Source organism: Pelodiscus sinensis, chromosome 2 (genome assembly GCF_049634645.1).
Source record: "Pelodiscus sinensis isolate JC-2024 chromosome 2, ASM4963464v1, whole genome shotgun sequence".
Lineage (NCBI taxonomy): Eukaryota > Metazoa > Chordata > Testudines > Trionychidae > Pelodiscus > Pelodiscus sinensis.
The window spans coordinates 213015330-213252619 of record NC_134712.1 but is presented as its reverse complement, the minus strand read 5'-3'; the positions used below and the strand labels follow the sequence as shown (position 1 = coordinate 213252619).

The following is a 237290-nucleotide window of genomic DNA, read 5'->3' as shown; positions in this document are numbered from 1 at the left end:
GGGCCAAGGCGTTTGGAGTGTGAGAGGAGCTCTGGGTTTAGCCCAGGGCAGGGGACTGGGTGTCCAGGAGGGGTTTCAGGGTGCAAGCTCTGGGAATAAGTTTAAGTGCAGAGGGACACATGTCTGGGGCAGGAGGTTGGGTGTAGGAGGAGGTTCAGGGCTGGGACAGGGAGAGGTTCAGGAAGCAGGGTCTGGCTGGGCACTGTTTAACTGAGACAGCTTCTGGGTGGTGGTGCAGTTGGATTAAGGCAGGCTTACTCCTGCTCTGGCCCTGTGCCACTCCTGAAAGCAGCTGGCATGTACAGCAACTGCTCCATGGTGCAACGTGCTGCCCCTCATCTACAGGCACTGAGCCCACAGCTTCTACTGGCCACGGTTCCCTTTTACTGATCAATGGGAGGGGCAGGAGTGGTGTCTGCAGGCAAGGACAGCATGTGGAGACCTGCTGCTCTGCCTCTCTCAGGAGCTGTGGGGATATGCCAGCCACTTCCAGGAGCAGCAATTACCAAAGGGATAATTCTTCCAGCCACTACAGATTAAGCATATTAGAACTCACTACTCAAAGAATTAATCTTAATCATAAGAAAGAAACGAAAATGATGAAATTCACAGACCAGTCTAAAACCACAAACAACACACTTTGTAAGCAGTAACAGAAGGAACAACTCCCCACATATGTGTTGGGTTAGGAGATAAGAGTGAAGGACAGCATGTGTGTGTGTGACAGAGACACGCAGTGTGTGAGAGTGATAGAGATTTGCATTGCCAAGCTCCCTCCATCCCCTTCTCTGTGTGGAGATAGGATACTGAGGTGAGGGGAGGAGGGACACCCTGACATAAGCACCCCTGTCTTCTTCCTCCCAGACCATGCACAGCAGGCAGGTGGCTCCTGGGGGACAGAGGGCAGGAGCAACATGACAGTGGGGGGAGGAGAAACTGAAATGCCAGCGCTTGATAGCTTTCTGGCCAAACCAGTAAGGATCACCTGTCAGAGGATCCAAGATCTACTGGTAGATCCTGTTCTACTGGTTGGTTACCATTGGGCTAGAGATATGGGCAAGGGTGACTACCGAGGAGGAATGCGGGGGTAGGAGGAAGTGTACCGACTATGTGACCACACCACTGTGCATAGGTGACTCGTGGTAGCTCCAGGAGATGCACTGGCCTCCTGTACCCCCGCTAAGATTTTGATTGCTAAATGGGGTGCTAACTCATGCCCCCCCCTGTTCTTCTCGATGGCCCTCCTTGCAGCCCCTCCCCTCACAGGCACCAGTTGCCTGTGCCCTACATGACTCCTTGTGACATCCTAGTCTCAGGGATGGCTGGGACAAATCCCCCTTTGGCCCTAGCCCCACCTTCACCCCACCCCTGGCTTGCTCCTTCTTTGCTCCTTCTCCACCTCTTCCCAGCCCTGCTCTGCTCCACCCCCTCACTGCTTCTTCCTCACTCCTGCTCCGCCTCTGCCCAGCCTCTTTCCTCAAATCCCCTTCCCTGAGGGACGTGGCCTGGGGGACTAGACTTGGATCCCCCCACCCACACACATGCATCAGCAGCGGCTGGGGAAAGTGGAACGATAGGGCTCTCGCTTGCTCCACACCGCCAGTTCCAAGGTACATCACTCAGGGGAGGGAGAGGCTGAAGACAGAACTGACTTTGGTATTTCTCAGCTTGACAATTAAAGTCTCAGAGCGAGAGGAAGGAATTCTCAAACCAATTGGAAGTTGAAGGCAAAAGGGTGCGAGGCAGGGAAAGGTCATAGATAAGGTACTGCCTTAGCATGCCAGGGAATACACGCACAATCTCCCTGCAAATAGGGTTGACAGGTGTCTGATATTCAACCGGACAGACCGGTTTTGGGGCCCTCTGTCCAGTAAAAAAATTCAGAAAATACCGGACACGTGCAATGGAGGCGGGGTGTGATCAGTGCTGGGAGCCTCTGGTTGCATCTGGAGTAGGAGTGATGCCTTGGGGAGGTAGAGAAGCCCTGTCTGTGCTCCTGAGCACTGTTCAAGCCTGTTGTGGAGCCGCAGCTGGACTCGCTCATGCTTCGCTGGGACCGTGCGCAGGACAGGCAGCGCCCTGGGATCTGCATGTGCCTGAGTCAGTCCCGCTTCCTGCCGTCTGATGCTCCTCCCCCCGGCCAGCCCCGCTTCCCCCAACCCCCACCCCTGCCAGCGCTGCTTCCTCCTCCTTCCCCCCTCCTTCCTGCCAGCCCCACTCCCCTCCTGGCCAGTCCCTTCCCCCCACTCCCATCAAGTGTGTCCAGTATTTTTTCTGAAGCTACCTGGTAACCCTACCTGCAAAGATCTTTCCCAAAATGTGGTACCCAGAATTGGATCCAGCACTCCAGTGGAGGCCCACCAATGCAGAGTAGAATGGAACAATTCCCTTCCTTTTCTTACCTGTGAATATTACTCCTGTGAATATTAATCTTTTTTGCAAGTGCATCACATTGTTGTCTCATGTTCAGTTTGTGATCGACTATAAGGCTCCCAGTCCCTTTCACTAGTTAATTTCCAATTTGTAGATGTGTATTTGGTATTTTTCTTCCTAAGCAAAGTCCCTTTCATTTCTATGAAAACTTGGAGCCTTTGAGTGCAAGCTGCTACAATTATCTATTTTGAAACAAAAATTGTTTTAACATCTTTAGATATATTCACCTTGTTTTAGGGATCCTGTTTTATCAGTTAATGGCTCTAAATGTTGGCTACATCTAGACTGGCATGATTTTCTGCAAATGCTTTTAACGGAAAAGTTTTCTGTTAAAAGCATTTGTGGAAAAGAGCGTCTAGATTGGCACGGACGCTTTTGCGCAAAAGCACTTTTTGCGGAAAAGCGTCCGTGTTAATCTAGACGCAGTTTTGCGCAAGAAAGCCCTGATCGCCATTTTTGCCATCGGGGCTTTTTTGCACAAAACGGTTCTCAGCTGTCTATACTGGCCCTCTTGCGCAAAAGCATTTACGCAAGAGGGCTTTTTCCCGAAGAGTCATTGTATTTGCAGAAGAACACTGACAATCTTACATTAGATCGTCAGTGTTCTTGCGCAAATTCAAAGCGGCCAGTGTAGACAGCTGGCAAGTTTTTCCACAAAAGCAACTGCTTTTGTGGAAAAACTTGCCAGTCTAGATGCAGCCATTGTTAACCACTTAAATGGAGGTGGGTGGAGAGAAGAGGGCCCTCTGTGAGAGGGCTGCTTTGGAGAACCCTTGCTTATGGTGGGCCCCTCTGGGCTGGAGCAGCACCCTACCTGTGGTAGATGGGAGGGCTGCTCCAGGGTCTGCAGGTTAACTGTTACTGTTAAACATTACCTGGTAAGAGTGATGCTGACTCGCTAACCGGTTAACTGATTAACCATTCACATCTCTAGTTTGTATTACACGGCTGTAACTCTCTTGTTTAAGAAATGAGATGGCTTCACGATTTTGTTTGTTAATGTTTTTAAAGACTTTTAACACGTTTTCTCCCCCCTCCCTCTCCCCTCCGTTCATATTGTTTCCTTTTAAATGTGTAGTTTCTGTGTTTGGCAATAACGGTGATGGTTTAATGTAAAGGCATTTTAAAAATGTCACAGCAAGTAAGAATTAAATGTTTTAAACTGCTGAAGGTTGTTTCCACAGCAGACTTTAATAAAATATCATTATGAGCTATCCCCTTGTTAACGTGCTGAATTCTGGGCTACTTCTACTGGGTTCCAAAAAAAAGGTGTTGGATTTTTAATTGTGATTTTGTTTTTGCCATGTGTTTTTGTTGTTGTTGCTGCTTTGATATTGAGAAGTTGTTGCTTTATGTTTGTGGGAGACAACACAGTGCTGGTGTTGCAGGCTAGAGCCCCTTGATGGGCTAGACTACTACATTGGCTGGCCATTATGGATGTAAAATCTGGGCTAATCAGTTAAATGTTTAACCGATTAATCCAATAGACAGGCTCCTGGGCGGGGTGGAGCTTCCAGGTCCTGACCCCAGCAGCCAGTTTTGTGCAGCAGGCTGCAGACCGTTGACCTCGCATGGGGCCCAGCTGTGCTGGAGAAGCCCTCTGCCTTTGGAGAACCAATTAACCTTTACTCAGTAAGCATCCCTAGCTGGCCATATTGGCCTCACAAAAGCTAGTGGGCAGGGTCTGCCATGGACTAACAGTATCTGCTTTTTATTTTTTTTTACTCCCTTTGGATGTTGTAAAAACTAATAGCTCATAACACACAAGTTGGGCAGGAAACTTCCCCGACCCTTCTTTTGGTGCTAGGCTGCCAAGCTGAAAAGAGGCTAACATGCTGCCCAGTGGTCTGTGGGTCTAAGGGGGCATAGTCTGCAAACCCAGTAATGTAAATAGACACTGGCCCATAGGCAGCAGATCCCAGGGGAAGCCCATGCTATTTTGGAGCAGTAGGAAGGTGGGCTACAGATCATGTCTTAGCCCTTCCTGAGTCATCCTGTTCTGTGCCAGTAGAATCAAGCATTCAAGTTGAGACCTGGCCCAACCTTATTTAATCTGTGTAAACTGCTGAGATCACATGATGAGGAATCATTTTAAGCAAACTTGTCATTACACAACAGGATTTATGCTCATTTAAAGGAACTAAAGAATTCAACACATTCTTTCAAACATGCCTTTGCTGGGTTTAACTGTAATTGTGTGGGCGTTAGTTTCATTTCCCAAATTACTCTCCCTTACCTGCTACAATACATGTTGGGTTTCTGTTCTCTGGAACAGGGGTTCCCAAACTTTTTGACTCGGGGACCAGTAAATCCATTCACTAGCTTTTGGGGAACCGGTAACATTTATTTGCATATTTGCATATTCATTAAGCAAATGGTGGATATTCAAATAAGTTGTTTCTGGTCCTCCCAAAGCCCCCAGTGCAGGTTTAGCAAAGCTTTTGAGACGGTCACCCACAATATTCTTGCCAGCAAGTTAAGGGAATATGGATTGGATAAATGGACTGTAAGATGGATAGAAAGCTGGCTAGACCAGGGTTTCCCAAACTTTTTACTTTAGTTGGAACCCGTTTTTTTTTTCAGTACTGTTTTTTGCAGCCCAAAAATATAAAGGCATATAAAAAAAAGAATGAAAAATGAATACATTTTCAGTGTTTCACCCGGCTGAATCCTCCATGCAGCCTGAGTCAGGGCTTGGGGGATCCAGTGCCACACGGGCACTCCAGGAGGCGGGAGCAGGAGCGGATTGGGGGTAGGGTACCTGGCTAGGAGGGAGGGTGCAAGGAGGGGTAGGGTTGCCAGGTGTCTGGTTTTGTACTGGACAGTCCGGTATTTGAGGGTTCTGTCCTGGAAACAAATTGAGAAAATACTGGACATATAAAATGTCTGGTATTTTCTAATTAGGTACGTTTTATTATTATTAGGTGTATCAGTCCATAACAGCGAACTGCCTGGCTGTTAGATGTGCTCATGCTGTCTGAGTGTGTCTACCTGCCAGGCAGTTTGCAACTACTCAAGGGAGGATATGGGGGGGGGGGGTGCAAAATGGAATCCCCAGGGCTGGACTCACTTGTGTGCCCGGGTCACTCCCGCTTACCACCGGCCGATTCGCTCCCCCCCACAGCTTCTCCCAATCTCCCCCATCCAGCCCTGCTTCTGGCAGCTGGTTCCCTCCCCACCCCCCACTGATCTCCCCCAGCCAGCCCCACTCCCCCCAATGACCCCCCCCCAAAAGCCCTGCTCCTCCTGACCCCCTCCCAGCCGGCTGGTTCTCCCCCGCTTCTCCTCCTGATCTCCCCTGGCCAGCTCCACTGCCCCCATCCAGCCCTGCTTCTGGCGGCTGGTTCTCCCAACCTCCTCCTCTCGAACTCCACCGTCCAGCCCTCCCCCCCCCCCCCCCCCGTCCCCTGGCCAGCCCTGCTTCTGCTGGCCGGTCGCCCCCCCCCCGATCTCCCCCGACCAGCCCCGCTCCCCCTGGCCTCCTCCCAGCCGGCCAATTCTCCCCTGCTTCTCCTCCCGATCTCCCCTGGCCAGCCCCGCTGCCTCTGTCCAGCCCTGCTTCCAGCAGCTGGTCCTCCCATCCTCCTCCTCCCGATCTCCCCTGGCCAGCCCCCCGGGCAGCCCTGCTTCTGCCGGCTGCCCGCCCGCCTCCCCATCTCCACTGGACAGCCCTGCTGCCCCCAACCCTGCTTCCCGGTGGCCGGTTCCCCCACCCTCCACACACACAACTCCTCCCAGCCTGCCCCACTCCCCTCCTGGCAGCCACCGTGTGGCCCGGTATTTTTTTCCTGCAGCCCGGTACCGGGCCACGGCCCATAATTTGGGAAATGCTGCTCTGGAAAGTTAAGTGATGACTTTGCATTTTTAATTGAATTATTCAAAAGCATTGTGTGTCTGTTCACATGTTCAACAAATAGCATGTGGGTTCATAGAACATTTCCAGGCTCTACACACACCACATATATTGAAATTTGCAATCAAATTCCTTTTTGGCAACTGCACTGGGTGGCAGACAGGAGCTGGTCTGTGAGGGGAGTCGTTAAAAAACTAGGGTGGGGAAGGGGGAGGAGGGAGATCAGGTAGCTATATCAGAGACAGCAAGGGGAGGGAGTGGGATCCAGTGCTGTGGGGAGCCAGCTTTTAAGCCAGCTTTTAAGCTGGCTCCCCATGAATACCAGATCCATGGAGCTACCTGCTCTCCCCTGGCCCCTGGAGGTTGTGGAATCTCCATCACTGGAGATATTCAGGAGCAGGTTGAATAGACATCTATCAGGGATGGTCCCTTCCAGTTTTAGTGTTCTATGATTCTATGACATGTCAGAGAAATGACTTTTTCCTCCTAGTCGATACAGGGCAGGGCTGGTGATAGATTTTGCTGGGTCTTGAGCAGTTGAGAAGGGCTCTGGGGCCCTCTGAAGGGACAAGGCCTCGAGCAATATGGGAGGGTTAGGGAGAGCCAGTCCTCAGTGCCTCACAGACAGTGCTGCGGGGGGCTCTGGCTATGATTTAAAGGGTCCCTAGGTTCTGGCTGCTGTGGCTGCCATGGTAGCAGCAGACCCCTGGATTTTTCTCAATTGCAAGGGCCGCAGGGCAACTATCTTCTTTGCCCCCACCCTGTCAGCAGCCCTAATATAAGGCCTAGAAGGGCCACAAGCTTCATTCTTTGAAAACGAAAGTTTAAATTCTGGACAACAGAACAAAATGTAGGGGTATGTCTACACTACCCTCCTAGTTCGAACTAGGAGGGTAATGTAGGCATACTGCACTTGCAAATGAAGCCCGGGATAGGAAGCCTAGTTCGAACTACCTAGTTCGTGCCACGTGTAGCCACGAGGCACGGGGTTCGAACGAGCGGGGATTTAAAAATGGCGGAGCCCCGCTTATGCAAATGAAGCCCGGGAAATTCAAATCCCGGGCTTCATTTGCAAGTGTGGTATGCCTACATTACCCCGCTAGTTCGAACTTTCTTTAGCCCAGTGGAGAAATGTGTTTTGTGTATATAGGGAAGCATGTAAAATTATACACAGTGATGCCAATATATTTTCTTTTTTCAGTCAAGAACTATTACATTTTGACTCAGGACAAAAGAGAATCATCAGTTATAAATGGTAACAAGGCTATTATAATACAATGGCTATTTATTTAGGAGTGCAGGAGACACTAAATATTTATATTGACAAATACAATTCTGAGCTTTTGCACTAGGTGATAGTTGTGTAAATAATACCATGTTTGTAATGATTGATTACAACATACTATAATTTTTAGGCACTCTATTTACCAGTTTCTTTCCCTCCAGAACTGCTCCATTAACTTTTTATTTAGATTACATTTGTGGCCTAACTCATCTGACCCACTGTGTTTTGAAGTTGTATGTTTTGCTTTGGAAATCTGAGCAAAGAGCTTAGAGAGTGTGGTATGTATATTATCTTTTAAGGTGGGACAAGACTTCCCTGAGCATTTTGTTTACATGATATGATTAATGAATCCTTGTTTAATTTTTTATGTGTAGTATTAAATCCCCTTTGGTATTTAACTCCTTACTTGCTTTCTTGATTTCTTTATTCCCAGGTTCTTCCTATTGTTATAAGTGAGGAAGTCATTCACTTTCTTCTCAAGACTGGATTAATTTATCTAGGGGCGCTGGGGTTTTTAATGAAATTAATCAACATATTTTAAAAATGCTTGAAATCAAACTGAAATGTTTCATTTTGGGTAGGCCTACAAATAATTTTTTTTAACTGTTTGCTGAAAATTAAAAAACCAAACATCCCACCTCCGTTTTTTGGTTAAACTTGAAACTTCCCTCTCTCCCTCTTTGCCTGCCCCAGAATTACAGAACAGAAAAATCCATTATTCACACACTGCTAATACTGCAAAAATTTCTGGACAGATTGTAATCTGGAGTTAAAGTTTAGAAACTGGCAAAGATTTGACCATGCAACTAATTGATGTCATTAGGAGCTGCACAATTTAGAAGCTATGCACCATGCTAACAATTTACCTCATTGTTAATAATATGTAACACATATTCAACAAGGTTGCACAATTTACCATTCAAAAACTATTCATGTACAACATGGCACAAGAACAATCTCCTTTGTATTACTGGAGAAGTGCAGGTACTTCCAGACAGAGCCATTTTACTTCCCAGCATCTTGATACCAACAGCTCGGTAAAATTAGTCAGGCCTATTATTTCTATTACGCAGCAGATCACTTAAAACATACTACAGACAGATGGGCTTTATTTGTTTCTGTCAGTGGGAGTTGGACAGTGCTCACAGATGCTAACTTTTGTTTTTGTTGGTTAGGGTTGCCAGGTGTCCGGTTTTGAACCGGACAGTCCAGTATTTGAGCTTTCTGTTCGGGAAACAAATTGAGAAAAAATAAATGAGAAAATATAAATGTCCGGTGTTTTCTAAATAAGATGTAATGTAGATTTTGCTGTAATGTCAAGTGTGTCTGGTATTTTTGTTGAAACCATCTGGCAACCCTACTGTTGGTAGATGCTCTTCTCCTCTCCGACTCCATTCATACACGCAGCAGTGATGCCTTTGGGGCGGGGGCGAGGGGCAAAAGGAGTCAGGATCTTATGTGGAAGAGGCTGAGTGGGAGCAGAGCCTTGGGGCAGAGCATGAGCAGAGTGGAGGTGGGGCCTTGGTCTGGGTCCTGGGGTCCACAAAAGATTAATCAGGCCCTGCAGGTGCTGAACACTCTACCCCATCCCCACTTTTTTTCAGTGGATGCTTGAGCCCTGTAGCACCCATGGAGCCATTGCCTGTGACTACTGGTACCAGTTCTTCTTTTTTGTCTCTAGCACATGCATATTTATAGGGACTGTATCTCTGAGGGTATGTCTACACTACAGAGTTAGTTCGAACTAACGGACGTTAGTTCGAACTAACTTTGATAGGCGCTACACTACCGCTCCGCTAGTTCAAACTTAATTCGAACTAGCGGAGAGCTTAGTTCGAACTAGGTAAACCTCATTTTACGAGGATTAAGCCTAGTTCGAACTAGCTAGTTCGAATTAAGGGCTGTGTAGACCCTTAATTCGAACTAGTGGGAGGCTAGCCCTCCCCAGGTTTCCCTGGTGGCCACTCTGGCCAACACCAGGGAAACTCATCTGCCCCCTCCCGGCCCCGGCCCCGGCCCCCTTAAAGGGGCATGGGCTGGCTACGGTGCCGTGCCAGGTGCAAGCCTGCCAGCACCCAGCCAGCAGACCCTGCACCTGGCACGGCTCGAGCCAGCCACCCGATGCCCCCCAGCCCTCCCCCTCTTCCCGGGACCAGGCTGGCGGCTCCCGGGAGCTTGCCCGGGACCGCAAGAGGCGGGCACCCGCCTGGGCTAGTGCGGATATCGTGGACCTCCTCCACGATCTCCGCACTAGGCACAGGAAAGTGGCCGGCTTGGGCAGGAGAGCTGCCAGCCTGGCCACCCAGGAGCAGGTGTGCAAGAGAATCAAGGGGGTCCACTGAGACCCCCGACCCTGAGCCCTGAGCTTACAATGGCCGTCCTGGGTCAGACCAAAGGTCCATCTAGCCCAGTAGCCTGTCTGCCAACAGCAGCCAACCCTAGGGACCCTGGAGGGGATGGACCGAAGACAGTGACCAAGCCATTTGTCTCGTGCCATCCCTCTCCAGCCTTCCACAAACCTTGGGCAGGGACACCACTCCTACCTCCTGGCTAATGCCACTCCATGGACCCAACCTCCATGACTTGATCTCACTTCCCTTTAAACTCTGTTCTAGTTGTAGCCTTCACAGCCTCCTGCAGCAAGGAGTTCCACAGGTTGACTCTTTGTGAACAACAACTTTCTGTTACTAGTTTGAAGCCTGCTACCCATTCCTTTCCTTTGGTGTCCTCTAGTCCTTATTTATGGGAACTAATGAAGAACTTTTCTGTACGCACCGTCTCCACCCAACTCCTGCTTTTAGAGACCTCTATCCTGTCCCCCCTCCGTCTCCTCTTTTCTAAGCTGAGAAGTCCCAGTCTCTTTAGCCTCTCTTCATATGGGACCTGTTCCCAACCCCTGATCATTGTAGTTGCCCTCCCCTCTCGCAGCCTTTCTCTTCCCCTCTCCCACCTCCTTTTCCCAGTCTCCCCCAGTTTTGTTCAATAAAGACAGATTCCATTTTTGAACACAATTGTCCTTTATTTTGTACATCAGGAAGGGGGGCTAGGGAAGGGTAAGTGGAAGGAGGTGAGGGAGGAATGGGGTACGAGCCCCTGATGGGGAGGACTGGGCTGGCTCTGCGGGCTTCTGAGGGTGGAAGCTCTCCTGCAGCCCCCCGATTGCCCTCTCTCCCCAGATGGCAGCCTGCGGCAAGTGCAGCCGGGCTGATGGCCGAGTGCTGTGATGTGCCCAGTGTGGGCACTCCGGGCACTCCAAGCCAGGACTGGTTTTCAAGCAGGGCACCCCTGAGAACTGTCTGTCCGGGGTGGGGGCAGGACCCTTTAAGCACAGCCCTCGGCTAGCCTGAGACAGCATCTCCACGCTCTAAGTCCTCCTCTGATGCCCTGCCGGTGCTGCTTCCGGCTATCCTTAAGCCATGTTCAGGGTCCACTTAATGTGGACATGCTAGTTCGAATTAGCAAAACGCTAATTCGAACTAGTTTTTAGTTCTAGACGCGTTAGTTCGAATTAGCTTAGTTCGAATTAACTAATTAACTAAGTTAGTTCGAACTAGCGCTGTACAGCTAGTTCGGATAGGAAGCCTAATCCGAACTAGCTAGTCAGTGCCGCGTGTAGCCGCGCGGCACGGGGTCCGAACTAGCCGGCATTTAAAAATGGCGCCGGCCAGCTTTATGCAAATGAAGCCCGGGAAATTCAAATCCCAGGCTTCATTTGCAACTCCGTATGACTACATTACCCCTCCCCCCCCAGTTCGAACTAGGGGGGTAGTGTAGACATACCCCAAGACTGCTTTGCATTTATCTTTAAGCATATGAGCTGTGAGGTGTTTAAGCTTTATATTGTTTTTTCTGGATTTTCTATTTTTTAAAAGTGTCCTTAAAATCATTTTTGTGGCAGCAAATTTCATTCTCTCTAGGTTTTTATATGAACTGCAGGAGCACCACCTAATGGCAAATATTAAATGGTACAACTAAAACATTGTGCTAAATATTAAATGGTACAACTCCTGATTTGTTCTAACACACACTGTGCTGCCGACTAATCTTTGAAATCATTCTACCACAAATCGTCACCCAGCTCTGGTGGACATTTTGCTTGTGAACACAACAGAGTGTGTGTGAGCAAGGCACCTTCTAAATTTGCAGGGCCTTCCACTAGAAGCTTGCCTTGCAATAGCATTTCTGATCAAGTCACACCCTAGCCAGACACATGTGGACTTGAACTATTTAAATGGATTGTCTCTAGTAGGACTGTCACCCAGTACAAAAGGTTAATTAATTTTTATGGGACAAATCAGTAAAATATTCTTCCTCTTAATGCCATAGAGAAGTGGGTAGCTGCGACTGACAATAAGGGGAGAGTGAAAAAATCTTGAATCTGACTCTGATTACAGAAACAGCAGTGTGCGTGTCCAGGGGTGCTATTAATGGGTCATTCCCAGGAGTTCTGAGGGGTGGGAATGTTCTCATGATGAGCTCAAGGCCTGAGTGAAACATCCCCTAATACTCCTCTTCATCCCTCACAATAGTATGCAATAACTCCACTAAGAAAAGACATAATGCCCCTTACTACTATAGAAACTATTTGTTTCTGGGTTGCTCTGGTCAGTGATGACCATTACTATCTTCTGCATTCAGTTGGAATAGATGGTGGCTTAGTCTCTCTATCTGATTTTAAGGATACACTTATTTATTTCACTACAGAAAACACAATTGTTCACAGTAGCAAGCACTGATTGACATCTCTATATCCATCTCTTTGAGAGAAGCACACTTTCTAATTTGGTCTTCTTCAAATATCAAAGGTGTGCATCCGGTAATTCTTTCTCTGATCTCTCCTCTCACAACCAAAGAGTCTGATCCAAAGCCCACTGAAGTCAGTGGAAAGACTTATTCTACTAGGCCCTAAAAGCAACACACACACATTCAGAGCTATCTGTAACAGATGACAACAGCAATTGCAGGAAGTTTCAGAACTTTCTTTATATGACAAGTAGGGAAATACATTTTGATTAGTCAATAAGGGTGCCTCTGCCTTTGAAGTGTAGCAACAGGGCTGTTGCTACACTTCAAAGGTGAAAGTGCTTCAGGGAGCATGGGGCCAGCAGGGGACTCAAGCAGTCCACTGCTGGCCCTGTGCTCCTTGTGGCATTTCAAAGCGGCAGTGCTGCACGGAGCCCAGGGTGAGCGGGAGAGTCCCCAGCTGACTCTGGGCTCCAGGCAGCCCTGGCACTTTCAAGCACCCTCACCTGTTTCCCCCACCTTGCTGCCTCTATCGGGGGGGGTGGGAGGAATGCAACTAGTCAACTTGTGTGTTGACTAGTCGTTCACATCCCTAACGACAAGAGCATTTTCTTCTCATCCATTAACAAGTCTTTATAATTCCAGTGTGTCAGAGCTGGTTTCACACATATATCTGATTTTTGCAGCAAAAGTAACTGAATCTTTGCTTAAATTATCACAGGAGGGCAAAGAATATACAGAGTTTGAATGGGATTTTAGATCGGTGTGTGTGTCTTTTAATAACCAGGAATTAACAGATACAGAAAAAGACAAGATATCAGAATAATATAATATAAGCAGAAGGTGGATTGTATATAGAGTATTTGCTTTCTAAACCTATGGAAAACACACACACTTTTTTTTGCATGGGTAGTAGTGTCATCTGTCTTTTTGCTGGATGTTTTATTCTGCGGGGCAGTGTCAAATTCTTGAGAGACTTTTTTTTCTTTTCCTAAAGGAGAATTAAATGTTTTCTATTTTGTTTTATTTTTGAATTGTTTTCTAAGTGTACATTTTGCTAATAAATGAGGAATGGTATTCTATGTAATATATTACTGTACATGATAGTTCACATGTGCCAGATTATGGATGGTAGTGTGCATAGGCACATGACAGAAAACTTGTAGTGGAAAATGGCATAGAAGTTGGTCAGGTCTCTTCTGTCCCTGCTGAAAAAAGTCTTCTGCCTGTTTTATGTAACAGGAGCTGGAAAAGGACTGAGGCATAGGCACTTCAGAGAGTAATATAGGAGTAATGGCAAACAGTTAACATATTTATGTGTATACCATACACTGCTTAATGGAGAGTGATTTCTATGCACAACTGTTCATCCAGACCATTCCTAATTGTTGGGCTACTGTTGACCATAACATGGATGACATCAATTGTACTTTAGCAATGTATGTGTGTGTATGGGTGTGGATGTGTTTGTGTGTGTTACGCTTTCGTTATTCAGCAGTCAGAATGTTACTCCTTTTTTGGAAATTTAACATACTTTCTCTTGAATTACATCTAGATTTTTAATTATTGGAAAATATAATGCACATGTTAAAGACAGAAGCAAATCCTTTCTTCCTACCGCTAGCTGACAGATCTGGCTAAGTAGCAAAATGAGTGTGGTTGCTCTGTGCAGGAGAGAGGCAGTAGAATAGGATGCACCTTTGCAAGAGAGCATGCAATTCTTGTGCTCACTAGATCTGTGCTCCAGGGGGCTCCATGGAGGAGTAATTTGGTTGGTGAGGAGGGCCAGTCATACATTCAGTATGATTGGGATTGCTGGGCCATGTCCCAAAATGGAAGGTACAGCTGCTGAAGATGGTAATGATGCTCCTAGCTTGTAGTAGTAGCTGTATAGTGGCCACCAGAGCTACTCTGTTGCCTAGCTAGCGGTGATGGCAGTAGGATGGTGGTGGAGCAGATGGAGTCCCCACCCTAGATTCCCGCAGAACTTCCTTCTGTCTGTTTGCTCAGAATTTGCTCCATAGTAAGTCATGTCAATTTTCCCCAACTTCTTTCCAATTATAGTCCAAACTACATTATCAAGTGACATAAACACATACAGATATTAAGGGCCAGGGTTTCGAAACAGCTCAGCACATGCAAATGGGGCAAATTTTTAGAAGAATTCAGCTCCTATTTAAACACCAAGACAAAGACCTGATTCTCCTAAGTGCTGAGCAACCAATGAGCTGAGCTCTCTTGAAAATCTAGCCTTGAATGAATAACTGATAATAAAGTCTGCAGTCTTGTCCTCTCATCAATGATATTGCCCCTTTTCAAAATAGGGCTGGCCAACATTTTTCTGTCTCAACTGGCTTTTTAAAGAAAATTGGGTTTTCAACTGAATGAAAAACTTTTTTTTCCTGTGAAAAATTTTCATTTTTGATCAAACGAACATGTTGTTTTGCAAAGGCTAACACAGTGCCTCTTGATATGGATGTCTTGTGTCCCCATCCTCCTCTCATGGCTGGGTTTTCCAGCCAGACCTCTGCTCTCATAATGCTGGTAGAGTTCTGAGGTATCATGTGTGCAACTTGGTTTCCAGAGAATTGAGTTTGAGTTTTTGTATTTTACAGACCAGCCAATATAGGTAGAATCAAAAAATGGTAGACAACAGTCTTCTTTTTTCAATGAAAGACACAGTGGCACAGAAGTGTCTGTGAGAAGCAAGGAGGGAAAAAGGATGAATGTATTATTCCCTTTATTTTCAGCATGATTTCATTTTGTTCTTGCCGCTAAAGGAAGAGAAGATGCTCATATGAAATCAAAAAATGCTCAGGTCTGCTCCTCCAAATGGCTCTCCAAATTGGAACAAATTATACACATCAGTGCTTATACTTCAAGGCTACATCTACACTGGCATGAATTTCCGAAAATGCTTCTAACGGAAAAGTTTTCCGTTAAAAGCATTTTCAGAAAAGTACGTCTAGATTGGCAGGATGCTTTTCCGCAAAAGCACTTTTTGCGGAAAAGCGTCCGTGGCCAATCTAGACGCAGTTTTCCACAAAAAAGCCCCGATCGCCTTTTTCATGATCGGAGCTTTTTTGCGGAAAACAGTTCTATGCTGTCTACACTGGCCCTTTTGCACAAAAGTCTTCCGGAAAAAGACTTTTGCCCGAACGGGAGCAGCATAGTTTTTCTGGAAAAGCACTGATGATTTTACATGAGATCGTCAGTGCTTTCCCGGAAATTCAAGCGGACAGCGTAGACAGCTGGCAAGTTTTTCCAGAAAAGCAGATGATTTTCCGGAAAAACTTGCCAGTCTAGACACAGCCCAAGTATCCTACACTTATTCTTACCAGTAGCCAGTGTTTCCACAAAACTGATCTGCTGCTGATTTTCTTTGAAAGGGTTGAGCAATCACACACATGGGCGTATACACACAGAGCCATTACAGAATGCATAGTATATATGAAATTATTTTATTAAAATTTAATAGAGGTATATTACAAAGGCCTAAAATTTATCTAACGTAGACTTATTCACTTAAAGACATTAATAGATGTCATAAGTTTATAGGGGGTTAATTTTATATGGAAAGAGAAAATCAAGAAAGCAAACACTTTGGGAATGGTTATAGCTAACACTTGGGTACTAGGTTTTAAATTGACTTCAGAGGTTGTCAATTATATTAAATTAATCTATGACTTTGAACTGAACTGAGACAGCATGGCTAAGGCAGGGGAGTTGAAATTAGGTGACCTGCATTCTTATTTGAAGATCTGCCACTGACTTGCTGGCTTTCCTAAGGGTTAAATAATATCTCTGAGCTTGTGGCCATGGAGAGTTTCTTGGCAGTGGAGCGAGTGCCAGTCTGCTACACCTTGTGGGGTAGGATGTTGTGGGGCTGAGCAGAGAGATGAGCATCCATTGCTATCTGGATTCATCTTTCCCTGGCCCTCCCCTGAGAAACTACCCACTGCCCAGCCCTGAAGCTTTCTGCTCATATGGGAATTTGCCCCTGTTCTACATTTGAGAAAAGTGGATTAAGAGGCAACAGCTAGAATTTAAGCTGGACTCCTCATTGTTTTTGCAGATACAGACTACAACAGCTATGCCAGGCTCTGGTAGCAGAGACAGTGCCTCCTGAAGGCCACACTTTCTATCTAGGTTTCTATCTCTTTGAGAGGGGTGGGGCTTAGCACACAAGCCTCTAATCACCATCTCTCATTAGCTAGCCTTAGCAGAGAGCTGCCCAGTGTCTTGAGTTTTGTGGCTCATACTTTAAGGTGTTCAAAGTTCTCCCCATTCCATGTAGAGGGAGCTTTTTGGATTGCAGTGTTGTCCCTGTAATTCTCTAGGCCCCTAAACATTAGGGCTGTGTCTACACTGGCACCCTTTTCCGTAAAAGGGATGCTAATGAGACACTTCGGAATTGCAAATGCCGGGGGGGGATTTAAATAAGCCCTGCGGCATTTGCATGAACATGGCTGCCGCTTTTTTCCGGCTCGGGGTTTTGCCGGAGAAAAGCGCCAGTCTAGATGGGATCTTGCGGAAAATAACCCCCTTTCCGGAAGATCCCTTATTCCTACTTGAAAGGATTGCAGTAGGAAAGTAGGAATAAGGGATCTTCCGGAAAAGGATTTATTTTCCGCAAGATCCCGTCTAGACTAGTGCTTTTCTCCGGCAAAACCCCGAGCCAGAAATAAGCGGCAGCCATGTTCATGCAAATGCCACGGGGGATATTTAAATCCCCCATGGCATTTGCAATTCCAAAGTGCCTCATTAGCATCCCTTTTACGAAAAAGGGTGCCAGTGTAGACACAGCCTAGGTGTTGCAACACTGAGAATCACAAAGCCTAAAAACTTTTTGTGGATCTGGGCCTTAAAGGATAAAAATGGGGAAACAGCTTGCATGCAAAGGAAACACAATCAAAACAAAACATTCTGAATAATATACATGTACACATTTTTAACTAAATGACAAATTAGTTTTTGTGAATTGGTAAGTTAAAGTTACAAGAAAAACTTAGAAGTTTTTTTAAAAAAAACAGGACTTATTTTTCAATCTAACAACATTGCATTGCTTATTTCAGCCAATGTGCATCATCTTCTCTTTTAAAAGTCCATGCAAATGGAAAGTTTAATGCAATTTCCTATCCATGTTACAGTGTAACTAGCATGGAAAGTCTCCTTGTCTGACTCCTAGGCAGTTGTGCCAGATTTAAAGATACGGTATTTCTTATCTGTATTTTCTTTTGGCTCTGGTTTCTTTTTGCAGTTCAGAATGCAAAAAACTGTCAAAAATTAAAAAATCCCACCTGTTTTAAGAAACAATAAGTTAAATAAAATCAACAAGCAAATCCAGTATTGGGAGCAACAAAGAAGAATTACTAGTTTAAGAAAGTATTATTTCAGAGATTGTAGCTTAGTCCTTTGCCATTTTGAAAGCTGTTGCCATTTGCTTTCCATTTCCGGTAAACATATAGATCATATATATTAGGATATCTTGATTTGCTGTGCTTGCATCTTCATGTACCTCTAGAAAAGAACAGGACATTGATAGTTACTGTTTGTAACGTGGCATTCCTTTTGTTTTAAAAACACTATAGTAAACACACTCAAAACAGAAATTAAATGGATCTTTAACTTTTATGCAACTGACAAATACAAATTTTCAACATGATGAGCTGGGGGTTAGCAGTATGATTCTCATTACTACTACTATTGGACTAACACAGTGCACTATGCTGTAGGTGTTCTATGAGGAATCAAAATAGCGGTGGTTCAAATGAAAATAGCGTAGTACGTTCCAGAATGGTATTGTAGTAGTAAACGATAGTAATCAGTTGACACTGAGGCACTGTTCTCACAAGTTCAGGAACTGGCATTGCTCAAACCTTTAGGCTGCGTCTAGACTGGCATGATTTTGCAAAAATACTTTTAATGGAAAAGTTTTTCCGTTAAAAGTATTTCCGCAAAAGCGTGTCTAGATTGACATGGATGCTTTTGCGCAAAAAGTGCTTTTGCGCAAAAGCATCTGTGGCCAGTCGAGACACGATTTTGTGCAAGAAAGCCCCAATCGCCATTTTAGCCATTGGGGCTTTTTTGCGCAAAACAGTTCTTCCCTGTCTATACTGGCCCTCTTGAGCAAGTATTCTTGCACAAGAGGGCTTTTTCCCCAAGCAGGAGCATGAAAGTATTTGCGCAAGAAGCACTGATTTTGTACATTACTAAGTCTGTGCTCTTGCTCAAATTCAAGCGGCCAGTGTAGACAGCTGTCAAGTTTTTGCGCAAAAGCAGCTGCTTTTGCGCAAAATCTTGCCAGTCTAGACACACCCTTTTGTGGGTGTGATTAACCTAAGGTATTAATTTAGAAGAGTAAAGTTCTGATGGCACTGCTATCAGACATTATTGTATGCTAAACAGTGTAACACTAATGCAGCCATGCTTCTTAGTAATGAAAGAATAGTTTTGGTGCTATCTTAAACTATCCCTTCATTGAAAGAGTCAAAAAAGTTCTTCCAGACATACAAATGTGCACTTTATATGCTACATACATATCATCTATCACCTATAAGCCACACATACCCTGAGCACCTGTGGGTTACTAGCATCTTAGCAAGGAGCACTGGCCATCAGCTCAAGGAAAGAAGGCTACAGGCAGAAAAAATACTTTTGGAAAGGGAGAACTTCTAGCGACATTTTTACTGGGTCCTCAGTGCATGATCATTTTCACAGGAACTCCCGCACAGTTACTATTTTTCAAGGTAATTTTCTACCCTTGTATACCCAATATGCAGTTCTCACTGTGGCATGGTGTAAATTACAAAGTTGGCGATTTTCATTTTGCTTGCACAGAGAGAGGAACTGTCTGAGGCAATGAACATGAGTAACAGAACAGTCAACCAACCTTGAATCAGAGGTCTCATTTCAAAAAGGTATGTGCCATGGTGAGGCAGGCCTGGGCTATGGGGAAATTATGCCACTCCAGTTAATATAACACATAATCATGGTAGTGAATGGTGATGTCTCTTTTTTAGACACTGCAAATGTTTCAGCATGTTCATTCATTATCAGTAATAATGTACTCTGGCAACTGTTGATGAATAGCAGGGACATGCTGAGTCGGTGCAAGCTCTCACAAGCCTAGTGTCAAAATGATTGGGAAACATACGGATCTCCATTGCTCTTTGGCGGTCAGTGCAGCAGAAATTTGTGGAAAAATAATACCTGATGTATGTGAGGGTATTTGAGAAACAGAGTTGGAGTAAATTTGTGTTTTTTCTTCTTTTCAGATGAAGATTGCATCACAGTTTTAACAGCTGACTCCTCTTAGATGAGATATGAGCTGTGAACTTTCACCAGTTGAAGGCTTTGCAAACTTTAGCCTGTGATTGTCAATTTCCCAGTTTTCTGTGCAGCAGAATGATCTGACAGTTGGACATGGATATTCAAGTTCAATTTAAGCAATACTGAAGGTTGCAGAAGAAGTTTGGATGACGGGTTGTATTTTATTAGACCGCTTTTTATTGACTCCCTTAGGCTCCCCACACATCACTGCCGTCCAATTGTGTTCTGTGGTTGTTTACCCAAGGGGCCTGGGTCTTATGTTTTTACTTTGCTTCTTTTGGGGGTTCTGCAAAGTATGTGATATGCAATGCCTTGTACCTTGAAGAAATTGATACTTTTAGCTGGAATTTTCTTGACTATTGTTAACTTAAAGATTGTTTCAACTTGATTGAACCAGATTGTTGGAGTTCCCATCATTCTTCACACCTGGCTTTGCTTTTGCTTGAAGACATGAAAGGGAAATGTTGTAAGGTGAAGCAAATGAAGACCACTACTATCAGAGTGAAGGTCAAGACAAGGTGGTAAGTGTTCAAGCATGAAAGAGAGAGCCTGTGTACCTTTCTCCATCTATACTGTCCTCTATCATCAAGCAGTTTCTACAAGTTAACGCCTTGTAGGGTATGTTTACGCTTGGAGCTAGGAGCATGATTCCTGCTTGACGAAACATACTTGCCCTAGGTGTCACGCACTAAGAACAGTATGTAGCCATGGCAGCAAGAGCTGCAGAAGAAGGTACTCACCCTGCATGTCCATCTGAGATCCTCAATACATACTTGAGTGGTGGGGCCATCTGCTGCTCACCCTCCCATGGCTACATTCTATGTTTAATGCACTGGCTTAGTGAGAACTAGCATGGGTATGTCTCCTCGAGCTGCAAATCACACGCCCATCTCCAAGTATAGATGTACGCCAAGTTCTTAGACATTATCCTATACATACACATACGATCAAACCATAATGCCCTCTGTTGGGAAGCTACAGCAGTGCACCTGCATCAGTGCTGTTGTGCTACTACTGTAAGCACTGTCATGAAGATGTAGCCTGAGTAAAACATCTTTGTTACTTAAGAGCCTCTTTGGGTTCCTTTAATTCAGGAGTAGGAAACCTTTTTTGGGATGGGGGCCACTGACACACAGAAAAAATCAGTTGGAGGCAGCACACAAGTGAGATGTAAAAAACCCAAACAACCCACACTATGGCCCCCAACTGAGAAGAAGAAAGACACTCCCCACATTCCCCTCATACGCCAGAGCCTAGGGGGCCCAGCTTAGTAGATTTTCTGTGCTCCAGCCTCCAGAGGAGTAGCAGGGGGACTGGAGCACCAGCGTGGGCTCCCCAATGCTGGGGGGTGGGCCCTGAGTCTTGGGGGCTGGATCCAGGCAAGTGAGGGCTGCATCCTGCCCCCGGGCCTGAGGTTCCCCATAGGGATGTTAAGGATTAGACAACAAATACTAATTGGGTAGTCGACAGGATCTATCAGATAGAGGCAACAAGGATAGTCTACAGGATCTATGAGATGGAGGCAACAAGGATAGTTGACAGGATCTATCAAATAGAGGCAACAAGGCAGGGGAGGAGAGGGAGTACTTCAAAGTGGCAGTGCCACACAGAGCCCGGAGTTAATAGCTTCCTGCAGTGCTGCTGCTTTGAATGCTGCAGGAGGCATTTCAAAGGGTCAGTGCTGCGTTGAGCCTGGGATCAGCTGGGGACTTCCCAGCTGACTCTGGGCTCTGTGTGGCATTATCCCTTTAAAACACCATTGCGTCATTTCAAAGGGGTAGTGCTGCCCTATTGACAAATCGAATAATCAATGCAAAAATGCATCAACTATTCAATTAGTCAATTACACGGTACTTAACATCCTGAGTTCCCCACCCCTGCTTTAATTTAACCTCTTTGGCTATTATATTGAAATTGGATATTTCTGCACTGAGTAGTTGGTGTAGTTTGTTCCCCACTACATGCCAGTTCAGTGTCATTCCATCTGTCACTCCACAGAAACACAACTGACTGCATATGGCTGATCACCAGTAGAGTGGAACTCAGTTTTGGCAATCACTGCTTATACTGCTCATTTGAGCTGCAGGAATCTGAAATTACTTTCCCAAAGCCCTTTTGTATTTTGATGTTTCAGCCTCTTGCTTATACTGAGCTCTGAAGCATTTGGTTGTAAGGACAAACATGGGACTATTTTCCGTGATTTATGCATGGCTTTAAGGATCATTTGGCCGGAGGTTAGGAATTTGAAAGCTTGAATCAGTATTATTTCTAATATGACTAACCAGTCTGGACATGAGTTCCACTAGGCATATTAATTCTTGCCTTGCAAAATGGAAATTTTCCTTTTGTGCTGATGTTTTATTTGAGAAGTTTGTTTTCTAAATCTTGTAACGATAAGATAGAGCAATCAAAATATGGTTGTCCATATTTGTCCTCCTAACTAAAAGAAGAGTTTTAGCTGTGGAGCTTGGATCCAAATACATACTTCCATAAAGTTCAAGACATGTCATCTTGTAACAAGAATATACTCTCCCTTTTTCAGAGGGAGCATTAAAGAGTGCATGTGTGAGTGTGTTGGGAAGGGGGAATGGCAAGAGGAAGAATAACAAGACAAAGATACAATCACTGATCATCCTGGACATGCACAGAATTAATTTGGTATTTTACATATGTAAGTTATATTTTCAAAAATGGATACCTAAGATGTGAAATGAATGGCTCTAGGCAAACATAAGTAAATGTTATTTCACTATCAGTTTCCTTTTTTTAAATATTTGCACACATTGCTCCATGTTTGAGTGCGTAAAAGAGATGCACAGTTTTGAAAATGTGAACCTTTAATCTTATAAGTATTCTATGCCACTATAGCCACAAACACTGAGATCGCAATCAATTAATTAACAGATTTACAAATATTTGCTTCTTTTCTTCCTTTCAATCATAATGACAGAAAACACAATAGTAACACAGAAACGTAACCTAATGGGGCTGTAATTTCTGTTGTTACCCAAGATGTTATTATGTGTTCTTAATATACTGTGCAGAGCAAATATATGCCTAATGAGAAAGAATATAGATATTCACATAAAGTGACTTATGGCAGCACACAAGTTTTTTTTGTACTATAATATTTCAGAAAGCTTTATGGGGTGTAGCTGCTTTGACAGAAAACAAGACAAACTTGATAATGGATTTGTAAACAAAAAGGTGGTGTCACCTGCCTAGCATTCAACTCAATAAAACTTAAGTTAGAGAGTCTCACTCTAGTGTACTGCACACCTTTGGCTAATAGAATATGGAACACTTTTGCCTGGTGACTGTGCAATGACCAGTGGATAGTTAGCAGGGCTCTTAGCTGACCAGTTTCTACATTGCAAAACCCAACCTACATTGTACACCCAAGTGTACTGTCAACAAGTACACTTGTTGACTGGCCTGAAAGAGAAGACAAGGATTAAACAGAGAGTTATTTGATCTCAGTGGTTGCTCATCACGTGTAAAAATGTGCCACTCATGCATATGCTTCACTATTAGATTTAGGAGCATTCATTTAAATTCCTGTTTTTGAACATCTTAGCCCCAGTTGTTCACAGATAAGCAAGTGTAGTGAGAGTCAGGGGAAAATTCAGAAAAGAGTCTCTGAAGGAAAGTGCAGAGAGCCTAGTGAGAGTCTGAGTCAATGTAACTTACATCTCTTCGGGTGTGTATCACACTGCTTAGCTCTGGTCTATGCTACCAAGACTGGTCGATACAAGGCAACTTACATCAATCTAACTCTGTGAGCACCCTCTAAAATAAATTTCATGGATATAACTCGCTAAACCAACTTTATAACTTCACCTCTGTGTAGGGTTGCCAAATGGTTGAAACAAAAATACCGAACACTCCCCCCCCCCCCCCCAAAAACAAAAAAAACACACCGGGAAAAAATTCTGTTGAAGGAAAAAAACAAGGGGGGATGGGAGGGGGAGACCACAAAAAAAAAAGACTCCAAGAATTATTAAGCAAAAAATAAAATAAAATAAAATAAAATAAAATAAAAGAGCATGTTCCCTTTAAGATTGAGTGCAGAGATAGAAACAGGGGAACGGTTGAACACTAAGACCCAGGCTGCTTCCCCTTGGTTGGCAGCCATTTTGTGCCAGCAGCCTTGTGGAACCAGGTAAACATGGGTTCTGGGGGTGTTGGGAGCCAAGGGGATCGGGGGAGGCCAGGCGCTGAGTGTTTATAGGGTTGCCAGGTGCCTGGCATTTTCTCTTCCTGGCTGGGGAAAAAAAATCAGAAAATACTGGACATTTTAGGTGTCTGGCATTCTCTGAATTTTTTACTGGACAGGAGGTGAAAATACCGGAGTGTCCGGGTGAATATTGGACACTTGGCAACCCTACTTCTGTGAGAGGAGCAGCACAGGTTGACATAGTTAGGTCAACGGAGTGTCAGTGTAGTCACTGCATTGCTTACATCCGCTGCTGCTGCCGCCTTTCAGAAGCTATCTCACAATGCTCCCCACTGACAGGTAGATTGGTGCAAGTGCTCCTGGTAAGGACACACAGCATTGACACAAGAAGCATAGTGTGGACATGCAAAAGCAATTTAATTACTGTACTGGCTGTATGCCAACATGGCTTAGGTTATCTTAATTTTATAGGGTTACCATACCATTAGATTCTCTTGCACTCCCTTAGACCCACACTGATTTACCAACATGTAATTTATGCAATCTTGCCCATCACTTCTGGATTTGTCTTTAAGCCTTTGGGTTACCCTATTAGTGCATATAGGACTTACTCTTGATCTTCCTGTTGTTCTGGAATATGCTGAATAACTTCATAAACTGTACTGTGTAAATCCTGCCCTTGGACAAAGTCAGAGCTAGAAACAGAATGACTTGGAACCTAAAAGTAACAGACAATATTTTTGCTATGAATACAGATGGGAAAGCTGGACCAGTAACAAAACATAGACTAACAAGACTCTCTTCCCTCCCCTCCCCCTTTTAGGACAGATGCTCTTCTCTGATTATGTTCATATTGCTCAATTTTATTAGTTTTGATTTTGAGGAAGGGAATCACACTTATGATATGGCTTCCACAGACTTAAACACAGCTAGAAACCAAGAAACGTTAAGCTGCACCTACTGCATTAAGGGTAAAATGGGCTTTGCATTACCGAGCTACAAATAATACAAGGAGAAATAAGCCGGTGAATAAAAGCTGTGGACAAATGACAGAAGTAGTTAGAGAAATAATTCAGAATACACACTACCCTCACACTTCCAACACTAAAAAAGGCATGGAAATGTGCAGTCTACCTAAGTCCAAGGAAAGCTGCAGCGAGCTAGCATAAGAAATGAGATTAAATACTGATCTCAACCACACTGGTATAAATGCAGAGTGCCTGCAGTGGAGTTGCTACAGTTTGGCTGTATCTACATTGGCACGATCTTGCGCCAAAGTGGCTGCTTTTGTGCAAAAACATGCTGCCTGTCTACACTGGCGGAGAGTTCTTGCATAAGAACACTGATGTTCTAATGTGTGAAATCAGTGCTTCTTGCGCAAGAACTATGATGCTCCCGCTCAGAAATAAGCCCTCTTGCGCAACTGTTCTTGCGCAAGAGGCCAGTGTAGACAGGCAATATGAATTTCTTGTGCAAGAAAGCCCGATGGCTAAAATGGCCATCGGAGCTTTCTTGCGCAAGAGAGTGTCTACACTGTCACAGATGCTCTTGCGCAAAAGCACATCTCTTGCGCAAAGGCACATGCCAGTGTAGACGCTCTCTTGCGCAAACACTTTAACGCAAGAACTCTTGCGTTAAAGAGTATTTGCGCAAGATCATGCCAATGTAGACGTAGTCTTCTAGAACCCATCCCAGTGCCTCTAATTCTCTGGTGTACAGTCTTTCTTTCTTTACTCTCTGAGGCCTTGACTCTGGAAGGCTTGTGAAGATTTAACCAGGCAACTGGTAAGCCTCATCCTTAATGGGTGAGGCTTACCAGTTAAGGATAACTGGCAGGGGCTGCAGCAGTTTCCCACCTGTGGCGAGGGAGGGGGCACTCTAGCCCAGCCTCAAGTGACCCTGCCCCCCCCCTTTAATTGGTTATCTGGTTAAACAATATGTTTAACCAGATAGGGATGTAAAATCCTGTTTAATTGGCTAATGGAAATGTGCCCGACTATGAGATGAGACTAATCCTAGTAAAATCAGTGAGTCTGTTTGTGTTTTAAGAACCTTGCAGAACTGGGCTCTAAACTGCTGACTCCTGATATCTTACTTAATATGGAGATATACTTATCTCAAAGAACTGGAAGGGACCTTGAAAGGTTATGGAGTCCAGTCCCCTGCCCTCACGGCAGGACCAAGTACCATCCCTGACAGATTTGCCCCAGATCACTAAGTGGCCCCGTTAAGGATTAAACTCACAACCCTCACGATGTTCAAACCACTGAGCTATTCCTCCCCCCCCCCCTTCTTGAGCACTCAGAGATGCTCTTCTTCCTTCTGTAATGCTAGTGTTAGCTAATGTTAAAAACACCTGTTTTCCTTATCTATGCTACAGGTCACTCGGGGGTATGAACCATCCACACCCCTGAGCAATATACATTTCATTGACCTAAGTGCCTCCATAAAGGTGTCAGCTATATTAAGCTGATAGGAGAGCTCTCTCCCACTGGCTTAGAGCATCTCCACCACAAGTGCTATAGTGGTGAATCTTCATCAGTGCTGCTGTGAATGCTGTAGGACAGATGTAGCCTAAATGTAGGATTGCTTAACAGAACTAACCTTGGTGCACCTTTGTGAATCTGGCATGTCCCTGTTGCTTAACACATAAATAAGCAGAGTGAGTAAAAGTGCTGCTGAATAAGACATTGAAATATCTACATAGAGGCATCTCTTGTGGCCCTTTCAGCAAGCCACATAGAGATTCTCATGTAAATACTACAAACATTGTAGTAAATAAAATAGAGCCTTAATTGGTTGGCTACTGATTTATTGTTAAAACACATACTGTAGGAACACCAGTAGGATCTGGAAAAGCAACAAATTCATAGATTCCAAAGTCATCCAGAGCACTTTCATGCCCTAAAATAAAAACATGGTATTAATAGGTAACATAAATGCAAACAAGAACACTTAATAAGAGATGGACAAACTCATTTGGCCTACGTTTGAATTTCCGTGGATTCAGAGACTTTGAAAGTGCTGCTTTGTTCTACTGTTCCACCCCCTGGTAGAGCTGGCTCACTTCTCAGATCTTAAAGCAGCGACACTAATGTTTAAAGTCGTGCTTAGCTGCATTTAATGGGCTATTACACTGTTGAAGATAACTGGAGAGCAGTGCAGCTTTGGCCATACCCCTTCATTGCCCCACTTTTCATATTCTCCCTATGCTGAGAGACAAGTTCCCTAGGATAGAGCATTCCCACTGAACTAGTTAAGCATCTCTATTGCTGCTCCCTGGTATGTGGAAAGAAGATTCAATCTACTTTAGCTAATCTAGCTCAGTATTTATTTCATGTCTCAAGTATCTGAGCACTGAAATGGTCTAATACATTCCCCATGGCTCCATGAAGAGGCCCAGCTCTGTTCTTCAGGTGCTGGGACTGGAATTTGACCGTATGCTTCCATTTCATTCTTTAGCTTTACCTGAGAATGTCTGTGCTTTTCTGTAATCTGCTCCAGGCCTAGAAAACATAAACATGACTTTCAGTTTGATCTCATGGGCTAAGAAAAGAAATCTGAGACCAAAAAAATCCCCTCTTTTTGGGAAAGACACAAAGCCAAACAAAATTATTTATTTTGCTACCTGCTCTGCAACTTCCGATGTATAACTGAAAAGAAAAGATAAAGGAAAAATCAACCTTTTTGTAATAAAGTCCAGAAAGTACATCTGAGGTGTGTTTAAGTTTCACCTACCTTTATGTGGCTGATATCTTTTCCATAAGAATACAAGGGACAAAGATACGATCAAAAATAATGAAATTCCTGTTATTACTGCTAGAGATGACAAAGATTTTCCTTTCTGAGCAAGTTTCTCCAGTCCTGTGTCAAAGAAGAACAGATTCATAGCTAGTTCTTCACTGTATATAACATGTTCCTGCATTTTCACATAGAAGTGTATCCAAACACAGTTTGTGTTCAGCAAACCTTGCACAGAGATCATTCCTAGAGAGTATTATAAATTAGGTAATATAGTGTTTTCAAAGACATACTTGAAATGGCAACTTTGTATGTTAATAACTTGCATTTCAGAAACCACTCCAAAACATGTATGGTATCAGGAATTACGTGGTATGAGCATTATGGTAGCACCAAATACAAAATAAAAAAAGTGTCTCTTTAAAGTATTTTTGAATTTAACCTCACAGCTCCACAAGGAAATATGTAAATAGTCCTACTCTTGCATAAGGAGATGGAGCCTCATATATGTCTACACTGCACAGTTTTTCAGAATAAGCTATTCCAGAATAATTATTCCAAAATGGCTTATTTCAAAATAACACATCTACACTGCAGGGAAGCCTCAAAATTAGTCTGAGTCAGGCTTCCCTAATGTAAATGTGCTACCTCCATTTGGAGCCCCAGGAGGAATAACTTAGAATGGCTCTGGTGAGGAGCTATTTCAAAATAGCAGAAATGGAGCGTCTACACACGCCTTATTTCCAAATTGCTATTTTGGAATAGGTGTTATTCATCATAGAATGAGGTTTATAGAAGCTGGAATAAGCGTTTGTTATTTCGAAATTATTTCAAAATAACAGCATTGCTGTGTAGATGCTCGCATTGTTATTTCAGAATAAAGGCCATTATTCTGAAATAACTTGCTGTGTAGACATACCCACAGGGAGTAGATTATTGGATTAAGGTTAAGCAGGAAATCAATAGTGAAGTTGGGACTAGAAATTAGATTTTCTTAGTTCACATCCTGTGAATTAAAATCCTTTGCAAACCCCTTCTTCTTATGTAAATTGTTACCGATGTTATTATAATATACAGCCACTCCATATAGAAGACAGCCAAATTCTCTTTCCCTCCCTGAATTAGTACCACTTTCTAAACAGATACTTTAATTCAAATTAACATACCGTATATTCCGGCGTACAAGACGACCTCTGAAGTTAAAAAACATCCCCCAAAAATCGGGGGTCGTCTTGTACGCCGGATGCCCCGCCGCCGGAGCCCCTCGGCGGCTTTGAAAGCCTCGGGGGAAGCCGGCGGCGGGGCATCCCAGGCGCGCATGGGCTGCCCGCCCGCCGGAGCCCCTCTGCGGCTTTGAAAGCCTCAGGGGAAGCCGGCGGCGCGAGGGCTCCGGAGGGGGGGCAGCCCATGCGCGCCTGGGATGCCCCCCCGCCGGCTTCCCCCGAGGCTTTCAAAGGCGCGGAGGGGCTCCGGCGGGCGGGCAGCCCATGCGCGCCTGGGATGCCCCCCCGCCGGCTTCCCCCGAGGCTTTCAAAGCCGCCGAGGGGCTCCGGCGGGCGGGCAGCCCATGCGCGCCTGGGATGCCCCCCCGCCGGCTTCCCCCGAGGCTTTCAAAGCCGCGGAGGGGCTCCGGCGGGCGGGCAGCCCATGCGCGCCTGGGATGCCCCCCCGCCGGCTTCCCCCGAGGCTTTCAAAGCCGCGGAGGGGCTCCGGCGGGGGGGCAGCCCATGCGCGCCTGGGATGCCCCCCCGCCGGCTTCCCCCGAGGCTTTCAAAGCCGCGGAGGGGCTCCGGCGGGGGGAGCCCAGGCGCTCCTGGCGGCTTTGCTCCCGGTGCCTCTGGTCTGCTGGGGACCATCTCCAGCAGACCAGGGACACCGGGAGCAAAGGAGGCGGAAGGGCGCTGGGGTATAAGATGAAACCCTATCTTTTAATTTAAAAGATAGGGGGTCGTCTTATATGCCCAGTCGCCCTATACGCCGGAAAATACAGTAGAGCTGTTTGTGTTTTATCACTGTCTTCATAACAGTATACAAAAATATTACTATACTAGACAAAAACATAGTATTACACCATTGTGTCTGCAAGTCAATACCAAAATTTGACAGCTGCCAAAACATTCCCCCCCCCGGTGGAAATCTCATCCCCATTGAGATCAATGGAACTCTTGTCATTCCCATTCTGCATGATTTCTCTTTTTCCAAGATTTGTCTTTTATTGTCTACTTATTCAATAGTTATTATAGAATCATTTCCTGAAGCAGGAAGCACAACTCTGAAATGCTAATGCCCTGCCTAGGTAAGAGGCCTTACAAAGATCTCATCAGGGAGCATGGTCCCTGAACCTTAGCAGCATCCCATTTGGTACTACAGTAGTTGTCCCATACTCCTATGCCCTTGCTAACGGACTAGATGGGCACGGAACGGTGAGCCCACTGCAGCCTCTTAAATGGTACCAGAGCTACCACTCTGCTGTGTTCTCCTAGAGAAGCTCAGAAGGAATTCTGGCTGACTCCGGTGATATGTATCCCAAAAGTTTGAGCCACAATGTTAGTGGTACAACACCCAGCAGTGCCCTGGGCAGAAGCTTGCCTTAGTCTGCAGTACATATGTAAAAGGGAGTTTGAAAATGCACTTTATAATCTACAGTTCGGAAAATCATTTCTTCAAGTGTTTCAGACACAGTGGCTACATCTACACTGGCATCCCTTCTGGAAAAGGGATGCTAATGTAGCACGTCGGAATAGCAAAATCCCCCGCGGGATTTGCATTTACATGGCTGCCGCTTTTTTCCGGCTTGGGGATAAGCCGGAGAAAAGCGCCAGTCTAGACGTGATTCTCTGGAAAATAAGCCCTTTTCCGGAGGATCTCTTATTCCTACTTGAAAGAGATCCTCCGGAAAAGGGCTTATTTTCCAGAGAATCACGTCTAGACTGGCGCTTTTCTCCGGCTTATCCCCAAGCCGGAAAAAAGCGGCAGCCATGTAAATGCAAATCCCGCGGGGGATATTTAAATCCCCCGCGGATTTTGCTATTCCAATGTGTCTATTCTGCATCCCTTTTCCGGAAAAGGGGTGCAGTGTAGACACAGCCACTATGAAATAGGGATGAAGTTATTTATAGTCATTTCATGTCAAGAGACTGAACATCTGTTTTTATTATTTAAGAAGAAAGTGGAGTAAAGCTGAGGGCAAAGATTTATTGTATTTATCTGATCAAATTTCAAGAGGCTAAAATCATGTTTCTCCATGCAGTTTCATTCACTGATGTATAGCTGGAGGGAGGGTGACCACTTTCATTAGCTCTTGCTATAGACTGTGTCTTCCATTTTGTTTTGCAGATATTTTATGTTTATGCATAGCATGAAATGTTGCTCAGAAACACTTGGGCTGCGTCTAGACTGGCTAGCTTTTCCGCAAATGCGTCTGCTTTTGTGGAAAAACATGCCAGCTGTCTACACTGGCCACTTTGAATTTGTGCAAGAATACTGACGATCTAATGTAAGATTGTCAGTGTTCTTCCACAAATAGAATGACTCTTCGGGAAAAAGCCCTCTTGCGTAAATGCTTTTGTAGACAACTGAGAACCGTTTAGTGCAAAAAAGCCCTGATGGCGAAAATGGCGATCGAGGCTTTCTTGCGTAAAACCGCGTCTATATTGGCACGGACGCTTTTCTGCAAAAAGTGCTTTTGTGCAAAAGCATCCGTGCCAATCTAGACGCTCTTTTCCACAAATGCTTTTAACAGAAAAACTTTTCCGTTAAAAGCATTTGTGGAAAATCATGCCAGTCTAGATATAGCCTTGGAGTTGATTTTTGCCATTCAGACTCCAACCAGAGAACTATAGACTTCCTCATTTGAGTCACAGCACTGAAACCAAAACCATCAGGGAATTTTTTGTGGATAATTTGTTCACTTTAGGACTCTGGTCTTGTGAGTGTCAATATACGACAACCTTCTATTTGTTTTATACTGTCTTTAATTTGCCAGTAGAAAACATAGATACTACATCAATGAGGGCTTGATTGAGCCATGGGAAGATGTAGTGCAGAGTGAATAATCTGATGGGGATCACTAGGGGGCAATTTGACTCAGTGAAGGCATAGAGAGGCAGCACACGTGCTACTAGCCGTATGATGGGGGAGCTATTTACTAGCTTGCAGGCTACTGAGCAGTTCTACCACCCAGTGCGTTAGCCCTGCCTCTTCCTCAGCCACTTTGGGACACGGATTTCTCCCATGGAGAAAAAGAAAGGAGCAGTCTTTTTGCTCTCCAGACCTTGAGCACTGCAATTCTGCCTTCAGGGCTTGTGAAGAGGAATAAACTTATTTCGAAATAGTTATTTCAGGAGTTATTATTTCAAAATTATTCATGGGATACTTTCTTATGTAGCACTGTTCTTCCCGGAGATGCGATATGATTGTTTTTACAATGGAAACATTTCATTTTGTACTCAACACTACTGTATTAATATAACATTCTGACTGTCAGCAAGTGCTGTGTTAAAGCTATCTCAGCACCATGTTGGGCCTAGATGCAGGAGCCGCATCCTGCTTATATAGAGTGGCACATATATGGCAATGCCTAGATGGGAGTTATATCTTAATTTCCTTGCCTTGATATCCATGACTGGGTTTCAATGGATTTGCGTGTTAAGGGTATGTTTTCACATCAGTTAAACACCCTGACTGGCTTGTGTCAATCCACTTCAGCTTGTGGGAGTTGGGCAATCATTTTATTTAATTCAGGTGTACATTTTCTGGCTCAGGGTAGGGTCCCAGGGTCCAGGTTTCATCCTGACTCCAAACATCTACACAACAATTAAACAGCCCTGTCACCTGAGACTCACAATCATGAGTTAGCTGACATAGGCCACTCTTCATCTTGGATTAAACTTTGAGGAAGCCAGCTCAAGCTCCTGTTTTCAGCGAAGCACATTTAAATAAAATCTGCATCCAGTTTTTAGATCATCCTTGTCCTTCCCCTTCCCATAGCTCATTAGATCTCTTGGTTGGAGCAGAGCTCTAAGAAAGAATTTTAACGCACCAGCTGTACTTGTGCTGTGTATATTTTACAGTTCATGCATGAAAGGCTAACTTGCCAGGTACCAGTGCAAATGTTATTTGTCTCTCAAAGAGTCTGTCCCTAGTTAAATAAATAAAATGAACTATCACACCAAGTGTAAATATAAAAGAGATAGGGGGTATCCATGGCATCACACAGCAACAAATGTGTTTGATTACACAGTAACATTATAACCATATGCTATAGCTTGTAAAGTGCAGTGGTTCCATTTTCGCATTGCTAATAGGATCAAGAATTATAATGAAAGTAATATACTAGACTATTTCCAGACTAAAGGGTGCCAGTCAAATCAAGAATGACTCCATGAGAAGTAAAACCAATGTGGATTATAAACAAGTGTAATATTGCTCTCAATAGACATGCCAAATATTAAAAAAGAGTTTAATAGATGTTTTTGTGAGGCTAACTTACATATGATCACAGTAATACAGTGTATCAGTCATCATCATTAGGGAGTAGGGACTGAACCAAGATCTCCAGAGCTGAGGGTATATGTTGCTATAGCTTGAGATAAAGGATTAAGTTTCCTAGCTGGCTGCTATGATACGCTCATACCCTGTGTGAGAAAGATGTGATATACACTAAACATTGGGTTATCTATCCAAAAGTGGGCTGTTGACTGATGCTTTATTAGTGGAAATGTTCACAAAACTCCAGTTTTATAAATTATAGCAAATCAGACACAATATTTGCTATTCTTTGGTGTTAAAAAAAGTTCTTGATCTACAATCAGAAACAATATCTTGTGATTTAAATGATTAATCACATATCACAAATAAAACATAGCAAATGGTTGAAGTCAATAATTGGCAAATGAAACGAGGAAACAATTCTATGAAATATTCTGTGGTCCATGTGAATCATAAACATATGTGTAATTTTAGGAAGGGTCTTCAGACTATTCAAGAACAGAAATATACGCTAAATGTGTTGAATAATGTAGCCACAATCCATACTATAATCAATTCTAGCTTTCAGATTCTTGTACATATATCAGGGCTGAAATTTCCTTTCTGCTAATGCAGATGCAGGAATTCTTTAGAATACATACTGAAGGCACAGATAATTGGTCATTGGGCTGGAAGTGAAGATAGATATGTTTAATTCCCAAATCTGTTACTAAAATGTAGCTACAGCTTGTCACTCTACTTCCCAGTACTTCATTTATGGGATTTATAGGTCACTGATAGGTTTGTTGATCAGATTCTCACAGAAACTGCTGAATTATATGACTTCCTAACATTAGTAGTGTTGATCTTTGTTTCATTTGCTCATATCTGTTGCTGAGTCATACTAAAGCAAGCTTTTTTCAGTCTCTCTCTCCTCTCCCCGCTCCCCCAATTTTTAGAAGAACCAAATTCAAGTTTCAAAGTTATGAACTTGAAAGTTGGGAACTATTAGATTTATGGTTGCCCAAACTATCTTGTTTATCTACATGATCCCTGCTGTATGTAGGGCAAAAGAAACAATACGCCCTTTTAACAAACCTTCCACCCAAAAAAGTTCCACTCCATCAATCCTCTCTTTCCCAATCTAACCTCTCCTTCACCCAGAACACAGATGAGTCTTTAAATGAACCCTTTAAAAGAGTAACTACACTTTTATAGTCAAATAAAATTCAGCCTTACAAAATTCACCCTTAGAAGCCAAATAAAATTCACCCAAAATCTACATAGAAAACTCGTGTGCTAACATAAAGTAAATATTATTCCATCCAGGTTCGATCCTAGAAGGTCAATCTACAAGTAGTGCTCATGTCCATAATGAGATACATGCCTTTATTTTAAAATCTAACTCTCCAATAAAAACAAAACATCTTAGCTGACTGGATTAACTGTTTACAGCCGTTCTCTTTTTAGTTCTCTTGGCCTAAGTTGGACATATGTGTACAAAACCATATGCATGAATTTTAGCCGTAGGTGCAGAGAAATTTCAAAAGATCTTCTGAAATAGCTAAATTTGGTGCATATGCCTTAACTGGTATTTAAGTGTTGTGTAAGGCTCTTTATCTTAGGGCATGCCTACAGCGTTATTTTGAAATAACAAGGTGAGCATCCACACTGCCAGGCCTGTTATTTTGAAGTAATAACTCCTGCTTGTGAAGAGAAATAGTTATTTCAGGAATAGCTTTCTGCAGGAGACAAGGAGTCACCCCCCACAGTGGAGAAGACCAGGCCTTGCACCACCAAGGTTGAGCAGTCTCCTGCCACCACCGCGAGGAAGAAACATAGGGTAGTGGTGGTTGGAGACTCTCTTCTGAGGGGAATGGAGGCGCCCATCTGTCGCCCTGACAGTTCATCTCGAGAGGTATGCTGTCTGCCAGGGGCCCGTATCCGAGATGTTACGGAAGCATTGTCGAGGATTATCCGGCCCTCTGACTACTACCCCATGCTACTCATCCATGTGGGCACAAATGATACTGCCAGGTGTGACACTGAGTGGATCAAGCGTGACTACAGGGCTTTGGGAGTACAGGTGAGGGAGTTTGGGGCGCAGGTGGTATTCTCTTCGATCCTTCCTGTCAAAGGTAGGGGCCCGGGCAGAGAGAGGTGCATCCTGGAGGTGAATGCCTGGCTGCGAGGATGGTGTCGCCAGGAGGGCTTCGGCTTCCTTGACCATGGGGTGCTTTTCCAGGAAGGACTGCTTGGCAGAGATGGAGTTCACCTTTCCAGGAGCGGGAAGGCCTTGTTTGGACACAGACTGGCTAATCTTGTGAGGAGGGCTTTAAACTAGGTTCGACGGGGACAGGTGAGCAAAGCCCACAGGTAAGTGCTGAATGTGCGGTACTGGAAGATGGGTTGGAAATGGGGGGGACTACGGCCTATAATGGCAAGGAGAAAGGAGGGTCAGGGCACAACAGGGAGGCAAGATCAAATCAGTATCTTAGATGCCTATATACAAATGCGAGAAGTATGGGTAATAAGCAGGAAGAACTGGAATTGCTAACAAATAAATACAACTATGATATCATTGGTATTACAGAAACTTGGTGGGATGGGATGCACGATTGGAATGTTGGTATGGAAGGGTACGGCTTGCTCAGGAAGGACAGACAGGGAAAAAAGGGAGGAGGGGTTGCCTTGTATATTAAAAAAGTACACACTTGGACTGAAGTGGAGATGAACGTAGGAGATAGCTGTGTAAAGAGTCTCTGGGTTAAGCTAAAAGGGGTAAAAAATTAGGGTGATGTCATGTTAGGAGTCTACTACAGGCCACCTAACCAGGTGGAAGAGGTGGATGAGGCCTTTTTTAAACAATTAACAAAACTATCCAAAGCCCAAGATTTGGTGGTGATGGGGGACTTGAACTATCCAGACGTATGTTGGGAAACTAACACAGCGGGGCACAGGCTATCCAATAAGTTTCTGGACTGCATTGGAGACAACTTTCTGTTTCAGAAGGTTGAAAAAGCTACCAGAGGAGAAGCTGTTCTGGATTTGATTTTAACAAATAGGGAGGAACTATTTGAGAACTTGAAAGTGGAAGACAGTATAGGGGACAGTGATCATGAAATAATAGAGTTCATGATCTTAAGGAAAGGTAGAAGGGAGACCAGCACAATTGAGGTAATGGATTTCAGGAAGGCAGATTTTGATAAGCTCAGAGAACTTGTAGGTAAGGTCCCATGGGAAGCAAGACTGAAGGGAAAAACAACTGAGGAGAGTTGGAAGTATTTCAAAGGGACGTTGTTAAGGGCCCAAAAGCAAACAATTCCGCTATGTAGGAAAGATAGAAAATATGGCAAAAGACCAGCTTGGCTTAACAAGGAGATCTTGCACGATCTCAAAATAAAAAAGGAGTCCTATAAAAAATGGAAACTAGGACAAATAACAAAGGATGAATATAGGCAAGCAACACGAGAATGCAGGAGCAAGATTAGAAAGGCAAAGGCACAAAATGAGATCAAACTAGCTATAGGCATAAAGGGAAACAAGAAGACCTTTTATAAATACATTAGAAGCAAGAGGAAGACCAAGGACAGGGTAGGTCCACTGCTCAGTGAGGAGGGAGAAGCAGTAACAGGAAACTTGGAAATGGCGGAGATGCTCAATGACTTCTTTGTTTCGGTCTTTACCGAGAAGTCTGGAGGTGTGCCTAACGTAGTGAATACAAGCAGAGAGAGGGTAAGTTTAGAAGATAGGATACACAAAGAACAAGTTAAAAATCACTTAGGAAAGTTAGATGTCAGCAAGTCACCAGCTCCTGATGAAATGCATCCCAGGATACTCAAGGAGCTGATAGAGGAGGTATCTGAGCCTTTAGCTATGATGTTTGAAAAATCATGGAAGACAGGGGAGACTCCAGAAGACTGGAAAAGGGCAAATATTGTGCCCATCTATAAAAAGGGGAATAAGAACAACCCAGGAAACTACAGACCGGTCAGTTTAACGTCTGTTCCAGGGAAGATAATGGAGCAGGTAATTAAGGAAATCATATGCAAACACTTGGAAGGTAATAAAGTGATAGGGAATAGCCAGCATGGGTTTGTGAAGAACAAGTCATGCCAAACTAATCTGATAGCTTTCTTTGATAAGATAACAAGCCTTGTGGATAGGGAGAAGCGGTGGATGTCATATACCTAGAATTTAGTAAGGCATTTGATACGGTCTCGCATGATATTCTTATTGATAAACTAGGCAAATATAACTTAGATAGGGCCACGATAAGGTGGGTGCATAATTGGCTGGATAACCGTAGTCAGAGAGTTGTTAACGGTGCTAAATCCTGCTGGAAAGGGATAACAAGTGGAGTTCCGCAAGGGTCTGTTTTGGGACCCGTACTGTTCAATATCTTCATCAATGATGTAGATATTGGGATAGAGAGTACGCTCATTAAGTTTGCAGATGATACCAAACTGGGTGGGGTTGCAACTTCTTTGGAGGATAGGGATATAATTCAAAATGACCTTAGCAAGTTAGAGAAATGGTCAGAGGTAAACAGGATGAAGTTTAATAAAGAGAAATGCAAAGTGCTCCACTTAGGAAGGAACAATCAGTTCCATACATACAAGATGGGAAGAGACTGTCTAGGAAGGAGCATGGCAGAAAGGGATCTAGGGGTCATAGTGGACCACAAGTTGAATATGAGTCAACAGTGTGATGCTGTTGCAAAAAAAGCAAATACGATTCTAGGTTGTATCAACAGGTGTGTTGTAAGCTCTACTCTGCACTAGTTAGGCCTCAGCTGGAATACTGTGTCCAGTTCTGGACATCACATTTCAAGAAAGATGTGGAGAAATTGGAAAAGGTACAGAGAAGAGCGACAAGAATGATTAAATGTCTAGAGAACATGACCTATGAAGCCAGGCTTCATGAACTGGGCTTGTTTAGTTTGGAAAAAAGAAGATTAAGGGGGGACATGATAGCAGTTTTCAAATATCTAAAAGGGTGTCACAAGAGGAAGGAGAAAATTTGTTCCTCTTGGTTTTTGAGGACAGGACAAGGAGTAATGGGCTTAAAGTGCAGCAAGGGAGGTTTAGATTGGACATTAGAAAAAAATTCCTAACTGTCAGGGTGGTCAAATATTGGAATAAATTGCCAAGGGAGGTGGTGGAATCTCCCCCTCTGGAGATATTTAAGAACAGGTTAGATAGACATCTGTCAGGCATGGTGGAGACGGAGCTTGGTCCTGCCTTGAGGGCAGGGGGCTGGACTCGATGACCTCTCGAGGTCCCTTCCAGTCCTATGATTCTATGATTCTATGATTATTTCAAAATAACTTATTTTGAGATAACCTGGTAGTGTAGACATAACCTTAGATATTGGGGAAGCAAAAACACAGAATATCTTCCTTGGAAAGTAATCACTAATCTGGTAAAATTACCATTAAAGATTTTAGAGTTTGTTCCCCATGGAGAAATTCACTGGAAGTACATATATTTGAGGAAACACACAGGCAGACCTTTCACTGAAGTTAAGGGGAATTTTACCTGAATTAAGGAGTGTAGTCTGGAATCCAGTGGTTTGTATTACTGAAATAAATCCTTGGAAATAGGAAGAATGACAGAAAATGGAAAAAACTGATGATCTCTAAACTTAAAATCTTATGAAGTAATTTTGCAAAGAAGAGCTGCATTTTTAAGTACAACCAAATATAGAATGTACACGCCATATGGACTTTGCTTTCTAGCAGGCTTCAAAAACAGATCTCAAAACTATTGCTCATAATTGTGCATGGCTGCGTCTAGACTGGTAAGTTTTTCCGCAAAAGCAGCTGCTTTTGTGGAAAAACTTGCCAGCTGTCTACACTGGCCACTTGAATTTCCACAAGAACACTGACAATCTCATGTAAGATTGTCAGTGTTCTTGCGGAAATACTATGCTGCTCCCGTTCGAGCAAAAGCCCTCTTGCGCAAATGCTTTTGTGCAAGAGGGCCAGTGTAGACAATGCGGTATTGTTTTGCGCAAAAAAGCCCCAATCACAAAAATGGCAATCAGGGCTTTCTTGCGCAAAACCACGTCTAGATTGGCATGAACACTTTTCCGCAAAAAGTGCTTTTGCGGAAAAGTGTCCGTGCCAATCGTGACGCTCTTTTCCGCAAATGCTTTTAACGGAAAAATTTTTCCATTAAAAGCATTTGCGGAAAATCATGCCAGTCTAGACGTAGCCTGTGTGTTTATTTATAAACACAGATACTAGGAGTCCTGGTCTACTTTCACTTTCAGGAAAAATGCCATTTGTACTCCTAATGGAACATGACAGCTCTGTTTGCATTTCCCCCTTCTAGTTACCACATTATTTTATTTTAAACTGCAATATTTCCTCTGAAAAATTGTATCCTGTTTTCTGCTAGGGTGTTTGAAACCATGGAGCTTTCATTTGCAATTACATTAAATCCATCTGAACAATAGACACCTGCTGTCCTTGTTTATCTTAATAATAAATGTCTAAGCTCTTTGTCCAGTACCAGAAAAACATGTTTGTAAAACTTTCTAAAAGGCAACAACAGTCTGACACCTTCCTGTACATTAATAATATAGCCACATCTTCTGAAAAAAATCTATTGTTCCTTAGTAATTAAATTATTAAAAACCCAGAAAATGTTTTCTAATTAGTAACGAACAGGTAGTAAATAAGGAGTTTTCATACTTGAGCAGAATTGTACCATTTACAATGGCTTTTCTTTGGGATTCTCTGAAAAATTTCTTTGCAGTTATTTAATTTAGACTGGATCAGCATTTGCTATATTACACATGTTGTGTTCTTACCTACAGATGTAATGATCACTGTGAAATGAGTTTCGTCCTGCTTTCCAGTCACATTGTTGTAAGCACAGCACATATAATCTATTGTTGACTGGGCCACTTTTTCAGATACAACTTCCAGGTGGGGTCCATATTTGATAACATGTGTAGTATTGTTAGCCCTTCGGATCCAAGAGTAAGTATTGGGAGGATTTGAGTCCGCTGAGCAATCAAATAGGATAGCTTCTCCTATATCAACTGTAAACACCTCTCCTACTTTCAGTCCTCTATCTGAATTAACTGTTAGTCCATAAGGTCCATCTGCATTAATATGAACAACAAACATTATCATAATGGAAAAAATTAAAATCAAAGAATAACTCTTAAAATTCCAAGGATAAGTATAGAATTAACCTTTCAAATGGCTGCTATTAGTTTCAGTTATTCTGATTAAAAGGCTTCCATTTCATTTAATCTGTCCTTATTTAGATAGATTTGTGCCAATCTTATCACAGAATAGACCCACTTAATAATGATTTGCCTGTGTGTGAAATTCACCCAGAGACCCAGCACAAGACCTAAGCACTGTTTAAAGCCTTCAGAAAACTTTAGTGGGATTAAAGCTGCATAAGTAACGTAGTGTAATGAAGCACTAGGCCTTTTTCTGGCTGTCTGTATAAGGGTTGAATTGAACCCTTTATACTTAAATGACGAGGTTACTGGCATACCATCTCTGTTTACACATAGAGATCAGTAAAACAGCACTGAAATATACCTAAGTAAACATGTATTATGGTACTTACCACGCAATATTTGCTTATGGAACCATCCTCCTTTTAGTAAGGCATAGCTTGGTATGTCTTACATAACTTTAGACAACTGTTTTTCCTAAATTATCCTTAAAGCAAATGTCAACTTTTCTTGCACCTCCCTCCGCAGCTTTTGCTGTATTCACCTATTAGTTCCTGAGTTTCCATTCCTAATAAGCTTTCCCCTGGGCCAGGGGAGTTTTATAGGAACCCAGCATATCCACCTTTTCAGGGATCAGACCAACAGACTTTTTTGTTATTGTGTCAGTCTCAAAGACAACTTTTTTAAAAAATGCAACAAAACAAAACAAAACAAAAATACCACCCTACTAATTTTAAGAATGAACCTGCTTTTTTGGCTTTTTGAAACCATTCAGTAGTTCTCACCCAACCCATTATCTCACTCCCTTGGGCTTTAATTTCTCCCAAACTCAGTTTCAATGAGAATATGAACTATCTGTGTCAGCTGTGAGTGAACCTAACCACAGAATATTAGGGTTGCAAAAGACTTCAGGGGGCCATCTAGTCCAACCCTCTGCTCAAAGTATACAGAATACTTGAATATTCAGTATGGATTGTCTTCTGCTCCTGCTGAAGATAATGGAGGATTTGCTATGTCTATAATGGAATCAAGATTGGGCTCTGACTTAATACCCTGAACCATGACACAGTGGACTGTTATAGTGCTACATAAATAACCCATACTGACAAGGTCATTATAATTCTGAATAACAAAACATGACAAAAGTACTGTGACATGCTACAGTATACTATATGCTCTCTGGAAAAAAGGTGTGAAGGCAAAAATAAATCCTGTAAAAGCATACTATTAAATCTTGTTGGAGTGTTTTATAGATCAGCGTTCTGGGTGGGAACTCTTATGATCATCTAGATAATCCCACTGCCTGGTTGTCTTCATCCCTTCTCCTCCTCCTTGGCACATATACAGCAGTGCCCAAAAATAGGTAGCAAAAGAAGACATAGGCTTCCATTTAAAGGCCTACCCTTGCTCATTTGGAGATTGACACAAGCAATTTTTCTCTAGGTCCTAATTCCTTCCTGGGATCCTACAGTCTCCACTACTCTTTCCCAGTTTCGTTCTCAGCAGAAATGGGTCTCATGTTTCAGTGAAGCCTGTTTACTAAATGACTTGTAAAATAATAAATCACCGGTCTTAGTAACAATTTACTACTCTGTGGGAATACTTGCAATTGCTGCTATCACCATGAGACTCTTATCCATCTAGATTCTGAGCAGATGGCAGGTATTTACTGTGAGTGACCTTTTTTTTTTTAATCACATATAGTAACTCTCCTGCAGCAATGGCATATGGTGCATATAGACCCTGAGGCCTGTACTGGATTGTTATTGACAACTGTTAGCCTGAACACAAAAAGTTGGTGAATTACTAGCAGAGACAGGTCAGTCTCAATTACCTGACTTGAAAACATAACTCACTGAAATTGCCTGCTAATTAGGGAACTACTACAAGAATATTGGTCTTGCTTAGCCGTTGGTTCAAGATTTAGAAATGTGCAAAATCTTACATTAGCAGAACAAAAATAAAACTAAGCTTTTAGTAAATGAAAATTTTTCATAACATGCTCAGTAATTTTTTTGTAAAAAAAAAAAAATCCAAACAGAAAAAACATTTTTTTACTCCCTCCCTCCCCCCCCCCCCCAAAAAAAATCATCCAATAAAATATGTCTCTTTCAAATGTTATGACAAAGTCATTTTGGAATATCATTTTTTTCCCCATGAAAGTCAGTTTTCATTTTTTAACCCTCTCTCACACTATCAAGAGCACCAACATGCCACCTGATTCTGAAATAAAGCTCAGCATATAAGTGCTATATGGATGATATTTCATATCCCTAGAATAATTTATGTATTGGTGGTTGTAGTACAGGACCTATAAATATAGGCCACAGGATAGGTGTATGTCTCTGTCCCTTTTCATTGTAATTACCAGTGTAAATATACTCTTTGGAGGCTACTATGTGGAAATTGCCACTGCCAATGTTGTCTAATAGAATGTATGGAGAGTGACAGATAAATCAGAACAGTAGCAATAATGATAGATATAAAACCTCAAACACATGACTCATTGAATTGGTTTCATGACCAATTAGTCATGTTAGTCTGTAACTTTAAACATGTTACAGCCATATTAGCCTGTAACTTTAAAAACAGCAATTAGTTCTGTAGTACCTTAGGGCACGTCTAGACTAGGGATGTTAAATATTGCTTAATTGAATAGTCGAGTAACCTCGTGAATTCTTATCGGTTAGTTGACTATTCTATAGTCCCTGCGAGTGGGGTCGGCAGTAGCGTGGGGTGCCAGGTGGGAGCTAGTCTGTGAGGGGGAGCCAGTTTAAAAACCAGCTTCTCTTACAGACTTGCTGCTTGTCGCCCTGTGCTGCTGTCTCTGATAAAGAGGCATCAGTGTCGGGTGGCAGCAGCCCCTGTCTGGGGGGAGGGCTGAACTCCCAGACCTGGCGTGAACCGGAACTGAGCTGGGTTGCCTGGCCACCCAGCCCCTAATACACTTTAAATGCAGAGCCACAGCGCGGGTGGGTCCAGGACCCAGCATGAGCCAGAACTGAGCCTGGCTGCTAGCCAGCCTGCTAAAAAATTTACTGTTTGGGGTGGGAGGAATGCATGTAGTTTACAGCATTAATGTATAAGGTTTCGCTTATTAGTTAATTGGTTAATTGACTACACTATAACATCCCTAGTCTAGACAGAACCCTTCTGTCAGAATAAGCTATGCAATTTGTGTTACGCAAATTGCATAGCTTATTCTGAGTCTAGGTCGAAAGAGCCTATATTGAAATTTGGCACTATGTAGACAGCGCCAAATTTCAAAATAAGGCACTATTCCAACAAATCCCTTAACTCTCATGGAATGAAGGTTACAGGGACACCGGAATAGGGCGCACACTATTTCAGGAAATAGTAGGAGAGTTTAAAGATGCGGTGTTGCTATTTCGGGATACTTCTGGTATCCTGAAATAGTGCTGCAGTCTGGATGTACCGTTAGAGACTAGCCCAACAAAAAATACAACTGGTGTTATTGCTTTGGTCTAGGAAGGTTGTCAAGACATCCCTGGATATAATGGCTCTCAGCCTTGTTCCAATATTTTATCTCTCTGTTCAATGTATGTAAGGCCCTTCATTTCTCATCAAGATCTGAAAAGCAACATGACCAATATTTTCAGAAGTGCAAGCATAATCTGAGCACTTTTCAGATGCCAAAAATTCATGTCAATCAAAGTTGCACAAATGCAAAAGTGTGAACAGACTTTTGAAAATCTGCTCCATCATCAGTAGATATAAAACAGACAAGCTATTTTTTCCTTCAACATGGAAATTATTAAACAATCAGATCATTTTTATGACTTTACAGCCTACCACCGTCTGTACTCTTGTGTGTGAGGAAGCTCTACTGCATAATGGGACGGCTACCTGCAGCTCTTTCATCTTCATCTCAGACAAGAGTAAGTGCCTTTTGTCAGGTTCAAAATATAATTGTTCTAATATTTTGGTTGGGGTTTAGCTAACCTAACGTTTCCCATGACTCATTTCATCCATAAAGTCCATATTTGCTCAGCACTACCAGGTCCCTCATGATGTTTTGGAATATGCATCCAAAACCTTGAAAAAAATCAATAAAGCTCTTTTTACTGTTTTACTTTTTTATGGGTTTGCTTAGGGCCAGCTTAAACATTGTTGGCTGTTTTAGTAGAACATTTCACATCAGAATCTTTTATCAGTCAGTTTTGTCATTATCCAATCAACTGCATAACCTGATTGCATTATTCTTTACCCATCATTATCTGTTGTATTTTTTTTGTCATGCTATTATAAGTATAATCTATTCCCTGATGCTGCTAAATTGCTCATGCTTAGTGTTTATGCATATGAAGATTCCCTTTCAATCAAAAGGATTACCTACAGACATAAAGTTGAATATGTGTGTTTGTATGATCAGAAACTAAATTGTTAGACCTTCAGGAGAGAGGCTTTGGGCCTGAAACTTTTTTCATTTACACCTGTGTAAATCAGGAGTTACATCTTTAAAGTAAGCGGAGTTCCATCAGTGTGAAAGCAAGGTAAGTTAAATCTGAATCAAGTCTCATGATGGTTTTTTTACACATGCTTGTGAAGCACTATGAACATCAATAATACTAAAGATATAGTACATGGCAATGATAACTAGTTAAGAGATGGGCTTGAACTGAAACCCAAGAATCAAACACCTCTGAACTTTGCCAGAGCTAGAAATCTGAACTTGGGTCTAGGTCTATATTTTGTGCCCAGTCCCTCTAATTATAATGAGCTGGACAAAAACCATCAATTTGAAGAACTCTATACTTTGAGGCATCTAAAATACATACCTAAATTCTGCAGCTCAAGCTGGTCTTTAAAAACAACATAAAATTTAGCAAATTCTATGTTATATTATCCTGGAGAGGATATAGATCGATTATTATAGGCCAGTGAACCAGATAGGTGCTGGAACTAGAGGTGCAGAGGTACTTCAGCACATCCTGGCTTGAAATGGTTTCCATTATATACAAGGTTTACAGTTTGGTTCCATGGCTTTCAGCACCCCTACTGTACAAATTGTTCCAGCACCGCTATTGTACTGTGAGTGAAAGCCAAAATATAAATTTGAATTAACTGTTTTGTGCCCATTCTGTTGTCAGGGGTTCTCCCTCTGGGAAGTTTGTTAGACAAAAGTATGCATGAATATTTTATATACTCACAAAATATAGTTGGTGTAATTATCTCACTTTCCATCGCACTCACAGGATTAGTTGCCAAACAGCTGTAATTCCCAATGTCTTCTTTCATGACGGGGACAATTAAAACTGTGTCATTGTTTGAGGAAAAGGTGTAACTAGAACCGGCATACATAAGTTTCCCATTTTTCATCCACTGGTATCCTATCCTTGTACCTTTTCCAACAACACAGGTTAACGTCATGTTCCCCACATACTCCACTACCCCCGAAGAAGGTTCAATTTGTACAACTGGCTTTGTGACAGGAACTGTAAGGTAAATAGATATAAACAGTTGGAAACAAGACTTGCCATTTCTGTTAGGAGAATGTATCATTTAATGCCCATGTGATATAAACGGCATATGTCATCCTTTTAAGAAAGTACTTACATTTCAAATTTTATGCTGCTAAAAATTACAAAGGGTCATGCAAATGGGCATACTTCCAGTGATTTTAATAGTGCTAGAATGACTGGAAACAAATATTGTATTTTAATTAGAATTAATCAAACTCATGCTGCATGAATTTTTCCCATTTTCTGTTCTTCTTTCTCTGTGTATGTATAACTCCCACCTGCATAAGTGGAAGCTAGATATGTAGAAGAACAGTTCCATATAAATATCTACCTATTGATCTAGGCGGGAAATATCTACCTATTGATCTGTGCCTTCCCTTAGGGCCAAACCTGCCCCACTAAACCTCATTATCTTCTCCGTTGGGCTTTGGGCCACTTGCCTATCACCTTCCCCTATCATGGGTGGCAAAAGGGCCTCTCCAGGCCAATTAGGGCCTGGGGCGGGGGAAAGTGCACAAAGTTTCCTCCATCCTGCCAGGAGCACGTGGTGCTTAGAAGTGTCATGCGCTCCTGGCAGGACAGGAGGAAACTTTGCATGCTCCCCTACCCCCAAGCTCTGATTGGCCTGGGGGCAGAAAAGGGAGCATGGGAAGTCTCCTCCCACCACTAGGGGCATGGGTGCCTAGGGGGAACCTCTGGGGTGTGGTGGTAAAAACTTCATGTGCTCCCCCACTCTCAGACCAATCATGATGTATGGGTGGGGAAGCAGGGAAGTATCCTGGCCCTGCCCCTTCTGCTTGAGGCCCTGCTTCTTCCAGTGTGGCCTGGGGCCACTTCAAAAATTTCTGAATTTTGCGAGTGGCCCCGGGCCCTCACAAAAAATTATTGGCCACCCCTGATCTAGACAGCAGGAAATCCTGAGCAGGCAGCTGTCTCCAGAGTTTCCTTAAAAGCAGGTTTCCAGGTACAGAAAAAATGTCACACAAAAGTGAATGTAGCCTCAGGGTGAGTAAGGTTGGCAGATCTGAACATTATGAAAAACAGATTATTTCCTGAGGTCACTATAGTCCATTTAATTTCATAGTTATTATATGAGGCATACAAACCCAGCTTAATATACAGTACTGCTAGGATTAATAAGGCACCAACCAATAAACAAATTTTGTTGAATAATTAACTATTGCGGTTTTGAAAATAAGCATAACAAATCCTCAGTCAGTAGATTTATTCATGCACTATCAGACTGAATTACACAGAATTGTCACTGGATTCCAAGAGATTAGAAACTTCCCAAAAGTTGTAGTCTTATGTGCTGCATTAAAATACAACATTTTATTGACTTACCATCAACAGTAACTTGAATTTTTTGATTGGCTGATATTGTCCCATTTCCATGGACATTGACTTTTACAATGTAATTGCCTTCATCAGTAACATGTAATGGATTGATCATCAAAGACGCATTAGGCGGTACGAGGGTAAACTTATGCTTATATTCTAGGTCTGGTATTACTGACTGATTCACAGAGCCAAGTAAATATTTGGGGTTACTCTGAGGTTTTTCAAATAGCCATATTATCTGTATTTCAGAAGCTGTAGTGTTGAAATTGTAATCAACAGTAAGATGGAGAGGTTGTCCTTCAATGCCATGTATAGTTTGTGATGGTACTGTCAGTCTTAGCGCAGAACAAATACCTGCATAAAAATGTAAAGAAAACAAAACTGGGAACACTGGAAGTTCTAAATGGAAACTCTTATGCAGCTATGGTTGTTGTGTTGCATTCTCAAGATGGTCCTGATCCAAATCCTACTGATCCAAATACAAAGACTTAGTTGGAGTTTGATCAGATTTCATAGGCCTGATTTTCAAATCACTTTTTCTTTCTTACATAAAATAAAAAACTGATGTGCTTTAAATTAGACATGTCACTTCTCATCTCTAGGTAGGATATTTTTAAACGTTTGACAAAACTAAAAAATGGAGTTTTAAGGTAATTGTTTTATAATCATTTCCTGTGTTGAAGATGTTCCAGCTATTTCTGAGACAAAGTGAGTGAGGTAGGACCAATTCATTGGACCAGTTTATTTTGGTGATAGAAACAAGCTTTGGAGCTTAGGCAGAGTGCTTCTTCAGGTCAGCAAAACTAAGGGCAGGGGTACACTTAAAACGTAGCAGCAGCACTTATGCGAAGATGCTCCTAAGCCAATAAGAGAGAACTCTTCTGCTGACGTAATTAATTCACCTCTGTGAGAGATAGTAGCTGTCTCAATAACAGAAGTTCTACACAAGGATTTAAGTTTGATATAACTATTGCTCAGGGCTATTGATTTTTTCATACCAGTATAAGTCTGTAGAGTAGGATTGGCCAAACTCAAAGTGTAATAGCTAAATACAAGATTTGAACAGATTGTTTCACATGAGTAGTTAGCACATATTTCAAGGGACAAATTCAAGGTAAAGTGATTTCTTCCCATCAGTGGGAGGAAAGGAAGTGGTGAAGAGGGAATAACTGGGAAAGGTTGTTAGTGGGTTACAGATTGTTGTAATAAACCATAAAGCCAGAATCTCGATTCAGTCCATGATTTTTAGTGTCTAGCAAAGTTATGAATATAAACTCCCAACCTCATCTTTTCAAAGTGTTGTGTAGTTTTCATTTGATTATGAGGACTGAGAGGTCAGAGATAGAGTGACTGTTTTGTGAACAATGATGTGGTGTTTGTGTCTTTTATCCTTATCCTGTCTGAGTTCATATGAGAACATAGTAATTGTCTGGTTTCACCCACATAGTTGCTATTGAGGCAGTTAGTGCACTGGGTGAAATGTACCATATGTTGTGATAAGCATGAGTAGAACCCAGGGATCTTGAAAGGTATGTTGTGATAAGTGTTGATCATTGTAGCAGTGGAAATATGCCTGCAGGTTTTGCATCTGTGGTTCTGGCAGTGGCTGGTGCTGCTCTGAGTTGGTGTGCCCTGGATTGTGGAGAACTTGTTTCTGGAAATGGGGTTGGACAAATTGGAGGGTTGTTGGAAGACCAAAAGAGTTCAGGAAAGATTTATTTCAGGATGGGATTCTCATCAAGTATGAGTTGCAGTTATTTGGTGATAACCCAAATAGGTTCCAGTGTGGGCTGATAGGTAACAACTGGGGTGTGCAGTCAGAGGGGGCTTTATATCTGTGATGAAGCAAATTCTCTTAGGCTGTGTCCAGACTCAAGGGTTCTCACCTGCGTCTAGACTACAGCTGTGTTCTTTCGAAATTAAATCGAAAGAACGCGGCTTTTCTTTCGATGGCGGAAAACCTCATTTCACGAGGAAGAATGCCTTTTTTCGAAAGTGCTCTTTCAAAAAAAGGCGTTCTTGAATGCAAACAGGGCTTTTTCGAAAGAGAGCATCCAGACTGCCTGGGTGCTTTCTTTCGAAAAAGCGGCTTGCTTTTTCGAAAGTACTGCTTGCAGTCTAGACGCTCTTTTTCAAAAGAGGCTTTTTCGAAAATATCTTTTGAAAAAGCCTCTTTCGAAAGAGGCTTGCAGTCTAGACGTAGCCGTAGGGTATTTGGGTGGCTTTCACCAAGCAAGAACACACCATGGGGCATCCATGTGCTGATCAGGAGGCTTGGAAAGTTTATATCCACCATAGAGCTATTCATCCACTTAAGCTAAAGGAGTAACTGATAGCAGTAGTAGGTTGTCATCTTCTCTGTGAATCACCACAAGAGGGTGATGAGTCACTTTGCCAGTGGGTTTCATGAACATTGGCTAACTGCAGAAGGATGGTTAGACTGAGGAATCTTGGGTTCAGTTCCTGGCTCTGGAGGGAAGTGTGCTTTAGGTGGCACAGACACTTCTACCCATTGCCCTCAGGCGTGATCCTTTCTGCCCTTTTCCCTTCAACATGTCTCTGTCCTGTCTTGTCTCTTTCTCATCCTGACTCCTTGTCTCCATCCCATTCTCTTCACCTCCACAATCCCAGTCTCCATTCCCCATATTCCCCATCCTCCAACAGGGTGGGAGATGTATGTTTACTTCAAGAATTGGAACATTGCTCCAAAAGTTATCCCTTCAACTGGGCCACAACTTTTTCAGGTAGAACAAAGGAAGAGAAGAGACTTCTGACTGAAAATGCTGTTCATATTGGAGTACAAAGAGAGGCAGGCACAGAGGTAATAGCTGATCTTTATCTTGTTCACAGTTAATTAATGGAGAGAAGTGGCTCCTTACATCATTCCCATCGTTGAGGAACAGGGCCGGTCCTAACCAATTGGCAGCCCCAGGTGACTGCCTGGCTCACCTGTAGGGTTGCCAGATGGTTTAAAAAAAATATTGGATAAAAATTTGTCAAGCCAAAAAAAAAAAAAATGTCGGGGGAAGATTCAGGAGGTTGGGCTGAAGACTGACTCTGTTGGTGGCCCCTTAAAAATGGAGGCCTTAGGCAACTGCCCAGCGTGCCCGCCCCTAAGACTAGCTCTGTTGAGGAATATCAGAGGGGAGATTATGAAAACAATATTTGTTTTCACTTTCAAAACAGTCAGTTTCAAGGAGATAGTTAGTTAAGGTGGGACTCTCACAGGCTAAAGCAAAGTTTACTGTTCTCTTAAAGTATGCTCTGATGATATGATCAGGTGCAATAAGTGTGTGGAAATTTCCGTATGGCCATGGGGAAGTGAGGACTGGAGAAGTTATCAGACAAGGGTGTACTGCCAAAGATTAATGTTTTATGGGAACAATATTGGGTGACTCTTGGCTCTGGAAAAATAGAGATCACCACTTCATCAGAATAGAATCTGAAATATTAGAGCTAACTCAAACATTTATAATTCAAATTAAATGAAAGCAAGAGCATCTTATTATGGTCACGCTTTACATTGAGGTTATCCTTTCATACTGGAAGTGCTACTAAATACTGAAGATTTTAAAAAATGAAAACTTAAAATCAGACTTTTATGTCAATTTTAGGTGTCTATGGGTAAATCTACACAGTAGTTTGGGATATGTAATTCCCAGCTCACACAGAGATATATGGGCTAGCTCTGCAACAGCTAGCACCTAAAAACAACAGTGTCACCCTTGCAGCACAAGTGATGATTTGGGCTAGTCACCTGAATGCAATTTGGCCTGACTTCTTGAGGTATATATATGGGTGCCTAGCCTCAGCCACCATCTGTGTTGACATGGCCATGCTGCTGTTTTGAAGTGTTAACTAGAGCAAAGGTAGCAAGAGTGTGTCTACCCAAGCTGGGGATTACATCTCTCAGCTGCTGTATGGATGCACCCTGCAGTAAGAAGAGTGATTTAAAAAAAATGCTGAGTATCCCACAATCCAATTTATTTAGTAGGGGCCACCAAGTACTTTTGAAACTCAGACAATTGATTTAGGCACCACTTATTTATTTAAGGGATTTAGAAGCCTGAACTTAAGCAATTCTTAAAAATCTGGTTGACTGTTTAATCAGTCACTAGTTTTAAATTTTGCTCCTGCACATCATGTGGAAGAGACCTTTATGAAACTCCTGGAATAAATAAAAATGTACATGTATAAAAGGCAATATTTTAAAAAGTTTCTTTGTTCTACAAAGCCATGTAATTTTACCTCATGCAATAATCAGGAGTATTCCTAACTTACACATATCAATATGTATGGATTGCTAAATAATGCATGCATTTTTCCAGCAACACAGACCTCTTAAAACCAGTTTTTCTGTATTGACTATAAACACATTCAGTTTTACCAAAGTGACCTCCAGCTGGAACTCAAAGCAATGTATGTTTTGCTTCCATATCACTCTTCGAAGTATTAGCAAGCACAACAGAACCATTGTTGACAGAAAACAAAGTATGCAATATTAGTTTAAATAAAAACCATGACATCATATTTTGAGTTAACTGCATAAACTGAAACCTACCTAGTGATGTTTCATTGTTCTCTGGATTTTAAAGCATTCATCACTTGATCAGTCTAAAAAATCCAAGGGCCTGTTTCTCAACTGCTTTGCATTTTGTGCTGTCATTTATCCATGTGCAAAGTGAGAGTAAAATGCTACTAATTCTCAATGGAGCATTTTTACACCCATTTTGCAAAGGAGTATATGCATCTATATGGTGCAAAGCAGTGCAGTGTCAGACCCTTAGTATTTATAAGGCTGGGAGTTCACACACATTCCTAAATTAATAGATTTGAAGGCCAGAAGAGATCATTAAAACCATCTATCACCTTGTGTACAGCACAAGCCATAGGACTTCCCCAAAATAATTCTGCTCACACATATTTTAGAAAAACATCCAAATGCTTTGTCATTTGGGTGGGAGAGAGTGAGCTAACAAGAGCACACTGTTTACACATTCTATTTACTGGGCCAAATTATGCTGCCCTTAACTGAGCAAAATGTCTATTAACTTCCATGGGAGTTTGGCTTGATTAGTATCTGAATCAAAGCCCACTAAAGTCATTGGAAAGGCTGACATGCTATACAGTGGGCTTTGGATTATGGCCCTAGGGCAAGAAAATTTTGTCCTTGCAGCGTTAAAAAGCAATTAGCATGTGAGGAAGCTTATAAAGGTCTCTGAGAATGTATGGTATGCCTTCTTGATGAGCGTGTACATTGCTATGCATTATATTTAAATGCTTCTATAAGAGTAAATTTTGATCTTCGATGGGGTTTTAATCAAGTGGTTTAACAAAAATGAATACAAATATAGTAGCAAATAAGAAATACAGCTTTTTACATACGCTTAAAATATGGGTGTTATTTAAAAATAACCAAACAAACTGGTCATCTTTATTTTTGGGGAGCAGTGGGGAGGGGAACTCTGTGGGTATGACCCTACAAACTCTCATTCACTCCAAATGCTCACAGATGAACTCTAGCAAATTAACCTACAATATATTGAGTTCACAAAGATATAGGAAAGCAACGTAAAGCAAATCCCCCTTATCTGTAGGTCACATGAAGATACAATTCAATTGTAATGTTACATATTCCTTCTGTTGAAATCATATAAATGTTTTAATAAAACAACGAGAAGTCCTGTGGTACCTTACAGACTAACAGATTTATTGGAGCATAAGCTCATAACTGACAAAGTGAGTCTTTGCACACGAAAGCTTATGCTCCAATAAATCTGTTAGTCTGTAAGGTGCCAGAGGACTTCTCGCTGTTTATGCAGATTCATACTAACACAGCTACCCCTCTGATACTCAATAAAACAAGTTAATTCTCAAATGTTGTAGGATTGTTGGAGAGAGTTAAGTAGAATTCTTTCTAATATCTAATCACAGCAGATTCTTATGGAAATACATTGACCATTCAATTTTATCCAAAATGCATGACTGACAAATGTCTGCTTATAAAAGTAACACTCAAGATACTGAACAGAAAGTATTACTAGCAGTAAAACATCCTGCAGATCATTGAGTGACCAAGTGAGAGCTTTTGATAGTGGTTAGTTACAAACCTCTTCAGCTTTAATAGCAAATATATTTTATTTTCCTTTTATGCCAAAAAAAAAAAATAAAATCATATGGATACTAAATGGTGAATATTAGAAAAAACAAGAAAAAATCCTATTCTTTAGTCTGTAAAACATAAGTGTGCAGCTCCCACACCTCCAGTAAAAGATATTTCCTTGAAATACAATTTTCTATAAAACTTTTCTCTCAGATTACCGGGGGCAGGACAACTGGTTTGATATTATTTTTTGTTTCTGTATGTAACTTCCTTATCAAAATATCATGCCAAAATATGTCTAAAGCATGCAGTCTTGATTTTAAATATTTACAATCCAGTATTACATGGAGAGATTAAAAATCAATACCATAACTGTAAAGCAAAAGAAAATCACTTTCTAAAATTGTTTTTGAACAGATAATAGAAACAACTGCCAAGTGAAACCTGGGCCTGACCCTGACAACCTTTACTCATGGTAAGACCTTCTCACATTAGTAAAGGTTTGCAAGATTTTGGTCCTGGTGAGAGTTAATTATTTTCATCTTTGTGGTGCCGTTATTAAAAACTGAGCACTGTACGGTACTTAATACAATTTTTTAAAAGTCTTACATATTCAATATCCATGTTTTACTTACAAATTGTGCATAAATATTAGTGTATGACAGTTTACAGACATTCTGCATTTCTGACTAAAAGAAGAACTGCTATTGGGTTACAAACTTCTAGGCTGGTTTAAAAAAAATCTGACAATTTAACATAGAAATTCTCTTAATTTTTTAAAGTACAAAATGCATTGTAAATCCAGAGTGAACAATTAACCATCATCATAATACATATTGTATCTTACCTAAAAGTAGAAAATATATATTGCACTGCAAGTCACAAAATGTGTTGCTAAAGGGCTCCATGAAAGCATCCTGTCCCATGCAAATATCTTCTTCTCAGTGCTAAGTTAGTGCTTGGTCCAGCAGCTGCTGGCTTATTTGCCAGGGAAATTAGTAATGAGTTAACAGACTCTATCCTGCCTACTACCTTGTGTGATTTGAATATGTGTATACAAAGGACACAGGGAGTGGGAACACCTGTTAGCTTAGTAGGCAACATCTTCATTGCGTGTGAATCTATCATAATACTGCCTTGGTATATTCACAGCAAATATGGAGTGTGATAAATAGGATATAGCGTATGAATCACTCTGCTTTTGTAAAAATTAATGCGAGTAAAGTTTATATAGGTATTTATGCCATATATAGTTAGTTATAAAGCCAAAAAACCACTGACCTGCTACATACATATCTTAACTTCAGATAAGAACCTAGTAATCAGGAATGGAAACAATGTTAGACAATCCCATTAAGCCCCTTGCAATAGTAGGATCTACACTGCTCACGGTAATATGAGATATTAAACATCTGTTACAATGGATCTTATCCAAAAAAGCAATGAAAATTTTACACAAAGGAGTTAATATTGTAGTTAGCTCTATTGCAAAATGCCTTCTTCCTAACAAATGTTGGTTTCTAGTTATTTTTATATTTCCCTTAAAATATTACAGCATAATACTTATTTTGGGATGACCTTATTCCCTGAGAGATTTTCTTTATCCCTGGGCCATGGATGTGTGAAGTTTTGGTAGGGTGTCTACGTGGTGTATTTTAATAAAAGAGTCCTCTGCCAAAAATGTAAATCTTATTCATACTGCAAAGTTAGCTGCCAGTCAATATTTTTTTCTTCATTAATTTAATGTGGTTTAAATTAATACTCATACGCAATCTGGATTTTATCCAAGAATGTCACTCATTGTATAAGTCTAATCAACCATAAACCAGGCAACTCCCTTTCTACCTCCTTCCATATGCAATAATTTCCAACAGCAAATATTTGCACCTATACAGATGGTTATAAAAATATTTAAGTTTTCATTAGCTAGCATTTAGATAGCGACATATAAATCTCTCAAATACTGGGCTGAATTGTTCCCTGTCTTGTGTGGGAGGGAATGGTTGCAAGGAGTCCTTTTTCACTTCACTTATACCTCTGAGCTGAGGTGAGGAACAATCCCTGTCTTTGTGTTCAGAGGGCTCAGTTGTGCTGAGCTACTCCTGGGGATAAACATTCTCAACTCTCCCTGAAGTTAATGGGAGTTAGCACTCCTCACCTTCAGGGGTGGTTCAACACCTTGTAGGGTCAGGGTCCAGGAGCACAAGAACTGCCTCAGGATAATGATTAGGCTGTCATAGTGTACCCAGAGAGGATGGAAGGAGGAACACATGGGCCATGGCTCTATCACCCTATTTACTGACCAGGAGAGAGAGAGAGAGAGAGAGAGAGAGAGAGAGAGCATATTCTGTCCCCACACAAAGCATGTAACAATGCCTGATCGTCGGCACAGCGTGGCGGCCATGTTTATTTAATGAAGTGAGGATTATTTAGATCCCCGCTTCTTTGCCTATGCCAGGTAAACTAGTTTACATGGCTCCGTTGACGGAGCCATGTAGTCTAGACATACCCTAAAAGTCCAGGATGTCGGCAATCTGGCCTAGGACACGAGGCAGTGATGGGTGAGCTAGAATCAGAATAGTACTGAGGGCCAGGCCCAAAATCATCAAGTAAGAGTGAGAGTCAGAGTCAAGCTGGATTCAGAGACTGAAGGTCAGAGAGCAAGGCAGCTCTGAGAGAAGCCAGGTCTACAGTTACAGCAAGCCAGAACTATTCATGGCTGCCCAGACAACTTCCTGGCCCATCCTCCAGGGTTAAATAGTAAATGTGGGCCAACCAGAGAGCCACAGGATACTATCACTCTTGCTCTGTTGGGTGGTGCTTTCACAGATGCCTAATCTCCACAGTGCTTCTTGGAGGTGATTCTGCCTGATCTCTTGGTGGTGATATGGGACCATCAGCTATCTTGGCTCTGAAGACCTGGGATCTAGTCCCAAAGATTCTTACATGACCTCCATCTTTCAGGGGTTCCCTTCTTAGGGGTAAACCCAGCTTATCTTGATGAAACCTTTTTACTAAGTACTGGGCATAGACATGGGCAGCAGATTCCCAAATATACTCTTTAGCACCACAGCCCTCCCAATCTATAGGGTAGTAGAGTCTCCCTCTCTGTATTCTAAAATTGAGGACAGTCATGGACTACATATTCCTCATGCCTTTGGACCTATGGGGCTGGGACTGGTGGGGAAGGAGATCCTCCATGTCAGGCTTCAAGAGGGATCCATGGAAAACAGGGTGTCCATGCTCTCCGGGCAAAGGATATAACCTAAAAATTCTGTGGCACATTTCTTCAGTTTAACATATAAGCTGTTTTCCTGTAGTCTTTCCAGGCTGAAACTGATGTGATAGCAATGCTGCTTGGGGGTCTCTGAAAATACAAGTTTGTCACATTAGATGATTGTATATTGATTCAGGATGTCTATAAACATGTCATGAAGAAAGCGTTGAAAGATCACAGGAGTGTTGGTCAGACTGAATGACATTACTACGTATCCAGAGTAGTGCCGCAAAAGAGTAGTTGATTAGTCAACTACTCAATAAGCATAGGCGATTGCTCACATTCCTCCCCCCACCATTGCTGCCTCTGATATAAATGCGGGAAGGGGGGGACAGGAGCTGGTGCTGCTGGGAGGCAGCTTAAAAGCCGGTTCCTCCCAGTGCCATCTCCGTGGTACTGTTTGTCCTTCCCTGTACTGCTGCCTCTATCAGGCTATGTCTACACTACAGAGGGTTTTTTTTTTCAGAACAAAAGGTTATTTTCTTCCAAAAAAACTTCGCTCACGTCTACACTGCAATCACGTTCTTTAAAAAAAAAATCAAAAGAACAGAGGTTTTTTTTCCAACATTGGTAAACCTCTTTCTATGAGAAAGAAGCTTTTTCTGAAAGCTCTTTCAGAAAAAGGTGTGTATGGAGGGGAAGAGGGAGTTCTTTCAAAAGAAGAGCAAAGAGGAAAAAGCACAGGTACCCTGGTGGCCATTCCACTCAGTAATCACAGCTTAAATGTGAAATAGTGTCCATTCAGTGTGAACACTATCTTACGAAAAAGCAGATCACTTTTTCTTTGCGCTTTAGCAGTGTGGACGCTCTATTTCGGAAGAAGTTTTTTCAGAAGATCTCTTCCAGAAAAGATCTCTTCCAGAAAAGAAGAAGATCTCTTCTTCTGAAAGAAGCCTGCACTTTAGACATAGCTTCAGAGGCTGCAGTGGGGGCTGGGAAGGTGTCAGGGAGGCTGTATCAGCAGCAGCCCCTGTCTGTGGGGATCCCAGTGGGGAATTGGGACTCCCCGCAGACAGGGGCTGCTGCTGCGAAGCAGACCCTGTCTGTGGTGCTTCAGCAGCAGTCCCTTTCTGCGGCCAGCCCCAGCCACGGTGAACAGAGACTGTTTCAGCATCAGCCCCTGTGCATGGTGGCCTGGGGTGGCAATGAACAGAGGCTGCTCTTTATCAGCCTCTATTCGCGTGGGGTTCCAGCACTTTGTGTGAGCCGGGACTGAGCCAACCCAGCTCAGTCCTGGCTCGTGATGGGTCCAGGAGCCACCCCCCTGCGGCTCTGCAATTTAAATGCAGTAGGAACTGGGCTGGACTAATGAATAATTTGTTGGCTTGGGTAGCTTCAGTATCTATGAAATGATATCTGGCCCTACTGACGGAAATCGATTTGGCTCCATTCATGAGGACAGGGGACTGGGCTCGATGACCTCTCGAGGTCCCTTCCAGTCCTAGTATTCTATGATTCTATGGCATGTAGCAATGTAGCAGAATTTGTACTTATGGGCTGGATATATAATACTCATGTTATTAATGTATTAGTGCCAAGCACAAGCATCCTATGGAAATAAAAAGTGTAAACTAAAAACATACAGATATTTTTTCTGTGTGGGCTTTCATTGCATACCGATGGCCTGATAGTGTTTGTGCTTAATACAAAAAGATAAATGTTATTTTAGTAATAATCATATGTGTGTGGTGGCCCAGTTTTAGTGAGTATTAATTATTGTATTGTACATAGATAGATCATGTTGCTGTTTGCTAAAATTTGTTTGAGGATGATTTCCACAACAAATAAGTAAGGACCATTGTTTTTTACTCCACTAAAGGATGTAGAAAGTCACCTAAACAATTACAATCTGGCCTGGGACATTATTATATGGTTTCCCTTATTTTCCACACATTTTACAGATGACCCTCCACCACAGATGTACATATCCCATTTTACTGTGATAAGGTGAAGGGTGTGATAAGACAATGATAAAACTTCAGTGCATACCAGAGTATAGAAAATATCTGTTTCAAAACAAAGCTGGCATTTCTTTTGTTGCTCTAAGACAATGCAAGTCTCTTTTTGTTTTGGTTCAAGGTTGCATCACATTGTGATTTGAATTTAGCAGTAACTGCACTGCAGCAATGACTGCTTAAAAGCACCTCAAGCAGCCAGAAATTTTTTTAGAATTTGCAGTTACAGGCAGTCCCCGACTTACGCGGATCCGAATTACGTCGGATCCGCACTTACGAACGGGACTTTCTCGCCCCGGAGGTCGGGGCAAGAAAGCCCCGTTCGTAAGCTGCTCCGGTGCCCCTGGTCTGCTGGAGACCGTCTCCAGCAGACCAGGGGCACCGGGCGGGTTCCCGCACTTCTGAGGCTTTGCCAGAGCAAAGCCTCAGAGGCGCGGGGAACCGCCGCTGCTGCCGCTTCAGTCTGGGTGCCTGTGGTCTGCTGGGGACGGTTCCCAGCAGACCACAGGCACCCGGACTGAAGCCGCAGCCGCGGGGGGGTCCCGCGCCTCTGAGGCTTTGCTCTGGCGAGGGACCCCGCCGCGGCTGCGGCTTCAGTCTGGGTGCCTGTGGTCTGCTGGGGACCGTCCCCAGCAGACCACAGGCACCCAGACTGAAGCGGCAGCAGCGGCGGTTCCCCGCGCCTCTGAGGCTTTGCTCTGGCAAAGCCTCAGAGGCGCGGGACCCCCCCGCGGCTGCGGCTTCAGTCCGGGAGCCTGTGGTCTGCTGGGCACCGTCCCCAGCAGACCACAGGCACCCAGACTGAAGCGGCAGCAGAGGCGCGGGACCCCCCCCCCGCGGCTGCGGCTTCAGTCAGGGAGCCTGTGGTCTGCTGGGGACCGTCCCCAGCAGACCACAGGCACCCAGACTGAAGCCGCAGCCGCGGCGGGGTCCCTCGCCTCTGAGGCTTTGCCAGAGCCGCTGCGGCTCTGCTCCCCGTGTCTCTGGTCTGCTGGGGGGGGGGCCGCAGCTAGTGTGCTCCCCCCCCCAGCAGACCAGGCTTTTGTTTTGGACTTTGGGGCAGAGCAGCTGGGGCGCTGCCGATTGGTCCTGCAGCGCCCGCTCTGGGCACTACAGGACCAACCCGACAGCACCCCAGCTGCTCTGCCCCAGGCGTCCCCAAGTCAGCTTCTGCTGAAACTGACCAGCTCTGACTATAGGAAGCCCCAGGCAGAGTTGCTCTGTCCCGGGCTTCCTGGAATCAGCTGCTGATCAGTTTCAGCAGCAGCTGACTTGGGGACGCCTGGGGTTCTTAAGTTGATTCTGTATGTAAGTCAGAACTGGCGGTCAGTTTCAGCAGTGTCTGAATCTGGACGCCAGTTCCGACTTACATACAGATTCAACTTAAGAACAAACCTACAGTCCCTATCTTGTACGTAACCCGGGGACTGCCTGTAATTAATATTTTCTTGCTACTGTGTGGAATAGTCACTTCATTATACTATCTCTTCAAATGGCTATAACTGAAGTCTGAACATTAATCCTACATGGAAACTTGCTCTGCAATAGATCAAAAACAATTTCTACAAAAATTTAAAATTCAGAAGCTAGCTTTTGGCTTATTGAGCAACTAGCCAGTAATAAACAGCTAAGAAGTCAGGGAACATGTACAATATATGACAGAAGATTTACCAATATGGATTGACTTTTTGGCCAAGCATGTTTATATATAATAAACTGGCAAAATTATTATCACATCAAAGTCCTTATTTTTGTTTAAAGACAACTCAGTGTTATTGAATTGTGCTGGATTGATTGCCTGGAAGCAGATATTCTTTATCCAGACTAGTTATAGCATGGATAATGGAGCTGTCTTGCCATTATGCCTGCACCCTTAGGCTAGGTCTAGACTACACTCTTTTATTGGAAAAAGCTACGCAAATTGAGCTCCTCAATTTGCGTAGCTTTTTCTGATTGCTTTTCTGGAAAAGGCTTTTCTGCCATTTGGCCCCGTCTAGATGAGGCTCAAATGGCAGAAAAGCCTCCTCTTTCGGCAGAGCCCTTATTTCTTGTAGAACAAGGTATACAGGGCTCCCCAAAAGAGCACATTTGCTCTTCTGCAAAAAGAGCGGAAGAGCAAATGTGTTCCCTGAACACAGCTGAGTTTTTCCGGGATACCAGAGGTATCCTGGAAAAACCCACCAGTCTAGCGGTACCCTTTCTTGAAGAGACCAATTCTAGAAAAGAGAAGCTTTTTGGTTTTCCTTGCTAATGCTGATGAATTGACCTCTCTAGAGATGGCCAAAAGAGCTGAAAATTAGGGTCAGTTGTATGGTGACTTTATGTGGATGCCTGTGCAAGTCAATTGATTACAAAATCACTTGGTGAAACTGAAGGTTTTAATAAAATTATACTTATGTACCCCCCCCAAAACCCCAAACCCTTTATTTCTAACAACAAAAAAAATAAGATACACAGAGTAGGATAAGCATGTCATTGTCTCTCATATCCAGTTTTAGCCACTCTAACACCCACCTGATTTTATAGATGCATGTTTTCAAATAAAGGAAGAGCGTCAAGTTATTTATTTATGAAAATATTTAGATGCTGATAGTAGAATCTCGTGTAAGAACTCTGGGCTCCATGCCTAATCTGATGGAAGGTCTGCAGGTGCTGCTTTGATGGAATGGACTTTGAGTCTCACACTGTATGGTGCAATGCTAGTTTGCATGCACATCACACAGTATGATATGGTGCCCTTTTCCATGCTATTTCATTGCTGGTTGTACAAACATAGAACCTCTCTGCCCCAGGGAGTATTCAGCGCAAGCACGAGTAAAATGTTTCACACTTGCTTTCCTTTCCTCAAAAAAGTATGAAGGAACCACGGGAACGATCCTAGTTAGAGCACAATTTTTAGGATAAATAATTCCAATGGGAGTTACTTTGGACCCCCCCCCCCCAAAAAAAAAGGCACAGAGACAAAGGGTGCAGTCCTTGTACTTCTCCACTGATCCAGTGCAGCCTTTGGACAGCATCCTCATTCACAGAGCGTCTTTCCTCCACAGCGGGGACCACGCTGCGCGCCTCGGGTTAAGGGGGGGGGGGGAAGCTTTGAGCCCCAGAAGGGGCGGGGCCTCAGTAGGATGGGGCGGGGCCTTGGGCAGCCAGTCCTCAGCGCCACCCAGCCCCCAGAGCGGGCCGCAATCCAAAGGGCGAGGGCTGGGAGATCCGGGTCCCTTTGAATCCCCAGCCCTGCGGCTACTGCTCCCTTTGTCCCGCCGTCCGGGATCCTGGTTCCGCCACGAGAAGCAGAGCAAACAGCCCCGCCCCCCAGCGCCGCGCCCTGGGTCCTGCCCCGAGAGGGGCACCCGTGAGCTCCTCCCCGGCCACGCCCCTTTCGCCCCCCTCCTTCTTTCCTGCGCTCCCTGGCGCCTGACGGGCCCGCCTGGGCTGGCAACGAGCATCGGCCCCCACTGGCCGGGCTGGTTACACATTGGCCGCGCCCACAGCGCTGCTGGAGGAGCGGAAGGCAGCTCGGCCGGCAGGGGGTGGAGGGTCTGCCCGGTAATGGGCTTTCTACACAACGAGTCCTTTCCTCTCTATGATCCCCCCGCTTCTGCTGAGGCAGCAGCCTCGACCGGGTGGGGTGGGGTGGAGGCGCGGGTCTGGGTGCGTTGACGGGGATTGTAGTTCCCTGCGGCTGCACGTCCCCCGCATCGGGAGGGGTGATGGCGCCGATAAAGGACTACAAGTCCCAGAATGCATCCGGCAGCAGGAAGGTAGTCACGTGATGTGCAATATGGCTTCCCATTGTCAGACCGGGCTGAAGCTTGTGGGTTGACGGGGGCTTGTGAGCGCGGCCGGTCCGCGGGCCTGAGCTGCGCGAAGCGGCGCGGACATGCAGAAAATCAAGTCACTGATGACCCGCCAGGTACGGGCCGCGGGCTGGAGACCCGGATGCCAGGGGGCAGAGCTGGGGCCGCGTATCTGTGCAGGGGCATGAGGGGAGGGGACGCAGCTTCTTACGGGGCCGAGCTGGCTGGAGCCAGACGTCGCTCCCTAGGGGGTCTGTTGAAAAGCGAATCGAGGCTCTTATACGGTCGGGATGGGGGGCGAGGTGTTGGGTGGGTGTGTGCTTGCCTGCTGCTGTCCCAGGCTTTGCTTGGGGATTGCAACACCTGGGTCTCTGAGATTATAGCGTCCCACAGGTGTTCGAATGAGGGGTGCTGCAAAACTATGGTGACCATGTTTTCTGAACCAAAAATTGGGACACATTGGCCACTCCCCTTGACTCGATTAGCCATGCCCGTTGATCCTTTAAGCCCTGCCCACCTGCCTCAGGAAGTGCTGCCCCTAGGTAGTATTTTTGTGGTCAAGATAAACACATGATCAGAAGCAAAGGGTGTCATATGACCTCTTATAGAATTCCTCCCATTGTTCTCTACCAATAGGGATGGCTATAGGATCCTCCCTCATGCAACTATACTGCAATTTCATTAACCGAGGCTTCACACCTGTGGTCCCATGATACTGCAGTGCTAGGGGTCCAACCTGGATTCAAGATGAGATCCAGGATCCTAGATCTATTAATTTGCAATGTATGTGCAGCCTCCTTTGATTCAGGGCCTGGGAATCATCCAGAACTATCCCACAATTTCATAGGACAACTTCCTTAGTTCTCTTTACAAATGATGCTTACCAGTTCCAATTAACTGGTAATCAGATGGGGCTGGAGCAGCTCCCCACCTGCTGTGGGTAGGGGACTGCTCCAGCCACAGAGAGGGCCTGCTACAGAAAGAGGTTGCTCTCATCCAGAGCAGCCCTGGGGACCCAGGAGCCACACAGGCAGGGACTGTGCCAGTGTCCAGAGCAGCCTCTCTCTTTGGGGACTCAAGTCTGCAGGGGGCAGAGGCTGCTTCAGAGGGGGCTGGGAGCTGCTGGCAGCCCGAGTGTGACCTAACAGTAACAGGTTAACTGATTAATGGGAATTTACATGCTAATGAGATGTACTACAACTGCATATTTTGAAGTTACTGCAAAACTATCATGTGTCCTCAGTTTTCACAAGCCAGAATGACAGTATTGAATTAACCATGACAATTACATGGTGGAGAAGACCATGCCACTAACGCTCACCACCATTTCTTGAAAGGTACATTGCCCATGGAGATAAATGGGGCTGGGCTATTTCATATGTAAAGCTACTGAGAAATGTATATGTCAATAGGATGATGACAATGCCTATATTATGTAAACAATACCTATTAATAATTGCCAAATGAAACCACTTCCCAAACTGCTTACAAAGGGCTTGATCCAATTTAAGATTGGGCTCAAAGCAATTTGTTAACATTACCCAAGAAGTTCCAGGTGACATTGTCACCCTTCAAAAATATAAGGGACCAATCAGTAAAGCCCCACTGCCTGGTAGAGACAGTATCTGAAGAAAATTGAAGAGACTTTGAATTAAGTTCTTCTGACAGCATCACTTTCTCTCACTGGACGTGGGGTCTTTAGCACAGGTTTCACTTTGTGTGTCAGAATAACTCAGAAATGTGTTGTCATAGCTAATTGCATTTGGACTAGGCAGTGTGCAACCAAAAACAGAAGAACAAATCCCTTGAAACTGGAAGTCAAAATTTCTCATCTCTTCACAGAGCCCACAAATGCATGTTCACCCAGAGACATAAGTCATGACAACCCTCTCTGTAAAGAGACAATATATCCTGCCTCTCTCTGGAAGCACCAAGTTTATGTCTACACTGATGGGTTCTTGTGCAAGAATGGCTGTTGTGCAAGAGCTACGCTCCTTTCTAACAGGTGTAAGCCCTCTTGCGCAGGAGCTCTTGTGCAAGAAGGCAATGTGGATGCACGGCTGTGGTTTCTTGCGCAAGAAAGCCCTATGGCTAAAGTAGCCATCAGAGCTTTCTTGCACAAGAGAGTGTCCACACTGCCATGAATGCTCTTGTGCAAAAGCACATGGCAGTGTGGACGTGTTCTTGTGCAAGATGTTCTTGCGCAAGAACCCGCCAGTGTACACATAGCCCAAGTGTTTTCATGTGGCATCTTAATACGCTGTTTAAATCATCAGCTGCTTGGATGAGGAAGACTTACAAAGAGTCTGTCCATCATCCACACTGGAGTGGCGTGGTGATTTCATGGCCATGGTAACAGACCCAAGTTCTCTGTGGGCTCTTGTGGAGCAGCAGGGAGCCTACAGTGGTCTCTGAGGGACAGAAGCCAGGGGTGCCTCTTTGTCAGTGGTTCTAAACCATTTTGGCCCATGGACAACACCTGGCTCAATGTAAATCTTTCCGTGGGCTACCAGTTGCTAATGAAAACTCATTAATTACATAATTATGTCTGAGCCATTTTGCTAGTGCTGCAGCTAGGGAGAATGGTTTAATTTAAATTATTAAACATATTAATAGTTTTAACTTTCTCATGCTAGTTTATCAAACTTAATTTTAAATAAAGTAAAATATTATCAAGGAACTGATAGAGGAGGTATCTTAGCCTTTAGCTATAATCTTTGAAAAAGATAGAGATTCCAGAAGACTGAAAAAGGGCACATATAGTGCCCATCTATAAAAAGGGAAATGAGAACAACTCAGGAAACTACAGACCAGTCAGTTTAACTTCTGTGCCAGGAAAGATAATGGAGCAAGTAATTAAGGAATTCATCTGCAAACATCTGGAAGAAAATAAGGTGATAGGTAACAGCCAGCATGGATTTGTAAAGAACAAATCATGTCAAACCAATCCGATAACTTTCTTTGATAGGATAACTAGTCTTGTGGATAAGGGAGAAGCGATGGACATTGTATACCTAGACTTTAAGTAAGGCATTTGATACAGTCTCGCATGACATTTTTATCAATGAACTAGAGAAATAAAACCTAGATGGGGCTACTATAAGGTGGATGCATAACTGGCTTGAAACTGTTCTTTGAATAGTTATTAATGGTTTGGTGTCATCCTGGAAAGGCATAACAAGCGGGGTTCCGCAGGGATCTGCTTTGGGACCGGCTCTGTTCAATATCTTCATCAATGATTTAGATATTGGCAGAGAGAATATGCTATTTAAGTTTGCGGATCATACCAAGCTGGGAGGGGTTGCAAGTGCTTTGGAGGATAGGGTCATAATTCAAAATGATCTGGACAAACTGGAGAAATGATCTGAGGTAAATAGGATGAAGTTTAATAAGGACAAATGCAAAATAATCCACTTAGGAAGTTTCACACATAGAGAATGGGAAGTGATTGTCTAGGAAAGGAGTACGGCAGAAAGGGATCTAGGGGTCATAGTGGACCACAAGCTAAACATGAGTCAACAATGTGATGCTGTTGCAAAAAAAAGCAGACATGATTCTGGGATGCAGTAACAGGAGTGCTGTGAGCAAGACATGAGAAGTCATACTTCCGCTCTACTCTGTGCTGATTAGGCCTCAACTCGAGTACTGTATCCAGTTTTGGGCACCACATTTCAAGAAAGATGTAGAGAAATTGGATAATGTCCAGAGAAGAGCAACACAAATTATTAAAGGTCTAGAAAACATGAGCAATGAGAGAAGACTGAAAGAATTGGGCTTCTTTAGTTAAGAAAAGAGAAGACTGAGAAGGGGACATGATAGCGGTTTTCAAGTACCCAAAACTGTTACAAGGAGGAGGGAGAAAAAATTTTCTCCTTGGCCTCTGATGATCGGACAAGAAGCAATGGGCTTATACTGTAGCAAGGGAGGTTTAGGTTGGACATTAGGAAAAACTTTCTATCAGGATGGTTAAATACTGGAATAAATTGCCTAGGGAGGTTGTGGAATCTCCATATCTGGAGATATTCAAGAGCAGATTAGACAGGCCTCTATTGGGGATGGTCTAGACGGAGATTGGTCCCGTCGTGAGGGCAGGGCACGACGAGCTTCCTTCCAGTCCTCATGTACTATGATTCTATGATTAATTTATGTCCAGCACAAGAGGTTTAAATGTTTTCTTTATATATGGCAGGGGTGAGCAATCTTTTTTGGGTCGGGAGCCACTTACCCTGTCAGGGCTGTTCCCCACTCTGGCACTCCTAGTACAGAAGATGGGGGGCCACAAAGAGCTCAAAACAAAAAACCTTTGCCTCTAGCAGCACTGGTTACCAAAACTTCCTAGAGTCACAGATTCTCTGGCTCTGAGAAATAAATAAATGAAAAAGCTGTGACTTTTTTTATCCCTAAAACTGGGGGTGAAAACTTGAAATCACCCTGAGAAGTACCCCAAGCTCTTTTGCCCAAGAAGAGCTTGAAAAGAGAAAAACAATCTGCAGTCTCTAGTAGCTGATCCCTCAGAGGCATGCAGATACACACAGACAGACCTTCCAGGATAAAAGAATGAAATCATCACCTTAAAAAAGTGATTTTTATCACAAAACAAAAGATAAACTTGATAAAGCACACTTGGTTGTTGGATGTTACAGAGCAACTAAGGAAAAACAAATTAAGACACAGAGAAAAGTCTATGGGTACAATGCAAGGTAGTCGTTCGGGAGGGGAGGCGTAGATTCAGTTAAACCAAACTGCAAAATAAAGAAAAATTACCCTGAATGTGACTAGATTCACTTTTCCTTTTACTTACTTCCAATTTTCTTTTTGTTCAATCTACTCCCATGCCCCAAATTCCTTGGAAGCAAGGTAGTCCTGCCGGGTTTAAATCATTCTGTGTCTCTCCTGGTTTATCTCTCCTACACAAAGAAAGCAGGCAGGGAACCTATATCCAATTCAAACCTCAGCACTTTATCTCTATTGGTTCTCCTGCACACTTTTGCTAGCTACCTGAGTTTCACCCCCTCGTCACCTGGTGCTGGTCAGCACTCCTCCTGTGCTTTACAGACCCAAAGAAAAACAGCTCTTCCCAAAGCCCCCAACCCTCACTGAGGTGGCCCTCAATTTCTCTGGCATTTCCAGCCCCATAGGATGAAGGGAAGGGACAGAGAGGACTGAGGTTCAAGACCTCCCATAGATCATATTTATTATTCTAGTGGATTTTATGGACTTCCTTAGGTTCTGGGGTAGGGATAAAAATGAGGGGTTCAGTGTGTGGAACAGGGTTGACCATTGGTATTTTGTGTTGAAGTAGGCCACAGGCCTCATGATATGCTCTTGTGAGCTGTGTACAGTTTGTAGGCCTTAGAGTGGGCATCCTGATGTAATCAGTATCACTTTCTGATCTTTGGAGTTTATTTAACATTCAAGAAGTTCTTCCTAATGTGTCCTACATAAGCTATATAAGCATTGCTAAAAATAACAGTGTGATAAAATGGATATCTGAGTTTCTTATTTTTCAGTTACCGTCTAGGTTTGCTGATATTTTAAGTGTTGGCCTCACTGTGGCAAAAGTTTTTGGTTGGTAATGACAGTTGAGTTGGAGGATATGTTTGGATTTCTGAAGTTCATTATAATGTCAGACAAATATACTGGTTAAAAAGTGATTTTTTTTTTCAATCTGGAAGATGAAACATTTAAAAAACGTAGTAATCAGAAAAATGATGCCGTCAGCAACAATCATCTATTTACTTTCTGTCAGAGGCTTCATCACTTTTTAAATTTGTCTGCTTTAAATTAAAATGAGATTTTTCTCACGGCAAACTTGTACTTAATTTCTATTAATGCTGAAAAATGAAGATGTAGTATTAACTAGCATTTATACAGTACAGGCAGTCCCCGACTTACGTGGATCCGACTTACGTCGGATCCCTAGATACGAACGGGGTGAGGCAACTCCCGCACATGCGCAGCAGCATTCCCGGGGCTCGCTCACCTGGGTCCTAGGATCCTCCTCCTCCTCGGGCCGGCTCCGACTGGGGTCCCGCAGAGCTGCCGGGCAGAGGAAAAGTGCCTCCCCACGCCCGCTGCCCCCCTTCCACGGCCTCGCCGCCTGCACGCCCCCCCCCCCTCCCCCTGCCAGCAACAGGCTGCCCCCTCCCCTGAGCAACAGGCTGCCGGGCTCCCGGAGCGCAGCAGCGTCCCCGGGGCTTGCTCACCTGGGTCCTAGAATCCACCTCCTCCTCCTCTTCGGCCGGCTCCAACTGGCCTCTGCCTGCAGCAGCTGGCCACAGGGACAGGGATCCCGCAGAGCTGCCTGGCAGAGGAAAAGTGCCTCCCCACGCCCGCTCCCCCCCCCCCCACGGCCTCGCATCCTGCACGCCTCCCCCCTCCCCCCCTGCCAGCAACAGGCTGCCCCCTCCCCTGAGCAACAGTGATAGAAATGTAGCCGTGTTAGTCTGGGGTAGTTGAAGCAAAATGCAGGACAATGTAGCACTTTAAAGACTAACAAGATGGTTTATTAGATGATGAGCTTTCGTGGGCCAGACCCACTTCCTCAGATCAAAAGTGGGTCTGGCCCACGAAAGCTCATCATCTAATAAACCATCTTGTTAGTCTTTAAAGTGCTACATTGTCCTGCATTTCCCTGAGCAACAGGCTGCCGAACAGCAGACAAAAGCAGCCTCTCCGCCCCTCCTCCCCCATACATGCTGGGCTCCCTGGGCAAACAAAGACTCCACCAAAACAAACAAAGTGCTGGCCTCATTGTGTTAGCAAAAAAAGGACCCTCCTCCTAGAACCCTGGGTGGTGTGTGGAAATAAAGCTATTAGCTCAAAGCATGGTGCAGAGCTGTTTGGTATTTGATGAGTTACTCCTTTAGTCCTGAGTTTGTCACAGGGACAGAAATAGATGTGAAATCTTCTGAACAGGGGAACAGACAGCAAAACAAACAGAGGGGAGTTAACCTTTCCCTATGCTATCCAAAACTAAAAAAAATGTTTGGCTAGAGTTTCCCCTACAATATGTACCAGTTCTGACTTACATACAAATTCAACTTAAGAACAAACCTACAGTCCCTATCTTGTACGTAACCCGGGGACTGCCTGTACTTTTCATTGAGGGTTTCAAAGAACTTCACAAAGTCCCCCTTCAAGAAATTCAATTTTTCCATTTATTAATAATGTTCAGAGAGTCTCAGAGCTAATATCTCCAGTACTAGACAATGGAAGTTTTGGGATATAAATATATCTGAAACTCAGGTCTTATGTCTCTTGGCTGAGGCGCAGTGGGTGCCAGAGCCATGTTTAAAATTTGGGAGTTCCTTGCTCTCAATCTTGTGCATACACAGTTAGAATTTATATATGTAGGAGAACAGAATACTCCTTTGCTTTTCTGCCTCCATGTTTCGTGTGGACTTTTGATAGTAGTAAAAGCTAACCAGGCCTGATTCAGAAGACATATTGGGAACAGATAAGTGCTGTCATATACCTTTTAGATTGTCTCTCTCAAAAATTATATAACATGCTTAACATTCAGTAAACTTTTATGTATTATTTGTCTGGGTGATAAATCCAGTATCCTATATCATGTCTCTGTATCATAAGGACATCTTCTGTTTCCCTGAATAAAATTCTTTGAAAGAAGCAATAATTACACAATTGCTAGAATTTGGAATATGCTGTTTTTCCTCTCTAAAAATATAGCAGAAAAAGTTAAGAATTTTATGTGGTAAACAGTTAAGTGTTCCATTATACAGAAATGACAATTATGCTACAGAGTAGGTGGCACTTAATTTGAATTACTTTTTGACACCATTAACTCATCAAACTAGCAGAATAGGGTACATTATGTTTTGAGTTGCATTTGCCTTTTAAACACTGAATAATAGATGTGGGAGTTGACAAGATGGTATAATAGGAAGTAAGTATTAATTGTAAGGAAATGGTAATCTCTTTGTAGTTCATGAATTTGACTGATGTGATGCAGGCTCTGGTCTTCAATCTGCAAATACTTGTGTGGCATGAATACGTTACCCATTTTAATAGTCTCACTTAAGCATTTAACATGAGGCAGGCCATGGCCCAGTCCTGTAACAAGTCTGTTAACGATTGTATATACATTGTCAACTACAGATAAGATCTTAACATTGTTTAATTTGCAAAATATTGACTAGGTTAACTAATTGTTACATTTCTTTTTTTAAAGGGCCTGAAAAGTCCGCAGGAGAACATTCATGACCTCAGCCCTGTTGAGAATTTTCGGATTCCTAGTAAGGTGTGACCCACAGATATTTTTTTAGTTCTTGTTTGTTTTAATGTTTCTACATCATGTTAAAAAAAAAAAAAGAAACAAAAGTTGTCTACAATCCCATTTTTGGGACATGTTTGTGTTGGATTTTCCCCCCACAAGCTGGATGAGTAAATTCTGGAAAAGGACTAATATACTGGGGATAAGAATGTGAATTGAGTCAAAATTAAGATGAACCTTCATGGAACTCAACAATTCTCATATTGTTTCTGTTCTTAATCCAAATTGATCTTCCTATGACACTAAAATTTACAAAAGCCATACCCTCCTGGAAGGTACAGTGGCCATTTCTGTCCTCTGTTTTCAGCCTCTCTATTGGTTTGTTATCATTACTCATAATTGGACATTTTTAATCATAATATTTTTGCAGTTATGTCAACAATTACATTGCTTTCTATTTTATGCTTCACAACTAATATATGTTTATAATAATCCCAGAAAAGCAAATTGCTGTGTTTTACTGCTTAGGTAATGTCAGTTGCTGATCAATAGAGAAAACATGCTGCTGTCTTGACAGTCATACTGAAAGGTGGGGCTTAATTCTCAATATGTCTTCCAGTTGTTAGCTGCAAGATTTGCTGTGTCCATTGCCCCATTGATTTTACTAATGTCCTTGAACCTGGCATGATCTGTAGTAAATGATGTAATTATTTGTCATTTTGGCTTTTAACCTATGAGTTATAAAAATTACTGTCTTTAGCTTCTGAAATTACCTTATTTTGTAATTTAAAAAATAAATACTGATTCTGAACATTCATAAAAGTAGCTTTATAATACACTGCATGTACTGAAGGAAATCAGAAAAATCAATCCTGTAAAATTAAAATATTTAAAATATCAAAGTGTCTTTTCATAACATCTGAACTGATACATAATGCATGTACTGGTGGTATGCATGCATTAACTCCAAGGAATATGTACATTAAATTCCAATGACATCAGAAGTTCTCTCTCACCTCCATGATCCAATTTCATTTATACAAATTCCTGTGACCCACTGAGTTATGGTTTCTAGGTGAGAAATTTAAAGTAATCTCTTCTGCCACGTCAGTATTTTCAGTTAAAAGTAACCTTACAGTAACTGTTATCTTGGGTTTTTTTTGTTGCACGCAATATCAGGCTGTTCTACTTCAGTATGGTAGTTAAATCTTGAAACATTCACAATGGCAAACAAAACAAGCCATTATGAAGTGTTTTAACTCAGGCATTTTAGTGTAGTAAGAAATGTGTGGCAATCATACACTATCATACTGTTTGGGGCTTAATTCTGCAACTGGATGGAAATTCTGCACTCAAATGAACTAGTGGACTTCATTTGAATTATTGTTAAAGATGTGTGACTTTTTTTTGTGGAGATGCTAAGCATCTGCAACTTCCCTAATGGGAACCTTATAGACTAACTGAAATGTAGGAGCATAAGCTTTCGTGGGCAAAGACCCACTTCGTCAAATGCATGTGATGAAGTGGATCTTTGCCCACGAAAGCTTATGCTCCTACACTTCAGTTAGTCTATAAGGTGCCACAGGACTCCTCGCCACTTTTGCAGATTCAGACTAACACAGCTACCCCTCTGATACTTCCCTAATGAAGTCATAATGATTGTGGATGTGCTACACCTCTGAAAATAAAGTTGCTAATCTTTCCTATGTTGCTAGTGTAAAACTCTGGAAATGTCCCAACAAAAGCTTTTTAAAATGTCTTTAGGTGAGTGACTTTCTTAATGACTTGTTATAGGTATATATTAAGTCACTGATACATACAAAATAGCTTAAATAGATTGCTGTGATTCTTTCCTACCAAAATCGTGTATGAGGCTTTATTGAGGTTGTGAGATAAATTAGAAACAAATTAAAATTTGAATTGACTAGCTGTACTATATCTGGCTCAATTTGTGGGGGTAGGGTTTCTAAGAAGTCTAGTGTAATGGCTTTATGGGTTCATATTTTTGGTTTTAAGGAAAGACTTTATACTTGTCATAACAAAAAGATATAGAATTCCATCCCACCCCAGATGGAATGAGACATGCAGCTGACATTCCTTCTCTGCTGGAAACAAATTCTGTTTTCCTGTTTGGGGTGCCAGGATTGCTTTTGCCTTAAAAGATTAAGTCTATCTTGATATGAATGACAATAACGGAAAGTAATTATCAGTAAAAATAAGTTCAAATGGTCAAAGTTTTGGATTATTATTTTTTGTCTGAGTTCCTGTCTGGCTGTTTATATCTCTTGGCATATGCACGTGTTTGGTTTGATTATGATATAAATGTAGGCTCAAGTAGCTGCCTGAAAATAAGCTAAATCTCTTAATAATATTTGATAATGATACACAAAATTTTACAGAAACATGAACTGTATTTACCAGCAGATAAAGAAAAATAGATTATGGGCACACTAATACATTACTTTTTTTTCTTAAAACAGGAGGAAAAATTCCAAGGAGATCTTGCAAAGCTTATAACTATTCCCTCCTGGCATGCTTTAATATAATGTACTTGCCCAAAATGTGGCTATCTGGAGTAACAAAATTTCCCACCCAAATAAAACCCAAGAGTATGGTATTGCTCTTATTATATTAGAATACTTTGGTATTCAGTATGTATACCTCTAAATTGAGCTAAAACAAATATTGGTACTGGCTCCAATTTTAAAAAAACGATTTAATGACATCAGAAGATGCCGCAACTGGAAGAGCATGGTATCTTTATGAATCACAGGAAGGAACGTGTTCTGTTTACAGATGATCCTAGGCTGTATTGTTATAAATCATTGATTTAAATCACTAAAGCAGGAGACTTTGATTTTGAATCCTATTTTCACTTTGTACTTTTGGTTATTTTCCTAAAGAAAGGTTGGGTTTCGTTGTATGATAACTATTGATGTTAGTTTGTAACTCCATATATCCAAATTTTCAGTGGTTACATGTTTACTTAATTAAATGCATTTTTAACATCCCTACTGCATGTCTTACCATCAGATTGAAAATGGAGTTGATCAGGCATGGAGAATATACCTGCCAATAGTGCTGATGGCCCCTAAAGGTGCAATATCACTGTGCTCGTTAGATGTAACTGGCATGCAATCATCAGGTTTTGGTTTTGCATCCCTGCCCATCCTGGGTAATAGCTATTGATGGACCTATCCTCCATGAATTTATCTTGTTCTTTTTTTTTTTTTTTTTTTTTTTTTTTAACTAGCTTGGCCTTCACAATATCCTATGACAAAGAGTTCCACAGGTTGGCTGTGTGTTGTGTGAAGAAATACTTCCTTTTTTGTTTGCTTTAAATCTGCTGCCCATTAATTTAATTGGATGACCCCCTCGTTCTTGTGTTTAATTGGGTGACCCTTAGTTCTCCATACCTGTCATGATTTTATAGGCCTCTATAATATCCACCCTTAGTTGTCTCTTTTCCAAGCTGTAAAGTCCCAGTCCCGTTAATCTCTCTACATATGGAAGCTTTTCCATGTCCTTGATCATTTTTGTTCCCCTTCTCTGTAATACGGTCAAACCACTTTTGAGTGGGACATTAGTAAATAGCTGGGTGAGCCACCTGAAACAACCCTCTTACCTCGGAATCTTCTGAAATGTAATTGAAGTGATTCCATATGGATAGCCTGCCATTTGCAAACAAAAGACTCAGAAAGGCAAGGGATGCAGGAAGTGTGTAGAGACAAGCCCAGTATTTGACCATGTAATGATCTATTTAAAAATACACAACTTCGGGACCGCTACTATTTCTACAAGGTAGTCTCCACTGGTTTATCTCCTTCCATTGTTCGATGTGTTTTGGTGATTGCAGTGACAGCAGTGTTAACTTGCAAGGATGTATACACTATTAAAACTGGCAGGGTACAGTGTCCCTACCATGAACATGTGGTTAATTTTTCAGACAGTTTGATAAGAGAAATAGTATACTGGCAGCACAAGTGATGTGAACTTATTTTATAGATTGGCTGTCCCGCTGTGAAAATTTCCAAAAATATGCCAGACCATAAACAGACATCTTAACTAAAAATGTCAGCCTACTGCCTCCTGAATTCCTCACTTTAAAGAATGCCTATTAACCTAGGTGAATCTTTTCATCCTGGGGGAAGTAGATGCATTTGAACACACACACACTTTAATAACATGCTAATTATTCTTTCTGTTCCTTTGTGTATTTATTCTGCTTTAGCAATGTAGTATTCTCTGTTTGACTCACTCTGTCCCCAATTTCCTTATGGTACATCTGTTCTGAATGAATGTTGGGATTGATGAATTTACATGAGATCTTTCATTAAAATACTTGTATTATTGATTTTTCTTTTAAAAATGTCCTGTAAGTGGGGCTGGAGAAGGAAAACATTTTTGATATGAAAATGCCTGAGAATGTTGTTTAAAAAGCTAGCATGTGTTAACCATGGAAATATTAGGGATATTAAGTTGATAAGTCTGGAACACTGGTTGGATATCTCATATATACAGTAGACAAGATCTGAAAAAGTTCATAAACTGAAGGGGTTGGGAATATCGAATCTTAAGAAACAAACCTTAAAATTTTGTGCACAGACATCCTCTCCTGTCAGTGGTAAGGGGTTGAGTTAGCCCTGAATGGCTTTAGTTACTGAGAATCAATAGAGCATGGAGCTATGATAGCGTATTTGTAGTCCTAGTGTATGGTGAGGTTTATTAGTAGTTTAGGGGTGTATGAACAACATGTTTTGTACATACAATGGTGAGAGACACAAACAAAACTGAGTTAAACATTTAGGTGACAAGTTACATCAGTTAAACTGCATGATAGCAGTTTTCAAGTATCTAAAAGGGTGTTACAAGATGGAGGGAGAAAAATTCTTGTCCTTGGCATCTGATAAGACAAGAAGCAATGAGCTTAAATTGCAGCAAAAGAGGTTTAGGTTCGACATTAGGAAAATTAGGAAAAACTTCCTAACTGTCAGGGTGGTTAAACACTGGAATAAATGCCCAGGGAAGTTGTGGAATCCCTGAGATATTTAAGAGCAGGTTAGATAGACATCTGTCAGGGGTGGGCAAGTTACCTCTTGTGGGCTGAATCCAGCCAGCCAAGACACTGGATTCAGCCTATGGAGACCCTGTTGGGACCCTCAGTCCCATAGCAGTCTGATTTAAGTGCAAGACCGTTCCGTGTGGCTCTGTACTCTAGAGTGAGGGGGAGGCTTCATTTCTTTGCACGACCTCCGGCCCAGTCCTCAACTTCTGTTGGTTGGAAACAACAATAGGAGCTGAGAGATTGGCCTGTGGGATGGGTGTGTGTGGAAGGGGGAGGAAGGCAGCACAAGCCCTTCCCCATTTCGGAGCTGAGAGCTACATGGAGGGAACAGCCTGCAATTGTAAGCAATCTGGGGCTGCAGCAGGCAGGAAGCACAGCCTGCTTTGCTGGTGCTGCAGGGCTGCTGGCTGGAAGTCCCTTAGGTAAGTGCCTCTAGCCAGAATCTGCCTCTGGCATCTGTGCCCCAACTCCCTCCCCCAGGTTACCATGCAAACCCTCTGCTCCCCTCTGCCCCAGGTCACAACTCCCTCCCAGACCCAATACTGCATCCTACACCCCTCCCCCAGGCCAGAATCCTTTCCTGCACACATACCCCTCACTGACTCTACACCCTAATCCCCTGACCCAGGTCACAACCCCGTCCTTCACCCAGACTCCCTCTCAGAGGCCACATCCATCTCCTGCACCCCAGCCACTTAACACGTGCGCCCTTATGCACCATTCTAGACCCTGCACCTTCTTCACAGAAAAGCACGACCTTTGATCACTTTCCAAAATCTTGGAGAGGGCCCCCCCACCAAAAATTATTGCCCACCCTGATCTAGATGGTGCTTGGTCCTGCTGTGAGGGCTGGGGACTGGATTTGATGATCTCTCAAGGTTCCTTCCGTTCTAGAATTCTATGATTCTGTGAAGTTAGATGATTTTACTTGTAGTGACCCAGAGGACAGATTAATCTATTCTGGTTTCCATTTTAAAAATTTTTTAAATGAGCCATCAGTTCCTGATGGGTGATATTTTACAATACATTGAGTTTTAAACTAGCTTATAACAGGAATCTGGGTCCTGATACATAGCTGTGATTTATCTAGGAGCTTGTTAGGAACTGATTTTTTTCCAGAGGACATTAAGGCATCAGTTTAGAGTAGATGCCTTTAAAATAAAAGTGTGTGTGTTGTGAGGGTAGCGAGCCATGTGCCTCTAAATGTATTTTGTTCTTTGATACACCTGACTGTTTCACCTGTCTCTTCAGGTAATGAAAACCTTTTAGATGAGCTCAGAAATTGGGACTGATCAAAGTGTTTGTTTTTAAATAGCCTTTTAAAATCCCAGAACATTCCTGTCCTCTCTTCTGTATACAGCAGCTACATACAGGCAATCTCCCTTTAACGTGCACATTTATTCCACAACTGATTGATAAGGTGAGTGAAAGTCACCCCTATACTGCTTGCTTCTCTAGAGGCAGAGAGCTTCGTTTGTGTCTGTGCACGTGTGTTTAAATGTGCATTAATTTAATGCTGGATTGTCAAAGCTGACGAGGTGAAGTCCTTCAGTTACCCCCAGGACCAGTACTATAAGAGAATAGGCACATCCATATCAAAGTACCTTAAACCAGACCTTGGACAGACCTCCTTCTATTGGTGAGAGGTTGTTGTGCTCATTCAGTTTTTGCCACTTCACTGAGGGTATGTCTACACTAGCCCCCTAGTTCGAACTAGGGAGGCTAATGAGGGCGACCAAAATTGCAAATGAAGCACGGGATTGAAATATCCCACACTTCATTAGCGTGTTCCTGGCCGGTCGCTGTTTTAGAAATTGACTAGCCCAGATTCTTTGAGGTTTAACTGGTAATTCGAAGTAAGGGGTTTATTTCGGAATCGCCCTTCTCTGCCGTGTGTAGACGCAGGCAGGTCTTCCGGGCTAGTCAATTTCCAAAATGGCGACCGGCCGGGAACATGCTAATGAAGCGCGGGATATTTAAATCCCGCATTTCAAGTGCAATTTCAGTTGCCCTCATTAGCCTCTCTAGTTCGAACTAGGGTGCTAGAGTAGACATACCCTGAGAGAGCCAACAGGTATGCCAGACTGGATAGTGGTGTATGAGGGTATGTGTACGGGTTCACTAGGAATGAGATTGAGACTAAAAGTCAGCTCATGTAGGCCGTTAAAAAGTTGTAAAATGGTAACAACTTTTGACTGTAAATTTTTGTATGGTGCTGTTAGAAAATAAAACATTTTTTTTAATGGGCTGGATTCAAGCTACTGATATCCAATTACCAATCCATTATGCCATCCAGTCAATTAAATATCTCTCTCTCCTACTGCTCCACTGTCAGTGTATACTTACTTGTATATTAAGATTGCTGTCCACTGATGACCATGTCTTATATCAGACCACCAAAATGTCTGTTCTTCAGTCACTGTGGTCTTGAGTAGATTCCTGAACATTATCATGAATCCACCAAGCCCACTAAGAATATGGGTGAAGAGTAGGGCTTGTGAAGATTGTCCCTGAACCAAACTTTTGTAAGTCAATTTATACTAAAAGCAAAATACCCTTTTGAACTACAGTTTCTCAGGTTTTCCACCAGATGGCACCTAAACATAGTCAGTCATAACAGCTGGGATTGACAGAAGTAACAAGAACATTTCAAAGAGACTCTCTGTTTACTTTTGGAAATAAGATGATGAAAAAATTACTGCACACAGTGATATAACCTATTTCATATAAGCATGCATCCTTCTGTTTTATTACGTTAACTTTTGAGCAGTATGTCTCACCAGACGCACTATTAAGTCTCTTGAACTCAAACAGCTTGAAATCCCATTACTTTTCAAAATACTAGGGAAAGCAAATACTATTGGTTTATTTTTCTTCCATTGTGAAAAGTGTTGGTACAGATGGGACACTGACTTCATGCTCTTCTGTGTTACCCCCTTTGCTTTTTCTGTTCTTCTAGAATAGCAGTTTTTTTGGGTGTAAAATATTTGTATCCATTTTAAATGTGTTAGCCTGCACTTTCGCTGCTTGACCTCTTGCTGCAGTGTTCTGAGAGAGGGAGCCCTAGATAGGCCATTCATTAATCTACTTCCAAATACCATGTCTCTTGAATAAAGAGTCTCTTCTGAGGTATGAGAAGGCAGAGCCAAAGCCAGTTGATCATTGTTGGAAGACAGAATATTGGGCTAGGTGGACCATTGGTTTGATCCAGTGTGGACATTTTTATGTTCAGTGGGTTGTTTTTTTGGGTCTCTCTTGTTTTGATGTAAAGTATGAATTTACATGATTTTTGAATGTAATGTTGCCTATTAAATCCATAAAGACATTTTATCTTCCCATACTCTCTATTATATTTATCATTGGTATTCTCTTTGTAGAAATTTTGTTTGCATTTTGCAGTGATTTTTAGGTACTTAAGGGGATTTAAATGTCTGTAAAACACAACCACTGGTAAAAGAAAAATCCTGGGTCAGATTTACGGCCTAAAATTGGACATTTCTGTCCCATGGAACAAAGACTTAGGCCCTCTGCGGGTTAATTGTGGTTATGTAACCAACCTACTGTGTCAGAGGATTGTGAGCCAATTGGGGTGGACTGTAAAGTTGGGCATTTTGGTCTGGCACATTCAGCAGATGTATTGAGTCAATACATAATGGCAACTCCACTTGTGAAGTGTTGCTATGCTATGGAGCCTTGACCAGGGTATTAGTTTAAATTTTTGTGAAAGGCAATCCTGTTACTCCTTCCTTCTGAGCAATGTTTGTCTTTTACCCCTCTACAAGAACCACATCTGGGGCAGGGTTCCCCACTGCTAACTGAGTATCCATTTCAATTAGCCCAGAGGATGTTTAGCACATTCTATGACCTGTGCAATTAGTGGAAGCCGTAGAAGAAACTTTCCATGAGAGAGAGATATGTCCAACCCCTACTGCCCTGAGGAGTAAAGGATTGAATGACTCATTAATTTTGATATCTTAAATGCCAGTGCGTGCTACTCTTAGACCTCCTGGCTGACTGAGGAAAATGTGTTGATTTCAAATTTGTTCTTTTCACGTAAAGAAGTCAGACATAGTTTTTGACACGGTCAATTTCTTTTATAAAGCAAAGCATTTAAATGTCACAGCTGTTATAAATGTTAATTATGAGGGTTGGGTTGACCAAATAATACACTAGTGGTTAGACTGTCTAGTCCTAAATTTACAAGCTGGAAAGTTGCATGCCGATGGATGAGCCAAGATGATTCTTTTCTTTTAGGGATTTTTTTTGGGCGGGGGGGAGGAGGAGAGTTATTTGTGTTGCAGAAAAATTCCCTCTCTCCCAGTAAACAAGTAGGAAAAAAATTGTCTTCCTCTCCTCAGGAAAAAACCCCCCAAATATTAAAGCCTTTGTTGGATTAAAGGAGGAAACCTCTTATGGAATCTTTGATTTACTGTCTGAGCATAGCTTGAGTCAAATTGCAAGTCAGCTCCAGTCCTCCTAGCTACTGTTACAGCGATATAAGGCAAAATTAACTAGTGAGAATTAGTGTAGTTTCTTGACATTTGAGGTTAAGATCGCCCTTTCTAAGTAAAATTTACTCAGGTCAGAGTCATCCTCTGTAACGTCATAGAATTTGGTTTATATTATCATAATAATCAGCAATGGACAATAATTGTCACAGTTCTCATATATGGCTACTCATGTGACATAGTCTGAATCTTGATGCATGGAGTCAGCTGCAGTGAGGGCATGGGAAGTCCTGGATCGATGATGGTGCAGCTCTGTGACGCCTTTCACATGGAGCCTGGTTTGTCCTGCTTTGATTCTGTTCTGAGCCATTTGCTCAAGTTCTTTGGGATTGCTGCCAGCCTACTGGAGACTGCTCTTCTGGTTATCTTTGAAGTGCTTATACAGACTAGGGATGGAAGTGAGTACTCAACTATTTGACTGGTAGTTGAATGGAGTTCTTGACTACTCGCTCTGTCCCCTTGCTGCCTCTCATAGAGAGGCAGCAAGGGTAGGGGGAACAGGAGCCGGTGTTGGGGGGAGCTGGCTGAAAATTTGGTCTCCCCCCAGCATCTTCTCCACAGTGCTGCCTGCCCCCCTGCCTCTATCAACAGCAACGGGGGAGGGGAGATTGGGTGGCTGCTCCAACAGCAGCTTTTGTTCTGGGGGGGGGGTCCTAGCAAGGAGCAGAGCCCCATTGCGGAAGGGGTCTGGTGCCGTCTTGCAGCAGCCCTTGTTCACTGGGCTGCTGCGCCTCTGCATTTTAAATGTAGTCAGAGTCCGGTGGCTGTTACTACTTTTAAAATTCAGAGCTGCAGCGGTCCAGAGATGGCGCGAGCTGGGACTGCTCAGTCCTGGCTCCAGCTGACTCTCACTGTGGCCCTGCGAAGGGCCCCCTTATCGACTAATTGTGTAGTGGATACAAATTGTATTGACTACACTATTAGCCAGATAATTGCAATTTAACATCCTTAGTACAGACAATCCTTCTTTCTTTTGCTCTGATTTAGCTTCTCATACAGGATCTGTTTTGGGGGACAGTGGTCTTTCATTCTGATGATATTCCCAGTCCACCTAAGTTATGTTATCAATAACATTTCCTCGGTGCTATTTGTGTTTGGTCTCTCAGGGACCTTAATATTGGTCACTCTGTCCTGACAGTGAATGTTCGTTATTGAGTGCATGGAGCACATGTGAAATTGCTTAAGTTGTTTAATGTGGCATCTGTACAGAGTCAACATCTCGGATCCAACAGGGGTGATTTTAGAGCCATTGCACTGTAGATCTTCAATTTAGTGAAATCTATTCTAGAAGGTATATGTATTGCAATACACCAGGTCTGATTCACCCTCTGTAACTGCATGGAGAAATGGATATTGTGTTGGATAAGAAATTTTTGTTCAAAGTTTGCAAAGGTTGGCTGGCTTTACTAATTCTGGAAGAAATTCCTCATTAAGGGATCCATTACTTGAAATGCTACTGCCCAAATAATTGAACAGATTCACATTTTTCAACTGTGTGCCTTAGATGAAGTTAGCTGGCACTTGAGCATTGAGGTAAAGTGCTGGTGAAATAAGACCTCTGTCTTCCTGAAATTTATGGTGAGGCTAAAGAACTGGGATGCTTCAGAAAATCCATCAATAGCTTGAAGGTCATCTTGTGTATGAGCCATCAAGACAGTCATTTCAAAAAATGCCTTGACGAGAAGCCTCGCCAATGTCTTGGTCTTAGCACTGAGTCTTTAATGAGGAAGCTATCAAATCAGTAATGCATGTATATCTCCTGCCCCAAGTCCCTTGTTGCATGGCTAAGAACACAAGCAAAGAACATGTTGAAAAGCTCTGGAGCAAGTATGCAGCTTTACTTCATTCCATTCGAGATTTCAGATGCATTGGAAAACTCAACACTCACAAGTAACTTGCACTGTCATTTGATCATGGGACAAATGGATAATTTGTATAGCAGTTGCACAGAATTTGGATTTACACCAAAGATGACAGGGGATCATTGTATTTAGTAAATATTGCATTACATGAGCCTACTTTTCTTGGGGTTGATGGTATGTAGATGTCTGAAGTCGTAAAGGCTTGGTCGGACGCTACTCACCAAAATAAAATGGTAGATAGAAAAGCATTTTTCTAGCCAGGTTCTTTGAATATTAACCCAACCTTACATAAATAATAATAATGTAATGTACAATGGAATATGTTAATGTTTTATTGTAACTTTGCCTGAATAAAAAGTTAAACTCCCACCGTTTTCTTATTACTGAGAGCCAAGTAGAGACTATTCTGTGGGCGACCTGCTAGGGATGATAGACAAATCCTATTATTATTATTATTAGCAAAATACCTTCTAAATCGGGCTGGGATGGGGGGGCAAAAATCAGGTTTAGTGTGAAGGAAAGGACTGCTGGGGAGTGGACTGGGAGTTGGGGTGTAAGGTATGGGCAGGTGGTAGGGTGCGGGAGTGGGCTGAGTGTGGGGGGGTCTGGAGAGAACCATTGCAAAGTTGTCTAAAATTGAATTTTAGTCACATTCACTTGCTGAGACCGTACGTGTGCTAGATTGAACAACACTGCAACTTAGTCGTCACGGGAGGTCGGGTGCAGGAGCAGGCTGAGGTGGGGGGGGTCTAGGCAGGAAGGGACAGGGGATTTAGGTGCTTGTCTCTTGCAGCTTCTGGAGGAGGAACAGATTGCTCCATACTATCCTGTACTTGCAGGCACTGCCCCTCTCCCACGGCTCTCATTAGCTGTGATTCCTGACCAGCAGGAGTGATGGGGTGGAGCTTTCAAATGAGTGCAGGGACAGAACTTCCTTGTGCTGCTGTTCCCCCAGCCAGAAGGGGAGGGGGAATGGCAGGGTGTAGAGCTGCTTCCTTCCTCCACTCCTCCAACCCCCACTAGGCAGAGCCTGCAGGCTGGATCTGGCTCGCAGGCCATAGATTCGCTATCCCTAAGTGCTGTCTGTCTTCCTCGTTGCTCCCATTGGTACACAAACAATCTATTGCAAATAAAATGCATGGCATGGAGATGAGTTGTCTTATTCCAAGGCTGAACTGCTTCACAGAGATCATTTAAATTCCTGATCTTTGGTTGTTGTGGAGACAAACAAGGTTTTCATTTAGCTTCTGCAGAGTGGAACTATTGCAAGTGAAAATACTTGGTAGATTTGGGCAGTCATACGGTCATCAGTTGGAGGCAAAATAGTGTGTTCTTTCCTTAAGGCTTTTCTAACTTTACTGGTTGAATCTTGCTAGTCCAGCACTTTCTGGTCCGGCAACATCTGTGGGCCAGCATGATTTTAGTTAGCTGGATGCCCGCTTATCATGAATGCGACCAGGTTTCCTGTGGTAAAGTTTGTTTGCAGCCACCAGTAGTAGCTCTCAGTGTTCTGTGTTGTTTAGTTCTAATTTATCCCTAAATGTCTTTTAAAAGCAGTGGAAGTGTTAGTAATGCTACTAGACAATATTGACCTCCCATGGTCTGGGAAATTCTCTGGTTTGGTACAAGTCAGGTCCCAAGGATGCTGAATTAGAGAGGTTCAACCTGTACTTATAAAATCGGACTGGACTGATGCTCTGATGGTACCAGATTCATGTCAGCAGGATACCAATGCCAGGTTGCCTAAAATTGTATCGTCATATTCACTTGCTGAGGTCCTATAAGTTCTGGATGGAACACAACACTGCAACTTCATTGTGTGTGTGCGCACGTGTGCCTTTTTTTAGCAAGGAGCAGTGGCATTGAAAATTTATACTTTCTGAAGGGATAGCAAAATACCATTTTACCTCAAAAATGTTCACTTGGACTTTGCTTACCATATCATCACTTGAGGTTGAACTTGCTATCCTTATCCCTGCTAACCTGCCTTGAATGGGGTAAAATTGTTTAGAAGGTGGCAGCACATTTCAAATTTTCTAAGTCCTCTGATTTTTTTTATGTGTCAACTAAATCAGAAACATAAGTATCTAATTGCCTGAGAGTTAGGGGCAATTCATCTTTGTGATAGAAGTTAGATTTCTTTTTTTTTTTTAAAGATCTGTCTATCTTAGTTACTAACCATTAAGATATTGGCTGACATTAGCAGGGTCCAGTGGAATTGGTATTATGTGGTATGGTTCTTTGCTATCTAATAGATATGTTGCTGTCTTGACTGATTATAGTAGATGGGTCGCTGATTTATGTCCTCATTTTACTGGCTTTATAGTATGTGTTGTAACTTGCTTCAAGGTCATGACTAAAAATTCCCCCCCCCCCTTTTTTTATTAAGAAATTAGCACAATGTGAATGTTATGCAAATATTTTTTCAGCTTATTTAAACTACGAAAAACCTAATATGGCTGAGGGCAAAGCTCTCTATTTAGTTTGAAATATTCTAAAACAATTTAGTTAATGGAAATAGACTGCTGCACTGTACTTGTTCTGATTTGTTCAGGAACATAACAAATCATCACAATATTTTTAACAGAGAATGTCTATCACTTATACTCTGCTTGCTAACTTTGCCTTTAAACCCATCCGCTTTGACATGATTTGAAGCAGTACCAAACACTTGTGGTTCTTTGTGACTTCAGTTGAAGTAGTGAGTGCTTAGCACTTTTGAAAGATAGGCCCCCAATCTTTTTTTTTTTGAGTGTTTCTTAAATGTTGTAAATACCCAGGGAAAGACATGATCCCATAAACATTTGTACCATGTTTCATGGATGAAATGTATATCAGTACAGTGATAACTAAGCAATTCACAGTAGTATGAGTTCTGCTATTTGGTTTGTCTCCTATTTCTAATATTTGGAACAGACTGAAAAATACAGATGTTTCTGTTTTGTACACAGGGTGCTCGCACTTGTACAAATGGCTGTGAAAGGCAGATTGTCTTGAGTGCAATGTTCCTTCTATGTAGTGACATTTACTAAAACCAATATTTTTGTTAAGGAGGAACTGAGAGAACTCCGGGAACAACCAACTGATCCTCAGGCACAGCAAGAAATAATTAACAGCATTGAAGAAGTGTATTTTTCCAGTGATTCCTTTGATATTGTGAAGTATGAGTTGGAGGTAAGAAGTTCTCCCCCCCCCCCCCCCGCCAAAAAAGTCAGCATTCTAAAAGACATTCCATCTATAACATTTATTTTAGTCATTGTTCACGCTTTCATCTTGACTTTAATATTTGTGTGACTTTTTTTGCCTTAACATAGAATTAAGAATTTTCTGTCATACTGTGGTTGTGTAGGGCCGAATCCTAACCCTATTGACATCAATGGGAGTCTTCCAGTTGAATTCGGTGGGTTTAGAATTAGGCCCATCATGTAGGGATGTTAAAATTGGAGTAATTGAATAGTCGATGGAATTTCCATTGACTATTTGATTAGTTGTTGAGGGCACTTCCGCTTTGAAATGTACAAGAGCCCCAGTGGGGGCTCTTGTACATTTCAAAGGTAGAATGCTGCTGCTGCGCCCCTTCCCCTTCCCACAGAGCTGGAGCTGGGGGGAACCAACATTTAAGCTGACTCCCCCCAGCATCCCCTCCTGCCCTTTGCTACCTCTTTCCCATAGAGGCAGCAAGGGGAGGGAAGCGACTAATCCACTAGTGTGTTGACTATCCAATAAGCTTTTGCTTATTGGATAGTCAACTAGTCGATTAGTTGCTTACACCCCTACCATCATGCTATCAAATAATTCAGAGATTAAATTATTTATGAAATGGACAAAATAATCCAAACTGAGAAATTAATTAGACATGGCAGAAAACTGTATTTTTGGTTTTATTTTGGTAGTAAAAAGTCACAGTATGTTATGAATTGATTCTGTGGTGTGTGTGCACATAATTTGTTGAATGCAAGAGAAAGCTTTTTTGAGATTTTGATTATCGGTTATTGGATACTTACCATAATGTAACTCTGACTTTTTATTTGACTGTTTATCATTATCTTATTTTAAATGCAGATTAGTTTGTGAAAGCATAACATTGTTTCCTAAATGCATGTAATTTTTAGTTATCATAATTATTTATTATTAATTGTCCACTTTGTCTACATTTATTTTTCATTGGTTTTCATTTTGTCTTCTGCATGTAGAAGCTTCCTCCAGTACTTAGCCTTCAAGAAATGGAAGAATATAGAGACAAATTAAAGCAACAACAAGCTGCTGTAAGTAAAATGATTTCTTCCAATGTTAGTGTATACAACTTGTTGCCACTGTAGTATTGAGAGCTCAAGGAGGTCTCCCTGTAGTTATTAAGAATATCCTGATATGGGGCTGAAAATAATCTTGGCTACTTAAAAAGTATTAACTCAGTTAAGTTAGCATTAAGTGATGTTGTTTTGTGGTAGAAAATCAAGATAAGTAAAATACGATACTCAGCTTGGTCTAATATTAATTACCTTTTCCTTTAGCAGCATTGGTTTCCTTACTGGCTATGTTTCAGTCTACCAGTACATTGAAAGACAAGGAAATGTTTGTTGTTCTCAGCTCTGTAACTGCTTTAACTTTTTGTTCTTTTGAGGAACTTTTGTCAATGTAAAACAGCTTAAATAAAGTGTAAATATATCGTGTAACTGCACAGCTATCTTGTTAATGTTTATATTTGCAGTGGATGGTTTGCTGTATTTTTATCTCACCAAGTCTGTTATTCCCTAGTGTGTATTGTCATGGAACAAAATAAAAGAATTGGTAGTAGCCGCCTTTTCATGATTATGGGGGAAAAATCAGTGCAGCCATTGATTTGGGATATTTCCCTTTGGTTATCCAAATGGGTACTTGTTAATGTTTTCTTGCAATACATTATATGCTTTCTAGAATAGATTTCCTATGAACTGTTAATTACTGGTTTATTAATCTTTAAATATGTATAATTAGGTCAAGCATTAACTTCCTGTAACTTTTGGTATTTATTAGTGTTGCCTTTAGTGAAACCCTTCACACTGCAAAAAAAGCTTCAGTCCTTGAAACTTGTGTGTCTCCAAGACTTCTTTTCCTAGAGCTTGGCTTTTGAAGTTCTGCAGGTATCATCAGTCTGTTAAGACTGAAAAGTTCTGGTAGATGTTTGTCATCTTCAAGAGAAGGAAAAATGAGAGATTCCAAAGGAATTGGGGCCTTTTTCTCTTCACCCAGAAAAAATGTTTTGTAGTGGGCATCTGATGATGACATAGACATCTGCTAGAGCTGTGGTTCTCAATCTTTTTTTTTTTTTTTATATCGTGGGCCGGCAAACTCGTTCACAAACTTTTGGCGGACTGGTAACATTTTATTTGCATATTCATTATACAAATATGCAAATAAAATGTTACCTGTCTGCCTACTCCCAACCTACCCCCTTGCTCCCCAGTGCCTAATTCCCTTTGACCCTCACCTTTATATCCTGTGCCTTTTGACCATTTACCTCAGACCCCTACAGCCCATGCCAATATCTGGAGGGAAAGCGGGGAGGGAGGCTTATTGTCCTTCTGTTGCCTCAGCCCTAGTGCCGCTACCAGGCAAAATCAGCCTTCTGATTGCCGGAGCTGAGCTGCACGAACAGCCGGCGTCAGCTCTGGCAGCTGCTATGGCCTGGCAGCCAGCAGTTTATGGACCAGCAGTTGGGAACTGCTGGACTAGGGAACACATTCAGGACAAAGAAATGACTTGATGGAGAGGGAGCCAGTTATGTCTTTATCTGCCAAATGCTGACTGTCCACTCCAAAGGAGTGAAAAGATTTCTCGATCACAGTGCATACATAAAGGAAAAACAAATAGCAAATTAAAAATATGTAAAGGGTTGTGAACCAGAGTCTTTATTAATGAACAGAAACATCTTTTCATGCTGTTGTTTTCCCAAGATAGTCTCTTTTTTTATAGCTTCCTTAATCTGTTTTAAATTTCTTCCTTGAGTAGGAGGATGTTATCGTTTAGGCAAGGTAGTCTTTCTACTTGTAGGTCCTGTTGAGACAGTAACTATTTGATGTATGGTGCAAGAAATTAGTGGGGTTCTTTTGCAGAAGGAAACCTGGGTGATTGTTATCAATGTTATCTTTCTTTGTTTTAAAGGTTCTGTGGGATACAAGTCAATACTGGTCATGGGTCAAGCCATTTAAAAATTAAATGAATAGTGTTAAGGACACATTAGCACATTTTATGTAAATCAGCACCACAGAATTCTGCATCTCATTTTTTATGTGTAAAATTCAAAAAATATTGTCACGCACAGGTTACATTTTAACTACTGATCCAGAATTAGGTCATTTCATACAGCACCTCTGATAAATACATGCTTTAAGAAGGTGGATGTACATCATCATTTCCTATGTGTATCTCTGGTTGACATAATTACAATGATAGTTTAAAGGTGTATTAGTCATTTGTAGGGATGCTTTTCCTTTTGGAATGCATGTTAAAGATTCAAATGCTATTGACTTTCTTGTGAATTACTGATACCCTCTTGATTGTGATAAAACATCTTTCTCTGTATCTAAAAATGTTTTTTCCTGCCGGACGACAGAATGTTCCTGCCGGGTGACAGAATGATATCATCCATGGGCAAGGGTGTAGGTGGGGTTGGAGGTCTGCTCCCCCAACCCCACATGTCCCAGCCTCCCTTGGAGCATCGGGGAGAAAAGAGGCCGCAAAGGTCCAGCCTCCCTAGTCCCTGGAGCATCGGGGAGGGCAGGCGCTGGGGGTAGCAGCACTCTGTCCCCAGAATGCCTATAGTAGGTGTTCTGGGGGAAGAGTATGGGCAGGCCCATGCCTGGCCATTTGGGAAGGGAAAGCCTTCCCCCGCCTAGGCTACTGGACATCCATGATATCATCATGTCATCGTCAACAGGCTTTCTCAGCGAAGCGAAAGCGGCCAGAGAGAGAGGGGTTGGTGTGAGTAGCGGCCAGAGAGAGGAAGGTTGGCACGTGTAGCGAGCAAGGGGCACAGCCCCCTCATTGCTTAATAATCCATTTTCGTTGGCTTTCAGTATGTGTTTTTGTAAAATTAATCGTAGCCACATTTTCTTAAATTACTTGATGTGGTGGTTTTGTAAGGAACAAAGCTCAGTGATTTATCTTAAATATCTTTGCTCATTCAGCATGTACTTGCAATTGTTCTATTACATGAAATGCATTTCAGCACACTCAGGTTTCTTTACTGTCTGTATCATCTCAATCTTAATCTGAGCAATCATCTGTGTCTGTAACATAAATCTGTACAGCAGGAAGTTGGGTCTTATCTGCACATCTGTGTGCTTTTCATTTTAGTTTGCAAAGTACCATATGTAGCCATATGGTCAGTTTTCATCAGAAAAGTGTAGTAATTTATTCAGTTCTATTTTTGAAAAACTGAAATCATTTCTTGTTTCCCATACCTTGTTGTAATTTCTTTATATTGACTTTGTAGTCAGTCCCATGGTTAGGAATTATGTTTCTGGCTTCTAAAGGATGCTAATAAGAGTTGTGCTAGATTAGTTCTGCTCTACTAGTGCATTATGAAAAATGCCCTTGCATAAAATGCTAGTTAGCGAATGAACAAATTAAATTAGTTGAGATCAGAAGCTGAGATTACTGAGACAATATTTAACCTCCTAAATAGGATGCATTGTGCTACTGGTACTCAGCAGCCATTAAATGATATGTTTATTTGAGTGACGGGGCTTTGCTTTCCCTTCTGACAACAGAATGGATGCTCCCTGCTAGAGAAACAGCGATGACGTGACAATATTTTAAAAAAAATTTCAGTATTGCTGACTGTAGGATGGCTGTGTAAATGATGATGGACAACCCTAGAATGTATGGCTATTGTTTGTGGGATGTTTATGTAAAAGAGAGCAGATGGTGATAATTTGAATGCATTTCATATGACCGAACAAATGAAAGTAAGTGCTGAATCTGCAAAGATATTTAACTTGAATAGTAAATAAATACATAAAAAAACCTTGAGAAGGGGGAAGAAATGCGGTGGGCGGAGTCTGGGGAAGAGCAGGGAGAATACCAGTGATGAAAGGAGATAGCTGGTGCCTATGTCTGCAAAGGTAGGCGGATGGAGAGGCCAGATAGGCAAGAAAGATGGGACTTGCACAGAGGAGCTTGGGAAGTACATCACCAGAATGAAGCTGAAGAGAATAGACAGTTGCCACTTTGGTTGGTTCCCTGTAAGTAGTGATCTGTGTCTGCTGTTCCTCATGAAGGCATGACTAGGCGACTGTGCACGCTGCCTCTACCTCACCAAAAACACTAGCTCCACAGCTTCCATTGTCTGCGAACAGTAGCCAATGGGAGATGTGAAGTGGTGCTTGTCAGTGGAGGCAACATACGGAGCTGCTTAGCTGCACCTCTGCTAGGAGCAGCAGGGATAGGTCACTGCTTGTGGGGAGCCATCGGAGGGGCACCCTGAAACTCTTCCTGTGCCCTGCTCCGAGCCCTCTCCTGTACCCAAATGCCTCTTATAGCTAGCACTCCCCACCGCCGCCCTATCCCCACAATTTCTCATGTACTTCAAACCCTTTGTGGAGATTCCTTCGCCTAGGGGCAGTAGAGACATGTCACCACTTCTGGGAGCCATGTGGAGCCTGGTAGGGATCCTGCTGGCCCTGCAGCAACTGGACCTTCTGTGAAGATTAGAAAAAGTTTATAGAGCTTTGAGTGGTATAAAGCTGGATAACACAGCTTTTACCTCAAATACAATATTCCTAAGTATTACCTCTATACATTTTGTATTGTTTGAGTCTTGACAAGCTTTACCTTTAAAGAAACTTTTTATGGCTAAATATGCCGTAGGACATTTGTTTGGTTTAGTTAATTTGTCCGGTCTGAGGTGAGACTTGTTTGCAAAGAACAGGATACCCTTTGCCAAGGGCTCTCTGACACAGAGACTGGGAGAAGATAAATAATAAACTGAAAATTCCCTGATCCCATAAAAGAGAATTACATAATCTGGCATATGACATACCTTCTGGAGAGCAATCAAGGAAGCATACATCTGTATTGTGGTTGTTGGACTGATTTTTGTGTGCATCTGTCGCACTCTTGGCTAGATTGCCAGTTGATGGTACTAAAGAGAACTAACCAGACTCTGTTGTATAGCTACTGGAGGTTTGCCATAGGAAATGCTGATTGATCTGGCTTCTAGCTTCACCTCATGGTTAACAGTGCAGGTGTGCAACCTGTTACTCATAAAGAAACCCTTCATCTCCATTTTTCCTCAGCAAACAGAAGATGGCTGAGTTGATAGAGGAGGCTCTGGCAGAAGCAGATAGATTCCTATCAGTGGGCGGGTTAGAGAGAAGTGCTTGAGAGAAACAAAAATCATTCCCACATTTCAGGTGCCGAGAGCTCTGTCTCGTTAAATGCCCGTAACCTCTGCTTGAAGAAAACTGCTTTGAACCTGGAATTATTCCATGATTTTCTGTATAAAGTACTACTGGCTTATTTAATAGCTTTCTTTGATCAACCTTTCTTATGGGTATGTACACTGAAAAAATGCTTATTTTTTAATTTCAATACAAGGTGTAATTCTCAGAATGAAATATAATAGTCCTTAATTTATTATTTAATTCAAAGCAGTGGAAAACATAATTTAAAATTAGAAAAACTTAAGTTGATTTTTGCCATGCACAGGATGATTATGAACGCTAACATAAATTTATATATAATATGGTATCTGTATGAAAGGAAAGCTTCCTTTGTAGTTTGTTCAGTCTCCCATGTAGGTGGTTAATTTGTAATTGCACACTAATAACCTGAAAACAGAATATATCAGGTTCCAGTGCTTCACATCTTTTCTATTTTTACTCAAGTGTGCTCTTTAGCTGGTAAAGGACTAAAAGGTTAATTTGAAAAAACCCACTAATTCCCAAATGGAGCTGTAAACATACATCTGTTTTTACTTGCGGGAAAAGTGTGGTCATTATCTTAGAATGTTTACTTCTTTCCTGACATATGTATTAATCAATGGATGATTAAGAATGTTAGGAATTGCAGGAACTCTTTAGTGTTCTTAACCCAGCTCTTTCATTATAGAGATTGGATACTTCCCAGATACCTCACATGTAATATTTTTTTCCCTTTAAGGTATCTAAAAAGGTTGCAGACTTGATTCTTGAAAAGCAGCCTGCATATGTTAAGGTAAGATAATGAACTGACATATTTTACTGTAAATGCCTTCTGTAAATTATTAAATCACCCTACCTAATATTACTGTAATTCAGTTTGATCTGTTTTTCAGGCACAAATACGGATAATTCACGTAGTCAGTGGGAGAGTGTAGTCTTAAATTCTTATAGTCTGTGGCTATTTTACGGCAATAATATTGGACCGAACCAGCGAGTCTGCCAGACCACGAGAGGTCAATACTGGCCTCTCAGTGCCCCCAGCTGTGAGGCTCCATTCCAGCAGAGGGCTGGTATTGACCAAGTGCAGCTGAGGGCAGGAGGGAGGGGGCTCTCAGGAAGAAGCAGAATGACTGTGGAACTCCATGGCCTGTGGAAAGGAGTGCAACCTCGTGGGAGTACCCAAACCCCATGGCTACTGTGCTGCACTTCTGGTCCTTATCCACACGACTCAGCAATCACCCCGCATCCTTTCCTGAGCATCCCCCTGTACCCACTCCTCCCAGTCCCTCCCTGAGCTTGAATGCTGCAAATGAGCTATTTGTAGCACTCCAGGAACTCTGGGAGGGTAGGGGAGGAGTTGCTAATAGGACCCAGCTTTTCCCATGAGTGCTCCAGCTTGGGAGCACCCAAAGGTGACGCTGGACCGTAAATGTTGCCTGACTATGGAAGTCTGAACTATAGAGGTCCAGCATATTGTTGCGTAGTGTGTCCATTACCAGTAGGAATTAAATCCTTACACTAAACTCAGGTCTAAAACTAGACTGATAGGAAACAAGTGCACAAGATTGCGATGTCATGGAAAGTGCTCCAACATCATCTTCATAAAAAGCTGTTCCAGAAATGGGAAGTTATTGATGGCATTGATGGAAGTTATTGAGTTCAAAGGGGCTTGAGCAGGAGCCTCGTTGCTGCTTATGTTGAGGCGTGGCTTGTACCCTGCTTCTGAAGAAGATATTAACAATTCTCATCAGTAACCAATTCCAAATTTCCCACCGGTCTCTAACAAGTCATGAGAAATGTGTCCAACAGCCAAGTAAGTTGGACATAGTACTTTCAAGAGACTTCAAAACAGTTAAACTCTAGGAAAGATGGAAGCTTTAATACTCTCTTTATAATGCTCTCTTGAGATTAGTCATGTTAAGCTGGATCTGCTTCATCTGTTCCACAAATCAAAGTGAGAATTTCTCAAGGAAACAAATGAGTCCATGAGAGCCAATGAAACTTGATTTACCATGTTGCCAATTTAATATAGATTATCATGAAGTCCCACCCCCATAAGAGTAGTATTGAAATTTCCACAATTCTGATGAGTTGCACTGGATGAGGTTTTGCTGAAACTGAGGGAGAGGACAACACCTTCCATTTCCCATGTAAGAATATTCTCTGTAGCAGCAGTCTCTGAGTTAGTAGTTTGTCTCTTCCACTGACACTTCAACTTTCTTCCTTGTTGCTTGATCAGTTGCAAAGTTTCTGTAATTGAGGTGACTCATAGGTAAGACATAAAGCAAGTGGGTGACTAGGTTCCAGTCTGTCAGTATTTCTGGATAAGGTATTGTCATAGACTCCACTGTCGTTGACTCCACTGAAGCATTGGTAGAATATTCTAAGGCTTCTGGAAGTGTCAGAAGATGAGGTAGGCTCATCAGCCTCCCAGAGTGAAATATTAAAACAGTTTCTCCAAACTCACAGGAATGTCCCTAGCCTGACTTTTCTCTGAAGAAGTGGGTTGCGCCCATGAAAGCTCATGATACCATCTACATTTTTTGTTAGTCTCTAAGGTGCTGCAGGACCAATCATTCTTTTTTTGACTTCTCTCTGGAAGTGGAAGAGAGATGACAGTGACAAGCACTGTCACTTCATCCCAGAGTTAAAATACAGAAAGTGAAACTTGGTTTCCTCCACGCATGTAATTGTAACTACTATTAATTGATCTCTATCTGACAGTTTATAGGACATGGATTGAAACAGAAGCATTTTGATATTATACAAAAAAAAATTTTTAAAGTCTGTTTATGAGCAGTTGATACAGACTGGCAAATAATTTCTGTTTTGGATCTTGTTTCTTTTCAGTACACAACAGCTTTGCTATTACAAATCCTTCCTCACCTATAATTCTACATTCTTTTGATATCTTGTAATTTTAAAATGCCTGTTTTATTGGGCTATTGTGTACATACAGATCATTACAAGCAGGCATTAATTTCATATTACAGCAGCCTTTTAGTGTAGCTTGAAACAATACTGTCTGTGGATTTATACCAGAGTACACTCTGCTTCAAAGATTCCCAAGAGAAAGTTAAAAATCTCTCAGGCCAATATGAGATACCTTAAAATCTCGTCAGTTGTGTGTTGAGTCAATAATCCTGTTTAAAAACCTAGGGCTCCTGAGGATCTATTTTTGTCTGTTGACTCAAGAACTCGACTTCTAAAACTTTAACATATGGTGTCCTATCCTGTGTGAGGGGCAGAGTGCTTGCATTCCCAATGACGTGTATTTTACCATTAATGTGCTCTTTGCTTCATGATAATAGCTCGTATTTAGCAGGAAATCCTGTCCTTTCTTCCTCACTCTGGACAGGATCTCCTGGAAGTGAGTGCGTTTCCACTGGGTGGGAGAAGGTCATGGAGGTAGTATGCATCCCCTGTATAATGCAGAATCCCATTCTGTGGGGACTTTCTGTGGGGACTAATGGGGCATAGACTGGGCCAATGGATTTTGCATTGTTCAGATTCTCTGGTGTTTCCTCCTTAGTTTGGAGGAAGGGCACTCCCCCCCCCCCCCCCCCCCCAAAAAAAAAGACGACTGCAGCAGCTGTAAGAAATGAAAATGACCATACTGGGTCAAATCAAAGGTCCATGTGGCCCAGTGTCCTGGCTTAGAATAGTGGTCAATGCTGGGTGCCCCAGAATGAACAAAGCAGATGCATCGAGTGATCTATCCCCTGTTGCCCATTCCCAGCTTCTGACAGACAGAGACTAAGGACCCCATCCCAGCCCATCCAGTCCATGTTTGATTGAAAGAAGGGAGTCTGCCCAGCTTCTCTGTCTGGGTATTGCACTGAGGGTTTTGTCCATAGGGACCTAATAGCTGTACTCCACTCCAGTCCCTAACCTATGCTATTTGATTGTCTCCACAGAACAAGTTTTACTGAATTAATACAGCCAGAAGTATTTCAGCTGAATGCCATCTATTTTTAGATTACATTTATTAATAAATGTATTTCTTTATGAAAAAGGAAGTAATGACCCTCTGCAAAAGCCTTAGCTCTTCAAAGCCTTAGTTTTTCTAAAGGAGAGATTGTTAGACACATGGTGAGCAATCTTTGAATAGAATTTAAATCATTGCTCAAACCAGGAACTGGTTTCTGACTTTTCTAAACCAAAGACCTTAATAAGACCATAGCATATTTTTGATTATTTTGAGCAGAAGGTAATGTTAGAATGACCTAGGTTTTAATCTGGACTTGAATATAAGTTAGATCTGGTCAGATTTTGTATAGTAAAATTTTAAAGTAGAGACCATGCCTCTTGCTGTTTTTGGAAAGCCCTTATCACATTTTAAAATACAGTGCTATCATATGTATGCACATCCCATCCCCCTTTTGGGGTAGATCATCATGGGTATAGTCTACCTGTGTGTCCTTGGATTCAAGTTGTGTAATTCAGTGGCCAGAGTCAATATGGCTGCCCTTTGGCCATTAGGCTATCCAACCCTGAACCAGAGTCAGTATGACTCCTCTGGGGTTTCAGGGCTTCATGGTATAATGGCCAGAGTCAGCTGTCACCAGGGGAAGGGAGGGGTGACAGCTGGTGTAGAGGAACCCAGGTGCTCCCTGCTTCATTGGTCCAATCCATGTCCCTCTGAGTAGTGAATGTGTCTGCCACTCAGTCAGCAGGCATCCCACACTGAATTTGCCCTTGTGGAGTTACAACTTGCTCCTCATCCCTGGGCTGCTTCCTACTTTGTCTCCTGAAGCTATTGTCTATATGTTGAGAGTCTCCTACCTCCTTGGCACAGACAGTTCCCTGGGACTCTGACTCCAGCCAGTTAGCTGTAGGCAACAGGTCTCCAGTCCAGTTTTTGAAATCTCTTACTCCTTCCATCAGTGACTGTTGTGGCTCCTGTGTTGGATCCTCCACCAAGCATCCTTCCTCCTTGGGGGGGTCAGCTTAGACCGGGATGGACAATAATTTTTGACTGGGGGCTACTTCAGAAATTTTTGAAGTGGCCCTGGACCACCCTGGAAGGGGTAGGGCTAGGACACTACTGTGCTTCCCCACCCACAGACCCTGATTGTTGTGGGGGTGGGGGAGTACACAAAATCTTTGCCCTCCCCTTCCTCCCCCCCCCCCCCCCCGAGAGAACCGCCAGGTGTTCTGAACAGCTGGCAGTTCTCTCTAGGCACCTGTGCCCCTGGCAGTTGGAAGAGACTTCGTCTGCTGCTCCTAGGTCAATCAGGGACTGGGGAGGGGGAGCACGTGAAATCTCTCATCCCCTGTCCTGCAAGGGAGCGCCCTGCTTAGAGTCAACTGCCAGCTGAGCAGCAGATGGCAGATGACTTTAACTGCTGAGCTGCTTATAGGTGGGAGGAGACTTCACATGTTCTTCCCTCCCCCAGGCCCTGATTGGGCAGGGGGTGGAGAGTGCGCAAAATCTGCTCCTATCCTGCCCCTGTCCTGCAAGGCGCATGTGGCATTTTGAAGCACTGCACTCCTCGCATGGTGGGAGGAGACTTCAAGTGCTCCCCCCTGCCCTTAGGCCAATCAGGGCTTGGGGGGTGGGTGGGAGTGTGCAAAGTCTCCTCCTGCTCTTCTAGGAGCGTGCGGTGCTTCTAAGAGCTGTGTATTCCTTCCAGGGCAGGGGCAGAGTGGAGGAGAGTTTGCGTACCTCCCCCCCTCCCCCCCCAGCCCCAGGCCCTGATTGACCTGGGGGCAGGGAGAGTGGCAGGGCCTCTGTGGCCCAATCAGCTTGCTTGGCGGGCTGGATGCGGTCCACAGAGGCCCTTTGGCCCACCCCTGGCTTAGACTAAATTAGTCTGCAACCTTTTTATACCAGAACCACATGGTTGGGAGGAAGGAAGAGAGCAGAAGTTCCTCCATACTATGAAGTTAATCCTTTCTTGTCTAGTGCAGGGTATGGTATGCACACCACCTCGCATGTGCAATATACATTTTAAAAATGTTTAGTTTTTCTTTAATATGTGTGTGTGCAAATTTTTCCATGGCATGCTCTCAAATAAAGATAAATTAATAGCTGTTTTAAATCCCTTGTGGTTATGTTTAAGAGCCACAAAATGCATTAGGAATTTCACAAAAATTAGATCAGCATTCCTTGCTCTGAAGAGTTCAGTGCTTAAATTCAACAGGTCACAATTAAGGGTCATTGCAAAATGATATCTGTTGAATCGCTAGTGAGTACCTAAATAGTGTGAAACAAAATGTGGCATGCAGCATATTTCCCTACTTTTGCCAGTATCTATCTGGTTTATTAATGCAAATTAAAGTTTGTGCTAGTGTGCCTAAAGCTTTGATCATTCCTTTAGGCTGAGCTTCTTCATTAATGGCTATAAGAATATTCTTATGTAATTTTGTAATATATAAGTTAACCAAATTTTGTTGATAAGCTGTCTGGCTCAGTTTTGGCTCACGCTGGGTGCGGCAGATAAAAATCGCTGCTGGAATCTCCCCCCCCCCCTTGTGTACAGGGGCTGCTGCCAGCTGGGCAGGCAGACTGTCTCAGTTCCAGCTTGTGCCAGGTGTGGGACAAAACCCCACTGTGGCTCTGCAATTTAAATTGTAGTAGGAGCCAGGGGTCGAGGCTGCCCGGCTCCTACTGCCTTTTTAATGGCAGAGCCACAGCGGGGTTTTGTTCCGCAACCAGTGCGAGCCAGAACTGAGCTGGGCAGCCTATCAAGTAGTCAATTAAAATTCTATTGACTACTCGATTAGTTAAATACCTGCATTTTAACACCCCATGTACATATAAATAAAAGTATTTTATGTCGCTTCCAACTTCAATAAAAATGGATTCCAAATAATTCTCTTCTGCAGATTGTGGGTGTGTTTTTTTTTATTTATTTTTTTTTTTTTATTTTATGTGAGCAACTGTAAAAGTGTCTCTGAAGAACCTCTAAATTGCCTTATTTCCCTTTACTTATTGGGTGACTGAAATACATTTCATCTTGAAAATTGTGGGAATAGATTATAGGTTTATGTAAGTCACTTTGAGATTTGTGATTTCTTTTACACAAAACCATAACACTTGCAAGAGTAAATTGAAATATTGTTTCTTTTAGGAGCTTGAACGAGTTACATCTTTACAAACTGGCCTTCAGTTAGCTGCAGTCATTTGCACAAACGGAAGAAGGTATAGTACATACTTAGCAACACATGTCTGATGTGCAGAAGTTGAAAGGGAATAAAATTATTTTAAAACATTATTCATGTTCCCCCCCCCCAAAGAACCCCTTAATTTGCTTTAATATGAATGATCCCCTAACCTCTGTTTCTCTGGAGGTGGGTGACGGGAGGGATCACGTGAGGATTACCTGTTGTGATCCCTCCCTTTGGGGCATCTGGTATTGGCCACTGTCGGCAGACAGGATACTGGGCTAGATGGGCCTTTGGTCTGAACCAGTACGGCTGTTTTTATGTTATTACTTTTATTGTAATTACTTCCTATGAACACAAAATTACTAGTCAATTTCTGTACTTACATCCAAATTGTGAATTGAAAGTTTTGCCTCCTATTGGAATGGACTGTTGGGATAAATGTACCCTTCAAATTTCTCTCTTGTGTCAATGTAGTGGCTGAATTTCACTAGAAGTGCTGGCTATTCATTTTTTCTAATGTGAATTCAGACCTACCTCTTAATGTTTTGATATAAAATTCTTAATTTTGTATACTAGCTAAGACTATTCTGTGTATTGTTGACTTCAACAGGCACCTGAATGTTGCAAAGGAAGGTTTTACTCAAGCTAGTTTGGGACTTCTTGCAAACCAAAGAAAACGACAGTTGCTGATTGGACTGCTAAAGTCTCTGAGAACAATAAAAACACTGGTATATACAGATTTTTTTTGAACAGTAAAATATATTTTTCTCAATTATATAGTTTTCTTATGGCTTTTTTTCTGTCAATTTTTAGCAAAGAACAGATGTACGTTTAAGTGAAATGTTGGAGGTAAGTTTGCTTTGAACTATTTTATGATTATTGTTGCTGGGTATGTATTTGCTTCCATCCTTTTAATTTCTTTTACTCTTATTTCCTAACACAGAGCCCACTTTTTTAAAAAGCAAATAAAATGACTTAGCAGAAATTTTGCTTTGTAATGTAAGAAATACTGTATATATGGCCCTGATTGCTAATTTATTGGAAGATGTCTGCTATTCTATCCAAGGCTCCAGTTCTCCCACTGGATCTACATGGCAAACCTTTGTACATATGTAGATCTGAGGGCTGAGGCTCTAATTAGTACAGTAAGGTTTCTCTTAGGTATTTATAGACTGCTCAGAAATGTATTAGATTTTTGTAGAACAAAAGCAGGATCCTTGCCTCGATGAACTGACAGTCTGACTTAATATTAGGTGGAGTGACCAGAATGACAGTGGGGGAGGGGGAGCACACCGCAGAGCTTGGGGAAGCTCAAGGAGTTTTAAGGTGCACAATTTTGAGGGTTCTGTTAACTTTGTTTTATAATTTAAATTGCTCCTTGTAGGCAACATGGAGTAATTTGGCTTTCAGGAGGGATTTGAATGAGGAGAGATTATGACTTGGTAAACGGAGATAGGGAGGGCCTTCCTTTAAGAGCATGGACAAGTGTGCAGATGAGTGGAAAATGAAAAGAGGGTGTCAAGTCTAGTGCTATTGGTAGAGTGGAGTGGTTAAGAGAAGTACAATAGGATACAGTTGCAGAGAGGCAATTGTCACAGTGCAAGCTCAGCTGCTCCTTTGTCCACCTTTGGGTCTTTTTTTGAGAAGTTTAAGTGTTGGGTGGAGTGTGTGTGGGGGAGGGACTCAGGGCAGTGGGTAGGATGGGGGGGGAGGGTGTTCAGGGGATTCAGGAATATGGACAGGAGATTGGGAATGGGGTGCTCAGGGTAGAGGAGATCCGTGAGGGTGGGGGTTAGGGCAGGATGCTGGGGTGTGTAGGGCTGAGTTCAAGGGAGGACAAGGGCACAATTTAGGGAGGGCGGAAAGAGGAGGGGGTCTTACCAGGTCGCTGCTGCTCTTCCTCTTCCCCTGAAGATCAGGGAGCTGAGGGGAAGTATGTAGATTGTGTGAAGTGTCCTCTGCCCCTCCCCTGGGCAGCTGGGAGTGAGAGGAAGGCACACAACCTGTACGCTTTTCCCCTCACTCCCTGGTAGACAGGAGAAGGGAAGAGCAGCAGAATTCCGGGTAAGCAGCCCCCAGCCCTGTCAAAGTGGGGGGTGGGGAAGGGGAGAGCGAGCACAGTCTAGGAGCTAGGGAAACCCTAGACGGGAGGTTGGGGAAGCGCACACCCCCAGCCAGCCCTTTCACCTGCCTGGCTGCTTGCTTCTTAGCAGCTTCTTTTTGCCGGAGTGCTGCACTGGGGTGCTCTGACTTTCACCTCTGGATTTGGCCCCCTTCCCTCCGTGGCCTTGCATGGGCGGCAAGTCCTGCATGCGCCCTAGTTGCACCCCAGCTTACCACAGATCTCTTTAGCATTGTTTTTTCCCCATATAGTTCTATTTTAGTCTAAAGATGTATGCTGCAATATTTGCTTCAAAAGTTACATTTGCTATTGAATTTTTTCCCTAAGGAGGAGGACTATCCAGGAGCTATTCAATTGTGCTTAGAATGCCAGAAAGCAGCCAGTACTTTCAAACACTACAGTTGTATAAGGTAAGGTTGCACTTTGTTTCTAAAGAGTTTGGAGCTTTTAGCTTGTATGCAGTGTTTTGGGGAATATAAAATGTCACCAGAAGGATGAGGCCATGAAAAAGAAAAGGGTAGTCTATAGCAGGTGAGAATTTCCAGTAGAGATAGGGACTATTAATGCCATCATACAAGGCACTGTCAAGACCTCATCTTGAATGCTATGTGCAATTTTGATCATCCATGTTTGGAAAAGATGAATTCAAACTGGAATAGGTGTGAAGAAGGGTTACAAGTCTAATTGGAGGAATGGAAGATCTGTTTTACGAGAAGAAACTAAAAGAGCTGGGCTAGTTTAGCTTATCAAAATGAAGTCTGATATGGGAATAAGATTACGCTCCCCAAATAGCTCAAGGTGATGAACATCAGTGAGGGAGAAGAGCTATTTCAGAGAGTATTTGCCCCAGAACAAATGGGCATAAATTAGTCATTAATATATTTAGGCTGAACATTAGTAGAAAGTTTCTTACCATTAGAGGAGTGAGGTCTGAAACAGCCTGCCATTAGGAGTATTGGGACCAAACAACCTATCAAGTTTTAAAAAGGATATTGATAGTTATTAATGAGATTGAGTGGCTGGATTGCCTTCAGTAGTGGGGAATGGACTGGAATTGATGACCCAGAAGAGTCCTTCCAGTCCCATATCCCTATATTTGCTAATGTTGGCTAAGTGGTGGTTAACGAGTGTTCATGAAAGAACTAGTTTTGTAATTTAATTATCTGGTTAGAAAAAGGAAGTCCTGCTAAGACAGTTTAAGAAGTGTAATTATGAATCATAAAATTATCAGCAGTGATTTTTTTCAAGTCAAGTTGAACCTCCCAAATCCGAGACTCTGGTCTGGCAACATCGGTGGTCCAGCAAGACCATGGATGTTGCTGGATCAGAGAGTCCCAGGAGTAGGAGCCAGCTGGGAGAACGCAGGGTTGGTGGAGTCCCAGTTAGGCCAGCCGCAGCTAGGCAAGGGAATCCTGGCATCAGGTGGCATGGGGGAGCCTCCACCCCTGCCAGGGAACCCCCAGTGTCAGTGCGGTCAGGTGGCTAGAGAGCCCCTGGCAGCGGGTCGGCAGCAGCCAGAGAACCCCGGGAACCCCTCAGCAGCAGGGCTGGGATGGCCGGGCAGCCCTGACTGGAAAACACCCGGCAGCAGCAGGGCCATGCAGCGGCCTACAAGGCCTGGCCAGGCAACCCTGGCGGTGGGCCAGGTGACAGCTGGGAAGTCCTGGCCCCAGCAGGGAAATCCCCATTGGCAGTGGGGCTGGCCTGGTGGCCCCGGCCAAGAAACTCTGGGAAACTCCCAGCGGCAGCGGGGCTGGGCTACAGCAGCGGTGCTGCTATAGGCCAGGTGGCCCGGGGCTGGAGAACCCCAAGGAACCCACGAAGATAGTGGGGCTTGTGGCGGCTGAACAGCCCCATCCAGGAATCCCCAGAGGCCACAGGTCTGTGGCAGCTTGGTGGCTGTGGCTGGGGAACTCCTGCAGTCATGGGCATCAGGGCGGGCAGCGTTGGCTGCACCAGTTTTGGCAGGGCAGGGGACCCCAACCTTTGGAGCCCCAGGAGGAGGAGCCAGTAGCAGGGCAGCCATCAGGAGAGCATTAACATGCTCTGGTCTGGTAAACTCACTAGTCTGGGAGACTCATGTCCCGAGACTGCCAGACTAGGAAGGTCCAACATGTAATGAAAATGCCTAGGGATTCTGATGTTCTTTCATAAGCTGCAAATTGCTTGGCCCGTGTAAGTATTTTATCCAACAGTTGTGATTTGTAGAGGTTTGCATTTACAGGACCCAGCTGAAGTTGAGACTCTATACAAACATATAGTAAGAAGTTGGTTCGTACCACACACACTTTATAGTTTTAATAAACAACACAGACGAAGGGCTGGAGAGGAAACAGGTAAAGTGAGGTCAAGTTTGTTGGCTAAAGTCTCATGCCAGAGATTCCTGAGTCCCACCCCAGAGCCCTCTTCACTACGCACACGTAGTGTGCCTCACACTTCTGTTCTACATTCCCCAGAAGGACACTGAATGACAATAAAAAAAAATTTGTGCTTCAGTGTTTGAGAGAGTGTTTTTTTTTTTTTAAATTAGAAATTATGGGTGAAATTCTGACTTCATTGACATCAGAGGGAGTTTTGCCATGGGCTTTAATAATACGAGGATTTATTAAAATAAATGCTCTGGCTTCCCCTCCCCATTCATGCAGATTATTGCAATTCTAAAGTAATTATGAATAATTATTGACTTCAGTTGAAATACTGCATATAGAGTGGCAGTATCTTCTGGTCCTGAATGTACAAAGAAGCCAAAGTGTGTAACATTATAGGTTTTAATTTGGTAATTGATTGGGGGAGTGAGGGGAAGGGCGTGTTTGCAGCATCAGGCTTTAGAAACTACTGGACAGGTTTGTCTAGATTTTATAAAATATATATGAGAAAATGTCATAAGTTCTTGCCTAAATCAGTTGAAATACTTTAGAAAGCAGCCATTAGAAATTCTACCTACAGTAGTCTGTTTCTTATTTATGATCGTTTGTGTTTCCATGTGGCTTTTTAGTGCATGTCTTCGTTCACTGACTCTTGAGTACAAGCTAACTTAATTTCTATCTTTTCATTCATAGTAGAGGTGAGGATAAACTGGGCCATTCTTTTCCACAGAAGCCTCCACTGTATAGTAATGAGCACACTTCCATGGGGAAAAATGGTCTTTGAATACTGATGTGGTCCTGGCAACTTTTCACAAACACCTTAAACTGTTCAGCACCTATGCTGCAAAAAATGTAGCACCTCAATCATGTAATACTTTGTCTGAAACTGATTTTTTCCATTAGTTGAGAGGTCTACCTGCTCCCTTTACCCATTTTCCTGCATGATAGTGATGTTTGGTATTTTTATGTTGTTTCAAAGGGAGTGTGGAAAATAATACAGAAAACAAACAGTAATCTGATTTGCATTGTAAACTACCTAATCTTTCGTTTAAGTGGGGAAAAACTGGAAGCTTGCTTATAAATATTTACAAAGACAATTTGATTTATTAAACTGTTAAAATATTTGTTCATTGAACAATCTTCCTTTGTTAATGTGAGATTTAGGTTAATTAGACAGTGTTTTCTTGTTAAAATTCACTTGGAATATAAATGATTTGAAAGTTGTTGGTGAGGAACCATTTGGCATTTAATCATTTTTCCCTTTTCTGTTTTCTAGAAGCTTTTTTTTATATCTTAAGTATGTAAAGTAAAAGTGCTGTAATTTTATATTGATATTAACTGTCACATCATAGATAATGGGTGACCAAGTTCAACTGTAGAAGCCATATAATTATAAATCTAATATCATATTGAGACAATTATTCTCTCTCGTAAAAGGGTCAGTTTATACATTCTAATGATAAAGCTTCTTTAAAGAAAGAGAATTTTTGTGTTGGATCAGCTTTGTCACAAAAGGTGTAATGGTGGAAAAGATTAATGTAGAGATCATATCTGGTAAAGCTGTGCTTCTGATTTTTGGCTTGCATGGATTGAATAATCTTTCTATCCTTGGAACACATTTACTTCTAAACTCTGTTTTTTAAAATTTTTACGTGCGTGTGTGTGTGTGTGTGTGTGTGTCACTACAGTGTTCCTATTGCAACACATATACAATAATACTAAATGTTAAGAAATGCTTATGGTGGGCTCTGGACATCTTTGTCCACTAACTTCCCCTAAAACAAAGAGGTGTCAAAAATCATTTCAGCCACAGATCCCAACTTTCAGGGCACAGATATTAACCTTCGGCATACCTGTCAGTCTCCAGAAAACCGGGAGAGTACACATGTTATATTGCAGCCCTACCTCCCTCATTGGCAGTTGGGCCAAGTGAACTAACGAAACTTGTAGTTTTCTGTTACTTAGGATCCTCCTGGAAATCTCATGAAGTTTTGTAACATTCTGGGTAGGTTGTTAGCATTGGGGGTTGAATGTGGGGTCTCTGGATCTAATGTATGAACATGTGCTGCTTGTATTAAAAGTCCCGGATCTCTACATCAAGGCTGTAGCAGGCTCATCAATCTCTAGCTGGCGTTAATTTTCTACTTTTAAATGTGGAGGTGAGAATAGAGTTTAGGGTTATCAAGGTGCTCACATTTAAAAACATAACTGAAAGATCCCCTTGTGGTTCTCCATGTCGCTTACTGGTTACACTATAATCCATGTGTTTAGCAGCCCAGTATTTCTGTTTCATTGTAAAGCCATAGTAACCCAGGCAATGATTATTGGGAAAACCCAACACAGGTAGCATTGTCTTTCCATGTAGGGAATTTTCCCAGAATTTTCTTTTTAAATAGCTGTGGGGATCAGGGATTGCTCCCATTGAAATGGTGGGGGAATTTGACCCTGCTCCTTATATTTATGAATCTGCCTCCTATTATAGAAGCCTAATCTTGAAAGAGCTATGTTTCAGATTCACTGTGAAGTGAATCCTCCAGGGTTCACAGTGTGTTGGTTCCTGCCTTGCAAGATAATACAGACTGGATCACTATTATTTTGGACTGGATTGTCTTGTGTGACAGTAGGAGAAGGAGCAGTGCTAAGGTGAGAACTGGCCATGGCCTGACACTCCTTTTGTTATCCTGAAAAATGGCTTTTTGGGGCACAGCTACATTAACCTACTTCTTGCTCCATTAATCTGTTCATCTTAAGTTTCCAGGGTTGCAAAGGAAAATACTCAAAGGACACAGATACAGTCTTCCAATAAAGTAATTGACACAGGAAGTATTTCCTTTCCAAAATAAGGTATCTTTTTATTAAAGTAACTTATAATCCCTAATACAGTATATTCTAAATACAGTATATCTTAAAAATCTTAAACAAAGCACAAAATCCCTGAGATATAAATCCCGTGCTGCAAGGTAAAGAGTATTTAAACTACAATAGAATATAGTTTAAATGAGCAAGTCTCATAATAGCTGCCTAAGATGCTTGGATGAAGGGCACATAAGCGACAAGTGTCATATTCGTAAGTCCTTGAAATCCAGGACAAAGGATTGCAACAACTGCCTAAAGTGTTCCTGATGGAGTCAGCACTCGCTCCGGTACCAGATCTAAGTCCTGACTTGGTGCCGCGCACCACAGCATTGGCAGAGAATGCTCTGCTGGCACCTATCCCCCTCTGTGGCTCAGTCCAAGAAGTGAAGAAGATGGTGAGGGGGAAAGGTGAAGGCTGGGGATGAGCCAAGACCCATGCCAGGCAGCTCAATGCCCTCTTTGGGTATTCAGGTCCCAGCTCAAGTCAAGCATTGTGGTATATCCCATAACTTGTCTGTGAATCTGGGTAGTGATGTAGGCCTCCGTTGACATCTGAAACCTTCAGGTATCTCAGGAGATCCTGACACTTTCAGTGCTACCAACACTGGCTCCTTTGGTACCTCAATCTCGGGGTAAACACATCTTGGGATCTCTGTATGCATCCCTGCTTCAGTGGTACTGTTCCCACCATTGCTCACTTGTCTGAAGGCATCATACATCCACTCTAGAGAGGTAAGCTCAGAGGAACCCTCTTTGGTCCTTGCACCTTTGGCACTGAGAGTGGGATTTGAGGCATAGCTTGGCTAAGACCCAGAAGGGTGGGCTCCCCTCCACCCCCAGCAAGAGCAACAAGACCAACCCTTTGCATCTCCAAGGGCTTGATAAAGATTGTAGGACTGATTGGGGCAGAAGTCACTGATCATCAGCCCGTTGTCAATTCTCTCTCTGATTAAGCCATTTTTCTTGCTCAGGCAGATCTACCTTGAAGTGCTATGGCTGGCACTGGTCAGATAAGAGTCACTGCTCTGCCCAATCTTGGTTGTCTGGTAGTGTCTGCATCGAAACCCATCTTAAGGTCCCAAGTGCAGCATTCGGTACTGTGGATACCCATGGAACCCTTGCTGGTTTCCCTTACCTTCCTAGGCTGCTTGCTAAGTGTCAGGAGCCTCAGACAGGTTAGCAGCCTTGCTATCCCAGGCCTCTTCAGTGGCGTCTGAGGGAAAGACCCCATAGGTCCAGGAGAATCTAGGGCAGCAACCTGGGGACCACCAGTGAACATTGAGAGTCCCACAGCAGCAGCATTATCCTCATTGTGTCCGGCTGATGCGGTCATGGGCACCGTGGCCTCCACCATCTCCATTCAGTGAACTTCCTGGCAGCTCCTCTCTCGCTTGTCCATTGAGACTCAGCCATTGATGCAGGACCTTCCCTTCATCAACTGGGCCTTATTGTAGAAAGACAGCAAGCTGTATAGTTTCAAGGACTCCCGTGCCACCCTGAAAACATTGAGGCTTTACATCCCTTGACTAGTGCATAAGTGGTTCAAGCCACAACAGCTTCAGGGCCAGGGGAGCCTGGTACTTTTGAATCCCAAAGGCCAAGGGCAATCTATTAAGTTCTGGAGTAGAGGTCAGAGTTCAACACAGCAGTGTTCGACTTGACCTGTGCCACAGAGATCCTGCTGCTAGACAGGTTCCAGATATTTGCAGCACAGAAGCCTCCATGTCCCCCCAATTATGTCCAGGTTTGCCTCAGTCTGCTAGGCCACATGGCAGCATGCATATATATGTTGTGTGCTATGCCAGGCTCTGCATGTGGCCCCTGCAGCATGGCTGGTGATGGTCTATTCTCAATTCAGGGATCGTTTGGAAGAGTGTTACTATGCTTCTGACCTTGCTGTGATGGTGGACTAATTGCAAGAAGTCTATAGAGGGAGTTCCCTTCACCAGCCCCTCCCTCCATTGAGTTGATATCATACACCTCTTTGGCACACCGAGTCATCCTACCTCACCTGTCAGGCACGATGTTGAGTCCTGATGGACAACTCAGTCACAACTCGACAGACAAGGGAAGCATGCTTTATTGGCTTTCTGCCAAGAGACACTCTGTGTCTGGGAGTTCTGCATCAGGCACAGAATCCACCGGAAAGTTTGCTATCACCTTAGCATCAAGAGGAGGATAGCAGATCACCTTAGTAGAGACTTCTTCTCTCACTCTGAGTGGTTGCTCCTCCCAGAGGTTGGCTGCATTTTTTTTCCAGGGGTGGAAAACTCCCCAAGTGCACCTGTTTGCTACCAAGAAAAAACAGGAAATATTTCTGGTTTGCTCTTGGGAAGGCTTGGGCAAGGACTTATTCTCTGATGCTTTCTGCCTGTCATAGTTGGAGAGCTTGATGTACACATTCCTTCTGATTCCACTTACCAGCAAGGTTTTGGCAAATCTCCAGAGAGATCACTTTCAAGATAAAGAGATTTCATTGTAGCTCTTATGTGAGATGAATTGAAAAGTTCTACAGGTTGGTCCTACCTGGTATGGAACTTATAGGACCTGACTGGTCCTGGATGAGGGATTTTGCTGGACCAGGGGAAGTCATTTCTGGCCCCTCTGCTGCGAGCCCTACCTCTTGCGCTGGCCCCAAGGCTTCCCCTCCTAAAGCCCAGCTGGTTCATGCACTGCTCCGCCCCTCACCGCATTGTGGCCCCCCCTCACTGCACCAGGACTCTGTGATCCTGCCAGACCATGGATGTTGCCGGACCAGAGAGTTGAATTTATAGAGGTGCAACCTGTATTTCTTCTATCATTTCTACAGTGTAGATATTTGTAATAAAAACAATATAAATTAAGTAATGTACACTTTGTATTCTGTGTGTTAATTAAAATCAATATAATTGAAAATGCAGAAAAACATTCAATTAATAAATGTTAGTTGGTATTCTACTGTTTAACAATGCGATTAAAACTGCAGTTAATTGACAGCCTTATAATGAATTAATGTTTCTAAATTATGGGTAATAGCTTCTCATGATATTCATCCAGTGTTGTAGACACAAACTTTTAAGGACAGAAGGGACCATCAGAGTTATCTAGTTTGGTCTACTGTACGTTGCAGGCCACAGAACCTCAATGACCCAGTCCTGTAATAGACCCTTAACCTCTGGCTAAGTTAGTGAAGTCCTCAAATCATGCTTTAAAGCAGGAGTGGGGAATCTTTTTAGAGTCCGGGGCCACTGACCCACAGAAAAATCAGTCGGAAGCCGCACAAGTGAGAAGCAAAAAAACCCTCCTCACTGTGGCTCCCCAACTGAGGAGAAAGACAATCCCCACATTCCCTTCGCACACCAGAGCTGGGGAGTTGGGGGCTAGCCTAGTAGATTTTGTGCGCTTCAGCCCCTGAAGGACATCAGGGTGGCTGGAGCACCCAATGCTAGGCAGGGTCCTGATCCTTGGAGGCCAAATTCAGGCAAGCTGAGGGCTGCATCTGGCCCCCGGGCCTGAGGTTCCCCACCCCTGGTTTAAAGACTTAGTTACAGAGAATCTACCATTTACACTAGCTTAACCTGTACCATGACCAAGAGTTAATTTTATAATTGTGCAAAATGTTTGGTGTAGAAAATGCACTCATTTTTAAGTATGTGATGTTTCTACAAATTCTCTAAAATTCTTGATTAAAGCAGCATTTTCAATATTGCTTTGATTTTCTGCATCTGTAATACACTGTGTACCAAAAGAAAGAATATAGTACGTGCATATTAATAATAGCTGTCAAAGAGAACAAACTTATTAATATCAGATTCTTGGATAAAGCTGTAATAAAATGGATTAAACAATATTCACATGTAATTCTACTGTTGTGTGGAAAAGAGATGGAGGAAAGAGGTAGAAAGAGAAACCTGGTAGATGTGTGTTTTCAGTTGCAGAACTCTCCTACTATAAATCTGCTGTGTGTGTGTGTGTAATTGATCTTTTTTTTTTTTTTTTTTTTTTTTTTTTAACTTCGGGATGGTACTCTCTTTAAAGACGACAACAGAAATAAAAGAACATAAAAACCCAGCTAGTATTTTTTTTAATTTTGTTGGGTCTTCAGTCTTATATAAAACTTCTTTTCCATTCTGAGAGCTATGACAATGAAAATAATTCTCTTGAATGTGTACAACATCAGCAAAATCTGGGTTCTGATCCTGCAAACATATATACAGATGAATTATTTTACTCGATGAATAAAGATAGGTTTGTGTGTTTGTTTTCAGGATCAAGGTCCAGACTTCCATTGTATCTTGAAAGAGTGATGGTAAGAGGGGCCATGGAAGTTATTCTGTCCAGAAAACAATTCTATCCCGGGAAGAATGTGGAGGTTTTTAAAGACTTGTTTTTGTTCTGATGTGGAATGGAAATGAGACCTTTTAAACTTCTTTTCCAAAAGCCCCTGGGAGATGGGAGATCCATGTTTCACTTCCTGTTCTGTTTGATTCAGCGCAGAGAGTTGAACACGATTCGCAAGTGAATGCCCTAACTGCAAGGCTATTATTACCTATTTCTTTTTTTCTCACGCTGATTTTGATGAGAAATTCCACCCTGGACCTGAGACACTTTCCAGACTAAATTTTCATGGTAATTGACTTTGTCTACCCAAGATGTATCATTTTTGGACAGAAAAAAATGGTTGAAATGTTTTTGGCCAGCTCTGCTGACTACAGCCCATTGAAATCAACAGTGCAGTATCTCACTTTTAATGTAAAAGTATTGCCCCTGAGGATAACCTACCCATGTCATAGTCCAACTTGAATTTCAGATCAATAGTTTGTGCTAGTCACAGGGGCTGTGTCTAGATTGGCAAGTTTTTCTGGAAAATCAGCCACTTTTCTGGAAAAACTTGCCAGCTGTCTACACTGGCCTCTTGAATTTCCGGAAGAGCACTGACGATCTCATGTAAGATCGTCAGTGCTTTTCCGGAAGTACTATGCTGCTCCCGTTCGGGCAAAAGTCTTTTTCCGAAAGACTTTTGCGCAAAAGGGCCAGTGTAGACAGCACAGTACTGTTTTCCGCAAAAATGCCCCGATCGCGAAAATGGCAATCGGGGCTTTTTTGCAGAAAACCGCGTCTAGATTGGCCACGAATGCTTTTCCACAAAAAGTGCTTTTGCGGAAAAGCATCCTGCCAATCTAGACGCGCTTTTCTGAAAATGCTTTTAACGGAAAACTTTTCCGTTAAAAGCATTTTCGGAAAATCATGTCAGTGTAGACGTAGCCATGCTGTATTAATAATATGAAAAGCTGAAGTATGTTATTTTTAAACAGATTAGTTGTAATCCATGGCCAAGCTGACAGTTTAATTTTCAATTGTGACAAACAGGACCTGAACTAGCTATCCTTCTCTACCCCATATTTCTGCCAACGTAAACATGTCTGCTAATTTCCCCCTAAGTTTTCTCATGCATTTCTGGCAAAATAAATTCTGTTAATAATGGTTGAGGTCAGAAAGTGTACCATAATGCAAAATATGCATAAATACATTTTTAATGATTGGATGCTGTAATTCATAAATCTAATGTCAAGTTGATAATGCTTTTCTTTGGGGGAAAAATATATATTTTTAATGGGATTTTTATTATTGTGGCTTGATGCTCTATGTGTGTGTGTGTGTGTGTGTGTGTGTATGAATATAATATAATAATCATATAATATAATATGAGCCAGAGTGATAATAAGAGAGCTTATTTTATTTGTGATATTGCTATGAAGGAAAAAAAAATTAGATATCAGATACTATTAATACTTAATCTGATAAGGAGATGCTCCCTTTTGGCTAAGATATCAGAAGCATTAATGAATTTTTTCCTCATTTCATTTTGGCTCTTTTTTATATAATATATGAAAATAAGAAAGTAAATCCCCATTGAAAATTCATTTCCCCTGGTTTTCTCATTCAATTAGGAGATCTTAACTGTACCTGTACATCTGAACACTGTTAAGAAGTGAAGTGCATAAACATTAAGGAATACAATTGAGACATTTCAATTGTAATTCTTTCCCTCTGGGGCTTTGTTTCAAAAGAGCTTGCTTTAATGTCAAGAGCAGAATTTTCAAAGATGGATAGCATGGGGTGATGAAAACTGGACACGGATGATAGAATTTCCTGTAATAACTGTTCATACTTAAGGAAGCCATATGTATGTGCTTGAGCACAGCACAGACATGTGCAGGTTTTTTGATGGTCAACTGTTGCGACCTCTTGGAAACAATAAATTTCAAATCTTAATGCTGGAAAACAATGTTTTTCATCTAATTTCCAATCTAAAGCTACACAAACCCTGTTTGTCAGAATAAATTAATGCACTGCTAATATGTATCTAAAAGCTGTCATGAACTCATAGAATCCTACTATTGTGAGATGTTCTCTTAATGTGTAAGTAACTGATATTAGCACAGTTATTTACCTTGTTGTGATTGCTCCATATTTGCACAGGCTGCATGTGAATTGGAATACTTTTTTGAATGCTAATAGCCTTTGCTGTTTTTAAACAAAATGTCTTTTGTATGAAAACTCTTTATATGTATATTCTATGCCTCTAACAGCTTTAAAGCACTTTGTGCCTTCCTCATGTGGCACTTCTTTTGGATCTGGAAAGGCCCACAAAGGAGATTAGAGAGCTTTAGGGCTGCCTGTCTAAATTAAAAACAAGCAGTCCTGTGGCACCTTAGGGTGCATCTACACAGCACCCTAAATTTGAAATAAGATATACAATTTTGCAAATTGTACGGCTTATTTTGAATCTATTTCGAAATAGCTTATTTCGTCATTTGGTGCCATCTGCACAGTGCCAAATTTCGAAATACAGTGCTATTTCAAGCCATCTCTTACTCCTCGTACAATGAGGTTTACAGGGATGGTGATATAGCATGTCCGCTATATTTCAAAATAGTGGATGCGTTCAAAAGAAACAGGGTAGCTATTTTGGGATACGTCTGGTATCCCAAAATAACTTTGCTGTGTAGACATACCCTAAGAGACTAACAGATACTCATCACATGAGTTTTTGTGGGTAAAACCCACTTCATCAGATGAGTAGATAAGATAAGTTAAGACAATTTTCTTAAGGCTGACATTGCCCTCTGGCTCACCCTCTATATCATGGTTTGCATGGGGGGCCTTGGATAGCATCTTTATGGGTGTTTGTGGTGTAGGAATCCTACCTGTACCTTGCTCAGTCCTTTTTTACTTGGCATAAAGATGCCAGAGTGGGGTGAGATTATCACCCTAACTATGTAAATGTTTTCTCCCCTCTCCCCCTTCAGAATGAACAAATAATTCTCTTATTTGAAGTGTTGTCATTTATGTGACAGAGTAGAACAGCAGAGTGGAAGGCTGCTAAGCCTTCCCTCGTGTGTGTAGAGAGGATTGATAATGGACGAGAAACTGGAATTGGCAAAAGAGAGACTTCATGTATATGAAAGTTCAGTAAACGTTCCTTATGTTGCAAGACAGTAACCAATCTTTTCTGGCTACAATGCCATGCTTTTTAGTTGTCATTTTGATGTGGTCTCTGAAGTTGTAAACCTCAGCCTATCTACGACCCTCGGTTGATGGAGTGAGATAGCAGACCATAGTAACAAACTTGCGTGCTTTCATTTTAACCCCCTTTTCTGTGCCCTCTTTCTTTAGCTAGTTATCATCTATGTATCCTTTTTCCATGCTTACTCTGAGTACCTCTCAGTTGCTAAATCCCTTTCCTGATCTTAACCCCCAAGCCTTTTGCCTTTCTAAGTCTTTTCTAAGACTCTTCACTATTTTAGTGAAGTTTATAAACTACATCCCCTTAAAGCATTTAAAATAAAGCATAATGAAATAATACCCTTAAAACTTCTGATTCTCAAGTAACCCCATTATCTTATTGTACTTTCCCTCATCTTTCTTCATCCCTTATTTTTTGTCTTAACCTGGGTTGTAAGGTCTTTGGGGAAGGTACTTCATCTGTATTGCTAAGATCCATGCACAGTTGCTGTACAGGAGACATTCTAAACAGTAAATATGTTCTCTTATTGCTGGTCAGTGCCTTAGGTCAGTGTTTCTCAACCAGTGGTACGCATACCCGTAGGAGTATAGTGATAGAAATGTAGCCGTGTTAGTCTGGTGTAGCTGAAACAAAATACAGGACTATGTAGCACTTTAAAGACTAACAAGATGGTTTACTAGATGATGAGCTTTCGTGGGCCAGACCCACTTCCTCAGATCAAATAGTGGAAGAATATTGTCACAACCATATATACCAAAGGATACAATTAAAAAAAGAACACATATGAAAAGGACAAATCAAATTTCAGAACAGAAGGCGGATGCGGGGGGAGGGCGGGAGGTAAATGTCTGTGAGCTAATGGTATTAGAGGTATCCCCCTTCTGTTCTGAAATTTATTCTGAATTTCATATGTGTTCATTTTTTTAATTGTATCCTTTGGTATATATGGTTGTGACTATTTTCTTCCACTATTTGATCTGAGGAAGTGGGTCTGGTCCACGAAAGCTCATCATCTAATAAACCATCTTGTTAGTCTTTAAAGTGCTACATAGTCCTGTATTTCCCTTAGGAGTATGTGAGAGAAGTCTAGGGGGGTTCGTCAACACAGGTGAAATTTGGCAAAAAATGTCCAGGATTTTGCCCTGCAAAGCGGACCCCATTGCTCCTTCCCCATGGCGTGCTGCAGAGAGGAGCTAAAAGGCGGTGAAGCGACACAATAAGCTTTGCTCCAAAGGAACCTCCCCCCCATAGGTGGCGTGGGGAGGCAGTTGCCCTCAGGTGGCATGCTAGGGGGCACCAGGCTGGGATGGGAGCGCAGCCCCATGTGGTGAGCTTGGTGCTGGTGGGCCACTTGCTCCCTGCAGACAGGCTGCTGAGGCAGGGCCAGGTGCCTGGAGCAGGCACTTCAAAGGTAGGGTTACCTTACGTCCGGTGCCTGGCTCTGGGGGGCAGGAGCATTGGGTTAGAGCTGTGGGGCTGGCGGTGCCTGGCTCTGGGGGTACTTATACTTTTTTTTTTAAAGGGGGTACTTCAAAAAAAATATTGAGAAACCGTGCCTTTGGTCCACTGTGTTGAAATTAACAAAAGGTTGTTGAAGGCTGAAGTTGGTCAGATCAGTTAGGTAAGAAGCCTCCATCCTCTCTCTAAGTTTAACAGAAAACAAGTAGGTTTGTTCTGCTTGTGTTTATTCGGAAGAGTAGAAACAAAATACCGGTGTAGTCGTTTTTCTGTCCTGCCCTCTAAGTCCATGTTTCAAAATACTCTATTACTTACTTCCTGTGGACAAGGAACAAGCTGTGCATATCTATACCCAAGGAAGAAACACCAGGATAGATGGAAAACTGTTAGGCTACCTCTAGACTGGCATGATTTTCTGCAAATGCTTTTAACAGAAAATTTTTTCAGTTAAAAGCATTTGCGGAAAAGAGCGTCTAGATTGGCACGGACGCTTTTGCACGAAAGCACTTTTTGCGGAAAAGCATCCGTGCCAATCTAGACGCAGTTTTGCGCAAGAAAGCCCCGATTGCCATTTTCGCCAGTGGGGCTTTTTTGCGCAAAACAGTTTTTAGCTGCCTGCACTTGCCCTCTTGCGCAAATACATTTGCGTAAGAGGGCTTTTTCCCGAACGGGAGCAGCATAGTATTTATGGAAGAACAATGACCATCTTACATTAGATTGTCAATGTTCTTGCGCAAATTCAAGCGGCTAGTGTAAACAGCTGGCAAGTTTTTCCGCAAAAGCAGTTGCTTTTGCGGAAAAACTTGCCAGTCTAGACGCAGCCTTCTTGTTTATCTCCCCTCCCTATTTAGGCATCTTGCAAGCATACTGTAGAGCAGGGCTACACAACACATGGCCCTGTGTTGGTTTTTGGCCCGAAGTGCAGTTTGGGTTGATATGTGTTTTAGTAGTTAAATTCTGGACTGTTACAAAGCCAAAACAAAAAAATAGTCAATATAATGGTCTTCTGTTGATATGCGTTTTAGTAGTTAAATTCCTGGACTGTCATTGCTTATTGAAAGTGCTGCCATACGGGTGGAAATCGGGTAAATATTGCATTTTATTAATATCAGAAGAACTGACTTAAATGGGGCCCTGCGCGTTGTGTAGTCTTGCCTTAATTTTTGTATTCATGCCCGTCAGTGTAAAATAAGCTATTTGCATATATTTGCATGTATATGCAACCACACTTAAGTTGCAGCCCTTGGCATGAGCTGTGAGTATCATTGTGGCCCCCAGGGCTTCCAAAGTTGAGTAGCCCTGCCATAGAGGAAGAATTTTGACAGATTCTTAGGTCTCTTATGGTATTTTTATTCTCAGTTGGTTTTCTGTACATTTACTGTATTACGGTAGATCATTTATTGAATATAATCTACAACAGCTTTCTCCATCTGGCAGCTGACAGTGCCCTGGGGAGTTATCACTTTATAGGTTCAAAGCATTAACACTCCTGTTCATATTTCTCAAGAAGTTATAGGATCACCACTTGAGAATTTTGCCCTCAAAGGCTTCTGAGCTCTGCATAAAAGTAACTAAACCAGTTTACAAAAACCATGCAACATTGGTATTTTGCCTTTGGTATTATCTGGTGTTATACAAATAAATTATGAAATGCTGGAAAGGCTGAAAGGTATTCTATTCCCTTTCTCTTCTGCTTAAGAGACAAAGTACTTGATGCTGCTAAGATGTCTATCTGTGCATGTGTGTCTCTTTTTTCTGTTGTCTATATTCATTGCAGCTTGTAGACCTTTCTAGATGGAATATTGCATTGGCCGTGACCAGTATTCCCTCTAAGCTGCAGGGCAGCTTAGCTTCACAGGTGATTAATCAGCCCTGCCCAGTCAGTCAGCTCTGTGCACAGAGCCTTGAGCCTCTGACTGGGAGGAGCTGATTAATCACCTGTGAAGCTGAAATAAAAAACAGGACTATGTAGCACTTTAAAGACTAACAAGATGGTTTATTAGGAGATGAACTTTCGTGGGCCAGACCCACTTCCACAGATCAAATAGCGGAAGAAAATTGTCACAACCATATATACCAAAGGATACAATTAAAAAAATTAACACATATGAAAAGGACAAATCAAATTTCAGAACAGAAGAGGGATGGGAGCAGGAGGTAAATGTTTGTGAGCTAATGATATTAGCTTTCCCAATTATCATCTCTAATATCATTAGCTCACAGACATTTACCCCCCCCCCACCCAATTCCCCTTCTGTTCTGAAATTTGATTTGTCCTTTTCATATGTATTCATTTTTTTAATTGTATCCTTTGGTATATATGGTTGTGACAATTTTCTTCCACTATCTGATCTGAGGAAGTGGGTCTGGCCCATGAAAGCTCATCATCTAATAACCATCTTGTTAGTCTTTAAAGTGCTACATAGTCCTGTTTTTTGTTTCAGCTACACCAAACTAACAGGGCTACATCCCTATCACTGTGCTACCATCCATGCAGTTTAGAGGGAATATTGGCAGTGACAAGCCTACAAATATAAATGTGTGGCTTTTCTATATTCAGATAGGTGTCTTCGTGGAAAATCCCATTAAACAAGCTTTTATGAATCTGGCTGAAGTACAGCTATTCTACTTTGGCCATTCATGGGATAAGAATGGATGCTTGTCCATATTCAGGAGGAGATTGCTCACCAGCTTAGTTCAAACTGTTTGCAAGACACACAGTGTTTAAATGGATGCACTTCCTATTGCTGTACAAATCCTCTCAATCTAGAGACCATGTGGAGAATAATGTTTTTCTTTATTGTAACAAGATATTCATTTGCATATGTCATAAGAAACCCTGCCCTTAATCAAGGCTTTCAACATAATTCTCTTTTTTTTTTAGAACTATTTTGTCTTTGTGATATTTTTAAATCAGACATAAATTTTACACTTTTAGCTTTAAATTTTCATTCTTAGTCTTGTCAAAGGTGTATTTTGTTAAATACTGTTAGTTCTTTTAAATAGTTAACAACTTGTATGTTGTAAATGTCACATATAGGAAATAGATGGGAATACAGGCAGTCCCCGGGTTACGTACAAGATAGGGGCTGTAGGTTTGTTCTTAAGTTGAATCTGTATGTAAGTCGGAACTGGCGTCCAGATTCAGCCACTGCTGAAACTGATCAGTTTCAACAGCGGCTGAATCTGAACTCCAGTTCCAACTTACATACAGATTCAACTTAAGAACCCCAGGCATCCCCAAGTCAGCTGCTGCTGAAACTGATCAGCGGCTGATTCCAGGAAGCCCGGGGCAGGGGCTTCCTATAGTCAGCCGCTGGTCAGTTTCAGCAGCGGCTGACTTGGGGACGCCTGGGGCAGAGCAGCTGGGGTGCTGCTGGGTTGGTCCGGTAGTGCCACCGCTCCTCGGCGCTACTGGACCAACCCGGCAGCACCCCAGCTGCTCTGCCCCAGGACTCCTGGGGCAGAGCAGCTGGGGTGCTGCCGGGTTGGTCCAGTAGCGCCAAGGAGCAGTGCTGCGGGACCAACCGGCAGCGCCCCACCTGGTCTACCACAGGCCCGGGGCTTTGCTCCATGTCTCCCTGGTCTGCTGGGGGGGGAGGCGCACTACGTAAGTCGGATCCGCGTAATTCGGGGACTACCTGTAGCTGAATTACTTTCTCTTCCAAAACTAACCTTTATATATCAGCATCTTTAGGCCCTGATTCTGCAGTCTGATCTATGCTGGGGAACTTCTGTGCCCAGTGACTTCATTGGGACTCTGTGTTAGGTGTAGGGGTTCATTTTTGCAGATCAGATTGCCAGATTCAGCACTTTTAGCACATAATCTCCTGAAGTCAGTGTGTGTGCGTGTGTGCGTTCGTTCTCCATACCTGGGATAAAGGAGTCCGCATCCTGAATGGAACCTCTGGACACTATTGCAATATAAATGTACTACAATAATTGCATTATTTTTGATTGCCAGTGCAAATTCTAACTGATGTCTCTGGATAAGCCAGTGGAGTGTTTCTTCCATCATAACTGTGCTGTTCCTAATGTAACTGGACTAAGCTTAACACTGTCTTTAGCACCGGATGAATAGTTTTAGATGTAGAGTATGGATGCAAGAGTGGCATGATATTAACACAAATGTATACTTTTAAAGACAGTGTTCTTGGTGTAAAATGCTATTGTGAATTACTACTTTGATTTTAAACACAATGTATTACAGGATTTCATTTTCTTTCTAGTGAATTGAATTCAAAACTACAAGACACTTTGGAACAAATAGAGGTAAGAATTTTGCCTTTGGATTTTTATAAATTAAATATTTGTTTACATTTTTATGTTTTACATTTCCTAATTAAAATATTTTGGAGTAGTAGTTATTGAACATAATTACTTTACAGTATTGTCTCTTTGGAATGCTTTATACAACACAATTCGTATGAAGTTGTGTGCCTAGTTAGATAGCTCTCCTATATTTAATTAAAGTTTATGCCAGCATTTATTTTAAACCAGTCAAAAAGGAAGTCAGTTTATTTGAGATATAGCATTCTATATATTTTTGCAGAAAGTCAGATTTGTTTGCATATTAGAGGAAGATGTACTTTTTTAAAGTTTTCCTCTGTCTTTTTTTTAAATTTTTTACATCCAGCTAATTAAAACCTCTACTACATTTACCTTTTATTTTCTTCTAGTCATAACTTTACCCTTTATGGCCTCATTTTATATAGGAATGGTTAAAAAACGTGTTGGATTAGGGTTGCTTTTATTTTTCCCTTTTAACACAGACTAGGTATATTTTTTGTTGTCATTTTCACTCGGATTTCACATTCCCACTTTTCTTTCGTTGACTCACTGTTTTTATTCCTACTTAACAAGATTCTTATTAGCAACTAACTTTTCATCTTGTGTTAATCCAAATTTACAGATTTTCAATTAATTTGCTGCGAAGGCTACATGCACCTCTACATTCTCCCTTACTGCTTTGTAAAGTAAATCTTCCCTTGTGGTAAATTCTGCTGAAGAAGCAGCAATTCACGGGTAGCTCATGATTAACACTCAATCTCTTGATTGTTCTCTATTCCCAGGTGAATGAATGATAGACACATGAATGGATTTTAACTGGCAGGCTGCAATTTTATTTTCTTAGCATGGGGTAGGGAGGGTGGATGCATATCTATCTCACATACCAGCTATTTAACGGGTCCAGTGTGGGGTTACAAAGCTCTCACCATATAACCAGTAACTTGAGACAGACTTCTTGGCCTATCCTTCTTCATGTCCAGGAGCTCACGTCTGAGTCTTCTGAGTCAACTTAGCAGAGAAGAGTACAAACAGGGACCTTTGTCTGCAAAGATGTCAGGCTTCTCTTCCTCTATATTGGTGCAAGGTCTACTGGTGAAATCTGTTTCTCATTTACTTGGGGTACCTGGCCCTTTTAGCTTGTATCTGCACTGGACAGTTGCACTAGTGACACGTTTCTGATTTATCTCTTCATATTAGATTTGCAAATCCTAGGTGTCTACCTTATCAGTGCTTCCACAGTGCTGAGAGAAAGGTCAAAAACCCACCAGACCTTTACAGCTAAGGTCTTATTTGTAACTAACTTTTCATCTTGTGTTAATTCAACAGTATAGATTTTGAATTAATTTGCTGAAAAGGCTACATGCCAGTTTAGCCCAATGAAAGCAAATTCTCTCCTCATCTTTCCCCTTCTCTTCCCCCCCCCCCCCCAACTGTCAATTGGTCACACCCACAGTATCCTTGTTTTCTATTACTACAGGGAGTGAGGGCGAGACAGCTGAAGGGGCAAAAGGCATCTGCGGTTTATGGAGAAGTTTTTAAATTGTTTTTTTGGAGAAGGCAATAGCTCTTCCTTCTCTCCGTTAGTCAACTGCTAAGACACAGCAAGCCTGAGGAGAGGGGGAAGTTAGCACAGTCATTTTGCGGTGGTGCCTCCCGTTTTCGGTTCTGACAGCAACATTCTCTCCTTCTCTCCATTCTGACCTGTATCGGTGCTAGTGTAATCTTTCTTCCCTTCACCTCTGTTTTGGAGACAGTACCTTCTGCCTGTGGTCTGACCAGATGTCCAGATCTCCCTTCTGTCCCACTTTAAAGAAACATTAAAATTAACTAATGGCGTACATATGGCTAATATTAAACAGAAGGAGAGACAACGCTTCATGGAGTGTTTATATTAATTATTTGAGACTTTTGTTCATCTGCTTAATCTTTAGTAATTTAGTAGTGACACCTTTCAGCTGTTGAGCGCTTCTGTTTCTTCCCATGCATTTTGTTAGTCTGCTACTTCAAAGAACAATGTCAAGTTCAAAATTGTATTTTTCTGAATATTTATTTTTTGTTACCCAAGTAATACTTAAGATGACTCTATCTGCAGGACAAGGGGAAAACTTTATTTTAGTTAAATTACATTGTGCATTTGACAGCCTTATATGCTTTGTCAGTTTGACACACTCTCTCATGCTCCTGTTTTGTGTGGGTCTTTCACACAGAAACAGAGAAGGGAAAATATTATATTAAAAAAAAAAAAAAGGGAAGTGGTTTAAATACAAAAAAATGGATTGGGAGAATTGAGGAAGTTGTAGTAGCTGAAACTGTTTTATTTAGTTTATTCTGGTTCTGTCTGCTTCGAGGTCAGATTAGTCCATTCTAACATTCAACATACAGTATCTATGAATCATGTCCCCCATTCTCTCAGTCATGGTCCCAATCTTATTTGCCCAGTTCATTCCAGTCTCTTATCTTTTGCTTTTTGTCTCTGTATTCCTCCATCCCAACTCTGTCACAGTTTCCTTCCCTCTTCACCAGCTTGAAAATCTCCATTCCAAGTTGCATGCCCCTAGATCCTTTGTCTCTATTTATTCCCTCCTGCACCTGATGTCCAGTTCTTGTTCCTTCTGCATTTAAATCCGGCATCTTCATTTCTGAAGGTGCTCTGGGCATCAGAAATGAGGATCACTGAGAGCACAGGAGAAACATCTTTATGTTCTGCTTCCTCACTGCAATTTCAGATGAAGTCCTGCATGGTCCCAGGCCTGGAGCATGCTCAATGTGGATGGAATCTTTGGCATTTTCAACTGTGAAAGCTATATCATGTTTCTATTGAGCATGTGCAAATTGCATTTTTAAGGCTTATAACTTTTCCAAATTTGCATGGATTTTCATGGGAATGGCAAAAGGCACATGCCTGACATGAAGACCCCTGCCTGCCCGTACCAAATTATAAATCCTTGTTCCACAGTATTGGGCAGTAGAGCTGTTCAAAGAAGTTTCCAGAATCTTTTTAATATGAACTAGACAACACATTTTTTCACTAGCCTGGTTCTTGGAAATGCCTAAGCTATTTTTGACTGAAATACTGCCAAATAATTCAGCCCGAGGCAGTTACCCGGGCTAGAAAATGAGAATCTAATATAGTGAAGTTTACCAGCGTTAAAAACAGGGACTTACAATGGGAAGTTTTGCTAACTTCATAGGTCGTCTTACCAGCCCCTGTAAGAAATATGGACTGGAACTTCATATTATAATAAACTAACTCTTTTGATTCCTTTTGTTTAATATTTAATGTTTCCTTTTTTAATTACACTAGGAACAATTAGATGTTGCTCTCTCCAAAATATGCAAGAATTTTGATATCAATCATTATACCAAAGTTCAGCAAGCTTACAGACTTCTTGGAAAGACACAGGTTAGTATTTTTTGCGGGGGAGGTAAAATATGAAGTATAGTGCTGTCATGATATAAAGTTGGCAAGGACTACCTCGGAATTGTACTTATTAACAGTATGTGTTTATAAAGACTTTAGTAATGCTTCTGTTTGTTACAATAGGTTGCTTGCTAATGCAAAATGTCGTTTGTAGTCAATATGGAACTGTTTTATTAATTCAATACTGGAAGTTGCAACTGAGTTTAAACCCCATTTATGTAATTGTCTTGTCGTTCTAAGACCTTACGCAGGAATGCAGTGCTCATTTTCTTAAGTCATGTTGCATTAAGGTAAAGGGTAGTTGGAGAGTGATGGCAATCGGAATACTAGAGGCAGGAGTGAATTTTTAGAGCTTGTGGAAGCTAGGAGCTGGGGCTGAGGATATTTTGGAGAGAAACCTTAGTACAGGTAGTCCCCGATTTGCAAATGGGTTACGTTCCAAACACTTGTTTGTAACTCAGTTTGTTCGTAAGTCGGAATACATGCTTTTAAATGTGGCCATGCTGTTCGTAAGTGTGGATCGCTCGTTCATAACTCAGGGACCAGCCGTAATGGGCTTAATGGGAGGTTGGTCATAAGTACGAACGGTCGTAAGTCGATGCATTCGTAACTCGGGGACTGGCTGTAATGAATAAGCTTGAGGAGGGTTAAGTTGAGGTTTGAACTGTGGTGTTGGTGTCTGTGGGTTATCAATAAAGCAACCGAAGGAAGGGGCTAGCTTATACTCTTAACTTAGGGTGCTGATGATGAGGTAAGGACTTAACCCAGGTTCTTCTGGTCATAAATTTGGTGATTTAATTGGAAACATGTTGACCCTAGAATGGTAATTTTTTTAATGGTTCCTTCATCTGTGGAAAGTAGCTCTTTTCAGTGTTGTTTTTTCATGGCAACAGTGTAATTTTTAAGTGTACATCAATTGTTTTTGGCACTGTGGTTGTAATCTTATTTATTAACTTAAAGCATGTTACAAAAGTATTAAAATACTCAAATGTAAGCCATTGTGACAGAAAACAATATTAATTAAACTTTTCTATGCTAGTTGTGTTCTGTACATTTTTAATGTATTTGGAACAATTAACTCATTTATTAAATGCTAGACATAAAAGTAAATATAATCCATCTGTGCTTCCAAAGTGTCATGTATAATGTTGGGAAATGTCAGTAAGCAAATTAATCACACGCATAAATAATTTAAAACGTTTTAATGATTGTGACTACCTTGTGAGAGTTTTCTGATTAGCAGAATGAAACAACAAATAATATTTTAGAACCTACATACATTACAAAACAGGTTCTTTGTTTCTTAACTGACATTACTGATACTGCAGTATTGACTGTATTTTTATTTTAAAGATTTCAGTTCTAGACTTGTCCTGAAAAACATTTCAGTATACATAGGACACAAAGTGAAGTCTTCCTATTTTAATTGCTATTTATTTTGTATACTTTAGTACCAGAGGGGCTTCATTTTTTCATTCTATTTAGATGATCGAATTCAAGCTAGGTTTGGTGGGAAATGATCTAATTGATTATTTGCTTTTCTTTTCTGCTTGGAAAGAAGCAGAATGATACTTGTATCTTACTCTCTTCTTTCAGTAGATGGGGTGGAAGATAAAAGGCAACTCATAAGTTAAATACTTTTAATTCTGCAGAACCAGATAACTTTCACTTTAAAGTATTAAACTAATAGCTAAGGAGGTCTCTAAATCATTAATAAAGTTCCAGAGTAATGGAAAAAATAACATATTACCAGTATTTTAAAAAAGTAGACTGGGAAGACACAGGAAACTATAGGGCAGTTAGCCTGATTTATATCCAAGGCAGAATCATGGAAAATCGGATAGGGATGCAATTAGTAAATATTAAAGTAGTTACCATATTTAATGCCACTCAATGCAACCACATGGACGATATTGTCTTGTCAAACTAGATATATTTTATGAGATCACAATTTGTAAATATAACACTGTTAGTGTACTATATTTAGCCTTCTATAAGGCATTTGGCTTAGTCCTGCATGATCTGGTAAGAAAAAAAAATGGTATTCTGCAAAATCAGTGTAATTCATGCTAAGTAGATTAAAAATAGGTTAGCTGATAAATCTTGGAAAAAAAATTGTAAATCAGGACTAATAATCAAATGGTTTTTTTCCTATGGAATCCTACAGTGATCTGTACTCAGACCAGTGCTATTTACCATCTTTGGTAATGATCTGGAAGAAAATGTATAATTGCTGGTAAAAATTGGAAATTCAAACTAAAGTAACACATAATGATAGGGATTTAAAATTATATAGACCCATGGAGACTACATGGCAGTGTGGGCTCATTTGAATGACACCTGTTTTTAACAGCGCCAAATGTTAGGTTATAAATCTAGGAACAAAGGAAATGTTGGTCACACAAGGTGGATGAATGTATCCTGTAAATCAGTCACTGTGAAGAGGATGTAAAGTTCTGGTAGAAAGCCAGATAGATTCAAACAATCAAACTGATGCTCTTCTGCTTTTCTTTTTTTTTTTCAGACAGCGATGGACCAACTACATATGCACTTCACTCAAGCCATTCACAATACAGTGTTTCAAGTGGTTCTTGGGTACGTAGAGTTGTGTGCAGGAAACTCGGACACCAAATTTCAGAAGCTACAGTACAAAGACCTCTGCACTGTACGTGGGTAACATAGTTGTCTTATATAGTTCTTGCATACTTTTATCACTGCATGTAACCTTTAATGTGTCTCATTTATGATTCTGTTTTTGTGTGTGTATATTATAGATATTAAAATTATTTTAATTTCAGCATTACAATTAAGTATTACAATCACTTAATAAAATTGCATGGAGTTAGAGAGACCAGTCTATCAATATTCTTTGTGGGTTTAGATTAAGATGATACTTGGTACTGTGAGATTCCAAAGCGTGATCATATACTCAAACCTACATGAGTGTTACAAAAGATAGAAATTGTAGACCTACTGCTGCTGCTGTCAGACCTTGATGTTGCACCCACTGAAATTAAAAGGATAAATTTAAAAAACAATAAATGGTCTGGTAGCACTTTATAGGCTAACAAAGCATGTAGATGGTATCATGAGCTTTCGAGGGCACAGCCCACTTCTTCAGATGACCGGAGTTCAGATGACCAGTCATCTGAAGAAGTGGGCTGTGCCCACAAAAGTATATTGGTTCTATGTGTCTGTATATCTCTCACACTGGAAGAAATTAAAATGTCTTAAACATATGATGTAGAATTTTATTAAGTTTCCAAAACAGAAAACTAATTAGAAAAATTTCAAAAAATATTACAATGACCATACTGGGTCAGACCAAAAGTCCATATGATCTAGAATCCTATCTTCCAACAGTGACCAATGCTATGTGCTCAACAGGGAATGAACAGAACAGGTAATCAAGCTATACAATCCTCTCACCCATTCGCAGTCCTGACAAACAGATGCTACGGATACCATCCATGCCAGTCCTGGATAATAGTCATTGATGGACCTGTTCTCCATGAATTTATCTAGTTCTTTTTTAAAACTCTTACGTTTTGGCCTTTACAACATCCTCTGGGAAGGGGGGGGGAGGGAGGAGGAGGAGAGAGAGAGACAGACACTTTTTTTTTCCTAAGGATGTAAGCAAGTAGTTGACTACCTGATAAGCCTAGGCAAGGTAGGGAGGAACAGGAGCCAGTGCTGGGGGGAGCCAGCTTAAAAGCCATTTCCCTCCCCTCGCCCGCCCCCAGCTCCGTCTCAGCGGTGCTACCTGCCCCTTCCCCTCCTTAAGAGCCTTTGGTGAGAGATCTTGTCAAAGGCTTTCTGGAAATCTAAGTATACTATATTCACTGCATCCCCCTTGTCCCACATACTTACTGACTTCAAAGAACTGTAGTAGATTGGTGAGGCATGATTTCTCTTTCCAAAAAACATTGACTCTTTCCCCAACAAATTATGTTCATCCATGTGTCTTACAGTTCTGTTCTTTACTTCAGTTTCAAGCAGTGAGTCCCATACTGAAGTTAGACTTATTCTCCTGTAATTGCCAGGATCATCTCTAGAGCCCTTTTAAAAAAATTGTCATCACATTAGCTATCCTTCAGTCATTGGGAACAGACGCTGATTTAAAGGATAGATTACAAACCATCGTTAGTAATTCTGCAGTTTCACATTTGAGTCCCTTCAGAACTCTTGGGTGGATGCCATTTGGTCCTTGTGACTTATTACTGTTTAGTTTATACGTTTATTCTGAAACCATCTCTAATGATGTCTTGATCTGGGACAGCTCCTCAGATTTGTCATCTAAAAAGAATTGCTCAGGTTTGGGAATCTCCCTCATGTCCTCAGCTGTAAAGACTAATGCAAAGAATTCATTTATTTCCTCTCTAATGGCTTTGTCATCCTTGAGTGCCTGTTTAACATCTTGATTGTCCAGTGGCCTTTTGGGGTAGCTTTACTTTAATTCTTTTTTTATATATAATATCCTTTCCTTGAAAAATGTATACATAGCATCTATATAGGAACTTTCTCAAAAATATTTTTCTAGAAAAATTGATTGTTTTAAATTCTGCTTTCAGTATACTTTTAAACTTGTTTCATTTGTGATCGTGCCATTAAACTCTGAGCGATTTCATTACTATTTGAAGAAGAAGTGGAAAATGGGTGAGCTCAGGCTTACTACAGTTCAGCCAGACTTTGACATGAAACGTGAAATTGTGTGTCTAGATTGAAGGTACTGAAAGTAATTTGTGCATCAGAGACTGAGCCCTCAAATATTCAAATATTTTCACATTTGACCAAATGGCTAAGTCAAACTTCAGACTTACTCCTTCCGTCATGCTATTAAATCAAAGGGTAGTAGCAAAAAGATTAAAATTCTTTTGCTGATTGCTGTGTTGCTCTTTAATTTCTTAGAAATGTTCTGGAATTGCTTAGTTTCAACAAGTAGACACATCTGCATTTCATTTTTTAAAATTTAATAGGACACTAACATGTTGATTTCAGGACAAAAATATATTAGTAAAGAGGTGTACAGACCCTAAGAGATGTGGTCCTGGGAAACTGCTTTTCAAAGCCCTTTCACAGCAGAGGAAGGGCTTATCCAATAAGTCTCACTGCCTCCACTCTAATCCAGAAGACTTGGAGTAGAGAAGTCATAGGGACTTCCACTTTGAAGTACCTCTCTCTCCCGCTTTGCTGCCTCTATCTCATAGAAGCAGCAAGGGGGGTGAGATATCGACTAGTCAAAAGACTATCCAATAAGCAAATGCTTATCGGATAGTCGACTAGTCTTTAACATCCCTATTGCCCATTGGTGGAGGCAGTTCTTTGGCTAGGCCCAGTTAGGTTTAAATGTAATTGTTTGTTGCATTACCTTCAGAGCAGTAAGACTAACTAAAACTTTCAGGTTGGAATATAATACAAACTCTATTGCATTCCCACCTCTGCATAAAAAGCAACCCACCACATTCAGCACTTGTATTAGGGATGTTTGTAATTGACTAACTGTTTAACCGATAAGCTGATGCTTATCAGTTAATGGTGTCACTTAAACTCAGCTGGATCCTGGGGAGGTGGATTTGCAATGGCAGGGCACTGAAGCCTCCTCCCGGGAGTGGGATGGGCAAGGGCTGCTCACTCTAATCCTGGGGAGGTGGCTTTTCTGCATTAGGAAAGACTTCTCCCTGGGAGCTGGGCTAACAGGGCCTAGTGGCCCGGCACTCGGGGAATCTTTATTGTGGCGTCTGCAGTATAAAGCTAAGCTTAGTGTTGTACTGCAGAGCCCGTAGCGTATAGCCACTGAGTTTTTCAGAGGAGATGTGGTTCTTTTTAACCAACTTTTAACATCCCTGAATTGTCAATTTTGCCATGTTGTAGATAGGCTGAGGCCAAAAATATCAGCTTTATGTGCCTGTATTTAATAGAACTAGGACTCTGTGTATTCACCACAATATCAAATCAGAAAGCTTTTAACATAACAGTAGCTAATCGGCCACCAGCTGTGTAGTCAATTTAAACATTTTCAAATTAAACGTTCAATCTTATTTTTGAGTAGATTTACTGTTGTGTTATTCTGAAAACCTTTCTGATAAACCCATTTGACTCTGATGCATGTTCTGCAGTTAAATTCAGAAACTCTTCAGGAACTTTTGTTTGTATAACAAAAACTTATACCAAATTGATAGTTTTAGGATGCTGGGATGACACTTGCAGATTTTAAAAATCATTCTTAAATAGTGACTGCTGGAGTCCCAGATGAGCAGGGCTCGCCGAACTGCGGCGAGTCCCGCTCGCCAGCCACGCTGTCCGGTGATCTGCACATGCGCAGATCACCCGAACCCGGCTCTTCTGGGTAATAATCTACTCGCCACGGGTGAGTAGATTGTATAATTTGTTGAGCCCTGCAGATGAAGAGATTAATACTTGAGAAATTTGTTTTCAAAATTTCTTGAGTTAATGTTCTGTGTTGGAGTGGGTTTTCCCCCTATTAAAAAGCCACATTTATTAAACCTTCAGAGAAGCTTGTATATAGAATGCTAATGTGTTTGTTTTGCACTGAATCTGTTATAATGTATATTATCTACTTTTTTTAAATCAGTGGTTCTCGGTCCTGGACACGTGACTCCTTTCATGTAGCAAAACTCTGAGCGCAACTTTTCTTATATAGAAAAGTGTTTTTAATTTATATTTTTACACCATTATAAATGCTGGGGGCAAAGTGGGTTTTGGGATGGACACTGACCACTCACAACCCCTTATGTAGTAACTTTGTGACACCCTGTTGTGTCCCAACTCCTGACCCTCAATTTGAGAACCCCTGTTTTATATGTGTAATTGACTCTGTTTTGTTCAGAAGTCAGGTCTTGATTGCACACTAATGTAAAAAAGCATTATTTTCTCTTCACTTTTTCTTTGCCCTGTGTAGCATATTGCAAGCCAATGTCCTTTTAACTATCATTCAGTTAACTTTCTTGACAAGTTTTTGTTCTGGGGACGTGTTTTGTCTTAACTGCTACCCGTCCTTCTTTTCTATTGATTAGCTCTGCAGCAGTGTAGCTTTGAGAGATGTTCCCATCACATTTATTTTGTTTCCCTGAGTCTAGTTCAAAGAAATTCTGCTGTTCTTTTTACTTATCTGCCTTGTGAAAATGCATTTATTTTTGGACCTAATCAACACTGCTGTCTTCTCTTTAAGCTTGCTCACTCTCTGGAAGTTGAAACATCTCCATGTAAAGATCTGGAAGGCTTAAGTTTTTGTTCTTAGTTCATTGTTTGTCATTTTTTTATTTTGTTCTTGCCAAATAAGCTAGAAGCACTATGGTTACTAGTCAGTGAGTGGACCAGCATGGTTCTCCACATGCTTTGTGCTATTTATATGGATTTATTCAATCAAAGTGGATTATGTTTCTAATAATGCATGACCACCTTGAAAATTCATTATGTCAGGAGCACATTAAACTGTCTAATGCAATAACGTGAATACTGTTAGAAGTAACATTATAGGTTTTGAATCCAGAAATAGTTTTGAAAGATTACTTACATTCATTTGGCACTAATCAGTCCAAATTATTCTGTATTCCTTGACAAATGAAATGCAGTCAGTTTTTATGTGAAATACGGCTGTTTTTAACAAATCAGAGAAGCTTACATAACCTTTAGAGAAGGTAATAGAGGAAGACACCCAATAAAAATGGCAGGGGTAGGCAAAATCATAAAGGGTATGTCTACAGAGCAGGACTAGAGTCGAATTAAACTACACAACTTCAGCTACGTTAATTGTGCAGCTGAAGTCGAAATAGCTTAATTTGGCATTTGGCGCTGTCTACGTAGCAGGAAGTCGAAGGAAGAACACTCCTTCCTTGACTTGCTTTTACTCCTTGTGAAATGAGGGTTACCACGAGTCAAAGTAAGAAGTCCTCCAGCGCGACATTATTTAGAAGTAAACACTTGGGGTATGTCTACACTACCCCGCTAGTGAGAACTAGCGGGGTAATGTATGCATACCGAACGTGCAAATGAAGCCCGGGATTTGAATTTCCCGGGCTTCATTTGCATAAGCCGGCCAGCGCCATTTTTAAATGCCGGCTTGTTCGAACCCCGTGCCGCGCGGCTACACGCGGCACGGGCTAGATAGTTCGGACTAGCAAGCCATTCCGTTCCACGAGGCGTACAGATAGTTCGGACTAGCAAGCCATTCCGAACTATCTAGCCCGTGCTGCGTGTAGCCGCGCGGCACGGGGTTCGAACAAGCCGGCATTTAAAAATGGCGCCGGCCGGCTTATGCAAATGAAGCCCGGGAAATTCAAATCCCGGGCTTCATTTGCACGTTCGGTATGCATACATTACCCCGCTAGTTCTCACTAGCGGGGTAGTGTAGACATACCCTTGTAGTGTAGACATGCACTATGTTATTGTGGAATAACACCAGTTATTCTGAAATAACACTGCTGTGTAGACGTACCCTAAAATGACAGAACTTTAGAGATGGAAGGAGCATTGAAAGGTCATCTAGTCAACCCCATGTACTGAGGCAGAATCAAGTATACGTAGACCATCTCTGACAGGTGTTTGTTTAACCTGTTCTTAAAAATTTTGAATGAGAGGATTCCATACCCTCCCTTGGAAGCCTGTTTCAGAATTTAACTACCCTTTCTAGTTAGTTTTTTCATAATCTCTAACCTAAATATTCCTTGCTGCAGTATAAGCTATTTTTTATCCTACTTTCAGTGCATCTAGATAATTTATTGCAGTCCTTTTTATAAGAGACATATCTGAAGACTTCAATCCCATCTCCCCCCCCCCCCCCCCCCACCTCCCGGTCATCTTTTTTTCAAGACTGAGTGTGCCCAATTTTTTAACCTGTTAATGGGTCAGATTTTCTAAACCTTTTATCGTTTTAGTTGTTTTCCTCAAGATGTGGACAATTTGGAGAGTCCTGAAGTGTGATGGTCAGAAGTGAACACAGTTTTCCTGTTGGGACCTCACGCTGCCAAGTATAGTGAGACATGTACTTCTTGTCTTATATAAGACATTGTTAGTACACTCCACATTATTAGCCTTTTTTAAAAAAATGACTCACATCGTTAACTCATAATAACTTTGTGGTCCACCATAATCTCCAGATCCTTATCAGCAGTATTATCACTAGCCAGTTTTTCCTCATTTTGTAGCTGTTCATTTTATTTCTTTTTCTTCTTAAGTGTACTATGTTGGACTTGTCTTCATTAAATTTCATCTGGTTGAATTCAGACCAAAGCTCCAATTTGTTAAGGTCATTTAAAATTCTTATCTTGTACTCCAAAGTGTCCGTAACGTCTCCCAATTGGTGTCATATGTAGAACCTTACAAATCCATGGATATCTGCTTTATATCCACAGGAATCTGCCTCTGGACATAAATATCCATGGTTCTTTTTTGCAGATACAGATACAAATTTAATATTTAGAACCCTGCAAGTTTATGAACGGTTACTTTATATCTGCAGGTATCTGTGCATTTCAGTGCAGATATCTGCATCTCATTTTTGCGGATACAGATGTGGATGTGGATACAAATTTTGAAACCATACAGGATTCTAGTCATCTGCAGATTTCATAATCATTATCCCAGCTCTGATATCTAGCCATTAATGAAAATATTGAATAATACCAGACTATCAGAGGCAGCTAAGGGGGGAGAGCCAGGAGCTGGCTCTTCACATGTGCTGGTCCCCGCAGAACAGTCTGCTCTCCCCTGCTACCTCCCACAGATGCAGCTGTGTGAGAGCCATCTTAAACTCGGCTCCTGCCGCAGACCGGCCCCACCTGCCACCCAGCGCTGCTCCAGCAGCATGGAGCGGGGATGGGAGCTGCAAGATCACTGGCTGCTGGTTCCACCCCCAGAGGGAGCATTTTAGTAACCGTGTAATCACTAAAAATTGTTGCGGCTACATGATTACTAAAATAAATTACATCTAACATCCCTAATAGGTGCCCGATTTATATACCTTTTGTAATTCTGTTGACTTGATATGACATCTGTCCAGAATTATAATGATTAATAAAAAAGCTGAAAAGACTTTAATGATTAATGTGAGGTCTCAGGATACTTTCACCAGGGACATATATTAACTCTAAAGAATGATTCTCATGAGTATTTAATCATTGGCAGAGTATAAGTGAATATAAATGGCTTGAGCACTGAGTGCATTGCAACCAGGAATATTACTTAAGTGAAAGAGATAAGTGAACATGACTGAGTAGAAAATAAAAGCATGCTTCCATTTCAGATTGTAATTCTTTCTGATAAAGCTGAAAAAAGGGAAAGGCTTAAGTAACCTCCACATGCATTTATTAGTATATCTCTCCAGTTTAGTATTTGCTATTTGTCACATAATTCATATGAGGGGCCTGCAGCTTAGCAGGCCCAGGATGGATGTTTACATACCTACTGTACCCATCTTAGCATAGCCGGGGACCCTACAAGTGCAAACAGCAGCTGGGCTTTGTAAGCTTTAACCCATGCCTTGAGCTGGGAAACTACCAAGCAGTAAACAAGTTTGACCTTGGTCTCAGTGCTTAAGAGTGATAAGAATGGCATTGAGGCAGTACACACACACCCGTAAACAACTGTAGTATAAGTAGTGTAGGGAGTCCCGTGCTTTGAGAGTCTCACCAAGGACCTAGACCTTGGAGGGTGCCCTGGATTCCCCCAGCTGGTGCCACGTCCATTGCAGCCTGGTGTGAGGTGACAGGAACAGCACTTCCCGCAGACTGAAGAGATGTAAGCATTTCTAAGTGCCTGTTGCTCGCTTTTATGCATTGCTCTGCTTATGCTTATTGAAGTATTACTTTGCAGTAGCTGAGTAACCATCTGGCAGTATTAAGTCTGTAATAGTAGTGACGTAGTGAGATTAATAAACACAAGTATCCCTAATCGACTCTGTCTTGAAGTGAATCCATAATCCTGTTTGACTATGGCCCTGTGAGTTGACATTATTAAACTACAATTAATTTTCAAATGTGCATCTACTTTTCCTTCAAATTTCTGTGTTAAGCCACACATAATAGATTGGTAGATAATCAAAAGATGAGAGTCCCTTAAAATGAAACTGGTGCTAAAGTTTTAACCCTATGGAAAGGGTATATGGTCATTTAGATAGGTGTAGATTCCATTATTGTATGTTGGAAAAAGAATGACCAAGGCTTTGACACGTTGATTTTTACGCGATGTTTATCTGTATATGTTTGAAGCCTGGTAAAGGCATTGAACAAACTTCACTGAGAATTAAACATTAAATCTTAGGTATTGACAGAAGCTAATGAAGGAGTATAGTGACAACATAGTAAGTGTTGCAAAATAATGCTAGCTTTTGTCATAATCTAACCTTGTAGAAGTCTAGTTGGGGCAAAGAAATTGTGGAAAGGTATGAACTACTCACCAGAACTTGTCAGATAATTTCAGTGTTAATTTTAGGCCTAGCTGGGAACATTTAAACATGAGTTTATCATCATATATATTGCATGATTGCCGTGCTCTCCCTGCTTACCCTTACCAAATAGGGGCTGAATTTGAGGAGATGAACGTATTTGATTTTTTTTTGTTGCATAATCCTAGTTTAGACATAAGGATTGTATTCAATTAATGCTTTTTATGAGGTAGGTTGTCTATTCTTTAATGAAATCTTAAAACACAAATAGCAATCTTGGGGGGGGGGGGAATATTGCTTAGCCTTTAAGCTAGAAAATGTATACAGCACTTAGCACAACTGGGCTCCAACCAAGTTGGCCCCTAGGTGTTACATATCTGAATACTTTATTTACAGAGGAGTCAAGAGTTTTTAACCGAGATGGGAGCCACACTGTACTGGGCACTGTGCAAATGCAGACACACAAAATCTGCCTTGAGGGGTCTAACCATAAATAGACAAGACAAAAAGAGGCTGACAGAGAAAAGTAATCTGTTCAGCAAGGTCACCCAGTGGACCAATGACAGAGAAAGTAATCTGTCCAGCAAAATCACCCACTTGACCAATGGCAAAACCAGAGGCAGAGTCTAAATCTCCAGGTTGTTCTGTACCCTGGTCAAAAGACATTACTGCCTCCCTTTTTATTCTGACTATGCTAGAGATAAGATTAGGATAAATACATGTGTGATTTTTGGCCTTGGTCCAGTTTCTAATGAACCCATATATCAAAACCAGCATCTTAAGAAATTAACCCTTGTAAAGAGCCAAAGATTGTGTGGACGCTCAAAGATTGATGTATTCCCCTCTAAAACAGAAATGACCATATAAATCTTTAATAGCGCAACCAATATAAGACCTAAAGCAACTATCTCAAATGCTTTTATTGTTTAATGTTGGGTATCAAATGGCAGAAGAGATTTTTATTTTGTCTGTTCAGAAAATTGAGCTGAATTGTTGGTGTTCTCACAGGCCTCACTTCTTTTCTGTAGCATATTACATCAGACAGCTATATACCATGTCTTGCTGACCTCTGCAAAGCACTTTGGGAAGTCATGCTTAGTTACTATCGAATGATGGAATGGCATGAAAAACATGACAGAGATGAGGGAACTGCTTCATCTTCTGGTAAGATATGACTTTTTGAAGTAATTCTCTTGTATTTTGTTCAAAAATAAAATTTTACTTCTGTGGCTCTGACCCTCAAGCATCTTAAATGTTGTTGCTTGTTTTCCATGCAGTTACTATTTTACATATGTGTGTATGACACACACACATTAGAAGAAAAACATTAAATTGGAGGCAATAAATATTAAGATTCTTTCTTAAACTATTCTTTAAAACATCCAGACTTCAAGTAGAGTGTACCACTCCTTAAAAATGTCTAGCTTTTCTCTTTAACATTGTCCACTTGCATTTAGATTCATTATTAATTTGTGCTTCTTTGAATTTAGTATGGAGGGAAACAGGCTGGGGGAAAGGGGCCATCATTTTTTAAAGTGGGAGGGTTAAGCCTTAAGAGAGCAGAGGTGGTGGTAGAAAACAAGTGGTGTGAGGAGAGCCAGAGGATAGAGGAAAGAAGCTAGTAGGCCAGGCAGCTACTGCTGTGCTGCTCAGATAGGGACACTCAGCTGATCACATTTCGCAGTTTCCAACCCATGTAAGTTGGAACCTGTGGGATCAGCTGACTGTCCCCAGCCCCCAGATAGATAGCACAGGGATCCCTGTTCCTAGCACATTGCCTGGGTGAAGACCCCAAAATCAGTGCTACTGCATCCTCCCTGACTTGTAGCTGATGCCAACAAAATGCGAGTGGCTCAGGGCCCCAACGCCTCTGTCCTCTCTGCTGCTGGCTGCTCTGTGCCAAGGCTTCATGCTTCCTGACCCCAAGGGAGCATGAAGTGGCCATGGACCCACCCTCAGGATCCTTCCCATGAGGGGTGTGTGGGTGTGTGGAGAGAGGAGCTCTCGGCCCATGGCAAGCTGAGAGAGGACCAAAACTAGTGGGGTGGAGGGAGGAGAGCAGGAGAAGCCCTGAGTCAGCCAGCCAGAAGCAAAGGTGAGGGGCAGATAGCTGAGAGGAGAGCCTGCACTGCAGCCACTGGGCTACAGCAGAAGTGGGAGGTAGCCAGCTGGACAGGTGGGCTCCCTGGTGGGCATGAGCCTGAGGCAATCACAACTTTTGGCTCCATTGTCAATCCAGTATTGTCACTGTGATGTAAAAGAGTAGCTGATTAGCCTATATCAGAGGCAGCAAGGGGGGCTGGCTTAAAAGCTCCCCCCCCCCCCAGCACCATCTCTGCAATGTCGCCCCTTGCAGCCCCCATGCTGCCTCCTCTGTCAGAGGCAGCGGTGCGGGGTGGGGAGCAGAGGCTGCTGCTGCCTGGGCAGGCAGCCAGCTCAGTCCCAGCTTGCGCCGGGACCAAACCCCACTCCAGATCTGCAATTTAAAAGGCAGTAGGAGCCTGACAGCCTGTCCCCTACTCTGCCCCCACATAGCGCCTACTGTGTTAAAAATTGCAGAGACAAGTGGGGTGTGGTCCCAGCATGAGCCACGACTGAACTGGCTGCCTTCCCCTATTGACTCATTGAGTAGTCAATAAAACTTCTGTCGACTACTCATTTAGTAAAATAACCTCATTTAAACATCCCTAATTGTCACTCAATCTGACTTTTGCACTTCTATGCCAATTTGAAGGCCTGGAAATGTCACCCTACTGCATGTAACACTACTTCATTTGGAGAAGTGGTGTTTTGCCCACAAAAGCTCATGATATTATATGCATATTTTTGTTAGTCTGCAAAGTGCCACAGGACTACTTGTTTTTAAAAGTTGTTTTTAAAGTTACAGACTAACATGGCTGCCCCTCTGATGCTTCATTCCGTGAACTCCAAAAATCTTTGTTTTAAAAGCACCTGATCCATGACACATTATGACTACAATGTCATGTAGTCTTGAGTAGTCTCTGTTGTCCTGTACTCTCCTTTAAAGTATTCCAAGTGCATGAACCTTGGTTTGTCTGGCGCAGCTCTTCTAGACATATATTGTGCTGTACGTAACTTGAATTGATGAGGAAATCTAAAGGCAAACATTATCTACATTCCTGTAAGCCAAGATACTTGGATGTGGCAGTAGTCACAGGTTGAAATCCATTCCATTAACTTCAAAAGGAGAGGATTTCACCCATAGTCTTTACATCTGCAGACCAATAGAAACAATAGCTTCCATTTCTGTCAGGTATTTCTGGCAATGCTGTTAGAGATATTTCTCCTTCTATGATAATAAAAAGCATGATGTGTGTAAAACAAGTAAAAATATTTTTATTCTTTACACTGAACTGGGAAGAAAGAATAAAATTGCAGGAGAGAAACAGGAGAAAATGGACTAATCTTATCGTTCTCTGTTCACTTTGATATCCACCACTGCTTTTGAGTATATAATTTTTAAAGTCAGATATACCCACGGTACTAGGAATTAAAATTAATTATGTTTACACTTATTGTGGTTACCTCCTTACTTCAGCATTGAAAGCATAAAAGTATTTTTTCCTCTAAGGGCCTTTAATATAGTGTTTAGTATTTTTTAAATTAATGTGCGCTAATTTATTAAAAGTATTATTCCAAATTAAAGTTTTCTCAGTATGACTAAATTAAAATTCAAATATTTCATTTAGTGTGCACTTTAAGGGGAAAGAGTCTTTATTAATCCCCTTTTCCATTCCATTTTACATTATCAGCAGTACTTATAAATATTAAAAACATCATCATATTTTGTTTTTAAGCTATTTTGGAGGTGGATTCTTTTATAAAAATTTCACTGTCCTTTATGCATATATAATAATTCAGATGTCATAAACAAGTGTATACCACAGCACTGTTGTAATAGCCCATTTTTTTTTATAATCCTTATATCATTTGTATAATAGGCCATTCCTATTCGTATGGTTGGTTTTGGTGCTGTTTAAAACTTTGAATTAAGCAATATTCTCTGATACTGCAAAATGGCTTTTAAATGAACTGTTAGATTACTTAGAGACATTCTGTTCAGTCATTGCATTTTAAATTCACTGTTGAAGTGTTTATATATTTACAGCACCAGTAATACTCTAGATCCTATGGTGCACAAATAGTAAGTTTGGCAATTCCTGTAGCTAGTCCCTTCAGTGTGACATAATTAAAAGTGAGCCATGTTTAAAAAAGTCTGAGGGGTAGCCAAGTTAATCTCTAAGGTGCCACAGGACTGCTAGTTGTTTTTTAAAGTTACAGACTAACAAATATATCATGAGCTTTTGTGGGTAAAATCCACTTTGTAGTGGGTTTTAGCCACAAAAGCCATGATATATTTGTTAGTCTCTACACAGCAGAGCTAAACTCAAAATAAACCACACAACTTGAGCTATGCTAATTGCGCATCTTAAGTCAAAATAGCTTATTTCGAATTTGGGCACGTCTACACAGCACTTCTTTCGAAATAGAGCACTCTTCCATCGATTTTTCTTTAATCCTTGTAAAATGAGGGTTACAGGAGTTGAGGTAAGAAGTCCTCCAGCTAGGCATTATTTTGATATTATGTCAAAATAACTGCTTGTGTGTAGATGCACTCGCTATTATTTCAAAAGAACATCAGTTATTCCAAAATAATAGTGCTGTATAGATATACCCAAAGGTGCCACAGGACTGTTTATGATTAAGAAAGAATAGCGAATCAGCTTTTAAAAAAATCTTCTGTAGCAAGGGAATTGATAAGTCTAATCTTTGAAAGAAAATAAATTTCATGATAATGGACAGTGATTATCAATTCTGCATGAGAGAGTCTGTTTTCTTAATTTATTTAAAGGCTATATTTAATGGCTGTGATACATTTTATAGCTGAAGTGTAAAGGTCAAGAACATACTGTTTGTAGAGCAGGAGGACACAGTAGAGGGAGCTGTAGGATAGTTTACCATAGTTAGTACATTATAGTGTTCTGAATAGTGAAATCCAATAGACTGAAACAGTTGAATGAGCATTATAACTTGTGTATGTATAGCTGGATCTCATCAGACTGAGGCATGAACTTAAGGCTGTCCCTAGATCCTTCCATTATTGTATTTTTTATTTTCAGTAGTGTTCACAAAGTATGTCCAATAAATCAAGTGTCTCTTGCTCATGGTGTATAACTCCAAGAGTAAGAATGAGAAGCAGTGGATTCAGAAGATAGTAATTACAAAGCTCTTTCCATTTTTGTAGACTCCCGCTTGTCCAAAGGATTCTTACGTGGATAGTAGACATAATGTATTTCATCGTGGCTCATAAATCCTTAAGCTTGTGAAAATGAATTGTGCTTGCATAACTTTGAAATGTAATTGTGAATACTCATTTCTTTCGATTTGTGAAAAATTAAAGATATCTTTATTACCAGTCAGTTTTTGTAAATTCACATGGATTATAAATTAATGTTAAATCATAAATTTGACAAAATTAGATATTTTCATCCCAGAAAAGTGTAGATTGGTCTTCATTCAAAAATGTTTTAATACTGTTGCACACTACAGATTGAATAGACATGATTATTTTTGTCTGATATTTAATATTTCATACTATTTTCAAAAATAAACACATTTAAAGTTGACTCTCAAATAAGGAAAGAGGGGGAAATAGACGTGTGCTTTTTCAGCTTCTTCATGATTTACAAAGATGACCAGAAAGAAATTCTGATTATTTTTTCTAAGGTTTTGTTGGAGGAGGAGTTAGATGCTCACTGTGAGTTTTTCCAGCATGTAGTTGGAAGAGTAGGGATTGTGGAATCTTAACCAAGTGTTTTTTTTGTTTATAGGTCATGGCAATTAAAATAGTTATTTATTTTTAAAAAGCATATTTAAATTGCAGTCCATTCATGGCAGAGATTCTCTGTTTGCACATTAACATAATTTATTGCTATTATTTCCATCATGGTAGTACCTGAAGGTCTCAGTCAGCAATCCATTTGTGCTGGGCATTTTACAAATATATATAGTGACAATCCTGCATTGGCTTTTTAGAACTATCATCAGATACAGGCAGTCCCCGGGTTACATGGATCCGACTTACATCGGATCCCTACTTACAAACGGGGTGAGGCAACCCCGCACTAGCTGCTTCCCCCCAGCAGACCAGGGAGACGCGAAGCTAGCGCCCCCTCCCAGCAGACCAGGGAGACGCGGAGCAGCTTTTCTCAGCAGACACCTCAGCTTGAGAATAAAGGACTGAGGGAAGTGAGGTGTGGGAGAATAAAACTGAGTTCTGGAGAAATGTTTGGCTAGAATTTCCCCTACAATATGTACCAGTTCCGACTTACATACAAATTCAACTTAAGAACAAACCTACAGTCCCTATCTTGTACGTAACTCGGGGACTGCCTGTACATACTTACATTGTAAAACAATTTTTACAAATGACACAAAAATCTTGAAACTAAAACCATCAGAACTTTTAGCACAATATATGATGCTGGCTCCTCCAGGCAGAGAGCTTGCAATACCAAATACCTAATAAACTTTTGGTGAATTTCTGCTTTCAAATGTACCTGCATAGTTAGGATCTTTATTAGATGTTTACTACAATAGCTTTTGTGACTGTGGAAGTTTTAACAGATTGTTTCAGAAGGAACAAAACTATCAACAGTGGAAGGCACCAATCCTGTAATGTTTACACATATGTTTCACATAATGTATTGTTATGGAAAGTTAATCGTGTGAATAAGCCTTTGGAGGATTGGAACCTATCATACAATCATAGAAGATTAGGGTTGGAAGAGACCTCAGGATGTGATCTAGTCCAGCCCCTTGCTCAAAGCAAGACCAAGCCCAGCTAAATCATCCCAGCCTGGGCTTTGTCAAGCCGGACCTTAAAAACCTCTAAGGATGGAGTCAGGGCTGATCCCCACTTTGGCACTCAAAGTGCATAAAGGGGGGGGGGGCGCGCAAAGACCTTAAATACCTTTGCCTCTAGGCTCTACTTCTAAAAACTCCCAGGTCACAGATGCCCTGGCTCTGAGAAAAAACAAAAGCTACCACCAACAAGCGATTTACCCTAGAAAACGGGGAACACTTGAATTCCTCCCACAGGGGTACCCCAAGCTCTTTTGCCCTAAAGAGCTTGAAAAAAAGAGAGAGCCATGCTAACCACCCAGACTCAGGAAGGCAAATACACACAAAGACCTGTTACTTTCCAGGACGCACAAATCAAATCACCTTAAAGTGATTTTTATTAACAAAACAAAAGATATATTTGATAAAGCATACTGGGTTGCTAGATGTTACAGAGCACCTAGGAAAGAACAAATCAAAACACAAAGAACCATAGTCCTTTGGGCAGCAATTTATCGGTGCATGGAGAGAGGGAAAGGCATGGATTCACACAGAAAAGTTTTATCCAAACAACCCAAAATAAAGAAAAATGCCCTAATAGCGACTAAATACACCTTTTCCTTTATTTACTTATGATCCCTTCCTTGTTCAGTCCACTTCAATGCCCTGAATTCCTTGGAGGCATGGTAATCCTGCTTGGGTTTAAATCATTCTGTGTGTCAACTCCTGGCTTAATTTCCCCACTAAAAGAAAGCAGGGAAGGTATCATATACAATTCAGATTTCAGCACCATATCCCCATTGGTTCTTCTGGCACCTGCCAACGCCCTTGCCAGCTACCTGAGTTTAACCCTTGGTCACTGGGAGCTGGCCAGCATTCCTATCCATCACAACCATCTCCGTAGACAAACCCATTCTAGTGTATCACCAGTCTCCTAGTGAAGTACTTTTTCCTGATATCCAAACTTAGACCTCCTACACTGAAACTTGAGACCATTGCTACTTGTCCTGTCATCTGCCACCATTGAGAACAGTATAGCTCCTTCCTCTTTAGAATCCCCCTTCAGTTAGTTGAAGGCTGCTATCTAATTCCTCCTTAATCTTCAGAAGATTAAATAAGCCAAGTCCCCATAACCAAGCCCCCATTAATGCTCATAAATCATTTGTCCTCATCCCTTCTTTGTAGGGGAGGACTCAAAACTGTACATAGTACTTCAGATGTGGCTTCATACTCCATGCTGAATAGAGGGGAATAATCACCTGGCAGTGCTCATACTCATGGATCCCAATATGCTGTTGGCCTTTTTGGAAACAAGGACACACTGTTGACTTGTATTCAGCTTCTCATCCACTATAATCCCCAAGTTCTTTTATGCAGAACTGCCACTTAGCCTGTCAGTCCCCAACCTGTAGTAGTGCATGGGATTCTTCAGTCCTAAGTGTAGGACTCTGCACTTGTCCTCATTGAACCTCATTAGATTTCTTTTGGCCCAATTCTCCAATTTGTCTAGGTCACTCTGGACCCTATCCGTATCCGACAGCTTATTTACCTCTTCTTCAGCATAGTGTCATCCACAAACTTCTAAGCTTCCTTTTTTGCTTTTAAGCAGTGCATCACATCTGGAAACAAAAATAGAATAAACAAGATTACAGTAAAGAGTTGAAAAACAGCTTCCAAAATTCAATCTTGAACTTTATCAGAAAAAAGCTTTTGGGCTTGCCATAAAATATTACATAAAATTTCTTGAAGCATTGATTTAGCTATTTGGAAATATTAAGTTATTGTTTTCAGTTTTAAATTTTCCTAATTTTACAAACAAATTTTGATAAGCTTAGTTAACATCTTTAATAAGCATAATAAATTGATTGGAAAAGCAAAAAGTGAGTCACTTAAAATGTGAATTAAATCACATACCATTCTGCTCTTCAAAACATTGAGATATAACATACCGTATAAATTCCTACATGATTACTGTGCAAGATCTGTTTCTTATCCAGCAAAAGTGGAGGAAGTTTCAATGTATGAATCTACATGAAAATGATTTGACTCATACCTATCTAGCAAGGAGTCAACAAAAATCTCCTTTTTAGTCCCATGACTGGAAGTAAAACTTAACTAAATTATTTAGTTTAAAAGTAGAAATTTTTGTGGGAAACTGGAGACTTTATATACCTAAATCAGCTATTTAGAAAAATAGATCTCCAGATTAGGGATGTTAAATTTCAATTAATTAGCTAGTCGAGTGGTCGATGGGTTTGGGGTGGGGAGCTCGCTTATCCCCACTGCGCCTCTGCCTTTTAAATGTAGTAAGCGCCACCTGCGGTGCTTACTACATTTAAAAGGCAGAGACGTAGTGGGGAACCCAGAGCGAGCAGAGACACAGGCAGTCCCTGTTGACACCTGGTACCAACTGCTGCGCCTCTGCCTTTTTAAATGTAGCAAGATCCCCTGCTTCAGTCCCTGCTCACACCATTTTCCCTGCTCTGCCTCCCCTCCCCCTCCCCGTGGAGACGATGCTGGGGGGGGGGGGGAATTGGCTCCTTCCCCTTCCCCCATTGCTACCTCTGTATCTGATACAGAGGCAGCAAGCTGGGGGAAGGGGTGACTAGTCGAGTAGTGGCTTGAATACCCAAAAGTCTAGGCTTATCGGGTAGTCGACTAATCACTTCCATCCTTACCTCAGATACCCATGAATTTTACTTTCACCTTAAATCATGCTGTCTATTTCAAATCCCATAACACAAAATGCTTTGATGTTACTTTTAGAATTTTTTTAATATAATATTTAAACACACAATGGAGGTGATTTCAAATTCATATAGCTGCATGTGAAAAATAGGTCTCCATAATATTGAATAAAAGTCAGAAAGCCAGATTCATCTAGCCTACTGGAGCTCAAAACAAGAGCCTTAGAAACTTCTTGTAAAAAATGCATAACAATGTCACTGCAGATGGCAAACTGGAGCCAATGAGATCTGCGAGGATCTGTGGCTGCAGAGCCGGTAAATAAAAAAACCCACTGAGGGATCTGTGGACCACTTTGAGAAACACTGCTCTATGTGTACTTGATATCTGTTCTTTCTCAATTCACCCACCCATCCGTTCCTTCATGTTTGGCAACACTAATGACCAATATTTCAGCCTAAGCCAAGCATTGTTGGCATACTTGTAAATATATCAAAGACAAGTTGCCCTATAATTCAGGCATGGTTTGTCTCTGTAGAATTGTCACCGCAGAGTAGGTCACAGTAACTTCTAAGAGCATGTAATGACTGCAGCATCTATTTACAGTGCTCTGACAATTCAGGAAAAAAAATGCGTCAGTGTAGTATGTATCTAGCAGAGTGCTTCATTTTTCATGTTTATATCTTGGCTGAATTTTGCATGGTAAATCACTTATCTCAAGCAGGTCCATTTGTCACTCAGAATTGCTACCTTCATGAGAACAATATGAATTTGGTTGACATGAGTATTAAACTTTAGCTTATATATCTATAGAGACTAAGGAGATAGTTTTATCATGACATTGTTTAAGGCACTTCTTTTTCTTAGAAAAAAGTTGCAGAATGATTAGTGGGAGGTCAAAATGGGAAAAAATGTATTTTTTCACTAGCAAATTTACCTGGCATTGCTTGGATCCTTACCTCAAGTTTCCTTTTTCTTTTAAATAAAAAGAAAATGCACATGCTTTGTTAAAATGATTGTTTTTCAAAAATACAGTGCTATTTTTATGAAGGTAATTTTTATTTCAGATTTCTTAAAGGGATAGTTAAAATTTTTCCATTTAATTTTTTTGTAATTTTTTAAAAAATAGGAATTCCATCAAGTGTTTTTTTTTCCCCTTCATCCCCATAAACGCTTATCATTCACTAGTTTTTAACAAAAAAGGGTTATAGTCAGTTTTATTTCCAGTAATATTTATATCTAGTTTTCAAATCTTAAGCATAGATTTAACTGTGCCAAAACAGAACACTACTCCACATTTCTCTGTTTTATCTATTTTCTTTAAGAGAAGCAGTCCTCTTCCAGGTTTATCTTATTTTTACGGCTCATCTTGGTTAAGTCCAAGGGTGAAAATATCTTAAATTTCTTGCAGGTACTGTTGTATACCACCCTCAGGGAAGGAGGTTGGATGGGGGTTGTTATACAAGAGTACCTGTAAGAAATTTAAGTGTGGGGTGGAGTAGAGCACGGCTGATGTGTAGTTTAGACTGACGCTCCCACCCATTTGAAACATGAATGGCAATTAGCTTTTATCTTAATTTGATTTTATGGAATGGGATTGTATGTTTTCTTAGTCAGACACTATCTGCAATAGTGTGTGATTTATTTTTTAAAAGGTTTTGCTTTCCCTGCAGACTTTTCAACTGCAGATTAATAAAGCTATTATCTATTATTCACCCTATTGGTCAACTTAGAGATCGTAGGTTCATTAAGAATGGAAGTATGTTTCAAGATTATTGGAACTACCCATAGTATCTTCCAATTTCAGTTTCAGATGGCAGCAATGTGATTGGAGCCGAGGAGACCAATTTTGACCGTGGCTATGTACAAAAGAAATTAGAACATGGACTTTCTCGAATATGGCAGGTTTGTTTTGGGTTGTCTAAACATACTGTTTTCCAGATGCAAAGGATAAATCTTACATGGTGATCTTTGTTAGAAATGAAACTACTGTAGATAAATAGAAATTAAAACACTTTAAGGAATTGTAGAATGAGAAGGCTGCTTCAGTCTCCAGACCTAGCCAGTTCTTAATTTGGAATGCCTACAAGAGTAATCCTGCTGATTTTTGTGGTAGGAGACTATCAAGTAATATCTAATAGGCTAAAGCAATTTAGGATTGCTCGGTTTTAGTCTGCAGTTTTACAGCCATAGCACTGGCCAGATGAAAAGAAGAGAATGTATATACACGTGGACAACCAAAATAACAACAACAAAACCCAAGCAAAAAACAGAACATTCTAAGTAGACTAAAAGTCTGTGTTAGGCATCAGAAGATCAAGTAAAGTATTTCAACTAATACTGCCAAGCCTCACGAGGGTTTAAAACAATGGATAATCTTTTCTACCAGCTATGCTGAGATCCAGTGGTATGAATTCAGGATAGTATGTATGTTTTAATTCAGAATGTTTTGCATTTACTTTAAACCAAGACTTTTGATATTAAGCACATATTCTTTATATTTGTGAGTATCCGTGTATGCTTTTGGAGGCATATATTTGAACAGATTAATAGAACTTTTTATGAGTCCCCATCATCATGTGGAAGACAAGTACCCTACAGTGGTATGGCTTGTGTTAAAGAGTAATAATCTTTAGTGCACCAGTAACAAGATGAGCGGTTTTGTTTGTTTTTAAGATATCCAAAGCTGTTCATAGTCGAGTTAAGTATAGCATTTTTGCAGCTTTGCCCTTCTTAGTATAAGCTGGAAATACAAGGCTGCGGGTTTTCATCAGTAAGCTTTGGGGAGAGCCAGAAATCTTGTGATTCTGACTGTTTTTGTGACATTTGTAACTTGATTATTGCCCAAAGATTTTTAATAAGCACCCAAAATTTTGGTTGAAAAGCTCTGAACCTTGTGAGATTACCATAGAATGGCAATGATCCAAGTTATTCTTTAAAGTCCGTATCAGAAACTATCTTAGCATCTCAAGTTGTTTTGGATTGACACTGCATTATTCAAAGTTGAAAGAAACAATTTTTGATTAGTGAACTAATCAGATATAATGTGAAAGCCAATAAAAGATCACACATGCTAAAGAAAATGGTTAACAAGCCTTATTTCTCTAGAGGACTGCCCTAAACCACAGTTGAGAGGGAACAGACATATGAAAAAATCAACAAAAATGCTAGTGAACCATACTTTTAACCTACTGCCATTAATTTTTAACTCTGGAGTAGTCACTGCTACTTCTATGAAAACTCACAATATGCACACAAATGTAGTAAGTATTTAATACTAACTTTGATATGTTTGTGTTTTATAGGATGTGCAGCTGAAAGTGAAAACATATCTGCTCGGAACAGACATGTCTAACTTCAAATATGATGACTTTATCTTTGTACTAGATATCATTAGCAGGTATGTTGATGGGATCATAAGACCATTTGCTTCATCTGGATGACTGGCATGAGTTAACAAAAGATAACATGATAAATTAACATAATTGGACTATATCCTGCCCCCAATTTCCATCCACTTCACAGTGCTCTGGTGATGCAAAGAGTATGTGTGATTCCTTAATGGGACACCCAAGGGAGTCCCTGGATTTGAGGAAATTCATGACTGTTGTTGATTTTTAGCTACATGCTCCTCTGAGCCACTCTGAAGATGATGTGGATGTGATGGAAAGGGAGCTGTAGTACTCTTATGAGCCTTGGATAAAAAGTCATTTGAGAACCATTTTGATATCTTAGTGGCTTCAAGATTAAGGGTGTAAATATTGCTTAGATTCACATTTCTGTCCCCATACACCCTTTAAATTGTGTGTGAGTACTACTTGGGTGGGCTTAGGAATCTGCCTGGCTGTTCATATCCATTCTCTGCAGTGGTGACATTATAGAATCATAGAACTGGAGGGGACCTTGAGAGGTCATCGAGTCCAGTCCCTGCCCTCATGGCAGGACCAATCACTGTCTAGACTACAGTCGTGGTCCCTCTAAAATTCTTCTTAGTGTTCCTCAAACCAGGAGCCAAATGTGTGAGGAGTTGGGCATATCTTGCTTTTGGTCCTGCTTCTGTACTTTTTTTTTTTTTTTTTTTAACAGTGAGAATGAGCTGGACAAATGGCATTTGGTGACAGGCTATCAAGCTTGTATTAAACTATAAGATCCCCAGGTGCTTGGAATGCTTGTGGCTTTCAAGCCCTGAGTGTTTACAAAAAGCCCTGATGTGCAATAGAGGAAACTAGAGCATATGTAGGCCTGGCAGTATGTTGTGATGATCTTTGTTTGTTAGATGGTCAATTATTGTGGTGATAGATGAGCATGGCATGTGTGCTTATAGGTGAGAGAAGGAATTCCAGCTGAAACATAAACATTCAAGTAACAGTTGTTTTCTCCAGCATTTTTAAAACTGATTGAATGGATAAACTCTTCTAAAATGTCTTTTGTTATCATAGGCTGATGCAAGTTGGGGAAGAATTTTGTGGAAGTAAGTCAGAAGTTTTGCAAGAATCTATTAGAAAACAAAGTGTTAACTATTTCAAGAATTATCACAGGTAAGATTACTAACGGTGGGACAGTTTGGTTAGATTACTTGTTTGCTTTTTTACATTTAAACCTGGGTTTCCAGAAGCAATGATTGACCTGCCTGCATGGAGGTGGACTGGTTGGGCATGTTTCTATCCAATGTGTGGGGATGAAGAGCCTGAGTGCTCAGCTGTTGCTACTGGGATAACCTCTCACACATGCCAAAGTCACTGAAGAGACTTCTGAACACCCTTTATACCTTGACTTCCTGGCAAAAGTATTTATTTTGATTTTTCTGTCATTGTGTAAAAAGAGAGCCCGTCCATCCCTGGCGCTCATCATTTCTGACCGTTTTTCAACATGTATAATTATACAATTTATTTCTGTCAGGAATTTTGTAATTTTATGGATTTGTACTCCTGGAACCCTTCCCTTTTTTTGACCATCTGTAACTGCATTTCATTCCAGTGTCCCTTGGCTCCATTACATGCAAACCTGATCTGATTTTATGGCAGCATATGGGTCAGCTTGAACACTTGCTGGCTTTTCATTTGAAAGTTAAACTGCCCTAATTTTGCTTTGATTTCCCCAGCGTTCAGGCTTGGAAGGTAGAAGTTTCTTTCATTCCAGTGGTCTGGCACTTGTCTTTCATTGCTTCAGTAGCCAGGAAGATATGAGAAGAAAAAAATGACACAGTGATTCTTGCCAGAAGCCCTTGTTTCCCAAGACTTTCACAGGGCATTCCATCCCTGTTGTTCATGCCATTTTATTGCACATGCTACTCCCCAACCCACTCATTCTGAAACCTTCTGCTGGGGAGCCTGAAGAGATGAATTTATCTTCATATGAATGTTCTGAGGATTAATTGATATTTTTCTAAAATCCATAAAATCTTAAAATGTCTACAGGAATGCATGGGAAAGTGTCTTAACTTGTTACCCAGACTGTGGTTTGGATCCTCTTCAGGCTCCCAAAAGTCAACTCTAGTCTGTCTTCTCAGCAATTTTAATTAAGATTTTACTTCCAGTTGTCTGATATGGTCAATTCTCAGCCTTAAGGGCACTTTCGAGGGTACAAGGTTCTATGACTGTATAGTTGTCATAGCTCCTGTTTTTCTAAAGTAATATCCAGCCTTAAGCCTCAACCTGAATCTACTCTTCTGCCTTGGAATCTCACGTTGGAGTTTTAGACATTCATGAAACTGCCATTTTGAAGTTCTTCTGAAACTTGCTTCTACACTTGGCCATTTTAAGACGCCTTTTTTAAAGTTTTGTCTACACGAAAAATCCTACCAATCTAATTTAAAGTTACTTGTTTAGTTAACTAATGCATCCTCCTCCCCTTTATGTCAGTGATTCCTCACTGACTTAAGTAGACATAAAGGAACTCTTAAATGAAATGTGGCCATAAAAATATTGCATCTATGCAAAGGACAAGTTTAATAGTACCTTATGAAATCACAAACTCTGAACCCTCTCAGTTCTATTTGAATAAAGCACAGGACGAAAACAGAGCCAAGAGTATATGACTAGAACTTGTCTTTTGCTTATTCTATTGCTTTAGGAATTATACATTTTGGAAAATAGGGATTTTTGTGATGATTTTTCAAGGCTGTGTGAAATGTCTATTTCTAGCACTGTTTTTTGGCAAATCTTACTGAACAGAGGATGATTTTTAATGTTTCCCTACCTGTTGTATTATGAAGAATAATTAGACAATGTTTGTAAAGCTCTTTGAAGATCAATACTACTATATAAGTTCTAAGCACCTGATTTATCCTGCTTTATATAAAGCTTTAAGTGTTTTGGATGTTCAGACCAAGCAAATGTGGTTTTTGCTTCCCCTGCGTATTTAATTGAAAAGAGCTGGACCTTTTAAAGATGCATTAGTATGTAAAAGCTACAAGAGTGGAACTGCTCAAGGAGCATGATTCATCAGGCCCTTAATTGTGCAGTTTGACGTATGTGGTCTACTGGTGTGTTAGATAGAGGCAGGCTTGGAGGGATTCGATTTTTATCTGTAAATGACAATAAATGTTGATTTAATCATACATGCAAACTGAAAAAGTATTTCCATATTTCCTAAATTTACAGGTAGGTAAAGTTAGAAAAATTTAGTTGGATTTAAGACTATTTGTATATTTTGACTAATAGTTAGTCAAACCGACCAGTTCTTCTGAACTGTACAGCCAGAAGAATTGGCCATTTAACTTGAGATTATATTGAGCATGCAAAGCATTTTGTTGAGAAAAAGCTATCCTGTTTGTAAAACAAGAATGGGTTTTTAATGGTGAAAGACACCAATCAGGGGAACTTCCTAAGATTCGTTCATTTTTTGCAGGTGTAGGTTTATTTGGATAGGAATGGCAGAGGTTTTCAAAGGATAAAGCTATATTTGATTGCAAGCCCTCTTTTTGCGCCAGGTTCTGAACTCTTGTGTATGGTGGTGAAAGTCAAGAGTGACTACAGATGTTCATTATACCAATGAGTTACTTCTGACTTGCAAGCTAAGTAAAAAGCTGTCCCTATATTTAAAAACTTTTCTACTTATCCTTTCACCTCCAATAAGATTTACTATAGTGACCACTTCCCTTCAACTCTACCAGTGGCACGAACCAGATCAACCTCATGCATCCAAGCCTTGTAGTATTAAACTATGAAGGGTTCATTAGACAGGTGCTTTCCTCAGTTTAGAGACTCCAGGAACAAAGAAAGTCCAAAGATAGTGGCCACAAACACAATCACAAAAACTAGATCTTAACTGTACTACTAGTTTTATTAAAGCAAGAAATTTTTTTTTCTTGTAGCACTTGCTCACTTGCTCACATCCATTCCGTATTAGGTGTTTGTGCTCGCCACATGCACCAGTGCTGGAAGCTTTTCCCTCAGCAGTATCTGTAAGGGTACATCTACACAGAACTCGAAACTCAAAATAAGATACACTTTTGTGCTATGCAAACTGCATAGCTTATTTTGAGTCTATTTTGAAATAGCTTATTGAAATAGCATTCTACACAGCACCAAATTTAGAAATAAAGCGCTATGTTGAGCCAACCTTTGCTCCTCATAGAATGAGTTTTATAGAGATGGCGAAATAGCACTTCCCCTATATTTTGAAATATATCCTGAAATAACTTTGATATCCTGAAATAATTTTGTTGTGTAGGCATATCCTGAGACCAACTCTGGCACCACTTGGAATGGTACCCTCTGGTGTGGTAAAAGAGGTGCTGCCAGGAAACCTGTAATTTAGTTGCATGCAATTAGTAGTTAAATTAGTAACCATTGGCAGTAGTTTTAAAGTCTTTGTTAGTCACAAACAGAACTCAGCCTGATTATAGGGCATGTACTGTTTCCCAGATTTTATACCTTGTGATCATTGCAAATGGCCCTTACCCATCTGTGATTCTCTTAGTAGCAGTCTTAGGTGCTTGGGCGAATGACACACAAGCAACAAATGCTGTATTTGCAAGTCCTTCAAGCCCAGGACTAAAAAGTAGCGAGAGATCCATAGAGCCCTGCACGGATACAAAATTAGTAGATGCGGATACCTGTGGATATAAAGCGAAGAGCTGCAGATTTGCAGGGTTCTAGATACAAAATTTGTATTTGCATCCACATCTGTATCTGCAAAAATGAGCTGCGGATATCTGCATTTACATCTGTGGATGTGGATACCTGCGAATATAAAGCAGATAGCTCCTGCTTTGCAGGATTCTAGACATCCAACTTACAGTGCTCCTGGTGGCATCAGCACTCACTCCAGCAGTACCGCCATATCAGACGTGGCACTGATGACCGCAGCGTCGGTGCAGTGTGCTGTGCCAGCTGACATTGATCCCTCTATGGCTAGGAAGCTGAAGAAGACCAGGAGGGGATGATTTCTTACTTCCTGGAAGGGAAAGGAGATGGCTGGGGTGAGCCAAAACTCCAGCGGAGCAGTTCAATGCCCCCTTAGGGAGGTCAGGTTGCAGCTTAAGGCGAACAGTGCAGCTCATCCCATGCCTTGCCTGTGACCCTGGACAGTTATGCAGGCATCCATCAGCATCAGGTGCTTTTGCCACCTTCAGCCCTACAGGCAGCTCATGAGATCCTGACTGTCCCAGTGCCACCAGCACCGGCTCCCACAGTTCCCAGATCTTGGGGTCAATCTGCCCTGGGACCATCGCATGCGTGTCTGCCTCAGCAGCACTATTCCCCATTGCAAGGGATGTCCCACCACTTCTCACCTGTCTCAGAGCTAGAGAGGCAGATTCAGCTGAGGCTTCTTTGGTCTCCTGATCTAGAGCACCTACATCAGAATTTGAGGCATACCTCACTCATAGCCTGGCACAGCTCCATTGAGACATGCACCCCTCCCCCAGAAAGTGCACCAAAACAGATCCCTTGCATTGCAGAAGTTAGTACGGATCCTGGGACTGACGCTACCAGCCACCAGTCACCCACTGCCATTGGTCTCTGAAATGGGATTGACATATTTGAGAAGATCCTCCTGGCAACTTACTTGTGATAGGTCCCAATGTTGTATGATGTCCTGGTTTTGGGTAGTGTGAGGCTGGGTTTCCTATGCTGATCCACTGAATGTCATCTGTCCCTGAGGCCCCAACCAAGCTGTTTGTCTCGCTCAAACAGGTCCACCTGCAGGTACGATGACTGGCACAGACTAGCATGATTGCACTGGCGTGTCCTTGCCAGCCTTGATTCAGCATGCTCATGAACGTGCCAGCCTTTCTGTCCCCTGCCAAGTGACAGGACTTGCTGTCACAGGACCCACAGTTGACTCTTACTCCTCAACCTTCCATCCTTTTACGTCTACCCATGGATGCTGCGTGACTGAACCAATAGGAGTGGACCTACATGAAGGAGGACAAGCGGGTCCTTCTGGGAAGTAGGAAGCTTTCAATCAGACTATGACTGATTTAGCCAAGTGGAAAAGGTTTTCCTACAGGGCATGTGAGTAGGGCATCTCTCCCATGTATTCTTCCATGCCGTTTGTCTTAGACTACCTTCTTCATTTAAGGAACCAGGGCTTTGGTGCATTCTTCCATTGGAGTGTATCTTGTGGCTGTCTTTGCTTTTCACCAGCCAATTCAGGATCAAATGGTGGGTTTTTTTCTCATGACATGATGGTCAGATTCCAGAATAGTCTTGAGAGACTCTTCCTTCACGTATGGACCCCTTCCCACATTAGGATATTAATTTGGTTTTCTCTAAGCTAAGGGCCCATACTTCAAGCCTCTGGACCTTTGTTCCCTTTCCAGCCTGTCATGGAAGTTGCTTTCTTGGTGGCAGTAACATCAGTGAGATGAGTTTCTGAAACTGAAGCCTTGACCTTGGAACTGCCTTACAAGGTCTTCTATAAAGACAGGGTTCAGCTTTGTCCCCACGTTGTTTTCCTGCAGAAGGTGTTATCTACCTTCCATATGAAGTAGGATAGATTCCTTCCAGTGTTTTGTCCCAGACTACACAAGGCCAGTGAAGAGAGACATCTTCACATGCTAGATGTCTAAAGAGCCTTGGCTTTTTACCTAGAATGTTCCAATGGATAGAATGAAGGGCCTTCTGGTGTTCTCACAGATGATTTCCAGCTAGGTCATCTCTTGCATAAAGTTCTGTTACACGTTGGTGGGGGTTGCACCATTCAACAGAGCCCATTCAACTAGAGTTCAGGAGTTTTTGCCAGCCTTCCTGGTGCATATCTCTATCTAGGATATCTGTAGAACTGCAACATGGTCTTTTATTCATACATTCACAGAGCATTATGCAATCACTCAGCAGGTCTGAGATGATGCTGAATTTGTCAGAGCTGTGTTGTAATCTGCATGTTTGTGAAGCTCTACCCACCTTTGATTTGTACTGTTTGGGAGTCACTTAAGATAGAGTAGCCATGAGCAAGCACTCAAAGAAGAAAACAGTTATCTTTTTCCATAACTGGTGTTCTTCAAGGTGTGTTACTCATGTCCATTCCATGACCTCCCTCCTTCCCCACTGTCTGAGTTCAGACACCTAATTTGGAATGAACATGAGCAACACACCTCGATGAATACCAGTTGTGAAATAAGGTAACTTGTCTTTTACAGTTATCCAGGCATATGTAAATCCTGCAAAAACCCATGGAGTGATTAGGACTCTCATCGTCAAAGATAGTCAAAGGTCAGAGGCTCTCTCAACAGGTGATCATAGCTAGAAAATTGGTTACTGCTAGGATTTCTCATGGAAGGGGAGGTTTCCCACATTTACACAACTAGGAAACCTCTTTTGTATTGTTCTGACCATACCGAGCACCATATGCATATACACGAGACTTTTAACACTCTTTTCTTATCTGTACTTCCATACTCCATGAATATAGAAGAATCCTTTTTTTCTACAAGTTATTTCTTAGTTCCTCTTATTCTCATTAGCATCTATGTACAAATTGTGACCTGCCATTAAGCCAGGACATTCCATAATGCTACAGTTGGGTATCTTGTAATCTTGGATAATGTGGTTTATTGCAATGGAGTTTTCTCTAACATTACCAATTGACACATCTTTTTCAGTAATCTTGTGACATTACTGGCCTAGGGTTATTCCTAGGTCATCCACTTGTGTCAAGCCTTTTTAAATTTATGGCCTAGTCTGGTTAAGAAAAAAATGTAGACCTTACATTCTAGCCATGCTTTACTTAGGTACACTAATACCTGTATACACTAATATTTGTATACTAATATGCACTAATTGTTCCTAACTATTTGTCAGTCCTGTAATCCTACATTGGTTATATACAAAATAGCATGGCTTGACCTTAAAATCACAATGATAAATGGATGATAAAATGAACTAATTGGTTACACAGCAGTGTAAAATTTCTGCAGAACTCTTCTGCCACAAACATGTATTTTGCCACCATCACAGTTACAAAACTAGTAGAGCTGTTCTTATATTGAGCCAGTTCATTCACTTAGCTACCTGGCCAGGGCATTGATTGCTGCAAGGAAGCCTTCAAGCTGTTTATCAGAAAAGATAACCCAGATGTGGCAAGAATTCACCATGCCAGAAAAATCTGTTCCAGAAATTTCATATTAGTCACCTGGATTTAATTGTATCTCATTATGTTTGATGAAGGTTAGAAGAGACTTTGGAAATATTTGAATCAACACTTGTAAAAATGGCTTGTCCCCTGTCTGTCTTGTTGTTAAATGGTTATGTACACTACTAATTGATCTCAACAATGGCTTCTTCAGAGACATTTTTTTTCCTGTGAAAAATGCAACAGACCATTCTTATCACAGAAAACTCCATCAACAAAATAGTGGATAAAGGGGCATGATATAAAGATTTGGATTAAAGCCCATGACAAAGTCCCTTAGGGTACATCTACACTGCATCCCTAGTTCGGCCTAGGGATGCAAATGGAGACGACCGAAGTAGTTAATGAAGCAGGGATTTAAATATCCCGCGCTTCATTAACATGATCTCGCCGGCGCGCAAGTTCGAGTCACAGCTGATTCGAACCAGGAAGTGCGCGTCGGGATGCGTTAGTTTGGACTAAAGCCCTTACTCCGAACTAACGTTACTCCTCAAAAAATGAGGAGTAACGTTAGTTCGGACTAACGCGTCCTGACGCGCACTTCCTGGTTTGAATCAGCTGTGATTCGAACTAGCACGCCGGCGAGATCATGTTAATGAAGCGTGGGATATTTAAATCTCCGCTTCATTAACTACTTCGGTCATCTCCATTTACATCCCTAGGCCGAACTAGGGATGCAGTGTAGACGTACCCTTAGAGTAGACTGATCAGGGAGCTAAAATGTGAGAAATAAGTTCAGTCATTTACTAGAAATTATATTTTTTTCTTGCACTCCAAATCTTACTGATAATTCCTCTTCTATTAATTAACCCTAGGCAATGTTAACTTACAAGAGACATTTCCCAAGGGCTCATTTTTGAGGAAACAGTGGGATTTTGGGGCGGGGATACTCTGACCTTCTTTAAGGAAATTAATAGCAAAGCTTAGATAAGGACAAATTTGTATTTTAAAGTGTTGTTTCTTTTTGTTCAGTTGAAAGTACTTTTTCATGCTAATGTTAAAATAGTCCAGTTGGGCTGTTGTGGGGTTTTTTATTTGTGTGTTGCTGATAATCTACAGTGTTGTATTTCAGAACTCGCCTTGAAGAATTGCGAATGTTCTTGGAGAATGAGACCTGGGAGCTTTGTCCTGTTAAGTCAAGCTTTAGTATTTTACAGCTTCATGTAGGTACTTCTACTCAATATTCAAAAGTTCTTTCTGAAATAAGTTTGTTTTATTTGCATAGACGAGCTGTCTGCATAGTGATAGCTTATGCAAACCATTGTTTGTGTTTTGGGTTTTTTGACAGTACCATAATATCAGAGTGATTTTTATTTAAGGACTTTTGTATGCTATTCTAAACCTCAGATTGCGGTACACCTAACTGGTAATATGCCTGTGTGGGGTTAGTGGATTACAGTACCATAGAGTTCCATTTAACACTTAATTATGCGATTAAAATGACTGAAGTATGCTCAAAGTAAAAAAATCTACATGTTCTTGTATCAGAAAATAAGAGGTATCTGACTTTGAATAACCCAATTTTCAATAACGTAATGAAGGCCAAGATGTTAAAAAATAGATATCTAATTGAATTAAATGGTTCATTGCTGAAAAGTTGTTAACACTTACAAGCTGAAAATTAAATCATTATCTTTTGGCACCCATTTTGTACAAAATCAGCCCAGTGTTCCTGATTAAAGAAAACATTTAGGAATTTTAAAGTATGTGGTAAAATTCCATTGAAAGCCAGGGAAGCATTTGCTTTAGTGCTTTCTTGAATCAGGGCCTCTGACAAAGCTGAGGTTGGTAAATAGTACTATTTCTGTTTTAGGCTCTTTTTTTAATATTTGCCTATTAAGCGCTGCCTGAAAGCAACATGGCTGGAGTCATTGCTACAAATAATATCTTGGTTGCTAAGGATGAATATGGTTGGAGAGGAGGAAGGAGACTGTTTTCTAGGTTGATTGTACAGGGAAGCTGACTATAGATTCATGCAGCAAGAGAGAAAGTGATCCTTCACAGAAAGAGAAGAAAAAGCATTTTTAATAGTAAAATGTGATTGTAAAACTACATCCAGTCACATGGAAGCTCTAGTAGCTGCAGATCCCAGAAATTATTCATCTTATTTTGTAGAAATTATTAAATTGTAAGTCCCATTAGCCCAGAATATTTTGATCTGTCATTAAATTTTGATTATGTACATTTACTATTGATAGAAAGAATAATGAAAATGAATTGTTTTCAACTAGAAAAAAATAGGCTTATATTTTCAGAAATAAATATGTAGAAATAGGCCATTCATTAAGTGGCTTGATTTTTTCAAAAGGGCTGACCATTCTTCTAGTCTCTTGAAATCACATATTATCGTGCATTATTATGATCCAAAAAATTTGAAATGTACTTGGGTTAGGGATATTTTAAGAACGTGTTCCATATTAGTAAGTTAATAAAAGGTTTGTAACAAAGGTAAAGAGAATTATCTTTAAAATATTTTCTAGTCTGATAGTGTCACTTTAATTTTGGACATACGTTCTTTACATTTGAGGCTGTATTTGTATAGTTTGAGATTGAGGTCCTGTTCTAACTCTTGTTGAAATACTTTAACGTCTGGTAAAAGCTTTTCTGTTATTTTTAGAAAATGAACACTTCTGTAATACAAAAAGTGCATTGTACGGTGCAGCAAGACAAACCATGTAAGATTGCAGACTTCAAGCTTAACTTCAGTCTAAAAATTATATTTAAATAAGAAGTAAACTCTTGTTGCAGATCAGCAATTGACAAATAAGCTATGAATCAATATTTAAGCTACATTACTAGGCATAACAATTATTCTGTATGTTTTTTATTAATAGGAGTTTAAATTCATGGAGCAGTCACGTTCCCCATCTGTGTCACCTAGTAAGCAGCCTGCTTCAGCAATCTCAACAACCATAACTTTGTTTGAACAATATTGTAATGGAGGAAATCCATTTGAAATTCAGGTCAACAGCAAAGATGATGAGACTGAAGATGTACTTGCTTCTAATGGGGTATGGAGCATTTCATAAATATAAAAACTATGCTAGCTGTCATTCTTATTAAATGAATATGACATGCAATATATAGGCAGGATCAATTATCTTGTAAATTAGTAATTGCAAACTATTAAAGACAAATCTAGTTGTCTTTCTATGTTGCACCAAAAGTAACCATTTTACTACTGAAAATAGGTCACTCTGTTTCCTGTGGAAAGCCAGATCTGTTTGTTTTTCAGTGAATCAATATTTTTCCATCCAAGTCAATTGTTTTTGAAGGTTAGCAAGTCATGTTTCACTTAACATTTTTTTGTTTCTGTTCTAATTTATCACAGGACAATTGGATGCAATTTACTTATTTTTCCTGTTTGTGGTAGATTTGGTCTTGTTTTAATATTAGAAGGATTAGCTCCCTCTGGCTTGTTAGAGTAATTGCCACAGACAATTCATAGATTTTTTGTGTGTCTTGTTTACATATACTTACCATGATTTTCCAAAGGAAAAGGTGATTTGTTGAGCAGTTTTTATTTTATAAATGTTATGGGAATGCTGATTTGAGATCTTCTGGTATAGTAGTCAACATCTTTTTGTTGACTTGTATCATAATCATACAATCAAGTGTTTTTTCTTTAAAAGATAATTGTCACTTATAGTTTGTTTAAACCTCCATTTCTTATTAAAACCTTGTTCTAACTTTCTCATAAGTCAAATAGTATTTCCCCCTCTTTTATTATGATGTGAGCAAGTCCATCAGTCTGTCTTACCTGCACTCACTGTCAATGCCTTAACAAACCTCACACACATTGTAAGATTATTGGTTAAATCACATTACCAATCTGCAAATGGAACTGTGTTTAGAGTCATATGTGCATCGTCTTTTTGATGGTCATCTGTCTGTCCATGATTTGTTGCACTTCCTACCCTGGGCTGGGCAAGAGGCTGCCTACAGGCCAGATCTGGCCCACCAAGCCACTGGATTTAGCCCATAGCTGCCTCACCGGAACAGCTCACACTTTAAAAAGCCAGCTATTCTCCACTCTGAAATGCTGGGGAGGGAGGAAGGAGACTTCTTATGCTATTCCTGCCTTCCAGCAAAATCTCTTAGCTCCTATTGTTCAATCTCTCTGTTTCCAGCCAATGGGAGCTGAGAACTTTTGCTGGGAGCAGGGGCAGTGTAGGAAGCCTTCATTCTCCCTCCCCTCTCATGCCGGGAGCGGAGCCATATGAAGCAACAAGCAGCCTGAAGCAGACAGTCTGCCCCAGGTTTCTGCTGGTAAGCGCCTCCCAGACAGAGCCTGCCTCTGGTACCCCAGCCCCTCCCTTCCCCAACCCTCTGCCTCCTCCCCCACATACTCAGACCCTCTGTCCCCTCCTGCACTCATACCCCCTCCCAGATCTGGTACCCCAATCTCCTGTCCAGATCACAATCCCTTCCTATCTCAGGTCACATTCCAAAACCCTGCACCCTAGTCCCCTGTCCTAGCTCCCAAGCTCCCTCCCAGACTCCATCCTTCCTCCTGTACCCCAATCCCTTATTCTAAGCTCCGTTCTGCACTCAACCTCCATCCCACACTCTGGAATTCCTCCATTAATATCCTGGAATAGTGCAGCCCTCAACCACTTTCCAAAATCTTGAAGTGGCCTCCCATCAAAAATTATTGCCCACTCCTGTTCCTATCCCTTCCCTCTATGGAATAGAATAGAACAAAGGGTCCAGATCCCTAAGTCCCTCTGTCCTTCCTGAGCTACATGGGCAAGAGGGAGGGAAGGGAAGAATGCCCAGTGGTAGAGCTAGCCATTAGGATCAAAAGACACCCTTCAAGATTTGGGAGGCGGACATAAGGGCAAGGAGAGGCCAAACATGGCCCTGGTTCTTTCTTCCTTTTCTTCCTCCATGTACCATCACAGCCATTGAACATTAGTGAAGTCAGCTAAGCGTGTTCCAAAACTTGGACTGTGGATGTTCTTTTCTGACTTCTAAATGGTTGTTAACTCCCACACCGTTCTATAATTGCGTTTAAAAAGAAGTCATATATTAGGCCTATGCTGACTCGTTTGGTGCTACGGCACCATGAAAATCTTGAGGCTGACACTGCTGACAATGTATGTAGCAGCACAGGACCTACTCTGCTTCTCGGAGAGCCTCCCCAGGTACCTCTCAGTTCCTTCTCACCAGACAATTTCTGATATGGAAGAGAAGGAGGATAGGTCAAGGAATAGATATGTACAATACATCTTGAAGAACAAAAGTTACAGAATAGGTTACCAACTGTTTTTTCTTGAAGTGAATGTCAAGCTCTATTTCATTCAGCTGATTAACAAACAGTTCAGTCTAGAAGTGGGTTTCAGAGTCCAATTGGAAAAGTATTTGTCCAGCCTTGGCATCATTTCCAAAATGCAGTGATATACTACGAAGAGTAGAAAAGGTATCTGCTGATGACAATGCTACAGCTCTACAAATGTCTGTTATAGTTAACTGAGCCAAAAAAAGTTGCAAAAGCTGTTTGAGATCTCGTAGAGAAAGCACATTGGCAAATGTCAAGCACAGATGTGTGCAGGACAAAATCCAAGATGAAATCCTCTGCATGAGGACTGGAAGGTCTTTCATGCTATCCACAACTACATAAGCATATGGGAAGATAATCTAAAAGACCTGTGCTGTCCAAATAAAAAAGCCAGCATCCTTCTATCATCTTAAACATGGAGCCTTCTCTCATTCTTGTGAGAAGAGGGCTTAGGAAAGAAGATCAGTAAATATATTGCTTGGATTAAAGCAATATCAGAAATCCAACTCAATCAAGACATAAGAATACTTGTTTAAGAAGGAATAAGACATGTCAGCTGCCAATGCTAGTAACTCTGCCACTTTAAACAGAGAAGGGTTAATAATTACCCAATATACTGTTTTACATAGATGCAGTAAAGAGCAAATAGCCATTGGTTCCAAAGGTGGAACATTTGTTAACATCAGTTTTAAGAGTCCCAGGAAGGAATGTGATCCATGACATGGGGCTATAAGCTGCCCAGACCCCTTAAGAATCTAACTGACGAAAGATCAAAAAATACTGAGTGGCCTACAATTTCTGGAAAGAAGGCAGATATAGCTACCATGAGAACTCCAATGGCACCCATAGGCCTTGTTATTTCAGGTGGAACACCAAGAGTCCACAACATGTTGGACAAAGTCTAGGACTGGCAAAACCACCCCCTCTGCTTTGACCACAAGAAGAATCCCTTTCACTTCTACAGGTTAAGTGTATCTGACAGATAGCTTCCTGCTATTCGGAAGAATGTGCTGCATATTCCCTGAACACTCCTCTTCTTGAGATATAAATCATGGACCTTCAGTTTATAAATTGAGTAAGACTGGGTTGGGAACAGCACATGACTCAGATCCTGAGAGATCAGGTTAGGATCCATGGGTAAGGAGTTTTGGTAGAGAGACTCAGCAGACTGGAGAAACAATGCTAGCAAGACCAAACCAGTCCTGCAACAATCATGCTTCCATGATCCAACTTTAGCCTGTACAGTACTTTGGGATGGAGCGGGATGGGAGGGAACACGTACAACAATTTGTCTATGCAAGAGAGTAGGAAAACATCCATCAGCCAGCCTGCACTGTGACCCCACCTGAGACAAAAGAGCTGGCACTTTCTGCTGAGACAAGTAGAAAACAGTTCTATGTGAGGGATTCCCCAGGTATGGAAAATAAATCTAATGATATCCAATCTGAGATGCCACTCAATTTCTGCTGAACAACTTGCTTAAATGATCCACTGAGCAGTTCTGAATACCAGGAAGGAAGGAGACTGAGAGAAACTGAACTGATGACACAAATCTTCCAAACACGAATCGTCCTTTGACTGTTTGATTTGTCCCCTTCCTCATGACAATCATCACCACAGTTCTGTATGGGAGGACTTGTGAAGTACCTCCTTTGATATTAGGGAGAAAAGCTCAACAGGCCAGATGAATAGCAGACAATTCCTGCACATGTACAGGCAGTCCCCGAGTTACGCGGATCTGACTTACGTTGGATCCGCACTTACGAACGGGGCTTTCTCGCCCCGGAGCTCGCAGGCAGCGGGACCGCCCAGAGCGCAGCGGTCCCGCCACCTCGATCTCCGGGGCGAGAAAAGCTGCTCCGGGTGCCCCTGGTCTGCTGGGGACCGTCTCCAGCAGACATGGGACACATGGAGCAAAGCCGGGGAGGCGGAGGGGTCCCGCGCCTCTGCGGTTTTGCTCCCGGTGTCCCTGGTCTGCTGGAGACGGTCCCCAGCAGACCAGAGGCACCGGGACCAAAGCGGCAGTGGCGGCGGAGTCCTGCGCCTCTGAGGCTTTGCCAGAGCAAAGCCTCAGAGGCGCGGCACCCCGCCGCGGCTGCCGCTTTGCTCCCGGTGCCTCTGGTCTGCTGGGGACTGTCTCCAGCAGACCAGGGACACCCGGAGCAAAGCCGGGGAGGCGGAGGGGTCCCGTGCCTCTGAGGCTTTGCTGTGGCAAAGCCGGGGAGGTGCGGGACTCTGCCGCCGCTGCGGCTTTGCTCCCCATGTCCCTGGTCTGCTGGGGAGGGGGGGGCGCAGCTAGTGCCCCCCCCCCCAGCAGACCAGGGAGAGATGGAGCAAAGCCCTGGGCCTGTGGTAGAGCAGGTGGGGCGCTGCCGGTTGGTTCTGCAGCACCGCTCCTTGGTGCTACTGGACCAACCTGGCAGCACCCCAGCTGTTCTGCCCCAGGAGTCCTGATTCAGCAGCTGCTGATCAGTTTCAGCAGCGGCTGAATCAGGATGCCTGGGGCAGAGCAGCTGGTGTGCTGCTGGGTTGGTCCAGTAGCGCCGAGGAGTGGCGGCGCTACTGGACCAACCCAGCAGCACCCCAGCTGCTCTGCCCCAGGCGTCCCCATGTCAGCCGCTGCTGAAACTGACCAGTGGCTGACTACAGGAAGCCCCTGCCCTGGGGCTTCCTGGAATTAGCTGCTGATCAGTTTCAGCAGCAGCTGACTTGGGGATGCCTGGGGTTCTTAAGTTGAATCTGTATGTAAGTCAGAACTGGCGTCCAGATTCAGCCGCTGTTGAAACTGATCAGTTTCAGCAGCGGCTGAATCTGGAGGCCAGTTCCGACTTACATACAGATTCAACTTAAGAACAAACCTACAGTCCCTATCTTGTACGTAACCCGGGGACTGCCTGTATTTGAACAGCCTAATCATGATAAGAGCACAGACCTTGGTTTCTAAGGTGAGCTCCCCAACTTAAAAAAAAAGTCAACAACGAGAGTCCATGTGCACAAGAGAGAGGGGTGAAGGGAACCCCCAAATACATGTCTGCTGCACCCATCCACCAGACCAAGAAGGATAGTACTGCTGCAGGCACTCGGATCAGCTTGTCCAATGGATGACAATCCACTGAAATCCATGGGAAATCCACTTATTTTAACCAGCTTTGCAACTCTGAGACCAAGTCTGGCATGCCATCCCACATACAGGAAAGAGGCCATGTGGCCTAGTAGTCTGAGGCAATTTCTTACTATTTTAAGTGGCTTTGAAGTCTATGGATATTTTATATAAAATAAATAAATAAATAAATAAAAACATTGTCTGAAATTTGAGGTAGGAATGTCCTGGCTACTGTGGAACCCAGAATTGATTCTATAAATTCTGCTCACTGAGCTGCAGAGAAGACTGATTTATCTTCATTGGTCAACAGACCCAGAACACTGATGAGGGATCAGATTCTGTACAAAATGACTTAGACCATGTACTAGCCAGTCATCTACATTAGGACACACACACCTTCTTTTTTTAGGAATACAGTTACCACCATCGTCCATTTTATAAATACTCACAAGGCCGCAGACAGAAAAAAGGCCTAAACCTGCAATGGGTGTTGCTGACCAAAAATCTGAGGAATCTCTTATGGCTTTGATGGACTGTCATGCAGAAATATGCATCCATCCTTCAAGATGATGGCAACATACCAGTCTCCAGGAAGGGAAAAGATGCTGCCTAGCATGACCATTAAAAACCTTGTTTTCTTTACATATTTGTTCAGATTTCACAGATTTAGGATGGTTCTGAGTCCTCCTTTCAACTTTGGAATCAGGAAGTATCATGAATAGAAACCCTTCCCTAAATGGAGAAGAGATGACACTTCTTAGAGAAGGACATCTTCATGAGAATGGGTCCTGAAGAGGGCCAGAAAAGGGAACAGAAGGAAATAAACTACACGCTTCAAATAACTGACTTGTTCTCAGTACTTAGGACTCACTGAGCTGAGTAATATGGGGCAAAGCAGACAGGAAGTGGGATAATATATTGGGAAACAGCAGGGCAGAGAGAAACATTACACCACCAGATAGTATTGTATTCCCAACAAAACTGTCACTTACCAGCACACATTTCTTGTTGTCAACACAAGGCTTAAAACTCAAAGACCCAGGTATACGCTGCTCACTGCACTGCTATGGAGTTGGGCTTGTTACTCCAAGCAAGGCTGCCTCAACCCTGCTTCTCAACAGGAGCTCAGAAATTGGAATGAAGGGTCCAATGGGCTAGATGTGGCCTGCAGGCCACGGTTTGCCCCTTTCCACTTTATACCACCATCCAGAAGCACAAAATAGGTGAGGTTGCATGTGCCACAACAAAGGATATCACTAAGGGAAAAAATCCAGCTGTGGCATACTGAACATGCACACACCTGAAGTGAAATGGACAAGTGCCACCACTCGAAGAAGTACATGGGTTCAATCTGAAACTCCATTACAGATTTCCTACATGACTTTGGGCATGTCACTTGATCTGTCCTGGGCACTACGCTCCTATCTGTAAAAATGGGATAGGACTTCCCTACTCCAGAAGGGTGTTTCAAAGTTAAACTCCATTAACAATTATGAGGCACTTAGCTACGGTAGCGATGAGGATCATGTAAGTGCCTAGACAAATAGACAGGTATAATACACAAAGTATCTGAACATATTGATCTACTTGTTCAGCACAGTTCCTTTGTTTCTCAGAATTTCCTTTTTAATAGAGAAGAAATCAGCTAATTCCCAAGTGCTAAGTTCCAATGCCGTATAGAATAACACTTTCATAGAAAGAACACTCTTGGCAGTATAGCGTTGAGTACAAATATAGAAAGCCATTACCAAAGATCTTTCTGCAAAGGAAAGAAAATAAAATCTCTCGCTATGTGACTGTAAACTTTGGTTTGCATAGACACCAATGATAAATTATATTAATCTGAAACACAATAACTCTACAAACTCATCTAAAGTTTCCATAATTAATACCACATTTTAAGGTTAATGAAACTGTTTATAGTAAGTACAGCCTATGTTTATCACAAGACTAAAAACATATAAATCATGTCCTCAGTATTCCATTCTTTTCACACTGAACATTCTGTCCTCCTAGTGTCAAAGAAAAGCCAAAATTCAATTACAATTCTTCTGCAGGCACAGATTCAGTTTTTATCATTTCATGACATATTTAGGTTTCACTATAATACAGAATACTTCATGTTGGCACACAACTATTAAAATATGACAACTCAGCCAGGCTTGTAAGCGCACAGCAGTGTGTCACCCTACATAACAGAACATCATTCAAGATTAGAATGAGGAAACCACTATAAAGGTTACAGAAAGGCTGTCCTTGGTGCATCTACAACACTGGAACTGACTGCTAATACATATGATCAACAGGCCCTCCAGTGACTGATTCCAGCAAATATACAGCCCACTACACTTGAACAGCTAAAGAAGAACTACTTTAACTCAAGAGGCAGAAGTTTGTGCTTTTTGATTCTCAAATTCCTGCAGTTCAATCCCCAGTGAAATTCTAACTGTGTGTTACATACACAAAGATTGAGATTTATTTAATGGCGAGGATATCTCAATTATTCTTCATCCAGCATCCACTTTGGACGGAAGTGAATATTATATCTATTTTTGTAGTAGGCAGTACTGCATGCTAGAAGCAAAAACAGGTAATTTTAATAGGATGGAAATGCAGTGCTCTCCAAAAGCCTAGCGACAGATTGCAAATTCAAAAATGATGAAACAAAAGTAATTCCACACCACCATTTGACTGTAGAACTCATTGCTGCATCATGTCACTGAGGTCAGTTAAACTTCAGAGGGAATGGATGATGATTATATGTTTAACAATCCATTCAAGAGTCATGGTTAATGCTACAATAATTAATTGGGGGAAGGGGGAAGTTATAAAAAACGTAAGCCAATCTCAAACTACATAAAAAGGTGCGATGAGATTTGAGGGGTTTCCTGATCTTTTCTATCTAGCAAGTGGGGTTGGCTACTGTCAGAGACAGGATGGACCAGGAGTCTGTTCCACCAAGGCAATTCCTATGCAACTTGACAGAGTTCTGAGAAGAAATGTTTTAGGAAACTCAATTTCTGTATTTTACTGAACACAAAAGTATGTGTTTTCTAATTCAGTCAAACTAGCTCATTCTTACAGTAGGAATCATTCACTCAAAAAATGTAAATGATTCTCCAGCCTATATGTGATGTACGGGTTCACAAAGGGCTAAGAGAATTCAGTGTATGCCACACAAAAGTATCATCCTGAGAAGGATCACCTTCCATCACTATCCAATTTTTAACCACATGGTAAGAAGACAGAAGGAGAAACTGAGTACAGATGAAGCTGGTTCAATTTGGTAGGCCTGGAAGAAGAGGACAAAGTAGATTCTGAAGAATGAGAAATCAAAGAAGGAAGAGAAGCAGATCAGCTTATTTTTCAGTTTTCTGATTTCACACAGCATATAGCCTAGAAAGAGAAAAAAAAATCACAGCAAAGCTGAGGCCAGACTCTGCAGCAGCTTTGACATCCCCACATTTTACAATCAGGAGAAAAGGGATGAAAGGGAGAATAATACAGAGGTTGTAAACAAACAGTATATACATTCACTTGCTCAGATATTGACACTTGTACTTTGTGGGCAATCCATTTTGTACTAACAGAAGAGATATTAGAACTCATACCTTGGCTTGTATTTTGTTCTACAAAAAATGAGCCTGTTTTGAGATTTCACAAGTTGGTCCTTGTGAGAGGGAGCTGGCTTAAAAGAGAAGCAGCCGCGTGAGGGAGGTAAGAGATGCAGGTGGGAGCTGTACACGTGGGCTTCCTAGGTGTACCCTGTCTCCCTGTGTGTATGGGCTCCCATGGAGCAGCCTGCCCTCCCTCTACTGCTTCTGCATCAGGCAGGAACTGGTGCTCTGGGGGGGGGGGGGGGGGCTGGGTTAAAAGCCAGCTCCTGCAGAGCTGCCTGCCTCCCGCACTGCTGCCTCGGATAGAAGAAAACGGCAGTTACACGTTTACAAAAAACCACGTTTGCTATCTTCCCAGAGGGTACTCTGCCTTGTCCTCCTGGTTGTTTACTTGTAGTTGGTAGCAGGGATGTTGATTTTTGAGTGGAGCCATGGCTTGGCTACTTCGGTGAACGGAGGTCTCCTCTTCTGTACTACTATGTCAGTATTGGAGGAGGGGATCCATGCCAACGTCCAGAAGCATTGTCTGGAGGGACTTTTCTCTCCAATGCTGATTTGGAAGATTCAGACGGTGGATGCAGAGGGAGCCTCCATGAGAATGTGTCCCTATCCTTTTTTTGTCCAGGCTTTGAAGTCCCTGCAAATCTGGTAGTGGTCTTGAATATGACTGTCACTCAGGCACTTCTCACAGGGGAGATGAGGGTCACTCATTGGCACGGCTTTCTTACAGCCAGCACAAGGCTTACCACCTGGATACCAAGGCATGTCTCCTTAGTTGGGCATCGGGACCATGTGAATAAACTGAACTAGAATGGACATTTACAGTCATTTAGAGAACATTCCTACTTAGTAATAGTTTTTTCTTGAATCCAGTCTCGTACCATATAAACTTGGCTAGCCTTCTTCCTCTCCCCCCCACCCCCCACAAAGTACTCCAAAGAGCTGATATTTTTAAAGGTCCAAAGGATTTACACTGTATAATACAGTTTTAGAAAATGCTTTAGGGAAAAGGGGAAATGTATCCGGGGGTGGGGATCGGGTGGAAGATCCTACAGGATTATTGTGTTCTCTTTTAAGGCACATATTTTAGCACTTATGTATGTAATTATTTCGGGCAGTTTTTGCACTTTCATTGCACAGTTTTGTTTGCTGTTTTCTAAAATGTAAAAGCAGCATGTATTGGGAGTATAGCAAGTCTGAAGATTTCTGTCAAATGATCAGCAATGTGTTAACAGTCTGCTAATTTTTTTAGTAAGATGATTTCTGTTTACCAGCACAAAAACTCCCTTTTATTGGCTAGTAATCAAACCATGACTCTGTTTTTTCCTGAAATAATCTGTATTGATGCAATAGTGGTTTCTATTTATTTGGAAATGTGGAGTGGCAAAATTCTCTTTTAGAAATAACCATCAGAACAGCTGTTTGTTCATTATCTGTCATATCACCATTTTCTTCTGTGTGATTCCCTCCACTTTAAATTCCACTTCTGATTTCCAAGGCCTCCCTCTATAATATTTACTGTTCCCACTAGGGATGAATAGTATAGTCGATTAACCAATAAGTAAAACCTTATAGGTTAATGCTATAGACTACATGCATTTCCCCCGCACCCTTGGCTAGTAAATTTTTTTAGCAGGCTGGCCAGCAGCCCAGCTCAGTCCTGGCTTGCACTGGATCCTGGACCTACCCCTGCTGCAGCTCTGCATTTAAAGTGTATTAGGAGCCAGGCGGGCAGGTAGCCTGGCTCAGTTCTGGCTCATGCCGGGTCCAGGAGCTCAGATCCTTCCCTCCTGGATAGGGGCTGCCCTGGGACTATAGAATAGTCAACTAATCGATATGAATTCATGAGGTTAATCGACTATTCAGTTAACGGATATTTAACATCCCTAGTTCCCTCAAAAGCCCTCAGAGTGGCACATACATAAGAAATACTTACATGCTCTATAAGAGTGTTAGCAAAACATGTAATGCTAGTTGTTGCATCCCCTGAATCATCCAGGCATTAAGTGTCTGAATATTTTTCTGTCAAGAATGTTCGCTCAATAGGGACAAATCTTTCAAAATCCCTTATCAGCTGTTAAGACCCTTATCTTTAGTGGAATTGGCACAACTCCCATTAAGAGGTGCCTTTGTGATCCTTTGCAAAGAGTGTCCAGAGGGCAGTGTGGATTGGGGCAAAGCTAATCTAGAAATGTTGGTGTGTTCAACTCTGAAAAGGGTGGATTCATTTAAAGCAGTGGTTCTCAAACTTTTTGGCCCACAGCCCACTCTGCTCAATGCATACCTTTCTGTGGACCACCTGCCAACTACCCGTGATGACAAAATAGGTGCAGGCTGGAGTGAAGGTGGGAGGATTGACCAGGAGGCAGGATGCAGAAGCAGGCTGGGGGTAGGAATCTGTCCAGGATTCTAATCAATGGTTGAAGCGGGGATAGCCTCCAGATGAGCGGTTTCCTGCACTGCCATTTCCCCAGCTGGGGAGAATGGAGCAGCAGTGTGCAGAAGCACTTCCTCCCTCGGTGACCAGGATCCAGCCTGTGAGACTTGGGACTCCCTTCTCCCTGCAGCAATAAACCAACCTTGCAAGGGGAGCGTGTGGGGCTGGAACGCCTGCATGGGCTCCCTGCAAGGGGGTGGACAAAACCTAAGCCCACAGGGCACCTGCAAGTGGTCCATGGACCACACTTTAAGAACCATTGGTTTAAGGCAGTGTTTCCCAAATGGTGCTCCGCGGAACCCTGGAAACCACTGGAAAAAGCAGAGTGGCAGCGGGGGATGCGGGAGAGGGATCTTGGGTTGATCGGGCAGAAGCGGGACAAGCAGCTGTTGCTGCTGCTAGGTCCCTTGGTAAAGGCAGCATGTGTGTGTGTGTGGAGGGGGGGAGGAGTACTATCAGTGAGTGGAACACTGGAACTCCTACTCACTGTGAGGATCGGAACAAATCCCCATACACACTGTGAGGACATGTGGCTCCTGTGTGTGACTTTAAGTTTAAGAATTCAATCTAATATCAAAATTCCCCATGGATCGTTGGTTAAAAGAAGGAACTTTAAAGAGAAAAGTGAGTACTTCAGACTTCAATATTTTTACTGAAACCAGCAAGGAAAATACTGAGGCAGCTCAAGTTAATTATGAAAAATTTCAGCTGACTAATAAGAAACGCAGGTATTGTGAGGACTATTTGGCATTTGGATTTACAAGCAATGGAAATGAAGATGCTCCAGGTGCCCAGTGTGTAGTGTGCAACAAAATATTATCTAATAGTTGTTTAGTACCTGCTAAATTGCTAAGACATTTTGAAACAAATCATCCAGAATACAAAGATAAAGACATTAGTTTTTTTAAGCAAAAGCTTGAATCGCTTGAAAAAAGTAAACTCTTCATGTCAAAAATTGCCAAATCTGATAATGAAAATGCAACAGAGGCATCTTACAAAGTAAGCTATCGTATATCGCTCGCCGAAGAAGCACACCCTATGGGGAATCACTCATAAAACTATGTGCAAAAGATATTGTGATGTGTATGTTGGATCAGGAGTCTAGTAAAAACGTTGAGGCTGTGCCACTGTCAAACAAAACTGTCACACGTCGTATTCACGATCTTGCTGCTGACATCGAGAAGAAGCTTATTTTTCGGCTGCCTTTATGTGATGCATATGCATTGCAATTAGACGAGTCCACTGACGTTGCAGGTCTTGCAGTTCTGCTTGTATTTGTCCGTTATGATTTTAATAGTTCTATTGAAGAAGACTTACTTTTATGTGAATTTTTGCAAACCAATACAACGGGTGAGAATATATTCAATTGTATCAATAACTTTATGAAAACACATCAAATAAGCTGGGGAAAATGTGTTGATGTGTGCAGTGATGGTGCCAAAGCAATGGTAGGAACAGTGGCTGGCGCTGTAACACAAATAAAAAATGTAGCACCAAACTGCACCAGCAGTCACTGCATTCTCCACAGACACGCTCTGGTAGTTAAGAATATTTCTCCCTCTCTTAAAAATGTGTTGGACGAAGCAGTACAGATTATTAATTATATAAAAACTCGACCATTACAGTCAAGACTGTTCAAAATTATGTGTGAAAATATAGGTAGTCAGCACACAGCCCTGCTTCTACATACAGAAGGAAGGTGGCTATCATGAGGAAAAGTGCTGGTTAGATTATTTGAATTGCGTCATGAGCTCTCTGCAAATCTGATGGATCACAAATTCCAACTGTCTGATTGTTTAACAGACTTTTTGTGGTTATCTAGAGTTTCGTATCTTGCAGACATCTTTACAAAACGAAATGAAGTAAATCTGTCGCTGCAAGGAAAGAATGTAAATATTTTTAATGCGAAAGACAAAATTTTGTCATTGTCACGGAAGCTACAGTTTTGGGTCTCATCTGTAGGACGAAATGATTTGGATTGTTTACCAACTCTGAATGATTTCCTTGAAGAAAATGGATACAAACTTGATGAAGATATTCGCAGTGACATTGCAGATCATCTCCGCGATTTATACACGAACATCATTAAGTATTTTCCAAACATCAATGACAACAATAACTGGATTCGAAATTCATTAAGTTTAACAGAAAAGCCAGTCATTTTTCCTACACAAGATTATGAAAACCTAATTGAAATCGCTTCAGATGGCCAATTAATACAAAAATTTAAAGAAGTTTCTCTGATTACATTTTGGAGTGACTTATGTCAAAGTCAAGAATATTCATCTTTATCAAGACGCGCAATTCATCAGCTGTTACCCTTTGCCAGTACATACATGTGCGAAACTGGGTTCTCGAACTATGCAGCAATGAAAACGAAATACAGAAATCGACTGAATGCTGCGCCAGATATGCGAATCCAACTTTCTAGTATTAAACCAAATATAAAAAGAATTTGCCAAGAAAAGAAGAAAAACCACTCTTCGCATTGAAAACTATGAATATAATTAATATTATTTGATAGTTTTATTTTTTGTACATATTTAATATGATTTTTGTTGAATTTAAATGAATGGTGATCTCATGACCGTATTTAGCATCTTATTACTACCAATTATGGTGTACTGGCAGTCTGTGTGTGTTTGGGTGGGTTTTTTTTTTTTTTTTTTGCCCGACAAACTTAATCCCTGGTTTGGGGGTTCCTTGAAATTTTTCTGAGTTTGAAAGGGTTCCGTGGTCAAAAAAAATTAGGAAACACTGGTTTAAGGGGTCACGTGGGAGCCAAATGGTGTGTTGGAATCCTGAGGTTGCAGTAGCACCTGTGTAGTAGCTCTGCAGGGGATTCAGGATTTGCCCTAGAACTTCTGCTGTTTTCTTTTTATTTGTTGGCAAACAATAGACTAGTGAGAAGCCTATTTTTCTTACCCAGGAAGTACCTTAGAGCATATCAGGTTGGAATAACTGACAGTAATTTATTAAACATATATAACTTCCATTCTGAAAATATCTCCCTTTACAAACTAGTTTTCCTACAAACTACATTTGAGTCAACTAATTAACTGAAGTCAAATATTGCAGCAGTTAATTAATCTCTAATTTATAAGCTAATTTCTTAATTTAGGAATGTTCAAAATACAACAGCTAGAAAAATAGCTAAACTTGTTATTAATTTGCACAAATGAAATGACTTATTTTTCTTCCCCCTTAATTGATTATACACCATCTTGTAGTATACAGTTACCAATTAAGTAATTCAGTTGCTAATCTAATAGTCTGGAAAGTCAAAATAGCTTTTTAAATTTATAAACATTGGTTGTATTTTTTATTGTCCACATAGTCTCAAACACACATTACTTCATGAGCTCACATTGAGGTGTTTGAATACATTACAGTCGATACTCTAGTGACAATTAGAGTTAAGGCTGCTGGAATATTCCCTTTGTAATTGTTCTAACTGGCTCATTTTTTTTCAAAGCTTTCAGTTTATTCAGCTGAAATTTTGTAGGTCTGGGGAAAACAAAATGATCTTTCACACAGAGAAGTATCAGTATTTCATTTACCTGTTAGCAGAGGAAGAGATTTTCTGCAAAATAGTAAAATGTGATTTATAAAAAAACAAATGAACGGGTGCTCTAGCATAGCTGTACTCCCTGCAGTGAGGTTTTTACTTTTTTTTGTTTGTTTTTTTAAACTACAGTTCACATTAATAAAGTCCCTTTCACAATGGCTACAGGATATTCTGAGATGTGCACTTGGGTAATTTAGCTGCATGCACATTTCCAGTGAATTTATTTAGGAGGCTAAAGTTGTATAAAATAAGTAATACAAGGAGGAAAACAGTAATTGGGAGAAAAGCAAGTATTTACTGTTATGAGACATCTGAGAATGGAGGCATATTTTAAAATCTAGTTAGAAGACTTGTATATTTTTGTCCATTGTCAACCTGTCATATTTTTAAAATTCCTCTGTATTATTATTAATGAGCCAGGTAGGCAATTTTTAATCATACACAGAATAGAGAAAACTCAGTCAAGGTACAAATGATGCTGTTGCAAAATGGCAGAACTAAAAGCAAAGAAGCCACAAAGCACTGCTGATTTATTTAAATGGTTGTTTAGGGATATTCTAAAGCAAGTGAACGTTGTCATTTTGTCTCTTTAATAGTATGAATCTGATGAACAGGAGAAGAGTGCCTATCAAGAGTATGATAGTGACAGTGATGTTCCTGAGGAGCTAAAAAGAGATTATGTGGATGAGCAGACAGGAGATGCTCCTGTAAAAAGGTAAGTGTGCAGTTATTTGCCATTTTGTATCTCTTGCTCTTTGCTTTTTAGCCTTTCCTTTTTATTAAAACGTACATGGAACCAAACACAAATTGTCAAATAATCTATAATGTTATAGGTACAGTTAGAAGAATATGGAAGATAGCTCTCCAAAAATCAAGAGAAGCTATTTACTGTGCAGCATTAGCTGTTACTGTATGTAGTATTGTAGCCATCTTGGTCCCAGGATAGTAGATAGACAAGATGGGTGAGGTAGTATCTTTTATTGGATCAGCTCGTGTTGGTAAGAGAGACAAGCTTTAGAGGTACACAGAGTTCTTTCTCAAGTCTGGGAAAGGTACTGAGATTGTCACAGCTAATTCAAGATTGAACAGAGAGTTCAGCATAAGTAGTTAGCACATATTAAGAGACCATTCATAATAAATCAGCCTATTATAACCCTGTAATTATAGGATAACAAAGGGGAATTGGTGGATTACAAATGGTTGTAATAAGCCTTAAATCCAGTGTCTTTATTAAGACCACGAGTTTAATGGCTAGCAAAGTATGAATTTAAGCTCCTTGGCTTGTCTTTTGAAAGTCTTGTGCAAGCTTCATTTGAGGATGAGGACTGAGAGGTTAAAGAGTGATTGTTTTGTGAAAAGTGTTCACCCTTAGGTGATACAGTGTTTATCTTCCATTGTTTTTCTGTGGGTTTACTTGAGAGCATAATGATAGTCTGGTTTCACCCACATAGTTGTTAGGTATGTCATGCATTAGATGAAGTACACCATCTGTTATGATTGGCATGTATAAGGCCCAGGGATCTCTAAAGGTGTATTGTGTGATTATTGATCATTGTAGCAATAGATGTGTAAAACCTACAGACATCTGTTGTTCTCGCAGGGTCTGGTGCCTCTCTGAGTCGAAGCGTCTTGCTCTGTGGGAGCTTGTTTCTGATTATGAGATCTGAGAGGTTGTTTGAAGGCCAGAAGAGTGGATTCAGGAAAGATATCTTTTGGGATGGGGTCCCCATTTAGTATGGGTTGTAGTTGTTTGATCATACCCCATAAGGGTTCCACTGCAGGATAGTAGATAATTGTGCAGTCAGAGGGGCTTTCAACTTTCTGGACACCATCAGCTTAAGCATTGTAAACCTTCAGACAACCATATACAAGAATCCCACAAATCACTACCTCTATTTGTGCATTAACCACCTAGAACCACTAAGAAATCTGTTATCTACAGCAAGGCACTCATTTACCACAGAATATTTATTCTCTGACGTGAAAGTCCAGTATATACACCTAAGCACAGTTAAAACTACCTTCAATAAACAAGGATACTTCATCAAAGAAGTAGATTATATCATTGAATTGGCTACCCAGGATTCCAAGAGAACATATGTCACTACAAAAATAAAATGCAGAAGTCTATAACCCACTAATTCTCCTTTTTGTCAAACAACTGCAGGGCTGCTAATGGGCCACTTCCGCTTGCATGATTCCTTTCAAGATGTGCTAGCTGCTTATGCTAACCTGTTTGAACGTGTATTTAGCTGTGACACAGTACATTTCCCAGACTAGAAGAAAAGTCCTGTGTAGCGCAAAAGCTCGTGTCTCACAAATGGAAATCGGTTCAGTAAAACATATTATCTCATCCACCTTGTCTCTCAGCATTATCTGAGAAAGAAGCAGTGAATGGACTGGTTTAGAAAGAAAATAAAGGTTCTCATAAGGAAAGAAGAGAAGTATTGATTAATAGAGCATTATATATTAACTGAAGGCTTGAGCCTATAGTCTCTCTATGGAGGTAACTTCTTTTTCAAGACAAAGGTAATTGTACAAAGACAGACTGCAAAATTTCAATTCTAAACCAAACCAGTCAACTTTTCAGTGCTGTAGAATTACTATATATGTGTTCAGTTAAATGCTTCCATAGATCAAATATGTCCATTTGTAATTTCACTTTACTATTACTTACAGGCTTTAAAGTGCCAACTCTATAATATCTAAATGAAAACAAAATTATAATTCATTTGCCTTCCCCGGCATTGTACCAAGACCAGAAATTAATTCATACTCATTAAAATAAAGATTTTTATTAGATTGCAGGGAAAGTAGAATTCTCTGTTATCCAGGTACAATTAAAATGTTCTTAGTGCAGTTTAAAAACAGATGTTCCTATGTCATCCTTGAAACCTAAGCATGTATGCAGAACACATGCATCAAACTAAGTAACTTCATACACATATAAATTCATATTGGTTGTGAAATTCTTACATATTTTCCAAGAGTGACACATTATTTTAAGTCATGACATATGGGGGTGGTGGCTGTTTGAATTTGATTGCCTTTTAAATTTTATCAAGTTCACTCGATTCTTTCCTCTTACATACGGTGCTTTTCATCTTGAACTGATTAATTCTCATCTTCTCTATTTTACAAGTGTTGTAAGAATCAGCTAGCTCTAGAAATCAAGAATTCCTGTCTCTAGTCCTGTGTTGAGAGAACTAAACTAGGCATCTCTTTCTAAATATGTACAAGATCATACACTTTTTCCAGTTACATTTGTACACTGTTAGACATACCTGTGTAATTACTTTTTTTAAATTAAGCATTTCTCGAGAAACCCTGAGGAGCAGGAAGCGATCAGATTATAGTCTCAACAAAGTGAATGCACCCATCCTAACAAACACTACACTGAATGTAATAAGACTTGTTGGTAAGTAGAATGGTTCCTGAATCTCATTGTTGGTTGGATTTTAAAAATTCTTATAATAGAAACCCTTACTCATTTGTTTTCCTTAGTTATTCTGAAAATATTCATTCTTAAACTGACTTTTGGCTGCAAGACAAATAATATTAATCTTGGGGGATATTATATTAATTTTGAATAGGCTTAATTTCAGTCCTCTGCATATGTTTGTATTGCCTTTGTAAAGGCTTAGTTATGCAAAGTGTTGAGTGCATAAGATCAATGGCTGTGTCTACACTGGGCCACTTATTCCGGAAAATCAGCCGCTTTTCCGGAATAAGCTGCGAGCTGTCTACACTGGCCCTTGAATTTCCGGAAAAGCAACGATGCTCTACTGTACAAAATCAGCCGCTATTCCGGAAAAACTATTCTGCTCCCGCTCGGGCATAAGTCCTTATTCCGGAACACTGTTCCGGAAAAGGGCCAGTGTAGACAGCCCAGTAGTCTTTTCCGGAAAAAAGCCCCGATCGTGAAAATGGCAATCGGGGCTCTTTTCCGGAAAAGCGCGTCTACATTGGCCACAGACGCTTTTCCGGAAAAGCAGCCTGCCAATGTAGACACTCCTTTTCCGGAAAAACTGAAAACTGAATAGTATTCCGTTTTACACTGGCATGAATTTCCGGAAATGCTTAGACACAGCCAATATGTATAAAAAGGGCACAGTAGAAATCCATGTTCATTACACAGGTGTTTTGATGGATTTTTTTCATTTAAAAGCAACCTGGTTTCAAAAGTAGAGCTTAATTCATTTTTTTTTCTCTCTACTGCGCGCACACAGTGTATTTTACCTCATCTTCTACCTAAAAAAGAGATGTGAATTGTTTCTTGAAAGATAAATTCTGATCATATAGGATCATAGGATGTAGGGCTGGAGAAGACCGTGAAGTCATCAAGTCCAGACACCTGCCCTATGGCAAAACCAAGTAGACACCTCTGACAGATGTTTGTCCAATGCTTTTTTTAAACTTCCGGTAATAAAGATTCCAGACATCTACTGGAAGTGTATTCCAGATCTCAGCACCATCAGGTTAGAAAGTTTTTCCTGGTTTTGTAATTTAAATCACCTTTACTGCAGATTAAATCCATTATTGCTTGTTGTACCTTCAGTGGACATAGAGAGCGATTGCTCTATCTTCTGTTCATAGCAGTCTTTAATGTGTTTCCCTTTGGTAGTATTTTCTCAAGTCTAAATGCTCAGTGTTTCTAAGCTTTCCTTATAGGTCAGGTTTCCTAAACCCTTTGTGATTTTTGTTGGGCTCCCCTGGACTCTTTCCAGTTTGTCCATTTCTTTCTTAAAATGTGCTGGCATCCATAATTGGACAGTTCCACAGCTAAGACCTCATCAGCGCTAAGTAGAGGGACAGTTACACACAACACTCCTGTTAGGACATTCTACAACAGTGGTCCCCAACGCAGTGCCCGCGGGTGCCATGGCGCCCGCCGTGGCATTTGTGTGCGCCCGCTGACAAACTGAGCTGGCCCCGCCCCCGGTGTGCGGCGCACTGGAGGCACCGGCCCCAGGCGCGCGACACGCACCAGCGCCTGGTGTGCGGCGCTCGGGCGGCCCCAGCCCCGGGGCACATGTGGGTATGCGGCGCCGGTGCCGGCCCCAGGTGCGCGGCTTGGGCGCCGGCACAAGGTGCTTGGGCGGCCCCGGCCCCGGGGCACATGCTGGCACCGGGTGCAAGGGCATCCCCGCCCCTGGCGTGCCCCATGCTGACTTGATTACATCTAACTTATCTAAATAGTCTTGAAACTTTTCTTTCTCTAATTTGGCTTGCATTCCTTCCCCCTTTTTGTTAATTTTAATTGGGGTGAGTATCTGGTCACCATCAATTTTATAAGGGGTGAAGAATGAAGCAAAATAAACACCTCAGCTTTCTTGATATCATCAATTTCTAGCTTTTCTTCCCCACTAAGCTGAAGACCTGTTTTCCTTTGTCTCTTGCTCCTAATCTATTTAAACGCCCTCTTCTTATTGCCTTTAATGTCCCTTGCTAGGTTTAGCCTTTCTGATTTTGTTCCCACATGCTTTATTCTTTTGTGTCCCTCCTTAGCAATGTTTCCACGTTTCTACATTTTATAGAGCCCCCATTTTGATGTTCAACATTAGATGGTACTACACTGGCTGCTTGCTATTCTTCCTGTCTTTCCTTAGTATTAGTAGAAGAGAATAGTTGGAAGAACAGAATAGATTCCCCTGGCTCTCAGCCCTGATTTTGTTCTCCTACGCCAAGGGACCTTTTCCTAAAGAAAGGAGCAGCACCAAAAGGAGGGGAGGATCCCATTTACCTCAAGAAGGATGTTGATAAATTGGAGAGGGTTCAAAGAGAAGTGATCCCCAATCCATCAATTCCAATCTACCAGTTAATCAAAAGCTTCTGTCTGTCTCCATGCTGCTCCCAGAAGCAGCTAGCTGGCTGAGTTGCAGGTACGTTTCTGCAGCCCCTGGGAGGAAGGGATGAAGCAGCTCTATGCTGCTGCTGCTTCCCCCCCCACCAGAACTGTCCAAGCAGCTCTAATTGCCCAGGCACTTGCGGGCACGAGCAGCAGTGCAGCACGTGGAGACCTCCTGCCCTTCTACCTCAAAGGGCTGCACACAGAGACGTGCCTGGACTCAGGCAGACGTTTTCAGGAGCAGGATAGGGTCAGGCAGGCAGAGATGGCTTTCCTGAGCCCTGCTGCACTGCCACCTGTGGTAAGTACCTCCGACCCAGCCTACACACCCTGTGCCATGTGTCAGTCCTGTACTTGCACCCAAATCTCTGTTAGAGCCTACACTCCTCACCTGATCTGCACTCTAACCCTCTGCCCTGGCCTAGAGTCTTTTCATGCACCCAGACTCCCTGCCAGAGCCCACACCTCTCACCTCCTTGTGCACCCCAGTGCCCTGTCTAAGTATATATAAGTGAGTGGGGGTGGGGGAAAGAAAGCAAGAGAGGGGGCATGGATGAGATGGAGCTCTGGGGAAGAAGTGGGGTCTTGGGCAAAGGTGGGTTGAATCCTGGTTTGCCCTTAAATTAAAAAAGTGATCTTGGGGGCATAAAAAGATTCGAGACCACTGCATTAAAAGATTAGAAAACATGCCTTAAAGAGACTCAAGGAGCCCAATTTATTTAGCTTCCACAGCAAGGGTTATGGGGCAATTTGATTAGTCTATAAGAACTTAGATGAGGAACAAATATTTAATAATGAATGGGCTCTTCTGTGCAGCAGACAAGGCTTTAACATGATGTAATAGCTGAAGATGGACAAATTCAGCCTTGAAATATGGCAAAAATGTGTAATAGTGATGTGAATGTCATTGTTGACAATTCTTAAATGAAGATTGAATGTCTTTCTAATAATATAAATATTAGAGGGGTAACTCTCGGGGATAACTTCAAAAACGAGTAGTTTGTTAGTCTGTAATTTAAAAAACAACGAGTAGTCCTGTGAAGTGTTCCCTCTAACATTTTCTGTCTTCGAGCGGGTTGAATTTTCTTTTGGGCGGGTTGAAATTTCTTCTGTGCATCACCAGCATTGAGGTAGCATGTGGGTGGATGTGCTCCACCAATACAAATAAAACACACAGACATAATTTTAAAGAGTCCATATGTGTGGAAGAAAATACATTAAAACAAGGGATATTTAACAAGGAGCATATGATATTTAATGGGAAATTGAATCAAATAAGAAAATTAACACTGTCCTTGGAGAGTACTATCTTTCTAACAGCTCAAGCTAGTATTTAGTACATCTAACTCATAAGAACTAGAACTTTTCCAAAAAAGCAAAGACCTGGTCTTAATGCAATACAATATACCATGTATTAATTGGTAACACAATTTTTCAAATAATAGTTAAGTTCAGAGTTTTGAATCTCTGCAACACTCCCAAAATAGTTTATTTAAAAGAATTTTTTTCTTTCTTAACCCATTAACACCTTATAGAAACTTTGTTTAACATGCAATCATGCAAATGTCCTGACGCACACACTTTCCTTGCAGCCTGCTCCTCCCCTCAACCCAGCCAGACAGAGAAGACAGCAGCTAGTCAGAGACACCAAACAAGTTGCCCCCTGCCTCTACTTCACTGCATAGATGCCAGCACCTCCAGCCCTCCTTCTCTTTCCCCCACCTATCCCATGCAGTCTAACCCCTTATCTCCCCCTTTCCAGGAGACTTCAGAGTGCTGAATTTCTGCCTCTCTTTCCTCCTGCAGAGGAATGCTGGAAACTCCCCTTCCCTCTGGCTCCTCATCAGCCAATTTCTTACTTCCTCCCTCCCCATCCCCACAGCCACTAATTGTCTCCTTATCTCCCTTTTTACCAGCTCTGGGAGCTCCTCAGTTCGAGCAGCCATTTAGCTGCTTGCTCAGTGAGATGCCCTTCCCCCTGCCAATCACCGCCTGCGCGGGAGCTTTGAACTTCGGAGCAGAGCTCAGAAAACTGCTGTGCAAGCGCGCAGAGCATGCAGCTTACAGGGAGCCTTGGTCCTGTGGCACTTTGGAGATTAACAAATATATATGTATCATATCATGAGCTTTCGTGGGCAAAACCCAATTCATCACATGATGACCTGGAGAGCAATAACAGAAATGCAGTATTTTATAACACTAAAGGTGGGGAGGGAATAAACCTGTCAATTGTAGAACTGGTGCTAATGAGGCTAATTAACTGGGCTGGAAATGTCCCATGCATAGCTTTTGATGTAAAAGTGAGGAGTTAAATACAGGGAACACTGGCTTTTTCTAAAGATATGCCCTCAGAATTATTTTGGAGAAAACCTGAGCTGGCATTTCCCAGAAACATTTAAATTGTTTTTGACAACTTTGGAGTAAATCTGGGTGACTAGGGGCTGATGATGTAGATAAGTTAACCATGTGGCGCAGTGTAATTTTGCTTTGAACACTGCTAATAAATCATATCAATCTTACTCTGCATGCAGATTTTGAAAATCTCCTAAATTTGATTTTAAAAGTCTCCTAATTCACTCGGAATTAAATTGGTTTTTCATAAACACTCAGAATATTTCTCCTCAGTGAGCAGACTGTCCATTGTAAGTAACAACTTTTCACACTAAATTGAACAGGCCTGTTCACAAAGCTTGTAAAACTTATTAGTAGAAAAATGTACACAACATGAGCCAATTATTAGTGTTGTTAAATTGGAGAAGCTATTTTCTCTTGGGCAAATCCTAAAAAATCTCAAAGGTGTAAGAACAGCTGAAATGTAGCTAAAAATGGAAATAGGTATTCAACCTTAATTTTAGGGTATTAAATCTCCTTATTACAGTAAATGAATGTAGCTTAGCATTCATTTAAAAAGTGGTGAAGTACTAATATACAGGCAGTCCCCGGGTTACGTACAAGATAGGGACTGTAGATTTGTTCTTAAGTTGAATCTGTATGTAAGTCGGAACTGGCGTCCAGATTCAGCCGCTGCTGAAACTGACCGCCAGTTCTGACTTACATACAGATTCAACTTAAGAACCCCAAGCGTCCCCAAGTCAGCTGCTGCTGAAACTGATCAGCGGCTGATTCTAGGAAGCCCAGGGCAGAGCAGCTCTGCCTCGGGCTTCCTGTAGTCAGCGCTGGTCAGTTTCAGCAGTGGCTGACTTGGGGACGTCTGGGGCAGAGCAGCTGGGGTGCTGCTGGGTTGCTCCAGTAGCGCCTCTCCTCGGCGCTACTGGAGCAACCCAGCAGCACTCCAGCTGCTCTGCCCCAGGCGTTCTGATTCAGCCGCTGCTGAAACTGACCAGCAGCAGCTGAATCAGGACGCCTGGGGCAGAGCAGCTGGGGTGCTGCCAGGTTGGTCCAGTAGTCCCCAGAGCGGCGCTGCGGGACCAACCGGCAGCGCCCCAGCTGCTCTGCCCCAGGGTCCACAACAAAAGCCTGGTCTCCTGGGGGAGGGGGGCACACTAGTTGTGCCCACTCCTCCTCCAGCAGACCAGGGACATGGGGAGCAAAGCCGCAGCCGCGGCGGGGTCCCGCCGCAGCTGTGGCTTCGCTCCCGGTGCCCCTGGTCTGCTGGAGACGGTCTCCAACAGACCAGGGGCACCGGGAGCAGCTTTTCTCGCCCCGGAGGTCGAGGTGGCGGATCGCTGCCTGCGAGCTCCGGGGCGAGAGAGCCCCGTTCGTAAGTGCGGATCCGACATAAGTCGGATCCGCGTAAGTCGGGGACTGCCTGTACTCCAATTGAGGCCTGATCAGCACAGAGTAGAGTGGAAGAATGACTTCTTGTGTCTTGCTCACAACACTCCTGTCAGTGCATCTCAGAATCATGTTTGCTTTTTTTGCAACAGCATCACACTGTTGACTCATATTTAACTTGTGGTCCAATATGACTTATAGATCCCTTTCTGCAGTATTCCTTCCTAGAAAGTCGCTTTACATTCTCTGTGTGTGAAATGGATTGTTCATTCGTAAGTGGAGTACTTTGCATTTGTCCTTATTAAACTTCATCCTGTTTCTGAGACCATTTTTTCAGTTTGTCCAGATAATTTTGAATTATAACCCTATTCGCCAAAGCAGTTGCAACTTCTCCCAGCTTGGCATGATCTGCAAGCGTACTCTCTATGTCAATATCTAAATAGTTGATGAAGATTTTGAATAGAACTGGTCCCAAAAGAGACCCCTGTGGAACCCTGCTTGTTATGCCCTTCCAGCAGTATTGTGAACCATTAATAACTACTCTCTGAGAACAGTTATTCAGCCAATTATGCACCCACCTTATAGTAGCCCCATTTAATTGTATTTGCCTAATTTATTGATAAGAAGATCTTGCGAGACTGTATCAAATTCCTTACTAAAGCCTAGGTATACCACGTCCACTGCTTCTCCCTTATCCACAATACTCGTTATCCCATCAAAGAAAGCTGTCAGTTTGGTTTGACATGATTTGTTCTTTACAAATCCATGCTGGCTGCTACCTATCACCCTATTATTTTACAGGTGTTTGCTAATTAATTCCTTAATTACTTGCTCCATTATCTTTCCTGGCACAGAAGATAAACTGACTGGTGTGTAGTTTCCTGGGTTGTTCTTAGTTCCCTTTTTATTGACCGGCACTATATTTGCCCTATTCCAGTCTTCTGGAATCTCTCCCGTTTTCTATGATTTTTCGAAGACGATAGCTTAAGGCTTGGATACCTCCTCTATCAGCTCTTGAGTATTCTTGGATGCGTTAATCAGGCCCTGGTGACTTGCAGGCATCTACCTTTTCTAAGTGATTTTTTTAGCTTGTTCTTGTTTTATTTTATTTTTTCTAAACCTTCCACATTTCCACTAATATTTACTATGTTAGGCATTCCTTCATCAGACTTCTCGGTGAAGACCAAAACCAAGAAGTCATTAAGAATCTCTGCCATTTCTAAATTTCCTGTTACTCTTTCTTCCTCCTCACAAAGCAGTGGGCCTACCCACTCCTTGGTCTTCCTCTTGCTTCTAATATATTTATAGAAAATCTTCTTATTACCCTTTATGTCTGTAGCTAGTTTGAGCTCGTTTTGTGCCTTTGCCTTTCTAATCTTGCCACTGCATACTTGTATTGTTTGCTTATATTCATCCTTTGTAATTTGTGCTAGTTTCCACTTTTTATATGACTCCTTTTTTATTTTTATAGCAAGATCTCCTGGTTAAGCTAAGGCAGTCTTTTGCCATACTTTCTATTTTTCCTACACAGCAGAATAGCTTGCTTTTGGGCCCTTAATAATGTCCCTTTTGAAAAACTGCCAACTCTCTTCAATGGTTTTTCCCCTTAATCTTTCTTCCCATGGGACCTTACCTACCAGCTCTCTGAGCTTACCAAAATCTTCCTTTCTGAAATCCATTGTCTCTATTTTGCTGTTCTTCCTTCTACCATTCCTTAGAATCTTGAACTCCATGATTTCATGATCACTTTCACCCAAGCTGCCTTTCACTTTCAAATTCTCAACTAGCTCCTCCCTATTTAAGATCAAATCTAGAACAGCTCCTCCCCCAGAAGCTTTTTCAGCCTTCTGAAATATAAAGTTGTCCCCAATACAGTCCAAGAACTTACTGAATAGTCTGTGCCCCCGCTGCGTTAGTTCCTGGATAGTTGATGTCCCCCATGACCACTAAATCCTGCGTTTTGGATGATTTTGTTAGTTTTTTAATAAAAGCCTCATCCACCTCTTCTATTTGGGTAGATAGTCTGTAGTAGACCCCTAGCATGATGTCACTCTTGATTTTTACTTCTTTTAACCTAACCGAGAGACTCTCAACACATCTGTTTCCTATGTCCATCTCCACCTCCATCCAAGTGTGTACATTTTTAATATATAAGGCAACACCTCCTTCCTTTTAGCCCCACCTATCCTTCCTGAGTAAGCTGTACCCTTCTATACTAATATTCCAATCATGCATACTATCCCAAGTGTACTATCCCAAGTCTCTGAAATACCAACAATTTCATAGCTGTGTTTATTACCCATGAACAAAGAAGGTATTAGAAAGAATATGAAGTTTTGCAGAATTCTCAATCATAAATGGTTCATATTGATAAGGATTTCATAAACTAGGTGATTTTCTTCTAACCAGGCTATGAAGAGAACCAAATTTATGTAGAATTTTCTGTGAAATATGTAGCCACTTAAAACCATTGAAATAAATGGTGTCCTTTCTCTCCCAAACACAGAATGTTTTCTCTCTCCTCTTGGACCTCACCTATCCTTCATGAGTTCTTGAAGATCATTGTGGGAAACAAGGATAAATGTGAGCTAGGAATCAGGAGGTGAATTTCCCAAATAGTGAGTTGGTCAGCCAACTTTTTTGAAGGGCCCTTATGGAGCTAGAAATTAGGGATATCAGCGTATAATCGACTATGCAATTAACCAATAAGCCTAAGTTTATTGGTTAATCTCTTGGACTACATGCATTTCCCCCCTTTGCTGCCACTGTATCAGCAATGGGGGGGGGGGGGGGGAAGAGGGGAGAACAGGAGCCAATTCTCCCCAGCACTGCGATACTGCATTTTCCAGAGGCAGCAGGGAGGCAGGGAAGGCTGCTGAGAAGCAGCCCCTGTCCACAGGGGCTCCAAGCTGAGATTTCATGCGGTTACATAATTATTCAGTTATCCGATATCTAACATCCCTACTAGAAATACTACTGAATGTGAATTAATGTTTCTAACACTTTTCATGTCATGTTTATTTTCTGTATATAATATATAGTGGTGGAGGCTATATTATGTACAGAAACTGTATGAATGTATTTATATATAGAATTAAAGTAGTTTCTGGTATAATAATCCATTTCTTGGTAGATTTTAAACCAACTGCTCAAATCATTTGGTTTTTCCCTCAGATTAATTTACTTCTCATAGTGGAATTAAAATCAATCACTGTAAAATTTGACGTTCCCAGATTAATCTTTGGCCCAGTCGTTAACTGTATATGGTTTTTAATATTCAGAAAAATGTGAATCTCGGAGAAAAAATTAATTGCCAATATGTGCTTGCGCACACACACAGAGCCTATGAATACAACTGAGTCTCGAATTTGGAGTGTTGACATATGTTAAAAATCCTTACTAATCTATAGACCGTAATGTGTTCTTTTCTCAAGATATCTTGTGAGCCTGACTGTGTGTCCCAGAGACCTACTTAGAGACTAATCTATAGTATTAGTTGTAGTTATCCTTATTTTTGACTATTCCACCCTTATTACTATCCAATTTGGACTTTGGAAAAATCAACCCAAAAATCGAAACTGTTTCTTCTTTTGGGCTTCCTGGGCTTTGAAACAGAAAGCTTTTTTGGGAGGTAATAGAGCTATTTTCTAAAGGAGGAAAAATAAAGTTAAGAAATCATTATCAGATGTCTTCAATATAGTAAAGGCAAATAAAAGCATTGTTAGAAGTAACATGAATGATGCTACATCATCTGTGCTGAACCTCAGCAGCAGAAAATGTGCAGTTGGAGCAATTAAATGATTATATAGATAAGGGTTTTTTCTGTGTTTCCCTCTGACCTCCTTATTGTCATGTTGGCATCTACTGTTTGTCAAAGAGTTTGAGAGAAAGTGAGATGTTTGGAATTCTTGGGTACTAAGGAAATGATTTTATGATAACTATAGCTATATAAAAACTCAATTTTTTTTCAGCATCTAATGTATTTAAATTTTATTTGTGGTGATATGCACATTTGGTAGAGGCTGGTGCAATAAATGCTGTCTTTTGTATATTGTAGTTGAGGGAAGCAAAGTGAATTTTTTACTTGCTGTATTAACAAATCATCAAATGCTAGGTTTCATCAGTCCAAATTAGATAAAGTATCTGAGAGTTTCTATAATGCACATTGCTGTAGATTCTAAGTAGGGTCTTGTATCTCCAAATATTTCAAACATACAGGGAAATTATGTGACTTACACTGATTTAGTACACTTTTAAATACCCCTTCCTTTTTTAACAGATATTTGAACTTCACTTTAGGGAATGTAGGTAACAGTATTTCTATAGAAAAGATTTGCAAACTTGGCATCATTTTAGGGAAAGGAACAAGGAAGAAATGTTCTTGGAACATTTTGTAGTGTCAAAATGCTGAGTGATGTTGTGATAAAGAAATGTTCTTGGCATCTAATGGTTTTATAATCTTTAGGGACAAGACTTAGGGGGGAAAGTGCACTGTATAGTACATAACCTCTTAGGTACAAACCTATACTTCTGCTGACTTGTATATTTGTGCCAAGAATAGTGAAATTTTGACAGTCTAAACTTTCCAGAAAAGACACATCTTTAGATCATGTACAGGCTACATATGGGTTTTGAAACATTATGTTTTAGCACAAAAGATGAATGGAGAAATACAAGCTTTAGAAACAGAGTATTCAGACTTCACTTCAGATGACATATGAGGATGATCCTTTGTTTTGATTAGGTGTCAGCCCTATGCCTTTGGGCATAAGAAGTTATAAAACACACCTGGAAACTTGTCACATAATGTTGTAATGTTTCATGGTTTGCTGTTTTCATTGACATAAATGTAATTAAACAACTTGTCATTCTAGGCCAAATAAGTCAGGATGAAATAAAAGTAATCAAACATTAAATAACTAGGTTCTAAATAATAAATATTAAGATATGTTCAGAGTTTCTAAAGAGTAACCATACAGTGTACACTGTATGCTAAATGTAAAGTAGGACGGGATTTCATGAAGGGCAAAAGCTCATAAAAGTATGATTTGCAAATGTGCATCACTTTCTTTATATTTATGTACTAGTTTTATCAGATTATTACATTGCTCCAGCTGCTTGCAAGTAGAGTAATACATTAGTGAACAGGCCCAAGCTGAATACTAGTCAGCAATACAAATCTATTTAGAGTTTTGAAAAGCAGGAATGTAAAATTAAAAGATATAATACGATGATATTTCTCTAATATACTCGTCACGTGTGTGACTCCCACTGAATTGGGCTAATTACTATGTTATCAGAAAAAATTAAGCTAGTTTTGTTGATTCACTGACTCAGTTTTCTCTCTTTAGCACAAAACTACAAAATACTTTTGATGTTTTTTCTGCATTATGTTGTTAAATTTCTAGTTATGGCTACTCCACATGGTTTTAAGAACTATGCATAGAGAGCATACACGTCTAGCTCTCCAGCATGGGAAGTGGCCACCGTAACTGTCCGTCAAGCAGAGAGGACAGCAGCTTTGTGTGGTGCGCACTGCCCACCGCTGTAGGCGCCACCATTGCAGCTCCCATTGACTGTGGCTCCTGGCCAGTGAGAGGTATAGGGCAAGAGCAGTATGCTGAGCTTCCTTGATCACCTCTCTGCTTAGGGGCCACAGGGACACAGAGCTCATATCTCTAGCTGTGCAGTAGGAGCACCAATGCTCAGAGCTTCTGGCCTGTGATGCAGAGACTTGCCATGGGCCAAATGAAATGAAGCAGCAGCCTGGATGTGGACATGGGCCACAGGTTCCCCACCCGTGCTCTAATTAGAGCATCAGCAAAAATTCTCCTTCACCTTCACCTTACCAGTATCCTACCTCCTTTGCTGTCAGACAAGAATGTGGCCACAGTGATCCGGGCATTGTGAGCACCAGTCCTTTGTTGCAAGCACATGGAATATGTAAGATTGAATCCACCAATAATAAGAGAACTTGTACTGTTGAGAAGGCTGTCTTCTGACAAATGCCTGTTAATAGGAGCTCATTGATCCATGTTCAATACATTAGTTTCCCATTGAACATCAAATCAAATTTAAAGTCCTCAGACGCTATTTAGTCCTTGACAGGGCACAAAGAAAACAAGGATTATGGTTTTGTCCTTCACAGAGTAAGAGAAGTAACAGAGAGGTAGCTGTATTAGTCTGATCTTGGTAAAACAAGGTAGTCATGTAGTACTTTAAAGACTAACAAGATAGTTTATTAGGTGATGAACTTTCGTGGGGGCAGAAAAAATAAGACTAGGAAGTTAGTAAGCTCTCTCTTGAGTAGAATTGCCTAGATCTTCTGAAAAGGTATCATCATGGAGAGTGTGATGTGGATAGAACAGCGTCCAACATCTAGGAATAAAAGAGATATGCTTGAGTAGCATGTAAACCATTTGAAACAAGGCTTTCGTATATTAATTCTTTCTTTATGTCCCAGTTATAGGTAATAGGTGTCATTATGTGCAAGCACAAAACTCCTAGCCCAAAAGAAGCAGAGGCGAGGATGGCTTTAAGCCATTTTTGAGTCCTTCTGATCTTAGGCTCCAGACACTGGATAGGCTCCTGGCACAGCTGACACAGCCTTGGTGTTGCTTATGGGAGACAATACAGTCCAGAATCTCCACAGTTCTGCATATTGCAAGGGGGAGGGAGTTATGATTTTGAATCCATGAAGATGCTTCCACGAGGTCCCAGAGCCTTTCATCCTTCCTAACCTCTGCTTACTTTACCTCTTACAAGCTTTCCCTACTTGCAATAGTTATTTTTGAGAGTTGAAACTTAATGGCCTGCTACTGCTGTGGTGTGGTTAATGAGATCATGGCCAGCCTAGTGTCTTCAAGGGACATCTTATGGTCCCTCATCAGACATTTCTCACTTCTGTCTTGATTTTCTTTCCCCCATTTCTCTGCACCCTCTCCCCTCCAGATTTCTTCAGATCTCTTCCTCATCCCTAAATATAATGGTAGCCTTCCACAAAGAACTTGGGGAATAGGCTGTCTGTTGATGTTCTGAGGTTTAGCTCAGGCTGCTCTGCTGCCCTATCTCGGGGTGTGGACTGATGTGAGAGACAAAGGCAGAATGAGTATTGACTTTTGTTTTTACGTATTCTACACATTGGTCAATAGTATTTCCGGAGCATTTTTAAAAACTGTATATCGTATACCTGAAAACTGTGACTTTGAGTGATTTTCGGGAATTAAAAATGTTTGTCTGATATTGTGTGATCAGACATTCAATGTAAACTGCTTACATGCTGTCCAAACAACCCGAAAGTACAAAAAAAATCCAGTTTTCAAAAAATTCTGCAGAACTTAGTGTAGATCAGTTGTCTTTTTAAAATTCCTTGTCCCAGAAAACTCACAAGGTTGATGTGTCTAACACTCATGGTTAAATAATATGTGGATTTGCAAAGGCTAATTTAGAATTAACCAAGCATTCTACTGTCTGTATACCTCTTCTGCTAGGAAAACTGAACTTTTGTGTTTTATTTTCAAGGGAAATACATGCAGATGATGAACATTCTGAAACCAATTGCATTTGATGTGATTCACTTCATGTCCCAGCTGTTTGATTACTATCTGTATGCAGTATATACGTTTTTTGGCCGGAATGACACGGTAGGTAGAAATAATTATTCCTTTCAGCGCACGTTGGCATATTTGTGCTGTACAGAAAAGACTTCTGCCTCAAGAAGACTACTGAGTGAATGATCTTACAGAAGGGGCAGTGGAAATAAACTAGGGTTTGATGCATGAAGGAGAAAGGGCCATTAAGAACAACTAAGAGAAATAGTCTTAAAAGTATCATTATCAAAAGGAGTGTTGATCATTTTATATTACTTTGTATAGGGATTATCTTTTGCACATTTCCCCTTCCCAGTAATACTGCACGTGTGTGTTTGTGTGCACCTGTGCTCATGCAACATATATGGTTAGTAAGAAAAAGCTACCCAAAATAAATGAGTCTGGAGGAGTAGAGGGAGGATGCTTGGTGCTCAGCATGAGACTGTTCCAGATATGGAAGTTTGCACAGAAAAAGCATGCCATCATGGGTGGCAAAAGGAAATAATGTGAACATTAAAGATTAAAAGGGAGAAGGGACAGCATGGTGGGAGGGGGTGCAGGAGGAGAGGCAAGCTGTGGAAATGTCTAATTCAGATCTAAATATGGTTTTCAGGTCTCATGCACCTCTATCTAAGATGGTCCGACAATGAAATCCATTTCTTTTCATGTTTTGATATATAATTTAAGTGTCTGTTAGTTTTTGATGGAAATACACATCCACAGGGTCTGCAAATAACTACATCAACTCTTCACAGAATTTTCATAGAAGAGCATATATGAAACCTGTATTTTTAAAAAAACGAAAATAATAATGACTCTAAATTATTATATGCTGGAAAATAGCTGATGGAGTCACAGATTCTCAAGAGCTGATTCTAAATAGTTTTGAGATGCTTTCTTTGGTAGGAGAAATATATTTTGGATTTCTTTGTGTATGGAGGATGGGTGGTAAATATTTTTTTTAAAGGTAATTTATTTCCTTTGGCTTAATCAACTGCTTTGATACTCTTTTTTTACTGTGTTACATGTACTTTTTGTACCTCCTGTTTTGTGTTTTAAAGCCTGTACAGAGTTCTTCACTTCCCACATCTAGCAGGGAACAGTACAGTGCTAGGCAGGTAAACATTATAGAATATAGGTAAAATTGTGTTTTTACTGTAGTGTGCCTCGTTGTTGTTTTGATTAACTGTTTTTCATGGCAAACATACTGCTTACAAAGGGTCTATACATTTTTAAATTCCCTCTTGTAATGCTACCATAATGTCCTTACTGTAATGTAGGGTTTTTTACAATTCTTTTAAGGAGTAGAGATGGGTAGTGGTATGTGATTTAGACTAGTAACAGTCATTCTTGTTAAAACACACACCATTGTGGTTTTTATTAGAAATATGCTTATCATATAAGCTCTCTGTGCGGCCTAAATTCATTGTGAATCTTGAGTCAACACTACAACTTTCAGCTAGAACACGTATCAGAATGATTTGGAAGGCAAAATACATATGCAAAAAAATAGAGAAACTGGTGTTTAAACTCTCATCAAAACAGTGAACTGGTTCAGGATACATTTTGTCCAGACAGTTGTGTTTTTCATAAATCAGATTTTTTTTTCTTTGTGTTTTCCCCTCCCTACAGTGGTATAGGGCTTTTTGCTGAGAGCTTGTTCTGTGTCATGGATGCAATTGTCATGTGCCTCCATTTACTGATATGCATGGGAACAGACTGAGAATGCCATTGGTGACTGAACTTGGTGATATTCTAAACAAAAAAGAGTTCAGTCATACTTGACCCAACATGTATTCTAGGCTTCAGTGACAAAATGATGATCCTGGAATCTAATTATATAGATAATGGAAAGGTTATCTGCTGAGCATGAGGTAATAGCTGCCGAGAGGGTCAGAATACCACTTTAAATAGAGTTTTTCACACTTTTTCTTTTTCTTGGACTGTGCATCAAATTTGTTTTTTCCCCTCCTTTTACTAAAATCATGGCAGGACCTGATATACAAGAACCTCAGTAATGATTTGTGAATTACTGAATTTTACTAAGTAATGAACAGACACACACAGGCATACACCTTAAAATAAACTGAATGCATTTTGCTAGTTATAAATAGGTTTTAAATTGACATGTAGATAATGTAACAACAGTAAACTATAACAGTAAATGTAATGTGTATTTCATAAAAATTATGTGCCTGGCTTTTACTCAATTTGATTTCAGTAAGTAACTTAGGTGTTTGTTCTAGTGAATTTTTTGTAAGATCCTTAGTAAACATCTGCTATTAAATAATTACTCAGAATGGGGGAGAAACCAATTATTTTTGTGCAGACAAGTAGGCTTAGGAAAATGATGAGCAAAATTTGACATTCTATTGGCACTATGCTTCTTTCCATTGCTTATCAATTAGTAGGTCATTGGTAATTTGTGGAAATAATGTATCCAGGGGCTGGGATATCTCATTTTTAATAATTCCCATGAAGCAGCAGGTGACATGCAAAATAATTGAATACTGATATAACCTGCTCTACCCAGTGTATTCACTGTGGTCCTGTTATTGATGACTACTTATGTTCCCTATAGAAGTATGTTTATCCACGCTGCAGATCTCTGGATACTTTCCCTTGGTTTACAATTGGTCATCCCTTGCATAGAAACCCATTAGTCTTTTTGAAGAGAAAAAACCCAGAGATTTTAATGTTGGAACATTTTTGTTTATAGAAATTGAAAATTGCACTCCCAGTTTTTCACCTGAATGTGTTGATGTCCTTACTATTTCAGCTGAAAAGTCATTAGTCTTTTCAAAATCATCTACAGTCAATAAATTCTTAATTTGCTATACAGCTCTCCTTTAAAATTCAATGGAAATGGTAAATGAGTAAAGTCTGTGTAAAATGTTTGATTTGTGGAAACCACTTGACTGTTGCTGATCATTTCCCATCCAGATGCAGTGTGGGAAACATTTTATAGTTTGAACCCAACGCAGTGGACAACAGTGTCTGAACATTGTTCAGAAAATTATTTTTATGGTGTGAAACACATACCAGTACCATATCTTGGTACTTCTAGATGATGTAGACCCTGGATATAAATGTATGTTTCGTAGTTTTTCCATTTCCATTCTAGTTTCATCTGATTTGAGCGGTTTTGTTTGGTAATATGCGTTTCTTCCAAAGTGAAAATTAGAATATACGTAGCTATGTTAATCTAAACATGTTGGGCCAGATCCTCTACTGGAGCAAATATTGTAGTTATATTGATGTCTGTGAAGCTACTTACATCAGCAGAGGCTTTGGACCCTGTGCAGAGCATGAAGATGACACATTTCCTAGCTTGATTGTAATAAATATTCAGTAATAAAAGTGACTTTCACAAAGATGGATGGAAAATAAATATACAACTGAAAGTTGACATTAAAGAGATTATAGAAGATAATATAGTTTGTGAAAAGTTAATAAATATAATTTTACATTGTGATGTTTTAATTTCTCATCTAGTATAGTATGGCATGCCATTGTATGAGTTTTCTCTCTTCCTGGTCTATGGGAACAAAAAGTCATTATTTTCTCACCTGCAGAGCCATTTTATTGCATATAGTCATTTAAAAACAGTCCAAGAGAATATTCTGGCAACAATCTCCCTGACAAAGTGGATAATGATAATTTATTAATATGAATTGTATGTGGTCATCTTTGTGAACTGAGCATAGTTCATTCTTTACATCAGCGTACTGTTGAGTGCAGCAATTTTTGCATGTTTCCTTTTCCTTTTGGTTTTGATGTGCAGACGCTATCTGTAAATATATTGAACAAAATGTGAATGTTTTTGGGTCATCTAGTCACTAATCTAAAATGCAAAATTTGTCCTTTCCTATGTTTTTTAGATATATATTTTTTTTCCAGTTTGAATCAACAGGACTGGGTCTTAGTAGTAGCAGACTGCGCACTACGTTGAACAGGATACAGGAGAGCCTGATTGATTTGGTAAGAAACTGAAATTTGTTAACATTTGTTGAAATAAAAGGAGGCACATCATAGAAAATATGGCAATTAGTATATAATATGATTCATTCATTTTACTTTTCCACATACTCTGTGTTTGTGACGAGACTATTGTGATAGATTGCCTGTAGTCGTGAGCGGTATTTTTGTTCAAAATACACACACGCACGCACACACTATTATGCAATGCACACACACATGTATGCAACTCCCAGATTCTTCCCTAATTTAATTATGCTTCAGTAACATTTGTTACCATTAAAATGTATGTTTAGAGCTGAAATTCTTATTTTTTATATCTAATGAAATTGGAGAATGGAAGACTATTTTATGTTTTTAAACTGATACCTACCATCCTACTTACAAAGTTAATTGCTAAGGAAGAAGAATCGCAAGATTATGGTTTGTTACAGATTTACGTACAACAAATGGAGACTGAGAGATGGTATTGGCATAGTAAATACTTTATTAAATAACTCAAATGGTCATTCATTTTGTCTAAAATTTAGACACTATACTGATTAGTTTTAATCCTCATCATTATTTCTAATGTACTTACTGTTCCAAGAGGCCTTTACATAAAGTAATGGCAAGCTTTCCAAATTTTCACATATTTAAATTCCTGACAAAAGTATGTACATCTGTGATAGCAGCTTAACAGATTTTTTTTTTCATGGCATAACTTTTAAATAATACCTTTTTGTCTCGTTTCTCACAACTTACATAATGTCACTTTTCCTGCCATACATGTTACAGCATAGATGCAATGAATAATTTTAACAGTTGTTTTTTCCATGAAAAGGGATACATAAATACCATATTTGCATTAGACTAGCAATCTATCATATTTGCATTAGCTACTATATTTGAATTAGACTAGACTAGCTACCATATTTGCATTAAACTCCCTCAAAGTATTACAGAGTGTAAATCTGAGAACTTTTGCCTTAATGGAGGTGATTAAATGTTAGGATTGTGCAGTGCAACGGAAGAGCAAATAGAATATAGAAATGTGGGCAAAAGGAGAAGAATCGTGTTTTAGTATGCCTTTCCTTCTGCTTATTTTGGAATGTAAACATTTGAGGCATGACTCTGAAATAATTTCCTAACACCTCAGTATCTTAAATGGCTTGTATGGTAACATACCCCAAAATTCATTTTTACTACAGGTTGTACCTCCCTTAACTGGGACTCTCTGGTCCAGTGGATGTTCCTGGACCATAGAGTCCAGGTATAAGGAGGTTGGGCTGCAGGGCAGGAGTGGGAGGAGTGGCAATTCAGGCAGGAGCCCCATGTTGAGGGAGTTCTCGCCCCTGCTGCCAGGTGGTAGTGAGGGGCCAGCAATGGCCACAAAGTCCCAGTAGCTGTGGAGCCTCAGTCCTGGGAGCCATAGCAGCTGCGGAGTTCCAGAAGCCCCAGCAGCCACAGAAGCCCTGGCAGCCCCAGAATCCCCAGCAGTCGCAGAAGATGTGGAGCCCTAGCAGCCCCAGAAATTGCAGAGCCCTGGTAGCCTTGACAGCGATGGTGCTCCATCCTAAGAAGCCGTGGCTAGGCAGGCAGCAGCAGGGCTTGGCTAGAGTCCTAGCCAGGGGTAGCACGGACCATGTTAGGAGGGACCTCCTCTCATTCGGCAAATCCCCTTGTTAGGGCCCAGTCATATCCTGAAGGTGCTAGACGAGGGAGGTCCAACCTGTATTTTATAAAGCCAATTTTTCAAAGATGGAAATAACTTCCCTGTGCATTAAACAGTGGGGGCCATTGTCTGGCTTTTTGGAAAAGGGTATGTGCCCATTAAGAACTAGAGACTAGGGAGTGACTTTCTGCTTTCTCTGTATATTTGTGTGTGATATATCTATATATTGCTGTATATATATTTATTAATCTCTAAGATGTCACAGGGCTACTCATTTTTAAAGTTACTAACACTGCTACCCCTCAGACTTTTTGCTGTGGGGGGTAGGCCAGGTTGCTGTGTGAATTTTTTTCTATGTTCTCTCTGTACAGCCTATTATAACATGTTCTGAAAATATTCTTTCTTACATTTCCTCCTATTTGTCTTTTTGTGGAGTCTGAGGGTTTGAATCTTGTTCTTAGTAGGCTTATCACATATTGGGAATTCTGTCTTCTGCATTCTCTTCCATTCAAAGTAACATTCATAATGCTTGTCATTTCTGCCAGGAGCATGATTGCCGCCCATGATAGCAGATCCTCCCAATACTGATTTTTTTTTTCATAAAGCCATATTCCATTGTCTGGATGTGAGGAGCCTTAATTTATTTAAACAGGTCTAGTCTCTCAAAGTCATTTAGGCTGAATATGATCCATGTTTCCCCCTTGGACTTCTCCAGTCTTTGCTTCAAGGCTGGAATAAGTCTGTGTACTAAATACTTACGTCAAGATTGAGGAGTGAGTATCTGGAGGATTTAGGGCCCATTCACTAAAGTAAGAGTTGCTTCGATAACTTTCCTTTGGAGCGCATCAGTTTTTGAAATTCAGAAGATGCCTATTGTAGTTCAGTTAGTACTTCATGAAGCATTACTTCCTTCTCTTGAAGTATAGGTCAGATGCCTATGTAGGGTGATAGTACTGCAGTCTTTATTCAGTTGAGTCCTCCTGCAGCTTGTGTACTACTTGCAAATCTCCTTCAGTGGGAAACTGGAGTGCTAATATCATGATGGGAGAGTAAAGTTACCTATAAATAATTTGAATTCTCCATGTGCCAGTATGGATTCAGGCTGAACCTCTCCCGTTTCTTCAGGCACCAGGTTCATCCCATGAGTGTTGATTGAGAGAAACCTATACTACTTAAGGGTTGTTTCAAATATATTAAATGAAGAGCCATGGACCTATGATTGAGAGTCATCTGTCCATGTAAAAAAAGTCACAGTTATGGGAAAACATGGGTAAGAATCTGTGTTAGCCTTTCAGGATCACTTAGTCAACCACACACCTGAAATAAGATCCTGACTGGTGAGGCTAAAACTAGAATTTGGTTCTGGAATGTGAGAACTGTATGCCATGAAGGGAAACTGAGTAAAGTGATTTGAGAAATGTCTCAGTTCATTATTAGCATTCTTGGAGTGAGCTAAATGAGATGAACGATTCAGTTTACACAGCATCAGAGTACTCTGTTCAGGAAGGCAAGATGATACTCCTAAAGTGGAAAGTATAATATTCCACAGCAACAAAGCAATATAAGAAGTACAAGACTGGAAACCAGTTGACTCACAAATTTTGCTAATGGAATTAGCATGCAGTGTTATGTACCTGCCAGTGACCACGATTAAAGGATGCATTCTACAGAGATTGCAGGATGAATTTGTGATGCTGGAAAACCATGTGCCAGCTGTTGACAAGGCTATAGGTGTCTACAGAGCTCTGACAATTCATAGGTGGAAGCCATATCAGTTTACCCGTATGTTAATATTGTTCAAGATAGGTGTTAGACTTGTAAAAGTATGTTTAGTGCTTTGACTCTATAAAATACTTGTAAGTTGCTGCATTCATTAATCTAACTTATAATGTCTATAGCTCATGCTATAAGGTGGTAATACAGATTTGCTTTATCATTGTAAAAATGTCCAATCTGAACTTATGAACCTGGACAGCAAGAGTGGTGGTTCTTCAAGTGATTGCTCATGTCCATTCCTATATGTGTGTGTGCGTGCGTGCATTGCGTGCATGATCGTCAGAAGACTTTTCCCCTGGTAGTACCAGTCAGATTGGCTGTGGCACTCCTTGTGGTGACACTTTGCACCTACAGAGTCATATATCTATCTATCTATAGATATAGATATAGATATAGATATCCCTACCAATCTGACTCCCATTTTAGTTCCTTCTTCCCTCCAGTGATGGTCCCTGGCATTTCTGACTTCTTACTTCACAAGTAGTTAGTCCCTAGCATAGGACTCTTTCATTGTTTTTGTTGTATAGATTAGTTGTTTGTTCGAGTCACTTTAGTTTGGGAGGGAGGGTTTCCCCTCCTATTGTTCATGCTCCTGGGGCATGCAGTGCCCCCAGGGTTTCAAGCAGTGTGTGAAGTGTGGCAAACATATGCCCAGAGGGGTTCTGAAGTGTCTCGGAGAGGCTAAGTGCAGTATTTGCAGGGGTTTAAACTGCAAACAAAAAAGGAGATGGACTGATGGTTTAAATCAATGTTGGGGAGTTCAGGGCAGTACATCTTACCTGAAAGGAGTTCCTGCCCCATCTACAGGGCCGGCGTGTCATGGTGATGACGGACAACCCTACACCAATATTTTATATCAGTTGACAGGGCGGTGCTTGCTCCTCTCCTCTGTGCCTGGAGGTCATTGTCCTGTAGGACCTTTGTATTTCTCACATTCACCTGCAAGTTTTGTACCTTCCAGGCACGTAAAACAAAATTATGGATTGCCTCAGCCAGTCTTTTCAATCTCACAAGTAGTTCCTCAGGGTGGATGCAGCTCTCTTCAGCTTCCGTTAGTGGGGTCATTCCCAGGTCGACCTGTTCATGACCCACATAAACAAGAAATGCCTGTGTTTTTGCTTCTTTTGGGGCCATAGTTGGTTGTTACAGTCAGATGCTTTCTATCTGCAAAGGATGGAGCAGTCCCTTTATACTTTTCACTCAGTACTATTAATACCCAGCGTCCTCTTCAAAATTCAGTTGAACAGAGTGATAATACTCATAACACCAGCTTACCAACACTGGTTCACCACACTGCTGTCCCTGTCAGTGGCCAGGACCATGATACTGTCTCTGATTCCCGACTTTTTGACACAGGCATTCGGCCGGCTGTGCCACCTGAACCTGGACTCTACCTCATAGTGTGGAAGCTCCATGGCTGAGCCACCTTGAGTTCTAGTGCTTGGACATGGTCAGGGAAGTCTTAATGGGCAGCCACAAACCTTGTACTAAGACTACTTAGATCACAAAATAGAAGAGGCTCTTTGCATAGTAAGCATACACCCCCTCCAACAGGCCATGGTTCCCCTGCTTCTGGACTATCTTCTTCATCTCAGGCACCAGGGTCTGGCTGTCTGATACATTCAGGTGGCTATCTCAACTTTTCACTCACATTTGGGAGTGAACGCTCTTCAGGAACTGGTGGTGGGTTGTTTTCTTAAGCGTTTGGATCAGCTCTCCCTCAGGGGAGGCAGCCATTGCCACCGTGGGGCTTAAACTTGGTGCTCTCTCAGCTCATGGTCCTTCCATTTATATCCCTAGCTAGCTGCTCTCTCTTCTACCTGTCATACAAAGTGGCCTTCCTGGCAGCTATTACTTCTGCCAAATGAGTGCCAGAGCTGCAAGCCCTTATCTCCAAGCCTCCATATACTAATTATTATAAGGATAAAGTGCAGCTGTGCCTTCATCCCACCTATCTGCCAAAGATGACATCACCTTTTCACATCAATCGTGATATTTTTCTCCTTGTTTTCTTCCAAAGCCCCATGCCACAGGCAGGGAGAGGGCACTACACTCCCTGGACATGGGGTGTGCCCTTGCTTTTTATTCTGAGTGCACTAAACAGTTCCACTGGTTGACACAGCTTTTTGTCTCTCTTGCGGAGTGCATGAAGAGCCTCCCGATTATGTCACAGCACCTGTCATCCTGGATCAAACTGTACTATGACTTGGCCAAGGTGCTGACTCGGCCTATCAAAGCACATTCAACTCTGGCGTAAGCCTTGGGGGCAGCCTTTCTAACACAAGTCCCAATTCAGGACAGCCACAGAATGGCTATGTGGTCCTCCATGAGTGTCTTCACGACTCATTATGCTATTACCCAGTAGTCATGGGATGATGTGGTATTTTGCAAAGCTGTACTGTACTCAGCAACAAGTTGAGGTCTAACTGCTCCTCCTTACAAATTAATGTTGAGTTACATATTGGAATGGATATGAGCAATCACTCAAAGAAAAAATGGTTACTTACCTTTTGTAACTGTTCTTCGAGATGTGTTGCTCATGTCCATTCCAGACCCACCCACCTCCCCTCTGTTGGATTGTTCCAGCAAGAAGGAACTGAAACAGGAGTCAAGTTGGCAGTGATGTATTTATGCCACCGCAAGACATCACCACAGAGGGGCACCACAGCCGGTCCATTGGGTACAGCTAGGGAAAAATCCTCTGATTGTGTATGCAACACTTGTGCTCACACATGTTGGAAGGGATGTAAGCCATACATCTTGAAGAACAACTGTTACAAAAGGTAAGTGACTATTCTTTCTCCTGTCCATCAAGAAGGACCATCAAAACCAAATAGGCTATTATTGGACAAAAACTCAGTTGATGGCCCTATGTAGCTAAAAAGAGTTTAGGTGCAGGAGCACTTGCTCTGTAAAGAAACTATGGGACCATGGGAAACTTGGCTACACCCATGTTAAGTGGACATCCAGTTAACTAAAATCATGCCAGACCACGGATGTTGCCGGACTAGAGAGGTTCAACCTGTAGTGTCATTGTGTAACTTTATCTAGCTGTTGTGTAAATCTCCTTATTTCTCCAGATATTTGCCTGTCTCAAGAGGTTTTACTTGCCTCCTTCTTTTCATGGTGTTGACAAATCAGCACTATTTGTGCTTCCAAAGTATATAACTCATTAACTATGTGTATTCTTCACTGTCAATCACATATATATCACCACTGCTAACATCCTTTTCTTTTGGAAAGCAGTGTCATTCCTTGCCAATGGTTGCACATCTGGGTTTTTTGGGGGGTGGGGTGGGTGGAAGGATAATTTACAGATCACAGTTTTCTTCTACTTCTTCGGGTAAAGTTCCTTCTTGAAAACTACATTACAAAGTTTATGTATGTCACTAACATTTTCCATTTTAAACATTTCTACAGTGATCTTATCTTGGTTTTTTTTAGCTGCCTAATTGTTTCTTCTATTTCTGCTTCTGAAATTTCTACCAATGAGATCTTTAATTTTTCACTTTCTTTGTACCAGTCCTGGCTGTCAGTAATTTATGCTGTTATTTAGCTCTAATTTACCCCTATATGTCTTCTAAGAGTCCAGTAAGCAGTGGAAGTGTTGGTAATCCTACTAGACAATATTGACTTCCCAGGGTTCAGCAAATTCTCTGGTTCAGCACTGGACTGGTCTGCAGGTGCCCGATGAGAGAGGTTCAACCTCAATTAAATCCACATTGTTATATGCAGGGCTCGACAAATAATACAATTTACTCACCACGGGCGAGTAGATTGTAACCCGAAAGTGCCGGGTTTGGGCGATCTGCGCATGCGCAGATTGCCGGACAGTGCGGCTGGCAAGTGGGGCTCGCCGCAGTTCGGCGAGTCCTGGTTATATGCTTCTGAAAGTTGGTAAATGCTAGAAACTTACCAGTACACTCAAGGTATTCAACCTGAGATGCTTGCAAAGGATACTTAGTGTCTGCTGGTGCAATAAGGTAACCAATGCAGATGTGTTACAAATGACTGGCCAGCAGACTGAAGAGAGATAATGATTGGAGTAAAAAAGTTGGAGTGATTGAGACCTGTTGTATAGATGTAAAAAAACTATTCCTAGACAGCCCCTTGATTGGATATTTCTTGATGGAAGGCTTGAAAGTAGAACAGCATACATAAGAAAATCATTGAGAAAGATGTTGTTGTCATAGATAAGGAGCAAGAAATATGACATTAGTTGATGTGAAGAGAAACAAGAGCAGTTTGGAAGTGGTCTGTCTTATATCATCTTTTTGGAACTGTCTGTTTATATGGCTCCTATACGGTAGCATCTGAGCAACTCTCAACCTTTTAATATGTTCCTTGTCACATCATCCCTGTGACATGTGAAGTACTGTTATGGTTTCTCAACTGGAGAACTGAGACAGAGCAGGGAATTGAACTAAGAATGTTATATCTTTGGTCAGTATATGCCTATCCACTGGCAAATCATATGGCTTTGGAGCAGCTTGTCAGCCAAATTCCATAGTGTAAAGCTTCAGAGGCTATTTAGATATTCCAGTTACTAGTAAATAGCTTCCCTATGTTGCTTGTTGAAGGCAGGTGGTCTCTTTGTTTATTTGGATTTTTCTAGTATCTTGAAAACAGCTACTCCTCTGCGTATTTATCTCATTTTCTAGATCAAAGTGTCACTGTTACATTGTAAAAAAAATTGGGGATGCTTTGATGTAGAAAACAAAATGTTTCATTTAGTGCTAAGTATAAAGGAAAATCTGTAAAGGAAAAGCCAGACAGGACTAATGGCCCTTCAGCTAGTACAATGGACAGTGAATAGGCTTGGCCTTTCTAGGGATGCTCCACACTGCCTCAGACTCAGGGATACTATAGAGCAAGATGTCCTGGTCACCTGATTAAGGATGTTAAAATGCAATTATCTGGCTCATTGTATAGCCAGATTTGTAGTTAATACAATTTGTATTGACTATACGGTTAATTAAATGCCGTTCTGATTGGTCAAAAGGGGGGTAGCTCCAGGAGCCGATTTGAGCCAGGACTGCTCTTATACATTGAACATGCCGAGGCGCAGTGATCAGCATGAACTGGGACTGCTTAGTCCCAGCTCGCGCTGAGTTCAGCAGCCCCTGTTTGCGGTGGACAATCCTGGCTACTGTGAACAGGGTCTGGTGCCAGAGCAGCCCCTGCCTGCGGCCAGCCATGGCTGCCACGAACAGGGTTGCTTGGCAGCAAAAACCCCTGTCCATGCGGGGGCCCCAGTTTCGCAGCAGCATCCCCTATTGACTCCATGCAGCCTCTGATACAGGCTCCCCCCAGTACCGACTCCTGTTCTCTCCCCCCCCCCCTTATATTTCAAAAGCAGAAGCCTGCAGTGGGAACCAATATGAGCAGGGACTCTCTTGTGCCATTTCCCCACTGTGCCTCTGCCTTCCCTGCCCCGGGAGAAACAGTGCTGGGGAGAACTTGCTTAAGCTGGTTCCCCCCCAGCACCGGTTCCTGCTCCTCCTCCCCCCCCCCCCCGATAGAGGCAGCAAGTGGGGGGAAGTGACTACTCAAGTTGCTGTTCGACTACCCGATAAGCATTTGCTTATCGGATAGTTGACTACTCGCTTACATCTCTACACCTGATATTAACCTTCATCTTGGACTGCTGAACTGTTCCCCAGGGGGCTGGAGGAAAAGAAAGAGTTCCTGCCTTGTGGGAGTTCTAAACAAGGCAGGAGAGGAAAACAATGATGGTCTTCAGCTTGCTTTACCTCTGCTACCCCACCTCAAAAAATGCTTGGAAACAGGGATTGTAATAGAGGGAGAAGAATGGATAGATCCAGGCTATGAGTTACCTGGCCTATGAAGAACTCTATCTGAATAATATCATGGGTGAGAAGTTATTATTTGCAACCAGTGCCTTTACTGAATCTAGCTTAGTTTGCATGCTTTGTATTATTTTCTTAGTAATCTGCTTTGTTCTGTCAGCTACCCCTTTGACCACTTAAAATGCATCTTTTCATAGTTAATAAACTTATTTCTGTTTTATAAAATAGCCCAGTTTGTGTTATTTCTAATTAAGGAGGAAGGGAGAGGCTGTGCATACTTTCCTTCACATTGAGGAAAGAGGCAAACTTCATATAACTTTCGGTTTGTACCCCCAAGGGGGTAGCCTTCTGGGTGCTGTAGCAGTTCCCTTAAGCTGAGTCCTTCCAGAGCTGATCTCAATGTCTTCTGCAGCTACTGTGTGTCCCTGCCTATGTGCTTTGCTGGAGGAGGCTTAAGAGCAGGGCTTAGCAAAAGTGGACCGAGACTGACACAGATGGTGGGTTTAGTTCAGGGTTCGGCAACCTTTTCAAACCAAAAAGCCAAACTACATCAAAATGCAGAACAAGTGGTCAACAAAGAGCTAGTATAAGAGTGCCCATTTGCATGACTGAAAATATACAACTTAATATTATTGTATTGTAATAATTAATATTATTATTATTGACATGATAGTTAATAATAGAATGAATGAAACATTGTACTTGCATACTTTATTTAATGGGACTGCTGCTGCAGCTTTTCGCACATTTCTTTGATGTTTACGTCATATCAAGTTACATTCAGATTCATGCACTCATTCAAGCTACATAAGCAATTAAGTGTTTTTAAAATTTTTCATTTTTCATTTTAATTTAAAAAGTTGCGTGTATTTTGGGAATGACAAAAGAGCCATGTTTGGTTACATACTGAGCCATAGGTTGCAGACCCCTGGTTTAGTGGTATGTTAAGCAGCTCAGTTGGCATCCCAGGGGCCCCAAACCATCACAGGCAGTCCCTGACTTATGAACGGATTATGTTCCGAACACCTGGTCGTAACTCAATTTAGTCGTAAGTCGGAAATACCCTTAAATGTGCTGTCCGTGCAGTTTGAAAAACTTGACATACATGGTTCTCAACTCGAAAATATTATAATGGGGTTAATGGGAAGTTGGTCGTAAGTACGCATGGTCGTAAGTCAGTGTGTTTGTAAGTCAGGGAGTGGCTGTAATAAAAGATATTCCTGGTGTGTTTTTCCAAAAAGGGCTGCTGCTTTCTAAACGCAGAAATATTAGTACAGCATGATCTGAAATGAAAATGATGTTTTGCTATTTAAATGATATACTTAGGTTTGGTAAAATTCCAGCATGACCTACAACTTAGCAACACTATTTGTATACACTGCATTTCCAGAAGCTAATGTGGAAGAAGTTGCTAGGGTAATAAATTTTGTGTGTCTAACCTACTTGCCGTCTTTGTCTTAAGAAAACATTTGGAGACTAACAGAAGCAGTCAATTGAAATATATGTTTTAAAGTGGCTTAGAATGCAATCACATTCTGAAGAATAAAATAGCATTACTTTCTCCGTATTTTGCTAGACTTTGTCTGTCTCTGGAATCTTTAGACTCTCTCATACTTAATATGACCTGCTAAACCTACAAAGGCTTCCTCTAACCTAAAGGATAACTTCAGTATGTATCTCTGTTATGCAGAGTGGTGAGGAACAATAATCCTTTACATTTATCAATTACATTCTTGCTTCAGAGCTTGGGTTAATTTATATCTATTGTGAGAAATAATCAGATTGCTCAACTTTCCATGCATCAGATGTACATGACGCAGGCTCAGATAATTTGTAAAAATGATAGAGGAAGATGCTTAAAAAGACGTAGCATTAATATTTTGTATGTGTTGAAGTTTTTTAAAACTTCATTTTCAAGTATCAGTATTTCTGATGATGTTATTACTTGGAGTAAACCAGTGAAATAAAACCAGGCTTCTTATGGGATCACTATAAAATTAAGTCTAAAATAACTAATGTGACATATATCTACACATGCTCTAGTTATGAAAATGTGGATCCGCACCTGATCTACATCCACTAGAAACAACATGTAACCGCTCTGCAACCTGGCTCCTCCTTTTTATGTATATCCACATTTGTAGCACCTCGGCAACAGCGAGCCATCTCATAGTGCTTGCTCTGAGGAGGACTGTCTGTGTGTACGTCGGGGTGCTCCTGTGGAGGAGCGTGGCTGGGGCAGGGTGCTTATCCTGCTTTGCCCTGCCCGGCGATTACCAGGGAGCAGGCTCGGGGCGCTCCTGGTGAAGAGCATGTCTGGGGCATAGGTGCTTGTCTCGCTTTGCACTGCCATGTGCTCCTACCACAGAGCTTGTCCTGCTCTTCCCTGCTCTCGGGGGCTTACCGGGGAGTGGTGTTGGGTGTTCCTGCTACAAAGCTTGTCCCACTCTGCCCTACCAAGTGCTCCTAACTGGCAGCTTCTCCCACTCTGCCCCACTCCCCATCACTTACTGGAGTGTTCCTGGCAAGGAGTGTGGCCAGGGAGCAGGTAATTGTCATGCTCTTCACCGCCGCGTGCCCCTAACGGAGAGCAGGACAAGCACTTACACCCTGGCCATGCTCCTCAGTCAGTGACAGGAAGTGGGGCAGAGCGGGAGAAGTTCCCCATTAGAAGTGCTTTGTTGGGCAGAGGGGGGTAAGCACCCATGCCCCAAGCCTGCTCCTTGGTAAGCTGGGCAGAGTGAAGCAAGGTCTGAGGTAAGGAGCGCTGGGTGGAGCAGAGCAGGACAAGCACCTGTAGCCCGGCCATACTTCTTGCTGGGAGCGTCTCGATCCTTTTAGTACCCATATCCACTCCATATCCATAAAAATGAATGATGGACAGTCACATCTGCAGATGCAGATATAGTGTCCATACTGTGGATTTGCAGGGCTCTACTTATAGTGAAGTGCATCAAGAAACATGTATTGTAGCATTTGGTAAAGAGATAAATGTACTGACAGAAGTACTGTATGTTAAGTTTTTATTTCAGATGTTAATTGAATCAACCGTTATAAAGAAATGGTCTCTTGCTGCCTACAACAATGTTCAGAAGTAATCTACTACTGCATTCCTTGGGGAAATATTTAGAATGTTTACCACAGTCTCGTATTTCTACTCTTGTGATGATCAGCTGCCTTTTGCTGATTATACTATTTTCAGGCACCAAGTACTAAATCTTCTGGACTGGCAGACTTCCAAACTAAGAGCTCTGTATGCTACCGCTAAACCGTGTTCAAGTTACAGTCATATATCAAACTTTACATGAGTGTAAAGGCTTGGAATTGGGATTACTCTTGTATTTTATATTACATTAATTTTCTCCAAATTTCAGTTAGCGGTTACTTCATTTCTCACTAATCTTGGCTTTTGGAATGTAATGGGGGTGCTTAGAATGTGGGAATGCTATACAAAACTCAGTGAACAAAAATAAAACTCTGACTAATGCGGGGCGAATCAGTTAATTATAATAGAATATTATTGCAGAATAGGTTTGTTATGGTAGACTTATCTTTCAAGACTGTAAGAGTATGTGATCAGCAATTTTTCTTAAGCCTTGAAACTGAAGAACCAGGACATTCAAGTTAACATTGATATGCTGATACTTTTACTCCTGCAAATTTGTTTAGGGCAAATTCTGTACCTTGGGAAAAACATGTATTAGTATTTTCCCCAGAGTCTCTCTCCCCTCTTATCCTTCAAGCATTTATATCTAATCTTGAAACATATGTAGATTAATAACATTAATAATAAATTTGACCCTTTAGAAGTAGTGTATGGATTGCATTTCTTCATATTAGCAGAAAAGATTGGCACAGATGTAGTGCTTAAAGAGAGCTTGGAAGGAAAAGAATAAGTCCTGAGTTTTAAAGCAGTTTAGCAGCTTCTCAGCGGCACCGGTTTGGCAATCTCCACGAAACAGATGCCCTTCACTGGCTGCGTGAGAACTTCATCATATCCTATCATATATTGGTCCCCACACCCACAGGTGAGGAATACTTGGGGAACAGATGTATAGCATAGACTTCATATACAGTCACTCCTCAGACTCCACAGCTCAGTCCACAACAAGGGTGTAATTTTGTAGTAGTAGAGAGAAGAATATCAGTCCAGTGATGCCATCAAGTCATCTCCTGTAATGTCCAACATCATCGCTGATAATCTAGAGAAACCTTTCAGTACCCTACCTCAGGAAGTACCCAAACAGCTTCTTTTGATCTGCACAAAACCCGGTTTAATCACAGTTGACTGTGTTCAGTCAAGACTTCTATTTAACAGTTTCATTTAATTTGTGGAGCTAAGCCCCTCATTAGGGTGGTGACTGCTAGTCACATTGTGTAGGTGTTTTTACATCTTTGCAAACTTCACAATCCCTACAAAGTGGTATTATTCTCCATCCAAAGAGAATCTCTCAGGGTTTGTCTACACATCAAAGTTAATTCGAAATAACAGCCGTTATTTCGAATTAACTTTAATAGCGGCTACACAGGCAAACCGCTATTTTGAAATACATTTGAAATAGCGGGACGTTTAATTCGAATTAGTTAAACCTCATTCTACGAGGAATAATACCAAATTTGAAATAGCTAATGCAAAATAAGCGCGGTGTAGACGCTTATTTCAAAATAGGGGGCCTACAGCCCTTCCTAGGGAGCCCTGGTGGCCACTCTGGGCCAAACCAGGAAAACTCCTCTCCTCACCCCCAGCCCGGAGCCCTTAAAGGGGTAGACTCTGGCCGCGCTGCATGTGCCAGCTACAAGCCTGCCAGCCCAGAGCCAGCAGTCACTGCCCCTGACCCAGTGGCCCCAATATGCGCCAGGCAGCCAGATCCAACCAGCCCTCCACCGCCCAGTCCTCCAGCTCCCAGGAGCCAGTCACGGGCCGGAGAAGGCGGGTGCCATCCTGGACTAATGCGGAGATCATGAACCTCATTGAGGTTTGAGGGGAGGCCTCCACCGTCCATGATTTCCGCACTAGACAGAGGAACGTGGCCGTCTACAGCCGCATAGCTGCCACCGTGGCCACAAAAGGCCACATGCGCACCCAAGAACAGGTGCACATGAAAATTAAAGAATTGTGGCAGGGTTATGCCAGGGCCACAAGGGGCAGCTCCCCAGAAGGGGCACACACCTGCCCCTTATTGAGGCCCTGGACAGCATCCTGGGGGGCGGGATGGTCTGTGCCAGCATAGAGGGCAGCGAGCCGGGAGCAGAGGGCCCTGACGAGGACATGGAGAAGGAGCCTTCACGGAGCATTCCCCGCCGCCAGGACCCCCGGGCCGTCCCAGCAGCCGACTCACCAGGGTCATCCGGAGAGGCCACCACATGTGAGTGCCATCACTGTCCCCTTACGGGGGAGGAGGGCAGAGGCAGGGAGGGAGACCAGGGACCGTGCACGTGGGGCTTGCTTACCACTGATCATGCAGCAACCTGTGCACGTGCGAGCATGTGCCATGCCACCACTGGGCAGGTGGCTCCAGCTGGCTGCCACACAGGGGCCTTGGTCTGTTAGCCACACGTGCATGTGAAGAGACATGACGTGCTCCTGATCCTGGGGCGGGTCTCCACACTCTCCACTCTGGGGCGGGACACTGCAGGATGCCCCCCTTTCATGATCCCCCTCTACACAGAGGTAGGGAACATCTCCTCCCCACCTCAGCCGCACTATACACAGCATAGGGGCAAGGGTGCGGTCTCGGGGCAGCTGCTACTCCCGGGATTAGCTGGACAATCTGACCATGGCCTCTTCACAAGCACATCGTCTCTGATGGTGCAGGGAATGGTCATCCTCACCTTGCAGAGGGGGGCTGGGCTTCATCCACTGTGTCCCCAGGAAGAACTGACCACTTATTTTCTTTCTCCACAGCCGCACCAGCTGCACGTGCAGGGCACCCCACCCCACCCGGGACATGCTCCCACACATGAGGGCTCTGCAGGAGAACCAGCCGAACACTGCAGGGGTTACTGAGAGCAGTACCTGGGGGCACTGCGAACCCTGCACTGCACCCTCGACCGCTCGGTGGAACTAGATTTGGAGCTCCGGTGGGAGCTGCTTGCCCAGGGTCGTGCCATCTGTGCCCATCGGCAGACCCTGGTGCAGAGCGTGCTGCCTCGTGCCGCTCCAGCACTTGCTGCCTCCCCAGCTCCTGCTCCTCCTCCCACTCCTTCTCCCCCTCCCACTTTTTCCTCCTCACCCTCCACACTCCCCACCTCACCCTCCACAGCCTCCTCCCCATCCCCCCGGGGATGCTGAGGCCCCGCATCCGCAGTGCTGGGAGAAAGTTGGCCCAGTGAGACCCCCTACCCTTGAGTTTCCCCTCCCCCTCCTTACCCTCGCTTCCAGCTCCCTCCTCCCAGGTTTCCCCCTTCCCTCTCCCACCTCCTTTCCCCAGTCTCCCCAGATTTTCATCCCCTCCTCCCCCAGTTTTGTTAAATAAAGACCGTTAGTTTAAGAAAAAACATGTTTTTTATTTTACATTAGGTGGGAGGAGGAGGGGTTAGTGGAAGGTCGTGAGGGTGGAATGAGGCAAAAGCCTCCAGTGGGGTAGACCAGGGAGGTTCTTAGTGCTCCTCAGGGTGGAAGCTCTCCCGCAAGACCTCCCATAGCCTGACAGCCCCCCGATGGGCCTCCCAGCTGGCAGCTGTGCAGGGCTACGTGTGCAGGCCAGCCAAGTGGTCGGCCTCTGCCATCCTGGCTGGCAAGAAAGCCTCCCCCTTCTGCTCATAAAAGTTGTGCAGCACACAGCACACTGTCACCACTTGTGGAATATTCCACTCGGAGAAGTCGAGGCGGGTGAGGAGGCATCTAAAATGGGCCTTCAGCCGGCCGAAGGCACCTTCCACCACGATGTGGGCCCTGCTGATGTGACAGTTGGGGAAGAAGGTCCCAATGTGCAGCCTCTGACACACGGAGGAGTTGCAGTAAACCTGCGTGTCGTGTGCTTTTCCAGACCAGCCCACATTAACGTCCACGAACCCTCCCCGGTAGTCAGACAAAGCCTGCAGGATGACTGAGAAGTATCCTTTCCAGTTTATGTAGGGGGAGGCCTGGTGTTCCTGGGCACGGATGGGAATGTGCATCCCATCAGTTGTCCCCCCGCAGTTGGGGAAGCCCAGGGCGCCAAACCCCTCAATGACTGTGTCCACATCGGTGAGGTGGATGACTCTGTGGAGCAGTACTCTATTGATGGCCTTGACCTGCAGAGGGATGCAGAAAACCACTGAGAGTCACTGGGGTGCCAGGGTGGCTGTGAGAGTGCTCTTTCCCCACCACTGCCCCGTGCCCCCACACTTCAGGAGAAAGGCCCCCCCCCCTTGCAATCCACCGCAGGCAGTCCGAAGTGCTGCTGGGACAGAACAAACCCTCCTATAGAGAGGACTTGCAGCCCCTCCCCCCCTTTTCTCTGAGGCAGCCCAGCCACTCCTTGCTCCCTCCCCTTTCCCTGGCACAATGGCCGGAGACTGCCATACCTGCATGAGCACTGCTCCGATGGTGGATTTCCCCATGCCGAACTGGTTGCCGACAGATCGGTAGCTATCCAGCATGGAGAGCTTCCATAGGGTGATGGCCACATGCTTGTGGAGGGGAATGGCGGGCTTCGTACATGTCCTGTAGCCGCAGAGCAGGGGCGAGCCACTCACAGAGCTCGAGGAAGGTGTCCTCCTTCATCCTGAAGTTCTGGGTCCACTGTTGGTCTCCCCAGCGCTCCAGGATGATGTGGTCCCACCAGTCGGTACTGGTGTCCAGTCACTAGATGCGGCGGGGCATGCTGCTTCTCCACGGCTCCCAGGACAGTCTGGAAGAGGACCTGGGGGTTGGTCTGCTGCAGATTGTGCCAGGCAGTCTCCAGCACTTGCTACCAGGCTTGCAGCAAAATATCCAAAAGAAGCACCAGAGTGCCCAGGGCGGCTCCGGCTCCATGGTGCCAAGTGTTGTGGTGTACCGAGAGAGGACAACCAAGCAGGCAGAGAGAAAAATGCTTTGCTGTCCCTCAGTGAGGTAGGTAGGCAAGCAAGCAGAGAAAGCTGAGAACCGGCTGTCCAAGGGGGTTCCTTTAAGCACAAGCCTCGGACAGCATACACACAAAGCAACTATTGACCTGATGCCCTGTCGGAACTGGTTTCAGCTGCCCTTAAATGCGATTCAGAATCCAGTCAGTGTGGACACACTATTTCAATTTAGCAAAAAGCTATTTCAAAATGCATTTTGTGTATAGATGCGTTATTTCGAAATAACTTATTTCGAATTAAGATATTTCGGAACAACGCTGTAGTGCAGACATACCCTCATTGTTTTAGATGTTACAGTTTTATTTGAAAAACTAAATAGACATAGAAACTAAAAGCAAGTAGTACATGGAGTGAATAGCTTGTCAGAGGAAGTGAACCTTGTGTATGGTTACCAGGTTTCCAGTTCTCTGAAAGAGGACATTGCTGAAAGAGGGGGAGCTGGAAGGGGAATACCATTGGTGGGGGGTGCTGTAGGTGTGACTGTGTATTGGGGGAGATTTGAGAGTGCTGCAGGTGGTACCAAGGGTGCTGGAGAGGTATGTGTATTGAAAATGGGTATTTGGGGACTGGTGTAAGGGTGTGTTTACTGGGAGTGGGTAGTTGGGCGGAGTGCTGGAGGAGTACCTGAAGGTGTTATGGGGGTACTTTCCTCTCTGACTTATTTTGAATAAACTCATTGGTTGTCACTTGATTGTCTCAGTTTGGGCTCTAAATGATTAAAAACTGAAACACTTGAATTTTAGACTCTAGTCACCATGCACAAAAATTCTCAGCGGGCGTTCCTATTTGGAAAGTGCAGATGTCTGTGCTCATGAAGATGCACATGAACAAGTGGACATCGAATAGTGGCCCCACTGAAAATCAGTCTTTGTGCCAAAACAGCAGCAGAAAGGTATGCATTCATAAAGCATAGATCTGCAAAGCAAAGTAGTTAATTACATGTGCAGTGTTGTTTGCCTGCCATGCACTTTGTAGTAATATGCATATGCTTGTTTTTCAGAGACCTTAGATTGGGGGGGAGGGAACCTTGGGACTGGGGAGCCAAATGTGGTCCCCAACTTGTTTGGATCTGGTCCCCCAGGCTTATGCCTCACCCCACCCCTGCATTGGGGAGCCTGTGCTAGTTCTGCAGCCCCCCTGCTTCCCAACCATGAGGCTGGAACACACAAAATATACTAAGTTGGTCGTCCCCCCCGCAAGGCTCTGGTGTGTGAGGGGAGTGTGAGAAATGGCTTTCTCTTTCTCAGTCGGGTGCCACTTCAGTGAGGGTTTTTGGTGTGTGGCCCCTGACAGATTTTTTCTGTGGGCCGGTGGTCCCTGACTGAAAAAAGGCTTCTCATCTCTACCTTTTGTGCTTAATTTTTTATATGGATCCCCTCATTTGCTGAGATATTTATGAACACTTTACCCAGATCTTTCACTTTATGCCAGGTGAATGAATGTATAAATTGCTAGTAACACGTTTCTAAAAACTGTGAGCGAGTGTGTGTGTGTGTGTGTGTGTGTGTGTGTGTGTGTGTGTGTGTACACGTATGTGTACGTGTACTCTCTGGTCATGGAAAGAATTTGATCTGGATCTACTATTTTTTTCTTTAGAAAAACCATTCTTCAGAAAGTGGGAGTCCCTGTTGATTGCTATCCATACACCTAAGCTGTGTCTACGCTGGCCACTTATTCCGGAAAATCAGCCGCTTTTCCGGAATAACTTGCCAGCTGTCTACACTGGCCCCTTGAATTTCCAGAAAAGCACTGACGATCTACTGTAAAATCATCAGTGCTTTTCCGGAAAAACTATGCTGCTCCCGTTCGGGCAAAAGTCCTTTTCTGGAAAACTGTTCCGGAAAAGGGCCAGTATAGACAGCACAGATTTCTTTTCCGCAAAAAAGCCCCGATCGCAAAAATGACGATTGGGGCTTTTTTGCAGAAAAGCACGTCTACATTGGCACGGACGCTTTTCCGGAAAAAGTTCTTTTCCGGAAAAGCATCCTGCCAATGTAGACGCGCTTTTTCCGGAAATACTTGTAACGGAAAACTGTTCCGTTTTAAGTATTTCCGGAAAAGGGTGCCAGTGTAGACGTAGCCCTATAGTATATGTTTAGATCATTCACGCAAACTTGCAACCATATGATACATGCCCCTGGTTGATAGCTTGCCATATATTTTGGGAGGTTGTGGAGTGGCTAAAAATTGTAGACCTGCCAGTGAAAGTTTTTCACTATTCAGACTAGGAAACATGCTTTTCTTATTGCTTCTATTTAATATTTTTACTCCATTAGATGGCGAGAAATTCATAATTGGCCTGCTGCCAATCAGCAGTCATTTCCTCATTGGACAGAATGTTAACATTCTTCCTGAGCATGCACAGCGGAATCAGCCACTAAGTGGCAGATTCATATCTGAGACGTGGAGGTCTGATTCCCATTACTTTTAATGGAACTCTGGTGTCCAAATCTGCAGGGAGCTTCTAAAATCTCATCCTTGGAATTAGTTTTATATTACAACTCTGCCTCAACTCAACAACATTCAACTGTCCTTTTCTTATCCCTCATCTTGCTTTGAAGCTTGGAGATTTAGGCATCAACCTATGTACTTCAGAGAGAAGTGATACTTTGATATAAAAATTTCAACATAATTAATGGTGCATAATTGCATTGAGGATATTAAATAAGCAAGCTAAATATCCATGGACATTTAGGGATCCTGGATTAAATGCATTTGAGGGCATGACAGAGTTGCATCTCATTAAAAAAAGATCAAATAAAACACAGTACTTGAAATGAGGGTTTTTTTGCAAAACCATTAGATATATAAAATGACTATTAAAACACTTTGTTTTTCCAACTACTGTGCTTATATCTACATGAGAAAGTCCCACCGCTAAAGATTGTTAAATAAGGAGACATCAAGGCACAGTACATGCCTAATGTCAATTTCTGAACATTTTGGCTTGTTTTTAAAAAGGGTAGGGAGGAGAGAGATCCAAAACCAGATTTCTAGTGTTTACTGGTGTAAGAAAGAAAACTATCATCTTTGTATTTTTCTCTAGGTACCTTCTGGCATTTGCTGACAACTGGAACTTGCTGTTCATTCCTATTATAACCTATGAATATCAGTAGCCTAAATCCTGTAGACACTTGATCTCATGCTTAACTTTAGGCATGTAAGTCATTCCATTGTGGGAAGAGACTCATACCAACCATTAAATGTGCATAAATGCTTGATGGGTGATCTCCTTGGTTTGCTGGCATTTTGGGATTTCCCCTTGTGTTTGGTGTAAATCTAGGATTGAGGAGAGATTGAGTATATTTAATTTATAGGAAAGGGTCCAGGGTGATTAGGGAGTGGTTAGATAGGAACAGAGACATTATTTCTTGGCAAAGCAGTTCAAATTATTCCTCTTATAACCTAATGTCTGGAATTATTACTAATTATTTGTATTCCCATTGTCCCTAAGCGCACTATGGGAATACAAATAATAAATAATAATTTTTAACCAGGACCCTATTGTGCAAGCATTGTACAATAACAAAGAACTAAAATATTATCCCTGCCCCTGAAGAGTTTATAATCCTATGTATTAATTTCACAGTCCATACCCTGAAGAGAGTAACTGCATGGGGAAGCACCTAGCAAACTTTTAGGTCTTTTAGGGTAATTAATAACACAAACACATGAGAATGGCACTTAATAACCTAATGAAAAATTCAAGTAAAACAATTGACACAAACAGGAAGAGACAACATTTAGGACGATGCCCCAATTTTAAAATAAAAATAGTCAGTTAGGAAAAGTCTTTATTTTGGCTGTTTAAATAATATATTCCTAATTATCACTGTGGCACTTGTTTCAGATTAAATAGTAGCCAAATTATCTTTTCACATCCTTGCAATATAATTTAATTCTATCCCTACAGCTCCATCATTTGCTTGTCACTCATTTTCTCAGATTAAATGAATAAAGTAGCTTTTTGTGTTTATATGCTTCTATTAGCAAACATGGCATAAACAGATATGCATTTAGAATAATTATAGTAACTAATCATTATTCTGTGCAAGAAAATAACAAGATAACTTGGTTTAGTCCAGTGATCTGAAAATTGGAATCTGACAAGAGTAACTTGACTTTATTTTGTCTATCTCATATTTGTATAAACTATTAGTTGAAGTCACAACATGTACAATAGAACTTCAGAGTTACAATCAACATGAAAGTACACAAACAGGCAGCAACACAGACCTCACCCTCTAAAAAGGCAAATAACAGTACTAAATATAACTAAAAATATAAAAGGAAAGGAGCATTTTTCAGCATAGTAAAGTTTAAAAGCTGTATTAAGTCAATGTTCAGTTATTAACTTTTGAAATACCAATCATTACATTTTCTTCAGAGTTACAAACAAATTTCCCTTCCCAAGATGTTTGCAACTCTGGGATTCTACTCTAATGCCATGGACCCGAGTTAGTGTTCAGTATGGAAAGTGATAGGTGATGGGGAGCATATTGCAAGTATTTAAAAATAAGCTGTACTGCTAGGTTAAATATGTTATTCATGAATCTGCCCCAGAAAATTATATCTAGAAAGGCTTCAAAGGTGCTCAAAGGGAATGTCTTTCTATACTAATCCATGTTGATCATCATGTGCAATACAGCACATAAACCAGAGTTTGACTGCTGAACCCAAATTTGACTTTGTCGGGTCCAAATATCTGATGCATTTTTTGAGGTTATGTTCTCACACAAGTAGTACCTGTACCACTTAACATCTTCTATGCTCTGACATTCACACACTAATCACAGAGAAAGGAGGAGACAACAGAGTTATTTTAAATACACTCTGATGCTCCATGCTACTTTATTTTATATTATACTTGCATGCCAAGGTATAGGCGGCTTAGTATTACCTAAGATAGGACACTCAATCTTTATTACATTTGTCCTCACATTTTATGACCTTGAGGATTTGAAAGGAGCAAAAAACACCTGGTGCACGATTGTAGGCTTTCTCTGTTCTTTTAGTCATCTTTGCGTAAATATTTGATAGTATGATAGAGCTCTTTGTGTTTTTTGGCTAATATTTCAGAGAAGTAGAGTTTCTTTAAATCTTTACAGCTGTTTTTTTAGTTAGACATTGATAGTACTTCTGAGGGTAGGACAGATATTCTTGACTGTCAGGAAACATTGCTTCAATACAAACATATAGATATCCTTGCAGTCTCTGAAAGGTGGTCTAAATTGGGAAGGAGGAAGGCAAAGGGATTTGATATTGATGTTTCTCTGTATTATAATGTTAACATTGGGTCAAAGTGTATTTTTAAAGAATTGCCTTGTTTGCACCTAGAGGATTAGATGAACATTTTTTGTACAGCCTCCAAAGAGATGCTAGGGACAGCTACAGGAACAGATAATCAAGATCCTTGCCTCAAAGAGTTTTCAAAAGTAGTGCCAAAATTCCTCACTGGGTATGGTATTTATCTAACCTTCATGACAAATTTATATTCCAGAAAATGAAGTGTTTGTTGAGTTGTTTTATTTTACTTTCTAGCCTTTTTAGTTGTGTTTGTATTCAGAAGGCTAAGAGTGTAAATCAAAGGGTTAGATACATTTTCAAATAATGTGCTGATGCAGTTAATTTTTGTAAGACATTTTCATTCTTCTTGACTCTAATAGTATTGACCATGCTCCTTCCTTTTAAAATCTTATACACTCAGCTTTTACTATTTCTTGTATCACTCACTGTAGCTTTATAATTTTTTGTTTGTTTTTTGTGTGTGGGGCCTGGTACACATCTCCAACATTCAGTAGTGATCTCACCTGGCTCCCTCTTTCTCTCTCTGCATCCTATCATCGGATGATCAGCTATCATTTTTACTCTTATTATTTATAGGTCTATTTCTCTACTCTACACATGGCTCCTTCTGTTACAATCTGCAGCTCTTTTTGTGTTTTTGACATCTCATAGATGTTGAGGCTTAGCTCTTGATCTCTGTCTTTAAAATTGCTGCTATCACCTTGGATATTAGCACCATCCTCTCAGTCACTTGGGTGCATAATCTGGGGCATGATTTGCAGTAGGAAATTAGGTCAATATAACTACATCACTCAGGGATCTGAAGAAGCCATGCCCCACATGACAGTTTAACTGACCTAACCCTTGATGTAGCCAGCACTAGGCTGCTGGGAGAATCCTCCCATTGACCTAGATTATTTACGCCGATGGCAGAACCCCTCCCATGGAAGTAGGTAGTGTCTTCACTGAAGTGCTACAATGGTGCCATTCTTGCATTTCATCTCGTAACTGAATCTTGCCGCTTCCTCCTACACAAGGTCTCTAAAACTAAGTCTTTCTGCTCTGCTCACGTCATCAAAATTCTCTTAAACACTTGAATTTTTTCTTCCCTGGCCTTGACTACTGCAAGGTTGCCTCAAGAAGTCCACATACAGAGCAGTTGCTAAATATTTCACCTGGTTTGCTTCCCCTTTACCTTTCTGTCACTTTGGATCTCAAGGCCCTTCACTACATAGCCCTGCACTCTACTCAGCATACTAACTTCTAATACCCTTACATGACTAGTCTGATAGGAGCACAGTACTTTCCACAGGGCCTGTCTCTCTTGGTCAGAATGACCAGGGTGGTGTCTTCAAAGAGTTCTCAGTTCTTTGATAGCCCTCTTTAACCAAATCAGAATAGATAATTTCCCCTGAGGAGATGAGGTTTAGAGTAATTATATTAATTACTCCCTAGGAGATTTTTAATTTTCACTGGAAACTCCTGTAAATTACAACACAGCTAAAATAAAACACTAACCAATACACAGTGTTCCCTCTAAGCTGTGTGGTAGCACAGCTTCACAGGTGATCAGTCAGCCCTGAGCCTTTGACTGGGTGATGCTGATTAATTGATGCCACACAGCTTAGAGGGAACACTGCATATAACATTTATAAAATTGATAGAATATCCTCAAAGATATTCCATATAATATGTCACAACTTGTGTGTTGTGTGACTATCTCTAACTCTTTGTGTCTGCTAGAGGCTTTGGGTGGGGACTGTAGCTTTTGGGTGCTACCATAATATATTTCATAGTCAATATTATCGTATCAGCATTGATTACTCATGTAACTGATAAACTGAAATAGTAATTATGATGGGGTCATTTCCTGCAATATCTTTGGGAGATATTACTGCATTTAGTTTGTTTCATTATGGGCCAAGGACTGTATGTAATTCACGGAACAGGATGACCATAGCTTCTCCAGGAACCAATAACAGTGCCTCTCTTCCTTTTGTACTCTTTATTGGAGAAAAATAATTAGCTTTCGGAGATAATAGTGAACACAGTGGTTACTAGTAGGGTTACTTTACCATTTTATCTATGGCCCTAAAGTCTGGATGGGAATTTGAGTGGTTGTGTGCCTTATTCTCATTGCAATAATTGCACACACAGGTTTATTAGTTGGCATTACAGGCAGTCCCCGGGTTACGTACAAGATAGGGACTGTAGGTTTGTTCTTAAGTTGAATCTGTATGTAAGTTGGAACTGGCGTCCAGATTCAGTCACTGCTGAAACTGATCAGTTTCAACAGTGGCTGAATCTGGACGCCAGTTCTGACTTACATACAGATTCAACTTAAGAACCCCAGGCATCCCCAAGTCAGCTGCTGCTGAAACTGATCAGCGGCTGATTCCAGGAAGCCCGGGGCAGGGGCTTCCTGTAGTCAGCCACTGGTCAGTTTCAGCAGCGGCTGACTTGGGGACGCCTGGGGCAGAGCAGCTGGGGTGCTGCTGGGTTGCTCCAGTAGCGCTGCCGATCCTCGGCGCTACTGGACCAACCCAGCAGCACCCAAGCTGCTCTGCCCCAGGCGTCCTGATTCAGCCGCTGCTGAAATTGACCAGCAGTGGCTGAATCAGGACGCCTGGGGCAGAGCAGCTGGGGTGCTGCTGGGTTGGTCCAGTAGCTCCCAGAGCGGCGCTACGGGACCAACCGGCAGCGCCCCAGCTGCTGTACCACAGGCGTCCGGAGCAAAGCCGTGGAGCACGGGGGCAGCGGGACAGCCCAGACGCGCCGTGGCTGTCCTGCTGCCCTCGGGCTCCGCGGCTTTGCTCTGCTTTGCTCCCCTTCTCCCTGGCCTGCAGATTTGTCCCTCCCTGCCCGCATGCTCCGCCGCTTTGCTTCCTCTCCCTGGTCTGCTGGAGACCAGGGAGACGGGCCCCGTTCGTAACTGCGGATCCGACATAAGTCGGATCCGCGTAACTCGGGGACTGCCTGTATATGTCTGGTTTGAGTTCAGCCAGAATCACTCTCAGATTTCTACCTGTTTATAGTACATTTATGGGAGTATACAACTTGTAGATATATGTAAATGTTGTAGGATAGATAACTTACTCAACATTATAGGCTTGCATGGTAGGGAGGGAATCTTACAGAAGTGTGGGTTTTCAGTGGGTAGCTGTGACCAAACCACTAACTGGCAGAGACTCTCTTCAGTCTCCCTAGTAGTTCTAACGCATATACCCCAGTAGCAGGGCAAGTGTAGACTGTGGTCCAAGCTGCATATGTCTAGACCTAGGTGGGCTGAGAGATATCTCTGTTTGCATAGCCATCTTCATCTTGGGGATTCTGTTAGAATAAAGTGTGGCTCATGGTAGGTCCAGTCAGTCATAGCTGCCCTGTACTACAAAGACTATATTCATTTCCTTCCTTTTATTTGTTTATATTTTTGTGTTTGATAAAATTGCAGCTTTTTGCCTACATTATCCCTAACTTGCTATGTTACTTTAATCCCCTGTCTGGACACTCTGATTCACAATTAAAGTGGTCTTAATTAAATCTAGTTTAGTTCACATTGTGAATGAGATAAAATCAATTAAGGTTACAAATCCACTTTGAAAGATGATTTGGATTAGTTTTCTTGAGTGTCCCAGTTTAAGCAGGCCCTGAATTTTGCAATTAGATACCTGTATAACTATTTTCCTGTCTTGAGTCCGGTACCAGCTGAGCATCCTGCTTTGTAGTGAGAAATTTGGTGAATACTACTTACACTCTTATATGAGCAAAGTATTTTTCTTCTGCTTTCCCCCCTTAAGTAATATGAAGATGAGATTTCTGCAGGATGGGAATTCCTACAGAATAAGGTCAAATTATTTTAAAAAAATATAATTTTCAAAAGACCGTAAATTTTGTAACAGGTGAAAATCACAACCTTAAGAGTGAACTCCCTCATTTATCCACCAAACAGGGACAGACAGCTCAGGCAGCAGCAGTGTCAGCTTCCCAACACTTTTCCTTCTCATGTCTAAAGTCGGATGGTCTCTAGGAGTGAGAAGCTGGTTCACTCTCTAGTCAGTTAAGTCAAAGTGTGTATGGATAAAACTGCAGCATTTAGTGTAAAAATGTATTTGTTTCTGTGGTCTGAGTATTGGTCCACTAGGAATGGGACTGAGACAAGTCTGGGATACTAAATAACATTCTACTGATAAAACTTTTAAAAAAATTAATAGTCTTTTAGCACCTTAGAAACTAACAAAACATGTAGATGGTATCATGAGCTTTCATGGACACAACCAACTTCTTCAGATTTTAATGGTAATAACTATGGTCACTATTGATCTGGACTGGATTTCATTTTCAACCTAGTATTCAGAGGCTTTATAGCTTAACACCCATACCCTGAGACAATTAGTTTTCAAATTTAGTTCAAACTCTTGTTTGATGCTAACATTTCATATTTTACAATTGATTAGTATTCCAATCTTTTAAATTTTCATTTTAGGAGGTCTCTGCTGATACCACTGGTACCCTCACAGCTGTCGAAGAAAGAAAAGAGAAAGTGCCAAGCCCACATCTCAGTCATCTGGTAGTTTTAACAGCTGGCAATACTTTGTATGGTTTGGCAGAGAGAGTGGTAGCCACGGAATCTTTGTAAGTTACATGAAGAGTTTAAATAATTATGGTCACTGTCTGTCTTTTTGAGAAGGTCATCTTAGTCATAAAGATGATGCAGAGATTGCTCTTTTTCAGATAAATTATAAGTACGTTAATTGATACGTGTTAACATCTGATGGAACCAATATTTTCACCTAGTCTGAAATTCCTCAATTTGTGTTATGTAGAAGTTCAGTCAGCTTTTTGCTAATCAAATAATTTGTTGTTAAACTAGGGAATCTCTCTCTCTCTCTCTCTCTCTCTCTCTCTCTCTCTCTCTCTCTCTCTCTCTCTCTCTCTCTCTCTCTCTCTCTCTCTCTCTCTCTCTCTCTCTCTCTCTCTCTATCTATCTATCTATCTATCTATCTATCTAAAGTTTTTCCTGTGGGATGACAAAGTGACGCCATCACATCACAGCATCCAGAGGCTAGGGGATAGGCACGGGCAGGCAAAGCCCTGGGAGCCAATCTCTACCCACTGCAAGCCCAGCTCTCTCTGGCAACCACATGGAGAGCCAGGCTGGCACGCAACAGCCTCGCCTTCCCTGGTCGCTGGGGGCAGGGTTGGCCTGGTGTGTCATGACCATGGCCTGGCCTTCCCCAGACGCTGGGAGCAGGGCCAGACTGGGACTGGCATGCCACGACCCAGCCTTCCCCAGACACCAGGAGATGGTCTGGGCCTGGCATGGCGCAACTGCAGCCCAGTCTTGCCCAGATACTGAGAGCAAGACTGGGCCTGGCGCGGTGGAGGTGGGGAGAAAGGGCCCGGGCTAGTGCAGCTGGGAATCCGGGGGAAGGATCCTGAGCTGGCACAGGGGCCTAGGCGGGGAGTGAAGAAGGGGCCTGGGCTGGCACAGCTGCAGCACGGCCCTCCCCGGGTAGCTAGGGGGAGAGCTGGGGTTGTCTGCCCCCCCTGCAAGAGGAGGGGTTGGCGAGCATAGCAAGCAGGAGACGCAGACTCCTAGTATACTTAGAAGAATGTTCAGTCTTGGTTTTAAAAATAATAGGATGATTGAATCATCCGTAATATTCAAATAAAATCTAAAATTAAAGTTTTCTGCATTGTAGTAAAATGGGATGCTCACTTAAGTTTGGGATGTTTCATATAGTATATGGAAGAATTGTATTAATTATAAAAAGATAATCACATACTTCAGTGAAGTGATTTATTTATAGTTGAAGTGATTAGAATTTTAGAAAGTAAGGTGAGAAATATGAAAAAATGATTCCTGTACTTTATTTAGTAATATCTTGCAGGCAAACAAAATTTAAAAACAAATGATCTTTTCATTATTTTTAGTGGCTTTGTTTATTTTTTGCTTTAATCTCAACCTTATCATTGAAGTCAGAGGCTTTTTGGTTCGCCCTTAATCAGTTCCATTTTCTAATGCATTAGCAAAATGCTGTAGTGTTTAGATTGCAAACAGTGAGAAGGTTTTTGTTTGTTTTTGTTTAATTAAAAATATTTGCAGTGGAAATAAGAGGGAAATGAGTGGAAAAGAAACTTCTTTTTCTGTAAAAGCCAATGTCCTTGGAAGATTTTGGCCTGATAATGTACCGTTAAAGATATAAATGTGGTTCACTACTAAATATTTGATATAAAATTATTTCAGGATCATGGCATATATTTTAATAATAATAACAACAATAACAACAACAACAATAATAGTGGTATTTTCAGTGAAAAAGGAGACAATCCTTGAAAGTTTGTTTATATATATATTGACTAAAATCATGTTGTTGTTCTAGATTAATAACCCACATCTATCAGTTTATGTGCAGTAGTTAAATGTTTTTTTATTCTGAAAACAATTTTAATTTAATTTAGTTTTTATGGTCTTTATGTAATTTGACTAACTCATAATGTGAATAGTTCTTTTGAAAAATAGCAAGGAAAAGCCAGAAAAGTGTTCCAGTGGGAATTTTTCTTTGCATTAATATTTCTTAAGGGGGAAATATGCTTAAAATGCAAATATTTTCCAAAGAGAAAAAGCATTTCTTCTTTGAGGGGTTTTTTCTTGACTTCATTTAGCTTTGAAAATTAAGGTCCGCGACTCAACAGTTTTCCAACAGAATTTTGAAAACACTTTTGGAAACATGACTATTTTGACTACAGGCAGTCCCCGGGTTACGTACAAGATAGGGACTGTAGGTTTGTTCTTAAGTTGAATTTGTATGTAAGTCGGAACTGGTACATATTGTAGGGGAAACTCTAGCCAAACATTTTTTTTAGTTTTGGATAGCATAGGGAAAGGTTAATTCCCCTCTAATGTTTGTTTTGCTGTCTGTTCCCCTGTTCAGAAGATTTCACATCTATTTCTGTCCCTGTGACAAACTCAGGACTAAAGGAGTAACTCATCAAATACCAAACAGCTCTGCACCATGCTTTGAGCTAATAGCTTTATTTCCACACACCACCCAGGGTTCTAGGAGGAGGGTCCTTTTTTTGCTAACACAATGAGGCCAGCACTTTGTTTTGGTGGAGTCTTTGTTTGCCCAGGGAGCCCAGCATGTATAGGGGGAGGAGGGGCGGAGAGGCTGCTTTTGTCTGCTGTTCAGCAGCCTGTTGCTCAGGGGAGGGGGCAGCCTGTTGCTGGCAGAGGGGGAGGGGGAAGGCGTGCAGGATGCGAGGCCGCGGGGGGGGGGGGGGGGGGGCAGCGGGCGTGGGGAGGCACTTTTCCTCTGCCCGGCAGCTCTGCGGGATCCCTGTCCCTGTGGCCAGCTGCTGCAGGCAGAGGCCAGTTGGAGCCGGCCGAAGAGGAGGAGGAGGTGGATTCTAGGACCCAGGTGAGCGAGCCCCAGGGACGCTGCTGCGCTCCGGGAGCCCGGCATGTATAGAGGGGAGGAGGGGCAGAGAGGCTGCTTTTGTCTGTTCGGCAGCCTGTTGCTCAGGGGAGGGGGCAGCCTGTTGCTGGCAGCGGGGGCGTGGGGAGGCACTTTTCCTCTGCCCGGCAGCTCTGCGGGACCCCAGTCGGAGCTGGCCCGAGGAGAAGGAGGATCCTAGGACCCAGGTGAGCGAGCCCCGGGAATGCTGCTGCGCATGTGCGGGAGTTGCCTCACCCCGTTCGTATCTAGGGATCCGACGTAAGTCGGATCCACGTAAGTCGGGGACTGCCTGTATGTCAGGGACAATGTATAGTGCTTTTAGCCTTTTGCAGAATGTGTGAAAGAGAAGTTGGAGTTAGTTAATTTACTACAGATACAACCAAAATAAATGTGTGCTTGCATTTTTGCAATATAGACTTTTTTTTTTTTTTTTGCTTGGTTGGGAAAAGGAGGGGAAGTAGCAAGGATTTTGGCCTTATCCAAAGCACTGAAATTCTTGAAAATCTTTCCATTAACTTCATTTGGCTTTGGATTAGGATTTATGTGTGAACTACCATGAACACCTGGGAATGAAAAGGAGCAAAAGTATAAAATATTGAGTTAGGAGTGCCTAACATACTATGACATAAAATTGGGGGGGAAGGGGGATATTTTTAAAGCTAAAAGCTTTCAAATAAGCTTTTATGTCTGGACTACTTGCAAGAGCATTTACTGTAAAGAATTGAAAAGTAGATGCCTCTTAAATATTGTACTCAGATTACAATTAATTGTATATGCTTCCTTAGGGTATTTTTGGCTGAGCAGTTTGAGTTCCTTCAGTCGCATCTTGATGCTGTGATGCCTGCCGCCAAGAAACCCTTTCTCCAGCAATTCTACTCTCAGGTCAGATTTCTGCCATTCACTATTCATTTTTAAACTGAAATTTCCGAATTTGTGCTATATTGTGTGGGTGTTTGCATGATATTGTCACACATTACTTTGTCATAGCAATAAGTTCTGTTACACCTAATTCTGTTTATCTTTTCTTTCAGACTGTGTCAACTGCCAATGAACTACGAAAACCAATATACTGGATTGTAGCTGCTAAAGCTATTGATTATGAACAGATGCTACTCCTCATGGCTAATGTGAAATGGGATGTGAAGGAGATCATGTCACAACACAATATATATGTTGATTCTCTTTTAAAGGTGAATATTTTCCTGGAAACATCTAGTGTATTTGATTATTCTTTTGAGGGCTTATGTCATCAGACATTTACCATAGATCCTGTAGGGCAAACCAGTCCTGCAAGTAACCGTAAAAAAAATAAGATGATCTGCTTGGTCCCTTACAGACAGGGCAAGAATATGTATATATCCGATATTAATGTAAAGATACAGGCTGGATTTTAAAAGGAACATAAGTAAGTTAAGCATCCAACTTCCTCTAAATGCCGATGAGAAATGGGTGTCTTAATGGCCAAAGGCTCTTTATTACATATAAGCTAGTGTTAGTGCTCAGAAGGAGTTCCTCCCACGTATAGCACAGCATAATTTATACTTTGCTTTAAATATATATTCAGAGTAACAGTTTTTTAAATTATATGAGTATTTAGATAGTAATTAGAGTGTTAATGTCAGAAGCATTTCTCAGCTTGTTAAAGAAAATTTGGAAGACTTTGTATCTGGTGAATTGTGAAATCTGGTATGTAGTTTATAAAAATGTGGCATCTACACATTGTAACAGACATCTCTACACTTTTCTCCATTAACTGGAAAAAAGTGAGAATATAGCAGTGTAAGAAGAGTATAAATCTTTGCAATTTGCCTTTATGTCCTGTTTATTTTTGACTGGGTTCTTTTAAGGGAATTTTTCTGCTTATGTTTCAGAAGTGGAATAGCTTCCATAAACCACAGAATTGCTGCTGTATTTGACCCTCAGGACAAAAATAAAGGCAATATTATTCATTTTCGGCCTCTGCATTATGGACCTAAAAATAGTTTGCATAGTGTAGCTTTTGGGTGATTATTTAATGGTTAAGAGAGAACTCTTTTCTACCTCTACTGGTTGTCATCTTACAAGCACTGATATTGAGAATCTTATACAGGGCTGGGCAAAATGTGGCCCGGGGGCTGGATCTGGCCCACCAAGTCACCAGATCCATCCTGTGGACCACACTGCTGGGACTCTCAAGGCATGCAGCTACTGTGGTTTAAAGCATAGTCCATGTGGCTCTCTGCTCTGCAGAGAGAAGGAGGCTTTGTGTGATCTCCTGGCCCCCGGACCAGTCTTCAGCTCCTATAGGCTGGAAACAACCTGGACGATGGGGGTAGCACAAGCCTCTTTCCCTTCCAGGAGCTGAGAGCCACGTGGAGGGAACAAGCCTGCAGTTTTAAGTGTTCTGGACCTGCAGTAGGCAGGGATCCCAGCCTGCCTTGGTTGGGGGGGAGGTGCTGCAGGGCTGCTGCCTTAGGTAAGCGCCTCCCAGTCAGAGCCTGCCTCCGGCACCCTTGTCTTTCCTGCATCCCAACTTCCTCCCCCAGGTCACCATCCAAACCCTCTGCCCCAAGTCACAGCTCCCTCCCAGACCATGTACCCCCTCTTACACTCCTCTCCCAGGCCAGAATCCTCCTGTACCCAAACACCCTCCCAGACCCTGCACCCCCGTCTCCTGCCCCAATCACCATCCAAACCCTCTGCAGTCTGCACCTCCTTTTCCCCTTCTCCCACGTCACATCTCCCTCTCAGACTTTGCTTCTCCTCCTGGAGCCCCTCCCCCAGGCCAGAATCCTCTCCTGCACCAATACCCTACATCCAAGTCCCCTGACCCAGGTCACAACCCTCTCCTTCATCCAAACTCCCTCTCAGACCTCACACTGTCTCCTGCACCCCAGTCCCTTACCCTGTGCACCCTTCTGCACCCAACCTCCACCCTAGACCCCACATCTCCTTCACAGAAAAGTGCAACCCTTCACCACTTGGAGTGGCCTCCCACCAAAAATTATTGCCCACCCCTTCCCTGATATGAAGCCAACAGATTTTGAAGATGTCTCTACCCAGTTATTCACTGTGTATGTATACTTCTAAGGAGAGTAGATAAATTAATTGTTTTCTTCCCAGATGTTTCACTAGTATGGAGTAATACTCATTTCTGCATTTGTGAGTGTAGATACTTTGCCATTTAAGGGGAAAATGTTTTGGTGCCTCAGTTGCTCTTGTGGAAATTATTTTAGCTCATTTGTCCTAGCCAAATACCAGTTGTGTGTATTTAAGTCTCTCTACTAAAATTCCCTCTGTAGTTTTATTTCTTAATTTGTTTGCATTTGTAAGATGCGCTAATTAACAGCCCCGGAACAAACCCCTTATTTAACCTCAGATTAAGAATAGTATGAGCAGCTGCTGTCAAGCTTTTCCCCACCCAACCACATCAGGGCTGATCATGAAAAAACTAACTCTGGGATTGTGGGATAGTTCAGTCAGTGCTTCTTTAATGCTTATGAACCTGACACTTGGTGCAAATATTAGCAGATTTAAAAAAAATTGAGCCACTTATTTCCTGAGAACCACCATGAGACCTACAGCTCCTTTCACCAAAGTCACCAGATAGCCATTGATGGTGAATATTAGTAACTCTGTACTTATCAACCTACAGTGTTGCATAGTGTAGCTGTGTGCTGACCCAGAGTTGGTTTGACTTCAGTGGTGAATGAAGAGTCATGGATGGGTAAAACTTTTAAAGTAATTTGGAATTATCTGGTGTCAAATGTTCACTGCGAATGAAAAATATGACATGACATTTCCTTTCTACTCTTTCAGAGTTAGGTGACACAGTTAATTAGTTGGTAGATTATTAGGAATTAAGATATCGTAATTGGAGTTTTTGTGCTGGTTTTCGATTGGGTTTCATAATACAGTAAAACTCCAGTGGTCCGGCATTCCTGATGGTCTGGCACCATCTGGAACCTGGAAGTGCTCCGGGCAGCTGGACGATTGGAGCTGCTCTGCCCCCGGCTTTCCCGATTCAGCTGCTGCTGAAACTGACCAGCGGCTGACTCGGGGAAGCTGGGGGCAGAGCTGCTGGGGTGCTGCCGGGTTGGTCCCATAGCGTCGCCCTTCGGCGCTATGGGACCAACCCAGCAGCACCCCAGCCGCTTTGCCCCAGACTTCCCCAAGTCAGCCGCTGCTGAAACTGACCAGTTTCAGCAGCGGCTGACTTGGGGAAGTCTGGGGCAGAGCAGCTGGGGTGCTGCCGGGTTGGTCCCACAGTGCCAAGGGGTGCATCCCCCCCACTCCGCCCCAGACCCCTCATAGCCCCCCCCTTCCTATAGTCTGGGATATCTGATAATCCTGCACCCCCTGGGTCCTAAAGGTTTATCGGAAGTTTACTGTATTAGGAACAGAACTTTTACATTTCAGAGTCTAAAATGAAGCCGCTAAATCCACACTTAGAAGTTTAAGAAGTTCTGTAAATGATTTACCAGTAGATGAAAAGAAAGTTGCATGCTCTTGATGTTGTTATTGTATTTATCAGTGTAACCTGTTTACATTAAGCACCTCTTGTTTTCTTTTGTCTTGCTTCCTTATGTTCTCTCCTACACCTTGTCTGGTTCATCTCTCTTCATCTTTCCTCCCTTGCTAAATAAATGCACTATGTAATCCTTCTTTTATGCTCATAGAACAATATATTCTTTTATTTGACCAGGAATTTGAACAGTTTAACAGAAGGTTGAATGAGGTGTCTAAAAGAGTCCGTATTCCATTGCCAGTGTCAAATATTCTTTGGGAGCATTGTATACGACTAGCCAATAGAACTATTGTGGAAGGGTAAGTGGTCCATTAAAGCCTCTGTAACATTAGTCTTCACTAAATACTTTGTTAATGGCAATGTTTGCCTTAGTTTTTATAAAATAATGAACTCCACTTTGAGCTCCTGCACCTGCATGTGATAGCTTCATTGATGGCAGCAAAGCTCTTCATAGGCACAGGAACTTGCCTTCATGGAGTTCATTATAGGATTGGTCCTTAAAATATCCTATCAGGTTTGAGGATGTACAAATATGTGGCTGTTACTGACAATTGGCACTGTCCAGTGTCCAAAACAGTGGACATAAAATAAGACACATCCTTTTCTCAAATAGTTTATGTGGACCATACTTCAGCAAAATAGTGAGGAAAAAAGATCAACACAGAATAGTATCTCATAGAAATATATACTGTAATGGTAGCCAGATTGCTGTGCTTCCATCCGATGATGCCCAAGCAAGGAAGAAGAAAGGAATGGGCACTTGCTGACAGAATTCCATCCTGAAGACCAATCTAGTGGTGCCACTAAGATGTGATGGGAGCAAGAAGCTTCCAACCCATTCATCCACTATTGTTTCTGATAGGAAGAGATAGGAAGACAAGTGAGTGTCTCAGGCATTCCCCCCACTCTCAACAGAGACTGTGATTGAAGGGCTGTGCATGTACTTGAGGCAGCTAGCTTGTATTTGACAGTGGGGCCAAGAGCATGTCTTCTGACATTTTGATTTGTGTGAGTTCTTGTCCACTCCCTCATGGCTTTCAAAATACCTCTGTTCTGCATCATGATATCTGCCTTCCTCCGTTCCTTCTTGCTAGCTCTATTTTCCCTTCCTCAGTACCCTCACCTGTTTATAGTTCTCACCACCACCATCCACTCCTTTTTCTAACTTGATCTTTTTCCAGCACAAACCTAGGCCCCACATCTGCATCTTCCTATCTTCACCTCTGGTGACTTTTTCTTCAGCTCAGGGCTTGTCTCCCTACCAGTCCTCTCCATTTTCCATGCCCATTACTGCCACTGCCATGAAAGCTCTTCTCATACCCGTTGTCCTATCCGGATGCCAATCCTTCTATATCCTCTCATTTTCTAGCTACCCCTGGAACATCCACTCCACCTCTAGGAGGACCACAGTCATCCACAAACCTTCATCTCTTAGCTTTGAGGGTGCATCTACACAGCAGTGTTATTTCAAAATAACGGCCATTATTTTGAAATAACAATGCGAGCATCTACATAGCAAGTCCGTTATTTCGAAATGATATTAGAAATAATGGGTGGCTTATTCTGACTTCTGTAAACCTCATTCCATGAGGAATAACACCTATTCTGAAATAGAAGAAGTGTAGATGCTCCACTGCTGGTATTTTTAAATAGCTCCTTCCCAGGCCATTCAAAGTAGCTACTCCCCAGTGCCTCTTAGAGCTCTAAATCGAGGTTGCACATCCACATTAGGGAAGCCTGCCTTGAACTAGTTTTGAGGCATCCCTGTACTTTAGACATGCTATTTCAAAATAAGATATTTCAGAGTATTTCTTTTGGAATAGCTTATTTCAAGCATTTGACATTGCTTCTTCAGGTGTCATTGTTTAGAGAGACCAATCCTTACCCCAATGAGACTGTGGTGGGAATGTTGGCCTTCACCATTCCCAATCCTTCTGCTTCCAATCTCTCCCTTCCTCCTCCCCTATCCCTCTTCTTTTGAACACCACTGCATCTAACTCCTCTCTCCTTGACCCCTCCATGTTTCTGTCAGTGCCCACTCAGCTCCTCCCTATCAGTCTTCCTTTCTGATTTCAGCACCTGATGTTCTCTTCCTCACCTTGCAATCTCCTATCTGATCCTCTGTAACTTCATCTTCTATGTTAATGACCCATCTGATCCCATAGTTCCACCTCTCTTCACTCTCACCACCTCATTTGGCCTGCTGCCCTGATTTAATTCTCCCATTCACCAAAAAGCCATTCACTTGATTTGGTCATCCCCTCTCTATTACACGGCCTCTTTCAGCATTGTCCATCAACCTCACCCTCATACTGTCTCAATCAGCATTTCCCTGACTCCAGTTTACAGCACTGATGTCTCATTTGCTCTCAGCCCTCTCCTTCCTGCCCTTCTGTCCCTTTGCTTTGTCAGTATGACTTGTTTCTCTCCATTCTTTCCTGTCTTCCACCCATAACTCTTCTTCCCATCACAAGTTTTCCCAGCTAAACCCCAGCCCTGGATCATCCCCCTCCTTTTATGCTGCAGGGTATCTCTTGCAGCAATCCTATGACCAGGCTGATTTATTCCACTGCAGATTCATTCTCTCGTCTTTCAGTTCTGTTATCTTCCATGCTAAACAACTTTACTTCTTCCAATTAATTGAATCCCACACCTGCAATCCCAGCTGCCTTCTTGCCGCCTTTCGTTATCCCTTCAAATTATCCCCTTCTCCTGCCTCCATTTCTCTTTCTGCACAGGATCCCACTGATTTCTTTTAAGAGAAAATTGGCAAAATATGACATGACCTTCCTTTTCCTCCTTCCCCTCCTGCAACACTTTCCTCCTTTTCCCCGTCTCATATAAAGTTTCTTGTCTATTCTCCTTTAATACCCTCCACTTGGCCCAGTGACACCAACTTACAACCCATCTCCTAATCTCCTTTAACACCCACTCTCATCTCATCCTTAATCTTCTCCTTAACTTCTTAGTCTCTTCTGTCTCTTCCATTCAGATTAAACCCATGCTTTAGTCTCGCCTGTCTTGAATTCATTCATATTGCTGCTGTAAGGACCATTTTCCCAGACTGTTACTTTGACCATGTTACCCTCTCTTTGAATCCTTCCACTGGTTGCTGCTTTGCTGTTACATCAAACGTAAGTTGTATGTTTTCATTTTCATCACCTATCGCTACCCTACCTCTCATCTCTCATGCAACATAAACATCTTGACTCTTGCGTCTGACTGGCCCACTGTGCCACCCTCCATCACCCTCTTGGCACCTTTGTGGTGTCTCCCTTGCTGCCCTCTACACTTGGAGGAGGTCTCTTGTAAATATCTCTGAAGCTACCACATTATCCTCCTCCAGATTTTGCCATATAGTTTGCTTTTCCCATGATGCCTATCAAAAGAACCCAAACAACTCCCTCTCCCCCCCTCCCCCCAAAAAAAACCCAACCTTTAACAGTGGTTAAGCTGTTCATGTGCTGAGACCACTGGCTATCATACTGGCTAATACTGTTTCAGTCTTTCCTGGTGTTCCCCTTTGTCTGTATGTACCCGCCTATTGTCTCTTGTCTAATCTTTACACGATAAACTCTTTGGTGCAGGGACTGTTTGTCTGTCCTGTTTGTAAAGCTCAGTGATCCATGAGTGGGACTTCTAGGTGCCACAGTAATAAAACAATAAACAGTGAAACTAATTTTGCATCAGGAAGACCGAGGGAGAGAACTCTTAGCCCTCGAATCAGAACCATAGTTGTGTCCACATTTATGGTGTTAAGGACAAAGATACTAATGAATCCCAGATATTGTTCACTGCCTTGAAGTCATTTCTCTTCACTTGTTACCCCTTTTAGTTATGCCAATGTCAAGAAGTGTAGCAATGAAGGGCGTGCCCTGATGCAGTTGGACTTCCAACAGTTTTTAATGAAGCTAGAAAAGCTAACAGACATTAGGCCCATTCCGGATAAGGAATTTGTGGAGACCTACATTAAAGCTTACTATCTGACTGAAAATGATATGGAGCGCTGGATCAAGGAGCATAGGGTAAGAGTTAAATTTTGGTATATTTTTTTACCATGAGGATTTTTTTTCATGGTCGGTGGTATCACATTAATTATACTATATTCTATGTAATATGCTCACGGCTAGTGTGTGTACTGATTTTACATTGTACACCTGGATCATCAGATATGCTTCAGTCATTTTTTGTATTCAAGTGTCATAATTTTCTATTAGAATTCTTTAATACATAGAAACACATACTCACAGATAGACAATATGGAGAGCTGTCCACATTTCATAATGATGAGTACTAAACAAATATCAGGTGTGGGTTGGCAAGGATAGGGGAATATCAGGTGTGGGTTTGTAGGAGGAGGGGAATATCAGGTAGGGGTTGGCAGCCCAGCTCGCTAACAGTGGTGCGGTGTCTCACCACCACATCAGTGGGGATCCTCCCACAACACATTGACCATCTGTTAAGCCACAAAACTGTCAAACTAACTCCCCCTTGACTGCTTCCTACCCGAGCTACTGATCAGGCTCCTCAGGTTTGTCTGGGTACTTAGCCGCTGGTAGTCCCTCCAGCTCTTCCTCAGCCTTGGGCCTCTAAAAGTCCAGGGTGACACCTGGTTCGACAGCAGGGTCAGCGTGTGGCAGTGAGCAGGGCACATGTCTCTCCTTCCCTGCGTTTAACAGCAGAGTCTGGAGGGAGCAGCCTGTGTCTGACTTCTTCCCCAATGGAGGCCCTGCTTTTATACTTCCTGCTCCATTCCTCCACTTCCTAGGGGTGGAGTAAGCTTGGTCTGCCTCTGCCTACACAGGCATAGAGAGTGGCTCCTCAGCCTCTGGCTCAGAGGGAGCCCACACTGGCTCCCTACAATCCTGCAAAGAGGTACGTGCTACTCAAGCCATGCAGTTCACGGATGCATTAAAATACCCTTCAAATTAATGATGCCCTAGATGGCAGTTATGTTTGAATGTGTACAGACATTTTCCCTGTATCCATTATTAGGCAGTGAAGGCCAAATAATACTGCCAGTGTGGTTCTACTACTTCACTCCCAATTATAAAGCCTTATTGCCAGTGTCGAGGACATCTGAGGATGCCACAAACTGTTGTTGTCTCACCACCACCTGCTCAGTAACCTTTACATATATCTGGAGTTAGAAATAGGCCTGTCACTAGTTAGTAAACTTGTCAACATTAAAAGTTGGATTCCTGGGGAAAGGTCCCACGCAGCCTTTTACAACGTAATGGTTCTGTGTTGACCTTAAGGAGACATTGACGGTCTCCACCATGCTGGCCCAGTGCCAGCCTTTCCCCAACTAAAAGGATGTGGGATCATCTTGATGGTTGTAATTTGAAGTACCCCTAACCCACTAGGATGGACAACAAAATAAAACACGTTGGGTACTCTCACACAAGATGACTGGAGAGCAGATGTGCATGGTCATCCAATACAGCACTCTGTGTTCACTTGGCAGGGATGTAACAGCCAGTCAGTAGCAACTCTTTCCTTTTCCTTTTGAGTCTGTTACAACTGGTCATAGAATGCTGCTGTCAAAGTAGCAAAGACAGCTGATGGAAGAAGAGGGTGTGGTTCTTTAAGAAGTATTGAAACAATGAAATATGATTGGTGGACTAAATAGTGACTGCATAAGTCTAAAACATTTTAGTGGTCAGAACAGGAAGTAGAGGAAATGCTAAGAAAGGGCTAAGGGTGTATATGCAGAAGAAAGGGGATACAATTAAGAAAGGGAAAACTTTGGCTGAATATCAGGGTAATCTTCCTGACAAATCTAAAAGTTGTATATTTCCCTGGGAAGGGCTGAGAACTCCTTCATTTATAACCAAACTGGGCAATACACTAACAGAAGTATGCTGAAGGACAAACTAGCACTAGTGAGGGTGGAGGATAGATGGGATGATCTATTAGGGCTTTTCAGTTGCTAATTCTTGACACACTATGCGAGTCCAACATTTCTTCAGAATTCCTCCATCTCATACGGAACGTGACAACTTTTGAATGTACGTTATTCTCAGGCCAGTTATAAAACCATACACACCTCTAAGCCTGTTGGCGCTCTGTCTGAAGTACTTTACAAATGGCATCCCTTCAAAGAGCCATTCTCCTGTCCAAGTGAGTTAACAAGCCAATTTCATCAGTGAGTGAACAGAATCCTCTCCCAGCATGATCATCAGTGGTTGTTGGGGGTGTTTCAGTCAAACACTGCCTGCTCATTCCAGCCTCGTTAGTAGAGACAGCAGCGTATTCTGAGGAAGTGAACCTGGTACAGTATTATGATCAAGAAAAATTACCATATGTTGACTAAAAAATTAGGAACATCTTCCACAATTTTGGATCATGAGGTACCTAGCAAAGAGTTTGACAAATGGGACTTTTTGAGTGAATTCCTATCGTTCACACAGCGGAACAGATTTTAAATAGCTGTGGGCTGGAGGAGCAGAATGGGTAGTGATATGCAAAGAAGTCCATTATGTGCTGCTGGTGGAGCTCTGGAAACAAATGGAAGCAGATTAGCCAGTTTTGTGGAAAGCTCTGTCCCATTATTAGCCTCCATCCCTTAATAAAGTTTAAGACATCTGATAAGTTTCATGGAACATAAACATTAATCATCCAAAAATGAATGTTTATAATTAGGCTCTAAATTTTAGTTTCTCCGTCTCTGCAAATGGATTTTAAGACTTAAGTAATAAAGCAAAAGCAAAAAAAAAAAAAAAAAAAAGGAGGGAAAACAGAGTTTTTTCCTTCTTCTGAAATGCTGGGCCAGAATCCAAAGTACTATCTTAGCTATTTCTTTGTCTCTGTTTTGATAATGTCTAGTGCACACTGGGTGCTCATGCAGTCTAAACAATCAATAACAGGATTGTTTGGGGCCACACACTGTTAGGATGAAAAGTCTTTTGAAATGATACATTGAATCTGTATTTCAGGATTACTTAAGTCTATCTAGAAGTTTGTTTTACTTAGGCAAATGCATTGCTTTCACCTAACTTGAGCAGTGAGAATTAGAAAGCTGTCATTTGTTAACGTACATTGAATAATTCTTATTTGAATCTGCTGGTGCTTACATTTTGAAGTCAATCTGCTTTAAAACAAAATAAAGGGGAATTCTGGCAAATCTGTTTTACAAGTATTAAGAATTCTATTAAAATGTTTACAATATTTTTAAAATTTGTTCACCATCTAGTAAAACTAATGTGGAATGTCTTATTGCTAAAATATTAAATAAAAGCCAAGTGGAAGTAAGAAGTCAAAAGAAACAGGTCATTAATTTGTTAGTCACTGTTTCTTTAGAATTTTTTTGCAATTGTATTAAAGGTTTATCCAGTTTGCATTTTTTTTTCAAAAGAATGGAAAATACATTTTAAGTGGGTTAAGATGTTTAAGTAGTCAAAAAATTATTTTCTGTCCCACACACTCTTAAACTGTAAGCATTTTCCATTATAATCTGCCATGTAGCAAAACACTGTTTTGTTTACTACTACATGAGTATTATCCAGATCTGGCTAAGCTAGCAGCTTTAAATTTGTGTGTATGTGTACCAAGAATTTTTATACATTGAAAAGTTGATCAATTTTTTTTATTTAATTGCATATTTTGTCTGGTTATTTATATTCAGTTTGATATAAAATGATCTGCTTTATTTGGCCAGGAATATTCCACCAAGCAGTTGATCAATCTGGTGAATGTTTGTCTGGGATCCCATATCAACAAAAAAGCAAGACAGAAACTGCTAGCAGCAATTGATGACATAGACAGACCTAAAAGATAATTGGAGAAAGTTCATTTTCTTGTGATGTGAACCTTCTTCTGTTAATATGCTGCATGCAAACAAATCTCTCGTGGACGATTGAGGAGATTCTGTTAACAAAAATACTGTGTATGGCCTCTATTATTTGTGTTGGAAACCCTTTGATGAATCAGTGTATAATTCTCAAATACAACTTTTATAACTTGTAGTCTTTTCTGTTTCTTTGGTTATTTTCCTGTACTAAAAGGACACTATTGTTGTGCTAGTTCTTCTGTATATTTTGCAACACTGTATACTGTAAGTAAATCAAAATTACAAGGAGACACGTTGGCTTAATATATAGTTGGTGTATTTTTGGTCAAAGAACCACTTAAAATGTGGTAGTTCTTATTGCCTTCCACCTTAGGAACTTGTGCTTTATTATGAACACATGTAAAGGGGAGGGAAAATGTACAGTATATTCTAATGATGAACCTTGCATGTGGATTAAGAGAGCAAACCATCAAATCAATATTGTAATATTAAGACTATAGTCTTCATATAGATTTTAAATGTATGTTTATTTCAAAACTGTCATATCAATAAATTGACCAGAAATGATGGGAAGGTAATAAATGCTGTACACTAATATGAACTGTTTTGTGAGAATTCCTTTGCTAGTTTGTAAAACATACTACTGTATGTAGTTTACAACAAATTATTACAGTTCTCTCATAATACTTTTCCCCTCCTCGCTCCCAGGTAATAATGGGAATGATGTGCTGGCTAAGACACTGGCCTGCGACTCAGATCAGTTGGGTTCTACTCCCTACTTTCAGAGGCCTCCTGGCGATCTTTGGCAAGTCAGAGTATCTCTTTGGGGCAGATCCTGCACTTCTATAAACTGTCATAGCACCA

At 41.8% G+C, this 237290-nt stretch overlaps 2 protein-coding genes across 6 annotated transcripts; one reads left to right on the top strand and one right to left on the bottom strand.

The window, feature by feature from the left end:
- Positions 1-17086: 17086 nt before the first annotated feature.
- Positions 17087-54151, bottom strand: HEPACAM2 (HEPACAM family member 2). The gene is made up of 10 exons (XM_006114478.4): positions 54014-54151; positions 47067-47417; positions 45411-45695; positions 39853-40149; positions 27562-27687; positions 27452-27476; positions 27292-27329; positions 26654-26727; positions 24435-24541; positions 17087-17834 (listed from the first exon to the last, which is right to left on the bottom strand). Exons 1-10 carry the CDS (start codon positions 54090-54092, stop codon positions 17825-17827), a joined length of 1392 nt encoding a protein of 463 aa, XP_006114540.1. The 5' UTR covers positions 54093-54151; the 3' UTR covers positions 17087-17824.
- A 7912-nt stretch (positions 54152-62063) lies between these two features.
- On the top strand, positions 62064-237027 carry VPS50 (VPS50 subunit of EARP/GARPII complex). Of its 5 annotated transcripts, XM_075922362.1 has the most exons (30): positions 62083-62311; positions 70390-70458; positions 70960-71020; positions 84918-85040; positions 86060-86131; positions 92010-92063; positions 98347-98417; positions 98994-99111; positions 99197-99232; positions 100833-100915; positions 118925-118967; positions 122290-122388; positions 124931-125071; positions 134836-134971; positions 145164-145261; positions 146662-146756; positions 147796-147894; positions 156009-156099; positions 157771-157947; positions 173539-173657; positions 176254-176360; positions 190047-190168; positions 191176-191232; positions 194015-194095; positions 221151-221299; positions 224913-225009; positions 225159-225317; positions 228812-228933; positions 232470-232659; positions 236295-237027. In XM_075922362.1, exons 5-30 carry the CDS (start codon positions 86090-86092, stop codon positions 236412-236414), a joined length of 2706 nt encoding a protein of 901 aa, XP_075778477.1. In that variant the 5' UTR covers positions 62083-62311; positions 70390-70458; positions 70960-71020; positions 84918-85040; positions 86060-86089; the 3' UTR covers positions 236415-237027. The 5 variants fall into 5 exon arrangements, 4 of the variants coding, with proteins under 4 accessions (XP_075778478.1, XP_075778477.1, XP_006114541.1 ...); XM_006114479.4 differs by lacking the exon at positions 70960-71020 and having other exon boundaries at positions 62084-62311; XM_006114480.4 differs by lacking the exons at positions 70960-71020; positions 191176-191232 and having other exon boundaries at positions 62089-62311.
- The last annotated feature ends 263 nt before the right edge of the window (positions 237028-237290 follow it).

Excerpts from the sequence above, each read along its gene's own strand:
- HEPACAM2 (XM_006114478.4), bottom strand. The coding sequence starts at position 54,092 with ATGGGACAGGATGCTTTCATGGAGCCCTTTAGCAACACATTTTGTGAC. Across the intron at positions 40,150-45,410 it reads AATTACACCAACTATATTTT|ATGGACCTTATGGACTAACA; the intron begins GTGAGTATATAA and ends ATATTAATGCAG. Across the intron at positions 27,477-27,561 it reads AAGATATCAGCCACATAAAG|TTATACATCGGAAGTTGCAG; the intron begins GTAGGTGAAACT and ends TTTTCTTTTCAG.
- VPS50 (XM_006114479.4), top strand. The coding sequence starts at position 62,279 with ATGCAGAAAATCAAGTCACTGATGACCCGCCAG. Across the intron at positions 145,262-146,661 it reads GACTTTCTCGAATATGGCAG|GATGTGCAGCTGAAAGTGAA; the intron begins GTTTGTTTTGGG and ends TGTGTTTTATAG. Across the intron at positions 228,934-232,469 it reads AATAGAACTATTGTGGAAGG|TTATGCCAATGTCAAGAAGT; the intron begins GTAAGTGGTCCA and ends TACCCCTTTTAG.